The 288358-nt window shown below is 40.5% G+C and overlaps 10 protein-coding genes across 18 annotated transcripts; 4 read left to right on the top strand and 6 right to left on the bottom strand.

Moving 5' to 3' along the window:
• Positions 1-550: 550 nt before the first annotated feature.
• Positions 551-29638, bottom strand: LOC111216330 (signal-induced proliferation-associated 1-like protein 1). Its single transcript, XM_022737830.1, has 23 exons — positions 29404-29638; positions 28217-29340; positions 27719-27938; positions 27242-27372; positions 25129-25317; positions 24234-24408; positions 22348-22451; positions 22051-22208; positions 15828-16407; positions 13599-13697; positions 12889-13064; positions 12396-12683; positions 11728-11877; positions 10917-11050; positions 8484-8581; positions 7812-8299; positions 6112-6303; positions 4990-5158; positions 4305-4530; positions 3869-4039; positions 3485-3596; positions 2927-3005; positions 551-1266 (listed from the first exon to the last, which is right to left on the bottom strand). The coding sequence occupies exons 1-23, from the start codon at positions 29636-29638 to the stop codon at positions 1123-1125; spliced, it is 5442 nt and encodes a 1813-aa protein (XP_022593551.1). The 3' UTR covers positions 551-1122.
• Positions 29639-83670: 54032 nt separating this feature from the next.
• rab15 (RAB15, member RAS oncogene family) lies at positions 83671-97660 on the bottom strand. The gene is made up of 7 exons (XM_022770311.1): positions 97340-97660; positions 88764-88824; positions 87986-88046; positions 87138-87215; positions 86419-86508; positions 85723-85788; positions 83671-85568 (listed from the first exon to the last, which is right to left on the bottom strand). Exons 1-7 carry the CDS (start codon positions 97461-97463, stop codon positions 85407-85409), a joined length of 642 nt encoding a protein of 213 aa, XP_022626032.1. The 5' UTR covers positions 97464-97660; the 3' UTR covers positions 83671-85406.
• A 1479-nt stretch (positions 97661-99139) lies between these two features.
• LOC111216443 (protein farnesyltransferase subunit beta-like) lies at positions 99140-118754 on the top strand. The gene is made up of 12 exons (XM_022737972.1): positions 99140-99353; positions 100488-100552; positions 103868-103940; positions 104727-104818; positions 107634-107780; positions 109657-109740; positions 111822-111908; positions 111999-112128; positions 114963-115095; positions 115491-115602; positions 115758-115872; positions 118277-118754. Exons 1-12 carry the CDS (start codon positions 99255-99257, stop codon positions 118436-118438), a joined length of 1299 nt encoding a protein of 432 aa, XP_022593693.1. The 5' UTR covers positions 99140-99254; the 3' UTR covers positions 118439-118754.
• A 1644-nt stretch (positions 118755-120398) lies between these two features.
• max (MYC associated factor X) lies at positions 120399-131582 on the bottom strand. Of its 8 annotated transcripts, none has more exons than XM_022768308.1 (5): positions 131421-131582; positions 131105-131131; positions 124488-124595; positions 122168-122291; positions 120399-121090 (listed from the first exon to the last, which is right to left on the bottom strand). In XM_022768308.1, exons 1-5 carry the CDS (start codon positions 131454-131456, stop codon positions 120903-120905), a joined length of 483 nt encoding a protein of 160 aa, XP_022624029.1. In that variant the 5' UTR covers positions 131457-131582; the 3' UTR covers positions 120399-120902. The 8 variants fall into 8 exon arrangements, with proteins under 8 accessions (XP_022624029.1, XP_022624013.1, XP_022624004.1 ...); XM_022768292.1 differs by having other exon boundaries at positions 122168-122306; XM_022768283.1 differs by having other exon boundaries at positions 124470-124595.
• Positions 131583-137057: 5475 nt separating this feature from the next.
• Positions 137058-145363, top strand: LOC111240447 (sodium/bile acid cotransporter-like). The gene is made up of 8 exons (XM_022770468.1): positions 137058-137124; positions 138752-138985; positions 139094-139180; positions 139942-140054; positions 142465-142669; positions 143221-143399; positions 143794-143993; positions 145149-145363. Exons 2-8 carry the CDS (start codon positions 138785-138787, stop codon positions 145208-145210), a joined length of 1047 nt encoding a protein of 348 aa, XP_022626189.1. The 5' UTR covers positions 137058-137124; positions 138752-138784; the 3' UTR covers positions 145211-145363.
• A 43-nt stretch (positions 145364-145406) lies between these two features.
• LOC111240448 (serine/arginine-rich splicing factor 5-like) lies at positions 145407-152700 on the bottom strand. Its single transcript, XM_022770469.1, has 8 exons — positions 152576-152700; positions 152155-152299; positions 151052-151122; positions 150802-150915; positions 150340-150412; positions 148886-148959; positions 148621-148728; positions 145407-146959 (listed from the first exon to the last, which is right to left on the bottom strand). The coding sequence occupies exons 2-8, from the start codon at positions 152278-152280 to the stop codon at positions 146644-146646; spliced, it is 882 nt and encodes a 293-aa protein (XP_022626190.1). The 5' UTR covers positions 152281-152299; positions 152576-152700; the 3' UTR covers positions 145407-146643.
• A 1099-nt stretch (positions 152701-153799) lies between these two features.
• On the bottom strand, positions 153800-186752 carry susd6 (sushi domain containing 6). Of its 2 annotated transcripts, none has more exons than XM_022770171.1 (7): positions 186535-186752; positions 179609-179794; positions 159764-159952; positions 159033-159227; positions 158747-158885; positions 156987-157465; positions 153800-156050 (listed from the first exon to the last, which is right to left on the bottom strand). In XM_022770171.1, exons 2-7 carry the CDS (start codon positions 179751-179753, stop codon positions 156025-156027), a joined length of 1173 nt encoding a protein of 390 aa, XP_022625892.1. In that variant the 5' UTR covers positions 179754-179794; positions 186535-186752; the 3' UTR covers positions 153800-156024. The 2 variants fall into 2 exon arrangements, with proteins under 2 accessions (XP_022625892.1, XP_022625887.1); XM_022770166.1 differs by having other exon boundaries at positions 159758-159952.
• Positions 186753-189405: 2653 nt separating this feature from the next.
• LOC111239431 (acyl-coenzyme A thioesterase 1-like) lies at positions 189406-193523 on the top strand. Its single transcript, XM_022769313.1, has 4 exons — positions 189406-189460; positions 190702-191261; positions 191353-191555; positions 191981-193523. Exons 2-4 carry the CDS (start codon positions 190805-190807, stop codon positions 192569-192571), a joined length of 1251 nt encoding a protein of 416 aa, XP_022625034.1. The 5' UTR covers positions 189406-189460; positions 190702-190804; the 3' UTR covers positions 192572-193523.
• A 1990-nt stretch (positions 193524-195513) lies between these two features.
• On the top strand, positions 195514-206929 carry gpr176 (G protein-coupled receptor 176). Its single transcript, XM_022766014.1, has 3 exons — positions 195514-195742; positions 202387-202639; positions 205628-206929. The coding sequence occupies exons 1-3, from the start codon at positions 195514-195516 to the stop codon at positions 206862-206864; spliced, it is 1719 nt and encodes a 572-aa protein (XP_022621735.1). The 3' UTR covers positions 206865-206929.
• A 54263-nt stretch (positions 206930-261192) lies between these two features.
• Positions 261193-273459, bottom strand: LOC111236186 (thrombospondin-1-like). The gene is given in 24 exon segments (XM_022764850.1): positions 261193-263131; positions 263239-263378; positions 263475-263572; positions 263682-263953; positions 264077-264304; positions 264445-264679; positions 265806-265924; positions 266049-266208; positions 266590-266697; positions 266853-267071; positions 267311-267463; positions 267589-267693; positions 267695-267717; positions 267922-268095; positions 268193-268369; positions 268547-268720; positions 269618-269714; positions 270703-270828; positions 271162-271271; positions 271445-271528; positions 271867-271942; positions 272222-272781; positions 272995-273079; positions 273261-273459. Coding segments are annotated over 23 exon segments (3510 nt in total). The 5' UTR covers positions 273059-273079; positions 273261-273459; the 3' UTR covers positions 261193-263123.
• Between the last annotated feature and the right edge of the window lie 14899 nt (positions 273460-288358).

Here is a 288358-nt window from a genome sequence, read left to right on the forward strand (position 1 = left end):
TACTCCTCTGTCAAGTGTTGGCTTGTGCTGTTGAGACAAACAGAATCTTGTAATCCAGATCTGAGTGACACAGAGGAGAAGAAATGGAAAAAAAAGAAAAAGAAAAAAAAATAGCTGTACAAATCCAGATTTTCCTCTGGTGCAGAGGCAGATCGACCTGCCTACGTCTCATTGGCTGACAGACAAACAGCCGCAATGACCGTTCAGAGAGGTTTAAGCTTTGAGGAGAGGAAACACAGACCTCTTTACTCTCCATTTAACATGTGAAGGAAATTAAATCTTCTCCTGTGTCCCTGTGGGCTTGTGGCTTTAGATTTATTATGAGTGTGTTAGTTTGTGTTAGAGCTAACGCTCAGTGGCTGGCAGATTTGCTGCGTGTCTGACTTTGCGTGGCATTTCAGAGACTTCCACTTACAAGTCACCTGGATTGTCTCTGCTACCCCTCTGCTGTGGTGGGTTTGATTTGGCACAAAACACTTAAGTCACCTTTCAGGGAAGCTGGGCAACATTTGGAAAAAAAACAAACAAAAAAAAACAAAAACAATGAGGAAACAAAAGAGGCCAGATATCTATTGAAAGTCGTCTTAAAAAAGAGAAGCAGGTCCACTGGGAGAACGTGGCAGGGGGGTGAGGAGATTATTTACGTTCACCTCTGGAATAAACGGAAGAGGCAAAGTCGACTTCAGAAAAAGGGAGGGAGGAGGAGAGCTTTCTCTTTGTTAGCAATTTTGCGAAAAAAGGATTTTGGCACAGCGAGATGAGAGGAAGGTCAATTCAGCAACGCTCTCGTGGTCCCACAGGAGAGCAGAGGTCAGTCCTTCATAATCTGATAAACGACGCCAATTTTTCTTGACTCTCATCCTGAGAAGTTTAACAGAGGGGTCTGTGGAGATTTGCGACTGACTGGCAATAACACCCCCTGATATTTGAAGCCAATGGAAGAAAGTGGGAGGGTTCAGCATCAGACTAAATGGGTCTTAACAACAGGTCTCCACTTTTCTTGCGCACAATTTCTTGACAGTGTCGACACCCCCCTCCCTCTGCGTATCCGTCCAGACTGTGTGTGCTGATGTATTGAGTTGTGTGCGTGCGTGTGTTCGAGTTAAAATGTGCAGGGGTGTGTCAGTTCATGTCGATGGTGTTGAAGACCCACTCTGTGAACTTCTTGAGCTTGGCAGCAGAGGTCTGGGACTCCTCCTGCAGTCTCTGGTTGTCTTCCCACAGCCTTTTGATCTGAGTCTGAAGCCGCACCTTTTCTTCACGCTCCTGTGAAACATAGAGCAGCATGAATGAATTAAAACTACTTATCAAAATGCATTAAAACAAATGTTTTACTACAACAAAATAAGGAAAATAAACACAATACTGTCTGTCTCTAATAATCTCTGTTTGGTGTTTACATAAACAACTCGGGCCTGCAGACAGTGAGTCACAACTAGATAGAACTTAAGGGATTTGTGGGCAGATTTTATCAGTTGACATTTCGAATCTGCCAAAAGCACAACAAAAGTAAATCCTTAGTTGGGTGCACAAACATAAATATTGAGGCACTGGCATTTCGCAGTTTAAAGAAATCTCGGAAAACTGGAAAGAGTTGCTTCATGCAGTCTGTCAGCTCCAAGGTGACTGCTACTGGCTTGATGGTGGTTGCAGGAGGCAAGAGTGAAGCATATTAGTTTTTCCTGGTGTCAAATTCATCTATCGCTACTTTAAAAATAAAATATGTATTTGGCTCATCGCTTTCCAGCATTTCACAGAAAGCTCAAAGTTTAATCAGAATTGCATAAGAAAAAAATCACAACCAGACTGCAGAAATTCTGTGGGTGAAAACTCTTCACTGCGTAGAGGTCAGACTTGTTAACTCTCTGGCTGCGAAGTCTGAACTAGCAGATAAAAACAACTCAAACCTTTAAAAAGGAACAGCGTGCCGTAGCAGCAGATGACCTTTTAGCTTCCAGTCCTCTCAGCTAAAGACGAGATGACGGAACTACAAAAGCTGGACGAATTAAAAACAGTCCCTCGTGGTGATTTTATCAGCAGAATTTGGTGTTAATATAGATCAATCCAGTGTGGGGTCAGCAGTAGAAGCCGGAGCTGGTATAATGGTGTGAGGAGTGTTTTCTTAGTACACACTGGGTAAGTGTAGCACCAGCTGAACATCATGAGCTGGATAAACCTTGTTGCTCACTGTCTTCACAGCCACGCTGGTTTTCAAACAGATAACTTCTGGCAGGATAATACCCTAAATTTGCTTATAAGAGAGACTCCGGAGTAGGTGGATGTGGTATTTGCAGCATGGTTGTGCCGTCATAAAATATGCAAGACTTGCTGACTGGAGAGTTAGCCCGGATGCCGGAAAGTTGTTTTTGCCTGGGAACACAGTGGAAGTAACTGAAATGTAGACACAAACTAGAAAAAGAGTGTATGAGTGGATGGGAAACCCTTTGAGTCCATTAGTTTAAATGATTCTCATAAGAATACAAGAGCAGAGTTGAACCGTTCCCCTGCTTCCAGGTGATTTGAAGTAAGAAAACAACAGTTTGAGGGACTGCAGTGAAATCTGAGTCGATGATAATCAGAGGAGCAGAACCAAACAACAGAGGCGGTGCTCAACTGCTGACTGTGTGTTTTCTATTGAAGACAAAGTATTTATTTACATGCCCCTGCTCCCTGTTCCACTGTAAGCAAATCAACCAAAGCTTTTTTAATTTTTCATCCTCTCTTGAACAGAAAAGGAGAGCCAGAAAATAATCTTTTAGCACAACATGCTGTAGAGTAGAAATGGTACGGTCTACATGCAGAAAAATGTTCCTTTCATTTTCACGGCGGGGAAATGAACTGGAACTCTCTGCACGTGTGTGTGTGTTATGTACTGTGCATGTGTCTACAGTGTGCATGTGTGTCATGTTTGTGTTTTCTCTCCCACCTTCTTCAGGTCCTCCTGGAGCATCTTCACCATGGCCTCCAGTTTAGTGACCTTCCTCTCCAGCCCTATGTGACCCTCACTGTGGAACGCACACAAACAGAGACCAATAATAACACATTGTTAAAACACTCTTGGTATTAGATAGTAGAATTATATTAAATATATATATATATTTAATCAGGGCTTTGACACACCCTGCAGAACCATGAATGAACACCATTTATAATATGTGACCCAAAAAGACATGAATAAGTGGCATCAATAAAGATAAAATATCACTGAGATGTGACTCACTGAATTAATTTCAACTGTGTTTTTTTTTTAGCAATAGGTTACCATGATTAGCTTTACAGTTGAGTTGGCAGCGGGCTCACTTTTACCGTCTATAGATTGGCTGCAAAATCAACAAGCTGAGGCCACTTAATGTGTTTCTGGTGTATTTCTTGTGCGTAAGCATTTAAGCCTTTTCTCTGTATCACTACTATGCCTGTAATTGTACTCTCGCTCTCTCTCTCTCTCTCTCTCTCTCTCACAAGGTACTAATAGGGTAGATGTTACCTAGATGACGGCCGAGACAGTGGAACAGGCTGCAGCTCTATGTGAGGCTGCTGTGGACTGGAGGCCCCACTGCTCCGGTGGTTTGAATCCCCAAACACATAACTTCTCTGAACTGGAGGGAGACACAAATGGACAAAGGCAAAAACATGAAAAAGGAAAAAACATAAAGCTACAGATCTAGAATTTAAAAGAAAAATAAATAGAAAAATGCAGGAAAATGCAGATAAGTCTATTCATAGTGCAACATACAAACAGTGAAATGATCAAAGTCTATATCATATATATATATATATATATCATATATAAGTTCTATCATAGGACTAGTGCTTAGTGCAGTACTTCCTTAGTGCAAAGAAAAATAAGAAAAGGAGAAATTATTAATACCATAGTGTGTGTTTCTCTCACTCTCAAAGGTACTGGCCACATCCACCAAGTGCGTCCACTCTAGAGGGCTGTCCCTGTCTGAGGAGGGGAGGGGCATCAGCTCCTGAGGGAGGGGTCCACGGTGACGCTCCACCAAATCCACCAGTGATGTGTCGGATGCCGAAAGGTCACCTATAAACAGAAAATTATTGAGTTGTGGAAAGAAATGAATGTAAAGTTTATTTTCAACATATTTTGTATTTCCTTAATGTATTTCCAATCAAAAGGGGGCAGTAGATCCACATCTGGAGCTTTAACAAAATTGGATCCATCACATACCCTGTCAGTTTATTTCAGTCATTTATTTATTTTTATCATCATCAAAAACAAACCACGTGGATCGGAATTAATTGCTGTGTCATATCACATCATTGGAAGTGAATGAATGAACTCTTACCATGGAGTTTGACACCTAGCTTGTAGGAGGGCCGTCGAAGGGGCACCCCGCGGGTGGTGGGTGAACGTGGGAGGGTGGAACAGCTGAAGAGAACGTCGGCGCCGAGTGCCGGTTCAGCTACCGTGTCGCTCAGGGGGGGAAGGCGCTGTCCGCGATAGATGCTCTCATCTGACAGAGTGCGATGGAGTGAGCGACGGCGACTGAGGGGCTGGCCTGGTGGCGATTTCTGGCCATGCTGCACAGGAATTGTGGGTGTAAGTGATGAGGAAGTGTAATATTACTAAAATACAAAATCTGAAACCATACATTGTGAGTGAACATCTGTATAGATGCCAGGAGTGTTAGTGCTTGTGGGTGTGGGAAATCTCAAGGCTGCATCGGGATATCTGCTTACTCAATTTAAAACAATAACAGTAAGCTGAATTACATTTAAGATGGGTCTCATGAAAGCTGGTAACTTAATGGGGTTTCCAAGTAAAACCCTCCAGTCAATGTAATCAGGCTTTATCTAGCCACATTTAAATAATAATAGATGCTCCTCTTTTCTTCTTCTTTTACTGAAACATAAAAGCTGCAGAAACTTTGTTAGCAACAGTTAACTGTCCAATGATTTTTTTTTTTTTTTTTTTTTTTTACAATATGTCCCCATTAACAGATTGTCCGTGTTATATGCTTGCAGAGGCACCTTTTCCTTGTGTCTGCGCGGTGGTGGGGGGCTGTCTGGGGCACTGTGCCTCTTCACGTCTTCCTCCATAGTTGATTTAGCATGAGGCTGGGGCGAGTGCATATCCCGCAGAGAGGGCCTGGCTGCAGGTGTTGGAACAACCTCCCCTCCACTCTCTCCTGGAGACTTCCTACACACACACACACACACACACACACACACACACACACACACACACACACACACACACACACACACACACACACACACACACACACAGTTAACGTGTTGTCCCTATATTCAAATAAAAATGTGGATAAATAATAAAAGTAGAGTTCAACAGTAGTTTTTCATTGGCCAACTGCATTCATGTACTGCATCACTATTAGTCCCTTAGTGTAATACTCTCTTCAGCCACAAGGGGGTAATCAAGTAGTACATATATTATGACTACAAAATGACATCAATAGGGAAGTACTGTGGGTGGACAAGTAATGGGATCAAATGCAGTCTTATAAAGCCGCCCTGCAATAAATACTATCATTGTAAATCCAGTAATGTACTGTTTTGTCACTCCAGTACACATGTAGGGATACAGAAGACAAGCGAACTGCAGTCTGACATAACAACAGTAAACTGTGGTCTAGAACATTCCAGTATCACCTCTGACACAGTCTCAACATAAATGCAGAATGATAAATTTCATAAAATTTAGACTTGATTGAGTGCTACTGTGATTGTGAATTAATTGCATTATATTGTACAAGTGCTCGTGTTCATTTGTCCAGTCCCTGCAGGGATTGCTAGGTTTACAGAAGCAGACGTCAACCCAGGGGGTTCTGGTGTTTCACTAGTAGCAGCGATAAAGGACTGTGTCACTGACTTCAGTAAGTGCTGTGGTGAACCTCACTTCAACATACTGCTGTACCTGCTGTCACAGATAGTGACACAGTAAGGTCAAACCTCTGGACAAAGTGAATTGCTGATGCCATTGAGCAAGGCACTTAAAACACAACAAGCATAATTAAAAGCATATAATTTAAAATATTTATGTAATTATATACACTTCAACTCCAGCATTAGACTTGGAACTAGAATTAAAGGCCTATTGTGGCCTTCCTCATTGCCTTCATCCATCCTTACTTGCGTGTATCTCCAAAGTCCACAGAATTGATGGTTGAGCCCGGCTTCCTCCAGCCAATCAGGTACTTGGATTGAGCTCCCTGACGAGGGTAGAAGCTCTTGGGCCCTGGGGACACTGAGGACTGGGATGAAGGAGAGGTGGCCGAAGATGATGACTCCTCTCTGGGGGAGCTGTGGCCTGAGTGCCTGGCGCTGATGGACAAAGGAAAGAAAAAGAGGGACCCAACAAGGTAAGCAACCACAAACAAGTAAGTTTAGACGAGAGAGAGGATTAGGATATAGCTTGTATATATCTTACACCCAGGTCTGAAAACCGTCATCTAGGAATTTCCATGGAGGACATATATCACTGAGTTAGATGGAAAACTATATCAAGGTATCACCTGCGGTCAAGCCAATCCTGGCAGCCTCATTCCCCTTCCACCACTATGACAGAATACAAATGCAGCTTTAATGCTGGACAGATGATGCTCAGGTCATGAACTGTAATTCTATCTGAGCGGGTGAATTAAGACCTGCTCACACGGGAAGAGTGGTACACTGGAGTTCTCCCCGCTCTAGACACCAGTTCAGCTGTGAAAAGGTGGACACGTGTTCCACATTTCCTGAATCTTAATGTGGAAAGATAAGAGGGAGTTGAAATTACTCCTGTGCTTGGTTTCCAGGAAAGAGAGAAGGGAAGTGGTCTAGTGTTTGTTCTTCTTGGGCGAAGAAATATTGGCTTGGGTAGTGAGTATTGGAAACATGTTGCAGAGGGGATGCAAATACCGAGATGACAAATGACAAAGTAAAAGAGGTTAAATTTAAAAATTACTGCAAAACTGAAATCAGTTAAAGGTGTATGAGGCAACTTTTATTCGGAGAAATTAGATTTGCAGTTTTTCTTATTATCTTATGCTGATGGAAGTGTCTCTTATGGCTGTTTCACCATGTTTGTCTGCATCTGGCTTTAGATTTCAGCATATTGAGGGCGTATGCTATTGGCTGCACGGGTGTGGCTAGTGGTCGGCTGCTTGTCCTATCAACGATGACAGGGCAATAAGTAAACAGTAATGGTGGAAAGCCATAAAGAAGAAAAAAAAAAAGGAGTAAAGCTAAGTCAGGAGCACAGAAGACCCACAAAAAAATCTAAATATCCTAAATTATTTGTTTATTAATACAGCACATTGATTTTGTTTGCCATCTGCTTCAGACACTGATTACCGAAGGCTCAGGCTAGATTGCATTTGTTTCAGGGTAAACAGTTCTTCAAGATGAGTAACAAGTGTTTGAGTAAGAAGTTGGCTAACTGTTTGTCAGGCCTCAACAATACACACTGTGTTTTGGTGAGGAACACTGAATGTGAACCAAAATCTTTTTGCTTTTAACCCTTAAAAGCAAGCAATATTTGCCTGTGACTCCTCATCACAGGCCACTAGCATCCCTTCTCTGACTGTTTCATTTGAATCATTTTTGAGGGGACATAAACTATACAGCATTTTTCAAGAAATAATAAAAATAGCAGAATTGTTTTTTCTTCTTCTGTCTTAACTTGTTAATCATATTCCAACTCCTTAAACGGTCCCGGCCCCAGATCTGGAACCAGTCCCTTAAAAGGATAAACTTGTATACTTTTGCTCCATGTTTGGCAGAGATACACTAACTCCTCCTCCCTCTCACACAACCACTGAAAGATGACCAGCAAGTACACAAAGACAGACCTTGAGTGCGAACCAGCATCACTCAGACTGTAGGTGCTGCTATCTCGAACTAGGAGATGAGTAGGTGGGCTTCGGCCTGTCCCGTCCAGGCTCCTTTCTCCTGGAGGGCCCGGGGACTCAGCAGCAGCAGGCGACCTCTCCAGCATCCTGCGGCCTCCCTCCGTGGGGCTGTGCCACGGAGACGCTGACCGCTCCCTGCTCTCTCTGCTTCCGCTGGGAGCCAGCAGGGAGGTGGCGCTGCCATGATGAGAGTGTGGGTGGGCGTGGTGCGAGGCTCCGTAGGAGCTGGTGTCAATGCCACTGTCGGCCGACGCCCCCTGGAGATAACCTCCTCCTCCCAGGCCATTGGGCTCTGTATCGCCCTGGTCACCGCCGGAGCCTCCGCCCACTCCCAGTTCATACCATTTATCACTGTCACTGTGGCCCCCACTGGAAGCTGTGCTGGATAGAGTGTTACTGCTGGAGTGACCAGAGTAAGGGCCGTCGGACTGCCAGAGCAGAAACAGTGGAAGAGCAAGAGGTTTCCATGTTAGTGAAAATATCAACTCGAAAAAATCAGACTCAGAAAGTATTAGTATAACTGCGCTAACAGAATGCTAACTATGCTAACTTTAAGACTATATGCAAACAGAGATTCAGAAATCGTTTAAACAGTACTGTCAGAATTCTGACCTGGCTGCCCTTCTTCGGGGACAGGTGGATGACCTGCTCTTGCCTCTGGATGCGAGGAGCTCCAGAGTAGCCTTGACCAGACTTGGAGACTGGGGCCTCTGCAACAAACAGACCAATACACACAGCTGATGACAAACACATGCATAGACCCTGCGGTGCAAACAGATGACTTGTTGATGATTCGACAGAGAAGTTGTTCCCCCCCGCTCTGCTCATTTATGTGTGTTTTGCTACTACAGCACGCCTGCTTCCAGGAGGCTCATGACACTGACATAGTTTTCATTCTGCCTCTGCCATCTCCTCGAAACAAAAACACAAATCACTTGTCATCAAATGCAACATACATCAGACGGAAATGTATCCCCAGGCTGTGTCTGCTGGATTTGTTTGTTCTGGGCAAGCTGTGCCACGTGAGAGAATGTGTGTATGTGTCCTGAAGCAAAACTCGGGGTATAAATGGGACTGTTGTGTAATTGTCTAGATGTTATGCAACAAGACATACAGAGCAGGCAGCTAATGACCACAGCACCATGAGAGGGAAAGCTAAGGGAGGTATCATAACATCTGCTGGGCCTGAATCTAGTAATGTAGTGAACCAGCTCATATCTCACTAAGAATATTCATTACTCTGCATAGTTCTCTCTGCACAGCGACCCACAGGGTTCTCTGCACTAATTAGAGACGGTTGCACATGTGCGTGCTTGGTTGTTTGAGTGCTTGTGCTTGTGTATGCTCTACATTAGTCTACATGCTTGTGTGTGATATACTGTTTTGTTTCTTAAGAGTTTTGAGATGCGATTGATCAACCAGATGTGTTGGTATGCAAGGACTGCCATTTCACGACAAAAACAAAAGCATCAATCCCCAGCAGCTTGGCTTAATGTGTGCATTCCTGTAGGCTAGGTAGATAAAAGTCGCTGTACAATAATGGGATAGCAATTTTTTTGCATCTCACCAGCCAATGCATGAATTAACCATAAACCTGCCACAGGGTATCTAAAGAAAAGGCAGCAAATGCTGTGTTAAATGGTAGCTGCAACAGGAATTCTTGATGCAGTAATTATGTTAATGCAAAACCCTGCATAGGCTACATTAAGGTCTAAGTTAATGTTTGTGTATGACAAGAATTAAGAGATGAAAAGAGCAAAAGTGAGTCTCCTGCCCTCTGCATGACTTGTGTTATTTCTGGACAAAGCGTGGCCACATCATCATTGCTGAAGACTAGCGGGTCAAGGGGGTAAAATGGGAGGAAGAGAAAAGGACAGAACCCTAAACCACAGAGACAGCAAAGTGGACTGTGTACGGCTGGACACTTGGCTGACTTAGGCTGAGCTGGCCCAGCATGCATTGTTCCGCCCTGACCAATAAAGACTTAAGTGCTATAAACAACCACAAAATTAAAGACTGGTGGCCCTTCTCTGTGATTGTGGCGGTCAGAAACAGGTTGAGGACATGGCTGAAAGTAGGCTGGTCAACAATCAACCAAAGCAACATCCTGCTGGGAATCAGAGGAGCGGTAGAGGCGCATGTAGTCTTTATGGCTTTCTGAGACTGAGCTGGAAAACAAGAAGAAAACTCCCCAAAAAACAGTTTATGGGAGAATACTCATAATTAAATGAAAGCCAGTGTACAAGAGCATAAAAAGACACAAAGATACAAAGAGACAAACATAAATGGCAGTGGAGAGTGAGGAACAGACTGGAGGGAGAGAGGGAGAGAAGGAAAGGCACACAAAGAGTAGTTTGGCCAACTGTGTTGATAGGAAACAAAGAAATTGCCCCCTTCTCTCTTTCTCTTGAGAATAGAGAGAGAGTGACAAGAGACAAGGCTTTATATTGTAATTGAGATCAGTGACTGAACACCCCCATTCAATAATTCTCTCTTTGCTATTTCTGTTTGTCTCATCATCTTTCCACCTTTTTTGTCTGTTTGCAGAGACATCAAGACCTTCTCTGTGAAGGCAATATAATTCAGAGCTAGCTGAGTAGGAGGAGAAAGAGGATGACAGGGGGGGAAAGAATGGGAAGAGAAGTGCTGTTTAGAAGAAGTGTGGATTCTGTCAGAGTTCGGATCTCAGCACTGGAAGGAGGAGGCCGCTGCAAAAAATGAGGAGGCACACACAAACACCATGCGCACACACTCTTCTGCATACCTGTCATCTCAAAAGTTTTAGTAATATGAATATATATTTGGATGATTTCCTTCCTGCACTGTTACTCCCTCCCTCGCTATTCAAGAGTCAAGCATCCTTACATTCCTCCCATGTATAACAACATACACACACAATAGATGATGTTTATAAAACCAGCACGAGTAAATATATTTACATTTCTGAAAAAAATAGAATCTACTTGCAGTATTAATCCACTGCACATTCCTTTCTTACCAAGTTTTCTGTATTAGCTCCACTATTTCAACAGAAGATATATTCACCTGTTGACCCTCGTTCTGCTCCTCCCCCTTCCTCCATTCTTGACCAATTGGGAGTGGACTTCCCACTGCACCCGCCGTCTCCGACCACCTCTCGTCTCTCCGCAGACATGGGAGAATGGCGGCTGCCTGCAAACCTGGTATATGAGCACACATGCCCAGAATCAGAAAGAATTCTTTGTTTTTAAAATAAGCTTATTAGCTTAAAATCAGTGTCTCCTCTTATTAAAAATGCAGAGCAAGAAAAGATAGAATAACAGCCTTTGAAACATAATAGATTTTCCCACAGGCTGTAGTGGGTGGATGTAAAAGAAAGAAAAAAAAAAAAAAAAAAAGACGTTTCCCAGAGACAAATACACAAATTCTAGCACCTCACTCTCCTACCCTGTCATACACCGAAACAACTGTCAAATTAATACATTTCAAGCCAGCTTTTGCTATATTGCAAATAATAAAATATGAATATGCAAATTTAACTTTCTGGGTTGAAATGAATAAATCAGCTTCTTAAATGCAGAGGGCAACACTGAAAATAGTCTCACAAGATGAGTTCAGTCTTTCGAAAGATGAAAACTGACAAGTACCATTGCATTATAATGCATCAGCTACTGAGAAAAAACAGACATGTAATAAACATTCTATGGTTAAGAATAAGAAAAATAAGAGCCTCGAGCCAGCAGGAAACCTTTTTGTGAAACTGGGGGACCTTTTTTGCTTTTTTTTTATTTTTTATATGATACATCAAAATCTGCATAAAAAATAATCCGACACTAGCCCACAGACAAACACAACCCCCCTCCCTCCTCTTCCTTACTGCTCAGGCATGGACTTCTGTCTCCAATGAGCAGAGCTTCCGGAGGCGTCACTGGAACAAGACAAGTTGCTTGGAGAGCTCCGATTGTGAGGGGAGCGACCCAACGCCAGGGAGGAGGCCAGGCTGTAGCTTTCACTGCCCGGAGACATCCTGGTATACATACAATGACACATACACACAGGAACTGTGAGGATTTACAGGCGCATGGAAATGGAGGAGCTAAAGGAAGATGAAATAAACAAAGCAAAGCATTGTAAAAGTTAAAAGTTTTTCCCTTCAGAGGAAATTCCATTGATTGCTACTTTGTGATCCCAGTTCCCACATATTCTGGAGAAAAAAAAAATGTTGTGAATACTTAAAAGTTTCTGCTATATACCCACCAGCTGCCTTTTATGAGGTTTGTCAATACACTAGCATGCAGAATCTCATTTCACCTGAGTCTTAGAGGTGAAAATAGAAGCTGCAAATATTCATTATTTCGCATGAAAAAAAAGAAAACTGTCAAAATACCAATGACTCAATGATTACTTCACCAGCTGCGAGAGTTCTGGCCTTCAAAATCCATATTTTCCAGTTTGTATTCTCTTTTGGAAACCTTTCCCACCCTCCCCCCTACTATAAATGTGATTTTCCACTGATCCATATTTAAAAAGTGGACAGGTTCAAACCTTTTGGTGTCCAGGGGTCGACCATCACTGCTGACGCTGCGTGGGATGACGGCGCCTCTCTCCAGCCTCTCAGCTGACAGCGTCTTCCCCACAGAACTACCCAGGCTGATAGCGCGGTTGGGCGTGTGGGGCTGTGGCGAGGCAGTCAGTGACTGCTGAGGGCTGCTGGACGTCCTCTGCCATTTGTTGTTGTTGCTACGGAAGGGGAACTTGTATTCGAAGGAGCCACTATCGCTGCTGCTGCCCTTGTATTCTGACACAGGCATTCGATAGAGCTCTGAACAGCCTCTGTAGAGAGGGACCAAAGATGTTTAGTTAGACTCCGTTTGTCTCACAGGGATTTCAAAGGTTTAAAATATTATTGTCTCTTTAAATAATGTGAATCCTGATGACAGAGTGCATACCACGGAACAAAAGAAGAGCTCATCTGTTTACCACCTCTGGAAAATAGTAATATTAAATAAGTGCCTTATATAAGTACCATCCCACCTACCTGCGTGGAGTGGCGTCATCATGTGGTGGGATGATAACAACACGCACTGTCACTGAGGTCCGCAGGAGGTCGATCATCTGCTCATGGGTCAGTGTTGCTACAGCAACTTTGCAGATTTCTACCAATCGGCTTCCCTGCCGCAGTCCTGCCTGCCAGGCGTAGCCGTACGGCTCCACCTATAGTAACAAAATTTGATTGCATTACAGCTGAAGTGGTAAGATGCATAATTCTCCAAACAGTAATAAGATGGAAAGCCAAACTGTCCACATATGCCAACTCCTGGTTTATTTAAAAGTAGTTTTTTCCATTGAAAAAATAAATAAATTGGCATTTGTTTCTGCTGTTGTGTGACTGTGTGATACTAGCACATCTAATATAAGACACTGCACAACAACGCATGCAAGCAAATGACATCCACAGCCTGGCAGCTACACTCTTATGATCCAATCACATGTCTAATATGAGGGAGAGCAATGGTGTAAAGATTTCTCTAATAAACCGGAGATAAAGCAGCTTCAAAGATACAGATCAAGAACTAATTCAATAAAAAAAAAAAAATTGTTTTCACAGATTCATCACATTAATAAGTAGACTACAACTAATAAAGCATATTCAGATGTTCTATGTAAGCACGTGCTACCCCAATGATTTACTCGATCGTTTTAGAGTACATTTTCAGAGGAACATTTGGGTATTGTACAGAGGGATACCTCAGCCACGATGCCTTCATAGTTCACGTGGAAGCCAAGCTGCCCCAGGCCATTTCGACGAAGTGTCATCTCTGATGTCTCACAGCCTTTAGTCAGGAGCTGGACATCGGAAGGGCAGAGAGTATTGCACAATGAGAGTATGAGAGAAGGAGTGACAGTAATGATGAGAGGAGAGATGATGACAAAGAGCAAAAAGGGGTTAGAAGGGGGGGTAAAGGAAAAAAAGGGAAGTACAGAGAGAAAAAAAAATTGAGGTAAATTCATCTCATCTTCCACAACGTCAGTCAAATTTTCACAACAACCAAACACTGTGCGTACAAGTGGTTGCGGTTTGGCGTGCGTGTATGTACATGTTCAGTGCATATGTTCACATGCTTCCTCTTAGGCTGAAGAAGAGATTTATTTTAAACAACTCAAGTGATCCGTTAGAGATTTATGGCCATAAATAAAGATGAATTAGTGCTTCAATATAAGTGGCACACCTCTCACTAGATGTACGTGCACGTACATTCATACACTTGACAGATGACAGGAATGAAAGCAGATGTGTTTTTTTTGCTGTGACACTTAAGGCTGTGTTCACACAGAGATGCGTTGCTCAGGAGACCCGTTTTTGAACTTCATGTTTTTTCATGGAAGGATGTGACTCTTAGCATTCAGGAAAGGGTGGGGGAGCGCTGCAAAGCGGACGCTATTCTTTCTCAAAGAGTGCCCGGTGAAAAAGTTGAAAATTGTTTTAATGGAGACACAGCTTGCATACTTGTCAAAATGCAAAAGGCTGCCGACGAAAAAACAGTCCTCTATCTCTACTACTTTTTCACTGTGATCAGTCACAGGTGATCCGTCCCTCCCTCTCTCTAGTGATACGCCTGGCATCTTCAAGGTGCCTTGCATTTTTATGTCTGAACAGGACGTTAGCAAACTGCTCTATAGAAGCCAACCTTCACAGGGAAGCGTGAATAAATCATGCTGCAGACTGGCACCTGATAGGAATTGTTATGATGCTCTCTGATGTTTCTGAATGTGTGCGTGGGAGAGGAAGAGAGTATAAGAAAAAAGGGAACGATAAACAGTAAACAAGAGGAGAAAAAAAAAAAAGAGCAAAAGGAAGAGCATGAGCAAGAGAGATAGAGAGACAGAGACTTACACAGAGGGAGAGGGAGTGAGAGAGAAAGAGACAAGTTCCATAAAGCAAGTCGCCCAAGGCCACTTCTCTTCCTCTCTCTGGCACTGAAGTAGTCCAAATGATTGAAGATTAACGCCAGATGCATAAAATGCAACATGAAAGTGATACACTTCTGAGTCCTGAGCCAAGTAATGATGTGTGTTTGTTCAAGTATGTTTGTATGCATGTGTGCAAATCAAAGATGGTGGACTCAATCCAGGTTACATAAATACATGATAAAAGCCATCACACACATGCATGCACACACACACACACACACACACACACACACACACACACACACACACACACACACACACACACACGCACAGTTTGAAGGTAGGGGGAGACTGGGGAAATGAAAGTATTCTAAAGCACTGATGATGACATAAGAAAACACCTTTTTTTCTAACCAGTTTCCATGGAAACAGCTAAGGAAGAGCTATCACCACTTCGCTGTATGTGTAGGTGTATGAGCCATTAGGAGTATGTTGTCCAGAGGTGTTTCTGAAACTCCCTCAATAAGCTGAGACCAGTAATGAGACAGCAGCTTTGGCATGTAGACACAAAAATGTTGTCATTTTGGCAGACTGACAGCCAACAGTGAATAGTAGGAGAGACTGTGAGTGGGCCAGGTAAATGATCAATGGTAGCCAGCAGCATTTATGTCCATTGATCTGCTTTCTCAGTACTTGCCTGCTCTATGTGAATGAATGTTTGTCACCTTTAGCCATTGTTTTTTGTCTCATCCAGTGTCCTCTAACTACCACATGGAGTCTGGTACAATTTTGCAGCATAAGTGGTGCCACCCATTTGGTAATAGGGTAAATTATTTCAGTTCTCTTGGCAAATAAACTTGGCACCAACAGACCTAATTTGATTTTGAATGTGAAGTGGCCCAGCAGAGAGCAAAAAGCCCAGCAAATGTCAATTACTGATACAATTATGAAAATAAAGCAGAAAGTTACAAGTGAGAACAGGTTTTATAATTTCATTATCTAAGCATGCCGAGCACACTACCATCAGTCTTATCACAAATGTAATGTATCGGTGTGTCTTCTAACCTCTAGACGTTTGACCACTTCTTTGAAATCCTCAGTGTTATTACTGATACTCCTCAGAGACGCACTTTCTCCCCGCTCATAGAAAATCCGCAAAGACGCAGGGCTGCTCAGCGTCCAGCCAATCACGTCTTTTGTGGCACAGTTGAACACCACAGCCTTGGCATCTTGGTCCAACAGGATGAGAAAGTCATTGGACATGGCCAGAAGACCCTCCAGTTCCCCTCCAGTCCCATGATCCTCAGCATGGACCAGCCAGGTCACCGCCCCCAGGCTGCGTAGCTCTGCCCCTCCGTACGGCCGGCTCTTCTCTTTCTTCTTGTGGGCCAGTGAGATGAAAGGAAACTTTCCAGAGGGGTCAATGGGCGTGCTGGTGGTGTGGCGCTCAGCCAGGTCACGCAAGTACTCCTGGCGTGTTCGGGTGGCCATGGCACGGAACTTGTGTGACTTGTGAGCAGCATTTTCTGCATTAATGACCTTGGCCAGCAGGAAGTCCCGGAACACAGAGGACTTGGGGAAGGTGACACCCTCTGGGATTGGGGGGCCGAATGAGGGCACGTCTTTGGAACGAGTGACCGCCACACTACATGGGGAGAAGTAGACCAGGAAGAAAAAATGAGAGGGGAAAAGAGGAAAAGTGGGAGGAGAGAAGAAAAGGATTAATGGTTAACAAATCAGTTGTTCCAGATGGGCCAACAATTTGGCAAATTTAGGCTGCTGGGTGTTTCTCCTCAGACATTACAGATCATATGGCTTAAATTCAGTGTTTTATTGCACAGTAAATCAACATCCAAACATCCAAAGCTTGAAGGTTTAATGTCATTAAGATTTAAAAGTTAAGAAAAAAAAAAATAGTGGCAGCCAGATTTGGCAACATAGATAATGTTCGATATAAAGCTAAATGCCGTTTGCTTACTCAAATATGGGAACACATAAAAATACAAAATCCTTGACTGGTATATATATCATATCTCAGGACACTGACACCTTTCCCACTAATAAATTTAGTCTGTTTTTGTCTGAGTTAGTTCCATTCGCCTCCTTTTTCCTCTTGCTAAAGTAATCTTTTTGGTTTCTGTATAATGTACTTCAAATGAGTCGTCTGCTGCTTTCTTTATTACCTCAAAACAGAGTTATGTGTCCAAATGATGTTCATAATAAGTATTAATGACTTTACTATAGCGTGGAGGCTATGTGTACTTGCTGCCTTTTCCTTAAAGCATGCATTTCATTTCCATGTCCTATACCTCCCTGTTTTCGCTGCTCCCCACCTCCCCTCTCATCTCCCTTTTCCTTTCATTAAGTCCCTGGAATGGCCATCTGAGACTGTTTGCCCTGTCTGGTATGTCAGGAACTCAGCTGAGCGGCCACGGAGAGGAAGGAGAGGAGAGGAGGAGGATGAGGGGAGACTGCTATTCGAAATCTCCTGCCCAAAGCCCCAGAAAACCCAGAGTGAGAGAAAAGGAAAATGTGGCTGAGAAGGGAAGACTGTGTGGGAGACTGTGAGAAGATATGGGGATGATTGCTCATTGGAAAAAAAGAAAAGAAAAGACAAACAGACTTATGCCCCGATCTGTTAAATATCTCAGTCTGAGGCAGTTAAGAAATAAGGGCCTAAAGAGGACTATGTCTGTACATGGGTCAGATGTCCTGGTCTCAACCTCTTCATGACCAAATGAGCTCAATCACATATCTTCACTCAGGTGATAATTACCGGCTGACAAGAGGTAGCACTGGAAGTCAGAGCCCTCACCCCACACACATCCCTGGTGACATGCATCAGCACACATGTTGACACCAGGATTAATCGCTTTGTCTAATAAGCATCTAAAGTCAATACGTCTCCCACATATTTCTAAACAAACCTTAGAGACAACCTGTCCTCACCGGAGACGTGCGGTGTTCAATTATACTAACCGTCAAATTGTTGACACCTCATTTCCCACCTTTCCTTATTTGTGACAGACGTGGGTAAGAGAGGAAGCATGTTTTTTTTTCTAGCTGAAATTGCCTTGGGAGAGTGAAAACAGACTCTTATACTGTAGTGCTGGTAAATGAATGCTGAGAAGCTGATAATACCCTCAGTAGTTGCCAGTGTGTCTAAATGGTGCTTGCATTTCCCACATTCCCCACAAAGCATAAGGTAGAAGAAGGAAAGAAGGTGGTGTGTGTACACATGTGTAGGTGGAGGGTCATACAAACATGTTAACATAAACATCTCTGAAGCTATTGTGGGAAGAATTTGTGTCAGTTTTCATTTGACTGCTTGTGTAGTTTCAATAAGAACCTTATCTCGATCATTGCTGCCATCACAGAGGACAATTCAAACAGTGGAAGAAAATCGCTGTGGCATCACTATGTCAGTTCATACATACTTTACTCAGGCAGCTCCTCCAGACGCAGCTGTGGTTTGCTGCTGATACTGCTGGTGCCACGATTGATAACAACAGACCTTGGATGGTCAGTCACAAATGGCTGGGTGTTCTATGAATCAGCACATGGGCGGATATGGTCATGTTTCCTTGTTTATGGTCAATGAACCAATAGTGTGTTCACACATCCCTCTTCTCCCTCTTCTCCCTCTTCTTTTAGATATTTGACCAATTATGGAGTGTAAGCTGTCTATAGTAATCTCTCTAAGTGTATAAAGACTATCCTCAGGGGTTCCTGCTTCAGATTTGAGGTGACATCATGCACAGAAGCCTGTATTGATGAATCCTCCTTTCTCCTTGATCAAGCATCAATAAACATCCTCAGCATAAGACATCCTGGACTCCAGCGCTCTTTCTTCACCACCGATAAGAATTTTCCCTAACAGTTACAAACATCACTCAAAACATTACACTGGAGCTCTAAAAGCACTTGTACTGATCTCGAACACCTGTGAGTCAGTCAACCAAAGACCTGTGAATCACGCAGGATAGAAGGAAGTGATGGAAAGAGAGAGAGAGAGAGAGAGAGAGAGAGAGAGAGGGAAGCAGGACAGAGAACAAATCAGAAAAAAAAAACATGAATGAGAAAAAAAGAGAGCGAATGAGAAAAGAGGGTGAGAATGAGAGAGCCAGAGAGAGAGAGGGGTGCAGTGGGGATTGCTGGACTGTGAGGCTGCTGTGTGATCCTCGTGGCAGGAGGGTTGGCAGTAGAAATGAAAGAGCACATTCCTGTGGTTTCAGTGATTTGTGGTCTTATAAATATCCAGTGTGTGGGCAGCGCTGCTCCTCCAGCATCCACAACCTGCTGCCCACTGAGCCAGGGCAAGAAAAAGAACATGTCAATACCTATTGGAGTTGGAGGCTCAGAGGTGTGTGTGTGTGTGGGTGTGGATGTGGGGAAGGTACGCATCACATGTTTTTGTCGACTTGTCACTTGTTATGCAGTATTTCCAGTTAGGTTTGAGTAGCAGCTTTTTTAAGCTAAGGTGGACTTGACATTGGAAGAGAGAAATAAATATTTAAAAGGACAGATTTGAAGTTAAAGATTCAATTAAACTACTACATAGATAATTGGAAACTGATGACTACAGGAATGACCTCAGACCTGCAATAGTAGTGTTTTCCATCAATAATATACAGTGGAACACAGGACAAGATGAATGTGTGAGGCAAAGAGGCCACATGAAGTTGTCATAAAGCCAAATAAATCCTGGGACTAGAATCAACCTGTGCAAGGAAGCTAGTCCTTTTTTTACACCATACAAAATATATTCATTGGGTGTTACGCTCAGCTCAGTCATACAGTCACTATTGTTTAGTCTCGTACAGTCTCATTACTTCAGACACATGTGTGTGTGAAAAAAACTACTGCATACTAAGCACTCAGCCCTGAAGACATCTGTGAATTGTTGCATTAATCACTTTTCTGGAGATGAACTCTTAACATTTACTTTTCAACATGTGTTAAGTGTTTGTTTACAATGACACAATACCAATTTATTCTTTTAAAGAAAAAACACCATAATTGCGGTCGCACAAACAGTATCTCTTTCAGCAGTGCTGTAATCTTAAATTCAGTACTTCTCATATCATAATCCATTTTATCTGCAGACATTAAGACAGCCATTATTTGAGAGTAGTTTTTTAAAGTAGTTGGGATTAACAGGTAATCACATTCAATTATACTAGATAGCAACAGCATTTGAGCAGTTAATAAATAACAGAAAACATGTGGCCTGGTTCACCTCAAATAGTTGGAGAGGAAATATTCCTGTATGGGAATAATCTCTGTGTTGTTGGACTATTCAGGAACTTGGCGAGATGCATGTCTCAGAGGGAAAACGCGCTGCCTTGATTTTGGGAGGATATGAAAGTGGTCTCAGATTTTTGGACCCCAATGTGCATCAATGTATTGACATTTATATTTTAAATCGTTTGTGTGTGGTATAACAATAACAATTCTGGTATAATTTCCGGTAAAACAATTAATCAATTAACATATCCTGGAGCCAGATAAGTGGCACAATATTCAGGGATGGATTAACCATTTTAAAACTATTAATTCAAATTCATTTGAATCTTTCCTTAAATTAGGTCTTTCCTAGCAACTGTAGCCAGCAGTGACAGCAGTGACAGTAGTGACAGTAGTGACGGTGCTACAGGACTGATGGTGCTGACTAAAACCACATTAAAAAAAAAAGGATTGAACAAACTCCTGCACACACCATCTACTGTCGCAGCAGTCTCACAGCCCACAAAACCACATTACAAAGTTACAACCACTGTTACTGTCTACAGCAGGCAAGGAAAAAAATATTCAAGACCAAGAAAGATGCTTTTTCAGACTTTTGAAAACCTGCAGATCCCCTGGGGCGGCAGCCCAGGTGAATCTGGGAAAAGACTCTGAGCCTTCACATAAAGTAACAGGTACATCTGGCAGAGAAGCCCTGTAGAGAGCATAGCCGTATTAAATAGAACTATGAAGTATGCTGTATTTCCCTGCCCTGTGCGTATAGGAAGGTCCTCTGAAACCTAAAGGAAACACACCAAAGCTTCAAAGCATTTAGGTCATCCTTACTTTATAACATTATGACTCAGTCAACTTCCCTGTGGTGACTATGAATCGTAATTTACCTCCAAGACCAGATGTTTCACCTCGACTGTGTATTTTCACCTCAGAAAAACTTAATTCACATTTGTGAATCACAAAAGGCATGTGTAATAGTATTTGCTCTATAGTCACTCTGTGGCAGGGCTCTTGAGTGTGTGTGTTGTTGCTCAGTAACGAAGTAGCCCCATGGGGGGCAATTAAGACCTCACACAATGTGCTCAGACAGCAATTAAAACAGCCATTAGTATGAGAGAGAGGAAGGCTCATAGAGGGCAAGATAAGAGAGAATGACAGAACACTAGATAACAAGACAGAAGCAGGAATAAACAAAGAATGAAATGTCCTTCATAGCTGAACAGTTTGAAATAGGAAAATAGAGAAGAAGGAGAATGTTCATTATTCCTTTAAAATGACTCCAGGTTGGCACATTGTATTTCATATTACACATCTCTGACAATGTGGTAATAAATCGTGAGCTGTGGAGAGGGCTCTAAACACTCACAGCCTACTCCATGATGGAGTGATGGAACTGCAAAGGTAATGAGAGCTGTACAACTCTCTGAGCCGACAGATAAGAGCGTTATTGTTTCAGCAGTGACAGGAAATGATTCATGAGAAATCATGCGCATATAATAAGTCTAACGAAAGTTTCTATCTAGACTTTTTCAAAAAAAACAAATGCAATGCAGTGGCCTGAATATAAGATGAGACATTGTAAGACACCCTCCCCCCGTTCTTTGGTAAGGACAGTGGAAAAATAACACAAAATGGTCGGCAGGTACACAATATTTCACAACAAAAATATCATTTCTTAATTGATTTGTTGTGTGGTACTTCAAATACCATAAACTCTACATAGCAGTCTACTTCTTTGTCTGTCTAATGCAGTTTTAACACCTGAAAGAAACCTAACCTGTAAATTCAGCTGCTAGTGGATTTCCAAAGCTTTCAGCTAACTATTTGTTTCTGTTAGTAGGCATTTCTTCATTCTGTTTAGTCACTTACTCACACAAACCCCTGCCAAATATCTGGACTCAAATACTGCAATCTTAATAATCTATATTTCAGCTCACAATCTTCTACCATTATATTCTGTGTCCCATAATACAGCAGTCTCTTAAAAAAAAGATCTATAATTCATGTATACATAAAGTACACAACATGTGGTGCTGTTGAATCTCACCTGTAGGAGCTGTTGTCAGAACAGGGGTTGTGTGCCCGCACAATCACAAAGACATGCTGGAAGTGTGAGCGAATGTTTTTGGGAGTGAAGGGAAGTGCACCGGGTTCTTGGAACACAATCGTGACAATGTCATTCCCAATATGACGCTTCCGCAGTAACTGGAAAAGTTCAAGAACAGCAGGAGAAACTGAAGTTAGATGTTGAGCTACATCAAATCAGATATATAGAAAATACATGCATGTTACATATTTGTAACAACTTCACATATTATAAATGTGTTTGTATATATTAACATACCTGTTGCTTATTGTTGGGTGTGTAGGGCAGCATGGTAGACACATGGAACATGATCTCATAATCCTTGTAAGTGGTGTATAAGGAGTGGGTGCCCGTCGAGTCAGCTGAGGGGGAAACAATTACATTTGAATTCCTCATGGTTTTAAATACAGATCACAAAGTCATTTGATTGGAACTGATCTTAGGCCACCATCTTCAGATTGGTTTGGTTTGGGTTTCTTGCTCAGCACATCAGATTTAGAAAAATCATTTACATTGTATAACCAAGTTTTTTGGTAAGAATATATATGAAAGAGCTTCATAATGACTTATAAATTCTAATTTAGAATAAAATCTGTACTTTGTAAAGCTGTATCAAAATACAACCTAGAAATTTTTAAACCTCCTTTTCCATAAACAATCAAACTGACAATCAAATCATTCAAAACAGTATTTATTATTTAGTTATCTCAGAAACATTCCCATTCCAAACTACTGTAGTATGAGCAATTATAACCAAATATCATCCATATGTTCCTTGTGTTCATCTGCTATCAATGTGAACAGTAAACAAAACAGTCACAAGGTGTTTAAAAGGCCATACTTGACCTAGCTACATTACCTTTCCACAGGGAGCGCTTTGCATGGCTGTAATTCATTTATTAGGTTACTAAAGGATGTATTGCATGTCCTACAAAAAGTGACTGGGAGAGTTTCTGTCTCTCAAAGCATTATGGGGGATTATTTAATTGATAAAAGGATAGTATGGTGAAGAGCATCAAACACAGGCTTGGAAAAGTCATCGAGGGAGTAAAAATATAAATATATATCTTATTTGTAGCAATCACAGAGGTGGTCAAGCAAAGGCGAGAGGTACGGAGGAAAAACAACAGTATCAGTATCATTTTCCCCAGTAGAGTAATATGACACCAAAGGCCATCTGCCACATGTCTGGAGTTGAAGGCATTTTTGTTTTGAAGGCAGTGCACCAAGAGGAAACTGAAGAATCACCGAAAAGGAAGCCAGAGGAATCAAAGTAGACAGACTGAGGTGCAGAGGAGAGAAGTAGAGGCCATATTTAAAAAACACATGCATATGGACATAAATGGGCTTGAAAGATGTGTGCTCCACTCCCATTGCACTTTGGCATTGTGCAGACTGCAAGAATTACCAACGTCAATGGCACAGACAAATGCTCCAACTCTCCTTATATAATCTATTTCAGTACAGTTTCTCATTTCACTCCACACAGTGCACATCTGTATCCTAATGAAAACCCAGATGTTAAAATTGATTTTAGATTATTTGAGAGGACATATACTAGGTAAGAAGAGCTTTAGCTTTAGAATATAAGGTGTATATTTGGTGTGCTCTCATTAGCACATAAGAATGGATTGCTCATGTACCTGGTTTACCCACAGTGGCTTCAACTACCGTCAGATCTGTGTCTGTAAACACCACTAATTAATGAGGTAGTCTCCAAGAAGAGAAGTGTTCCTGTGTACTCCTCCCCCTGAGGGTGAAACCTGTGCTTTGCTGGTGCAGAGCAACACACTTTCCTGGTGTACAGTTTGGTATTTTACTAATTTGTCTTAATTTATCAAACAGTTTGGACCTCTGAACTGGCAGTGATTCTGCTAATATGAATATCACATTGCATTTTCAGGCATTGAACACACACATCATGTCAGTGCTGATGGTCACCTCCCACATGCCACAATCCATCAAACGCTTGCTAAGCGACTGATCTCAAGACTCCTTCAATCGATGAGAACTTCTACACAGTGTCAATCTGCAGTAACCCTGCTGCTAGGGCTCAGGCATTAGTTTCAGAGTCAGTTTAACAACAACACAGGTTTTTCCTCGGTACTTCTAAGAGAACTTATAATTTCCATGTATGTACATACTCTTGGTGTCCAGCTGAGCTCGGTACTTGGTGAAGCCTTTGAGTCTGACCCTCTCCCCAAGTAGATGAAGGAACTCCTCTAGTGCAGGACCAGCTGATTCGTTGTTGTACATCTCCTCCTCGCTGCTCTGGCCTGCCATGCAGTACATCACCCCCACCTTCCGCTGGAAACTCAGCTGTGGAGAGAGAGAGCAGTCATTGTTGCAATGAAAAAGGGGGCACACAAGCATATTATTGTGTAGAAATCATGTTAGAATAACCAGGTTGACATTTTAGGGAGAACTCATGTTGGCATTTTAAGAATAGCCACCTTGGGATGTTCTTCAGTGATCGCAGTGCCATTTTCCAGAGAAATCATGTTGACATTTACAGAGGTTCAGCTTTTGATGATTGCGTCAGGGAGCACGGGTATCAAAGAGCATGTTTTGTATTACTTATTTTTAAAGAGGTGTGTGTGTGTGTGTGTGTGTGTGTGTGTGTGTGTATGTGTTGCCAATATGTGTTTCTCCACTTATATTCCACATAATAGTCTCATGGGAGTGAATGGTTCAATAAAGCAAACATAAAAAATAAGTAATTTATAGTTCTGCTAAACAATGAGACATCCCCCTCACCTAGTCATAAAATAATTAATAAAACCCAAAATGAAAATAATGCACTGTACACACAATACAAGATAATGGCTCAGAAACTTGTGTCTTTAGTTCAAAGAATGAGCAATTATGCTAAATGGATTCTATTTTTGAGGAATGAAGAGGAGATTATGAAGCCTGAGTAATACCGTCTTTTTACTAAATAGATAACAGAACAAACAGGAATTTCCTCCAATATGAGCAATCAAAGGAATTAATCAAATTCACCCATCCCAACTCAGTTTGCTCATTGCATCTTCTTACCCCCTGCTCGTCCAGCTTCATCAGCTGCTCGGTGACCTTCGGTGTGTTGAGTGCCAGGCGCAGGCAGTGAGCATTCAGCTCAGGCACCAGGTACTCTAGCACCTCTTTGAGGGGCAGACCTCGAGCTAGGCCATGCTTGGATGTGGAGGGTACTGCGTCTTCCAGGATGGAGCCTCTCAGGGTGTTTAGCTGGAAGCAGCCAACCAGAGGGAAACAACAAGAAAATAGGAAATGCAAGGGTCAGAGTAACAACTAATTTTTCAAGTTTAGATAAGAAAACTCTAAAATCTTTTGCAGTAAAACTGTGTAAATGACTAAACAACTGAAAATGATTTTAAAAAAAAAATAAAAGAAATTTGACTATAATGACTTGACTATTTCCTATCTCATTGTACCCAAGAGCCTGAGTTAATCATTATATATTTTGGGACCTGCATTGTCTCATAGTCTCTGGTGTTCTTTATGGCATTTATGTGGACTCATAGTTAATTATCCAAATCATGTAGTCAAAAAGCCTTAGAGAGAAAACCCACTGTTGCACTATATAAAACACATTTCTTGCATTCTCTGAACTCCCTGAACACTCTTTAGTTTATTTTTAGAGCATGTTACTGCAGAAGCATGGTCACAATGACACAATGAGAGTTAGCCTAGCTTAGCTGAAGTTTTCTACTCAAGATAATTCTTCTCTCTGTTCTGAGCATTTTCTGCTAGGTCCTTCCCTTTCTGCTCGGTGCTGTGTTGGTTCTTTAAAAGTTGCCTATGATTGGCAACAACATAAGCAAAGCTAGCTCTCCGACCACAAGTAGAACATTAGTAGGTGTCTATGTCTGGAAAGCTACAAGGAAGCCTGTGATGAGGCCTAAAGGCCTGTGAAATGAAATTCAACTTGCAGTATAAGACAGTTCTTCAGGCTAAAACAAACTCAAGGAAGACTTGAATTAATCAAGAGGAAAGCAGAGGAACCAGGACCTGAATATCTATCTATGAACAAATAAACACAGCTGGATTATCTGTAGTGGCCCCATGGCTCTTGAGAATCACTTATAAGTGTGTGTTGCGCTTGTGTGTCTTCAAGTAGTGTTTGGAAGGCCCAGTGTTTGTGCCAACACCCTCAGGGTTAAACAAACCGATGATGAGAAGCACTCTAGCTGACGAGAGGACAATCTCTGTCCTCAGTGGACACTGAACTTATCTCTTTAACATCACTGCATCCCACTCACTCCCACAGACACACACATATATATCTATACCTGCCCAGCTCCTTGCTCTGAAAATAGCAATTAGAGAGGAGAGAGGGAGGGAAAAGAAGGGAGGAAAAGAGAGGAAAACATAGCACAGTAGGTCGTGCGTCATCCCAAGAGATTGGAAGGGCTATTACTCATGGTGCGCTTCAATACAAGAGCAATGCTTTTCCTTCTCCACTCGAATACCTTTGGCACTATTTTAGTCTCGTTTAGCTGCAAAATGGCACAGCTCAGTCCTTCACAGATGAAGGCTGACAAAGACGGTAGGTGGGCGTTGAGCTCAGGGAATGAGGACATGGATCTATGGCTCTAGTCTGTCTATTGGAGGAGATGACAGCGAGGGCTAGAGGGATTCACAAAAGATTCCTTCTCACTGCAAACTAGAGATTGAGTATTGTGAATAAACAAATGGGAGAATAAATTACAAATGAAGTCAAACATGCCATCATTTGAGGTGGTGTTAAGAAAAGGAGGCAGTGGCATCTAAGGTCTTGAGCTGTATTTGACAACCTTATTATGATGCCTTTAAACCCCCCCCCCCGGAACCCCTCCCAAATGGGTTTTTCAATATGCACAGCTGGGAACAGATCCTATATTTTAACTCCTACACAATTTGAACTCATTATAGCTCCTTCGTAACATCACTGAGTACAGAATGTACTAAATATTGACACATCTGTATGCATGAACATTCATGGCCCCATAGGGAACAGCTACAAACATTGTATACCCTGGTGAAAGGGCAGTACAACTAAAAACAAATAATATAACACACCAATCAACAAATCAAGCTGATAAAAAAAGATAAAACAACATATGTCAGTGGAGAAAGGTGTACAGAGGGTCATGTGTCAATTTCAATATACCTCACTCGTTCTGAAGATGACCCTGTAGTTGTACTGCTGGCCATGCTCCTTGTGTTCTTCCAGCTTCTCCCTCCTCAGACTCACTGCCACTGGGCCCAGGTTCTCGTCGACCCCCAGATAGTTCCAGTGTTCTAGGGGCAAGCAGGGAGGGATGGACACAAAAGGATGATGTTGAAGAGAGGAGAAATTTATTTTGGGTTACTTGGGTAAAAACTTCTTCCATTGCCTGCCAACTTTTCTCTTATCCCTAATGCAGAATTCTCATGACTACTGAATATTGTGCCAAAGGTCAAATAGTTGAAGCTTGAGTGTAAGAAAGAAATGGCAGAAAATGACATTTTCTCTTCCAATTATGGGTATAATTTTAAAAAAATTCTCTGAAAGCATTGAAGACAATCAACCTCCACACCAAAGATAGAAAACACAGACATTTAAGCTCAAGAAATACAAATCTAGAAAGCTCAAACGTTTGCTTACCTCTGAGGTAGAAGTACTTTCGGTAGTAATAGGCGCCGAGGTCAACATGTTCCACAATGTATCGTTTGGACCTGTCAGCATGTTGGCTTGGTCCGTCCTTGGGTGCCTCCAACACAGCAACACCAGCGTTGGTAAAATGAGTAGTGAGTGTGGCATCCAAAGGTCCTTCCTCTGTGCTGCTGGAAGAATTGCTTGAGCTCCCACCACTGCCTATGCTGCCCTGCTGGAGGATGAAAGACAAGGAAAAGTAAGGCGAGGAAGCTGACAAATTATTTAATCAGTCAGTGCATCTTCAATATGCAGTAATCAGCTTTACATTGATCTTCAATTTTGTTTTTGTTCAATATGCTCCAAAAATTCAGGAATTAATTGTGCAGACTGCTGTTTTAAGATTAAAACTGAGGGGGCCCAGGGAGTAATCTTTTAAGGAAATAAAACAAATCATATTTATACATATTTTTACAACATTTAATAATTCTGTTCTTGCACAAACGCTACCTGTTTAGCAGGAGAGATGTTCCTTTCACCCTCTCCCCCAATCTCATTCCTGAAACAAGGGCAGCTGAGCACCAGATCATTGCTCTTGTCATCACCAGGGTCCAAGGCGGGGTTGGAAGGGTGTCCTCCTCCTGCCCCCTCCTTGCTCAACTCTTCCTGTGAGCCACAGGGTGACCCATACACTCCACTCTGATTGGAGGAGAGGGAGGACGTGGCTGAAGCAGAGGCAGCAGCAGCAGCCGAGGCACCGGTTGTGGTGTTCTTGCGCTTGGACCCAGAATGCCGACTTTGGATTGCCTCATTGAGGTCAAAGAGTAGAGACTGAACATCAAAATGGGCAAAGCCTTTTTGACACACCCAGGGTTTGGGAGGCGGGCCACTCTCATCTCCTTTCCCCCCATCTTCAGCATCGGAGCCAGCCCTCGATGTGTCACCCTCCACCTTCACACTGCGCAGCTTTCGGAATATCGACTCTCCACCCGTCTCTGACTTTGACCTCCTCTTCAAGTGCTTCTCTCGTTCCTTCAGCCGACTGGCAGGACTACCTCTAGCTGGACCTAAAGGTCCATCTGGTAGGTCAAGGGCAGCCTGTTTTATGGGGGCCACAGTAAGGAGCTCTGTTAGCCTCTCTGGAGCTGGGCTTCGCTGATCAGGGGCCTCAGAGGACTGATATCCCTTTAGCATGTCAAAGAAGCTCTCTCCTGACACACCATGTTTATCTATGGATGAAGTGCTGCCATACTCGCGGTGCATGGGGGTCCACCCTGAGAAGGACCAGCCCTCATTGCCGTCCCCATCTAGCTCACTAATGGTTATATCACTGTTACTGCGCTGGCGGATACGCCTCATGCCTTTGCGAGGTGAGCCCAGATAGCCATCTGGTGACAGGAAGCGATTGTCCTTTCCCTTGCTCTGCATCTTGTTCTTAAGTGTGTTGTGGATGTTGCGCAGCATGGATGAGTCCTGTGGGCTTATCAGGTGACCCAGCTTAGCTGACAGATTACTGTGGGCTGTGACAGCTGACACCCCTCCACTACCACTGCCACTACTACCACTACCACCACTTCCACTTCCTCCTCCTCCTCCCCCTCCTCCAAGTCTTTCTCTATCTCCACTTCCTGATCCTGAAGAGCTGGTGGTGTTGGTAGAGCTGGGTGAGTCTGTTTCAACGGTAATATGCCAAACACCCCCTCCTCCCCCATCTTTCCTTGGGGGCCAGTCAGCCACGCGGGCCCGAACCCCCATCTTGGGGACGCCGGGGTTGGTACCGGTGGTAGAGGAAGAGGAGATGTGGGCGCTCTCGCTACGGGGTGGTGGCGCTCCTCCATTGGGCAGTCGCAGGCGTCGGGTGTAGAACTCATCAGAGGCCGGCACTGAGCCGCCAACTGAGCGCTCTGTCTGAGAACGCTTCAGACTGGTCATGATGGAGATGGGAGAGGATGCAGGGAGGGGAAATGGGAGGGAAAGGTAGGGATGGGGAGCTGATGGGTTTAGATTAGGGTCAACATAATGCCCAGTAAGTGAAGTGACGAGAGTCTCATGGACACATTTGGTTCTGCAGAAAGAGCAAAGGAAAAGAAAACATGAATAGGGCATAATGTTGAATAAACTGCAGTCAACAAAATAAAAAAAACTGCAGAATTACATCACTGACTTGTGACATGTTGCAAAGATATCTTGCTTGTAACTGTTAAAAATCAAATAGTGAGTGCTAAAAAGTAAAATAGAACATGCACAGAGGATTAAATACTTGTGCCAGTATTGTCATCACACAACACCATGTTCAAGACCATAAGTTTATATTCTCTTCAATCAAAGAATAGTAGATATCAGTACCTTTTTGTAGCTGGAGCTTGATGGAAAGGAATGTGTTGATGATGAGCGTTCGCAGCTGAAGCCTCTACAAAGCAGCCTGCATTGCAATCGTGCTATAAATGAACTCAATTCAGTCTGGATGGGCACAACCCAGCAACTGAGAATAAGAGTACAGAGAGAGAAACAGTATAGGTAAAAAGGAAGAGGGAAAGAAATCAAGTTAGAGAGCATTCAGCATCACAGATCAAACAATCTTAATGAGGCTATATTCGAAAGCACTAGGTTAGCCTGTAGGTTTGTCTTTGTTATCTGAATTTGTCTTCATGACATCAAAGAAGGCATGACACTATGGTTCCAAGCACTGAGGGATGTTTGGGTTGATAAATCTTGACCAATCTGCCAAAGACAGCTCTTAGACAGCCCACACAATGTGGCTTTTCCCTTGAAGGGCTCAGGAAATTACAAAATCACCATTTATAGCTAGCTTAGTCAGTCAAAAATAATGTGAGAAATAGCCAATGAGAGAGTTCAGTTTGCTTAAGTATGTGTCTGTGTACTGGTTTGTCCATAATGGTGCACTACCCCTCTTCCACACCACACTTTGTATCACCATGGAGATAAGGACTTGTACAGTGCAGGTTTCTGTGAGTATATGTATGTGTATGTGTGTTTGAGAGAGAGAATGAACAGGGCTATTCCCTCCCTTCCCACAGACCTCGCTGTGAACAGTTTTTAATTGAACTACTTCTATATGGTATGTGGATTATCCAGAGAGACAAGGACATTGTTTTGGTAGAGTCACATTACTGTTGAATTATTTTAATGTACTGTAATCTTCAATAGATTAAGGAGCACAAACAAAACAATATTTGCTCCCAACCTCACAGATGTCTCACAAAACCAGAACTATCTGCACAGATCCATTCCACTCCTAGTAACAGAAAATGTTTTATGTGATATGGGTGAGCTAACCCTTTAACATAGATCTGAGGCTCTTTATAGTAGCATTCTGTGGCCTTGAGGCCAGTGCTCATGACACTACAGTATCTACTCTCCTCTAACGCTGTTTGCGAGTTGTTCAGATGAGTCTGTTTGAGCAGCATGACATCCTAGTCTGGGATTCAGTTTGGCTTTAAAAACTGAAGTGTTTGAAGTCTAACAGGCAGAAACTCAAAGGTAAAAACTCAAAGTCTTTCCCATTTCACAGCGAGGTGTTGGTGAGTGTATGTGTGTCTGACTGGGAGATTTCCATTTTCAGATACACATACTGCAGAGGCTTGTGTTGTGGGAACATTTTTGATATGCTAAAGAGGCCTTTGAGTTTTTCTGCCAGAGATCATATTAAAAAGAGAAAAAAAACATACTGTAAATTTATCTCAAAGCTCACAAGCAGTCATGTGAGTTGTCTCAAGTGGTATATTAGTAGATAAACAATCATCTTGGGTGTATAATAATCCAACAATTACAATACACTCTCAAAGGACATTGTGAATTGTGCAACTGAAAGAGCATGAATATAGATGAACCTCCTCCGAGGAGTTTTCTTCTATGCCTGCGGAATCATTTGAACTTGTCAAACCTTTTACTTCATTGCAAATATAAAAAATATGTGAAAATCTAGCCCGTCCCAATGTAAACAAGTGGTTCACCAGTGTTTCAAAATATGCTTCTATTAGACTAGAATCCACAAAATAACAAATTACAGATATGGCATTGCACAATCACAAAAGTAACATTTATCCAAACACAGGTGAGCAAAGTTGAAAATGTTAGAAAGGCCATCAGGTAGTGGCATAAACATAGAGAAGAAAATGGTATGTGGCAATGAACAGTTTTTCTACATTACATAATGTGAAAGACTATTTGTTTCCTGACATTCAGACAGATTTTGATCCTTGTCACTATGGATTCATTTTAGCAGACTCCATCATGGCTCTGCTTACTCAGAGTGCACCAAGGCCTGCAGTTCTTCAATACAAATTCACTACTGAAGCTAGTTTTTTTTTTGTCTTATAGACTGACAACAGCCCTCGTCATGCTGAGAAACATTACATAAAGGTAGATTCAAAACATTAAACTGTTCCCTGTAATATACAAACACTGTATAGACAATTCTTTGGTGACTAAAGGGCAACTCCTGAGAATGTAAACAATAGATTAAAATTAAAAACTATTCTTTATTTTTAATATTTCATAGTTAATCAATTTCTGATTGAGGTTAGCTCTCTACCACATTCCTAGTTATTTTTTTATTTATTTTAGCATGAGGGATTAACACTACATAAATGAGGCACCTGTCCCTGAGGCCACATATACATATATCAAAGTAATGTTAAGATCAGATTTAAGTACAGAGGATTGTAACCTGCTGATCCACAAAACATGGTCAGTCATACAGATCGACACCTACCTGATACATCTTCAGCTCTACATGAGTGATTTTCACAAACACAAAGCCGAGCACTGTCAGTTAAACTATGATTCATACATTTATCAGAGCCACCAAGAAAAGCACATCATGGTTTCATAATTTTTCTACTGAAAGTCACATTAAAGTACCAGAGTAGAAAGTCAGTAGTAACACTGTGCTGCCCTCCACTATGAGCCATTGACGCCTCTGAAATCACACTCCAAAAGTGTATCCCAAATAACTACCTGCAGAGTGGCTTTTCTTTCTCCACTGAGGACTGGGCAGTACTCTTTAATGAGAGTTGGAGAGAGTGAGAAAAACAGAGTGGAAGGGAGATCAAGAGTCAGAGAAGAGAGTGAGAGAGGAGAGGATTATACTGTGGTGTTAGGCTTGGAGACCAGGAATTGAAACGAATGAATGGGGCGTAGCGTGCCTCTCTGCAGTCACAAAGGACCAATTACACTGACAGATACTCAGTAACCTTTAGCAGTCTCTGAACGAGGTCAGTTCCTAAGGTAAATATGTGGCATCACTGCTCACTGCAGCTAAGTGCTGCTGAGGTTGTCTGCTGGCCCAGCCAACTGGAAACTGTTAACAGAGGGACTTATTTGCATCTTACAGATGATGGTAGCTGGGACCATTAATATGACATCACAAGACCAGGAAGCGTTGTTGTAATATGGTGGAAAATGCTTATAGTGATCACGTCTGTCCGGGTCAAATTGATCACTATCAGCGGATGATTAAAACCAAATAGTTTTCTTTTTTCTTTATTTCTCATGCAGATTGCCATCTAATGGACATTTGCATATTTATTACATGAATATAAAGTGATGAAACAGACGGCTTTACCATTCACTGATTTAAAGATAAAATAACAAAGTACACTGTGGCCCTCTCCTTTTCCAAGCCTAGGCCTGCAGCCTAGTCTGACTGGTCAGGGAGAAAAAATTACACTCCAATCACGTAACACACCTGCTGCTGTGTGAGAGTGGGGACGATAATTAGGCACTGTAAAAGTCCCAGAACACGAGCAGAGCAGGAACGGGAGGGTAAAATGACTCAGTGAGCCACAGTGGTGAAGACTCTATAAAGATCCCACCTTGGAAATGCCCATGGAATTTTCCAAATAACAGTGAGGTAATTATGACATCATTACATTTTGACATTGTCATTGTGATAATCAGTGGTGGAAGTTGTGTCATGATGATGTGTGAAGAAATGGATAGCTTAGATACGACTGTGCAAAACGCCAACTTCATAACAGTTGTGCTGGTTTCCAGTCCAGCCCCAACTGTGCTATAAGGAGTAATGTTAGACTGCAGTTAGTTTGTAACGATATGTTAAAGGAACCTAATGATGCCATAATCATGTCATAGATTGTATGTTAAGTTGAGAATTTGTGAACGACTCATATATGACATGTTTGACTTTGTGGGTCTCTAATTTGCTGATAATTTCCTAGCAAGTTTCCTAGCAAGATCTATGTAATTTGGTACTATTTACAGTTCAAATAAAGACACGGATATGAGATAGTTTTTGACTTGAATTAGTCTTGTTGAGTTCATAAGCAATTGTTGATCTCCAGGGGAATTTCCTTGAAAGAACTGCTCCAATTAAATTCAAGGAAATATTCATTTTCACAAATGTTATTCTTTACCTATGTATTCTTGCCTATAAACAAATTTCACTTTTTTTTTGCATGTTTACTTGAAATGTTTAAAAAAAAGTAATTAATTGGAATTAGCATGAACACCATCTACATTTTCTCTATGATTAGTGACAAATTAGGCAGTGATTTCCAGGAACCTTCATGTGAACTGACTTTTACATCTCAGTTTCTGAAATCATAGGAAACTACAGGACTACTCTAAAAGGTTGTTGTCAAGCAGCACAGGTGTGCCAGCATGGACACCGTGTGACTGTGAGTCTTATCCAGTGAGTCATACACACCTGAAAATTACAGAGTAGATGAGCTGACTAACTGACTGACCGAGGCCATTGCTGCACAATACACACTCATAGAAAAGCTCTTGAAAAGAGGGGACACAAAAAGTTGAGCAGGAGGCTCCATCTATTTATGTGTCTGTGTGTGTGTGTGTGTGTGTGTGTGTGTTCGTGAGACTTGGGTGCAAAGAAGACTGAACCCTATACCATACATTTCTTCATAATTTGAAAGCAGTTATTTTTAGACAATTGCAGAGTGGATTAGTAATCTGTATTCATTAATCAGCCTGTATTGTAGTTGCAGAAAATGGACCTGGTTTTTCCCAGGCCTGTGATTAAAAAAGATCTCCACTTGGTAATCACATTGCAGTTTTTTAATGACAGAAATATGGAGACAGTGGACTTAAGAAAACAACACAATTTAAAGAAAATGAAAGAAATACATCTGTAAACTTGTGTCAATTGTGCTGATCGGTTACCACAACATTACACCTGTTTCGCCAGACAGATCATTACCACACTGACTGATGAGTCGAGTCAAGTCAAGTCAAGTCAAGTCACGTCATGTTTTCATAAATCCTGACAACACAACAACGTCTCAATGGATTTCACAGGCCCACAACAGAAGCAGTTTAACACCCAACCCAAGATCTCTAAGGAGAAGAGGAGGAGAAACCAAAAGCTTGCACATACAGAAAATAATGAAAGAAAAGAAAACCCCTCTTCTTGGACGGCTGCAGTGCAAGAGGAGCTGCAGGTGGGAAAATGCCAATTACAAATAAACAAAAAGAGGGACACACTGACTCAAACTTGGCGTGTCCTCTCAAACACCTGCTGCCAAGATGCTGCTGGGCATAGGTGTGGCCATAAAGGCAAAACATCTGTGTGTGTGCAAAGCCACTGCAGGTAACACAATGAGCCATAGGAGCAAAAATAACATGGGAAAGATCCAGATTGTGACTCAGGCATTCAGTGTGCACCCACAAGTGTCTCCTCTGTTTCACACACAGACAAAGAACCCACATGATGAGGAATGTTGCGTCATAATTTTCTTTTTCAAGTCATCTTTCCCAGGCTCAGTGGCATTAGTGGCTAATGGTGGTTTAATGGCATGTGAATGTAGATAAGAAAGCATACAAATCTTAACTTATATTCAAACTTTACTAAATGTAAACTATATGCAGAAAGTTTCTAAGCAGTAAAGATAGCTTCAAGCGTTGTGTGGATATTGCAAATCATAAACATGAGCAATAACTGCTCTGCAACGACGACGTCCCCAAAACAAGAATTTTGAACCAAATGCAGAAATGTCAAACCTCTCGTGTGACAAAATGTAATAGTAGTGGCCTTATGTTGTTAAATGCTATAGAGCCATTTGAAACCCAAACAGCTTTTCATCTCAGCTTGTCTGAATGTAGATGAGGAAATGGCAGGCCAAGACACAGAGGGAAGATAAGGAGGAAAAAAAAATAAATCAAACATTATTCTCTTTGAAAGCTGCTAGGCAGCAGGCACTCTAAAGTGTTAGAGTTTCAGCTCATAGCCTTTCAAAGTGAAATTGTAATTGTGTGGAAAGATAAACGTGCTTTGCTGTTTTTGCTCCCTCTGCAGAGCTTGGCAGTGGGTGGGGTCTCGTCTCTGGCTCACTGAAATGTAAAATGGCCTTTTTGGGTGCTCTGAAGTCTGCCGGTGTTGTCTTTTTCTCTCAAGTGTGAAATTGCAGAGCCATTCTATGGCACACACTCCCCTATCCCCAGCTATCACAGACTGGCAAGGGAGGCAGTGGGAGGAGATGCACATAGAGATTTGACGTGATGAGATGAGAGGGGAGTCTATGCATGTGTGAGTGTGTTTTAATAGTTAGAGTGAATGGCTGTTCACATTAAAGTGAAATATATGATTAGAATTACCACCTGGTCATTCTATACCTCCGCCAAAACAGTGTGTTGTGCGGTGACCATGACCTTGACCTTTGACCACCAAAATCTGATCAGTTCATCCTTGAGCCCAAGTGAATGTTTTTGCCAAATATGAAGAAATTCCCTCCAGGCCTTACTGAGATATGATGTTCACGAGAATGGGACGGACAGAAGGGCAAACCAAAAAACATAATGCCTCTGGCCCTGGCTGTCGCCGGCACACAGGCATAAAAAGAGCTCAAGAATGTCTCAGTGACTCTAAAGAAAGATGCTGTTGACAGGAATTTTCTTTTCTATAATACCTCAAACAACAGCTTGAAATGACTGGGGGTGTGATCTGCTCTTCACCAGAGAGCTGCACAGCACTGCATTCATGGTTATAGCCTTACTTGCTCAGTCTTGAGTACTGTTTTTATCCATATGATCTGTTTCATGGCTCCATTTTAGCAGCAGCCTTTGACTGTCCAAGTTTCATTGTGATTTGCTATTTATAAAGATCCTCCTTTTCACAAAAGCTAACATATGGACATGCTTCAGCGTTTCCCTTACATAGGCTCTACTCGTGCAGCCCAGGTAGAGGAAATCACTCAGTTTCAACAGTACTTAGTTGGCATGAGAAGTGAATATGTGTCTATGTAAATTATCTGTGAGGACAGACCAAACCCCTGGGAAGAAAGACACCCTAATAGTTGTTTAAAATAAAAACAAAAATATGTTTCTCAAATACAGAATTTATTGGTGTGTATTTGCTCTAGCCTAAAACAGTCTTTGGAGTATATTGTTCTTAATGTCGTGTTTTCATGAAAATGCAATACAAAATGCAAATTGATTACAAAGCCTGTTAGAAAGCTTTACTTCCCTTATAGGCTAGCTAGTTAACTTGACAACACAGTGTTTTCAATGCTTTTAAGTGTCACATGTCAGTGAACATGATGACACATCTCTCAGACCATCCCTCTGGATTAACGGCTGTGATGATGCCTCTTTCTATGTGGAAGAGTAGAAATAGGGGTGACAGTAAACAGACGGAAAAAAAGCAGGACATGGATTTAGAGAAAAGGGACTAAGGATAAGTGCCACTTAGTGTTTCAGGACCACACTGTGCAACAATGACACAAATAGCTATGGCCTTGCCTACATTCCCCGCATGCACGCATGTGTGTGCATGTTTGTACTGTTCCCACAGCAAACAGCTGAAAAAAATAGTTGACATGTCACTACACTGAGAATACATATGTACAGGAACGGGGGGCTTTACCTCAACATCAAATATGTGACTGCCTCTGCCCAGCAAAGCAGTTTAAGAAAAGCCACAAACTATTTCCACAGCAAGACAACAATACCCGTTTCACCCTCTCTCTCTCTTTCTCTCTCTCTCACACACACACACACACACACACACACACACACACACACACACACACACACTTCCTGCCTTCCTTCTACTGTGTTTCAGGGGTCTAAAACTCCCCTCCTCTGCACTGCACCTCCATGGTGCAAGAGATGCTTCTATTTCTTTTACATCTATATTTCTTTATCAGCTCAGAAAACAAACATGGAGATGGAGATATAATAGAAAATAAACAGTATGTGAGTTTTATTTACCAAATGCAGTATTAATGCACAAGAAATATATATATTGTACACCAGTTTGACACAACAGGAACATCTATCTAACAATTCAGGACAACAAAGAATTACACACTACCTTTGTGCAGCTTACATTGCTCAACCTTCGATGATGTTTTTTGTTACACTGGTTTGTATAATTCTGGCAGGCGCTTCTATCATTTTAGCAATGCCAGTTCATTCTGTATTGAACTAAACTTGTAAGTGCTACTGATTCACATCCAGCCAAATTCCCTCAGAATCAACCACTGAATTACTGTGGTCTTCACCAACACGCTGGTTGCAAACCATTCACACAGAACCGTGGTATCTGGGTCGTGTGAGCTCTGATGAATCAGGTCCACACAGCCAATTGCCCTCATGACGGGCTGATCTATTATTTATGGCAAGCAGAGCGGATTTTGGGAAGGTGAAGGCTGGTTGGGTGGTTGGTAGATAGGAAAAGTGATTTTCCCTGCAGGCTGATCTGTTATTTATAGGCTGATAATAGTGATGTAACTGCATTACCTCACAACTCAAACTATCAAACATTATGCATATTAGAGATGTAATTTTTCACATTTGGGCATCAGTATTTTCACATGGAGGACTATGAGCATGTCCTCACTTGTCATCAGGTTATTCAAGATGTTTTCTGCATCGCTCTCCCCAGTATTATGAGCAGGCAACACCTATAGCTCCACATTTGTACAGACTGCACTGGTTGATTAGGGCAGAAAGTATTTAACTTGTCAGACGAACTGGTCTGCAGCCCTAATTTTAAAATATAAGGCTTGTGCACCAGGTGCAGTTTCACTTTGTAGTGTTATGATTGTTGAATATTGTGCCATGCATATTTTTCTGTTCCACGTCATTCTGCTGAGGAAACCCCATTAAATACCGAGCAAATTTAGTTCAGGCTGTCCACCCATCCATGAGACAGACAGGTGGCTGCTCAATGGATTTCAAACAATTTGTGTACCACAAATCCTGCCCAACAGGGTCACTGCATGAGTTTTGCATTACTGGTCTGAATCGGTCAAAAACATGAGGGGCTGTTGCATTTATGTACTTTGTTTTGTTATGAACAATATTATAATTGGCCAGACTGGGCTGGTATTACTTAAAGTTCATTTTGAAACTCAAATCATACCTGCTACTCAACTTTTCTAATCTTAAACAAATTGCAGGTATAATGCATCTCATTAATGATAAAACTTGTCGTGTGCAGGCTTAATTTACTGAGGAATATGTGGCAGCGATAAACGAAGATTGGTGTGTCGTTTTTACTTTGCACTTCCTTGAATGAATGACTTGTCAAACATCATGTCTGTTTGTCTGGGGTTTCTGTTGAGGTTACAAGTGTCTGTATGCTGTGCTCTTATTTTCTGTCTGTTAAGCCATGTGGCCATCATTGTTCTTGCTCCATACACACTTCCTGTCATTAGTCTCCCTGTTGCTTTCAGGAAGTTGCTGTGTTAACAATCAGTGGCCAAGCGTAGTAGAATAGAATATTCTGTAAATATGAAGATACCACTGATTATTACAGTAACTTAAACTGCAATAGCTAAACCCAGACAGAAGCAGTAGCAAGGGGCTAATAGGCTAATTGGATGGAAAGTAATTTGCTAAGAATCTGCACCAGCAGACCAGCAGTTGTTTCTCTTTTCTGAAACACCTTGGCACTTTCTGACATTTACTGCAAAACGTACACTGTCACACCTTGTTCACTCTTGGGTGTCTCCATAAGACAATAAATAAGTAAACAGTGGAGAACACATGCATGCACTCAGGCACACACACGGACTGAGTGAGGGTCCTATCTGAGAGGTTACAATCCATTTACCATAGCGCTTTGGTGCCTAAAAATAAGCAACTGAAACCAACCAAGCTGCAGGCATCATGCTTGAAGGACACTGTTCAGGCTCCTCAGATTCAGAGGGATTTGGCAGCAGCTGCATGATGTGTGTGTGTATGTGTGTGTGTGTGTGTGTGTGTGTGTGTGTGTGTGTGTTATATTGGTATCTGTGTGATACAAGCCAAAAGATGTCAGATGAAAAAAAAAAATAAAAGTTACTATTTATTAAAAGATGTGTGATGTGAGATCACAGTGCACTTGTCAAGACTGGTTCATTAAACTTGGTTAAACTGAATTACAATTAAGAAGTTTTGTACATCAGTGCCAAACTGTTGGCACTGAGACAATTGCAATGCATTAAAGCAGTAATTATTTTTCCCACTCCTGCTTATCAGAGTTGCTGCATCTGTTTGTAGGCTGGTCTGACCTCAGCAGTGGGGTAGCACTGTTAAAAATAAAACCATTAATCAGGTGAAAGTGGCATCCTATGAGCACTCTAGCCCATTTTTTCTGTGTTCATCAATTACATTTAATAGAGCAAAATGTCGTTAAAATAGTAAAGCACATTCTGTGCGAATGGCTCAGTCAGCTGTGCTCAGACAGCAGCGATGAAGCTGCCGGGTCCTCTGCAAGAGCCACCTCCGCATCACCACCAAGAGCCCTCTAATCTATGCCAATCAGATGACGCTAAACAGCCATTTGTTGTTGAATTAGGCACCAGGACACGCCCCCTCCTCATATCAACAGCCTCTGCAGACCCTAGCAAAATGCTGGCAATGTAGCAAAAGCAGGCACAGCAGAGAGGGTGACAGAAATAGCAGAGTGGTGAATAATAGAGAAAAAGAACTGTGGTGTAATTAACATGGTGGCTGGAGGCTGATGTACTGTAGAGAGATAAAGAAAGGGAGTGAAGTGAGGGCGTTCAGAAAGAATATGGAGAAGAGATGCAGGGAAAAGATGAGACATTAGTGGGGAGCTTCAGAAAGGGAAATTTTTGCAAGAAAGAAAATTAGTATAGCAAACACAACTGAGAGAAATAGAGTCAGCAAGAGAGAAAAAACAAAACACAGCCCTGTCATCAAAACTAAAGAGGAAATCTGCTGAAGGGCAGATACTTTGTTATGCTCAAACTATACATCTTGATACAAGGACTATTCTATGTACAAATCAACAAATATATGTGAATTAGTCTAAAATCCATATATCAAAAGCAAATCTGAGCTGCTGCTTAACAAGAAAAACCCATTTGGTGCATCATAAAATACTGGTACATAATAGTTTAGAGATGGAGGGGGACAGGAAGGAACAGAAACAGAAATGCAGATGATAATTACATGTTTCCCAGTAGCAAGTACATCTCAACACATCTCACTAGCTCTGTTTCACTACTATAATGCAAGGTTCACTTTTAACTTGGTAGCACAGGGTGCATTTGATATGAAGCAAGTCCACAGAGTAAATGAGGATGTAATGTTACCCACTGCCTCAGAGGGCAGGTGACTTCTTTAGCCACCGACAGTAAATCATGGATTACAGGCATCAGAAAAGAGCTGCAGATTTCCAAAATGGCGCTGCTCTGCGTGGGCAACAGTGATCAGGAACAGCACTGCAGTAAGGAGAGGAGTAAGAATGAAGGCTGAGAATGAAAGCAGCTCACTCTTCAGTACTTTTGTTGTACGTGTGGTTTCTACTGTATGTCACAAGAGAGAGGAGGACAGACAGATACAGGGACAGGAGGTGAGAAATGACAAGCATGAAAAATGACAAATAAGAAAGGGAAATATCACTGAAGCCACACAGTGATTCAACAGACTCCCAAATGAGCTCCCAATCTTCGAATACATCCATAATAAACTGCATAATTCAAAACTGCATCTTTTTCTTTTCTTTTTTTTTAATCCATTTCAGCCCTCAGTCCACACTAATATAATATTTTATCACCCAAAACCTGAGCTTTTCCCAAATGATCTCTACTGTGGATACACACACACTGTGTTTGAGTGTGCACAGGGAAAACAGGGCTTCTGCAAATCAATGGTGTAAGCCTCCCCACTGAGGGTCGGGGCTCCACTGCAGTCAAGTTAAGAGGAACTTTTGTCCCCTCTAACCTTCTCTGTGATTTAAATGTCAATATTGCCAATCACACAGCACAGGTGTTTCATTAACCTGTATTTATGGTGATGAGACGACATTGCAAACATCACTGCGGTTGCATAATGCAGCAGTTTAAGGACGACTGCTGGTTTAGATGTAGTATTTATCAGCCACCACTGAATCATGTCTAAATGAGAACAACTATGTCATGAATTCAGTTTCATTATAACACAGAATAGGTGATCACAGACGGCAGGAGGGAACTGAACAGAGGTTTAACAAACTGACAACCAATCATAGAGCCAATTCATTCATTCATGACTAGATCTTAATTAGTCCTTCTGTATGCAGCATAATAGCATAACTATAAATGCTGTGAAAAGGACCAAGTCAAGCCTTTGTCCTGAGCCAGATAATGATCACTATGGAAGTCAAACAGAAAAACACCTTTTGACTGAAATCAGTTACAAGAAAATGAAAACAAATGGATGGATTTTGGGTGGAGGAGTTTTGCAAAGAATAGACTAAAGGCTCCTTATAAGCTGTTTAAACCTCGCAAAAAAGGTGTGACTAAAGTAGAAGTTAAATGCAGGTGGCTGTAATATGCAGTGGATATATAGTAGGAAACCCTGTTCCTTCCTGTTGCTTTCCGATCCAGGGCTGTGCCAGCCTGTGCTGCAGCCAAGGAAGCTGTCTCACATCCCAGCAGGAAACACATCTCAGCCACTTCCTGCTTCCCCAGAGGAAGTGACAGGTTGGACAGAGATTGGGTGAGCCAGTTGCACTCGGGACTGAAGTCTGGGTGAGAGTGATTTTCCAGGAAAAAAACATAAAACCACTTAGAAACTGGTTCTGCAATACCTCAATAAAAGGAAGATTATCTGCTTAAGTGGCAGGGTGTGTTAACACTGCTCTGCGGTTTTTATAACACATGGCCCATTTCCATTAGGACTACCTGCAGCTGCTACTATTAGCAAATTATACTACTGCACCTCTAAGATGCCTGGGTACATAATGCTTCTACCTTTTATTGTGAAGCACATTGTGACATCAGCTGTAGAAAGATGCCAAAGAAATAAACTTTACTTACATCATTCATAGTAAAAGCCATTTCAGGATCAAACATACCTGCAACAAATGTAAAAGACTCCCCAAAGAATGTAACAGTGATACTACACAGATCTTATTTCTCATTTCAAGCATAATTTGACACAAAACACTGTACTTTTCTTAATTCACTAAAAAAAGACATTCTAATGGGAGCAAATGATAGTGTTCCAAGCCCATTGAGAAATAAAAATCACAGTTATGATTTGTTTTTTTGGACACATGGGAGACATACATCCACATATTGGTTCACAATGATTTCTTGAATCAGAAAGTGCTGTGTTGTGTTCTGTTTATTGCATTATTTGGTCAATGTAAATGCACATCTGTATTTGTAAAGAAACGGCTTTGGCTATCTGACTCACCAGGACACAACCATTTACTGAAATTGACACCGGACAGCAATGGCCTATGATGACTCTGAGGCCATAGTCCAAACCCCCACACTGCTAATAAACCCTGTGGCAGTAAAGAATAAATTGCAGCATTTGTATTGAGGCTCCTGCTGACAGGTAGGCAGAAGTTCTTGCCCAATTACACGGGGAAAAGGGATGAAGCGGGATAAGGCGGGCCACTAGAAAAGACCTAATGAGGACGTGGTATGATTGCTGCGGGACTGAAGAGACACACACTCATTTGTGCCCACAGCAAGTATATTCGATTGGTACAGAATGGCCAGAATGAAGTGGCGGAGAGAGCGATAGAGATAGATAGGGAGAGATAATGGAAGTGAGAAGGATTGATTCCTCACTCAATGTGAGAGCATGTGGGAGGAGATGAGATGCTGCGACTGAAAGTGGGAAAGAGAGATGGATACAGAAAGAAAACGAGTAGTCAGTTCATCAAGTCAACTATCCCCTCACTCTCGCTCCTTTCCATCCATCCATCCATCCATCCATCCATCCATCCATCCATCCATCCATCCATCCATCCATCCATCCCATAGAAACACAGCTGGCGGAGGCAGTGCTAGGGGAACTGTCCATAATGATACAAGCCCTCAAATCACAGACTCAGTGCATGCAAACACATGTAAGCCTGTAATACAACCAGTAACACACTTTGTCAAGGCTGTGCAGCTTTCACTAAGGGCAGAACAAAACCTGGAAAACCAGGGCAAACATATGTCGGGAAGGGAGTATTCTGTTCAAAGAGAGTCCATTTCCATTCAGGCAACATGAGCCTGTTTAGACTTTGCAGTCCATTGTACCAGACTGAATGTAGCTATTGTAAATCCCTTACATCCACACGTAATCATACATCCTTATATAATCAGTGCTGCACCTTAGTGAAAGAGCTTCCTTTCAGAGAATCCCACAGAACCAACACACATCTGATGCAACAAAAATATGATCCTGATTTTACCGTCTTTCTTGAACATGAAAATAAAACTGAACCCTTTTCCCTCCTATGTGGAATATAATTGGTAAATGGTTCTTCGCCTCCGTCACTGTGACTTGATGCCATCTGAACTGACACTCACTACCAAGTGCTGGTTTCTTCCTAGCTGAGAGTTATTGGAAGATTTTATATTGCAGTGCTCCTGAAGTGTATCTGTGTGCGACCAACACCACATTTAAGCATTTGAAAAGTACATGATATGGTACAAATTCAATTCTACATGGACCATCTGAATGGACACATTTTAGCCTGATGACAAAAGGTAAAATACTTTGCATCTTTATTCAAGTGATTGAGGGCTCTGTTGACAAGAGTTGAAGGTATGTTTTGAAGGCACTCACCCGTTAAATGGGATCAAATTGCAAGCATTTTTAAATAAGTTAAATCTAGTACAATCTAAGGTCAATTAAAAGCCCAGAGAAACTCAGCTCAAACCATCTATATTAATTATTTGCATTTGTACTGCTTCAGTGCTAAAGAGCCACATAAATTAAGCTTGACCTCATAATTGTTATACAACAGAATGCTTTCTGAAATTCACATAATACATTTTCTCATATTTATATTGCAAACTTGGATTGGATCTTCCTTTTTAAAACAGACTGAATGACTTCCAGGGCTCTAAATCACAGGACATCCGGTGACTTTATTGACCACTGGTGTTACTTTGGGATCCTGGTAGCTTCTAATAAATTTTAAAAAACTCTTGAATACTTAATGTTTTTCCACAAGGTTTCTGTTTGATCTCTTTCTCTATCTCATTATTATCTTCTCTGTCTCTCTTCCCTGGTGTATTTTTCTTTCACTCTCCCCACCATCTCTCATTCCTGTCTCCCCTCGCTCCCTGGTACTTGTGTGAATATAGTAGTGTCTGTATCTATGTGTCTGTGTGTGTGTGTGGGAGGGGAAGAGAGCGGCATTGCTGGTCGGAGGAGGAGGTGAGAGAGAAAGAAAAAGAAGCGAGAGAGAAAGAAATACACAGAGAGAGAAGCAAAGCATTTACTGGAACAAAACATGCTGTTTCAATCTCATAGATAAGGTCCGCCTACTCACCACTCTTTATCTCAATTCAGATTACTACTCATTTTTACAATCTACTGAATATTATTCCACAAATTTTATATGTAATATTATATTATATTATATTATATTATATTATATTATATTATATTATATTTCTGCCTCCCAACTACATTACAGTTGCTACACCCTAATGTCTGTAACTCCATTTTTGAAGTAGGTGGCATTAGATTTTTATTTGACCATAAACAATGGGAATAACACATTTACATTAATTTCATGGAGGTCACTTTTTTAAATGTACTGTTACAATACCAAACACATTCACACATGCACAACCACCAGTTGTTTGAGGAAAAAAATTCTAGCCAGAAAATAAATGTTAAAATTGAAATGAAATAGAAAAAAAAATGTCCATCCATTTGCTCAAGACAGGATGAAAAAAAGGGAATCCTGCTGCTACAAACTTGATGACTGCCAAATATCTATCAACATCTAATTTTCACCCAAGGTGACAACGATGACACAGACTAAAAGTAGCATTCTTTCTCCTGTAAAAGCTCTGTAATACAGGGTCATTCACTTCAAGTGAGACGCCTTAAATGCAACAGAACAACTGTAACCTTGACAACATCTATCTATACAAGTGCTGTGTGATGAATGTATGAATGTAACCCAAACTGTACAGAATCTGAGCCAAAATGAGCAAGTTGAATACTCACTGATGATCCCAGTGATGGTCAGTGAAGCGCAGATGACACAGCCTGAAACCTTTACGGCGAGCATGAAAGAGAAGAAGATACATTGTAAGATAAAGCATGATGTACATAGTGAAGTTAGCTAAATTAGAATAAGAAGTTCACCCTAGTTGCCAGGGCGATAATAGAATGCAGTAACTATATAGAAAGTGTTAGTGAGACCCCTCCGGCCTGATGAAATGCTTGATTGAAGGGTACTGGTGAAATGTGCAGCAAATGGTAACTAAAACTAATTTTAAACCAGAAGGGCACTCACAGTGCGCAGACCCCCACCAAGGTCAATGTCAAACAATATACACCAGACTTCTGAGAAAAAATTTCAAATTCATAGTAAATAATCCAGATCTGCCCCAAGATGTGATGGGTTCTTCTGATGCCCAATCCCTCCACCAAGTTTGGTGCAAATCAGTTCAGAACTTTTTGCACAAATGCACGGACAAATAAACGGGTATGGGTGAAAACATTATCTCCTTGGCTCTTACCCATGTTAAAAAATTAGGGCTGCAACTAATAATTATCAATTATTAAAATAGTTGTTAAATGATGTTATGTTAAATGGCTAAACGATTCAGGTGTTCAAGAAATTGAAACATATTTAGAGAGCAGGTTTCTGGACCAACTGTGTGGGCTGAACCGCTGGATCTGATTTTTCATTATACTGCTAACAGGTACTGCACATACCTCAACATCTTCTCATATTCCTCATGACTGAACCTGTCCAACACATTGGGAAGTCAGAATTTGGTTTTGGTTGCAAAAATACCTTTACTGTCATGTCCTCATTTTATAAGCAAAAGCAAAATCCCACTAGGAAGAATGACCTGTTTGACAAGTCCTGATATAAAAAAGTGACACTGAGACAGAGAAGACAAGAGCCTTGGCTTTCCCTTTGATAATGCAAATTTTGATCTGTGACCAAGGAATGCACATGCATAATTTAATGACTGCATGTATTTTATTCCATTTCAAATATTAGAAATGGCTGAAGTGGGACATCCTGCACTTTGTCACATGAGCTGTCAATCAACTTCACTGATTTAATTTTTTTTTACTATTAAAAGGGTGATGAATTAATAAAGCAACATCAAATAGAAACCCACAGTCCATATTTTTTGAGGGGTGACACAAAAATATTTCAGCTTGTTAAAATCAGCTCAAAAAGCCTTTTGGAAAAAATATCAGTGCTAACTTTAAAAGGAGTATCTGAGAGTGATAGTGGTAATCCAAATTCAAAAATCAGAGACACACTAAAAAGTCTCTAAAACTCATTATCACTATAATGAAGCACAAGTCTTGTCACAGTCTAATAGATATCATTCAGTAGAGTAGTTACATGTATAATGCTCATAGCCAACTTGTGTGGCTGGACACCAAAGAAGTAAAAATTGCAAAACATGCTTCAAGAAAAATATGCAAAGTGTACAGTTGGTTACAAAGGTTAACCAGAGTGCAGTGTCCAGTGTGTTCACACCTCAAACAAGTCATCTTGCAGTTGTTTTTAAAACACACACACCTACACACATGTATTTCATTTCCTCTCCGCTGAGGCTGGCTGGATTTCCTGGAGAACCAAGGCAGCAGCATGTGCCAACTCTGCAGACTGCAGGGATACTTGTTATAAGTTCCATCTGTGTGGTCCCACGAATTCATTCGATTTGACTTGATATGCGATTTTTGCTCATGACTACCAACTTTAACATTTAACTTCTTAACAGATATCACCAACTCGAGGCACTACGGTTTGACAGATCTGACAAACATAATCTGTATGTTCTGACTTGATGTGATTGAAAGCTTAAATTAACCACAAATGCCAAAGACAAATTCATTTATATAGAAAAAAGACCCAGCTAAGCAGTAATAACTTACTAACCGGAACACTCTGAGTAGCAGTAGAATTATATAATAGCAAAGTCTCTGGTATGATCAACCTGAAGGAAGTGTTGTCTTCATTGTCTTGATGACAATGATTTTAGATCAGACTGAAGTTTCACAATTAGTTCCAAAGAAACTTTCATCCCACAGAAAGGGGTCTAATGACTAGTCTCCAGTATTATTTTCAACACCCGGTAATGACTCAGGAAACTAATTAGCAGAAGTGGTAAGCAACGTGAACACGTGATCGATAACTTACTATTATATGCTACACTTAATCAGACAAATGCTGACACATCACATTTTATGATCAATCGAGTCACTGGAGGATGAGAAACAGTTTCATCGGTCATTAAATGTACAGTCTTATAATGTGACGTAGTGTCTCTGCTCATTTTTCCTTGACGTTAATGTTATATTTTATAGAACTGTAATAATTCCTACTAACATGAGCGGGGGCAGTCTATATTTCAGGCAAAGCAGCACATACCCAGCTATAATATGCTTTAGGAACCCTGCAATTATGAACAATATTCTACATCTACATCTACACTTTAAATAATATGCTGTTTTGAAGTGCCAACAAAAAAGTGCTAATAATTTAGATAAACTTTAATCTAGGGAGCAACATTCAGCACTGAGATGGAAAAAAGAGGTATTATTTCTATTCCTTCTAACTGCCAATCATACTACCCTACGAACCTATTTTGACATTTCAATTATTAATTTCTAAAACTAAAACAAAAGGAATTTTTTCTCTAAACCCATTGGTATCTTCTGAGCACTAGACACACTAGACATGTTCATCGCAATATCTGCATATGCCAGGCTATTAGTACAGACTGCTGACCTGGACCTTGAACCTCTCCATAGTCTGTTTCTGCATGCTGGCATTCAGCCTAATGAGGCTTGCTCATGGTCTACCCATGTCTGTCTGGGGAAACCTTTTACTCTATGCAAACTAGAACAGATGTACACAGTTGCTGAGTATGCACTCACTCACTCTTTCTTCTACTATACACAGTTGCTTATTTGATGAAAAGACAAACATAACCCAACGATGAGTCAACTATACACCAAACATCCTATCATACTGTATCTTACATTCAACACTCATCTTTCCCTGCTAGACAGAAATCAGAGACGTGCAGGTGTTAACTTGGTCTGGTATAGCCTGGTCTAGCCGTGTTACACAACTCACATTTTATTGACGGCACCTTTTCATGGCAACATGAAGGATGACAAACTCAGGAAGCCACAGAAAGAAAAACTGCTCCCATATGGACATGCATTTATACTTATCCATTAACAAAAAACAGCTTCTTTTTTAATGTGGTTTTCTGGCTGGGGAAAAAAAAATGACTAATGTTGAAAAATATGACTGACCGCTTACACATTCCTGACCTGAATATTCAGGAGATGATAGAAAAGCATGCATTGGAAGTGAGCATACAAACTTTAATGAGATCTACAGTACAGTAACTGTGAGGACAAGCTTTTGTTCCATCTCACCAGCTATCCACTGGGACGCTGCCGCTGACTGCTGCATGGACTAACTTCGATTGGCTTAGCGAGGCCACACTCTCACACGAACTTGTCCATTAGCCATGCTCTGTATTACTAGTTAATGATTGCGAGCCTTGTTTCAACACATTTATAAAAGCACAGCCTCACTCTGTCAGTTCACATGACACAGGGGAGTTAAATGTGAAACCAAACTCTCTACTTTTGACAGATTTGCCTAAAAGTTCATAAGAAAATCCAAAATACTGTCTGAGATTCTGAAGCTCTGGTTGCTCAGCTAGCATGATAACCTAGAAAGAATTCAGCACTATTTCAATGACTTATTGAACATAACTAATTGTAAGTAAACTTTTATTCTCCTCATTTTAACGCAATAGGACGAGAACTGTTAAAGTAACTGCATAATCCATCAAGCCTGTCTGGGGAAGAACAGGGGACTGCTGCAATTTTGACCAGTGCTGTGACAGACTGAAGGACTGAAGGCGGATGAGAAAGAGAGTCATGATGATCCAGACAAAGCATGTTCTAAAATCTGTTGAGTGCTAGGAGAGGGGAGGAGATGCAGGTTTTGGAGAGCAGAGAGAAAAGGAGAAAGGAAGAAAATGAAGAGGACAAAACAGGTCATTGCTGGTAAAGCTATAGTGTGGGCTGGCGGGATAGTTCATGTCTTAGGTCAACGTCACAACCCTCTCCTGATGCTTTAAAACACCAACCCCTTGTGCTACACTTACACGCCGCTTGCTGTAATTTGAAATTAAAACATATCAAAAAAGAGATACACATCTATAGGTCTTTGAAAATGCAGACATGTGAAAGCTCCTTGAGATGTGTGTTTTGATTTTCAACATCAGTTCTTGTTCATAACAGATTATCAAACATATTCTGGCCTCTCAGGTTCACATCAGCATGGATTTAAAGATTGTATCCAACTGATTAAGTCAATGGTCAATTTTAAATTCGTAAATCATATGTAAATCATTCCATAAATGGTTTACATTTATTTGAAGATTTTACATTTCATTTTATATTTGATTTTAAGATTATGGTCAACTAGTAAAGTCAAGTATCAATTTCAATTTAAAACATTCCCTTAATTGTAACTTGAGTTTGCTACTAAAAGATATTTTTACCGTAGATTTGAGACATGTTCCATCCATCAGCCTTGGCTATAAAACGAAACCCACTATGACAAAAAAGGAGGCTGTGATTAAGAAGAATGTGTTCTTTGGCAAGATTTTATAGGAGACAGCTTGACAATACAAATCACGCTGTGGTATAGTGGATTCAGACAGAGCATTAGCTCAAGTTGCAGGTCGTAGAACAGACAACGTCCAGATGTCTGGCTGGACACACAAGAACACAGAAGAGCATTCAAGAAGCTGGTTCTCTTCCCAGTCAGCTACTGATAGTCATGGTTCCTCTCAGATGAGAACCGAACCCTTATTGGGATCCACACTGGAAGCACCCAAGAATTCAAAGGGATTTGATCCAGATTGTTTTGTTTCACTTGTTTTTAAAGAATGAGGTTGGCATTGTTGAATATTTTTCATAATGTCAACAAAGCCCATGAAGAACCAACAATGTAGTACTCTGTCTCTCAGCACTTTACAACTTCTCTGCCCTGTCTGTGAAACTCAGTGCTGAGCTCAGAAGTTTCGACAGAAGACATACACTTAAAAGTGGATTACAATTATATACAAAGTTGCATTTTCACATAAACGTCTATGTAATTTCCTATAAAAAAAAAATGAGCACTAAGTAAATGTTACACAAACAGGAGTAAGTATTACATTTACTGGGGACTATTTTCAGTTGTGGACTGACTGACATTTGGTGTTCTAATGAGTATTTACGGCCCCTGAATAACGTACAGTACAGCCTGTAAGTATTTGGTAAGTTGTTTCAGAAGAATGCGGTCGCTTACAGAATGCACCACACTGATGTAAAATCAACACCCTTTTATTAATGGCCTATAAAAATACCAACCTCAAACCCCATACTAAAAGAACTCCACACATTATAGGAGTGAGTCAATAAAGTGTGGAGCAGCCTGTGATACATAGAGGGAGTGAAGGTGCATACTGAACACAGCCCCAAGAAGGTGTTTGGGGAAGTGAACATGCAGAAACTCACAGTGCATCAAATTCTCTGTGGATTTCATTTCAAAGACATTTCAAAGCCACTGCGAGCCAGCATAAGCAGCTTTGTTCCTTTGCCACCTATCCTCACTTTCTGCCCATTCTAAACCTATCTTCATTGTTTTGGCCACAGCTCTCTATCAAGTCTCAGCTGCCTGCTTTTCACATTCCTCAGTCATGGGGACATAAGCCTTCATTTTCCTCTCCCACACTCTTCAACCCTGTGGAAAACAGGGATACAGGCTGGCGGAGCCGCTGTGTCAAATCTATTTGTCGGTTAAACCTTCTTCAGAATCGAGCCTGGATTAGACCTGCATTTAGCTGCTGCCACTGCTGCTATTCAGCGAAACCTGGTGTGTGTGTGTGTGTGTGTGTGTGTGTGTTTGCTTGCACTGATGGCGAGTGAGCTTTGATGGGCCAAGCTATTCGTGAAGCTCCTGATTTGCCAGGAGTTCATCCAATGGCCACAAAAGCCTCTGATTTACTATCATCACGGTAATAGTCATCAAAAGTATATGTTTACGACTGTTTACACGCAACTTTGTGTAATTTTCCACAAATGTACACACTAACAGCCTACTGAGAGAGTTAATGTTAAACGAAAGACTATTGAGGAGAGGACAGTTAAGTGCCATAGCAGCAATGTGGTTGGTGTTTGAGCCAAGTATCACTGTGAAAATAAAAAAAGAAATAAAGGAAAAGAAAAGAAAATGAGAAAGTCTGTGTGTGCCTAAAAAAGTCTGGGAATCATCTGTGAACAGAGGGGAATTGAGAAAATGTGGCAAGGAGGGAAAGCATGACCGAAGTAGCAGATCCTCTGCTACGTCTGTAAATCACACCAGAGCTGAAGTCCACAAGTATGAGACGGGGGGAGAGATACAGAGAGGAAGAACAGAAGGTGTTAACGGGTAAAATCTGAGAAAAAAGAGGAGCTGAGGGGCAAAGAGTGTGCTATAGAAAGAAATATAAAAAGATAAAGTGAGACAGATGAGAAGATGTTAAAGAGGGGGAGAGGGGGAGAGTCCTGACTTGAGTTCACAAGTTCAACTGGAAAAACCTTTCCGTTCTCTCCACTTCCCCTCCGTCTCCAGGCTGCTATGTGTCAGCACTTCAGCGAGCACAGGAAAAGCACAAATATCAAAGATTCAGGTAGCCAGGGAGGTGTGTGTAATTGTGTCTGTCCATGTGTGTGTGTGTGTGTGTGTGTGTGTGTGTGTGTGTGTGTGTGTGTGTGTGTGTGTGTGTGTGTGTCGTGTCTCGAAAAGCCACCTGCACCTCACCTCCCGAGATAGACCTAGGACTGCATTAACATTTAATCCTTGTGGTCAAAGCTGCACCTTAAAAAAACTAACTGTTTAGCACCTCAGTCTAACCACAATCTGGCACAGCGCAAGCCCCCACAAGTGTGCATGTCAAGTGTGTGTGGGTCTGTGTGGTGCCTTTTGGGAACCAACAGTGTGGTAAAACCTTGATAATGAAAGCTATAAATCACAGCTACTACATCCCTAGCCTCAAAGCTCATAAACTCCAGCCCACAACAGCCTGACAACAAAAACATGTTTTTCCTTCTTTCAGTTTCTTCTCTCGAGCTTTTCTTTTCCTTCTCATTCACACAATAAACAACGGTGGTGGCAGGGGTAGCCATGGAACTGCCAAGTCACCATAAAGACTCCTGTCTTCTCCTGACACTGTGTCTCCAAGGTGATTCTGAGAAGTCCCTCTTGTTGAGGGCAAGATATTTCCCCCCCTTCTGACAAAACTTGAAATATTTTTTCTGTCCTTGCTAACCTTGGGTCACATTTTTATTTCATAACAATCTGTCAGCAAGCCTGCTGACTTTGTGGTGTATTTTGTACAGTTGAACCACATGCTTTTTTATTTGTGAATATATAATAACCTACCTTTTTTAATTCTATTTCCTAAGCAATATGATCAGATTTCTGTGCTACTAATTTGAATCAAATGACGCATTATTAACATGGAGTCTGTAAGTGTGTTATTTCATAGGTCAAAGTCAAAGAAATTTGAGTCACTGCTTGCCAGAAATGTGTGCCAATTTACACACCACACACGTACCCTTGGCAAGGTAGAATAGCTTCTAAACAAGATGAGGAAAAGAACTGCTGCTCTAGCATCAAGGTAGATTAAAGAGGGAGAGAGGAAGAGCGTATGCTAACGCTTTTCATCCTGACATCTGAATACACAAGCCCAGCACTTACAGCAATTAGCGCAGAGTCTTGTTCTCACTCTTCTCTTTGTTGTGCTGACACTTTAAATAATCTGCAAGCACCATACACAGTCCCAGGTAGCATCATTAACAGCCAAAAACAATGTCTGACAAGTTCTGAGGGCGGACAGCTTAAGTTAACGGATGAATTTAACAAGGGAAAGTCGACTAGTGTAAATACAGGCATAAACAAATTTCCATGCTATTACAAATAGAGATAACTCTTTGATTGGTGGTTTAGTTCTACATTTGAATGTTTGATAGTCAGTAGCTAAGCACGATAACAGCAGAGGTCCAGAGCAACATGCTTCTTCACTTCATTACAGATTACACTCAGTACATGAATAAAATGTTTTTTTCTACAGGTGATCGATGTTGCATAATAGAAAACCTGCATAACTCAAACAATCACAACTCCATTAATCTTAATCTGGCATATAGAAAACTTTTCATCCCTTTATGGATGTATAATATGAAAATACTTAACTGATTTTGTTTGGCACTAGATGTGTCTTTTGGTGACTATTCACTACCACAATTAAAATATTAGATACTGTATCTTGTAGTTTGATAATCCATCCATGTAATTTGAGGCTACAGGGTAGTGATCCCTGACTATGTGCAAATGAATAAGCAGTTGTTTTCCAACCAAACGGAGGCAGTTGATTTTAAGGGACAATTAAGCATTATTTGGCAAATTTGGTTGTGCACAAATGTAACCATGCATAGATAAGGCTCATGGTAGAAGATCGCTGAAGTAGAAAATCTGGAGTATTGATTAGGAACAAACCAGCTAGGAGGCAAAGACTGTGAGGGCATCGGTCACAAGACGAGGAGCAGATTGACAAGCGCATGTTTAATGGCCGTGAGAAACAGTGTGCAGGGGTTCCTGGGTAATCGTGCTTATAAGGGACGGGTGGGGAGAGGGACAGGGCTGTAGACAGCTAGCCCTGTGACACTTTGACAGATACGAGGCTCTGCACCTCCCATGGGGCAAAAAAGAGAAAAGGGCTTTGAATACAAGGCCTACTGCTAAGCCTTCTGTGCAGTGCCCTCACCACTCACAGCTCACAACCAAAGGGAGGGTCAAGCCATTGCTTGACTACAGGCATCTGGGACTTTTCCTAGCCAAACAAAACAATTAAATGTGGGGGCTGGATCTTCTTGAGGTTCATCTTTCCCTCCTTCTCACTTGCACTCATCAATCTAAAACTTTTAATGCTTTACTAGTATTTCTCTCTACCCTCTGCCTATTTTCCTGGTACAGATCAAATGTCTTTTCATTTCCTACTAGTTTTTCTTCTCCACTTTTACCCCCCCCCAAAACCTGATCTACATTTTCTTACTACCCCTCCCTATCTCCACCTCATCTCTACCCTGTCTTGCTCCCATCAAATCCTCAGTTTCTACCCATGTTTTCTATGTAATGCTCTACGGCCGCCTCTGATTTCCCTCTGTGTCCAACCTCTTTTATTTACTATCCCGCTCATTTGAGGGCTGAAACAGACCTCTAGGGGAAGACTTTAGGTGCAGGCAGACAGTGCCAGAAGCAAAGTATTAACTTTTGCGTAAGAAACCCAAGGGTGCCTACCAATCCCCACAATGCTCCCATCGGACTTTGTCAGAGGGGCCAAACATGGTTAAAGTCATGACAATCTGGATAGAGGCAAACTAATCAAAAAGGAGTTCCTGCTGGGTGTTTTCAGGCAGTGCTTAACAGACTGTTGCTACACAGTTGCATCCATGCATCCATCACCTTGAGCCCAGAGCCATTGGCCTGTCTGTGTGGTCCCAGTGTAGTGAACACTCAACAAAGAGAAATGCTGTCCAGTGTGCTACACTGCCGTAGGAATAACAGCAATGTGTACCTACCAGCCAGCTTTAATTGACTCAAAATTTGGATTTGGATTTCCTTTGGATATAACACAACACAGATTGCTGTACAAAAGAAAAAGAGCACAGCCAGTGGCGCTGCTTATATTTCTTTAAGCAGTTTCAGGTTTTAGTCACTTCATGGCTGAGGAGTGTTTTGTGTGACTTTTAGCCAGTGTTTGTTCAAAAAAAACAAAAAAAAATAGTAAATAGTACATGTGAGAAAACATTGGTTCGTCTGTAAGTCTAGCTGTAATGCCGTATCAGAAATACAGTTTGAGCTAAAACACAGACACCTCTTCCTTTAATTACAGAGGTCTAGGAGGGCAACATAATGACCTTTTAATGATAGTGACTCTGATACAGGCTTCTTAAATAGAGCTTGCAGGGTGATAGGCCCCTTCCTGGAAGTCACCTGTAGTTTATTATTCACTCTTTACGCTACTTGCAGAGTCTGCCAAAAGAAACACACCAGCCAGCTGGGGAAATTAACACTAACTGAGTCTTCACAGACGTTCCTGTCCACTATCGCTGGGTAACACATTGCCACCATGAAGGGAGAGAAGATAGTGTGTATTGGTACCAACTAGTGTAAATTGTCCTTTCTTCTTGGTGCATTGCTCCATTGCCTGTAGAGTGGCTGTAAGGATAAGCGAGTGCTACAGGAGGACGCTTTAGTTGTAAAAAAAAAAAAAAAAAAAAGAAATTAAATGGCTTCTAATTACTGTTGTTAGAACCCTGCATTATTATTACACTCCAAGGTTTCTGACAAGACAACAATTGTGCGACCATAGCAACACAGTGCCGGAAGAGGGATGATGGTGATGCTTATTTCAATTTGCCTCTGATCCACGCTGACTACATGTGATCACTCTGTTCAGAGTCAATCTGTTCATTGACCTGTACCCTAATCCTCAACCTACTCTGATGAGCGCAGGTGGACACATCAGTCAGCTTGCCTGGCACCACTTCACCCATGGGCTAAACAACACAGCACAGCTGGGTTCATCTGATATTATGTAACACAGAACCACCCCCGCAGGCCCTGTTCACACCACCCCTCTCCTCCTACTCCGCCTCCTACTAGTGCACCATTGGCTATTTGCAGGCAGAGGTGCATTGTGAGACAAGAGTGCTTCAGTGCTGACACGACCTGTGGGGATATTTGTGGAGGATCGTGCTTTTGAAAACTCAAAAATTTAAGATGAAACCCATGTATAGAGAGAATACGCTGCGGTGTTAGGAAGACCAACAACATTAGGCTATCAGCTTATTTTTTTTTCCACAGCTTTTTTGATTTCTAATTCATTCAAGTGAATAAAACATAAGGTAGCCTGTGTGGACCAGACACTCCCTTCAGTTGAGGTTTAACAGTGACGCCTTACTATGATATAATTATTTGACTCAACACTCCATATACTGCTTTAAATTCCTAAAATAGATGATTAGATTCCAGGGTTGTATCCATCATTGATCCCACCAGTGATTCTGCCTCTACTTCTTGGAAACAAATTTTGTTACTAAGCAATAGTTGCCAAAAGTGGAATTGCACTCGTTGCCTGGCAACATTAGCTTACTGAATCTCATATCAGGAAGCAATGAGAACCAGTGGTGCTTTGAGCTACAACCCTCTAGATATGCTTCTGATCTCGGGTGCAGACTGTAATGTCCAACTACAATGATGCTATTCAAGTCATCTGATATCCCATTATGTCTCCACACCTGGCTTCTCACAATCTTCAGCATAATCCTAAACACAGGCACAAGTTTGATCAATTTAAATTCACAGAGAAATAGTATTCCCCTGAAAAGTTCATTCCTTCAGTTTATTTGTTATTTTGTGAAGATCTGTTCACTAACTAACTGACTGCAAAGTAAAACCGGGAAAAAATAGGCTACTTCTTTCAAACCACTCTGTCAGTGATGAGACTATAAAATAGAGAGATAGATAAGGGAGGCAGGTTGAGGGAGAGTTCCTTTATTTCAACCTCTCTCCAACCGTAGCCATTTTCCCCCAAGGGCTTTTAGAGATGTGAAAGGGCTCCAGGCAGTCACTTCATTAAAAACAACCCTGTAGTCCCTCGATGAAGCTCTACTTCTAAACTGGCCTGCTGTCATTACAAAGTACTGCTGGGTCAGTCAACTTTTGTCCCATGTGCAAGTTGCTTCTTAATGAAAAACAGGAGCTTGCTTAAGCTCACACTGTCTCACGTCCATAAACCACTGATCGAGCTTTCCTCCTTGCAGCTGGAGAGACCCAGCGGAGGCATTAGCTAGAAGTTGTCAGAACGCAACTGGAATGGATCAAAGCACTATGTGGTAAACTGCCTCCAATGACCATTTAAAGCACTCTAACGCCATAGAGCAACCCACTCAATTTGAGTGACTGGGTAACAAGGCAGCAACAGTCTGAGTTCATGATGACAGGGAGAGATGCAGTGGAAACAGGTGTGACGGAACGACAGCAGAGTTTGGTAGGAAAGCTTTCAGTTAGACAAGGTCACCATCACTTCCTTCCTGAGCCAAAAGTGTTTTCTGGATGACTGAGGGATGACAGAAGGTTACTGGCAGGAATCTACCAGACAGACAAAAAATTGGACTTCTGAAAATTGTAGGAAAAAATAAACCTTGGGAAATATCAATAGACAAGACAAAAAAAGTAATGGAGCAACTAAAAATTATTTTCATTATCAATTATTTTGAAGATTATGTTCTTGGTTAATTGCTCGTTTTGTCCGACCAATAGTCCAAAACCCAGATCATTCAAAAGGTTCAAAAGGTGTCGAAGAAGGCAATTATTAGACAATTATTTTTTAGAAAAAATACATTTGATGGTTCCAGCTCCTCAAATGTTAGAATTTGTTACATCAGATAAGTTTTGGATTGTTGTTCAAACAGATGTCACCTTGGGTTGCAGGAAAATATCATGGGTGTTTTTCTTTCCTTTTTTTTATGTTGTAGAGACCAAACAATTAACTGAAAAAAATATTCAGCTGATGGATGAATAAAGAAAATAATCTTTGGTAAAATTCTACACTATTCTATTAAACATCTTACCCTATGTCAAGACAATAAAAAAAGACAGAATTTGCACACTATAACACAACCCATCGTCACTCAGTGAGTCTTTGTGATTGGAAATAAAAGCATAAATTAGACTTTCCTTCAGTTTACAGGCTTTCTGAGCAGAATTTCACCCTCTAACCTACAGAGGGTCAGAGAGGTTGGACCTGCATTCACTAACTGACACCAGGAACAAAGCCCATTGGAGCTGGTTTCTCTGCAACAATGTCACACAAATGTCCCAGTGTGTGTAGCCCAACACTTCCAATCCCGCTTGTCCAAATAATCATTAACCAGTTCAACCCTGGGTAAATATTTTAAGAACCTCTGTAAACTAGAAGGTAAATACACACCTCAGTGATGGGGACATAAACACACACATACATGGTGAAACGGGGGGGGGGGACTGGGAAGCGGGACACGCAGATTTCATTGTTCTTCAGCATGTTGAGCTTAGATGAAGTTGAAAACGATGAGGTCATCCCTATTGTGTACACAAAGCATTCTCACACATTCCTCTGTGTGCCATTGTACACCCATGGCTCAGCTAAAAGCACGATGTGATGAACCTAATGAAAGACTGATGCTCTTCTACCAAACAGTTGGTCTCTGGAAAGCCATGAACCTGAAATCTATTAAACCCAAGAATGGAAACTCCACTCTGGCTCTCAAGGCCATCACCTTTACATGCCAAAATATTCCCTTTCTTGGATGAGCAAAGTGAGCGCAGAGGTTGCAGTGAGCACTACAGATCATGACAGGCCACTTTCCTGTTTTGGTTTGTGCTTCCACCACCTGCAAGCCAGATGTTGTGAGCCTGGGCATTGTGACCTCATTTTTCTGGTTCAGGGGAAAGTTGTCAACGGGTCCACTTGATCCAGCCGATCTTCTAGCCTAGTTTATGTCTGTCTGTGAAATAGGCACTGGAATCATCAGAAGTAGGACCAAAACAATCGATAACTTGATGAACAGAATATTATCAACTATATCATCTATTAAACGTTTTAATAATTTATCAAGCAAAACTTCTAAACATTAACGGGTTCCATTTTCTAAAATATTAGCTTTTTTGCCGCTTTCCTTTTTTTCATAATTGGAAATTGATATAAATATCACTGTAAATCTGAGTTTTGGACTGTTGGTCAGACAAAACAAGCAATAAGACCACATCAACTTGGTAAATTTGAGGGGAATTTTGCAGTATTTTTCACGTATATCATAGACAGAGCAATAAATTAAAAAAAAACGTCATGAAAATAAATTTAAAAATTAAAATAATCTCCTAACAAGTGTCAGTGTGGAATTCACTACTATCAGCACAATCTCTGGCTTTGTGTCAGTACATGGATCTGCAAAGCAGGAAGGCTGTCGAGGGTTCAGCCAAAAGCTGCTGATGCTTTCAGTAAATCAAGATGGATTTATGTGTTTACCACCCCTGGCACAATCGAGGACCTCCTTGGAACCCACAAACCCAAGCAAGATGTCTCTCATTACAAGGATCTTTCCTCCTTGGCACAATGAGAGAGTGCTGGAGTTTCAGTCAACATTTTTTATAGAGATGAAGATGCCATTAATATGTATCTAGCCCTATTTTAGCTTGACTTTTTTTCCTTGTCTTGAACATTTGCCAAATAGATTATTTTCTTGGAGCATTCTTTATTCTACAACTCCACGTCCATGCTGTTTTCTACAATAAGACTTTTATAAATGTATATTTAAACATTATACACACAAACAACCCACCAGTCAGCCTCAAACAGAAAAGTAGCTGGTGAACAATCAGCACAATAATCAAGCTAGCAACAGCTGAGCTTGAGCACAAAAAATCCATCTATCTATTTGCCGTTTACTCTGTTCCAGTTCATGGGAGCCTGGAGCCTTTACAGTGCACTGGACAAATGTTCAGCGCGTGCTGCCATAAAGTTAAAGCCCAAGTGATACTGGGACAGACTATATATATATTTATATATACAGCATTGTCATTCAAATGTAATCAAACCATATCCACAGTCCTGATGTGGCAGCTTAGCTTTATCAGTGTTAAAAATGAATAAAAAATAATGAAGTGTAAATAATGAATGAATGATGATAAATGCCCCTGGGCGATAAATAAAGTTGTCTAAACTGAACTAAACAATGAATAATAATCATATTTTTCCAAGCTTTAACGTTGATTATTGCATATTTTGTAATTAGTGTCAAATAGTACCAATGGAACCGTCTTTAAGCTTTTCTATCTCCTCCTTTTAAAAACTGTCTACTTCTGGGCTTTTGACAGATTTCCTTTTCCTAACTGACATTTTAAAGTATCTTGAGAACTAAACCACAACTCTGCCTGAAAAGTGTGTTTCAGTATCTGAACATAACCCCTCCCAAGTAGTGGCATTACCAGAAACATCAACATGGCCACAAGATTATCTGTTTGGTTTGTTGAGGCTCAGTGGGGCATTACAGCCAAGGAAGAGAACTCAAACTGACAGTGAAAACACAGAGACTGTCAATTACAGCTCACTTGATGAATCAATTTCAAGGTTGGGAAACTCAAAAGCTTGTTGATTTAAAAGCCAGATTTTTTTCTCTGAACCACCTCATCACACTGCGGCAGATCTGCAATGCGTAGTATGACAAAGGAGAAGACGGCATCCCTTATATCTTTTTTGTCACATAAAATAGGCAGCTGCTTCAAAGTTAGTTGATAGTGTTATACACCAAGTATAGTATAGACTGCATTTGATCAAAAAAGAACACTTACTGCAAACAGATGACAGCTTTCCCAACTTCAAGTAGTGACAGTTTCCTTTAGATCAGAGAAGTAGCTCCATCCAGCAGTGATGAACAATGACCAGGATATCTTCCTTTAATCCCGTGCCTCTGTTCCCCCTACTTGTGTGACTGTCGTCAGAGGAGGTTTCCCTACAGCAGCAGAGAGAAGCAGGGGTCTGTTAAGGAAGTTGCACTTTTGACATTTTGGCTACTCAACAAACTTCAGTATGAAAGCAGATCCAATGAACAACAAAAACTTAAATATGTATTAATTTCTCAGGATCTATTCTCAGAATTTACTTATTACTTTCAGAAACCTCTGAGGTTGCCTAATCATACTAATCCTGCATGAACACATTGATCAGTAATTCAAGAGGATGATCTTATTTTTGGTGCACTCTAGTCCTCTTTCATTGATATGACGGCAGTAATGCAGACTCTCTGGCTGGCTTGGACCCAAAAATGTACGGGTTACATGCACAAAACCGCAAAACAAACAAGTATCATATAGATTTTGTGGCATTCACGAATCATAAACATACTCAAACCCTACAGGATATGCAGAGGACAGGAATGTTGTTTACCCAAACTGAACTGTGTGCACTATGTAATTGACCAAGCTCTTGTTTTACAGTTTTTAATCAGAGTAATTCAGACATCAAATTAAGTAAATTCTCATGCCATCACAATGCTTGGATGCCAAATAATCTGATGAAGATGGTTCAAACGCTCCAGGGGGACAAAACACTATCCATGCTTCTTGGTAACTGGGTTGTTCTGGACAGCATGTTACCCAGTGCTAAATTATAGTAGGTGGTTCATTATAAACAGCACATTTCCAGAATATGTGAATCATGTTAAGTTCAGCAGCCAGCTTGATGAATATGAGTAGCCCTCTACACACACAGTCACTGCTTACAGCCTAAATATAATGCTGGAGAGCTGCTGAAATTATCACAGTCTAGACTGCTAGACTGACACCCCAACAGAACATTGTTTTTTATTTCTTTGTGTTAATGGGTTTTCTATTCAGGTTAACAAAATTGCAACTAAATTCTTCCATTACACTCCACAGAACTTAATCTGCATGCAATGTTAATAGAATTTTAAAAAATGACATTGAGCTATTGGTGCAAAAAATTTGCAGAACATGTAATCGAGTTGACCATGACTTAAATTATTTCAATCTCATATGAAGACTAACAAGCAGCAGGAGGGTATTTAGGGCTCCACTTAACACCGGGATGGGAAAAGAAGAATTTTGTGAGTGTCAGACAAAAATAAAAATCAGCCTACATCTCTGTGACAAACAAATCCTGAGTTAATCTTCAGGCCTCTTCAGGTAAAACCTATCACATAATTAATGTGCTGTAATCCCTTAATAGAAACTCCTTTGCAAAATTGCAAATCATCTCCTCATCTTTCATCTCACATGATTTTTCACTCATTACCTTACAAAGCAAAAGTGCCTATCTGGTTAAAGCTTTGCCCAAAGGACGACATTACTGTTCAACTGAGATAGTATGATTGCTTGGTTCCAGATTTTACTCCTGGCACTACTTACTACCTAGATTAAGCGTGAAATGTGGTGGACTATTTGATATTGTTGCCATGGTTTCAGTTTCAGTTTGATTCTACAAATTTGTACTGACTGTTGCTGTCAACTGTCAACAGTAACAGTATCAGCAACACTGATGCTCTTTGTATTTTTCTTCTGCCTTTTCCTTAACCTGACACATGCCATTCGTTGACATCCTGAGGATATGATGTTGAAATGTGAACTCTCCACAACAACCTTTACTTAAGGAATTTTCAAACAGTGATACTGAATTAAGGCTTCGAAAGACATTGAGGTTAACACTAATGAGATCCCGTGATGTTTTACATGAAGAGCTGCAGGTACAGACCTAGCCTGTCAAACCTGATGAGCAATCCAGATTGACTAAAGCAGGTTTGGTAATGGGTAGAGGACCTTTTATGCTTTAAAACTGATGGTGCATTATGTTCAGTCACACTACACTCATTGGTTTCAAATTGGTGCTTCACCATCACACAAACTGTTTCACACTGTACAAAGTGGTATCAAGTGATTGATTTCATCATCTCCCACATCTGGATTCTAACAAATTTTCTATCAAGTGTTTAACTCTTCTTTCTTCTTCTTGTTGGCCAAAGAGTACTGATGCTTGGGTCAGGGTTTTTTTTAATACCCAAACCCATCTCACCTGTTATGACAGCCAATGCACAAAAATATGCATTAATCAACCACCTGAACCTGGCCCTACCCATGAACCAGCAACTTTTTCACACACACACACACACACACACACACACACACACACACACACACACACACACACACACACACAAATGATGCATCCTTCATATCTCAACAGTGAACTTTCACAAAATAGTAGCCAACATGCGTAGATCTATACCGTCTTTTTTGGCCTGGGCAAATGCATTATAAGTTATAGTCTGGGTGCAGAGAGATGTGTGATATATATAGGTTACTTTACAGTTTTGTATTTGCACATGAGACAGCCAGGACATAAGAGGACCTGCACCTTGTGTGTATGTGTTTGAGAGACAAGGAGAGACGAAGAGAGAATTTAATCGAAACGCTGTTTGGTCACTTTTTGACCCAACCTGCCCAACTTGATGTCAGTGGCACCCATCTTGGTTGCTGACAAAGATGTGTCATCTGCAGTCCTGTGTCTGTCATCATATCAAACCTGCCCCATTTTTGAAAAGTGGTTGTGTTTTGCCCGGCCAGTTTCTGAATGAATGGAAATCTGTCTGAATGGGAAGGGGACCAGACCCGTCTGAAAGAGCAAATAAACATGAGCTCACTGAATGGTCTGATGTCCAGGCTAAAGTTTACTGATTCATACGATGTGTTGTCTGACTACATCTGAAGGCAAACGTGTTTACAGCTGTTTTGAATGGCTGCACTTGAAGGCAGGGTGAAAAGCCGGCCATCACAGACAGAGGGGAGACACAGTAATCATTAAATATGGGAATAATGGCACACACCTTCAGCCATTCTTCTATGGAGAGCATTCAGGGTTGCACTTGGTTATATACAAAAAAGTGACAGCGAATGTTGTGAAACTAAATCCATATAGAGTTTTCTCACCTCCAAAACCAAACACAAAAGGCTATCAGCAGCATTAAAGGTTTTAGTAACCACCATGCTAAGCCTGTCTTAAGTCTTAATTTGCAACTAGCATGCAATATATTACAGTTAATTCTAGGATGGAGAATAGGCTCAAGTTGCCAAATATTAATTCTACTAAAGCTAATAGCCCAGAGCTGCACAAGAAATTCAGTCAAATGACATCTTGAGTGTTGAAATTGCTATGTAATTTCCTGACAAATTGCTTGCATAAATTTCAGGTTGCAGCTTCACACACTCACACTAATTTTCCCAAAATGGCACAAGAAAGACAGCGGCACTTAACAAATCCAACAGGGTCAGAGAAAGTATTTCTATCACTAATACCAGCCCAGGCAGCCAACAGCAGTGACATCCTTTTAGTCATCCAGCATGACAGAAATTTGAGAGCTCTATCTGCTTGGAAACAGATGGCGAGGCAGTTGGTGGGAATTTCGGCAACGCTCCCATACATCTCGTGCTTGTTCGCGTTCTTGCAATGTCATCATGGAGGCTAAGAGATGATGGTCTCAGTGCATCTCGAGAGAATGATCAATTTCACACATAGAGCCATGTTCAGAAGAGGATAATGAACACGCCACACCTGCACTTCACTTTTCACACCAAACAGTCGTGATGTTATGGTTGTTTTAAAACAGATCACAACTAAGTCACACAATTATACTTGACTTTGTATGAAAATATCCACTAAGCAAAGTCGATGACTTGACACGGATGTTGACACCTTTTTGCAATATTTGTTTTGCTGAGTCCAAACACTGAGTTTGCAGACAAAGTGGTGTAACTTCATGGGATTTTGTGGTTTTATTTGATAAATATAAAGTTACCGCAGCAACATAAACTCCACAAGTATGATTGAGCATCTCATTGATTGAGAAGAGCAGCATTTATGGTTTAGTGGGCCAGAAAAGACATCAATACTGTACCTAGAACAAGGTTGTAACAATCCTACAATTATTTTATAGCAAAGTATTCTTACAGTTATTATAGATACATTTGTTTACTTTTTGATACCAAAACCCTTAGCACTGTCAAACTCACATTAGATCCTGGTCAGGAGAAGAATTACAAAGCCAGATGGAATATGTGGTGAATATGTGCATCTGAGGCATCAGGGGTCTAGGAAGACCAAAAGAAGGAATAGATAGAAACAGGCTATTGCAGGCAATAGCACTGTGTACAGAAGGATTTCAACATATTTAATTATTATTATTATTTAATTGTAGATAATGTAGGTTTAAATACAAACATTATATGCATCAATGCATTTTGCTGTAGTGCCTGGTTAAAAAAGTCAACCTACTATAATATCTCTTGAGGTCCAGCCATAACAGCCTGTATTAGGTTCCCAATGTTAATTGTCCTAATTAGGCATTAGTCAACAATGGGGCATTTAATATTTTTCTACCAGTCCAGTCTATAATGTATCTAAATTGACTAGTCACTTTCACTGTGTCGCTAGCCAACCAGAATTTTCCAACACAATTAAAGTACTGCTAAAACAATTTATCCAAATCTGTAGGCAACTGTTGGTTTAGTCCAAAACAGCCACATGCACTGCATCATCTTTCCATCTTTGTGTCAAAGTTTGGGGTTCAACGTTGTGCTGTTGTCTGGTATTGATTGTCCACCCTGTCTTGTACTGTTACAAGAAATACGATTCCTTGCTACTGCTGACAGCATTTAAGCATTGTTCCCATTATATCTGTATCGTCCTCTCTCTCTCTGAGATCTCCATCTGTACAGTATGTCCTTGTGTTTACTTCTACATGGATTAGTCTGCCTAGTCATTGTTTCATGATGTTTTTATAGATTTTTTGCTCATCTGTCTCAACTGAAATCTGAGGCTTTTTTTAATAATCCACACTGCTTTTGTGTGCTATAATCCACACTCTTAGCCCTAATTAAGAAGTTATTTCACCAGACAGTGTGTGGAAAATTGAGAAAGAGAAAGGGATATGATATAAGGAAAATTTAGCTTTTAACTGCCCTTGCCTCAGGTGAAATGGCTAAAATTAACAGTTTCTTCCTGTGCCCTCTCTTTCCTTCTCTGGCTGCTATCAAAGGCCCTGACATCACCAACTGAAAGCCTCAACAGGGTTTTCGATTTATCCTCCGCAAAAGGCTGCGGATCAAAAGAGATATGCAATTTCACATATCAGAGAAAACACCGCAAGGGCTGTTTGTTAAGTGAAAACAATATGCTGGCTTGCACTTCAAATGTGTCAGAGCACACAGACCTAGGCTTTCTAAAAACACTGTACTCAAGTCTTCAGGGATACTGTTTATCTGTTTACCATTTGAAATATTTGAAAATGCTTTCTTAATTTCCCTATCTTAGCAAAATGGCCAGACATGCCCAATTATCTGTTGAATTAATAGCATTGTTATGCGTTCATCTGGCTGTGTTATCATTCAAGACGGGTTGCTGTATGAAGTCTATACACACAGCCAATAATGTCAGTTTAGAGGTGGAATGGATTGGCAACTTGGTTGATAGCGTTAATAATCTTTGTATGATAGTGTGGTCTCAAATTCCGTTAGCTGATTTTTTTCATTCATAGTACCACTGAAAACTTTAACTCAGGTGTAAGTAAAGTATATTTTTAAATTACAATGAAAACAAAAACATAAGGCATTACCAAGGACAGATAAATTGATGTCTTTGTAAATGCACCTTAAAACTAAATTAACATGGCAAGTGTTGCTGGTGAAAGGCCTTCAGGGCCTGTTTTAGTTTAAACTGAAAAAAGCAAAAGTGTTGTTTGGAATTATTTTTGCATTATTATTTCATCTGGTCGGCAGCATGCGTTAACGTAAGCCATTTAACTATTAGCGGATAGCCACATTAGCCGTTTTTCTCCCCATGGTATCGAAATTGGTATCAAGTATTTTGCTGGGTATCCGTATTGAGTTTGAAATTCTAGTATCGTGACAACCCTAGTTGTGAGCCAGCACGTGACTACCATAGGTGTGCATTTTTACCTCAATTTTTTTTATCCGTTTTCAAAATCAGCCTTCTTCACTTCAAGCAACCACTAATTTGTTCACAGGAAAGTCACAGCTCCAGACAAACACGAGTTGATCCATTGGACTGGTCCTCTGACTACCCCTTCCATCATTCACTACCTTTTATATCTTGTTTGAAAATAGGAATTATACTTATAATGGGCAGTGCTAATTAGCTAGCATCCTAATGCCATCCTGATGTGACTCTGGTGTTGCAACTACAATGGGCAGAGTTGCATTCAAGCCAACACTCACAATAGGTGTTATTATGTTCAGGTTATGGTGAATATATGTGTAGCATTTGAGCTAGATGGCCACCTTAAAATTCTCTATGCAGGAAAACCCCTCATTTGCTGGAGTGTCACTAGTTTTATTAAATCTTTCTGCCCTGCAGTGTGATCTATTCACTGTTAAAGAGTATTTCTTGCTCTGGTATTTCTCAAGAGACAGCCCACCCCAAGACCTTAAACAGAGGGAAGTCACATTCCAATCTCCAGCAGACACAGAGACAGCAGACAGGGGAGGGAGACAGAGACACTGAGGAAAGGAAAAGGAGAAATTAAGTCAAAGAGACAAGGAAGAGGGAGGGAGAATAGGAGAAAGAGAGAAGGAGAGATAAGGTGAGGGACATGGACAGAGATGATGAGAATGTCAGAGTCCTGGCATGCCTTCCACAACAGGAAGGAAGGAAGACAAGAGGAAAAGGCACTGGCAGTGATGGGAGAAGGGAGGAGGGAATCGTGGGAGGTGGAGAGTAAAGAATAAGCAACACAAGTGAGACAGAAGGGGAGGACGAGGCAGAGATGCAAGAAAGTAACCGGGTAAGGGAGGGGGGTATAGTGAGGCTAGTGTGGGAGGTCGAAAAAAGGGAAACAAGAATTTGCAGCTTTTGTCAGTGATGTATTGCATGTAGATAGTTTAAGTGCAAGCTGTCAAGCTATGAGATTGAAATGTCCTCTTTTTCTTGAACTTGCATTTGCCAGATCTCTGTCTTTGTGCACTGCCAAAAACCTTGCCTGTCCCAGATAGGCCTAGGCTACACATTAGAGGCTTTTTGACTGAGTGACCACATCTAGATCACAGTGCGTCTGATACAAATTTAAACCTAAAGATTTTGCTTGCAAGCACTAGCTAAGGCCCTGGGAAATTCTTCACATGAAACTGCCGATAAGATCCCCTACTCTGTTTATGATGGAGAGAGTTGAAGCCCTTTCAAAGACAACTTTTTAACCAACTCCAGCTGCTTAATCCAGGAACACCTAGAGAGATGTTCCAGATGCTCTAAATCCCAAAAGCCGGTTGCTGATGGGCAGCTAAAAGCAGCCCATCAGCAACCCTTATATTTTTCTTTTCTCTTTCCTTTTTTCCCACCTCCCCTTTAATTCGACAGCTACATGTGTTACAGAACATGCGCGCCTCCACCTACACACTCAATTTCAATAGCCTACTTAATATTGTAAATGCGACACAGCCCCCAGATCTGCTCAGCCTTGGCATTCACAGTCACCGACGAGGGAGGGCTGATGGCATGAGATGTTCGACTGCTTAAACATGAGAGTTCTGGGGTTTTTTTGACGCAGCGGCTGCAGCAGCCAAAGCAGAGCAGACAAAGAAGTTGAAATGCCGTCTCGGAGGGAACGTATCTCTAATGCTGCTGTTGTGTTTCAAGTTGAGAATATGACCCACCCTGGCCACCCGATGAATAGAGATGAGATCTCTTTGACGTGTCCATTTAGGACTTCTCAAAGGGGGAAGGAGTGTGTTTCTGTGTGTGTATGCAAGCCCCCTAGAGGGTTGAAGCTAGTAGCCTGGGGACAGACTCCACAGGTGGAGATGGCAGCAATTACAGAATACAGAGAAGCTACAGGGGGTCCACTGACAATAAAAATGCTTCTCACTGTGTCATTAGGGCAGAAGAGAACTCAGACACAAACATGGTCCACTAAACTTGCATATAAGTAAACTTTAGTGAGTCTTAGGAGTTATCTTAATTTGACTAAAGCCATATTGGGTTTTGCTCAAACAACAGAGTCGGCTCATTCTGTGGTGAAATTGCTTGATGATCAAAGCATCTATGGCACCTTCATCATTTTAATGTAGCACTGTTACATCACTGTTCAAACCTGACAAGACTACACAGACGGCCATTTTGATTAATGAGGGGTTTTGACAGAGCATTAGGTAGGAATTCAGCTTTAACTTCATGTTTGATTTGCTAGTTCCTACGTGTGCATTGTTTTCCAGTAACATATTATATATGCTTTTATAATATTTAATAACCAAGAGGCCTGGTTTTAAGAGAAAAGTCATAAACTGTCAAACCCACGGCTGCACCTCTGTCTGAATCCACACCTTACAGAGCTTTAGTGAAGTACTGCAAATGCCCAAACAACCCCTGCAAACGACAGCAATGCCTGATAACAAAAATGCACTGCAATAGTCATGACTATGCACTCCGAGTTTCTGAGAAAAGAGCTGACAGAGATATGACAGCATTTATCTGCAATGAATAAATCACGCCAATGTGACATTTGCATGCATCGTTCACAAGTAAAAGATGGACAGCGAGGTTGAGAGAGACAGGAAACCCACAAGAGCCTCCGCAGCTAGCCATCCCAATTATACAGCAGCCACGGAGGGACTAAACTAAACAACAATTACCTTAATCTGATGGTCAGTTTGCTCGGTTTCCTGTTTCTTTAGAAGCAACGGTGAATCGCTGTCTGCATTTTAAACTGTGGACTCTGCTGTAGAGAGGCACAGAGACCAAAATGTTAACTGAATGGTGGCGAAAAGCTACACAAAACGAAATATTTAGCGAACGACATGATTGCTAGGAGAGCTCGTTAAAATACAGCAAACTGATGCAGATGTTAGCTTAAAAAAATAACACACCACAGTTACGTTACTTAAACAACCTGACTCCTAGCTAAACTTTTCTGCGTAGTTTTCTCTCCGAAGCGTTACCTGAAATCCACGAACGTTTACCCAAACACTGAAATGCAAATACAAACCATGAACTGCTCGTGTGTTGCTCACCAAAAATAACGGTGTTGTTATCGTTAAGAGTGTCAGTGAGAAGACCAGCAGAGGAGGGAGCGCACTCACCTTTATTAATTTCCACCTTGTCGGCGTTTTCGAGAGGAAAAATAACGCTCTCGCTGGTCAGTCACCGGTATACACAACCCGTCTCGGCCGGTAGAGGTAAAAGGAACCGGCGGTTAAGATTTTGTAACAGAAACCCTCTTGGGCTCTTCACCTTTGTGTCCTCCGTTGTCCGTGCACTCTGCCGACCGCCTCTCGGTTTGTTCAAATCAGAAGTTCATCCAAAGTTGCAGCGGTTCGCTCCGCCTCGCCACGACGATGAGGTCACCGCCTCCTCTATCAACTCCTCCAGGCTGTACTCTCGCGATACGAATCAGAGCGGTCGTGCTCACAGCCGGGCAGTCTCGCGATACGACGGAGAAGGGAAAGAGCGGACGGACAGGCAGATTGCTGATGAAGGGATGGGGATAGAGGGAGAGTGTTGCCGTGGCAACAAAATCTGATGGGCTTCTCTCTTCAAGCAACTGGTGATTGTGTGGCAGGTTTGGGTGTTGATGAACACTGCAAATGATCAGCTGATATTGCATCATCTCTTGCAGTTTGCATCCATGTACAGCAATGTGACAGGACAACCCATCACAGGCTGACTACAGTTTTATGCAAAAGTTTGGCCAAATTTGGGCAAATTACATAGGCTTATTCTGTTGATTGAGAAGAGGTAAGTACAACCCCCCCTGCAGCATACAGATAAAAATTACTTTTTCTTTGAGTGTTAATGTTTTATTTAACAAACAGTGATTGTGGCGTGATTGTGTAAAGGTTTGAACCCCCTACAAAACCCCGTTCTAAGTAACCCCTCCTTTGGCAGACATGACAGCTTGCAAACACTTTTATTTGTATGAATGATTTATACATTTTCACCCGCTCTTTCTTGCAGATCACTTCAAGTTCTGATAATTGTAGGCTGTCTTGTCTAGCCAGGCAGCCGGTGATCGAACCACCAACCTTCTAATGAGTGGACTACGCACTCTACCTACTGAGCCACAGCCCTCCCTGTTTTAAACACCTGTTATGTGTTGAAAAACCACAAAAAAGAGCTGCAAGGCACTAAAACACTCTGTATAGTTGAAGGGAGCTCAAGCGCCATGTGTTGATTATATGCAACTGCTCCTGCTGAGATGTCTTTTCATGTGCTCTGGATGGAGGATGCTCTAAATGTGTTGCGCTTTATTATACCTCTCCTACACACAAATCTGTTGTACGACACAGACATGCATTCAACTTGAGTTTGTCAAGGGCAAACACTACGTAAGTAAGCTCCACAGAAGTCACAAACCAGGGTTGGGGTGGTTCAATGTGTGAGTGAGTGAATGAGTGGCTGAAATTATGTCAGACACTTACTAGGATTTATCTTATTTATTTTTGCAGTAGTGCAAGAAGCATTCAGAAATTTTGTTTTTCTTAAGTAAAGGTAACAACACATTCAGAAACATATAAGAAATAGTTAAGATCGTAACCAGTGAGGTTCTTTTATTAAAATCTATCTTCACCATTTACTGGATGGTACCCATGAAACAGCTTTTGTATCAGTCATGAAGCACATAACACTAGTTATCAAAAGATGCCAGACACAAAGTCTCGAGTACAGCAAATGTAAACTAGTTCATGAAATGAATACACAGTAGCCTGGATCATTAATATGTTATATATCAGTTTCCAATAGACGGTAACAAAGGTGCATTTACAGTATGCATGTTAAAGGACTGATTTAAATGCTATAGGCTCAGCTTTGCAAAATCCACCTGCTTGCTTTCCTCACATATACATTAATTATTTCAGCATAAAATTTTAATTAGATAAGAGAAAGAACACTGTCCTAATTAAAGCAGCTCAGCAGGTAGCAACATCAGGAGTGGGTGAACAGTATGGGAGTTGCAAGAATTCATCTCTCTCTCCTACATAATCACCGGTGAATAGCTACAACCTTGTTCTCTGTACTCTCTGTCCTTTAAGTCTGTCTGTCTTTTCTTCTCTGCAATTATTAATTCTTCTTCCAGTGACAGTAGTTCATATTCTCATCTTCAGTTACTCATTCTCTCTGCATTTACCTCTGCCTTTTTTTTTATTTCTACTTTCCGTCTATGCATCCATTACTCTAAAATGTCATCCAGCATTGCATAACAATCTAATAAAGACAAAGGAAAAGAGATTACCGTCATTAAAACCATTCTATTCCTGTAGCTCTATGGGTCTTAACACTACCCACCCCATTCTGTCATGGGGCAGATATTTGTGTGGGCGGTTTGTATTGTTCTCTGGTGAAAAACTGCTCCCACAGGATTAGCTCAAGTGGTCTAATTGGGTTGGCCACAGAATGCAGTTCAGTATGGATTAAAGCATAGAAAAAATATATCACTGACAGTCAATGACAATAAAAATTTCCTGTTAGTTATGCCAATAAAAAAGTGATATATCAGTTACTTGGTCAGCAGAAAAACTGACAATTTGAGAACACTTAATCTAATGATGGGATCATGCTGTTTATACTGCCTGGAATCAGTTTGTTTATGAGTGTAACAGTGTAATAGGAAACAAACACCCTAAACTACTGTAATGTCAGTATTAGATTTCAAGATGGCACATCTACCAAGCAGTCACAGTGAAAGCCTCTGTGCAGAGCACACTGCTTACTGCAGCCTCTGAAAATACTCCTGATTCCTGATGCAGAGGAGTATGTCTGTACCAATGATGAAACAAACACTTTACCAGCTGCTGACATTTCTTGCTGTCAAAACTCACTTTCCAGTTCTATGGAAAGTAAAGGAAAAAAAAAACTTTAGTTACATCCATATTCTATAAAGCCTAATAAACTAATATATGCACTGTTGTATATTACTACATGTAGTATTATAGATACTATATATACTCATCTTTAGAGATGCACAGATTCAACTTTCTCTCTCCTGATATTGATTCTGATACCTCATTTGGAGGTATTTGCTGTTGCCAAGTACTGACCCAATACAATACTGATAATGGAAACACTGACTTTTTAACAACACTGACAAAAAAAACTGTATTTAATGTGGATTAGTCATCCCATCTACCTAATGTCAGTTTCAGTGCTGATACCAATGCAGAGTATTGGATTGATGCGTCCCTAGTGATCTTAATAGCATACTTTTTGGGGAGTTTGTGCACAACAAAGTAATGTAACTTTCTGTTTTTGACTATAAGGAAATGATGAAATATGTGCACTGTATTTTAACTTTTTCTGCTGTAATTAGCTACAACTGTAACAACGATGGTGAAAACTTAGACTTTGACAGGTGCAGAAAAACTCACTGGAGGCAGAATAAAATTCAAAACAGCAAAATCCAGGATCATAAACAGGGAAGCAGTCAGAAAAAGGCAAACATTAACAGGCAGCGATAAGGCAAAGATCCTAAGACCAAGTAACAACAGGTTCAATGGGCAGAAAACAGCATCGGCAGGTAAGTAAGTGAAGCACATGAGAGGGAGGTCAGGGGGCTGGGAAACACATGAGGACAGGAACTGCAACAACACAAGTACGTAGGTACACCAAAACAAAACAGGAAACGGATACAAAAAACATTGACTGGATGTTACAACTACATTGAGACGACAATAGTGCACATCAACAGTGCACTCAAAGATCCAGCATGCATTCTAACAAAGTGTACAAAAGTTTGTAAGTTTCTGTGTCTAAATGTATAATACTACATGCTCAAAATACAGTTGCAATTTGTGTTTGAGTAGGAATTAGGCCACAATCCTCATCAAGCCCAAAACTGTGTCCCAATTCCATACTACAAGTATGTCCTAATTGTATTGTATACTCGTTGTGCTGTTATATACAGTATATTAATTATTATGTCGCAATCCGTGTTACTAACATAGTAATTGTGTACAGTACTATATTAATTGTCTTACTATACAGTTTTTGTAATTACTTCACAAAATTTTACAAAAAAGCAAAAACAACCATGGTACTTTTTTTCAGTTAAACTGCAAGTTTGCAATATCACTGCCACTTAAACACTGACGTATTTCTGTTTTTCCAAAATCTTCCTGGAGATGTTTTGCCACCATCCACCAGTTTATTCTTAATGTTTTACATCTTTGAATAGCTCCACCATTTCACTTGTGCAATGCATTGGAATGCACCTGAATATAAGCAAGCCATATATAGCAATATAATATAAGCAATATAAACACAGCAAAACATAATATTGTAGTTCCTACTTGTTAGTGATGGATGTTGGAGATTATTTTAGACTCCTATAAATTCAGGAGGTACCCTACAGGGAGAAGGTCTGTCAAAGCTTCTGCACTTGTGGCATCTTAGCCTACACCTCCACTATAATCTTTCATGTTCTCTGTTGGTGGTGTGATGGACTGGTCTGTGAGGAAAGAAGGAAATCTTAATGAGGAAAGCTCAGTCTCAGTAATCAAAAATCAAAATCAAAATCCCCTTTACATCACATCATCAAACAAGATGGCAGTGCAGCAGCCAACTATTACGTTCAGTCTGAGATATATTAAGATGTCAAGTAGTGAAGTCAGACATGGGGCAACCACCTATCAGATACGTGACCGTGGTAACCCAGCGAGGGAGAGCGGTGGAATTCCTGGCTCTGTTGCCCCTGGAAGCAGAGGAATGAGAAGAATGGGCCCCATTCACAAAGTTCCACTCAAGCGGCGCTCCTACACTAATAGAGATTGACATGAAGAAAGGCGACAAGTTGTTTTCACATACACTGGCTCTTTTGTTCCCTTTACTAAGGGGCGTAATGCAGACAGTGTGCTCTGAAAATAGACAGAATTTGATGCGCTTGTTTTTCGTAAGTGGAGAGCACTGTGTCTTGATTGGAGTAGTTGTGCAATTAGTGTTTTGTTGTTGCACATTGTTATGGTGAGGACTATCTGCTCTGCTGAGTGAGTGGCAGAAGTTTTAGAGTAGACAAGAGGAGAATAGGAACTGATGATGTTCTGTCCGCTTGCTATAAGAGCTGATACTAAGAGATGGACAGATTTTCATTTTTTTCCCTCAGCCATTACATCTTGTGAAAGACTGTGGGACATTTTGAACAAATTGGACACCTGCCCCATACATGCTCATAAGTACAATCATCCAATGCACCCATTGCACATGAAAAAGAAATCCAAGTCACACAAATAACACTGAAACAAGACTAAGAGTCCGTAGTAGGCTGTACTTATAGGCACAGTTATTGAGCTAAAAGCTAACGTCACCATATCATGTCCGTGTTAGTATGCTGACACTTGCTAATCAGCAGCATACACAAATTACAGCTGAGACCGATGGGAATGTGATTCACTTTGCAGGTATTTCATTAAACAAGTTAAAAAAATTTGACCCGATGATGACACCAGCAGAATTCATCCAGAGGGAAGTATAAATGTCTGAGTAAAATTTCATGGAAATCAATGTAACAGATGTCAAGATGTGAAGAACCTCATGGTGGTGCAAGATCATAAGGATTCATCCACTGGGCACCAGGGATGTCTGCAGCAGATTTTGTGTCAGATTTCACAGGAGAAGGATAACTTTAACCAGCTGGAGGCACTAGATGAAAAGTCAGGGGATCACCAATCATTCGGATTTTTCTTTAATTGTCATTGAAATTTTTCTAATTTATTAGAATTGATCATGTCAGTCATGATACCATGACCTTGAACAAGACATGCACTTTTATGGAAAGGATGGATGACTGCTTGGAGGTGGCGTATTATCATAAGAGCTAAAGTCTTACTCATGCATGAGTTGGAGTCTGTAGCCTGGGGCACATGGCTCAGGCGTACTTGGTTCAAAACCGTTTGAGCTAGACAAATAAACCACTTCATCACAAGCCCTATACAATCAGCTTTATTTGAACACGCCTTAAATTCCTGTCCACCAAGTTCAATGCCACTGAAACAAACATAGCAAAGACAAGAATGAGGAAGAGTAAATCATCAATTATTTACCTTGTGTATATTTTAAGGGTGTTGCTTCAACCATATACCAGATACATTGAATCTATATTGAATAAATCATAGAAATAAAAGCAAAATGGAGAAGCAGGCTTTCTTCTCTTTACTTTTATCCTCTGCCTGGTTCCCCCTCACTTTCAGTCTGGCAGTGGGTGATGAAAAAATCAGCTACGCCTGCAGAAAACAATTTCATTATTTGTTTTCTTGATCACTAAATGTAACAACTTTGTAGGGCTATAAGGTTGCGAAAAGGTTCTGTCATTCCTCCACTACAGAGACCCAGATGTCTGTCCCATGGGGATTTTGGTTATCATTGTGCATGGTCCATGCAAACTCCATTACAAATCTGAGATATGAATTATACGTTAAAGGAAATGCATTGCATGAGATGAATATATAGTATATATATATTGTCCTCAGTCTCTGCGTCGGGTAATGAGGCAGGTGGTTTCTCAGAGGATTAACATCCGAGCTGCCTGTCAAAAGCCATGCTGCGCTATGATCCTCGCAATCCCAGCATCCCTTTGTAGAGTACAGGAACTTACAGAGAACTCTTTCATGATGTGTTTGAAAAGGCAGAGGCACAGACAGAATTCAAGTTCAAAATACCTCCCTTTTGGCACTATATGCACACACACACTTCCCCACGAAGAGAGCTGGAGCGCTGTGACTCACGCTGGCGTGAAAACACAGTGGAGAGGTGGGAGGATGACATCACAGCACCCTTGGAGTTGGACCCTGTTCAAGCATGCACATAGGGGCACATACATACACCCATATACAGTATATAATATACATATCTATATATACACATACACACACACACTCGTCCCTCCCCACCGCCTCTCAATCACACCAACCGCCCCCGCCACACGTGCACACAAACACACACTGAACATTTCCTTACCAGAAATAACACTGGTTGTCCTGAAGAGACATTACAGTTGTTGTGTTTTGGATTTCCAACTTCATATGGGGGGGACGTGGGAAGAGGCAAGTCAGTGGTTGGCCAGGATACGGACACGCTCTGACAGGATTTGGGGGCTGAGGTTGAAAAAAATAGATATTAGAAAGGAAAAGGTATCCAACTCGGATGCTCTGAGGCTCCACCAATCTCTTGTGTGTCTGTGTATATATGTGTATACACATGCCTGCATTCAGTATATATTCACCCCCCTCTCCTGCTTTTCATGGGCCCAGCTCCAACTTCTGTGATGATAGCACAACTAGAAAGGAAGTGTGATTAATTTCGAAACAGAAATCCCCTCCATACATACTGCATTCAAATGCAAGAACACTCACATGCCCTGTGTTTCTAACGCGATTGAAAGGAAGAAGGGAGGATTAAAGCTTGATCTGTGAGACAAGTTGCTGATGCAGTGATTCACCAACAAAAACGCATTTCACCATGCTTCTGACAAGCGCGGTGTCTTCTTTGGCAATGTTTAAAAATAGTTATCCTGGCTGACAAATACACACTTGAATCATGCAAACACGGTCGCTTCTACAAAACAATCTCAGATCTGGAGCCTTGAATCATACGATATTATCCCTTCATCAGCGGTAGAAATTGCAAAGTTGTAATGTTGTTGTAGATGTTTACATTTCCATTTTTTTCTAAGCATTTAAAAACCTACACTAACTGATTTTTTGGGAGTAGGGGGAAAGAAGCTGTGAACTCAATAATGACATGTGATCACTGTATTACATTGGTATATTGAACAATTAGCAATCAGTTACTTACACAACCAGCAAATACAAAGCAACATTAGCATTACTTTGTCAACTGGTATTTGTGGTTGCAACAGTGGGAGAGGTGCTAATGTTCTGACCAAGTAGCTTCCCTGCTAGATGCTAGCATCCTCACCACTGTCACGACATTTAAAAAACACTGATAGTTTGGCCCAATTTTCAGACATTTTTGGGGTCAACATCTGTCCATCTTTGGTTTTAGAGGGAATTGTAAGACTTGTTGGGAAGCTTTTATTGCTAATGTGGCATGTAGTCAACCTGTCTTTCCTCTGAAAAACGAAGCTGAAAAATGAAGCCTACACGTTAGTGCCAAAAACTTCAGTGCTTCAATGCTTTCCCTTTGCTAATTTTTGGATAAGCCGGGAGTTAAGGGCAGAGTCAGGCACTGCCATGATGGCGACGGCGGAGCAGCCCACTCTGAGCATGAAAACCACATCTTCATATACGTGCAGTCTATGACTCTGCTCTGTTTGTGTGGGGAGGGGCCTGGACACACTTGGTGAAACAGAAAGCAGAGTAGAGGAGAGAAACACATAAATGCACATAAATTATATGACATAAATAAAATATTTTGTTTTTAAATTATTTTTTTTTGTGTCAACCAAAACAATAAAGTTGAGGATCATTTTGCTAAAACCTGCTGTGTTTGTGAAACTGTAAAAATACAACCATGCGCAACATTTATTGTTCATACTTAATTGTGAATTGGTAGTCAAATGATTTATACTGTGGATCCACTCCTCTCATTTCAAATTCCCCATCATTTCTTAATTAAGCTCTCTTTTCTCTATGAACTGAGTCAGCACACTGAATATGAACTGCGAAATTACACTTAAGCTTGGAGGATAATAAGAAAGTCAGGTGGGATTTCTCTGTTGCTGTTGTTCTTTCTTTTTTTGGAGGAAGATGTTTGTGCAGCAGACTACCCCTTCCCACTCAAGTTGTTTTTTAGATATTGTTAAAGACGATAGATGGAGGTGGTTCTCAAGAACACAGGTAGCTTTAAAAAGCACAGTGCAACCACAGGTGGCATGAGAAGATGGAGGACAAAATGATTCAATGTTAGATCTGGCTGTACAAGAAACCTTCCACCTACACTGCTACATTTAAATGTGTGATTTAGAGTCTATTTTCTCCTCTGATTTTTCTGGCTCGCTGTGACCATAAAGCCACAGCTTCATTTGGAATGAAGGCAATGGTGAGGATGCTATAGGAAGTGCAGAGTGGAGGGAGTCGTCTGGGACTGGCTTGGCAGGGTGCCACAGCTGTTAATTAAAATTGCCGGACAGGTATTCCAGGATTAGGAGTGGGTGTGTGGTGTAGTGAGGGTGTCTGATGGCCTGAGCATGAAGTTGTCACCTCACAAGTAGTAGTGGCTGCGAGCACTCGATGTGCTAGTTGTTGCCATTTTATCAGGTTGCATTTAGAATCATTTAGAATCTTTACATCGCCATTTTTCTAATTAACCGCACTATTATCTTTTAAGTAGGCAATGATGGCAGGTAAAGTAACTGTCAAGGTTCTTTTTTATCAATATTAATTACATATACATTATTGACATTTCATCATTTAGCATTCACTTGCAATCATTATGTTGTCATTCTTTCTTTTTACCATACTCCTTACTTCTTAGTAGGCGATACTGCAAGGTAACGTAACTGTCACTGTTTCATTCATTTCAAATTAATATTGAAGCAGCTAATGCAGAAAACAGCTAATGTTACTGTCACCTTTTCGTTTTCCCTTGGCATTAGATTTTTCAAGGCCAAATATAGCAGCGTAAGTTAGAGAAAAGTTTTAGTTTTAACAGGAAACTTGATGTTTTACAGCCAAACTTAGCAGCTAATGTTACGGATTTTCTGTTTCCAATTTAATCTTCATACCTTTTTGGGGTGCATGCCCTCAAAAACCCCCAAACAAGCACAGTTTTTGGAACCTCAATATTTATAAAATTCTGCATACACCCTTGCGTTAACTTGTACAGTCAGTGAGCTGGGCACCACCTTTCTGCTGTTAGGTCATTGAGGTCAGTGTTTGAAAACTTGGAGGAGCAGAGTGAGACCAGTTGAGACCATTGCTGAGCGCCCCTTCCCAAAACCACTCTGATATGGCACAAAGTAACCCCCTTTTTCCAGCATCTGTACCAGTCTGTCTTTTACCATCCATTCCATTATTGTACTTAATACTGTGGTCAGGGCAATGGGCCTATGAGAACTAGGGTCATTTGGCTGCTTCCAGGTTTTAAAATCAATATCATTACAGCATGTTTTCACTCCTTAGAAAGACAACCAGTCTCCCACACACTATTGATTATGGGCTATCACTCCTTTAATACCAGCTCCACAGTGTGTCTAAATAGTTGGTATCACAATCTGTCCCTACCTGGAGTGATATCTTAGCCCTCATTTTTAGCTCTTTTTAATTCCTCTACATTGTGAAAAACACTTTGACAGCACCAGAATTATCCCACTTAACTTGTAATTTATTCTATATTATCTTTGTTATTTACAGCCTCAGCACCTTTGAGGTGAAGGACAGGAATTGCAGGCTGCTGAACTACTCCTGTCATCTTTTTTTTTTTCTTCTTTTTTTTTTTCATGGGAGTCTCGCATCCAGTTACAACTATGAATTTTGCTACTATTCCAGTGTGAATTCATGGGATGTGTAGTTTTTGTATGCTAACAAATTAAACCTTGTTTAACTTTGTTACAGAAGCTTGTAGAACAGAGACTAGCTCACACATGACCTCAGCTCTTCGGCTCTCTGTTAGTAACATGCTAGCATTAACAGTTATTGCTTACATCATGTAAATGCACTTAAAAAAACAATCATCATTAGTCTTGCAGAGCCAGCCCACAATGTCAGCCTGACACCCGAGGCTATGTTATCAAAATGGATTTATATTCACATTAAAAGAGCCTTTTTACAGGTATATCTAATTATCTTGTCTAGGCGTTGCCGGGTAACCCGTGGCCCTCCATGTTGACAGAATTGTACAAATCACAGCCTGTATGGTGTAAAGGTCCGGGGAATTCAGCTCCATCCTCTTATCTGAACATAAATGAACTCTGCTCACTGTATTCTGTACCTGTCCTCATCGGAGAGCTTCTCCGTCTTTCTCTTTTCTTCCCACATTCCCACGCACAGAGAGTTATATCACCCCGACTCCCAAACATACACTCACATACGCCCACACACACACACACACACACACACACACACACACACACACACACCATATGGCTGAATGTCAGACAGCTGCAAGACCTGGAGTAATGTGGTAGGGGATTGTGTTGCAGAAAAAGATGATTGTGATGATGTTGGCCTCTTCTCACTACAGCAACATTGAATTCTCTCCTTGCGCACACACACACACACACACACACACATATACAGTATATATATATATATATATATGTGTGTGTGTGTGTGTGTGTGTGTGTGTGGGTGCTATGTGTCAGCATGCAAGCTGAATTGTTATTCTGTACGTGTGTCCGTGTGTCACTCAGCCTTGTGACAGATACTGAGCTGTCATATCTGTCAACTAAACAACAGTTCCACATGCATATTCATCATTATGCTAATTTCACCCAAAGAGCTTTAATGAGTTCACAACATTAACAACTCAGATGAGGTGATGAACAAAAGCTTTGCAGTTTTTTTTTCTCCTGTAATTCTTACTGAGAAAACCCCATCACTGACTGCTAATGACAAATTTATATTAGGCTACTATGTTTTTTCTGTGTACACTAAATTAAATTGTGGGGCATTGTACTGTTCTAAAACCATCAGACTTAAAATGGGTTGAGGAATTATGTGGGCATTCAGCTATTCAAAGTATTCAGCTTATGATTAATTAAAGTGACCCCCAGAGGGCAATTACATTTATATGTCGTAACTGATGGTTTGGTTTATTTACTGTTGTAAATATTGCATATGTAACGCTATAAATTACTAATAGGTTTCTCACCATGACACATAAGTGCTTTACACTCTATAGTAAAAGAAGAAGGAGGAGAAGAATTAGACAATGTGGTGAACCTGTCACCTAGTGGTCAAGTTAAGAAGTGACACAAAAATGTTGTTTTTGCAAGTGGAATGAAGTTTGTGGACAGTTAAGTGCATAGAACATCAATTTGATTGCATATTATGTGATTTAACATGAAAAAAAATGAAAACATTTTTTAAAAAATTAACTAACGGTCAACTTACCAGCTCTTTTGGGGGGATTTCAACCATATTTCACAGTCTTCCTCGGTGGAATTTGCTCTGTTGTCAGGTATGAGTGAGATGAGGTTGAAAGCTCTGAGTAAAGCTAATGAGTAGATACTAGCTAGTTACAAATCAGTGAGAAAGACTAATTTAGAGAAATATTGCATTTACAGGATTTCTTTGAATGAATGTGATGGAATGCCTGATTTTGAAGCTCAATTCAGTACACTCAAGCTTATGTTGGTTAATGTTAGCTAACTTTAGATATTGCAGTGTATAGGATGTTATCTTGAGTCAGCTCACTGCCTTTATGACTCTTCTCTACTTGTGCCACTGTAACACGACTTTCTACAATGTATCATTATCCTGTATCATTGTATTGTTACACAGTTGCACTTAATCTGCCAAAATCTTCAATCTGGTTATTTTACCTATAAAAGGTTTCTCTCAGTTGAAGTTCCAGAAAATGTACAATGTCACAATGTATATTGATTCAGTGAGGTAAGATTTCCAATATTATTGCCCACCCCTGTCCCTGTACATCGGTATTGCAAAAATATTCTTATTAATATTTAACACAAATGACCCATCCCTAATTTGATGTGTCTTTCCATTATTTTCTTTGCTACCTTTACATCTAATTATTTATTACACTGAAAAAATTCTAATATACCATACCTTATTGTCCTGTTTTTAAGTTTAGAGGATAAATGCAGAATTTGGCCAATGCAGGGCAAATATGATTGAGCTCTTGTCTGTTCTTTCTCTGTCTTATGTTGGATTCCTGGGTCACAGCTTAACCAAGAAGACACCCTGACACTGAGTCATATATCTGCAAGTATTTACTCATAAACATCTGACATCTTTTCTCCAGGAATAACATGTTGAATGTTACATGTTGCATGTAATATATTTCCACAAATACAATTAGTCTAAAAGAAAAAAGAAAAGTTCTTGCAAACAACACAGATACATTGTGTATCCAGAACATCATTCAGTACAACACACTGCCATTTCACACAGTGCACACAGAAACAGTTGTTTTGAGTAGCATTTAGTAATACTAAGTTGCAAAAAAAAAGCCAAAGTTTGTCCTATGATGGTCACTCTGAGTAAGTCTCCAACAGGCAACTCTGGTCAAATGCTATACTTGTATTACGATCAGCTGATTATTAACTTCATTGAAGTTGCAATAAAAGAAAGGAAAGAAGAGTGAATCGCATGCAAAACTCTCGCTTGTCCCTTGTGAAATCTGAGGGGAACGGAGAAATGGCATCTCCACTGGACTCTGTACAAAACAGTGAGGACAGAATGACCAAAGACATTATTATATTCACGGAGGGAATATTTCAGACCATCTAAATTATCACTGCGGACTTTTTTTTTTATACAGCCCTCTAATGGTAATACGTTAAATTAATGATGTTCCCATCAAGATTTTATCAGTCTACAATGCTGTGAAAAACCTGGTATGTACAATGCAGTGATGGGCAGTTATCAAACCATCCAACGATAGGATATTTTCTGCTATTAACAAACTATAAAATAAAAAAAATCTTCAGTTTTGCTACAGGGAAATGGACCAATTCTGCTTGCAACGTTTCCCTCCCTCTCAATGCCTTAGTCAGGTACATGTGACCACTTAATGCAAAGATATTACAAGTTGCAAACTTCCTGTGTAGACAACATTTGCATGGAAATTTTAAAGCAAAATAATGACATGGCTGCATATATTAAGGATCCTTTCATTTAAAGTAGCCATTGCCAGTCGAACTACAACCAAAATCAGACAGCTAAGGAAAGAAGAAAGCGTGTCTGAGTATAACTTAACACTGAACAACTCTCCAGTGTGTGTGAGCTGTTTCTGCAATGCATATAGCGCCCTCTTGTGGTGATTTCTTACACTATATCTAATGCATTCAAAGGTAAAAAGGCTAGGGCTGCATGAGTGTTGATGCTCACATAAAGGAAAATACTAAAGAGGTGGAGGACAAGAGTAATCAGTCATATTGTTGTGTGCAAGGCATATCAGAAAATTAAAAATTTTCAAGTCAGCTGTGAAGAGTTCAAAGTCATTCCCTATCCTCTGCATCCGGACTGCTGTAAAAACTCTGTAAAGAAAAGATGATAAATTCTTCTTTTCCAGCTCTTCTGGAAGTTTTGAGGTTTTGTATCTAGTCTTTTCAACTTTATGTCAATTGCTGAATTCGTAGTGGACAGGAACTGCATCTGGTTACATCAAAGACACACTGAACTGAGCAGGAACTGCTTTAGATAAAGAACATTCTGTCCCACTGAGGGGAACTTTGACATTGTGACCTTCGGTTAGTTAATTCACCACAAACATTGCACTTTATGGCAAAATGTTTCCACCTTTGCCCTTGGAGCTGCTCTCTAATGGCTCATGTTTTGGCATTGCTCCGTGAACCAGGGGGGAGGGGGTGGCGTAGCTGGTTTCAAAATTGTAGCTATGCGTGTGTCTGTATATAGGCCTAATACAAAAGGAGACACATATTTTTCCAAGTGTGCAAAGTGTGTGGTGATGACATATATTCAACAAAAATGTATGCTATCTCTTTAACACCAGCAGCCTTTGGGTTGGTCGTCCGCCGCGCTGTCACCGAGTCCCTCCTCTTCCTCCAGAGCAGAAAGATTAAGCTCGTCATTAACAGACATCCGGAGAAGATCCAAGTCCTTTTTATTGGCCGCCAGCACCTGTTCAGCCAATCGTGTGAAAGTCTTGCCACGGGATAAAAGCAAGACGAGAGATAAGCTGCATTTATCAAGTCATTTCCTGCCATTATACAATAATGACCGCATGCATTGCTCGGATCTTATTACGGGTCTGTCATCTAGTCTAATTCCTTTTAACTGACTCTCCAGGTCACCTCACCTCTGTTATGTTATGGTTGGTGAAGGCACTTGTCTCAAAGAAGTCCATTCCATACGCCTTAGCCAACTGCAAGACAGATAACAATGACACATTCTATTTTCCTGATCCTTTTGATTTAGCAGCACAGACAACTGTTTCTTTTCCCCCTTTTACACAGATTTGTTACTGTCTGCTGCGGCCCGATGAAGTGGTGTGTTCAAGTGCAGCTTTTAATGAAAAATGTGAGGCAACACTACTGAATCACTACTTGTCTGCACTTGTTCTTTGAGGTCAAACCGGTGCATCAGGGCTCTTAGAGCTTGTTTATGAACTAGACACCCATGCCTACCCCTAAAATTTTAAATATGATGAGTATGAGCTTTTAGTAAACTCAGGCCCAGTTCTGTCGCAGAATACAAACTGAACCAAAGATTAAAGGTTTTTTGTGCAAAGTTTTCAGTCCAACTCATAGCCTCCCAATTTCAGTTTGTACACATACTGCATAAGTCCTTATTTAATCTTTTATGTTATGTTCCAAAAATGCATCATTTTATAAACATTTTCCAAAATCCAGCCTGACATATTTAGTATCTTTGGAAACTATGGCATCTCAACCAGTCTATAACAGGTAAATAATCATATCATCACTGGCCTCCGGTCTTGAGTCTAAAAATCTTTCGGGGAAATAGTTTAACAAAGAACCAGTGATTGACCCACCTTGATACCTTGCTCTGTGGCCACCTGCCTTTTGTCCACGTCATCTGACTTGTTCCCTACGAGGATCTTCTGGACCTTGTCCGGAGCATACTGCAGGGGTTTGCCATGTGAATAGGGAGGGATATTTACAGATAAGCAAGAGGAATGAAAAACTAAATTAAAGAGATAGGAAGAGAGAGACAGATTTCAAATGTCAAGAGAACAGAGAAGGAAGAAAACACAAGAACGACAGCGCTCAGGAAATGACACCTAGATTAAAAATATGTAGGAAGCGTGCCAAGATCAATAGTGTATATATTCGGATAAGCCCACAGAGGAAATTAGGTCCATAATGACTAAATTAATAGAATAAAATGGGAAATGGCAGGGGAAGCAGGGCAGATGAGACTGCTTTATGGAGACTCAAAGCCAATAGAAAAAAACAACTGCAAGAGGAAAATTTTCTCCTTCCAAAATTTATGACTACACATTTAAAAAATACGATGACAGGTATTTGAAATTGAAGATGGAACATAATAAACACAGCACAGCTGTCAGGTCAAAGCATTTGGTTTTTATCACACCATGTCAGACATGTGTTCTTTGTCAACTTGGAGCCTCTGCACAGTAAGTAGTTTTGTCAGTTTTGCCCTTTCTGCAATACAGGAAAAAAATGCTTGTTGATTTTCCACTGCGCTTGATTTATCCAATTCTTAAATCCCCAGATCTCCATGACTCACCTCGTCCACATCACTGGCCCACTTCATGATGTGTTGGAAAGATCGCTCACTCGTGATATCATACACCAGGAAGATTCCCTGAAAAGAGATTGTCAAAGATTTAAAAAACAGGTGAGAACCAGTGTATTTTAAAGCACTTTAGAGAGTCGTGTTCTCAATTTCTTGAGCCTTAAAAGCAGTATTTTAAAATCGGTGACATTGATATGATTACTGTAAACAAACCAGACCACCAATTGGAAAATTGGCAGCGTCTACACTGCATTTTACATTGTAAGCGACCGGCTGGGTAAGAAATCTGCTGATTTGTTTTATAGCACGAAACAGGAACAGGATAGTTTTCTTCCATTTCCATTGCCAGTTCCTGGTAAATGGACAATTCAATTCCACCCTCTTTAACCTCGTTAGAAGCCCAAAGCAAAATTCATATAAAATTATGCCAATGTGGCAATGGTTGCGTGTGGCCATGGAGAGCTAGTCATTATAACCTCACGGGGGGTAAAGGGGCGTGCTCTCTTTAATTAGGAGAAACAGTGCGCTTACAATGCCTCTGGTGTAAGACCAAACCCTTTTATAACATATTGCCATGATTTTGACAGTTTCTACGCTCTCAAGCAAACCTCCCAGCCGCCCTCTTTCAACACAAAAGCACCCAACATGCAGTTCAATCTGAGTACCTGAAGTAGTGCCAAGCTTTTGGCATGACTTATTCCTGTAGCTGTGACAAATTTAATTTCAGAAATAAATTAGATTTAAATTTGTTATGCTACTTCGTTGGAATAATATTGCATGACTATGTGGCAAATCACTTGCAGCGACAGAGTAAATGGAGGAGACTTAAAGCCAGCTACCTGTGCTCGTCTGTAGTACTGCTTAGTTATAGTCTGGTACCTTTCCTGGCCCGCAGTGTCCCTGTGCAGACAACAAACATATATGAGTATGCACACACAACACTTGTGAGGCTTTAATATGACAACATAAGGGGCAGTAAGCAGGGTTTTAGAAATACTGAGGTCATGAGTCGACATCCCACAGAAGATTTTAACCATAGACCTAAAATTCAAATTTCATGCTGATGTTAGCATACAGCTCGGAGCGCCTTTGTGCCTATATATGCTGCTGTAGAATCTTGTTAGTCCAATGTTACTGCCAGACTGAAAGATGATAATGCAGGACAAATGTTTTTAAAACTATGACTTCCAGGCTCATTTTGTCGCTACATATCAGCAGCTATAGTAAGTTCAGGCTCCAGTTTATAAAAGCCAACTTTAATTGCAAGTCTATGAAAGGACAGAGTCAAATGTAAACATAGTGAGATGAAAACTGCTGGAATCGGTTTACAAAATGCTTTGCAATGTGCAAGGGTCTCATTGTAGACCTTGAAATTCCTCCAGGTTACTAAAACCCCAAATTTCTCATGACAAATACAAAGGTCGTGACCTCAGTGTTTTCAGTAGATGCTACAGCCCTGAACATAACATCAGACAACTGTAAGTTATGATAGTTGTAGCACATTTGTAAATAAATAATATTCCCTCTGTCAGAACTACCGTCGAGTAATATCTAATAACATTTTGTTCATCTCATGCACAAGGCCATCCCACATTGTGTTTCATTCCAATATCCTACCATATCTGTGTCCGTACTTTGATACCATCTATTACTAGTGTCTTCATTTTGAAGTCGACTCCTGCAAGAAAGAGAGGATATGGTTAGGAAATACAATACTTCATCCACGGAGGAGCTCTGGATATGTTTGATATTCCTCCGGACGTGTGAGCGTGTGTGCTCAGGCTAAAATCCTCTGAATGTTCTCAGAGAGGTGAGTGCTCTCCGGCCAATAAGTGACTGAAATCAATTAGCCCGGCATGTCTTTTACAGACAAAGGTTCATGAGTGTCTGCTGCGGCTTTGTAACATCATAGAGGGCGTTAACACGATGAGAGCCCCATCATCATCCCTGTGTATTCAGCCTGTTAGGAGACGGGGCTAATGATCGGGTGAGCGCGGTCCTCGTTCAGGTCTCGACATCGATCACATCGGAGCTGAAGTATAAGGGAGAAGGGCAAAGCGCTATAGCTGAGCGCTGCATAACACCACAGAGGAACAGATGAGAGAAAAAAGAAGTCAATCTTTGATTTCTATAAAGACTATATATATATATATATAACAAAAACTAAATCCATGATTACTTCACTAGAAATACACTTTGTCAGAGTTCACAGAAAAGCAAAAGCTTACAGGACAGATTAAGTCTCTATCCAGAATAGTGCCACCAGTACTATTCAAGATTCTCCCATGCAGCACAACTCCACCTCCCTTAGAAATGTTTCACTAGACACAGACTCATTTCACTTTTTAATCACATGTTTGTTAAATGTTATAGGCTTATGTGATGTATAAATGTTGTTTCAAGCCTTCCCTCCATTTCCAGGTGTGTAATTCTGGTGGAGAATACAAATCTCTTATTCATTCAGTCCGACAAACCAATTTCAAGATTTCTACTCTAAAGAATATCAGAATCAGGCCTGCATGTTCAAAGCCTATCCAATAGTGGAATGTAAATTCCTTTTTATGTCATTAATCAACTCCAAAATCCTGTGAAATAATACAGAGGACCATGGATATCTGTCTTGATGGGATTTAATCCAAATGCCTAAATAGAGCATCTTTTTTCTTATCTCTTTTCTCTATGATTGTCTCCTCACACTAATGCATTCAAGTCAATAAAAAGCAAGCCCACAAGTTTCTATAGAGCACACTAATCCCTGAGAAATCAATTTACAGTTCATTCCAGTTAACCTGGCACTCAGCGCTCATGTGTCACAGCTGGCATCACGCTCAGAGAAAGAGCTACAGAGTCCGATCGAATCACATAAAACTGCTGTTTGTGGTTTTTATAGCTGCATTTAAAAACCACTGCAAGGTTTATATTCCAAGAGAAACAGCTGACAGGTGTACAATAGCTGGCCCTGGCTGATTTTGAGATTGTACATATTTGTTAAGAACAAGCTGCAGTCAAGCGAAGACCCCACAGTCTTCGCTTGACTCAGTGAGTCTTGTGCTCACTGACTCGACAGCGTGAGGCCTCATTTAAGTCGTGAGGCGGACTTTCTCTTTGACTAGAGAGCATTCAGACCAAGACTAAGTGAAAGGTCAGCATAACAATCAGTGGCTTGCCTTGCCTGAGGCTTGAAGAGAAAGAGGAGAGTAATGAAAAAGAGGCTGTCTTCCACTGTCATTGTCCAGCTGTATTAAGCTCCATTCATCCATGCAAACAACAATGGTTTATATGTGAAATGCAGATACAGACTAATGGATTCTCCAGCTCTACAGTGGGTGTCTAAAGGAAGCAGATGGATGAAATCTGAAAATTTTTTAATGGTTTACCTTTTTCGTTATTTCCATTCATCACGGAGGAGACATTACATACAAAAATGAAGTAACTGAAATATTGTGTTGTTCTTTTAATCTCTAAAATTATAAATGACTCTTATATATGTATTATTTCCCCTCTGTTTTTGTAGGATAAGCAGTATGGCTAATGGGTAAATGAAGGAATGTTTTTGAATTAGTTTCCCCTACTTATATATCAATGCGAGAAGATACAGAAATGAACATATTGTGGGTTGCTATGTACCCCAGTTACCTATATGGATAAGTGAGCTACTACAGGCTGAATCGGTGGGTCACATGCAGAGTAATACATTTAATCAAACTTCATACTAGCCTATACAGTATGAATGTAAGAACATAACCATGGCATGGCTTGTGTCACGTGCAGCATCGAGTTTCATTGAAATCCAGAAAACGATAAATAATGAATAAATACAACACAGGTATATATATATATATATATATATATACATATATATATGCACATTTGCCTTTATATATACACACACTACACTATATACAAACTTGTACCTATACATCCATAATCCTCACACAATGTAGCTATATCACCTGCAGTGTGGCTATAGTTGTGATTGAAGCAAGAGCTCCTGTTGCCTCAGCCTTCATGCGCTGTATTCTTCTTATTCATAATCCCAAAGAAAGAACCTTTAGAACCAAATGAAATGAAAGCCAGAGGTTTGTATTTAGATCACTTGGATATTTCCATCTTATTACTATCATTGCTTTTGATATTGTTATTCCACAGACCAATGTTTTGTTTTGGGTTTTTTTGTTCAATTTCAATAGTTTCAATAAAATAATGTTTAGGATGCAGGGAATAATTACATCCATTATATATGATAAAGCTCTTGTTACTTGTATCCAGAAGGTGTGAACTCTCTGGACATGTGTATGCATGTTCTGGTTTCATTTTGTGAAACATACAGGGCTCTGAGTCAATTTATGCTGGCAACTTTTTCTTGGAGATAAATAAAACCTATGAATAACTTTATCATTTAGCGACTGATGCGTATAATTACGTGAGAAGAACATTATTCAAAACTATCATCCAATCTCTGTTCTGTTCTATGTTCCATACAGTCACAACGCTCGATGAGCAACTCAGTTATTATCAGGTTTTTTTTTTTTACAAATTTGACACAAACCTCCCTCCATGTTTAAAACCTCTTATTATTTCTATGAGTGGTAGTGATTGATTCAATGGAACCCGTGCGTGTGCATGGCAGCGCGCACGTGTCGATTAAAAATAAGAAAATGAATCAAGATGACTACATGGGTAAGCTATATTAGAATAAATGGAAATCATTAGCAAGTCGATTAAACAGTTATATTTGGGAAACTTCAGCCCACAATGTCTGCTTCCAGCTGTTGAACAAATCAATTCTCCACGGGTAACCATCTGATTGCTTTGTATTGTTTTACAACAGCCGAGCAGAATGAGAACAAGGTGCAAACCACAGTGCAAACAATGACTGACCTTAGACACAATGGGCTAAGGCTGGTGTGAAGGTACACAGAATGTCTCTCTATGTTAGAGGTTTGATATTCAGATTGTTCTGGGTGTTTCCATCCCTACACTACAGCACGTGACCCACTTGCTGCACAACTGCTCAGTCTGCAAGGAGAGATTGTGTGGAAAGTCCTGTTACAGTTACTGTTACAGGACGGATTAAAGGTGAATTCGTGTGCTCTGCAGCCAAACATGTTGCATTCAAGAGCGGCCTTCAGTATGTTATTGTTTGGTTTATATTATCGGGAAATAAAGTACACTGTATTGAATTGAACTGTGTCTGTGACTTCTACGTATTTGACTTAACAGTACTTTTTCTGCATAGCAAACACTTCACACCTTTACTTTGCCAAGTTTTGAGAAACATTCAGCTGTTATAAAACTGTTAAATCCTAAGTCACAAAGAACAGCTTTAAAAAAAAAAAAAGCCATTCTACAGCTTCCCCTCTTCCCTTCAGAGGGAAACTGTGACAATGGGGACAACCACGATGTGCACAATATGAGAGACAGCAGTTAATTTAACATGGCAGCATTTCACAATCAGCAGTGTGAAAGCCATGTAAAACGTAATGGGTACACACCCATAACTGACTTGACTAATTACCAGGATGACTGTGTTCGACTATGCAAGACGGATTAGGACATGTGTCAGTGTGCTGTAGGTAATGGTGACAGACTCACTAATGGATGGACGGATGGACGCTCTGGCACTGACACAAATTCACTGGAGAATGGGTCTGTCATCCATGACTATCATTACCGGCTGAGGACAGCCAACAACTGTTAACAGCTGTTGTCTTTAGGCCACAGCAGGATCAAGGATAGACATTTTCATCAGTTATAAACTTGTCATCATTCTGTGCAGTTAAACTTTCTAATAATGAAATGAAATGACGATTTCATACCAGACCAGTGTTACACAGCATTTCTGTTTAGATCAGGATTTTGGTCAAACCCATGACTGAATTTAAATCCCTTCCAAAGGGAGAAGACTGAATGAACGCTGAGAGGAGAAAAACAGTTTAGCAAAAAATTTTAAAAAATCTTTTAGCTATCCAGGAAATGAATATAATTTTGATTCTATACTTCAGCCTGAGTGATGAATCTGCCAAACTGATACATCAGCTAATATGAGTTTAGCACAGATACATTGGTATTTACATATATTAGGGCCAATAAGTGACAGGAAATTACACTAGAGAAATGCCAAACATCATATATGTCTACGCACATAAGTGATGTCACCTGGTGATCAGTGTTGGATCTGCGCTGCTACTGGCAGAACACACCTGAATCTCCAACCAAACTGCTCGCAGTTGAGTTGCATTGTGGGTAATGTGGACAGCAGGTTTTGACAAAGAAGACTGTGTGGAGAATACAGAAGATGATAAATCTGGTTCTGCTGTATTGATTTTTTTTTTTTTGAATGCCGACCATGAGTCCGACTGTTACTGCATCGGAGTTGGTGGACTAATCTTTTAAGTGCTATGTGAGAAATGAATACTGGGCAATATATAATTATCAGATTTATTTGTATTGACCTAAAATGTACAGATTTGCTCATGTTATATCCTGCACCTTTTGATTTAAAGGTTACATGGAAAAACTTTAAGTGCCAAAAATGAACCTGTTCCTTGGTTCATGGCCTAAATTTTCACCAAATTTAACTGAAATCTGTATTTTTTGGGGGCCATTTTTATGCCTCATCAAAAGACACAGTGGAGAGATGAGAGACGTGCAACAAAAGTCCCCAGCCAGATGCAAACCAGAGATGCCACAGCACATCTCATATCAAGCAGTTTCTGACATAGACTGCTGCTGTAACAAACATGCTAACAAACAAACAGGATCCCAACTACATATAAGATGTAAGCTCACACCTTACAGTTCCTAGAAAGCCAACAGCATTCATTTCCTTGATAACCTGTTTACAGCAGGACGGCCATCTGTGGCATCTGTGATCCATGCCAGGCCCTTTAGACTAATGAACTCATCAAGCAGCAGTGGGCTGAGTGCATGACCAGGCCCTGACCACAACACCACTGGGATCACCACCGCAAGGACAGCTGCTTATTGAGCTATGATATAGAGTAGGGCCGCGCTCGTACTTCATAGGTATTTTGACAGCCGGTAGCTCTGAGGAGTCCGGTGACAAGACTGCCGAGGTAACAGTGACGAAGATTAAACTCTGCAGTGTGACTGAATACCATTACTAAATCATCTCTATACAGCTGCTCTCTGCCAGTGAAATGTGCACTCCAGGGCCCCGCTGAAAATGTTAGGAGGAATAGAGTGACCTGTTGAAATAAAACAGGATACCTGGCTGAGGAAGGGTATGTCAATCGTTCAGGTGAGATCAGAATTCCTGATTCCTGATTATTATTTTATAGTGAGCTGTAACCAGGGAATGAAGCCATATCCTCTGTGGATCCTATTGCCAGATTTGCTATTGATTGTTATCCTATTTCTGAGTATCTCAAAAAAAAAAAAGAAAAGAAGAAAAACCTTAGTGGATCAAAGCAAAGACAAAAATCTTGGCTTGAGTTTGAATGCAGCTCTCGCTCTGTGGTTTCAACTCTCTTTGTTCTGTGCACAAATTCTTTGCCGGTTCGAAGATTACAGAAATAATTTAAAAGACCACAAGACAGTAAAAATATATGGTATATCTGCTGTATTTCATGCAGCCTCTATAGATCATTGACCGTATCACTGTAAAGTTTTCTCTTTGACCAAAGAATACTGTGTTGAACTCTGGAAACAGTGGTAACTCCTGTCCATCTACCTTTGTGTGCTTTTGTTCTGGGGCTGTTTGTCATGACTTCAACCGGCATACAACAACATTTTGCACAATAGAGTGCATCAGTTTGGGGAGGGTCCAATTTCAGCATGACAATACTGTCGTGCGCACATTGAAAGAAATGGTTTTCTGAGTTTGGTCCAGCGCCTCTAGGATGAATCAAAACACAGACTACGATCCAGACCTCATCACCAAAACTTCAGTGCCCGATCTCACTAAAGTTCCTGTGACAGAATGGGAGAAAATCCCTGCAGCCAGCATCTAAAATCTATCGGAAAGTTTTCCAAGAAGGGCGGAGGTTGTTACAGCGGCATTGATGCCGCTGTAACTACTTCAATCAAGTAATGTTTGGGTGTCCACGTGGCTTTATTGAATACAACTCTCTGTGTGTGAGAGAGAGGTCCCAGCAGGTTTTGAGATAATTAAGAGCAAAAAGTGGATGAGTGGACTGTAACAGGAACTGGTGAATAATGGAGCTGCCCATCAGGGGGGCACGGGAGAGAATTTATATCCTTCTGTCACCATGAAGGTTGGGAAATTATTTATTGATCCACCGCAGGAGAGCACTGATGGTGGTCACTCTTGATATCTCTCTCTCTCTCTCTCTCTCTCTCTCTCTCTCTCTCTCTCTCTCTCTGAATTTTGTATTCTTGTTTAGTCTGAAGAGAGGTTTGAATTATCGCAGGCCCATGAAACACCTCCCAGCGTGGCCTATTGACACAGTCTGCTGCCCACAACTATTCAGTCCTGCATGAATATCTGGACTGCTCGGACGCAAGAGATATGCATGTGCAGGCTGAACGTTTCTTCTAAGAGGAATCAGAAAGGCTTGCAATGTACAACATGAGCATGACTCTACAGGGTGGAAGTCTCCTGTAGAGCGCTATAGGAGCACGACTTAAAATAGCATACTGCAGTCTGTGTAAGCATGTGAGCGTATATCACAACTGGCTGGAGCAGGTGGAACAACAAAAGCGTTTAAGATTCAGTGTGATGAGGCTCGTGTAATGAGCAGAAGAGTGGAAAACTGGATTTCTCCCACTGAGCACTCACGAATCATAAAGGCTTTGATTGTACTACCAAAGCTTCCAGGTAAAGGTCGAAAAATAATGTTAATAAATAATGTTACACTGAATAATTTATGGTCCAATTGTATTCTCTGTGTCTGTCTGTCTGTCTGTCTGCAGATCATACCCTGACCACCAGTTTCATGACTCATTGGGAAAACATATTATCTGTCTTTTCAATGAAATCATCCATCACAACCAGAGAAAACACACTTCCTGACTTTTACTTCACCCTCAAGCCACAGGGATTTCTGTATTTTGTCTTCTCCAAATTATGGACAATTACAGCAAACAGTGTCAGAAAGTAGATGCTAACTTTAATTAAAAAAAAGAAAATAAATAAAAAGAGCTTCCCAGGAGAAAATATGTCATTTAAGTGAACACACAAACACGCACTTGGGAGAGGCAGCCCAGGTGCCACAGAGGAGGAGATAAGATACTCCACCACAGCATGTGGAGAAAAAAAAAAAAACATGGCTCACTGTACATCCTTATTTCCCTAACCTCAAAGTGAAGCATGGTAATGTGCCTGTCATGCTCCACACTCTGAATCCAAACTATGCAGATAGATATACTGCACAGCCCTTAACTATGAGCAAAGAGGCTGGCTTAGCTCTGCTGAGCCGATACCATTTCCAGGGATGTGGCAAATCCGTGACAAAGTGTAGAAACTGATACTTTTAGTTGGTTCTACAGATAAAGACGGAGTTGAATATGTCAAAATCAGCCTTGTCACACAAGAACAGAACATCACATTTGTGGTGATAATGATTATCCATAAACCTTATTTTGTTGACTGAGGTTTAGTCAGATGTTTCCAAAACTGACATTATTATTTCATGTTTTGTGTTGAGATGAAATTTCATATGAAAGTCCTTGGCTCATTATAGGGATGATACAGTAAACTATCTAAACATAAATGAAACAATAAATAAATAAAACCATTCATCTCTTTGAGTAGGAACCCCTCAGAGCCCACAAAGGGACACCTGGGGACCCCCCAAACCTCCAGTTTAGCAGATAACATGGGAGCCTGATGCAAAACAAAGCCCATTACCTTATACCAAAGTCAGTGCCAAGTGCTGATAGTTAATAAACTCATCTGCATGATGCTGTGTTTCATCTTTCGCCTCAGGGCGTCCTCAACCAATGCAATCACGTTGATTTGATAATTAACACACTCTTCATTCCACTCCTCTAATGAAATTGAGCCATAGCCTCTTTAAACTTTAAACTGACCAAATCTAATTCATGAAATGTAGATTGAAAATCCAGTGGGCACAAAGAGAGAGTGCTGCGCATATGGCATCAATAGAAAAGGCTGAAAGACCACTGTAAAGCAATAGGAGAGCTAACGAATACAAGTGCAGAATAAAATTGAAGAAATAACTCGTGCTGGCGGTGCGGAGTCTTACCGATGGTGGAGATGTGAGACGGGTGAAATTCGTTGTCCGTGAATCTGCACAACAAACATGTTTTCCCAACCCCAGAATCTCCGAGAAGCAGGAGTCGGAAGAGAACATCGTACTGTTTAGCCATAGTGTTGGATGTAGTGTTGAATTAAAAAAGCCCCGGTCAGCTAACTCAGCGATGGATGACCAATCCCTCCCCACCTGCATCCCATGTCTGCTCAGATAGTCAACATAAAGCTTGGGCTTTGCTTCTTTTTGTTCACTGGTGCTGGGGTCGGTGGGTAGCAAAACAGGGATGCTCCAGCTTCCCAGGCAGCCTCCAGCTTCCAGTGGGTGCGGTGGACCACTGTCAAGCGAAACTCAAAGAGGAAAAAGCACTTCCGGCTGTGCTTTCCAGCATAAAAGCCTCAGTCACTTGAGAACATGTTGATTTTTGTGATTTTTTTGTAGGATATTCGGTAGCAAATAGCATGACTGCATGATTCTATTACATCATGACCATGGTAAAATAAAATTGTTAGTAATTACATTTCACTTCACAGAATTAATTGTATCTGATTATTGTATATATCTGCTGTTTCTGTAATTAACATTCAAAATCTACTTAATTAATTGAACAAACAAACATTAATTGTCATTTGCATTTACAGTCACATCTTCCATTTGCTAAGCATTTTTTTTTTAAATCCTTCAACTCAAGAAGGCCAAAATTAGTAATGGGCCCCTATGTATAAGTTTGAAATTAGTGACTAGTAGTAGTGTGATTAAGGATCTTTTTATTTTGTGAAATGCACCTGCAAGGACATGATATACTGAAATAGCCTAATAAAGGCCTTAAATTATCATTTTAGTCAGGGACCCTCTATAAGATGGGGCCTCAAAGTATTGTAATGGTGCAGGTGTTGCTTTAAGGGTTCCTATAATTTTATGAAAGCCCTTTTCAATCCATCAATTGTACCATAAATGTCCTTTCATCTTGTATAAAAATTAAAGTAGCCTAATGTGTATTAATGCAAGGCTGGATTACTGGGAAATGTGGGCAATCTACCCTGAGGCCCTAGGCCTTCAGGGGCTCCATAAGCCCCAGGCTTATTGTGTAACAGTTTATTTTTTTGTTTGTTTGTTCTGGATTTCATTACTTGCAAATGTATTTGGGGGTTTTAACCATCTTGTAGAAGGGCCATGTGTCAAAATGTTATATCTACATAACCCTTATACTGTATTTACGTGGTGCATTTTCCTAAATAGATATTAATATTTGATATTAAATATTTGACTCATAAGATTACCTCAAAAAAGGCAGGGGCAATGCCATTTAGGAGTACTGGTTGGTTTCTGGATCTCTGCATCTGCAGTTTATGGGAACGTAAAAACAACGGGGGTCCATTGGCAAATTTTGCATTGCAACCACCAAACAGGTTGATTAGGACATTAATGGGGATTAAGGTTTTTATCTTAAACGTTTTCGAGTGTTTATTTTGAAGGGTAAAAGGTTTCATGTTCGGTACTTTTTTGCTTATGTGTGGCTGACTTGACTTCAAATAATACGCGCGGTTGCATTGCTTCTTTCGACGTCAATATGCAAACACCAACGAGAGAATAGGGAAAAAATAAAACTTAACGTAAATAACGTAAATAACGCACACACTGACTCGTAAATGTTAGACTAAAACTGATATATGAACACTTTTACGAGAGGTTCTATACGTATTTGTGTGTGTGCCGTTTTTCGCACTACAGTGAATGACAGAGGTTTGTTCCTTTGAAGACGCCGTAGCGAGTGTGCGCTTAGTTTCCGCACACTCCAACCTCGGCAGGAAGTGAGCGGAGTCTAGTGAAAGTGAGCGAACTATCAAAACAAACTAGGAGCACTCCTCAGCCCCAGCTTCACTACAGATAACTGTTTTCTAGCATCACCATGGACGGTGTACCGACGCCCCTGCGGTGCTTCAGTGAGTGCCACTCCGCGGAGATGTTCGTGGATGACGGGGTGGAGACAGTGACTTCAGTGGAGCAGGTGAGCTTCGTTAGCTAACGTGGCTAATGCTAACGCCCGTTAGGATTGACTTTTTCACTCTGGATGGAAAGTGTGACAGAGAATCAGCTGTCACACGCGCATTATTTATTTATTTATTTTACCCATGAATTGATCTGTAGATTAGAAAAATTATCATTCGTGGTCATTAGCTCGCCGTCTTTTAGCCAGCAATCGCGAGCTTTTAGGTAGCTAGCATTGTACCTTAATGGGATTAAGTTTGAATTACTTATCTGTTAGTACGGTAGGACGCAAAAGGGGTGGGAGACAACATACAATAAGTTACACCAGGTGCATGATAGATCACTAGATCATAAATAATGTTGATGCTTTTTATTTTTAAAATCAACTGTATTACTGCTAAAACTGCGTCTAAGGATTGTTTTTATTCTCGATAACTCTGCAGAATAATTACTCAATCAATCGATTAGTTGTTCTATCAATAAAATGTAACAACCCCCCCTAAACAGATGCCTTCAGATGTCTTTTTTTGTCAGATTCTGGTAACAGTAAGGCATGACAAAGCGTACGTTTGTGAAGCTTAAATCACCATATGTTTGGCATGTTTACCTGTAAAATGACTGAAATGATCAGTTGACAATTAATTTTCCAGGGACTGATTAATCGGCGGACATTTTCTCCCAGATCAATCAAAGTTTAAAATCTAAATTATTTGGTGTTATTAGGTGTAATAAGTGTATTGTTAGTAGTAAGCCACTGCACCCTTTCTCTTGGTATCACCCTTTTTATATCAAGTATAAGCTTATCATACTACAGAAAGCCTCTTCCCATGGCCTTTTTTTATTGAATATTTTTTAAGTCCTTGAGGATGCTTCCAGAAAATATATCATGTAGTGTTTGGATCACTCCCATGATAAATTGTGTTTTTTTTGGGTTTGGTCCCTCACAGGAACTGTTGATAGAAAATACTGCAATTTTTGTATTTTTAAGTCTGATACTGCAGTTTATGAACAAACCATACTTCTGCTCTGCTTTCAGCTAATAATAATGACTAGCTGATGAAAGGCTGAATTTATTATTGGTATTCTTAAGCTCCTGCCGTTCTTCATAATGTCTGTTTACCTTCATCTTTCCTGCCCTTTCTTTTTTCTATAGAAAAAAGTGGAATGCAGCATTGAAGAAGTCATCAGCGTTTACAAGCAAATACACAGCTTACCACAGTGAGTATTCACAGTGTCAACATGCTGTAGACAATCTGTGCTGCTGCAGCTCATGAGCAGTTTCTTTAACAGCGAGTTCTGTCAAACAGAAGCTCAGACAGCAACTGAGGTCGGAGAGTTTTGTCATTGACAGTGCTTTTTTTCCCCATGATTTTCTGTGGTCTTTACGCACAGAATTTTCTGAAATTCATGTTCCTTACTGTGAGTTTCAGACTTGTAAAGTGCATGAGCTACATGATCAACTCGCTCACTTTGGAGACTATTTTTTAACCAGAATATGTGTTGTTGGGCTGTTTCATTAGGTCTGTTGTTTTCATATCCATGGTTGTAACGATGTTTGGCACTGCTTAGTAGTTACTATCATTCACCTCAGATCTGACAAGAAAATTGCCTCCTGGAAATACTCCCTCAGAAAAACTCTGTCCTGCAGACATTATTGTTTCATCCCAGTGTTTTTGTCTCAGCTGTCAAAAGACAACAAAATGTAAACTGCAGTCAATTGGCTATAAATGACACCATTGTTACTGGCATAAGTTATTTTTATATCCTAAATATTAAGACTAAATTACTCAAATATTGTATTTTTTCAATGCACTTTGAGGATATCACAAGCACATCACCTACACCTATTATTTTCACTAAATGTTGTTAAGTTTTTTCCTTAAGAGAGGTGGATCTGTCCTGTTTATGTGTAAGAAAGAGAAAATGAAGTTGCTTTGTGTTTGCTTCAGACATGTGACTCTGTTAGGTCTATATATATATATATATACACACACACACACACATGAAATTACACTAAATTGGCCTGACCCCAATTCAGTACATCATAAAAGCCTTTATATGATGTAGGGTATAAAATGAAGTATACAGAACTACATATTTTCAAACCCAAAAGGTGATAAATTGGTCAGATAGCATGAATCCATAGTAACGATGATCGTCTGTTCATGGGGCTTTCATGATGAATAGCTATTATTAAACATTTCCAAGAACGCTGCTGATTGGCTGTGGCTTTTTTTTTTCTTTTTCTTTATCACAAACTCCTGCTGTTTGCCAGTAGACATGGCTGCATGGAGATGTATGATGGCTATTATCTAAATGATGCACTGATCAGCCCACATACTTTGCTCCTGCTATCAGCTGTCATCAGTCCTCTTTTAATGGGATGACTCATCCTATTTCTATGACAACTGCTTGGACCTGAATGTCGCCGGCACTGTGCTGCCAGTGGGGAAATGTTAGTCACTGCATCGTACGATAAGAAAATTAACGGTGTTAATCAGTGGAAGTCATGTGTTTAGTAGTGATGGTTTGTTTTATGTGGGGTGGCCTGGTCTTTGGGTCAAAAAGGTTAGCTTTCAACGTTTGGTTAGAAGTTAAAATGAGTCTTGAGGTTATTTACAGTCATGAAAGGAAAGAATCCGGGCTGTGGTTATTTTCTTCTCTTCTTACCATAATTTTAGCAGTTTAATCAGAAACGCTACTTATCTGTAGTTTTTTTGTTTTTTTTTAAGTTGATACTGAGATGTAGTATTTTTCAATCCGTATCTGCCCAGGTTAATCTTTGCCAACGTACCCACTGAATCACCTGGTTCATTTTTTCTCTTGTTTATTTGTCAGCGGTGAGTGAGAAAAAAAGATCCATACAGAATTCACAAATATTTTAGAAAGGGCAAGCTCTTATAGAATTTATTTTTTGCCTTTAAATAATAGCGACAGCCCACTTAAACACAATGACATTTCAAACTCTGCCTTCACACATGCTGGTGAAGGCAGCATTTAAGTTCACTGTTGCTATTAATAAAAATGCAAGAAGAAAATTTCTACGACGGGCTGCAGCCAGGATTTTAGAAATCCTGAGGTCAGAACTGAAACTTCCTCCACACTCCCGTGAGAGATGTTTGACAAGAATCTAAGAAAACATATTCGTTCAACTGCAAAGTTGTATTTTCTTACCTAATCGGCTAAATATTGACAGTCAAACTAATATGAGACAAATTCGGTTTTTAAAGCTGATAGTGCAGCTGATTAATGTGAGTAGAAATGGTAAGATATCCGTAACCTTTATTGTTAAGTCTTGAACATCAGAGTATTGGTTCTCATTTTCCTTTCAGATGTGTGCTCTGCGCGACTCGACACTGAGATTATAGGTTTAATTTACTTGCACAGCCCCGTCTGCCCTCAGCATTTACACAGTTGAGTTGAATCCTCATCTGATGCGCATAACTGTGGTGGGTGGACCGGCTTTTAGCTGCTTAGCGCTGGCCCTGCGCTCCCCCTCTGATTGTTGTTGTGCTTCAGAATTGCTGCTGTGAAGCCATGGCCAGCGATCTGTGACTAACCCTGTGTAGGTAGAGTGTAATTACAATCGTCGTAGCGAGCACTGTGTGAAAAGGGCAGGCAGCAGCAAATAGGCCTGGGTGGGTGGTTGGTGAGGGGGTAAGGGAGTCAGCTGTCTTTGACTTGTTGACACACATACACGTGTCTGTGTATAGAGCTACAGATGCAGATGAAAGTTGCAGGGGTGTTCCTGTGGTGCAAACACGCACACTGACATTAAGTTGATGGAAGGGAAGGGCACGTGACCCTTTTGTTCAGGAATGTGAAGACACGGAGCCGTCGCTGTAATTGGCAGTTTCTTTTTTGCATACCTATCAATAAACATAGAGCACATTCATGCACGCCGACCTACATGGGTATTATACTGTGTATAGCTTGTTCTACGTACACGACACTCTGCTCCACAGACTTAGTATCTGTATACAGCTGTTTATCTACGGTGTAGCAATAGACACACAAAAACAAACAATGCACAAAACAATGATACAATAACTTGTCTCCCTGTTTTGTTCACCTGGACTTCCTGTTTCTTTTTCTTTTATGCTCATAATAAGGACAGCACTGAGTATTCTCCCAGTTGAACTTGAATAACAGTTTTTTGTGTTTTGTGAAAAAAAAAAAAATACAGACATACATTTGTATTGATGAAAATGAAAAATGAAAATAAAGAGCCTTATATAAATGTGTATGTGATACAGTGTATGATTGCAATGAATGGACAGATTGTTTGAAATATAAAACCTTTTTTGCAGTTACATGTGATATTCAAAATAGCAAAAACAATTGTACCTCTGTATCAGCTGACCTTCCTATAGTTAACATGTGTCTGTGGCCGAGAATATCATTTCTACAAAGGGAGCGAGTTGAGCCTCTTCTTGCAGCTGTTTCTCAGATGTCTCTAAGGCATCTTCTGTTACAGTCTACCTTCTGCGTGTTTTTGTGATTGATCTTTCTGTTTCTGTTTTTCTTCCTCAGGCCAACGTTGTTGCGGGAACAACACTACCAATATCTCAAGAAGGGCTTACGTCAATTATCAGACACTTATGAGGTAAGGTATCTCTCATGCAAGCAAACAAAGAACACATGGTGAAACAGCTGTTGTGGACATTCTGGATAACTCTGATGACACATACAGCCCAGTTCTCTCCTTCAAGCTAAGCTTCTACCAAAGTTCACCCAGAGGTTGCATTAGTTCCAGTGTGTCAGTAGTAACCTGGGCTGACCTGAAGGACAGTAACACTCACTGCCTCTGGATAGGTGCCTGATTGGCTCTCTCTGCTTTAAATAGAAGTACCATTGTATTCACTTTTCAAAAAATATGCTTGCCTACTCTTGGGAAGGTCACTTCTTTGTGTGTGAACTATTCTCTACTCTCACCACAAAAGAGAGAGAGAAAAGAATTTGTTGCTCTCCCCACCTCCAGCTCAGACTCGGATTGATTTGAGTGAAACCCCGACTGACAGCACAATGTGTTCGCAGTGCTGTGACAGTGTATTTATATGTTTAACTAAACATTACCCGAGTCATGCTAATATGTAATAAAAACACTACAAAAGACATCACAGCACTGTATTATTTGTGTCATAAAAAATTAAACATGAAAATAAGTGGTGTGATATTTTCCCATGTGTCTCGGCTCTTATCATCTTCCTCCCGGGCCTCTCCTCTGTGCGTCTGGCTGACTTGTTTTCCCTTGTCTCTGCCTCTGACTGACTGATCTCACTATCTCGTTTATTGCTATAATTGGTCATCTGATGCCCATCTGATCATGTGATGTGTGTGTGCGTGTGTGCATGTGTGCGTGTGTGTGTGGTGTCTGTCCCTGTGCAAGTAGTGTCTGGATGCTAGCAGACCGTGGCTTTGCTTCTGGATTCTTCACAGTCTGGAGCTACTAGAGGAGCCCATTCCCTCTGCTGTCGCCTCAGAGTGAGTCACACACACACATGCACACGCACACACACACACACACAGAGCAAGAGAGTCATACTCTACAACTAAACTACTACCAAGGGGCAAAAATCAGCCAAATAAAGCCTGTGCACTGCCAAATACTTTTTATTATTTATTACCATTGCATAGTTCTCATAATTACTAAATGCTGCTAAAAAGCCAAATACAAAATGAACAGCAGCAGCTACACCTAAACTGTCTTTGCAACAATAGGTTCTTTATGACTTTATGTTTTGGCTCGTTTTCATGCTGCAGAATGAAGCGACGACCAATCAGATGTCCTCCTGATGATGTTGCATGACGGATGAGAATCTAAACATTTAAAGACCTTAAAACCTTTACACAGTGCTGTATTAAGAGAGTTAATTTACAACATGGCCCTAATATGTTTAAACATGCTCATGAAACTTGTAAAAGCTAACAGTAGATTGTTAAAACCAAAACCACATCAATGCAAAAAAACAGATGAATATTACCTGTCATATAATATTACCTTATCCCATAAAAAGCTCTGACCTGACCAATGATCAAAGTCCCTCTTACTTATCTCAACCTCATATTTCATGGAAGACTCTTCCACAGTGCAACAGCGGTGTGAAAAAAGAGCTTGGCCTGTTTGTACTCTTTAATTCTTCCACTTGTAGTTTCCATGATTAACTGTAACAAGTAGTAGTCTTAATTTTCCACTGTAATCAAACACTCAGAGTAATTTATAGTCACAGTGTTGATGTGAGAAGCTTGGAAATGAACATTTTTCCTCAAATGATCATGACTGGTAGTTGTGACAGAAGTGGGCAGAATAAGCAGGTGTGTTATTTGAGAGATGTTATGCAGCCATGACCTCAAACAGTGTTGCTGTTATTGCCACCAAAATGTCACTTGATTAAATTATTGCCAGTTGAAAGTAACACTCTGCAAACCCTGAAGTGAGTGCCGATACCAGGCTGCCAACCCACACTCTCATTATTACTGTGAGGCGAGCCAGCACACCGGCTGGCGCTGCCCAGCGCCAATGTGATGCCCTCGTGCTCACACACACACACAAACACACAGGCCCTGTTCAGGGCTTTATAACAATGCAACCTACAACAGATTGCTTCCTCAGTCCCATGAAATGTACACTGTTCTCAGGTCAGCACTGGCACCAGACCGGTTGGCCAAAGTTGATGTAGGTTTCCCTTCCAACTCACTTGGCTCAAGGCATGCTCGCAGTTTTGTGATTTGTCTCCATGGTGGAGGATGAAGAGGACATTTGTCAGAAAAGCAGCTCGGTGCACGGAGGCTGGAAAGAAAGGAAGCTGTGGTTAAGACGGGCCGCTCTCAGCGCCACGTCAGCGAAAGGGAACGAACCCAGTGTTGCTCGTTTCATAGTCTGTTGTGGCTCTGCAGGCCCGAGACGCGGAGCGTGAGCTCTGATGAGCTGATGCGTTGAGACAGTGTTGTTTGTGTGTAAGACTAGTGGTTTGTCCGATTACTGGTAATGAAAGAAATGTGTTTCATTGTGCGTTTGTGTTTTGAATTTGGAGATAAAGTTAATGGGAAATGCATTGTCATTGTCAGACTCATCTGCCTTCATGCACAGTTAGACACATTCACATGAGGGATGTGTCCAGTGCAACCTCTGCTAATCACTGAACAGCTCGACTGGAGGTCATTGGATATTTCTCATCTGTTACACTTTTAGTCTACATTGAAAAATAAGTTTAATGTTGACATAGTGAACTAAAATGTGCAGGATCTGTAACAAACTTATAACTGAGTGGGCCAGTCACATACCATTAATAACTCCTCCACTAACTATTAGGAACACCTGTTTATTTTTGCAATTATCCAACCAGCCAATCGTGTGGCAGCTGCGTAATGCCTAAAATCATGCAGATACAGGTCACTAGCTTCAGTTAACGTCAAACATCACATCAAACACCAGAAAGAGGAGGAAATGTGATCTGAGCGACTTTCATCGTGGCATGATTGTTGGTGGGAAAAGCAGTAGTCATCCAGTGAGCAGTGGTTCTGTGGACGGACACGCCTTCTTGATGAGAGAGGTCAGAGGTAGAATAGTCAGACTGGTGGGAGCTGACAGAAAGGCCACGGTAACTCAGATAACCACTCCTTACAACTGTGGTGAGCAGAAAGGCATCTCCGAATGCACACGTCAAACCTTGAGGCAGATGGGCTACAACAACAGAGGACCACGTCAGGTTCCACTCCTGTCGGCCAAGAACAGAAATTCCAAGGCTGCAGTGGAAAACAGGTTCACCAAAACCGGACTGGAAAAATGAAGCCTGTTCTGATGAATCCGGTCAGAATTTGGAGTCAACAGCTTGAATCCATCAACCCGACTCGCCTTGTGTCAACAGTCCAGGCTAGTGGTGTTTGTGTAACAGTGTGAGGATTATTTTCTTGGCACAGTTTTGGCCCCTTAATACCAATCAATCATGGTTTGAATGCAACAGTCTATCTGAGTATTGCTGCTGACCAAGTGCTTTCCTTCATGGCCACAGTTTACCGTCTTCTAATGGCTACTTCCAGCATGATAAATACAAACTGTTTTCATTAGTGTTCTCTAATAGATGCTCTCATCTGTCAATAAAACTGTGTGATGCACAACTTCCCACTACATTCAAACCCACTTGTAATTGTTTTGATAATAATAATAAAAAAACAAAAATGCATGCTGATGGTTTTTACATGTTTACATTATCAAGCCATACATCTCCATTGGTCTGGCTTACATAATTAGTGCAGGTGTAATGATGAAGTTCCTTAACTTCTGCTCTTGTCTCTGCAGCGTGTGTCAGTTCCTGGCTCGTTGTCAGAGCCCAACAGGGGGTTTTGCTGGGGGACCAGGACAGCACGCCCACCTCGCACCCACCTATGCTGCCGTCAACGCTCTCTGTATCATAGGCACAGAAGAGGCCTATAATGTTATAGACAGGTACTGTCCCAATCACACAACCACAACACACCGTTAAAGAGCGTAGAGACTAGAGCGTAGACAGACTTATTAATGCAGTTGAATGTTTTTTCATATTGAGTTTTTTTTTGTCTGTTTTAATGCTGCACTATTTAATATTTCATGTTAAAATGAATCCTCAAGTCAAGTAACAAATGTGGATCAAAGCAGAGAAAAAGCACGGTGTTCCCACATTAATTTTAAGTATTGAGTATGTGCATAGAAAAGACTTAAAAAAGCTGAGTTCAACACATATTTAGAAGAGGACACATACTGTATATCTGATGCCAAACATCTCAACAAAATTCATGCTCTACATCAAAGCTGCTGTCAGCAATACTTCAGCTTTCCTAACCTCTAGAGTTTTGGGGATCGTAAGACTCAAACAAAATCACTTCAGATGCCCAGATCAGCAATTTGTCATAGTGACTTCACCGGAGAGATACAACTCAGAGATGCACCATGTGCTATAAATAGTGCAATATACACAACACTGTATCAAATGGCCTTAAGGTATCACAATGTGTTTGTGCTGAAATCTCATGCAGTCTGAAAAAAAGGGCCGATTATTCAGGTTATAAAATAACTAACTAACTTTGTTTTTCATTTACAGTCCAGGCCATTAGTATTTGGACACTTACACATTTTTTTGAGTTTCGGCACATTCAGTTAGAAATAAAATAATGGATATTACATTAAAGTACCAAGTCTCAATTTTAATGAGTAGGTTTACATCAACATAGAAAGTGAACTGTGTGGGAGATTTTAACACTTAGTGACCAAATTGCAAGGTTGAGATGCAGTTGTCTGTCTACATGAGGACTAAAGAGGAGACCATGCAAGTGAAGAAGATCATAATGTCTCTCAGAGAGATGTCATATGTTGTTGGTTTGCCAAAATCAACAGTTGGGTCTAAACAAGCAGGTGGAGAGGAAAACTAGTCGGCTTTCAGATGAAAATCATTTGCATGGTGACGAAAAGGCCTTTTATGACTAAGCAGAAAGTCGAGGTGTAGACATACGTGTTTCTGTCGACTTCACCACAAGATGCAAACCCCTGATAAAGCGTCAGAAACAGAAAGTAATAGGCTGCAGTTTGCAAAACAAAACAAAAAAACTTATTCCAATTACTTTTGAAGCCCTAAACTAAGTCTCAAAAGGGGCTTTATCTCCCACACAGTTCTTTCTATGCTGATGTAAACATGCTCAAATTAAAGCTGAGAAATGGCACTTTAATGTCGTATCCATTATTTTATTTCAAATTGAATGTCTATCTGTCCAAATACTTACAGTCTGGACTGTATACTGATTATTGATGGCAAAAAATGTCATGAAAACCATACTCACATTACTGAGCTTTTAATTAGTATCTGTATAAATGTGTTAGAAATTCATTTATTAATTGACTCATTCAAGTCCTCCTCAGTGTAATTATATTTTTTTGCAGTGCTACATCATAATAACTGTGACCTTTTTACGGTTGTAGGAGAACATAACAGAAATCTCTTTAAGATGCTATTTACACAGAAGCTAATTATAACCATTTGCATTGCAGAGGCAGTGTTTACACGACCTTTTACCCCTCATTTTCTCTGCATTTCTAACTGCGTAACTGGCAGCGGTGAAGCTACTAATGTCCCCGCTCGTGATTCCTGTTTCCTTGATGTGAGGCAGCCTCAGACAGCAGGTGTTAACTTTGGATTAGTGCTTTATTAAATTGTCTCTTGTTCTCACCATATATCTCCTCCTCCTCTTTCCAATCCCCTCCCCTCTCTCTCTCTCTCTCTCTCTCTCTCTCTCTCTCTCTCTCTCTCTCTCTCTCTCTCTCTCTCTGTCTCCTGTGCTGACCCTCTCTCCAGGGAGAAGCTGCTAGATTTCCTATGGTCAGTGAAGCAGCCAGATGGCTCGTTTGTGATGCACGTCGGAGGCGAGGTGGACGTCAGGTGAGAACCCAGAAGATAACACTACCTCCGCCACCCTCCAGCTTCCGTTCTCTTCCCTCTTTTTTTCATGGCTTTTCACTGTTCAGTGGTTGGTTGCTTTATCGTCACGACACAGACAGATCCAAGAGGATGAAAAACACACAGAACTAAGACGTTATTTATCAAAAACATTTTGTCATTATGGTGCATTGTTGTACTACAGTCAAAAATATTTTTACAGCTAAATTTGCACGCTGAGTCTGAAATAAGTAGGACATTTATTTTAAAAGTACATCGTCTTTTCTTTTTCTATCCCCCTGCATTTTTTAATGCTCTTTTGTTCCTCTTGGTGTTGATAGAAAAGAGGAGAAATACCCACATCTCACTTGCGTAAGAGTGGATTTATGTTATTTGAGTTATTTTGTGTGTGTGTGTGTGTGTGTGTGTGTGTGTGTGTGTGTGTGTGTGTGTGTGTGTGTGTGTGTGTCTCTCCTCTCTTTGAGTCTGCTTTGTGGGCCAGTGGGTTTTTAATAAGCAGCTTTGAGGTATCGTCTTCTGTTGCAACAAAGAACATCAGCAGTCAAACTTACTTCCTCAGTCTCTGAGGCGTCTCTTATCTGTTGCCAACCAATTAATGTTCTGCTGTCATTATGTATTATTCAGCTCTTTGCTTATCAGCCGCCGCCCTGTCAAAATCATGCATCTCCAACTTTTCATAAACTAAGAAACACAGCCTTGTTTTACCTTTAACTCGTGAGCTAATCCTCTGGGTTTGAAAGGGTTTTATTTGCCTGAGAAGCTCCAGAGTGTTTTATTGTTTTGTTTTTAATACATGTACCAGAGGCTGCCGTGGAAAGAAATATTGATACTGAGTGGATTGTCCTGGTGAAATTAAGTAAACTAATCCTGCAGTTACATGGTTTTCGCTGGGAAGCAACCAATAAGAAAACCCACTTTCCATTAAAGACTGGCAATATTCTGTATTTTTATTATTGTCAACAAATCCCATGAAAAGACCAAAAGCAACAATAAATGAATCCTATTAAGAAGATAAATCGTATTATTAAGCTTTAAAACATATGTCACGTTTCGTTGTACTGACGAACACTGTGGTACATACAGCATCCTGCAGCTGTAAATACTCAGCAGAGCAATCAATATGTATTAATCCACAGCTGAGAATAGTCCCCAGCAAATGCACAATTTCCTCCTGCTTCAGTAATGGTAAACTAGTGGCCACTGTTTTGTGAAGCTACTGAGCCTTTTTTAAAAAAAAAAAATGAAACTATTTATATGTAACCTGTTTTAAAGATTTACACCCGAGAGAAAAAAACACATTGGCTTTGTCTCTTTATAAGAAAAACAGCAGCCTTATCTTTCAACTTTCAACATACAGCATGTATAGATATGCTCTACCAGAGGTGGTGATGTTGACTCACTAGCAATGCTGCCATTTTCTAAAGGAGAAAACGTGTTTACATTTATGTGTTTGCTGTTGTCCACGAAAATCCTCCGCAGAGACCGAAACCAGCACTGAATCTTTCCTGTTACCAAATCTGAAAGTCAGCTAATATGACTAATGCAGTTTATTTTGGAAGCTCTAACACTCTGGGATGACTGGTGTTTTTTTTTCATATTGGAGTAGTTCTGTGTTGGGCAGACATCACTGAGCAGACAGACATCTCACCCAAATACAACAATGTCTTTTTAACAGCTTCTGGATGACGGTGGAGGAATAAACTCTGCTCTGCTTGTTCGTTGGATACATCCAGTGTTGCTCGTGGTCTCTTCAAGCCTTTTGTTAATATTCATAAAGAGATCAATTAGCATCAGCCTTGAGTTCTTGATAAGTTATTCATTTCAAAAGCTTTTCAGCCTCCTGACAGCAGAGAAAATAAAACGTGTCGAAGCTGAGATGAGTTGACAATGTAACAGGTGAACACAAAAAGCAAAATGGATGTTTATGCTCGGTGTTGCTGGTGGTCTAAAAATACAGTGCTGTGGACGATAATGTGACAGTGTGGGAGGAGCAGACTTCCTGCTCAGCCACGTCTCTCTTTGTTGATCTCTATCAACATGACTGTGTTTTTTTCCTTTCATAGGAGTGCGTACTGCGCAGCGTCTGTAGCGTCGCTCACAAACATCCTCACGTCTAAACTGTTTGAGGACACGACCAGCTGGATCCTCAGGTACAACAAACCACCAGGGAGGTTTATCGAAGACTGTTCTCTTCCTCTGTTTCCTCCATAATCGAGTTGTGTTTGCATTCTGTTGTCCAGGTGTCAGAACTGGGAGGGGGGTCTAAGTGGAGTGCCAGGTTTGGAGGCCCATGGGGGCTACACTTTCTGTGGCACAGCCGCCCTCGTCATCCTGGGCAAAGAACATATGTTGGATCTCAAAGCCTTGCTGGTGAGCAACCCCATATGATATCTGGAGATATTTGATGTTATTTAACAAAAAGAAGCATTAAAATGACATAAAACACCCCCCGCCCCAGAGTAACCTCATGGCCTATTTGGCCTGAGTCCTAAAAACAAAAAAGATGCGGCCAGTATAAGTCACAACAGAGCCTTTGTGCTAACGCTACATCCCTGTTCTAGGCTGCTGTGAGGAACCAAGCACAGACACATAGATGAGATAAAATAAGAATAAAATGTTATGACTCAGAGCGAGATTTTACTCAGCCAAATGACTGATAACGTCCATTACAGTGAAGCTCACAGCTTCGGTCTTTCTTGCTTGTTTTACATCGACTTCCGATGAGTTTCCTTTAGATGTGTATTCAGTAACATTTTCTGTCTCATGGAGCCTTTTAGAGATGGAGCTTTGAGCAGTACCTTGACATTATTTCATTTTACTTGTTTATGTGTGTAGCCACCGGGCTCTTGGCATATTGGAGGTCAAAGTTTGCATCAGTTTTCCTGCAGTGGCTTGTGATGTGACTATCAGGAGATCGTGATTAATCCGCTATAGGGAAATTCTCTCGTCATTTTCCCGCTTCCAGAGAAGTTAGAGATCAGAACGGCAGCCCTGGAGCTTTATGTAGTATGGGCAGCGCTGCGCTCGGAGACTCTGCAGCAGGGCAGATGCTTGCTGACACGAAGCTTAAGGTCATCCGGAAAAGAAAAGAGAGATAGTGTGTCACCAGTAGACCAGCCCGCAGCATTTTTAAAAAAAAAAATCTCTTATTGAAAGGAGAAACACGGCTCCTGTTCAGAGTCAGTTTGGTTTCTTTTAGCAACGTTTGCAGTAAATGTCAAGGCTCTGCGGCGCAACCGTCGTCCGACTGTCACCACCCTTTAGCACATATTCAAATTAGGTGTGCTAATAAAGTTACATTTGCATGAGACTGGTCAGAGCACGTGTTCCCCACACTCCATCAGGCTTGTACATCGTGCCTCCTTCTTTAAACAGCTCTGTGGTAACACTCCCAGCCAATGTCACAGGTGAACAAGAGCGTACCCTTCTGAGGTGTCCCGTGTCACTGCCCCTCCCCCTGAGACCTCCCCTCCCCAGCATATGGATTTGTGTCTCAGTGGTTTAACCTGAGCGTCGGTGGAGGTGGGGGTTGCCAGAGATGGTCTTTGGTGGTGCGGAAAAGGTTGTAAGTCGACACCAGATCGAGAATATCTACAGCAGCACGACTCACCTGCTGTATCTCCCCTCCCTAAGCTTCTCTAATGTGAGGATTTGCTGATTTTCTCTGTTTTATATCATTTACAAGATGAATATTTTCATGTTTTGTACTGTTGGTTGGACAAAACGAGCAATTTGAAGATGCCAGCTCAGACTCTGGAAATCAATCAATCAATCAAAACAATAATCAGCAGATTATCCAACAGTGAAGTGTATTGATGTTGGAAACATTTGGTTATTTATTCACGTTAATCTAATGATTAATAGACACGTCTGAAAACATCTGTTTGGAAACATCTGTCTTTACAGAGTCTAATAATCTCTGGTTCATAGTAGCACAGTGATAACGTTTTTCTTCCCAGCTGTATTAATATTTTTCATATTTTTGAAACAACGCAGTGTTGGAGTGGATATGAACAAAAATGTCTTTCATGTAGTTTGTCTTTACACCTAGTGATGTAGGATGAGTCACACTGCATAACAAAAACAGTTCCAGTTTCATCTCTGAGAGAATGAATTAATCATGTTGATGGAAACTCTCAGATTTATGAAGCCTGGTTATATATATATATATTCATATATATTTTTTTGCTCAGTATTAATGAAGTTTCACTTTCAGGAATGACTGTGAGCAGTGGAGAGATGAGCGCATATGTGCTTTGTTCTTCACTGTATGAATCCTAAAAACGACAGTTTGTAGTTACATGGTGCGATTGATATGATATGATGGTGTGTGTGTATGTATCAACACCAGCTGCTTCATTTGACTATGGGAACATGCACTGGCGCTGCAGAGGACAGTGTCGCATATTAACTGTCAGGTAAAGAGGAAGGGAAGCAACATGTTTCCCACAGTGCAGCCGGGCCAATGAATGAGCGGTCTGTCTAATTCAAATCAAACACAGACTGCAGTGAACTCAGCAGCAGCTAGCATGAGGCATTTATGATGTCGATTACACTGTGTGTAAAATGTGCGGAGGCCAGAGTGAAACTAAAACCAGCCTGTGATGCATGTTTACAAAGAGTGTTTCCTTTGTCCTTCATTTGAGCATACATATATCTACTTTGCAGAGCCTTGTGTTTGTACATACTGCATGTGGCTCAGCTACAGCGAGGCTGAATACCCTTGACCTCCTCCTCCTCTGTGTAACACTCTGTAGTGAAACACTGCGTTTTTCTCTGAAATAAATCCCTGAACTAAAGCTAATAAACTAAACGTCGTCGTCCTCCCTCGTCCGCAGACAGACCAGACCCCAGCTGGTATTAAAACCCAATATCCCATAATTACTCAATCTAAGCTGAGAAGACTGGTTGCGCACCAATTAGTGGTTTCCATGGCGACCATGCTGTAAAAAAAAATTCCTTCCCTTCTGTTTTTGAAAATATTCAAACACCGCTTTCCTTCAGCCCGTCTTCCACATCTCTGCCTCTGGTCCTGTGGGGGTCTCTGTCTGTCACTGGCGGTGTTCAGGGTGGATGTGATTACAATGAAAGTGAGATCAGAGTTTAACATCCTCATACTTTCAAAGGGACGCACATGCTGTGTTTTTTTTTTTTCTTCTTTTTTTGATTATATGAAATGTGTAGTTGTCGTGTGTCTTCCTCAGCGCTGGGTGGTCAGCAGGCAGATGCGATTCGAGGGAGGCTTCCAGGGCCGCTGTAATAAACTGGTGGACGGCTGCTACTCTTTCTGGCAGGCTGGACTCCTGCCTCTACTCCACAGAGCCTTATTCAAAGACGGTACTGTATCTCCGGTCATGTCACTGAGGGTAGACGATTAGTTTTTTTTTATCATGTTAGAAAAAGAAAATACTAAGAAGCTGTGTCGTTTTGACCAGTTATGGCGTTTTCTACTTTATAACCACATTATCAAGCGAATCATTACTGCTTTTTTCGCTGGAGGGTCAAATCAACATCTGCTGAAACATGACAAAACTGTGAAAACTTTTCTCCTCCGATGCCACAAAATCATCAACAAAATCTTGATTTCGGTCACAATTAGCCACAAAAATAACTCCTTGTAGGTCTTATTGCAAGTAATAAAGCTGTCAGAGCAGCACTGGATACACACAGTGTGTTATGTTTCTATGTATGACGTCATGAGTTTTGTGTTTGACTGAATTGTGTTTGTGCAGGAGAGTCGGAGCTGAGTCGGCAGTGGTGGATGTTTGAGCAGCAGGCCTTGCAGGAGTACATCCTCCTCTGCTGTCAGAACCCAACAGGGGGCCTTCTGGATAAGCCTGGCAAGTCAGTACCACACCATCTGGGCACACACACAAACTACGACACATAAAGGCTGGCATCAGCACATACACACACACACACACTCTACACTGTTAAACGTGATTCAGGCATATCACTTGTACGTCACCGTCCTGTATTGTGTCTTTGTGTGTGTCCAGATCCAGAGATTTTTACCACACGTGTTACTGCCTGAGCGGCCTCTCCATAGCACAGCACTTTGGAAACATGGACCTCCACCATGAGATGATCCTCGGCAGGGAGGAGAACAGATTGGTGAGGCTGCAGCAGGGACGGGGAAGAGGGAACGCATGAATGAGGGTGGATTAATTCAGAAATTTACTATTAGAAACAAACAGGACCCTGGTAACTGCTGAAGATGTATAACCTCTAGTCCAGTCAGTACAGTGGAGGCTCAATGATATTACATGAATATTGGTATATATTTTGGCCAGTATGCAAAAATGTATTACAGATATGCAGATGTAAGTGAATAAGAAACCTTTGGTTTAGATGAATTGTTTATGATACAGTGGTTTTTAACCTTTTTGGTTTTAGCTGATTTTAATCTGGATGTTATTTATTGTTGATAATTATATAATGATGAGCAGTGTTGCAATATTTTTGTCATACAATGTAAATGAATCCTACAATCGTGGCCATTAGACTGGCTTTCCCTTTTTTTCTTGTATTTTTTGCAGCAAGTTTGAATGTGTACCACGATTACTTTAAGTTAGACGTTTCACTTGCTGATCCATGATGTCCAACTGTCTGTTTCAACTTCTCTACTCACTTTCACCCTCGGTAATAGATTCATACCACTGTCGTGCCTGTCTGCTAAATATGAAACCACGGTCTGCAGATCAACCTCACGCCAAGCCTGTAGGACACAAATATTTGGAAATTTCTTAAAGAAAAAAAAAAAAAAAAATTAAAATTAGTTGAGCTGCTCCACAATCTCTCCATGTGGTTTATTAAACTCTGCTGCAAGTAAAGCTTCACAGCTGAACAGTCAGTCACGTGCAGAGTGGAGAACTTTTGCTAAAAATAATGTTTGTTTTTCAAATGCAGAGCAGCCTGCACTTCGCACAGATCTTTGCCACGTCTCTTTGATATCCAGATTCCAAAAACATGAGTGGTTCTCTAAATATATACAAGGAAAAGTGTTATCAGAATGTTTTTGTTTTTTTATTCCCAGTTTTATGCGTCATTATCGGCTCAAAAAGATCAGCATTAATCCGACTCCTTATAGTTATAATTTTACTGAATACCAAACAGCGTGATGTGATCAGCTGTGATGGTTTAATGCTGGAGTCTGCAGCAGTGATGTGCATCTACAGGTCCTTGAAAATGAAAAGGAAAATAATTTTTTTTAAATTTTTTTTTTGTTAATTAAATTAACTCAAGGCATTTCAAAAACTCCCATCAGCTGCTCATTTTTCCCTTGATGCACTTTTCATTTCTCCACCATGAATTAAACTATGGGCTTGTTATTTTTGCAGCGTGCAGAATGCAGTTTGGATTTAATTGCATTCACTTGCATCAAGAGAGCAAGACACTTTGTGTCTGCACATTAAACGCCTTAGATGTTCAGTTTAGTGGTCGGGGGGGGGATTACTTCCTGATCCAGGTTCATTTTGAGGCAAATCTAAAAATGAGAGTCACTGGCAGATGTTTGAGGTTGGGAGGGGTTGACAAGTAAAGCAATCGCAATAAGAAAAATGACGTGTGGTTACACTTCAAGATGTGAACAGCGTCGGCAGTGGTGTTGGTTTTATTTTCCTGTTTCCTGTGGTAATTACTGGCACTAACAGTCGGTTACAGTAAGCCTGCCCCCCACTCCACCCCCACCTCATGCATGCATACCAGCTCACACCAGTGACATTAATGCTTCATCTTAGCCTTGGTTTTGTTTTCATCACACGTCTAAAACTGGACATCATGCATCAGACTAGAATCCAGGTAAAATTTTAAACCTATAAATCTTCTGGGTGTGGACAACAAATCAGGAAAACATGTACAATTTAAACAATCCAGTATATGAGCCCTGCAACAAATACTGAGCGTTATTATATTCTCTCTTTTCTTGGAGAGAGGTGTTGATTCAACTCTGGACATTTCTGAGCTTGTGTTTTGTGGTGGTGTTGCATTAGATGATATTGTAATGTCTCATCCGCTCCCACAAACTACCAAAACAAAAGGAGGTGGTTTTACGAAGGTAGAATTTATCACAGGGCTGTCAGGATTTGTCTTACATTTACATTTTTATGTTTTTGTATTATTTTTTTTGTTCAGTATTTGTTTTGTTGTGTTGTTCTGTTTTAGACTTTATATGTCTTACATATTGTTTCTGTTGGTAGCCATGTTGTCTGCCTCCATGTATACAGAGAGGTGATAAAAAAGCATTCGATATTTTTGTTTTCATTCATTTGAAAGTAGTTAAAAATGCTGTTTTTTGATTCTCCTTTCACAGGCCAGTTTCATTCTCAGGATTTAAAGAAAAGTGTCCCTTGATAGTGGATGGTGTAATAACTGTATCGTCATTGTTAAGACATAGTGAAACTGTAATTACACTCACACCAGATTAGATAAAGTAGATGTGAAATTGGGCCAAAAATAGAGTAAATAGATGCTTTAAAAAAGTGTAACAAATTGTTTTTTCTTTTGTTCTGTCCTGTAGGCTCCAACTCATCCAGTTTACAACATCTGTCCAGAGAAAGTGGCTCAGGCCCTGCAGCACTTTCACCGGCTGCCTGTCCCCGAGGACACCAGGCCGGGCGTGTCCGCTGACGTCCGACTGTCAGACCCTGCCGCTCCCTCTGGATCAGCTGACCAGTCTTAGTTAGTCCTCAGCGGAGATGTCACTGCGTGTGAACCAGCCAACTCTGGGGAACGGACTCGAAGCCGCAAAACAGCAGCCAGGTCTGATGTGGACGAGCCCGAGAACCTGCAGGATGGTGGACCTTCAGTAGAAATGAGGGCTGGGAGTTTAGGAGGAGTTTGCCCCAATAAAGCTCAACAGTTGTGTGTGAGCAGCTTTGCATACAGCTGATTTTTTTGCTTGCAATGCCTATTGTTTTCATTCTCTGAAATAAAAGTGAAACGTTATATGGTTTCAGTATGACCAACGTTAATAAAACTTTATAGAGCGCTTTTTATATTGGTGTTATAAGATGCTTTATGACTTCTAAATATGTTGGTAAAATATTTCAGACAGAGCTTAAAAAACAGGCAGATGTAGCAGGTAAAACCAACAAACTGTTGTAGTTTAGTTTATAAGCACCTGTTGATTTCCAGAGAAGTTTCCTTGAAAGAGCCATTTAAATCATTTGACAGCCAACTCAGTAAATTAAATATGAACCATCCAAATGGTTAAAGCATTTTAACTACTTTCATATTGGTGTCTTGGGGCATGGGGGATTTCTTGCATCCAAAAGGAAGTACAAAAAAAAAAGAAATCCACAATCCCTAAATAAAGACAGCTTCACTATGTTCATTCTGTAAGTAGGTTGGCTACCGGCTGTTGCTCACAGATGAAAACATCAGATGGCCCAGTTTTTCCTCCTGGCCACACAGTTAAAAAAAAACTCCAGTGTAAGGGGAGAATCGTTACATAATGGGACATAGAAGTGCATTATGCCCTCAGTCTTATTCCAGCTACCTGCCAGCAACACTGGAAACCAGAAAAACCTGAAGTCATGTTTGACTAATCCACACCAGGACATCCAGTCCTCAAAACCTTTTCTGCAGCAGTTGAGGAAGTTAAGAGGGGAACGATTATTATAAAGTGAGAAGCCCATCATTAAATTTACTGCAGCAGATTTTAACCCTTTGGTCTGACAGCTAAAAAAAAAACACAGAGTGCATGTTAAAGGATAAAATAGTTTATTTTATAGTCTCATAGTAAAGGTAGGCCTCAACTTGCAAGACAATTGTTGGCAGTATGTACAACATACTTGTAATTTCCATGGAATGGAATCGGACAAACAAAGACCTATTACACTAATTATATCCTCCTAAATGGAAATAAAATGGAAACAATATACATACACACACGTTTCCTAGACACGCAAAAATGCTTCCTTTTTTCCTTGGGGGATTCAGCAACAATGATTTTTACTGTGTAAAGCACAACACATTGACAGGGACTTATTTCGCTTCCTTGTACTGCAAAAAGACGGGAGCTACCTTTTGACATTCAATACCTATTTTCATACCCTTAAGGAAAACTACAAGTGACAAATTGGCATTTTCCCATGACTTGTGAGATTACTACAAAATGCATAACATATTTTTGAACTTGAAAACATCCAATCAATGCTTTTTATAATATATAAAACGAGATGCCTAACGTATTCAGCCACCTAAAGTCATTCACTACTTCAAGCTAAAGGACAAAATACGATACAAGTTTAGGAATATTCTCCTTCAAAACATCAATTTCAACAAAGGAGTCATGTTTTCTTTTTTCTTTTTTTAATCTTGTGTTAACAAATGTGTCAGGCAGAAAACATCTGCAATCCAGTGGGCCTGAGGTGGGTATCACTTTAACATTTGCTTCAAAGCGTCTTCACATTCTTTAGTGGAAAAAGTAAGCTACAAATGTTTTTTTCATTTTATTTTTAAAAAGGTAAACTTCTCCAGGACCATTTATCTAGGTGTGTGTGTGTAAATTCTAAACAGGTTTTTATCAAGAATAACAAAATTAAAACAAAAAAAAAAAAACAAAAAAAAAACAAAAGAAACAAAAATATATAATATAGCAGTGCTTGAAGGAGTACGCCTGGCGCACCCTCCCACCCTCCCACCCCCCAAAAACAACCCGGGTAGGAGGAGGGGCTTTATTGTGGGTACAAAAAAGCATCAAGTCCTTAAGTAGCCAAGCTGCCTCTTTTTGGGTTTTGGATTGTTGACATTGCTAGGGGGGAAATACCAATGACGCAGAACCAGAGAAAAGGGAGAGAGGGATGGGAAGGGGAAAAAACCTGAAGCTCTCTAGATGTATTGAAGCAGTCGTCTTCCACCCTGCTGACTTCCTCCCTCTTGTTCGCGGAGATCGGGTGGAAAGAGAGACAATTGTGATGGCGGTGTGAGGAGGTTTGAGGGGTCATGAGTCTCCAGTGCGAGCCCACCCAGAGATGGAGGAGAGAGAACGAGGACGTCGGTGAGGGAGGCCGGGGGTGGTGGTTGTTGGCATGAGGGGGGAGGGTTTGATGAGCCTCGAGAGCTTTGAAGGCTGCGTTTCCTCTCACCCTCCCTTGTGCTCCGCCACCTCGACCTTGGCCAGGTTGTAGCTGCTCGGCTTTCTAGCTGGCCTCCACGCGCAGCTTCTTCCTGTTGGGCGGCTCATCAGCCTCGGACTCGGAGCTGGAGTCAGAGCCTCCGTCAAACGCAGACACTGCGCTGCCTTTGGGGTTGGTGTAGAGGCTGCTGTCAGACGACGAGTAGCTGGTCTGGAGCTGAGCGGAGCCCTTCACCTTCTCCAGAGCACGGACTGCGTGAGCACACATGAGAAACATGAAAGCAGGAAGGAGGCAAGGAAGAAAAACAACAGGATTTCAAATTGAGAGAGAAAAAAATACAATAAAATCAGGCTGGGGACACACTACTTAGCTATCCTTACAGAGCCCAGTCTAACCAGGAAATCTCTGCCGTCAACCATTTATAAACACTCTTAATAGTGCTTTCAGAAATACAGATAACCGCAGAATCCAAAATGGTTGAAGCCACGACATAATCTGTGTCTCACCATCCATTTGCCCTGTTTGGCTGAGTGGGAAGCAACATCAGATATTTCTTCCTCTTTCCCACTTTGCTATAAACAAAAACTTGCCAAAACCAACACCACCACCTAAGACGTGCAGTTGAATTTTGCTGTGCCACATTCTGGTGTAACTAGACCTGTATAGATAACTTAGGTCATACTCCACTTTCCATCCAGCCTCTGTTACACTATTATCATTTACTCAGTGTATTTTCTCATAGAGGGTTTTGTTATTTTTTTCTAAAAGCCTGACATTTGTTCCCAGGGTCTTTTCATCAAGGGGGAGAAATGTTCATAATTAACATATTTAAATTGTACCGTGGGCCATGAAATAAACTTTTTTTTTTCTTCAATTTTTTTTTTGTGTTTGGTCAAAATGATCTGTCCAATGCGGCAGTAGATACTCAATTGTCTTAAAAGTATTGACAGAAAACCCAAGAAACATGTAATAATGACAAAAAGAAACTGACTGAGAACTGAAGTACGGCAGAGACTATCTGACAGTAGGGACGGGCTTAAGGTCTATTTTGTCTGTGGTTTGATTGCAAGATTGGGACAACATGTTCTCAAACCATTCATGCGTGTTCTCCTCTATCACTACAACATGCTATCAAAACAAACATGATGTTGGAGCATTTGCATTTCCTTGCCCTCCCCCTCTTTCACTCAACACATATCAGCTGCTGCGGGTAAAGTCTCATTGAAAATATGTTTTGAAAACAAATTATAGGTATAATCAGTCAAAATCTCCCCCAATCTAAAGAGAAAACGGTAGTGAATCAGTGTGAAATCCAGCAGTGTTGTTACCTTGCTGCTCCAGCAGCGCATTCTGCCTCTTCAGGTCGTCGATGTCCTGCTGGTGTGTGTGATTTTTCCGCCTCATGTACTGGATGTACTCTGTGGCTTTGTCTAGGATTTGAGCTCGAGACGCCTGTTTGGTAGACTGCTGTTAGTGACACATGCAAAAATTGAAGCAATGACGCAAGTATACAGAATCCTTATCACATTTCTAACACAAAAACTTATGCTCATGTAATGATGCTACACAGACTGGCCCTGAGGCCGACACACTGCAGACTCCAACGACTGTAGGAGACTACAGAGAAATCTAGGACAACACAGCTTGCCTCCTCTTAACCTCTCAAAATCCTCTAGCACTTCAGTCTGACATCCATGGGCTAGGTCATAACCCTGACACAGTACCGTCACAGTGCTTGCCTCGATTACAGCAAACAAAAGTACTGCTGCATCCTGTTAGTGGCTGCAATCAGCTCCATAATCTTCAAGGACAACACACTTTATTTAACAAACATTAGCAAGATCCCTTATTGACTCAGCTTTGCCATTATGCCTCTTCAGGGTCCATGATCTACTTGGTGTAGTCAAACACTGACTTCAGATTAAAGTTTTGTAGAGTTTTGTAATTTTTCAGATACTAATGTCAATTCTTGTCAACTAAAACAAAGTCCACCTCCATCATGAAAAGCTCTGACAATTTTACAGAATCAAGAATTAACTTATGAGGAAAACTAGCAGGAGACTATGACTAGACACTTAAACTGCATTGCATTATTACTTCTGCCAAGGAGGTTGTGTTTTCACCCATGTCTGTTTGTTTGTCAGTAGCATTAAGCAAAAAGTGTTGAACCAATTTGCACCAAACTTGTTGGACAGATGGAACAGGAATCATTTTTCTTTTGTTGTTTAACACTGGCCTTGGCAGAGGTATGCATTCTTCGAGTCTCCTTCATTGTTTTCTTTATTGATTCATCTGCCAATTATTCTCTTTGGTAATTGGTTTAGACTGTAAGAAGGTCAGAAAGAGTAAATATTCATCACAATTGTTCCAAGGCTCAGCTGACATAATGTTATTGATTGTTTTATCTGAACTGCCTAAAAACCCAAAGCTGTTCCATTTAATATTATAGAAAAGGAATAAACCCAGAGAATATTTACGTTTGAGAAGTTGTAACTTTTACATTTTTCTTCAAATTCAGCTTAATCATCTCTCAAAACTGTTGCCAAATAATTTCCATTGACTTCTCGTTTCAGCTTCAGTTACTGTATTTAATGACTGTGACTATTGTTCTGGCTGCCAACTCCAAACTAAACTGATCACGAAACGAGATGAGTCAGGACCTACGTGGCTTACTGCCTCAGCTAAACAATCTCCTTGTGGAAAACGATACTTTGATACTTTACATTGACAAACAAACATTACACCATAAAAAAACCTGGACTTCATTTGAACAAAAGAAACCTTTTACCTGAACAATTACCACACAAAGACATTGCCTGAATAAAGAGTCAAAAACTGTCAAATCAGAAAATAACTTATCAAAGACTCAGTAAACATGAGCAAGAATCTGACCAGAAATTAAATGCCAGGTTATTTTTAGTGCTTGGCAGTTTTCGATACTCAGTGCTACAGACAGTAGTAGTTCAGTAGTGTTCAGGTTTCATACCCAGCCCTGATGTTTGTTGCTTCTACTCTGCTTCCTCTCACAAGAAACAATACTGCACTTTAAAACAGAGCTATAATATCAGTATGGTCATGGGAGAGGGGTGGGGGTCGAGTACTGAGGCAGCTGTAACCGAACACTTCATACAAATTATGAGCAAACATCCCTCACAGCATCTCATGAGCCCCCGCCCTTCACGCTGCATGTGAGTCTTGAACTGGTCTTTTAGGGGAAAATTAAACACTGTGCCCAGTTACTGAACCCACTCCAAATGCTCTCAATGTCATGGATGTCAAAACAGGAAGAGAGCAACAAAATTTCCTCATAATAACTTCCTGACGCTGGTCCAAGTATTTAGACTGCATCACTGTCTTGCTGCTGCCAATCTGCACTCTTCCACCATCTGCCCTCCTCCCAGTCCCTTCAACTGTTTCCCTCCACTGACACGCACACATTAAGCAAGTGAAGACATCTGCGTCAAGAAATCATTAAAAATAACCTCATGGTAAAAATGCTCTCATCCCTAAATATTCTGAACAGTGCATTTCATGTTAAACACAAACAGACATATTACACTTCACATTTTAGCAAACAAATGACAAAATACAAGCAGAAAATGAGTGTGATCGTGTGCATGGAGAACTTACAGTTTGAGCTTTACCAACCTTTTCTCCCTGCAGGGCGGGCACCGAGTCCCGGAGGCTGTGAAAGCTGTCTTTGATGTGGTCCCTACGCTTGCGCTCCAGCGCATTGTGGTGTGCCCGTTTGTCTGCCTGCAATGAGAAGAGTCACAAGGCCTTCAGCCTGGCAGCAGAGCAGCGTGGGTAGAGGACAGTTTGTGTCCAGCCGTCCATGGTCAAACCTACACAAACCACTCTGCTGCCAAGTCCCACTCTGCCTGTACGACAAGAACAACACTGTCACTGTGCTTTTGATTCTGTGCAGTAATTATTATTCAAACCATATATATATATATATATATATTCAAAATGTGTTTCTATCCATCATATGAGAGGTGAACGACGACGACTAGCTAGTATCTGATTTTTAATAAGAGGCTGACATCAACAAGATGACATCAGAGCTCTAACTAATGATTAATTTCATTATTAATCAATCTGCTGATCATTTTCTTAATTAATTGCTTTACCTATAATAAAATACTGACACATAATGCTCAAAGCAACATCTTCAAATTTCCTGTTCTGTCTAACCAGCACTCCAAAACGCAATGATATTCACTTTAAATTCACATATGACAGAGAAACACAAATAAATGTGCAAAACAAAAAAAATTTCAATTTTCTGTCTATCAATCAATTGATTGTTCCAGCTAGAGATGGCATACTAATGTAACACCAACTTCTGTCGGTTTAATATCGACAGAAGCTCATCCTTATAGTAATTATTCTCTGTTGGGGTATTTTAAATTAAACTAAGTGCAACTGCAATATCAACCAAACCTTTGCTGATAGAAAGTAAAACTAATGTAGAAAAAAACTGAGCAGCATTTAATTAGCTTTAAAAATAAAACCTGAGCTTTAAAGAGGAAATCCAGTCTTAACAACTATCATGGGTCGTTGTGATAGTTAAAAAAAAAAACAAAAAAAAACAGTAACTGACATGTCAGACCCCAATTTGGACACAGTTATTTGGCACAGACCTCCTGAGGTCAGTCAGTCAGCTAAACAACCAAGATGGAAAATATAATCATCTTGCTTTAAATATTGGTGTATTTTAGTTGTGGCTGCCGGCTAGTGAGTGAAAATTCACTTTCAAAAGCACATCGGAAAACTGAAACTTTCTAAGTGTAAGCTCGACAAAAAGATACACGTTACCAAAATCTCCCCACATTCATATGAAAATGACAAGACCAGGCAAATCCTTACATTTGTGAAAGTACAACTTGCAAATATTCTGTATATTTGCTTGAGAAACTAGAGAGTGTGCATCTCCACCAAGGCTGCACAATCAAAATAAATTTAAATGAACACAGAAAACACACACTTTCAAGTGCAATAGTTAATGTAAAAAACAAATGTTCTACGATGCCTTATCTCACAGTGTTGAGAAATTCCTGCATCATAAGAGCCAAACCAAAAACTAATCACATTCTTTGGCATAACTCTTTGTACGCACCAAATTTCACTAAAACCCATAAAGTAGTTGGGATATCCTGCTAGGAGACAAATAAAACCGAAATCAACCACCTTGGTAGGCATAAATGATTAAACTGATTAATTTTTCTGTCATCACGACAGTCAACCACTCGATAACCTCCAGGAGCCTCACTGTAAAAAGGACCGAGTGCAAGAAAAGACGACTCTGAAGTTCAATTCTCCTCACTAGCAGTTGCTGGATTATGTGGCCATTTAACCATGACCAGGTCAAGGTCAAGACACTCAGATCCTGAATGAGGATTACACTGACCGACTGAATTAAAACACCTCAGTGACCAACAAAGGCCTTGTGAAATGTAGATTTATGATGGTATTGTTGGAGATTTGCTTTTTGTAGCTTAAGATTCAGGGTTTAAAAGCAGAAAAATGTAGCTCAGTGCTGTTTAGTGTTTGTTTTCTGTACTGAGCATTTGTCTTCTCTAGTGTGCGCTATGCTTTCTACATTACACAGCTTTAATCATATGACCTCCCCTGCACAGGGCCAAATTCATGGATAATTTCAGGCTGCTGTGCTGAATCAAACTCCACATTTCTCATGTCTACTGTCAAGTTTTTAAAATAACTAGGCAGCAACAGAAGCAGCATCTAACAGGCTGCATATTTCAACCGCACATTTGCATTCTAATTAGACTGTAAAGGCATAAGATGGCTGCCATAATCACATGACCAGAGCCAGGCAGGAGATCAGTTTGCTGCCTGTAGTTTAACCTGTTTTTAGGCCAAACCATCACACAGCCTCCAATCACATCTGATTCTGGACTAATCCACACTGTCATCAAGCTGAGACATCAAGTGCAACATCCAATCAGATCCTGTATAGCAACGACTGATCATCCCGCTTCATACGCCTCCAACAAACCAAAGGCCTGATTCAAATATTAGCAACAAAACCGCAGAGTGATGCAAGTGCTCACGCCATGGCATCAGGCTGACGGGAGACAGTAGAAGTCGTGTGACCTGGTATCATCTGACTCATTTTGTCCATGGATCAAAACAAAAACCAAAGTAGCCGCAAGTGAGACAGCACGCAGGTTAAAACAAGCCCTCAGTGTGTCATATGTCTGGTGGGAGGGACAATGTGTTTGGTGTGTACTCAAGTACCCTTTGAACCATATAGAAGAAAAACACCCAGCTGACGTTACTGACTGGTCTATTGGTTAGCAATTTAATGTTAGAAAACAACAGAACACGAAACTGAAACAGTAATAAAAAACACTATTTAAAATTCACTGGACATTACCCACAATGCCAGTCTTGTGATTCGTGTGGCTGGCGTGACAGAAGCACAAAAGCAACAAACCATCTAGGAGACACAAATCCACCAGGACCTCCCCGTATCATACAAACAGCCACCGAGAGGCGTGACTGCAATCCTATTAACCCTTGCATAAACAAATATATGACTGTTATTGATGGTATGTGCAATTACAAGTCAAACAGCCATTTTCATGTGCATGGTTTCTGGGAATAGACAAGGGCGTTCAGTATCGTACATGTGGCCGATTTTCTTATCCCGCAAGTGTGAGAGAGACAATTACAACCTTGAATACCTTGAATGACTTTCCTTCTGTTGTGGAGTTATCCATGTCAAAGTTGCATTTAGCATAAAACATTTACATTTTCAAGTCGTGTATAGAAAGTCTGATGACACGCAGTGCTCACAAAACATTTTAGACGTGTGTGAGCATCAGCTTAACTAACTCTTTGAAGAACACCTTTTTTCATCATTAATCAGTGAAAGTTAATTAAGACGCAAGGACATACTCAAGCAAGACTCTATGGAGCTGCTCCATATACAATCACTAGACATTAAGTGCCCCAGGTGATTTAAATAAAAACTTGGCTATTTGCTACTTTGCAACAATCTTACTACATCCCAATTAAAATAAGCTTTTCTGTGTAAAACCATCCAATAATCATACAAAGCTGGAAGATTTGTACATTTTTATAAAACCAAGTATGGTTTTCTAGGGAAAAGAGCAGAGGTTCTGTTTCACACAGGCAAGATTACATATTTTTGGGCATAGCTGCTACTTCAGCCAACATCTACAAACTGAACTGATCGCAAAGGCAGGATCAATCAAGATCAGCATGGCTAACCACCTCTGCTCATAAAAAAAAACCCAAACTCTTTAACATTACTATGTTTGTTAGTTTTGATTTCAAAATATATATACATGATTATATAATTTATGTAATGTACTCAGACATGTTGTGGTGCCTTCCTAGCTATATGGCACATACTATCTAAGTTGTTAAGCACAACAGGCACCACAAAAACAGGTGTCCAATTACCTAAGTGCAACCATTATCAGTTCATCATAAAACCGATACCTTTTGCTGGCTGCCTACGACATGCCAGCTGAGCTGCTCTCTCCCTTCTATTCATACCTGTCCGTGACACATTACATAACTGCTCCAGGTGCGGAGTGGAAGAGCTGGTAGCTGCCGCTTCCTGGCTACTGATGGTCATCTCACATTCTCTGCATGAAAGCCTACACTTCTCTCAGGCTGGTGGAGAACATGGAAACCCTTCTTGCACTAACAACAGTAGAAATGCCAATAAACCAGACGCTCCTGTGGGTGAATGAGATGCTATGTTCAAGAAGAGCTGCAAATACCACAAATTCTTATTCTCACTTAAACTAATAGTAATTATTTTCTTAGTTAATTGTTTGGTCTATAAATTGTCAGTAAATAGTAAAAAAACATCCATCACAAGTTCTCAGAGTGCATGGCAACATATTCAGATGTCTTGTTTTGTCTGACTAACAATTTACAATGATATAGAACAGAGAAAAGCAGCAAATCCTCATATTTGAGAATATAAGCGCATGGAGTTTTGCCAGCTTTACTTAAAAAATTAAGTAGGGATTATCAAAACGGTTGCCGATAAAGTTTTTCCGTCAAACAATTAATTGTTTTACTTCTATATTCAGGCCTAATATATGACATAATGCATATTATCTGTTAAGCCTTTGGTGCTCAGCGGCCAATGCGACCTGACGGTCAGTCTCTTATCTCACCCTAAGACACACTGTATCTCCAGACGACAGACCCGCTATCTATGTTTGGAAACCTATTCAATGTCTGCCACACTGCACTCAGTTTAAAAATATTATTTGCTTATTTGCATGCAAGGTTAAATCATTTTTCACCTTTATATCTTAGATGCAAGTTGTGGAATTTAAGAGCTGCAATTTTTAATTATAACTCACATTATCAGCAGTGTCTTAACCAGCTGTAGCCAGTGAAAGTTAAAGCTGGTTGCTGCTGATTTCCCCAGCTGTAATGACTACTGTTGGTAGTAAATTTACTCAGCTGAAGCTAATTAACGTTAATTCTGCAAGTTGCCAAAACCACAAAAGAGAAATCTTGGCTGCTGCCTGGTTTATAGGCTCTCCGTAGCCACCGTTGGTAAAAATGCCTGGCCAAACATGGTTTTGTGGAACAAGAAACACCACTTTATATCAATTTTGATATACAAAACAATGGGCGTTGCTGTTCATAAAAGACCAACAGTTGTTTTCTACATAATCAATAAACAATCTAGGTGAGGTGAGTAGTTGTGGAGTGAAAATTAAATAGCAGCTTTAATAAATTTGGTTTTTGAGTAGTGTCAAGTATCCTGCTAATGTAACAGCTTAATAAATGGGAGCAAAATTGGTTTTAAAAAAAATCTACAGAAACTACACACATTTACTTCAAAGTTTAGTCTTGTTCTACCTAACTGGTCTGATTTTATCAAAACAAGTTTGTTTTCATTGTTAGTTCAATTTTGTTTGTAATGCAGACCACAAATAAAGGGATGTGGTTTAATTTACAGATATTAATCACAATTTTTAAAAACAGAAATATCTATAAAAAAAATCTTTCAGTCTTATTTGTTTATGTGCAGATTTTAGGGCCACGTTCTCATTCAGGACAAGATGTGCAGAGATGGAAGCAGCTGTCTGACTCTGAGGGGCACAAACAGCTCTCAGGACATACATATTTATGTTTATTGCTCTGTAATCAAGTTAAATGACGCTAACTGAACTGAAATCGGGTTCTAGTCTCTCACGTGGCTCTGCAATTGAGCTGATGACTGTCTTGAAGCAAAAGGTCTGAGGTCTGTTGGAGGGCAACAGCATTAAAGCTTTTTTCTATCTTTACATCACTAATGTATATTCTATAATTTAACGCTAAATCCCTAAATGATTTTCTGCATTTCAATTTTGACAATCCGATTAGACGCAAGACGTCGTGTTGTGCAGCCTGTGCATTAACCAAGTCGCGCAGGGTGTTTTTCTCGCCGGTATGCGATGCAGCTATACGTCATTCATTTAGGCTGCCAGCCCTTTAGTGGCCTGTAGAGAGAAGATGGCTCTAATCACTGGCTGCAACACAGGGAAACATCCCGCAGCACCCCTTCCTGACACGAAGGCTTGTCCGAGATGCAGGCGCGGCCACCGCTCCTCTACACATGCAACAACCTCTACACCTTTTCTTTTCGTCTGCATCCTCACCGTGGATGCAGTATAAAACGTAAACGGTCGTTCTTTACCGAGATGACCTAGATGTGTAATTTGCAAATCATGAGCGGAATCCCCCGTGGTGTGAAGTGCAACGCCGGGGGAAAACGACTCGGAACGACTAACCAGCTGCCACCTCGCACAAAAATCTTGGTATTAACCGGAAAAAATAATAAACATGCAACAAAAAAGCCTTTGTAGCTGGATAAAGCTTTGGTCTAAATATAGATGTCGTGTCACCGTCCTCCTATGGCCGCGTACACACAGGATGGGGGATACCCTGCAATGCACTACTAACGCTGATACCGAGGAACAATCGCTGCACAATTAGAAATGCATGGATAACTAGTTCAGCGCTGTAGAAAATGACGGAAAGTTGCCGTGCACAAATATAAATTTGATAAATACATGTTGGCAGAAAGCAGCACTTTCACATTCTGTTTGAAGTGACATCAACCTCCACAGTGCAATTTTACCAATCGATTATATACCAAGAAAAAACAAAGGCATACTATTATGGATAAATTAACTTTGCAACAACAGTGAGACATTTTTCGACACTGGACAAATCCCCCCAGCATTACGCACCACAGAGTGATATCTCGGTGATTCTTCCTGCAAAGAAACAGAACAAAAAGTACAATTGTAGCCATAATTGTTCAGCAAATCTTACTGTTTCGCTGAGGTCACTAGAGAGTAAAATAATTTAGCAAATAAACAATGCTCAGAATCAAGAAAAGCTAGAGTTGCTTATCATTTAACTAGAATCCCGACAAACATACTTATCACAGAAAAGCAAAGCTAGCCAGCCTACTGGTAGCTAACGCTAGCTGAGAAGCTAGTTCAGCTAAATCGCCAGCTAGCAAAATAACATCCATAAAAAGCGAAAAGTGGCCATACTCACGTCACTATCGACTTCGATATCATCGTTATCACTCATTCTTCGATAAAATAGTCTAGTTTAAAGGGACGGGAGGCTAAAAAAACAACATGAATCGGTTTAGCACCGAGCGGCGCTCCAACAGTCAGACTGCTAACAGCTCACGTTCTGTTTGGACAGAACCGAGGTGGACTCTACCGTCTCCACGTGACTACTCTCCACACACAAGCCTACCGCTGTGCAGCACGCATGCGCCACATCACTGGGGTGGATGGGAGTTGTAGATGCTGAGACAGTTTTTCTGTGTACCATTGGAGAACAAATACATTCTTCAAGTATTTTAATGTAGATATATATAAAAAGAAATATTTGCCAAGCGATGAGCTGAGCAAACATTAGCAAGAGGCTTTAATATTATTTAGAAAGAAGCCAATGTAGCCATTTGTAAACTACAACAACCATGAGTCAATGAGCTTGTTAGTGACGTCACAGCGTCTTGTTTCTTCAGAAGCATTATGGGAATTGCAGTTTGAGTCGTATTTGTATGTCAGAGGAGCTAAATAGGGCCATGGCTGAGACACGTGGATTTTAAGAAGACACTCAAGACACACAAACTCAGTAGACACACACTCCCAGGTCCAGTTACACGAGCCTACAAGTATGCACCAATGAGGTTATTCCTTACTCTTAGCGCTTAAAATGCAGCCTGATTTATTTATTTTTCTTTCCTTTTTTTAATTAATTTCTTTTCTTTTTCGTTCAGTCTGAACAATATAATTCTACTGCTGTAATAGCAACTGTAGAGCTGAAGGGACTTGTCAATTAATTGATCGGTTGAGCAAAAGAAAAATAATCTGCAGCTATTTTAATAAATGATTCATCATTTTGGTCAAAAATTCACTGGTTCCAGCGCCTAAAAGGTAAATATTTTTGTGCGTGTCTAAGTGTTTGATTTGGTAATTTGAATACTTTGGGTATGGACTGTTGGCTGGACAAAATTATATTTCAGTGGACATTTCTCAATTTTTTTCAGCATTTCATGACTAATTGATTAAACCAGAAAATAATCATCAAATGAATTTGTACCTAAAATAATCATTAGTGGTATCCCTAATCATCTGACATATAGCCATTATGATGCAAAACTCAGTGACCATTCTCCTCAATGCAACTATTTTATATCATTACTGGTGGAAAGATAAATAAACAAGACTGTGTTATGTAGTGTGGGGGCTGGTCACAGGACAAATTGCAAATAATCTGCTCTAGTGCTTCCTTTTTCACAAAATTGTGCTGTCGATAAGGAGCTTACACTGTGGATTATTTTGCGCTGCAACAGTGGATCAGTCAATGTGTAAAAAACAAGCTGGGAGCAGCCTCATCCATTCCCCCAGCAGGTCAAGAGGCCACAGCAGCTGCAGGCGACACCCTGGCCTCCATTGCCCTCCCTGCCGAAAAAGGGCTTTAGACCTGCCTGACCTTCATCCTACCATCTCTTCCTCCACCTTTAAACTGGTCTGGATTATCCCCCATTCTGTCTTAGCCTCTGTTTCCAGTCCTCTCTGCCAATTTTACCCCTGATATACTATTTTATAGAATGACTCTGTATGTCCTGCAGCAGCAGAGCCAAACAGGGTCACCCAGGAATATATGGTCTGGTAACTGTATAGCCTATTTAAAGGATGACAACACAATAAGGCCAGGCTTTAATAATGCATCCACTACAGTGAAGTCTCTCCGTCTTCATGGATGACAGCAAGAAAGCATATAGCAATGTTTGTGCACTACGATCACATTTAAAGTAACCCAAGGGATGGGTAATGTTACAGGAAAGATATGATAATGAGGCTCGGCTCACAGGAACCAAGATTTTTCTCATCTGCCTTCTTGCCACACCCATAATGCTATTCCCTCAGGTCTGAGCTGAGTTATGAAGTGTTTTAGCACCATTTCAGCCCATAATATTCAGGCTGCAGGGAGCTCAAACACTGATTAGCTGTGGCCGGTTCTGGAGGAGGAAAAAGTGGTAAAAATCCAGGCATGTGAAGCACTGGGTTGTAATTATAGTTAGAGAGGCTGATCAGTCCAGGCAGAGACTCCCTCCCCTCCCCCTATGTCCTTACAGGGCCAGCCTGTTAAACCATTAAAATGCCCTCCTTTTGTCCCTTTCCAGCATATTGCAGACTACACTGAGGGCCCCAGTATGCAGTCACCATTAGAGATTTTTTTGTTCTTGCCATTGTTGTTCCTGCATGACTTATAGAAGGGGGGGGGGGTCCCAGGCAGATATATCATCAGATGAAGGGTAGAGTAGTTTCACTATGCCTGTAAAGGGCCTTGGATGAGCATAATGTAGTTTCCAAAGCAGTTTATGAAATTCTGTCCCTTAACTGTGTAGTGTTAACATCTGAAAGTGTTGTAGTAAATTCTCACTAAAATATACTATGCATTATAAATATACTGAATGTTAAATTTATATAATCCAATGGAATAACTGTACTCACAGCTGAGGTTAGATTTGTATGTGAACCAGCCTTTACTGAAGTAGGATTGTTAAAGAGGGAATAAAGTTAAAAAAAAATGGTCTGAAGGCCCCGGGAGTGAGGCCCAGCCTGAGGATAGACGAGGGCCTTAGGTTTAGATTGGACGAGGGGCTTCTGGACACCTGGTTTGGGGAATTCCACACGGGGCTGGACACCATTGTTCCCAAGGCGTTAATAGGTTCACTTAGAAGGAAAATAGGTGGAGAATCCACCTAAGAAGGAACTATATATGATTGAGTACAGGCATTTTTGTAGAAAGTTAAGTGTTTGGTGAAGAGGTCTAGACTTAGTCTCTGGACCGGATCTGGACCTTTTTTCCTCCAACGAAAGCACATGCAGTTTTCCATAAGCAGAAGTATTTACAGTAATGTCACCTACAAGTGATCAAAACATCTAATGTTTCCTGAGATACAGACATTCAGGGCAGAAGCAAAGTCAAATAAGACAGCTGATAGAATGAAGTTAAGTCACAATCATCATTTTAGCCTTGTATGACTCTAGGATTTACCAAGGTATAAACTACAATGCATTATGTTTACACTTAGAGCAGTGCAGTGCATCCTCGGTAAATAGAATTCAAGTTTTGAAAATGATCCACCCTACATCACTTCTGTTTAAGTTTTGTATTTTTTCCTCATTGCCACTTGTATGATCTTTGAGAGAATTACCTTTAGTAGTTGTGGATATAGTGGATTACTGAATTTGCCTATCGGGCACAGGCCTATATGGGGCCAGCGTGGTTCCAAAACCCATCAGTAGATATGACGGTCTTTACATGCTTCTGTATCATGGATTAATGTGTATACCCACCAGGCATAATCATATACCGGGTATGAGGTTATCTACTTCACTGTTATTATTATCTTAAAAAGAATATATGTATTTCTTTTGTTGTTCCTACGGCAAAAACCTTTTAGAGATTGGTTTGTCATAAAAAAAAACACCTATGGTGGTGGTACTTTGATGCATATGCAGATGTTTGTGTGCTATATGAGTGTAGAATTATTAGGTTTTGTGTCAAGAGTTTAGTCTACACTGAGCCAATGCAACCAAATACTATAATACTGAGGTGTATCTGATATGCCCAGTTTCTCTTTAGTGTTTTTAGATTTTACCTGTTTAAACAATGCTGCTCACGATGTTATGTTTATGTCTTTTTATATTGTTTTGTGTTTCTTTAATATGCTGTCTTAATGCCTTTTATGTCTGTATTGCTGAAAGGTGCTACTGTATATAAATAAACTTGCCTTGCCTTACTCCTACTCATCTTTATTTTGTTATAAGCACAAAGGAAGACAAAGGAAGATTTATTTTTTCACTGAGGAAGAAACTTATTTACATATTTACCTTTCAGCCAACCTCATTATGATTCGTCATGATCATCCATAAGCAAGTCAAACAGAATGCAGTATTTCCCCAGAGCCATCCCATAAATTTGAAGTGTATGGTGGTGGCTTTTCAGCAGCTGCCAATCACTGGTCCACCTCCCTCAATGTCACTGCTTAGGTTTTTGTGCATTTGAGGAACAAACAACACCTTGTTCTACTGCAGAGGTTACTCCGTCATCAACACCACCCGTGTGCATTTGCTCTGCTACCACTTGGATGTTTCTAAAACTTATCCATGTCTTATAGAAACCTTTTCACTCAAGGTTTGGTTTATTGTAGCTGATCATTTAATGCAGTAAAGAGCAGCCTCACGCTTCTCAATTCATAACCATATTTTTGTGTTTATTTTCCTCCTGTCAAATCAGCTGAGCTGCTCCACAGTTGTTGTTTTTTTTTCCACATCCTTCATTGTAACTGCAGAAGTAGCCCCTGGGGTAAAAGCACATCTGGTTGAGAATCACTCATGTAGCGCAGTTACCTTTTTCGAATGCGTTAAGATACAGAGCTGCATGGATGAGGAGTTTCCTCTTTCATTCATTCTCCACTGCAGATGATTTCGTAGCACATGAGAACCATCATGAGCCTTGGCAAGAGCTTTGAAGTAACAGTCTGTGAACTGTATGTAAATTGTGATCATGTGCAGAGTTTGTTCTTGGCAAAAAGCTAATGTGCTCGGCTATCCAGAGTGCTGTTGCCAACAAGCATGATGATAACATCGAGACTTCAGTTAGCTGTAAAGCAAAACTGTAGACTCCTAATGATCAGAACATACATGTGTGTTTTTAACGCCCTGCTCTTCATAAATCCTGGGGCCTCATTTCAGCTTAACTTCCTGTACAAAAACTAGCATGTTAGCTTTTTTGTTGGCTTGGCATCAGTGAAAGCAAACTGTTCTTTGTTTGTTCCACCAACAGTTTTCTATTGTGAAATGTAATGGAACTCGCCGCCTGTTGGAGCCACTCTCTTAAGACTTTGATGTTGTGGTTTTATTTGGCAAAGATAGCTGAATTTTCTCGACCTTTGCCTTACTTCTAACCCTCTCATGTCAGAATAGAAACATCCACAGTCAAAAGTTGTCGCAGATAAGGAGAAGCAACGTGAATTATACTCTCACAGGACAGAGATCCTCATTTAGATATTATTCTCTTCTCCTCTATGACTCATTGTGGTAACTAGTAAACAAGTCAAACAGAAAGAGCTTCAGGGAATGTTGACAGGATCTTCCTCTGAGATTTCCACAATGCAGACTCCTTCGCAGACGTCCGCTCTTCCAGACACAAATTTACCCCGGAGAGGAGAACTTGCAGTCAACATTTTAAAGAATAATTCATCTCTTATGTCTTTGATGGATTCTCAGCAACATAAATTAGAAACTTGTAAAAAAAAACAAAAAAAAAAACACACACAGTTACTGGCCTTAGTTACTGACAATATTAAACCCATAAATGATGTTTTATCGAAATGATCACAATGCCAACCAAAACTGTGTTTAGCATTGTCCCACTACAACACAAGGACACTTTATGATCTAATACAAATAGACAGATTTGTTGGATATTAGTTAATGTATTCTGCTTTTTCTTTAGTTAAAGTCCGATGTGAGAAACTCTCCTGGTGCAGGCTTCTCTCCTCTCGAGCTGCAGAAGCCAACTGTGCACTAGATGGCACTTCTGTACTGCCGGTAGCTGTCATGTGTCATTTATGATTGACAACAAAAAAGACGGGCAAAACACAAGGACTAGATTTTGTCTCGGAGAGAAGAGAGGAAAGAAGAGGAGGAACCTCTGGCCCATACAGGTGATACAATGTATGAAATACAGCTGCAAACATATCTGACAGTTTTACACTTCAAGCGGATGTAAGTGTTTGTTTCCGGGGAAAATCTATTTTGGGGGTTTTTCTTCTATTTTTGTAAGAACTGACCTCCAAGAAAAGGTGTGCAATTCTCACCTACAGAACAGTCAAGAGGTCAGCGTGTAGTTGCTAGACACATTTATGAAGCTCTGTGGTATTTAAGTTTGTTTGTTTTTTTTAACATGCATTTCTTTTTACGGGTGCAAGATAGATGTGAGAAATCCTGTGAAAGTAATTTGTCTACACACAGCATGTGAGCATGCCAGTAGGGAGGATGTGGTTGTCAACTCTGGAGATGCAGGTAAACAAGGCACTGAAGCACGAAAGAGAGTGAGGTTCAAAAACAAAAAAAAAAGCTTTGTGTTTTTCCTACATAATGCACAGATTATACAGATTTAAGTGACTTTCTGCAGAAATGCGACGTCTTTGCGTTGTCATAAGGTTATGAACATGTTTTTTTGATTCAGTTTCAAGAAATGTGCAATTACAAATGTTAGCAAAGGAATAGGTTTAAGCAAATCGGGAAACGTTTGCGACTTTTATTGTGGAGGATATGACACAGATCTGTTTCGGAAATGGCTCATTGTGATCACTTTGATCGGACACCAACAGCAGGATACAAACTGTACAGTATACGTCGTATGCTTTACGATTGCTGCTTGTAAGTTTCAAACTGTAATATTATATACTGTAATGTTATATATGGAGTATACATAAGATATTAGGTTGAGGGATCTCAGGACCATATAATGTGTACTATGAACTGAAAGATTATGCTCTCTTTGATCGCTGATCGTGTGCGATGAAAAGCAAGCATGCTTATCAACACAACAGTGACCTTTCTGCCGGTTGCAGAGACAATGAACACTACAATGTAGGAACTGTGGACAGGAAAGCACAAAAACGGAAAGTACCAGTGAACACTCGAACTATCAAAGGCTATGAAAGCATCTGATCTCTCTTCATATTTCTTTTGGGGATGGTGTGTATGTGTATGTGATATTTGTTAGTGTAAGGATAACAGTTGCATGCTATACCAGCTGTGTGGAAGAAATTTCACCTATACAAAAAACAGTATTATGTCTGTTTATCTGTAAATGTGTCCTCAGCAGCATAACTTGCAGAGTTGTGCTATCTCCCTTTGCTACTTGCATAAAGCTTCTGTCAAACCTCTGAGAGTTTTTCCTCAACAAGCTGACTCTCCTTCTGTCCGATAAGCAAGGTGAAACATTATCAGTACTCGGCCTGTCACTGATTTTTTTTTTTTTTTTCCTGGCTGCTTAACTCTTGTCATGCTCTGGTTATCTGTTTTTGTTGTAGAATCACAAAAAGCAGTTGAAGTGTTGTGCATGACTGATGGATGAGGAAATGAGAAAACTGTGAAGCTTGAAGACACAATTCTGTGATGTTAGAATCCTCATGACTTATTTCCCAGCACACACCAGTCTGTTTTCTTACTTCGCTCACTCTCTCTCTCTCTCCCTCTCTTATATATATATATATATATATATATATATATATATATTGTGTGTGTGTGTGTGTCGATGTCTGTGTCTGTTTGTGTTGTAAGATTACTGTTCAGTACCTCGTGTGCTGCTCCAACATGGAAGGCACCATCGACTACACAGATGATCTATTTTCTGATTCAGAGTTGTGGGACAACATGACGGCTGCTAACACCAGCTCTGTTTTCATGCCTATGCTGTCGCCGGTACTGGACAAAACCATCAACATACTTTTGGTAATCGTCTTGTTCATCACCATGGTTTCACTGGGATGCACCATGGAGGTGTCTAAGATCAAGGTGACTTCAGAAACACGCAGCTTAATGTAAATTATCTCTGTTGTACAATGAATACATAAAGTATTTATGATTGTTTTTATACTAAAAGACCTTTTCCCTTCTTTCCAGCGACACATAGTGAAGCCTAAGGGGGTGACAATAGCAGTGCTGGCCCAGTATGGTGTCATGCCTCTTACAGCCTTTTGCTTAGCTAAGGTTGGTAGTGCTGCTTAAAATTATTAACACTTTATTTTTACTATTCAGGAAGCATCTGAGGCCTTCTGCAGTCTGATACAACGAACCCCAGTATACTGACTTCAACAATATGAATGTTTTTGAATATATTCATACTGATCAATATATTATATCCTATATAATCACATTATATATGATTTGTGTATTTCGTTTTTTGTTTGTTTTAATGTATTTTTCAATGATGATGTTAAGTAGTGCTGGTTCGGGCCTTGTATATCATTGTGAATTGAATATCTTTAGGTTTATACTCTAAGAAATTAGTTAATTAATCAAAAAAACTTACCAATAAATTAATTGACAACAAAAATAATTCTTAGTTGCAGCGTTTATATTTAAGAAAACATTGCTTGCATTGGGCTCAACTCTCAAACCTTTACACATTTCTTACAGTTCCACAAACTGAGGAGAATGGAGTCAAGTAGCATAATAATAATAAAACAAAACAAAAAGGAGAAATTTATATTAACAGACTGTATAAAAACCTAATGCAGATGAAAACACAACACATTTACAACAAATAACAAAAATGTGGCAAAATTATAAGAAGACTGAAGAAAACTTGTCGATGATTATAATTAGTGTGAGCTATTAATTATATATCTTTGATTTATTTGTTCACATGGTTTACTCTATCTCCTATAATCTATCTCCTATGCATTAGTGATATCGTTGTTATCAATACCAGACTATCAGCGAGATGATGTTGTCATTTCATGCTGTAGGTGTTCTGGCTGGACGAAATGACGGCTGTGGTGGTTCTGATCTGTGGCTGCTGTCCTGGAGGAAGTCTCTCCAACATCCTGGCTCTGGCTCTGCAGGGGGACATGAACCTCAGGTACACACACATGACCCATTTGTGTTGACCCACACATACGCTCCAAAAGTGCAATCTGAAGTGATTAAAGTTCGAGTGAACACCACAACTGAACCTTTTTGTGGGCTCAGTAGCAGATGAAGAAATGCTCACATTGCATTATTGGCGCTTTACATCACAATATTATCATACCTTTGCACAACAGTTAATAACAGGTCAGAGATTCTCATAAAGTTGGCAGTGCACTTGTTTGATTGAATAAACGGGAGCTCAGTCTGTGGATCTGTGTGAGATGACAGTGATTGTCAGCAGCCTGTGTCTTCATATCAAGGTGAAGATCGTCGCTCTTGAAGAAGTGTCTCCTTGAAGAAGTGTCTCCTTGAAGAAGTGTCTCCTTGAAGTGACGGATGAAGTTGTACCCCGCAGACATACAGAAATCTTTGCAACCAGTGTTTGACAGCTGTTTCCCTCAGCTGTCAAGAGACCTTGCGTCAGATTACAGTTATTCATTCTTTGAGTGATCTGATGGAAATGTTTTCTTAAAGCTTAAAGGGCCAGTTGACCCAAATCACCAAAACACACATTCCCCACCAAGTGGCATCCAGCCATGCAGACATTTTTTGGTTTTATGTGCCAAGGTATTGAGATATCTACCTCTGAGACTTGTGCTGCCGACACTAAACAATGGAAATGGATACATTTTGTTTCTGCTGTTCAAATAACCCAACAGAGACGAATCGAGCCAGGAGAAATGTCACACTTTCTCCAGATAATCCACAGACCTCACTGTGAGCAGTTTAATTGGAACTAAAAACCCAATAATAGACACAAAACTGAAATTCTGCAAGAAATGACATGACTAGTAGGAAAACATGTTGTTTTGTGAGACCCTTTAAGTAAAAGTTCAAGGACCGCAGCTGATGTGCTGGCACATGCTTTCATTCAGGTGCAATTAATGTTACTGTGCCAATCAGAGAACACCCTGTGATCTAATCACCGGTGGCACAATTCCTATTGTTATTAGAGTTGAACGACCTGCAGGACATCGCCAGTCTGATCATAAAACATACAGGACATGTTATGCTCCTAATAACGTGATATTACATCCCTTTACTTGCAGCCACGAGGCCGTTCACCTCATTAGGTCTTCACAAAGGTGTGGTTATTATGGTGGCGTGTTGTTCAGGACATTCCTGCTCTATCTGATGCCTGGGCATCTTATCTGGGTTACAGCTATGAGGCAAGGTCTGACAGGAAGACTTGAGGCATTGATGATGCAACTAATGACTAAAACAGACGGAAGTATTGATTAAAACGAGCTGTTTTAGCCACTGTTGAAGTTTTTCCTCATTTGACAAAATATTTGAAAGAGAAAGGATAATTTGTTGAAAATATCCCTTTAATATCATAGATTTTCTTTTAAAGATTTTTGTGTCAACACTAGAAAATAAAATCATCACCACAGATCATGTTTGCAGATAAAAACAAGAGTCCTAATATCATTTTTCTAATCAACAATCAGCTTTAACAACAACCTTTTACAGGATTTGTTATTAGAATGTAAGTGTGACTGTGACATGTAGTTAAACAGCTGCTGCCATATAATGGGGCCACCTGGGGGTCATAAACCTTGTAATAATTGCCTGGCAGATAAGTCTAATGCATCTCAGAAAATATTTCGGCCTGCAAATTAACATGTCTAAAGCCCCATCAGCAGCCCCTGCAGGCTTCAGTTTTCATTACACCTCACAACAAACAAGATGGACAGAGGCGGGGGCAGAACTCACAACATACTGATGAAAAGTGTTGATCCTGTAGGGAAAACTCAAGGAACATGAATGTGTTGGAAACTAAAAGAAGCGCCAGCAAAGTCTGAGAGAAGCCAAATTAATGCACGTATTTAATATATACGTATATTAACACCCCTTTATTTTCTTAACTTTTATTTTATACAGTCTACTTGTGTTTATGTAATGTGTCACCTTTGCCATTTTCTTCATCTGTAAAGCAAAGACATGCAATGGCACGTCTTGTGTACACATGAAATTTTGGTCCTGATGGTTGAGAGGTCACCAAAAAAAAAACATCAGGATTCATGAACATCCCCTGTAAATATCATGAGTATCTTGCCATCGTATCTTGTTTTCAAGATAAAGGGAAACAGGATGCTTTGAGTGTTGGGTCAACGGGCCGCCAAAATAAGAAGGAAGATACGGATCGTAAATTAAAAAATCTGGCCAGTATTTGTTAAGAGTTAAAATAACTTTTTTGTGCCCTGTCATTGAAATGCAGTTGTAATTGTCTGAATTACTGTTTATAAAATCAAATGTGGCCCAGCTGTCAGTGTTTTCTTGCCACCATAACTGAATTCCACACAGTAAGTTAGCTGGACTACACCTTTCTTACCATCTGGTCCCTGTCCTCCCCTCAGCATTGTGATGACTTCCTGCTCCACGTTGCTGGCTCTGGGCATGATGCCCCTGCTGCTCTACCTCTACTGTCAGGGTTTCACAAACCTGCAGAACTCAGTGCCCTACGTGGACATCATCGTATCGCTGTTCATGATTCTCATTCCCTGTGGAGCCGGCATCCTCATCAACTACCACAGGCCGCGGTACGCCAAGACCATCACAAAGGTCAGCGCATAGACACGAGGTTCAGAAGGTTAAATCAATACGCTGAACAGATAAGTAGATTTACCAGTTCTTAAAATGTATCTACATAACTGTCTAATAAAGGCATGAAATTAAGCTACAATTTTTGGTAATTTACTAAATTAGTAGTTCAGTTTCAGTAATTTATCACACAAAAATACATAAAATGTGCTGTTTTCTACAAACATTACTCAAACAAGAGTAAATGCTGCATTTGTTGGGTACTACTTTCAGCTGCGGATAAATACATACTTGGTGCCCTAGTGAGTATTTCCTGCTGTAAGACTGTATATGCAGGATTGACTCAAAACAAACGTCATAGCTCATGTTTACTGTAATAAAGGAACATGTCACAGCCAATTTAGGTTTTTAATGGTGTGTGAACATCAATGGAGCTCTGTGGCGCAGAGGTATATCAGACAGAACTTGTTCATAGGGGCAATTTATAATTAGTTTTAGTATTTTTATATTGAAACCAAATAAAATGCAAACATATCTACAGTCTGATTTACTTCCTGTCCTGCTGTTCTCAGGTCGGCCTCAGTATAATGATGATTTCTGTTGTGGGGATCGGCACCGTTGCCAGCTTTGCAATCGGTGGCTCCATCCTGACGGTGCTGTCTCCTCCTCTGATGGCCATCGGGGCTCTCATGCCTTTCACAGGCTACACCTTCGGATACATCATCTCCTCACTCTTCAAACTCAACCAATCGTAAGTCAGGAGGACTGGGGGTTATCTCGGTGCCTCTGTCTGATGAGGCCCCATTTATAAAAGGTCTATAAGCTGTTATTAATAGGCTCTAGTATTGGTTAATAGAAATTGGTTAATGCAAATAGAAAAGATGCATCGTATCAGATTTAGTCAGTAGATTCAATTCCATCTATAGCACCTGTGAAGGTAGACACAAACACTAATGTAACTAATGCAACTAATACTGCTAAATTCAGCCGAACACACAACCACAGAAGGTGGCGCCATTACTTGGTTGAATTCGGGCTCTGATGGATATTATTGTGACAGAGTCATGACAGGAAAAAAAAAAAAAAATCATGAGTCTTTCTTTATGTATCCATGACTTATGTATAAATCTGCCCTTCCTCCTCAGGGAGCGGAGGACCGTTGCTATGGAAACAGGCTGTCAGAACATCCAGCTGTGCTCCACCATACTGAAGTTGGCCTATGCCCCCGAGGTGATCGGCCCTCTGTTCCTGTTCCCCATGGTCTACGTGTCCTTCCAGCTGCTGGAGGCGGCCGTGCTCATCGTGCTGTTCAGGTGTCACCAGAGGTTCACGCCAACAGAGGAAGGTGAGACTGACACCAGGTTTTTGAAGGGTTAACGGGAGAAAATACAGGCCTTTTCAGACATTTCATTTGAGTGGGTTGCAGGATTCCAACTGTGCTGAAGCATTTACTTGATCCATTAGTCGAGTGAAACAAAAGAAAATATTTGACAATTTAATGGTATTCAATTAATCCATTAAAGGAAAAAGCAGATGATATTCTATTTTTTCCTTTTTGACAACAATGAATTGATCTTGCTAACAGGTATTATCTCTGCATCCAAAGCCTGAAACAACTTATTCCTCTGTGCCATAGAGCTCCAACACAACAATGCACCAGAGCTTTCATCATAATGAATAATGAACATGGGCACTGTATATTTTGAGTTGATCCTACACATACTGTTCTGCTGCCATGAATACTTAGAGCACAGTAACACTGTTCACTCCCAGCCCAGCGCTTATCTGTAGTTATTTAGCCTTTTTGAATTTTCAAGTATTTATTTGTGACCCGATTTTAAACATTTACATCTCCTTAAGAACGACCGAGCCTCAGACTTTTTATCAAGCAAAAATGCCAAACATTTGATGGTTTCAGCTTCTCAAGTGCCAAAAACACAATACTTGGTGAGGTAAAAGGAAAAGTCCAGATTACCACTGTTACCAATGTTTGATAAACTTGCAGCCTGGGTGGGCCCCTTCTCTCCTTTAATACGTTGCAACCACGAGTAAGTGAATAAACAAGTACGAACATGCATCTGTAGTTGTTATTTGGGTAATCAGTGATGAACTGTTTATAATGCAGTTAATAAAGTCTGCACAATATGCAATCTCAGCATGTTTCAGCCTCTTCTCCCAACATTCTGTCATTATTGTGTGAAGCTTTCACAACATTATACAACCCTATTCCTCTTGTGGGCATTCGACAAAAGACTGGTTCCTTCACTGAGAAAGGATTACTTTTGTTTATTTTGGTTTCCAACAGATGGTAGCCCACTCTCATTTTAAAAGCCTAAAGGCTCTATCACAAAAGTAGTCCCAGTATTAAAACAGCAAACATGGGATTACACGCCGTTATTGAATGGTCTAAACACAGAGGGAGGCTCTCATTGTTTTTTATACAAGAAATAATTTTGTAATCTGCTCTCTCCATCCGTTCACTTCACTGTCAAACCCGCAGGCACATACCAGCCAGCAAGCACTGAGGACAAGTTAAAAGAGGCGTGTGAGGGGACGGTATGATGAACGGACCTCAAACAGCTCCTGAATTTTTGTCCAGCAATGTGAACTCTTGGGAGACGAGACAAAGCCCTGCAGTTCACTCAGGGCTCCTCTAGTACTTGAAGCAAATTGCAAAGATGTGAATCTGCAAGGAAGCCATTTTGTGCCAAGTAATTTACCTGTACTTATCCAGCACTGACGAAGACAAAATTCATGATTTAGTTAAAATGCTTTTATTGAGTTCTTTGTCTTCCTACAGCATACAAACGTCCATCATATTTTTTCACTGTAAAATAAAATCCTTACGTAAAAAATGTTGAATTTTTGTCTACATGTTCATTTGAACCACAGTAACACCAGTCACAGTACCAACAAGAATTCTTGGAATTACATTTATACACTAAAACAAAAGTCTCCAATGCTGTACACAAAACCCTTAACCAAAAGGATAAAATAACATTCATTACAATGCTAGAATTAACTGCATTATGTGTCAATATCATTTTAAAGTGTTCAAATCAAAGAGTTGACCTCATCCTCAAAAGAGCCACACATCCAAAAAAAAATAAAAAATTTAACAGTCACTGAAAGAAATTGTAGGATCCTTGAAATAGGTAAGTTTACTGTACAGCTCTTTAACTGATGGAACAATGTGCTTTATTCTACACGTGTTCTTGATACTGAAGCTGCCAATGCCAGTTATAATGATGGTTTGTATTTGAGTTTTGAACAGAAATAAAATATCAGTAGAATAATAAATTCTTAATTTTGATCAAACAAAAGCCCATGCAAGCGTCCTAATTTATACAGATCACTCGCAGCAGCTGTGGCGGGTACAGTAGGTCAGGAAAGAGAGGAAAAGATGTGAGCAATATGGAGAAAAATGTGGAAAGTGATTAAAAATTCTCACACCTACAAGCAAAAGTATCACAAGGAGTAAAGAAAGTGGTCACACGACTCATCAAAACCATCCTGTTACTGCTGAAAAAGTGTAGATTGATGACTCTCGAGCCCACTAACGGTGAATGTAGATGCTGGTTCATAATGATGGCACAGCAGCGCTGGACCTGCAGCCTTGTTGGATGAATTATTTAAAGGTAAGGGGTCACTGGGTGTAAACATACACATGGGTCCATACTTAAGGGGAACAACACTGTGAATCTGCTGCCTTCAAATAATCTTATTCAGTTTAAATGCCCAATGATGATAATAAAATATCTGACTATCATTCTATTGTTCCTGTCTGGCAATGAATGTACATGTTTAATGTGAAAAACTTGAGGATAGTGATGAGAAAAATCCAGACAGGAAAAACCTAACTTTACTCAGGGAAAACTCGTCTCGGCTGTCAGAGGGGTTTATGGGAACTCCAGTGTGCCAACTCCTCCAAGCTGATTCTACTGCTGAAACAAGTTGTTTCTATAGTTGATTCCCATGAAAATTAAACACAACTCTTAGCGCTGGCTGTCAGTAGAAGGAGAACGAGAGCGGGAGCGTGAACGGGAGCGCGAGCGGGAGACGGAGGCTCTCTGAGCAGGCGGAGGGGAGGGTGGGGTGGCCGATTTGCTCGTCTTGGAGGAGCGCTTGGCGGGCTCCTTTGATTTGGGAGCTGGGGATGAATTGCTGCCGGCAGGAGAGGCACTGCGGGAGCGGGAACGGTTGTGGGCCTTGGCGGGGCTGCGGGAGCGCCTGGGGGAGCGTGATGGAGAGCGACCACGGGAACGAGACCGTGACCGAGAAGAACTTTCAGACCGGGAACGACTTCTCGACCTAGGAAGCAGAAAAGAGAGAAACATCGGGATAAGACACAAATATGTGTGTGTGTGTGTAGTTTTTTATTTAATTTATTTCAGTCAAATAAAAAACTAAATCTGCTTTTTCTTTTTTTTTTCTTTGCCTTTCTCTTGTGCTGCAATGATGTGAATTTTCCTCCCAGAACAAATAATGTTATTTTATTTCTGTCTTATAAAGTAAATTTTTTGTATTTAAATATTTTTACTGGGATTTTGCAGGGCATAACAAAACAAAAGTGCAGTGTTGTTCAGTCATTAAAGAGAAATGAGAGTATGAGGATACAATAACAGCAGCTGGCACCAATGCCAACATATAAACAAAACATCAATGAACACAAACAAAAGTAAGGATGTTTATACTGTATGTATGCCAACACTGAAACAATCCCTCCGCAGTCACTGCCAGCAAGCTACACATACTGATATATACCTGCCACACTAAGGACTTGACGTGTGTGAGTAATATTGTTAAGCTGAATCAATAATCAAGACTTAACAAGGGCTGTATTAAAAAAAAAAAAAAAAAAGGATTGCATATTTCCTGGAATCTCGCATTTGAATATTGAAGCGAGTATCTGATCTGATCTGCCAACCATTGTGTGAATGGGTGGGGCAGCATCCTTCCATCTGAGTAGAATGGCTCGCTGGGCCAGAAGGGAAACAAAGGATAATGTTGTTTATCTGCATCTCCCCTCCAGAGATCCCACACAGAGTAACCGGAGGATTTAGTTCCAATCTGACATTTAATACCTGAGAGTGTGAAAAACCTCCATCTAATACTTGCAGTATACTAAGGCTAGGGCATGATCAATACATATCAGTGAGGGAGGCTTCAGCACTCCTGAGCCCAGGATACATGCAAGATTATTTGGCTTTTGAAACATGAGCCATATGTAGCACTTTGAACTGAATTAAGCAGTGACGAGCACATAGATAAAGCACATTTGAAGAGAAGTGTCACACATAAATAAATGATAAGAAGCAGAGAATGGCAGTCTGCCTGTGGACAGGTGATTCAAATAATTATAGTCAACGCTGCCAGATGTTGTAATGATCTGAAGAGGACTTCCTGTGTCTGTGGTCTGACTCTTAAGAGGTTAAAAGAAATGTTAAGTGCTATTCTCAACAGTGCCTGAGTGGCACAGTAATCAAAAATCAATACAATTTTACACTTCCCCCTAAGGCTTCTTAGCAGAGTGTTACAACTGATTGGCTCATCCTAAACTTCAATCCACCTCATATTCTTCTAGAGCTATATACTGTGATAAACATTATGAATCTTTCTGCCTTGTGATCTTTGAGACTTGTTCTTCATACATCGCTTATCTAATCCTGGCTACAAAATCATTATAAGCCAGCCACAGTCATCTTGTCAGTTCTCATCCAGCTAAATCAGTTCTTTGAAATCAAGTGGAGCAAATCAATCGGTACTGGATGAAGTTATCTTGGCAACAGTGGTCTCTAATTGTGAATAAAAAAAAAAGGCAGCCTGAGCTGAAATTGGAAATCATGATCTGCGCATTACTAATCATGGGTAAAAAGGAATGCATCAGCCACAATCAGCTGACTTCTCTAATATGTATTGATTTTTCTTCTTTTTTTTTTTTTTAATGAATGGAAGTTCAGCAGACAACTCACCTCTTCTTGGCTGCCTCTATGAGCTTGATTTTCCTGCCATTGATTTCCTTTCCAGACAGTTTCTCAAGGGCATTTTTAAGGTCGCTGTAAGAGGCAAACTCAACAACCCTGAAAAACAACATGAGACGTCATTATTTGGAACCTTACTCATGCTGTTTGTCATTAATAGGATGGATATTTTCCACAAATTGCAAATGTAAGCTTGATCTGACAAACACAGACACGTTTCATACTGTGATATTCATTAATCAGTTAATGGTCTTACCCTTCGTTGAGCTTAGGGCGATGTGCGTCTGCGAATGTCACCTCTCCAGCTTGTCTCATGAAATCTTTCAGGTCCTACACATGTAAACATCAGTCAACTTACGGAGGGGCTCAGGACACAAGCACAGGCTGAGACATAAAACAGGACTGATTTACCCAAAAAGAGAGATGGTTAGATTCTCTGAGAGGACTACACAGGCTACTGCAGATAAGGAGGGTGAGTCCAAGAACCTCAAAGACCATGTTTCATCAGCCCATCCTAAACAAAATGAGGTTTATCAAAAAACAAAAACAAAAACAAACAAAAAAAACAAACAAACAAACAAACAAACAAAAAAATAAAAATAAAAAATGGAAAAAGGTATGTGTGGCAATTTAGATAAACGAATTTTGACTAGTGTTATTACTGGACAGGCTGAGTATTTGCAACAGCTTTGAGATTCTTGCACCCACTTCTCATTACAACTACAGAGAGATGAACACCATCTGCATGAACTGAACTGCAGTGGCGCCGCCTGGGCAGCGTTTGGCACAAAGAGCCCCATTTTCCCTGGCAAGGAGGGCACAGGGCTCCGCGCCGGGACCGCCCCTGTCTCGGCACCCCGCCTCAGTAAAGAGAGTGAACAGGGTGGAAGAGAGGAAACTACTACCTGAGAGCGAAACCCTTTGGGGTGGGCCGCAGGCTCTCCGAGCCCACCATAACCTCGGGATAACAGCAGATTATATCCATGGGCACCTGGGAGGAATTCACACTCTCTCGCTCGCGATGTGCGGGAACACCACAGGGGGGAAGGGAGGGGGGATATCGATCGATCGAAGCCCCTCAAATTAACGAACCATCGATCAATACGCCACCACCATCACCGACTCTCGCTCTTTCCTCTCCTTTCTCTCTGCCAACTCTCTGTTTCCTCTCTCTCGCTCTCAACCACACACCAGGCGTTGCAAGTGAGTGAAGGGGCCGCCAGCGCCTCTAGTGTGGAGCGAGCGCTCACATGACCAGCAGGCGTCAACTAGGAGTAGGACAGACTGGCTGACACCACAGGCTCAACCCAGACAGAAGGACCCAGAAGGGGTTAACTCCACCATAAGCGAGCTCTTCCATATGACACAACAGTCAGGCTGGCAAATAAAGGGGTGAAGAATTGGTTAAAATTTGAAAACAGGTACAGATTTAAGTGTTTTGCTGTTGTTACTGCTCTTTGACTTATTACTTAGCTGCATGAAATGCAGATTGATAAGAGCGATGATTCTGAAAGGGCTTGTATAGATTATTGATACATATTAGAGAGCTAAATTCATTATTATTGATTTGATTTCAGCAACAGAGTCTCTATGTTGTTTTTTTTAGCATCACTTCTAGAATTGTATGTGTATATTGTTGGAGGCAGACTGTTGGAGGTGGTGTTGCAGCTGTTTAGAGGCTTGCTATGAAAAACATGTGGGGATACTAACCTGCCAGCTGACACGAGAGGACAAATTCTCCACGATAAGCCGGTTCTCGGTGCGCATGGGAGGAGGGTTTCGACTGAAACAGAAAAACAACTCAGTCAACTTAAGGATAAGATTGTGGGGCTGAGATACAGACTTTATCACAGAGCCTAAGAGCTCTCATTAGCTGCTTGTCAATAGCAAGGCTAATTAAGGAGCTTTGAAATGTACATGTATTGCATTTTAAGTAGGTCCATCCTAGTTTAACTGGTTCACATGATGAGAAATGAAACACAAATGCCCACAATAGCTATTATACACATGGACTACAATAATCTGACTATTGACGTTTAACCAGTATTTACACATTTCAACTATACAGCTACTAATTTACATCTGTTTCTTCCTCATTTGAATGCAAGCAAAGACAAGCATCCTGCCAATGTTAAGCAGGTAAACTCTTTTTATCCCCTTATAGACCCTTACCTCCGACTGTTCTGGGAGCCCCGGCCATAGCGATCAGAGAAACGTCCTCCTCCCCCGCTGCCACCTCTGCCACGGCCGCCTCGCAGACGAACACGGGCATGCTCAATGGTCACCCTAAAGTTGAGATAAACATTTTTAGACAAACTACTTACCACTGAAAAGGTCAGCCAGCAAGTGGGAAAGGTAAACTCACACAAATTTAGTTCATTAACATTTTTTTATTTACATTTACCACAATAGAAATTCCTACCTTTCATTGCACAGCTCTTTGCCATCAAGCTCATACACTGCATCTTCAGCATCTCTGGGATCGTCAAACTCCTACAGAAAACATAGCATACAACAACATTTACAAAACCTATTGTATGTCAGACATTCTTAAATGTGTGAGGAAAACAGTACCAAACTATTTTAAAATATGCCAGTACATACTTTCTTTCCCTAGCTTCAACATACATGGACCAAGCAACAAACTGCTGTGTCCTAGTTGCACACTGTTCCTGGAGTTGTTTCACCAGATTAAACATCATATGTTTCCTTTGAGCATTGCACAATAGTCAACAGAACTATACACATATCAGTAGTTCTAGATATATCTCAAGGGTAATCAAAGCAAACAGGATGAAACCATGCTCAATTTAGAGTACCACAGCAAAGGATCTAAATATGGTGTGAAGGAGAGACTGCCTATTGAAATTACCCAAAGCCCAAGGTGTGATTTCAAATGTTGTTTTGACTGATCGACAGCCCAGAACCCAAAAATATTCAGTTTACTGTCCTGTACGTCAAAGAAAAGCATTAAATTCTCGCATTTGACAGGCTGAAAGAATCAAGTTTTTGGCAGTTTTGCTTAAAGAAAAAAAGACTTAAACAATTGTTTAATTATCAGAGTAGATGCCGATTTTATGCCAATTCACTAATCATCTAATGACTTATTGCGACTCAAAAGGGGTCTGAACACGTTAGTGTGTGCACTATGTAAGTTGGACTATGTGTAAGGTTCAGAGGCGTTTGCTAAAATATACAAGTTATGATGGTTAATTTGACATGCAGAAAACCCGCCAAGCAACACTTCATCAAAAAAATAAAACTAGATTTTGAACTGGATCACAGAGATCATGCTGGCTTTTTTGCAGTGAGGGTGTGTCAGCAAATGTGATATGGAACAAAAGTCAGCCCGTGAAGTAATAATAATTTGATTTTTTATATACGTCAAGATGAATAACGTCCGATTAAGATACATACAAGGCTCTATTCCTGTAGAGCGAAGTATAAATTGACAGTTGTGCGCCATCCCCCTTATATTGAGGAAAGCTACTGTGACCCATTTACTAGTAGCGTTAAGACACTAACCACAAAGCCAAAGCCTCTCTTGAGGTCGATATCTCTGATGCGGCCGTATCCTTTGAAGAACCTTTCCACGTCCTTCTCTCTGGCGGAGGGGCTCAGCCGGCCGATGAAAATACGACATCCACTCATGTTGATGTTGGAAATGTGTCTACAAACAAGAAATAGATATATTAACCTCAAGGTTTAGCTAACAAAGCACTTTGAGAACGATAAATAACGACAAGAACACGCCGAATTAACAAATGCCTTATCTCTTTCCAGGCCTGTGTAATTTTGGTAGCGAGCTAACCAGGCAGCTAACTTAACGGCCTTGCTACCAAATTTAACCCAATTTAAGCCAACGATACCTCCTCACGACAGATAACGCTAGTTTTAACGAAACAAGAATTGACATTATAATGCATTTTAATGTCTGTAAACATACCTTCAAGTGGTCCAAGTAATAATTTTGTTCGCTAGCTATCGACAGTAACTGCAAAATCCAGAATCAAACAAAATGGAGCCTCCGCTGTTCAATGAGGGGGCAGAAAAACGGACCAGGTGACGCACGACGGAGGCTGACACTGCAAAAGACGAAAAAAAACGAAGTGCGGCGATTGGGTCTCCGAACATGACGTCACTGAACCGCCTACTAGTGCAGTTTCTAGGTCTGACCACTAGGTGTCCCTCATACACAGTTATACCGTTACAAAGAGGAATACCAGATTATTTTGTACAGCAGCTGTCGCTTTGTGAGGCTCAGCAGCGAAAATAGTATAACAGCAGGACAAAGGACATAATAATAAAGCACATTTCAACCAGAAAGAGTCATTTTTACACAATTCAAACCTACAAAAGTGGGTTTAAGGGGCGGTTTTAAAGATACTACAGCTTTACAGGGCGCTTAACTCTAACCACAGCAGCATAACTCAAGAAGCAGTTATGAACCACTTACAAATGATACAACACTAAGGCGACCTTTGCCCAGAACTACATGTAGTTCCACTTTAGATTGGTAAATGTTTAACTTCATTTTGAACTGATGTTGTATTTTATTGTAGGGTTTTACAGTGATCTCAAAGCAGGTACCAAAAGTTACTGTTATGTGACTTATGGTCTACTTTATAACTTTAGACACACTAGAAATAGCTTTAAAAATATTATGTTGATCACTGGTTACACAGTGCTCAGACATAGGCAAGTGTAATCATTCAAGCTGATCTTGACCAGGAGGAGCATTTCCATGCTTCAGATCTTCCAGGATCTAATCCAAAGGAAAATGAATCACATTCTTTTGACGGACGCAAGTGGATACACATTGTCATAGTTGATGGTTACTGGAAATGTCCTTGTACATTAGACACAGACCTAACTTTCAGTCTGAAAATATGTACTTACTTTAAATCAGTAAGAATAACACAGCAACACGGAGGACAGTCTGACATGAACTTAAATAAACGACACATCATCTTCCACATTCAAAAGAAAGCTTTAATTAGAAAGTTATATACACACTGTAAAATTAAATTAAACTTTATACAAATATTAAATTACTATCTTCACACCCATTGCCATGTACAGAGGGAAAACCAAAGCTGAAAGCATTGAAACTAAGAATCAGGATGTGTACTTTTTTAACCTGTTATTTTCAGGGAAGCAACACTGTACAACAGTGCTTCTGAACGCAAAGTTAATTTCAGTTTTTTTCTTTTCAATCCCATCATTTTTTAATGCCTTGTAGCAAAAGAGAAGCAAAGGAATAGTGAAATATAGGTACTTATAGGTTCATCATCATCATCATCATCATCATCATCATCATCACAGTAGCTGGAAAAGCTAGGGGAGGACAGAGAGGGATGGACATTCGTTTAGTCGTGTCCACACCACAACAGAAGTAAATTCATTGATAAATACACAAAGACAGTTTATGCATAGAATAGAAAAGAACAGAGTAAGGCCATTGGGAAAAAAGAACATGTTGCAATATCGTAAAGCAACCAACGCGGAGGCTTAAGATTATACATCAAAAAAAAAAAAAAGAAAAAGAAAATGTACAAGTCTAAGGCAACATTCTGTTTGCATTAATAATGTAGCCGTTGACAATGACACACAGCCACGAATGCCAAATAAAATTGACAACAGAAATTCAGGTCGTCGTGTTGTGTTTTTTCTTAGCCGTTAAGCTTGAAAAGTGATTCTCAGGATCCATCTGAGTCATGCTGTTTCCACGGTGACCAGCTCAACCACCAAAGCTTTCCAAGTGGCAATGAAAACAGAGGATGACTTCTAACAAAATAACATGATTCTCTCTTAACTTTGCACTTGGCATTAGAGGGATGAGTGAGTGTATGTGGCGGGGGTGGGGTGCTATATAACAAAAACTTTATCATTTCACTGCAACCAGTTGCAGTTGTGTCAATAATGCACAAAAGTGGAGAGTCTTCAGTTCAGTGTGAAGGTGGGCGAGAGCCAGTTCCTCTAAGGAGACTTGTGTTTTCCAGCCATTCAGCAGAAAATTATAAATATTCTAGCTTGAGAGTGCATGAATAATACACACATTGTGTAGTGGACTCATTGCCTGAAGTGACGCTGGTTTGTTCATGTGACTAATTCAACGCTGGGAGGGATATTTTCCTATGGTGAAAGACAGGGGACATTGTGAAGCCAGCCTCTGATCTGAAGAGAGGCAAATCAGGAAATGGCTGTATCGAGGCCTACCATATGAGGACATATCCTCTCCTGCCTAGCTGACACACAAAGATACACACACAGACACACACACACACACACTCACACTCACACTCACACACACATGGACTCAGATTCAACAACTCAGAGCAAACTGAGCCACACACCAAACAATAAATAAGTGGGAAGAAAATTAAACACAAACAACCTGTAAGTGTGCCCAGTCACCATGTTCAAAGACAACCCTTTCCTCAGCTTTCAGACAGAATGTGACATCATGTCTCCCTTTCCTTATACAAGTAAGATGTGTAGCACAGTCCTGGAACCAAAACACCAATCAATCCCACTCATGCGACAGAAGCAGCACCTTCCAGATACTGAGTGCAGCTGGCAACAGAAAAGAAAGGAGCAGGTATTTTTATAGCTGTGATATGGTGCTTCGTAAAATGCTGCACCCTGCTTTTAGCTCTTGTGAAGTGGTTCGCAATCCCACTAATCCATATGCTAGACGCCAACCGGATACACAGATAGCTAGACAGCTAGAGAGAGACGGAGGAGGCTTCATGCTTCATTCGGACTGTGCTGTGACAGCAATAACTAAAAACAACATGCAGCATTCACAAAGAGGGCCATAAAAACCCAGCCCGTCACTCACAACTTTTCAAGTACAGCGGGAACACGGTTCTGATTCTGAGCTCCACAGCATCAGGAGCGAACATCACGTTATTTTTTTTTTTTTTTATCCACAGTAATCCCAGACAGAGTCGACGTGTCTCGATTGCGAGCAATGTTAATATAGAGAACTACACCTGGGAGGAGGCAAGTGTATGGTAGTACATAGCCTATAGTACACAACCTTGACTCAGTATGCATGTTTTACTCATATACATAGGATCTACAGGATTTATGTTGAGCTGGCCCCACTTTATTTGTCTGACTTGTCTTTAGTCTGATCCAGTAGCTGGGTCCAGTGGTGCTCCATCACTGCTTATGATGCAGTGAGTGTTGGTTGTTGGCTTTGCTCTGCATGGGTAGCAATGGTAGAAGAGGTTGCAATAGGGAATGGGCATAGTTCTAGTATTTTCTCTGCTGGCTGCTGAGGGGAGTCGGGGGAAGTAGGTTGACAGCCACAGTCAGTCCTGGTCAGCAGTGACAGATACTGAAAGAGGGGCTCTGCTGCCGATGCTGATAGCAGGCTGGCAAGCTTCATGCTTCCTTCAGCAGGGGAATATCTGCAGGGAAACAGAACAGACGTTAGAATAGAGCAGAGGCTATAGAGCTGCAGCCAGTGCTCTACCCACCACACAGTCACGGTATTCATACTTCTCAAACAGCAATCCATTCCATTCCATCACCAGAAACATTTCAGCGTAAATTGATTTTAAATGTTTTAGTCATTTGCAGTCAGTGGTTTTGTCTATTCTCAAATTATGTCAAAAGTGCCAATAAAAAAGCCACAGTCCTGTATTAGACAGGCTCCTTATTGACAACTCGTAATGCTATTGTCTAAACATTTCCCACTGTTTTACCACTACATGCATGGAAAGTTTCAATGTTTAGCTGAAATTATTCAATTATGTGAATGTGGTGAGTAAGTTTATGGTTAATTACAAACTTTATCCGATACAGAGAGTGTTTTTAATTAAAACTGCGTTTGTCTTTACTGAACATCTTGAGCAGTACCTGAGTCTATACAATAAATAACACTGAAAATGGGGTGACATGTCTATTAAAAAGTATTGATTTTGTTGGCCAATAAAATTACTCCTGACAGGAGTTTTTTGTCTTCACTAGTCCTTGGCAACCGAGGAAAGAGTTTGAATGACTTTGTGTGTTTGTTACTTGCTAAAAGCATGTAGGTGGGCAAGGTAGGTAACATGACTTTACAGTGCTGGCATACCGAAGATGTGTTTAACAATTACATTACTTGTCCACCAAAGTTTATTTTTCAACTGTTAACTGTTCTGCTTAGTACATCCGTTGGTTATAATTCTTTAAAACAACAAATTAAGGGATTCCTGCCAAAAATGGTGTATGCTTATGGGTAAAGAAGAATGAATATCAGCTCATATATCACGGTTGAGAATTTATACCTGAAATAATAATATCTGGATCAGTTGGGTTCTCCTTGTGTGTGTGTGTGTGTAACACAAACTGTTCCCTCTTACCATCAGAAAATTCATCCGTAGAGGTAACAGAAAGCAGACTGTTCTGGTCACTGCTCTCAGAGTCTCTACGGAGAGGTAGGGGGCCTGCACATGCACCCCCAGGGTGCTCTCTAGCCCATGATGATGAAGAGGAGGAGGAGGAGGAAGAGGGGGCCTGATGTACCAGCACCGTCTCTGCATGACGGCGGGAGGAGAAGGATGATGAGGAGGAGGTGGATGGGAGACAGAAGTCTAAGTCTCTGTGGTGGCGGGTTCTTCTGGGGCCTTGGCCTCCCGTGGCCCCCTGAGGAAGCCCCTCAGAGAGCACGATGGGGACTCGAGACTCTGGAGGAGCAGGAGGAGGTGGTGGAGAAGGAGGAGGACCAGAAGCACCGCAGGGTCCGCTGCTTCCGTATACAGCCTCTTCATAGGAGGGAAGTGTCACCTGGACACCCTCCACCATGATGGAACTGGCCTGTCCTGAGACTCCCTGCTCCCTCCTGATGCACGGAGACAAAGACAGAGTGAGGCCGATAGAAAGACAAATGTGGACAAGGTGGATCATGACACCAGGCAGAGGGTGAAAGGCATGATGCAGTCATGTGTGTTGCGTGCCACAGCAGAACCTCTGAGTGGAGGTGATTAGTGTTGACTGTACAATCCCTTTATAGCAGGCTGCACTAAGCCCTCAGGCCCACTACACAATCAACGAGAGTGCCAATGAGCATTAGATCAAATTGTTCTGGCCTTTCTATCACAGAGCCACAGCAGAGGTGGTTAGTGACTGTGATGAGATTAACTTCTGTTTCATAGTTTTACTTTCATTTCTCAGGTATTTAACAAATGCCAACTTGTAAAACTAGTTGCAATCTTATGTGGACAACTTAACATAGTTGTTTCAACCAAAACTCCTGGATGATAGGTGTGTCCACGGAAAGAATGACGAGTAACATCATCTGTGTTCATTTGTAACATAGTGGGAGGTAGTTTTACAGCAGCAAATATAAAAAGGGCAGTGTTCTTCAAGAGCAAACAAAGCTAAAACTTTTTAAGACTCTCTGGCAACAGGGAGGTTGTTTGTGGAGATAGAAGGCTGATAAAAAAAAAAAGTTCTTTTCAACATGTTCAAGTTTTTCATTAAAGTCAAATAGAAAACTAAGTACACTCAGAACAACGTGGAGGCTGAAGGGTCTGACCCAAAAACGAATAAACTATTTCACTCATGTGATCTGGAGACGTGTCAGGAACAACTTTACGATGGAGTCTATTAATGCAAACAAGAGACAAAATCAGAGGATCAGAGGTGTTTAGCAGGCAGGATATCAACAATACTTTTGTTGTTCATCTCAGGGAAGAGATGATTCAACAATGCAATAGTCCAGACTAGTCATTTAACAGCTTGACTACCATGCATAATACTGCAGCTGAAAGTGTGTATGTGTGTGTGTTTTTTAAGCTTCAAATCTATTGCAGACATACAGTCAGCACATGATTGTGTAAAGATATGCTGAGTGGAGTTAGTGTGTGATTATTATAACTATAAAAAATGTGAAACTGAAATGATGAGCCAGAACAACCAAAGTAAGATCTGGGATGTAAGAAGCTGGAATCTGTCTTCAGTTTTCATAAAAATCTGCCACTAATAACCACTGGCATGAGACAGGTTTTGATCAATTAATTTGAAACAAAATTTGAGTCTGGCGTTGCAATACAGATATGGTGAAGTTGAGGGATTTGGTATTTATTTAGGGTAAGAATGTAGCAATTTGTGTGTATCTTACCTGCTGTGATGGAAGGACTTGAGTTTTGGCTGGACAAGAACAAATAGCACCACTAAAAGCAGGATGAGTGCCACAGAACTTGCTGTGGATGCCACAATAGACAGAGCCGGTATACCCAGCGGAGAAGTTGGCTCTTTGTCTGAGCTGATCAAGGAGAGAGAGAGAGAGAGAGAGAGAGAGAGAGGACGTGAGAATGTGGTTCACTGATTCTGGTACTACATTTCCTGCATGAGGCCATGTTTGACTACAAACAAAGACAAGGTACACGGAGGCTGAGGTGAAGGACCTTGCGTTAGTCGGCAGCTAATCTGCATGGGACCGTCCCACTCGCCGTTCTGGCAGGTGAGGAACTTGTAGTCTCCCTTCAGAGCGTAGCCCTCGTCACAGAAGTACTCGATGACGGTCTTCTGGGTGAGGCGGTGGCAGGGAGATGGGTGACAGCGGTAGCCCCCGTTCTCTGGTTCAGTGGGGGGTGCACACACTGGGAAGATAAGGAGGCAATAGAGATTTTTAACAATCACGGCTGTTGTTGTGTACAGAAAATGTGTTTGGCTGTAATTTCTACCTGTGGTCAGGGGTTGATTCCTGTGGCTTAATAAATGCTCAGATTTAGCTGAAATTTCCCAGTGTTCCCTGCTGGCTCTCAAGGACAACCTCACTGTTTGTGTTATGATATTGCGTGCTATGGAACTGATGTTATATTTCAGTTTCAATGCAGTCATGTCTGTTAGAGCGCATGCTCAACCTCAAAAGTCCATAAAGCTGACTTTTTAGGAAATTCCTTATCCCCTTATTACAACTGCCACCCCATGTACTTATACATGGGGTGGCAGTAAGGGATCTCTATAGGCTGGAGTTATTTCTTCTCAGACACAGACAAATTAGACTTGCATATAAGCATAATAAGCCAAGAATGACCATTTTAAAAAGTAAAAGAAGCTTTCAGGGAATGCTCAGTTATGTTGCTCGTATTGTGATTGTTGTGTCCATGTATTTTTGAATTTCGGTCACCGTTACTTCTGATGCAGCGTGGTGGTTGATGGGACCAGGCTCCGGAACTGGTGCAAATGATGGTGGTGGGTCCATCTGCAGTGTAGCCTGGCTCACAGCCGTAGGTCAGTAGGGTGCCCGGGGCAAAAGATCCCCGGTTAGCTTCGGTCTGGTTCAGCAGGTCTCCGTGCTGCACGCCGGGAGGCCGCGCACAACCTGAAGACACAGAAACAAGTGAAGATAGTCAGAATTAGTTGGTTGCTTTAAGGCCTAAATGATAGAATCACTCCAGGTTTTGCTTCCTGAATAGGACAAAAGTAAGATATGAAGCTTCTTCCTCTGGCTCTAGGCAGGTCTCATGATCATTGGCTGCTTATGTAAGGAACTACCAGCTGCAGGCCAGCAGGCAAATTGGGAATCTGAACCATATTTTAATAATGTAAGGTAACAAGCTCATTATAAGGTATGTAAGTAACCTTAACGGAGTTGAGACTGCCTCTAGACAGGATATGTAGCATCTTTGTTTTCAATTTATGCAGGGATTTCCATGTATTAAAGGCCTGCTGGGGAAACAAGGACAATTTGTCGCACACGTGGTCTAGGTTTTTGAAGAATTATGTACCAATATTACGTCAAATAAACCAAGTATTTACAATCACTAATAGTGTGTTTGTTGTGGCTGGCCCCATCAAAGTTTAATAGAGAACCTTGATAGTTTTCCAGTGACTCTAAAATTTTTAGTATTACATCAATGTAGGGCTGCTGGGATATTGTGCAGTTCTATCATTACACTGACACAAAATGTCTGCTGGTCTCCTTTGCAGGCAGCTGCCACTGGGTCAAACAACTTTTCACAGGGAAACTGTCAAGTTGACAGGCTGAGCTGATAATTAAAGCTCAGAGGTATTGTTACTTGAAACTAGGCTGCATTTTACACAGGCAAGGGAGAAGCACTGTATCAACATGACAAGTTAGGTAGAGACAGCCATGCTGTGAAGTACAGAGAATATCTCAAGTGCCTACAGTGGATTAAAATGTCACAAGGGGCTTCATATAGATCTAATTACCCTAGAATATCTTCTGGTCATTAGACAGTGTTCATCTCGCACGAACATTGGTCTATCTCTCCGGTGGTGAGACTGGTTCTTTAGCAAAGCTTGTTTACTTGGCTCTAATGACAGACTTGAGGCTCTAAGCCAGCCAATAAAGACAGGATGAGCAGAAGACCTGAAGTTAATTGTGCTTTGATCCACCTTCCCATGCTCCATCTATGATGTTGCAATGTCACGCCAGCTTATTATGTGTGTGTGTGTGTGTGTGTGTGTGTGTGTGCCTGTGTGTGTGTGTGTGTGTGTGTGTGTGTGTGCCTGTGTGTGTGTGTGTGTGTGTGTGTGTGTGTGCCTGTGTGTTTCATCGCAGTGAAAGAGTAAATTATCTGAATTGGTGCTGCACTCCTGCAGCTCTAAACACTGTCCACACACACACACACACACACACACACACACACACACACACAAACACACATGTCAATATACAGACACACACATTTGGAGCTGCAATCTGGCAAGAGCAGAGAATCTAACTCCACACTCTGACACAACATTGTGACACCTGTGCAAACTGAGACACAACAGCAGGAGGCTGACTTTACTTTAAGTATGACTGACCAAGGTTCTGTGGAGAGCATAAGATAGTGACAGCCCAATTTTATTAGTACTGATCTGGCTGATAAGTGGTTCTGCAAGAATCTGGGCTTTGCTTCAGTGGAACTTTTTTAAGTACTAAGTCTAAACACTTAAATTCCCTTTGGGCTATCATATATAAATTAAATCTGTTATAGTAAATGAAAGACTTTGTGTGTGCTTTATCCGTGAATCTTATCTGTCTGACTCATTAAATGGAATTACATGATGTGCAGTGATTTTTCTCAGTAACAAGGCGCAAACATGAGAAAATTTAAAACACCCCCACAATAAAGAACATTAATAATACCATCATCAACACTAATGACCATATGGCTCATTATTTAATCCTGGGTCTGAGCATTTATAAAATCATATTAGCCATGGTCTATTGCAGTGCCTTACCACTTGCTTGACATAAACAAACACACCAACATTGCAAACAGCCACTTTGTCTTGCCTCTGTGTCTGTTTAGAGATTGAAAGAGAGTATTTCCACAGCAGTGCCTCTAACATCCTCTAATCTCCGGGGAGAAACGGCGCTCTAAGCTGGCAACACAAGATTAAATGCAAACACTCAAATGTGCGAGCGCCTATTCACTCACACTCTCACTCACACACACACTCACACACACACACACACACACACACACACACACACACACACACACACACACACACACAGAAACAAAGTCAACACCCACAAACAAAGACACTCCCAGGACTAAGTCATGTAATACCAAAGGGTGTGTTATTGAATTCAGATGGGGGCAGATTTGCTGTGTGTGCTCAAGAATTGCTAAGTGGAACATGGACTTACCACCTGGTTCCTATAGATCTACTACACAGCTATTGATGTGAAACCTGTGTAGATAATGGGGCTGGCCTTCTCAAATTCTATCATTCTCAAATCACAAAATCATTTGCTATAGGGCTACAACTACCTATTACTTTCATTATTGATTAATTTGCTGATTATTAAATAAAGAATTAAATAATCAATGTATGGTTTGGTCTACAGAATGTCAGAAAATCCAGTTTCCCAAAAGCCAAACTGACATCTTCAAATGACTTGTTTTGTCTCTCCAAGAGCACAAAACCAAAATATATTGAACTATGATGTAAGACAAAGACACATCTCAGGAGCTAAATTAACAACAGACTGTTTGCCATTTTTGCTTAAAAATTGACTTAATCAACTGTATTATCAAAACACTTGCCAATTAATTTTCAGTTGATGAATGAATGAATGTTGACTTATCAATTTATCAATTAACCATTTCAGCCCCATGTTGTTAGTTATTTCTAAATCTTTCACAAGGAGACTGAAGAACAAACATCCTTTGAAAGGAATCCTCCGCACTGAATCTCCTGTTAACACACAAAAGCACAACAACTACTTTGATTAAAATTAGAGTTGCAATGATAAATCAGCTGATATTAGCTCATTGCAGAGAAGGAGGAGCATATGCTGTGATTACCTAGTATCCAGCCATGACAAACAGTCTGGTTTAATGTCTCAAACACAAGCTGAAGGTTTGTTTAATAGGATACAACATGCACACAGTTTGTGCATTAAGGTAGTACTGATATTTCGTCCTCAAACACATCTATACTTTTGATCTCACACACAGAAACAAAACCTACACACCCACATTTCAGGATGCCATTTGACACCATGACCTGAGCAGTTGTTCACTGAACTGCTTCAGTGCAACTAAAGGCCCTCTGAGGAGGAGATGGTGCTAATGGAGGTGGTAAAGGTGATAAATTGATGACCCCAGGCTGGGAAGCAGCAGGGGACAAAAAAGGCCTTAGGGTGCAGTATTGGACAATAGGCTTTCACCAGTAGCCACTGTTATCATCTTTTGTGGAGCACTGCAAGGCAGTCAATAGAACTGTAGAAGACTGATGAGTGTTAATGGGCTTCATCATCTTTAGCTTTTGAACTGCTCTCTCTCGTCTGCAGGATTTTCTCAGAGATTAAGGCATGTGCAAACGCAAATGAATGGGCACATTTCAGTACAATGATTTATGTTACTCTTAAATAAAGGATGAAAAACTCTGTAATCATGCTGCATACCATGTATTTAAAATACTGGACCCTGTCAGTACCTGAAAACCTAACTGTAACAAAAGCTTCCTCCACACTCCACAAGTCTACAGTGATTAGATCAAACTACATACTGTATGTAAATGTGCTGCTTGATAAAAATAATGAGGGAAACCAAGGGATGAGCTTCAGAAGGAAGGACATGCAGCATAATCTGGCTTTAACTCTTAAAGGATGACAATGTCCTCATCAAGTACAAGATTTTTAAGTACAGAATGGGGCAAGCTAGTTATTCTTGTAGATTTAAGCAAATCCTCTATTGTTTTTGTTGTTTTTAAGTTCACAAGGAGCCTCCCTGCATTAGCATGGGGTTTGTTGATGAAGCACTAAGAAATAGTTATAGTGTCAGGCCTAACCCAGTTGAGGGTTATTTCTAACAGAGAGATCAGCAGGTCACAGAGGTCATTGAAGTCAGGTCAGTCTAAACCAGTGATTTTCAAACGCGGGGGGGGGGGGGGCGGCAAGCCCCCTGGGGCAGCATAGAACCATTGGGGATGGTAGGGGGTGGTGGAGGGGACTGGAACTAAGGCTGCATCCACACTAACACATTTTCATTTTAAAAGGAAAACAGAATGAGTGAGCAGAATTTAACAGCTGCTAGCAAAGGCAATGAGGTCAGGATTTGTTATCCATGTTGCATTCACTGCTTGTAGTCGTGACTGATAAGACCCAATCAGTAGGCAAGGAGGGTGTTTGTGTCATTGTTTTTGCCTGTCCAGACTAAAATGCAACCCCAGATTCTTTAACTAAAAGTAGCATTTCCAAAAAAGTCTCCATTTTAGGATCTTGGAGTATTCTGGACACCAGGCAAACACTTAGTGATGTGTTTTAAAACTAATATGTATTTGTGTGGATGTGGCCTAAGTTAAATCAATATGATTTATTTTAGCAAAACAAACAATTCTGCTGATGCTATCATCGTGACCTTTGTTTTGCTAAAATTCAACAAGGATCCTTTTATATTAGTTTCTTCCTCTATCATTGATAATGATTGACAAAACTTGTGGGTTGGAGTCCAAACAATCTATAAGCCATAAAATGTCCATTTTGAAACCCATGATCATTTCAGAAGCCCAATAAACTAGGCTCTCCCTCTCACACAAGGAAAACCTTGTAACTTGTACAAACCAGCTAGTTTTCCGAATGTCATGCCATTGCACCTACTGCACTTACACAAGCACTTACAAGCCTTTACCTGCCTTGTAACACACACAGCCAAATACATTATTACAGTAAATAGAAGAGCACAGTGTACGAACATGATTTTTACTAATACCTCGCATATGCAACTTTACAGACATTCAGTATCTCTTTTAAGGTGTTTTTTTAACCAACATAACAATACTATGAACTGAACCACTTGTAGAGAGAATGTCCATTTCACACAGTAATAATAACAACTCTGGACAGATGCCAACAATACTTTTAAAAGCTGACATAAGCTGATAAACGTTACATTAATATATCAGAGCACCTCTGGGGTTATGTTACTATGCTGGTTCTGATGTCATGTTTCATTGAGCTGAAACAATTAGTCAATTATTCTATGATTTGATCGACAGAAAAAGTAATTTGCTGCTTTTCTTTGTCACATTCATTGCGTATTAGTGCCAACCAACAACATGGACCTCAAATATAGAGTAAATATACATAAATGCACACACACACACTTTCCTTGCACATTGCATCCCTTGAGAATAGCACAACTCAAACCCATGTCATCTTAAAAAGTGAAAATGAAGAGAAAATCTGGAAAGATAAAGAAATGTCAAAAAGTGGTTGTAAAACGTAGAGCAGTGAAGAAATGTAACTTAAACTCACTCTCCCACGGGATTATACTTGTCAAAAGAAGTCAGCGCCTACCTTAGAACAAGAACATGAGACAAATATATAAATATATATAACTTCAAATAATTGAGTTTAGCTAAAAAAAAATTGAGGGGTGAGGTCAGGTAAAGAAAAAAAAGCGAGTAAGTGAGAAACTGAAAACACACACTGACGGGAAAATGTGCCCTTCATCCAAACAGAAGAATGAAGAGGGGGAGGGGAGAAAGGCAGCAAGGGGAAGAGCGCAGAAAAACGTCAGCATCATGGAGCACTGTGGCCCAGAGCAATTACAAGCCAAAAAGAGACATGTCTTGGCAGGTTGACCAATAGTTCCGCATGTTAGGGAGAGGCTCTGTACAACAACAATGGGAAGAGGAGGCAGCAGGCTGCTACAGTACATACCACACCGTGGGCTGGGCTAGCACAGACGGAGAGACTCTGTTAAAGGAAAGAATGAACGCCTGGTTCAGTATCCAGAGATGGTGGAGTGGTAAAGATATATAACCTTGCCGTCTCTCCCCTTTCCATCACCCTCTCAGCCTAGATTGAATACCAACTTTGAAAACACACACACACACAGAGGGGGAAAAAAACTGATTAAAGCACGAAGCAATGCCAGAGTGGATTTCAGCACACCATGTTTTGTGCTTATGAGGAAGGGAATGAGTCACAGTTAAACACAAGCTGTTCTCCCACTGGTCTGATGTTAAGAGTTTGCTCAAGAGAACAAGTTTTTCAGAAATGCTGAAAACAATAATGACTAAAACAGAGTCACAAGTGCTTTGTGAAAACTAGTGAAAGGTGTGAGTAAGAAAAAACCCTTACATCAATAAAAAAAAATTACAGAAATGTGTAGTAGATTTGTGTTTAAAGTCAGATTATCACATGTTTGCTTTCAATATCCACTGAAGACCTGAATACTGCTTAAGATTTGGCATTTGCCATATTGAATTAACTAAAATGGACATACAAAAAGGATAAACTATGAGAAATCTTCTGGGCACACAACTGTAAGCTGATCAAAGAGTTTAATTGCTAAAAGGTTGGAGAAACACATGTGCTGTAGTGGGAGGACTGGGCCAGGACAGAGCACCCATGAGGATGATTGCTAATCCCAACACCCAGCGTCTTAAGGCTGTGCTGGAGGAGACTCGGGCCATGGGGGGCGTTAAAATCCCCTGCCTTACTCTGAAGTGTCTGCCTGGCTGTGAATATCTCCCTTTCCCCATCTGTTACCGATGGCACTCGCCCGCTAAGGGCTGGAGGGAGGGGGAGGATTGAGGAAAACCCTGGTGGGGGGAAGACAAGGGTTTTAGCCCTCTTTGCCCAGGCAAATTAAAATTCTAATTATCCTCTATTACAAGCTGGGAGCGCTCTCAAGCAGATCAGATACTGATGACTTCTGCATCCAGCTGTTTGGTTGCTCCGTAGAACAATAGGCCATAAAAGAGGGTGTGTTTTCCACTATATGTGTGCGCGCCCGTGTTCAAGTGTGTCGGGAAGCAGGGGAATTTGTGTGCATGAATATATGCTTAAGGGGGGCTGTGCGTTGGATTAAGCTAAAGACCGAGGGGATGATGATGCTCTCTTTGGCCTGGTAAATATGTTTTTGTTGCATTGTTGGCCGCTCTCCAAGTCCTCTGTTGTTGTTTTTGATGATGTTGCTGTCATTTTTGGGACGAGGGTGTTTTTGTTTTTTGCCACGTTCCCCAGTCTCTAACGCTAATCCATGGGATTTTTAGCCAAGCTGTTGTTATTAGAGTGCAGTACATTGCAGCAGAGGCCGTGGTGCCATAGTGCTAGAAAGAATAAGATGGCGCACCATTCAGCTCTGCTCTTGGTGGATAGCTGTTGCTCAAAAATGACAGAGACAGGGGGAATTTTATTTTCTTTTTCTTCTGAGATTATGTTTTGGCAATTTTTGCCTTTATTAGACAGCTGACAGTGTAGCTGAGGATGGGAAATATGGGAAGATGGGGAGAGAACTAATGATATGGTCCTCAGCTGCAATCAAAACAGGGGCGCTGTGGTTATATCACACTTATATTGAACACTAGGCCACCAGACACTTTCAAGAACGTCTTATTAAACCTACCTTTGTTACAACCAATGAAAAAAGTACTGACCATCAACTGATGTGAAATTTATCTGCAACAATTTTAATATATTTTCGGTAATTTGTCAAACAAAAATAGCAATAATTTACTTCCAGCTTCTCAAATGTGAATATTTTCATCAATGACAGTAAACTGGTTTTGGATTGTTGGCTCGACAAACATATTTGAAGACTTGTGATGGACATTTTTTCACTATTGGTATACATTTTTGTGGGCCAAACAAATAAGCGATTAATTTAGGAAAAAAATGAGTAGAGTAATTGATATATAGAGTAACTTTCATCCTAAAGTAAAGATTTATCTGTATGGTACTTAACAAAACAATGTTACAGTGGTTCACATTTAAGCACAAAATAATAAATAGTCAGGATAGTAACATATACAAGAACAACAAAACACAGACAGACAACATTTGTTAAAAGAAGCAAGGGTATATAACTGCTTCTTTTTTTTTTATTAAATTGAGGTAAACTGCCCCTAAATTAGGATAGCGAACACAGGCTTTCCATTTGTTCTAAGTGAGGCTCTGTTGATATTGGTTGGCAAACCTAGGAGACTCTACGATTATGATATGGCCATAATTTGTGAACATACTCAGGGGCTTCGCCATGAAGCCTAAAAGGTAACAACTAAACATTTTTTGTTAGAGATATAAGTCTAACAGAGGCATAAAAAATGTACTTCATTTAATTATGATTTAGAAAAACAGACCCAGTTAGGTGGTAAATATGACACAGCTGAGATATACGAGTCTATCAAATCCTAAAATTCAAAGTGACTGGTACAGTGTAATAAAAGTCAAAATGAAAAGATCCGTACATTTTACTATACTTCAGATATTATGTTAATCTGTTCCAGACAGTCATAGTGCAACTACAAAATGTGATACGATGTTGATATACATGTGTGTAGAGAGTAAGGTTTCTGCCCTCACTTTCGTTCTTTCACACATACACAAACATCACATATTAGTTTTCAGCGAGTGACACTTCAAACAGTATGATATGACACGACTCAGTACATCGACCTGGGTGGGTGACACAGGGCCGTAACATGGGACTCTCGATGTCTGGGTGAGCGATACTAGCAGTGTCATGTTCTACTGTGCGCAACTGAGAGGTCATCATGCCGTAACACTGACACACAGACACACACACAAATATCTGCTTTCACATTCTGTTCACTCATAACAGCTCGGCACTGACTCGAAGAGAAAGTCAGAAAGAGAACTAAAGCACGTTTTATTGAACAAGGGGAAAGGTCATGGGAAATTAAAATGCGAACAAAAAGGTGGACTTGTATTACTGTAGGAAAGAAAGAATGCAGAACAAAGCTAAAACCTCAAAACAAGAAACCCATTTTTCCAAAAAGCGCTTTTGTTCCATATCCAGGGCCCTTAAAGGGAGGGTTGAGGGACCTAACTGAGGAAAAATGGAGGAGGAGGAGTAGGAAGAGGAGGATGAAGAACAGGGAGGCAGTGTGAGGGAGGTGCTGGCACGTTTATAAAAAAGCCTGAGTACACACAGATACAGGCAGACAGTTTATTCACTATGCAAGTGTAGGTTGCAAGTGTCCCAAGGCGCCTTTGTAAACAGCAGGTTTGTGTTACTCACTGACAACCTATCTCTGCTGTGTGAATGGTTAGGGGCACAGGGTATGAATCTGAGTGGTAGACAGAGCAGTGAGCACTCAGGTCATCACCACACACTCCTACAAAGGCCAAGTGATGTCCGTATTGTACACTGGTGCCAAAGACAACAGTGTCATTTCTACAGTAAACAGGAAATACGCCCCAAAACATGAGTCAAATAGCTGTGAGCCTCCGTAAGAGCATTTCCAGAGAACTTAGCCGACCACTCATAGCATCTCTTCCTGCAGCTGCAACACAGAAACAAACACACTGACTGCATACACCCATGGTGGAGGAAGTCTCTAAACAGACAGAAACATCCTCCCTCTCCCCACCCATTCCTCCCCTGCTGTTGCAATGCATTTAGCAAGCCACGTGTACTGCCATTACACCCCATTGTCCCCACTCACTGAGGGATGGGGCACAGTGACAGATTTTAGCAGCGTGCCTCCGAAAAGCACAACAGACAACTTTGCATTTGAAGGGTTAAATATGCATAAGAGGCCAAAGAGGGTGAGGGCAAGGGGGAGTACCACCATTGTGTGACCCTCTCTTCAACCCCTAAGATACAAGCATACACACACATACACACACTTTCTGCCCTCGAGTAACAGATGGGAGGATGTTAGTGGAGGCGAACAGTGAGCTCCCCCTTCTCTCTTCTATCACCCTCACTCCAGAGGACAGCTGGGAGGCAGACATTCCTTCTTCTCAGCTTTCAGAGGAAAACAAAAGAGTGTGTGGGACCCCTCCTACACACACGTGCATGTGTTCACACACACACATACACACACAAAACACCCCCCCCCCCCAAAAAAAAAAAAAAAAAAAAAACTGTCAATGCAACTGTGGGCTGATCATATTTCAGCAGCCTGAGCCTGCCAGCCAGCAGAGATACGAGTGCTGAGCCTGGGACATTTGTTGAAGGTGAAAGTCAGGGAGATAATCCCAACCCTGCTTACCAGAGCCGGCACGCTGATGTGTTAGTAGGACCAGAGCCACTGGTGAGGGCAGTGTAAGTCTGTCCGGAGCTGTAATAGTATGGAAATTTTTAAAAACTGTAGTAAGACAAAAGCTTAGTCTGCAGCTGGCTGTTCTTTTCTGGCCGACTTATCTTTACCGGCACGCCTGGGTTGTTTGGTGAACAGGTTCTCTGCAATAGCACAGCACATATCGTACTACACACAACACACTGGCTAGGAGAAATGAAGCAGTGATATTGCAGAGAGCAGGAAGACTTCTAAGACAACAATAATTGTTTATTTCTGTTTTGTTAACACAGCAGGATATAGGATTATCGTGATATATCTTTGTCAAAAACAAAAACGGCAAGGAAGAGAGAGATTGTGTCCTGCATTTTGAATTGCATCTCCAGTGATTCAACAATGCAGTCATTGTCACAGCCCAATGTCCATCATCATTCTAATGACGCCCAACTGCACTTTGATAGAGCAACTGCTGGAGCAAGTCATCAAGAGAGTGAACAAATGGCAGCAAGCATCAGTAGCCTATTTAACACATACAGTCTGCTCTGCTGAGAGAAGTGGTATGCCATTTGTTGTTAGAGTGTGTCCTGTGTTTTGTAAGAGCAGTGGGTTCTTACATGCCAACATACTGTGTGTTTAGTATACATTATAGACCATTGCAGATTTCTTAACATACACCATAGACCACTAAAAAGTGAAACTGCTATAGATCTCCTAATCATAAAGGGAAGCTGATCAAAGGACATACTTGACAAAAACATTAAGTGCAGTTTATCTTCCTAGTGGCGAACCCCAATCCTGGCATTTTACTGACAAATCCTACTGCCTACATAATGTCAAGACTGACCTATTTCTAAACTTTTGTTTGCTCTGGGTACAGAAACTGTCATTATGCAAAACAGTGGACCCATGTTCTAATGAACCCCATTGTGAGCATATAAACAGCTGAGCATATAAAAGACATGCATTAGCAAGTGATGCACTATGTTCAGTGTGTGAGATGCTAGATATTAAAGAACCTGGATCTTGATCAGGGGCAAAAAAATTGTATCAGGACATCCCCACTCACTGGTATATCACTACATCAGTTCTACTGAAAAGAAAAGAAGAGCTAGGATTAGATGCAGCTTATTTGTCAGGAACATTGAAAAATATTCCCAAGGAAGTATATCAAGTTCCTGGGCAACTATCCATTAGCCTTAAAGTAAAAGCCGAGTAAAAGTTTTGTCAGCTATGAATATCAGTGGTAGATACAGATACATGTGCAAGAATATAATACTGAAACCTGACATTGTTATAATGAAGAAATGGAAAAATACCGGTAGACAAATTTCTCTCAAGCCAAAAACACAGGATCACAGAAAGTTTGTTGTCAGTAGGAAGTCCAGTGATAGTGCTTCCAAGAAACTACTGCTTATCATCATGAAGAAGTGTGTGTGTGTGTGTGTGTGTGTGTGTGTGTGTGTGTGTGTGTGTAAAGTGTGAAAGGAAGCACAGCCAGTAAACAGCAAACAAACAGTTATTGACCCACAGATGCTGAAATAAATGTTGAAGTCATTAAGCCTCAACTTATGAACTTATGAAATATGTCAGACAGAAATCACAGGTTTCCAGTTATTTTCAAATGTGCCAAGTATGTTATATATGATCAAATTTGTGATCAAGACTAACTGACATTTATAGTAACAATGACTTCAGCCCACACACACAAGCTCAAGCTGTCAAAGATAACATGCTTAAACAAGCTGCTAGTCGAATCCATTGTTGCAGTCATTTATTTTAAAAAAAGTAATTCTTAGAGTTGCTCACATTTCTCCATTTATTATTATAAGTTGATTATTGGAGCTTTTCGGCTGTGGGTCAGACTAATCCAACAATTTAAAGACATCTTTGACCTCTGATAGTTTGTGATGGCCATGTGTCATTGTTTTTGAACTGAATATAAATTCAAAGATTCATTTGTAAATCTACTGTCCTGTTCAAACAGATATGCAGATATAAAAATAGATAAGACACAGAGATATGCACGCTTCTCATAAATCCTGACACAATTATCCAAATGGACTCCAGTGATGCCTATACAAAGACCTTCGCCATTTGGCTACTGTTTGTTACAGAGAGCTGTTTACAGATGATGTAATAAGGACAGAGGGTATTAGAGTGGAGCTAAGCCAACTGGCCACTAAACATCTCACAACTCCATCTAATGGACTGGATAGTTGGAGGGACGGGATTGGACTGGACTGGGCAAAAAGAAAAACACAGAATAATGAGAAGTAGGGAGGAAACGTTGAATGTTAATTCATCCTGTTGGCAAATATGAGATATCAGTAAAAACTGAATTCTAGCCATGTCGATAGGGTAATGTAGAAACCAGCTTTTAGTGTGGACCCAAGTTCAGGCCTACAAGTCAGCAACCATGCACATCACTGAAGTATCTCTTAGGAAGGTATTTACTCCCTAACAGCTCCAGGGGTGCTGTTCTGAATCCAGCTCTATGCTCCGACTTCCCTCTGGAGGACGATCAGCTAAGAATCATGAATTTTGGTGTGTTTCCCTCTCTCTTCTCCTCATTTACAATCTCTATTAAACATCTATCGAACTGGAAATTGCGTAAAAAGAGGAAAGCAGTGGCGGAGCAACTTCTGCAGAAATGCAATCAGTTAAAGAGAAACAGTGTGACAGGACAGCACATGTACACCACAGCCCTTCCCATCAGCTCAGTATGAGCAAGTCTGTCAGATCATGTGGTTTAATTTATTTTGCTGTCTGTTATGCCTCTAAGACTGACTGTGTTTGAGTAGCCTTGCACTTTAGGTAAGGTAAACTAGCAGAATTTCTGATGAGAGCTACTGACAAAGCTAAAGTTGGACTAAAGCTAACAGCTGAATCAACAGAATTGGGACTTGTGCATGATGCAGTGCGATATTGCCCCATTCCCACTGTGTTGCCACAGCTACGGCATGTTGAGGCACGAACAAATGTATTTCCAATGTATCAGCTGATAATCGTGATTACTGCTGTTGTGCTAAACTGATGGTCTTGTGATATCCAGTTGCCTGTACTGAAGCTTCTGTCTAACCTAAGAATTTCAGTGATTTAGAGTTGTAATTGCTGTTTTGAGATACTGCTAAGGAAAGCCAAACATGTACTGCTGCTTCTTCACATTAAAAGCCTTCTACTGGCAAAAGGCTTTATTGTGAATCAGCTATAGGAAGTGCACCTTATTTTGTGACCAACATTACATAAATAACTTAGCTCTCCTTGATCTACAAAGCAAAATAGGGATATTTTTGCAAAGGATCAGTTTAGTCTAAAATTTCCCAAATAAGATTATGGGGAAAGGGTAAAAACCTCCACCAAAATATCACCTTTTTACCCTGTTGAACTGTTGACAGAGAAGCATTCATGTTGTAACGCTGTTATGACTTGTGATCATGGTTGTTCACAGACTGGCACAGTGTGGATGTCTCAACAATTGGCAAATTCAGCATGCGTGTGTAGGATGCTTGGTGCCTTATGCGTAAGCTGATGAACATGTTTGAACATGATGCCGTTGTTGACTAACGGTGTGACGAAAAATCGGCCCACAATGTTTCAGTGGGCCTGAAAAACACACATCAAAGAGGTGAAAGAGGAGGGAAAAAACAAGACTGATGAAGAAAACGGAAGACAGAGTGGAGATTTAAAAAAAAAAAGTGAAAAAAGAAAGAGATTAACATGAATTTGTGCTTTGGCAAGTTTCTGAGGAGACAGTTTGACAATGCAAACGCAAGAAATACACAGAAAAAAACAGAGAAGAAAGCTAGAAAGTAGAAAGATGGTCAGATGCAGAATGAAAGTAAAGAAAAAGAATGAATTAAAGAGTAAAAGACAGAACAGAAGCAAAAGCTACAGAAGACAGGAGAGAGTGGGGGATATATTTAGCAGCTCATTAGTCAGAGATGTCCTCTCCTCAGCAGGCTGGTCCCTCAGATGAGGCCCTTTGGAAATCATTATGACTGCCTGCTGCTTCAGACAACCACACACATTTCTATGGAAAATAATTTACAAACTGCATCTCCTCTCCCCAGCCTTAATGTAACTTTAAAATAATCCCCAAGTTCTGGAGAGAGGCCCAAAAACAAAGCTTTGAACAACGTGAGTGAATACTAACTGTGTGGGTTTTAACATTAAATTCACAGCATTAGCATGGATAAAATAACCATGAAGAGCTTGGTTATAAATGCACCTCCATGTATCTAAACTCATTTTGTATGCAATCAGATTTGACCATTGGTGTGAATGGTGCTGCCAGTACCACCACTCCCTGCTTCGACATTCATTAACCTTTAACATAAAGCTGTCATCAGAAATAACAGCGTGTGGTCAAAATACTGCTCACACAAACTGCAACCACAAATATATATGTCAAGAGAAAAATGTGAAAAAGAAACATCAATGAAAAATTAACATTGAAGTGGGAGTCAAAAAATGAAAATCACATCATAAGTTAAGTGTTGGCAGGCGGGTGGGGGCGATGTGTAGCTAACAATAATCCTGGCCATCTGGGATCTTCACAAAGTAATGGAACTGTCTGGTCAACTGTTTAAAGTGGATGAAATGGTCTTGCCTGTCCGCACTGCAGTATCTGTTTCCATGGTGTATTTCTTTGTCTGGCGAGGCATTTAAAGTTTCCCTTTAGGGCTTGATTGGGTGGGAGAGCTGTTAAATGACATAGGGTGAGAGCAGAGAGTGATGGCTCAAGTGATAAACACACAGGTAATGAAAGAGAAAGGCTGATGGATTCGACCAGACTGCCGCTAATGGGCTTCGGTCTCACCTGGCTAATGGCTGGAGCCTTTAAGAGAGAGGGAGAGAAAAACGAAGAACAGAGACATCATAGAAAAGGGGCTGTGGTGTGCTCAATATACCCAGTCTCTCTCTCTCTCTCTCAAACACACACACACACACACACACACACACACACAGTGAGTTAGCAGTCCTAATTGCAGACTGGTGATCTAGTGGAGCTGCAGCTTGCTGTGGTTTGGCCTGTGGCTTCCAACACCGCCCCTAAAAGCCCTCTTTGTTCTCACATTTCAGAAAGGAGCCAGTAGCCAACGTATTGCTTTACTCCTGCTTGCCTGCAAAATGCCGTGCGAACAGGACTTCAGGGGACTATTTTGAACTGTTAATTGCACAGGACCCATTGTTCACCCCCTGGGGCTGCACTGTTTGTAAACCCATCCTATTTAACAAACTTTTCTGCTAGGGCTGAAAACCAACAGTGTGCAGGCAGACTTGCACACTGTGGCTTCTTTGTACACACACACCATTTTGTTTGGCTACAGAAAGCAACAAGTTTCAAAGACTACAGCTGTTTGAAGATGCCAGAAGTAGGGCATGGCTCATTCAGATATTTTCCTCTGTGGTCAGAGCAGTGACGCTATGCTAGCCACTTGAGCCTCCACTGTTATTAAAGAGAAATGAGAGTTGTTGGGTCTTTTTCCTTGAGCAACTTGGCTTTCGAGAAAACATCTTCATATCCTTGGGTTGGTCATACACACTGATTCAAGAACTGCCAAAACAAAGGGATCTGACTGTGCAATAGGTCTTCTTCAGGCTGAGCGGAATCTATTCAACTCAAGCCAAGAATGGACAATCGATTGTTAAAAACAAACACAAATCTCAGAGGAAATTAGAAAGGCAGCTCTCTGCTTCCTTTCTTGCTCTCCTCCCCTCTCCCCCTGCTCTTTTCTTTACCCTATGACTCTACTTTTCTTCCAGGCCCAGGGAAAGCCATTTCCCGTTCTCACACATAAACATACATAAACGTCACTGCCTCACAGAGCACACAGCAGGCTTGTTTGTGGGAGACTTCTGGTCCTAGCAGGCACTTTCATGTAAAGCTTTAACTCAGGACAATGGGTTTTTAGAGGGCATCGTTTATCTATTTAACTGGACCCACAACGATGGTCAGAGTCATTTTGCCTCCTTACATATAACACTGTTAGGGCTGAAAACATGCCGTGTGAACATGTGAATAGACCCTTTGGCGCTCGGATTTCCCATCTTCACTCTTTCAGTTCTGACTCACTGTCTAGGCCCACTTCCTCTGAACTAAACCACAAAGGCTCACTGTAAGGAACAGACATCATATTAGGAACTGAGCTCCGTATAGGCAACATTAGTGGGATGTCAAATAGACTCAGAAAAGACATGAAACAAGTGATGCTTGCACTGTGCCCTGAAAATCCTCCAGACCAATGCCATTTATCCTTTCATACACAAAACCCAAGGTGCTGCTCTGTAATGTGTGTGTTTAGTGGAACTCTGCTTGAATGGAGAGATGTTTTGTTTAGCATGTTGCTGCTATGTTTGGAAAAATGTCCGTGCATCATAAACACAAATGTAATCATACGCAGTAATCACAAACACAAATTTGAGGGAGCCATTTACATTAGCTCAGCAGATACCCTGCTGGTAATCTTGTTTACAATGAACAGCTGAACAACAGATAAAAAAGACATGACTTGGACTGTGATTGGTTCTAAAAATAACTCAGCTCCAAGAGGTTTTGTCACTATGTCCTAACAGAACTTATTAACAGTTACAAGAAATCGTTGTCCTGACCTTTCCACAAACAACATGAAACCACCAAAAAGGAGAAGCTTAAAGCTATTCCTTTCTTTGTTCAAGGAATCAAAAGGGGAAGCAAAGAATGCCTCAACCTTTACGGTCTATCATCCCGTCTCTCCATCTAATTTACCATCACTGAAATGCCAAATTTCCTTAAAAGAGACATATCTACAAAAAGACCAAAAGTGGAACCTAAACCTCCACAGACCAGAAACAGCTTTGATGCTGCTCTGTGCTGTATTCTGGTCTCTGGTGTTTGGAGCTTTTGCTCTAGTACGCAAATACTGTACAGTATATTTTTTAGTATCCATTTCTATTCATACCACTCACAGGTATTTGTATGAGTCTGGAATAAGCCTGTCAGCGGTGATGAAATTTCATATTCATGAAAATTCCCTGGAACACGTCAAGGGATTACCTATGTGAATTATGTATGGTGGGCAGGAGAGAGGCCAGTGAACAGGAGAACTAATGACATGATGACTAACTATGGATTTCAGGTCATACATGGATGCTGTAAATGCTGTAAATTCATGTCTTGGTTGTTTTAGTGTTGTAATTGTTGTAATGTCTTGTTCTTGTGTGTACATCTCATTGTTCTTATCTATACTCCATTTCCTTTGCTGTATCCTTGTTTTCTTGACTGCAATGAAAGTCATTACGGTTTAATCTCCTTTCTTGCGTGATCAGGACTTAACAGAAAAGCTGCTGGAAAGGAGCAGTAGGTTATGTTTAAAAATATCTTCTAGCTTTTTTTCCCGTTAGTTCTGTTATCAAGGAGGTAAGGCTCTAAATCTTTCATTCCTCAATATAACTTGTTTGTGATGTCTGATTAAAATTTAAGTTCATACTAAAATGCCTGAATTGAAAATGCCAGAAAACTCATCAGAAATATGAAATACTATACTCATTCATCATTAACAAGTTGGGGAAAAAAATTTGTTTCAGAACAGTTTACCTAGAAACCTGTATACCTGAGCCATTCACTGTTATTAATATATTTAGCTTGTATTCATTCAGCGCAAGAGTGCAAATATCAAGGGCTGTACACCATTTTGAAGAGCCAGAACTCTTGAACTGTGAGTCAGCATAAATAACTGCCTCATGTACTATAAGGAAGTAACTAAAGTTAAAAAATACACAGCTATGACGGCACCTGAAAAATAACCTTTGTATTGTCGTCATTTCATTCAGAGTATTATTTTCCATTACATTCCTGAGAACTTGGTTTATTACAATATGAATTAATGCTAATGTCAAAATGAACACAAACTAGATTGAATGGGCGTGTTGTCCATGCAGTCTCCTTCAAGCAGCTCATGAGATCGTAGGTCTAGAAAAGTTTAGATCACAGTTCATATACTTCACTGCCTTTAACCAAGCCAGTTGAAAATAGTCCTTGCAGTGGAGTCTAGAGAACTATCTGTCCTTTTCCATCAATTGACTGGCAGTCTTAAAGGCGCAGGTGCATCATGGGTACTGGAAAGAAATTCTTGGGTGCACATTTGTCCCTAAGTAATGCACCGACTATCATAAACACGGTTGATGTAGGGTTTGTATTTTGATACCTTGAGTCACAGAATTTCTGGGTACAGCCTTATATGTTATTCTATGTACAACATCCACAAATAACCAGAGTACGTGAAGATCACACGTAAAGATAGGATTGCACACATACACACACATACACACGCATAGAGTACACGGAGCACGTGGGCTGGTGATTTGAGGACACATTTCCTTGGTATCGGTAGGCAGTGTTATGTGTGTGAGTGTTTTGGACGCAGAACGTGAGCACGATACCAAGCCCTCTGGGCTCAACATGAATCATGTGTGTTACATAAGAGAGAGAGAGGGAGAGCAAGAGAGATGATGCACTTGGGAAGTGCCCTCCCCTTTCTCATCCGCCCATCTCTCTTTCTACTCCTGTTGTCTCTCACACACATTCATTTATTTATGGCATTAAAGAAAGAAAATCAATTAACACTTTACAAACATCCCAGATGCCCCCTCACACCCTTAAACACACACACACACACACACACACACACACATTTACTTATTCATACATACACAGTCCGCCTGCTCTCTGTGGCAAGGACATCTGGCACATTTCACAAGCTGGCTGTGTGTGTGAGTGTGTGTGGGTAGTGCATGTGTGGAGGTAGTGTGTGTTTGTGAGTGGGGGGGGGGACTGGAATATTGGAGAGCTGAAGTGAAAGGAAAGCTGGCACAAGCGAAGGGGTTCGACGAGTACAAGCAATCAGGACTGTCTTCCTTCAGAAGAAAAACACAAGCTTTATAGGTCCTGCAGTGACTGATAAATACCTGTACTACCTCTGTTTACTTTAACTTCCATGTCTGAACCACAATGCCTCCAACAGATAACAATCAATTCAATTTTAAACCCTGATACCTAACATTCAAAGATAATTATCTAAGATCTCAGGCTGAAATAAAAACCTGATCTGAGGGCTGTTGTGGGGTAATAACCAAAACTGTCTAGCCGCGCTAAAAGCTCTCAGAGGACGCTAAATGTCATGGCTGATTAAAACCTTATGACAGCAATGTGACCACAGACAACACCATCTCTCTTTCACTCAATAGCGGAGGAAAACTGTTGTGACTCATTAGGGCAGTGAATGGATTCACAGAGTGGGTGGGATCGAGCACTCAGCTGCCGCACAGAGGCAGAGCAACCTGACCGACCCAAGGGTAAAAGAGACCGGTTTAATCTGACTGACCTGCAAGACGAGGAAAAAATAACCTCAATCAATTTACAACAGATGGGCGAAGATGGCGGTTTAGTCGATGTGTATCATGTGGGAGCAGAAACAGAGAGAAAGAGTGTGTGTGTGTGTGTGTGTGTGTGTGTCTCTGTGTCTCTGTGTCTTACCTGATGCGTGACCATGAGGGAGCAGGGCGAAGAGGAGGAGAAGCGCAGAGGCAGCCAGCCTGTGGGCTAGAGAGGAGGAGGAGGTGGAGGGAGAAGAAGAGGAGGACAGGGCTCTCGTCTGAAACGCTACCATTCCATCGCACATCTTTTCTTCTGGCGACCAGCGAGAGTCCTCTACGGCTTAACCTGTCCAGGCCACATAGAGGAAGGGATAGAGAGGGAGGGGGGAGGAAGGACACGGATTACTATCAACATTCAGCGAAGGATTACGTAACCAAAAGCAACACAGAGAGACAGGAGGGAATAGAGAAAGAGCTTTAAAGACAGGAAGAGAAACAGAGTGTGACTGAAAAAAGGATTTTCTCTACGGCATCACCTAACAATTGGATTAGTGATGATAACAATAACTAAATGAATGACTCTGTGTACTTCTTGCTCTCATGTGTTGGTTCCTCAAAACAATTAAACCACCCCCTTGAGAGACAGACAACAACTCTCCTTTTTAAAATCTACTAGTGGCAGCAGCAGTGGCTTGAGAGTTACTCTGATCTCCCCCTCGATCCCCAATCTTGTCTTTGCCACAAAATCTAAATGAACCAGCAATTAGACTCTGCCATAGATGATGTAACAGGGAATCACATCCCTGCTGCTGATGAGGTAGCAGCATTAGAGGGACAGAGGCTAAAAATGTGCCCGAGAGAATCAGCTCAAAAACAAAACAGCGATTACAACTGCAGCTCTTACTAAAACCCTGCCGGTGAGTGGAGGAGCTTGTCCAAGTATCTGCATTTTACTGTAGCTTCATCATAAAATAAGTAAAATTTCAATAAGTTTTTGACTCAGGCTGCTCCCTAGTGTTTAGCCAATGTCGCTGATCAGCAAAACTTGTTACTTTATTTACTAGTTATTCAATATTAGTTTGTTTGTGCATCTATAAAAGCGCATAAACAAACACTTACTAAGCAAGGAGTCCTCAAATGTAGTTATTAAAGAGTCCTGATAGAAAGGGCACAGTATTTTACAGTTGAGTGATAAACAGATGCTATTCCACGGGCTGCTCAGCTGTGATGCTACGCTGCCATATGCTGCAGATTGTTATCTGTGATAGAGTTTGACGGACATATTATGTAAAGATAACTACATCAGGTGCCTCTTGCTGATATATCCCCAGTATTTTTTAACCACTCGTATGGCCAAACATACTTTATAAGCTGATGATAGTTGCAAAGTGTATTTTATAGCCAATATCAGCCAATAATATCAGTATAATAAGCTTCTGTTTTGTTCCTTGCGTCACTTATTATAGATTGCAGACAATGTTTTTCCTTTTATCCGGGATTTTTTTCCGTAAGCACAATGTAAGTGCAGTGTAAGTGGTTTCTGTAAATGTAAAACATCTAACATGTAAATGGAAAATCAAATGCTGTGTTCCGTGATCAGTGGGACAAAAAAAACAAAAAACACAGCCATATGCACACAGACAAAAACAGCCCCATCCTCTCTCCACTAATCTCTCTCTGTGTTACCACTTTAACTAACTTCCTAAAAGCATTTGTTGGTTGATTGTGGGGATACAACGAGATGTATACTATCATTTTGTAAATGACATGCACATGCACGTAGTATAGGGTATGCGGACAGTGGAACCTAAACGACACTGGGATGAAGAAGCAGTAGCTGCGTTTTGTAGGGAACTAGCCGGCTGGCAGGCAGCATATCCTCAAGAGAGGGCAGCGGGCCCATTACAGTTACACAAGGCTGCTGAGCTAATGGCTACAGTAATGGCATGGCTGCAGTTAGACAGCCACAAATTTGATTGCAGAGCTGCCGCGTAGCCACTGGCGCTGCCACATATACCATCAGGAGCTACTATGATGAGGAAAGTAACAGTGAACAAACACATGCTTGGCCAGTAGCATTCACACAACATGCTGGTAGGGGTCCACTGGACTGCATCAGAGCAAATAGTGGCCTTAAGTGGATCATGTAATGTGAAGGATCCACATTAAATGCAATTTCTTAGTCAATGTCATAATAAAATTCAGTTTTCACAACAGACCATTGACTCCAGTTTCAGTGACACTGTGTGTCTACCTTCTGTACTAATTACATGCTGCAATTCAACTTCAGGACATCTTATGCTACTGCCAGTGCTTCCACGTGTGAGTGTCCTGCACTAGGCTAGATTTCAAATTACCAAATATGAAGATCAGTTAAATTGGCAGAAAATTCCAAACACACACAAACAGCAGGGCCCCCTACTGCCTGCCACCTTTCTGATGTCTCCAAGAGTAGGTGGGATGGTGAGGCATACCTGCATGTGGTGCAGGCCAGTGGGAGAGAGTGACGCAAGTCAGTTTTGGCAGGACAGTTTGGTTGCTGCATTGAGCCAAAGGGCAGCCAGTCAAAAACACACGCAGGGGACCTGTGCCAGCCATTTGATCCACAGACGCTTTCTCATTTGTCCATGTTGGGATCAGACTACTGCTGCTAAGGCCTGGGTTACAGATAGGCTTTACATTAACTTGTCTAAGAAAAATCAAGGACAATCAAAAGTCAAAGGCAGGACAATAAAATAACGTGTTTTGTTCAAAGGCACTTGTTGGGATGTAAATAACCACTTGGGATGGCATTTATAATGCAGGACTGACCTCCCGAGAGCGCTGAGGGCAGAGTATTGAACGGCCAGTACGATCGCAAAGTGAAAACTTAAGCAGAATTAGCTTAATTGCTTTCACACAAGAGCATCTGAGAAAGGAGAAAGTCATTAACTCTGTGCTAAGGTATCCCACAAAATACAGCGTTCCAATTAGTTACAACAAGACAGTTCTGAGCCTTAAAGGAATTTTTTGCAGATCTCATGATGTGCTGACTTAATGTTCATGCATTTAATTGATTAATAACACAGCAGGCAGTTTGACAGCAAAAGCTCAGAAATACGTCAAGTTTAACTTTCAAACTTGCAACTGTGTGGGTTTCCTGTCAGACACCACCAAAGATGGTGAGCCTTCTGTTTCCTGGAACAACATTTTGTTCCAAACCACACAAACAAATACTTCCTGCCCACAGCTGTAAGAAGCCATGTAACATTAGCTTACCAAAATCACAATTTAGGGCATGTGATGACATTGGTGTATGTACAATCAACGTGTGCAGCCATCAGTGTCGTTCTAAATGGCTGACATTCAAGCCATTATCACAGTACGACTACTTTCATTTATATTAGTACCAATAGAATGGGGTATTTGACAGAACAGAATGTATCTTTTTAAAGTGAATGCAATAACAGCAGGACAATTTAAAGGAATGTATAAATGAGCACAAAGCAAAAGTTATCTAAACTGGCTTACTGGACAGATTTAATTAGAAAAAACACTGAAGATTTTAAACATGTCAGCCCATGCACATAGATCCAAGAAAGGCACACACTTCAAGGTTTCATACAAAAGAACAGGACAACTTCCTTTTTTAATATTAAATAAAGCTCTGTGAGTCTAGGACCCAGATTAAATCATTTCAAAATACTGTTAGTTTCAGAAAACACAACTAGACCTATATAAAATACATGAAGAATTATTGTCAGCTCTGAGTGGCATGTGGCTTAATTGGTCACCATAATCAATGTGTGGCTTAATTGGTCACCATAATCAATGTGATCACTTGTTCCAATCCAATAAAGAAAATAGCATTTTGTGCAACAGGGTAAGAAGAGGCAAAACTAGACACCAAACCATCCAACAAAACTAGCGTTGCCAGTTCTAGCTTACTGCTATGTTCATATGGAGGAGCAGAGCACACTGTACAATCTCTAATCTGCAGCTCTCTGTCAGATTTACGGGATAGAGGGGAATGGCACCCTTATGAGGAAAATACTGCCAAAACCAGAACAAAGCTGTTGTGAAGCTGTGTTGAAATCAAACATCATCATCAATCTGGCCAGCTCATAATGAAGATGCGCTGTTGCCATTTAAAAATTTATGAACAGCAACATGCCTTTGTTATGCCAGACGTTAGTTCTGTTTTTGTACATTTCAATGCTCAAACAATAATATCAGAAAACATCACAAAATAATAGTCAATAACGAAAATAATCATTAGATGCTATGTCAAGCCATGCTTGTTATTGATTGTGTGGGCCATGTTTCAATCCAGTGCATTAAGAAAGTTGAGTTTTTACAGCATTAATACTTTGTCTCTTTAGTCCGCCACTTGGGGAAAAAACTATGCAACTCTCCACTTCAGACACCAGTGAGACAACCAGCCAGCCAGCAGGCTGCTACTGCAGTTTTTCAGCTGCCCGGGGCTCCTGGAATGCAAAGGGAGCCAAGGAGAGCAGCAGCACAGGCATGTGTCCGGGAACAGAGAGCACTCAGTGTGCCAAAGAAACAGCCGAGAGGAGATTTCCACCCAATAGGCCCCAATGCTACTGCTGCTGGTGGAGCCCGTCTGGGCCTGCGGAGGGAGCCCAGAGATGGGACTCTGCATGGCAGCGCTGAAAAGACCCTTTGTTATGAAGCATTTTGTAGTGTTAAGCCCCACAGGGCCTGAGCATCCTTCTGCACTTCCTTAAGGAGTGGGACAGAAACAGACACAAAAATAGAGAAGAGAAAAAAGAGATAAGGAAGAGAGGACTTAAGGGGAGAGAAGTAAGATGAAACAAGACAATGAAAGGGGAATCACACTAAAAAAGAGAGAAACAATGGCAAATGTTATGTTGACAGTGGTAAAAGGTAGGAAAATCTGAGAATGGGACTGAAGCCAAACAATGTTCTTATCTTTACTCACAAGATGTTTTCTCTAAGCTATGTTGTCAAACAGCAAAGCCTCTGAATGCTGGACCAGGAATCATAAAACTCTCAATGCAGTTACACAATGTGTTTGAAACTGAGAACCATTAAAGCTGCACACTGTATGTCTGCTAGTTACTCTGTGAAAGCCAGAGCATGTACAAAGTGTAAAAACTAAACAAGTCAGTCCAAACAATGGAAGTCAGATGAGTGATTGTAACACAAAAATACTCCTATCAATTCTGCAAAGAAAAACATATTTAGATTTGAATCAAGCCATAAAAAGTAGAGAGCGCTGTCCAGCAAAGTAACATATTACATATTGTTGAACACTTCAAATACTGTATCAACAACTCAGAGGCGCGATAGGATTAAAAACATTATAACCTAACAGGAAATAATAGAAGCAGGCACAACACCACATAAAATAATGGCTGCCATTAAAAATCACACAGGTTGATTTTCTAGCGACAAAGTGGAGCAATGACTCAGTGCAAATAGCATGTTAGTTGGTCGGTGAACACTGCACTGCTCAACAAAGTTGCTTAGGAGCAGGACAATGTTCACTGACAGTGGATTTATAATTATGGGAACAGACTGAATTTACAGTTGTGATAATTAATTTTGTGAAAAAGAAAAAAAAATACCTCTATGGATGGACAATATGGATAAATTCATAAATCATGGTAAATGCACTTTTATATGATACTAATCCATAGTATCAGTTAATACAGGAAAATCTATTGAGAAATTGTAAATGGATGAAATACCCAGACATAATTGTTAAATTGCTAATCCAGCAAATGAAACCATGACGTATCAAGGTACTTCATCAAGTTTATGCAAAAATCAAACTAAAATCTACTGTTTCTAATGTTGGTCAGACCACCTAATTGAACAGTTAATTGATAAAGTAACTGGAAGATTAATCGAAAATGAAAACAGATGTTAGTAACAGCAGTACATATCACATACAATGGACTATATAAATGATGTGGCAAAATGGGACAGATGACAGACTTATATTCTCCCCAACTCTCATAACAACATGTGTTGAACAACGATTTGATGAAAACATTAATCCAAGCCCTATATTAAACACAGAAAATGAAGCTATTTTTAGTGGAAACATTAGTGGGAATTGAATACTTCCTTAACATCAGTGGTTTCTCGAAATGTATGTTTCATGATAAACGACAGCTCTCATTTGGACTTCCCTGACTTTTGCAATGGCAAAATGTCATCTTTTACTAAACGAGGCAAACCGCTGAAACTTTTCTAAGACCAAAAGCTCGGGAGTGGGAAATTACAGTATACCGCAAATATCTGAGGAAAGGGACCATCAAAACTCATTAAAACATCCCTGCAACTGTACCAGACGTGGTCAACTGTGTTCATAGCAGCCCCTTAAAGCAGAGTCACACGCTTCGACACGTGCAACTGTACTGCGAGCTATTTAAACAAAGAGTGTGGTGGGCTGCCAACACACACACACACACACACACACACACATAACGACGGACAAAAACAAAGACAAACCCAAAGCAACCTCATTCTAACAAAGTAAAATAGCTACCCACACAATTGCTGGAGCTTTGTTTCAGGTAGAATATTGGTTATACACCATGTATAATTCGGATATTATGCGACAACGGTTTTATTAACTACCCCAGCGAACCTCTTGCGATTATTGTTCACATGACCGAAATGTAACAATACAGTAACGTTACAGCTGTTTCAGACAAGGCAGGACTGACTAGCTGCTAAAACCGGTTTTTCTGTTTTACAGTATTTCTAAGCACTTTGTCATGATAGAATATGCCCTCTGATAAAAACATATATCCAGCTGAATACTATAGGGTAGTCCTGACAGAAACAAAATACAGCATTTACCCAAACGTTAACAGTTATTAACGTTTGTCACAGCTCACGGTTAGCTTAATTAACAACAAGCAAACAAAATTGACAACTCATTATTCTCCATGATAAGTTATTAATCGTTGCGACATTTTATTTTTGTTTATAATTATGTAATGAACCAAAACAGGCAGGGGGTGGAGAGATAAAGAAGAGAGCAGGAGATTTCGTAGTGGCCTATCTGTGCTTAGCTTGCAAAAAAAAAAAACAGACAAGACTCACCAACGTAAAGGTTACCAGCAGCGAGCCTCTCCCCTCTCTCTCGTTCACATTCGAGGCATTAACGGTTGTTCAGATGGAGACACCCAAACGAGAATGTGGCAAAATAAAACAAAAATATAATGTTTTCGTCGTCTAGTTCTGTCAGTACTGCTCCGTTGTTCCGCGTCCTCGGCTCGTCAGCTCTTTATTTTAGGTGAGCGGAAACACTCTCTGTGAGGGCTCTACCAGCTGCCTCGCTCTCGCGCGGTCTCCATGGCTACCTCGTTAAAAGGGCGGATCCTAATCTGTCAAGCCAAACCACAAGGCTCGACTTCAAAATAAGAGCACAGAATTAGGTGGGGAGACAAAAGAATCCACTAGAAGAAAAATACATCAAAATCTAGAACAATAAAAACTGCAAATGCCTTAACTACATATCAAAACTGTATTTAGCTATAGTTACAGTTGTGTGCAAACGTCTGGGCAAGTCACATATCGTATCATGTTGACTTCTTTAAGTGAAAATAAGTAAATACAACCCCTGCAGCAAACAGACATGAAAAATTGAGCCACCCTTCAAATGTTAATGCCCTAAAAGGTTTTATTTCATTATCTTAAAAAATTAAACAGTGAAGGCATATGGAAAAGTTTGGGCATCCCATTAAGTATAAGGTGAAAATATTATGGTTGGCGTTGATAGGTGTTTCCTCATACCTTAACCTCACCCTAACCTCACCTTAGCCCTAACTAGTTATGTCATATGATGCGTAACCTGAGCCCAATCTTATCCTAACCCTAACCAGTTATCGCATGTATGTAAACAAAAACATTTACAGACAAATCATCACTAAGCACAGCAAAATGATGTATATTTCTTTTCAAGAGTCACTATATCAAGTTCCTTGCTGTAAGATGATTTGTCTTTGGATATCTTAATATGTTTTGTGTCTGTATGTTACTTTTTTGTACACTAATGATGGCATCTTGATATCCTACAACCATGGTCTTTTACAATTTGATACTTTTACCATGTCTGCTTCCTGAAAAATAGTATTGGTTACTAATGTAAATCACATTTTCTGGCTTTTTATTTTCTATTTTGTCTATTTATTTCTTAATGTCAGACATTTAATGCCATGTTGGACATTGTTGGACTGTTTAAACACCAGGGACAAAGATGGAAATAAATTCAGGACTTTGTCTTTCTATCCTCTCTGACATTTCACAAAGAGTTTTGGCTGTTGTAAGGGCGTTTCATTAGATCATTTGATATGGTTTTTCTTTGTAGCTGTTATGGCTGGAAAAAGTACTGTACATCATCACAGTGTGCATATGCATTAGATCTATACTCCAGTACTTGCATAAAGAAAGTTAGTAAATCTGATTATATAATGTACAATATAGTGCTACATGTACACACTGCACTGGCAAATTAAAGATAGATGAGAACAAATGTGTGGAAAATTTAATTTCACTAGCTCATCAGGGAAAGGAAGTGAAATCTCTCATGCAGTTCACTCTGCACTATAACCTTGCTAAACCAAATGCGTCACTGTGAAGACACATCAAAAGAGGCAGTCACTTATTTTTCAAATCCCTGCCTACTTCCTGTAGGTTCATAAAGTTCATAAAGTATTTGCAAACATCTGTCATCAAACTAGAGACCAGAACTATATCATACAGTAATCTGCCCTTTATCCTCAGTGTCTAATGCACTGTATGAAGCTCTCAGAAGAAACTACACTCATGTTAATGTTGAGTATGGTAAATTAATTTGTATTTTACAGCTTTATGTCTTTTCCTTCTACTTTTAAATATTCTCTGTAGCCTATTGTCCTACTTAAATGTTACTGTAAATAATCTGTCTCTGTACATGTTATGATATTATTGCCGTAGTAAACAGTGCAAAGGTCCACTCCAGTCATATGAATCATGTCATGCAATGGTTGTTATAGGGAGTAAGATCCTATGCCAACAATAACTAAAGAGGTGATTCTTTGTGTGTAAAAATGCACACTAAGGAAGAATGATGCCACAATGCCTCAATGTTCAAAATTACATCACTAGCCTGTTAGTTAAAACTAACATTCAGATGTTGACAGATTTGTTAGTTCTAAGTTATTAAATCCACTTCTACTTTCACTTTCTCCAGTTCCTAGTCTAAACCCCCCCCCCCCCCCCCCATCTCCTGTTACACCCATGTCCTGTCTCAATTTACCCTCTTTGGCTATGAAAAATTCTTTTCGTAACCCCTTTCCCTTAAAAGAAGTCTGTGATAAAATAGATTTTGAAGTCCTGGCACTGGCCAACCACTGATTAATAGGATAAAACTCCAGCTTAATACCTTGACATGCCCCTGAGTCCTGTAAAGAGTCTCTGAAAAGACACCCACAGGTCTATCCGATAAACAAGAGGCAACAGAACCTAGTGTCCTACTGTTGTGCTCATTATGATATGCAAGGAGGTGGTTCAACATCTTATCATATCATCTTCACCTAAGGAGAAAACACATATGGTGCAAATGAGTTTCCCAGCATACAGTACTGTTAATTTGCTGTGTCCACATCATTGAGACCAGTGCATTCTCTAAATACTGTGTTAGGAGATTAATAGAAAATAGATGGAAATAGAAATGCTACTCATCTGCCAAGCCCTCCCAGTGTTTATACTGTGCCAGTGCTGACATCTAGTGGATGCATCACCTTCCTACCTATATATCGGTTCCTGAGTCGATAACGTTTGTTGGGGAATTATTAAAAATGAAGATAGATTATTAATTTTATTTCATATTTGAAAGTAACGTGAATTTTTATAGGAAGCACATATTTTAAAAGACGATTTTGACATACTACTAGTGTAAGAGAGACAGCACAGGAGAAGAGAAGCAGCTGATAGGGACTCCCCCCTTTCCTTGGCAAAGTGGTTGCGCCCAGTTGCTGCCTGCTTGGTACGTGCTACTTTTGTACACAATAATGCTTAACTGTTGTACACGTTTGATTTTCTTGTCACTTTCTGGGTGGTTGGAGATAATATTTTTTAACAGGCATTAACAGTATGGTTCAAATTATTGTTCGCTTTTGTCATTCGTTCGTTTGTTTGACCAAAACAAAGGCGCTAAACAAAAACAAAGACCATAGTCAAACTGAAACCTGCAAACTTACTTTCTTGCTAACTAGCTAGCTAAATATACTACACACACAGAAGGAGTGGATGCATAAAATACAGTTAGTGCTTGTGTTTTGGCTGTTAACCAATTATCGCTGGTAATTCTTTCGTCTGGGAAACAGTGAGCTGTGTTACCGACCTTTCACCCAGTTAGACATTACCCTGTCCCTGAATGCACTTTTCTCCATCAACCGAAGACCCCCCAAAGCATTTCTCAGTTAGCTACAGAAACACGTTGTCTATAACAGGCAGTAGCATGGCTAATGTTTATCTAGTCTGTTTCAAATTGAACCGGTCAGTGTTGCTCATGTGATTGTCTGTCACGGAGTTGATATTATCTGGGTGAAAGGTGGTAAGTGACTGAACGCAGTTTACATTTGGCCTTCAAAAAACAAAAACACGCTTTACCTGCCTCAAAATGTCCGTGCAATTGTCTTAATCTTAATCACTTTATTAGGAACACCTGTACGCATACCTATTCATCCAATCAGCCAATCATGTAGCAGCAGTGCAGTGTATAAAATCATGCAGATGCAGGACAGGAGCTTCAGTTAATGTTCACATCAAAAATGTGAATGGAGAAAAAAATGTGATCTCTGACTGTGGCATGATTGTTGGTGCCAGACAGGCTGGTTTTAGTATTTCTGAAACTACTCATCTCCAGGGATTTTGATGCACAGTCTCTTGAGTGTATAGTGCTCCTGGTTACATTTAGTGAAGGAACTTTAAACACAGGCAAACAGGCAAACTTGAACTTTCGTACGTGTGAAGAATATGCTTATTAAAAATGTAAAATGGGGTTTGTGTTATGTGAGATGATTTACTCAGGTTCTATAAATGTATTCATTTAAAACTTGAATTAATTTCTTGCAGCATCAAATAAATGTTTAAATATTCCAATTAGAAGAAGAAAAATCCATGCAACATTTGTCAATAACAATTTTGATAGTGCTGAGGCACATATAGAGTTGATTTTTTTTGTGAAATCTATGATATTCACTCAATTCTTGGTTGTCTTGACAGATGCAGTGACCATAGAGCTGGACCAACAAGACTAAAATAAAGGCCCTAAGAAAGGGAAAGGATATATTACGGTGAGTCACTGTTCCCATCTTCAGGAACTAAAATGGCCTACTCACAGATCCGGCTTAAAATTCTCCCCAGCGTCCGTTGCCTGTTTGATAAAATGGTGCAGATAAAAGTAGAGGGACTTGCTCCTTTAAAACCAGTGGAACTAAGGTCCAAGTTGGTTGATGACAGAGGGGTGATTTTCAAGGCCTCTGCCCAGTACAAAGCAGATGAAACTGGCCAGGTGGATGTTTGCAATGCACCTTCTCTGGGAGGAAGTTACACCGGAGTGGAGCCCATGGGTTTGTTTTGGGCCATGGCACCAGACACTCCACACAGTAAACTCCTGAAGAAGAATGTGCTCAGCCCAACACAGGTGGAGATAGCAGCACTGTGTGGGGAGACTGGTGAGCTGTTAAGCTCTGAAACCAACGAGAGAGGATACATGACAGAAGGGATGAAGAGAATACCTGTGCAAGAGGGCCGGATACGAGGAGTCCTCTTCATACCACCAGGTTAGTTGTGTTTAACTTACAGGAGAGTTGAGAAATATACATAAAAATTGGAACAGTGTTGGTGTTTAAATCAATGTTTTTTTTTCTTCAGGAAAGGGTCCATTCCCTGGAATCGTGGATTTGTACACTTTAGGTGGAGGGCTTACTGAACCCAGAGCCAGCCTCTTGGCAAATAAAGGTTTTGTTGTTCTGGCACTGGCCTATTATGGCTACCAGGGTTTACCAAAAAACCCTACAAACCTGGATTTGGAATACTTTGAAGAGGGCATAACATATCTGAGGAGGCAGCCAGAGGTTAGTACTGAAGATAATAATCTCAGAATCTCTATAGTCTGATATTTACTTTGCTATTTTACGTCTTCAAACAGCATTCAAGTAATTCATAACAACTGAAGTGAGAATATGATTTATTCTCATATTTGTATCTGCTGTGTCTATCTTGCCATCTATTGGCTTGTGATGACACAAACCTTTGGCTGTGACAGAAGCTAAACAGTTTTTAGATGCAATTATTCATTGATTAATTAAGAAAGGAAATGGCAGATTAATAGGTAATGAAAATAATTGTTAGTTGCAACCTCAGTTTATATAAGCCCTGGTTTTCGAATGGAATTGAGGAATCGTTATTTATCGCTCAAAAGTATATTTCATCACTCTTAAGACTTAAGACATACTGGCAAAGGTACACCTGCTTATTAACGCAATACCTCTCTGTACAGGTCAAAGGTCCTGGGATCGGCATCATATCAGTCTCTCATAGTGGTGCTTTGGCTTTGTCCATGTCATCTTTCCTCTCAGGGATCTCAGCAACCGTCTTTATTAATGGCTGTAGTGCAAATACTGTGATCCCTCTACACTACAAAGACACTGTAATCCCTGCACTCCCCCCTGTCATAAAGAATGTTAAAATCACAGACTCTGGGCTTGTAGATATACGCGATGCCTTACCGGACCCTGCCTTGGAGAAGAACAGGGCATCTTTGATTCCCATTGAACGTGCCAGCTGCCAGTTCCTGTTCGCTGCTTCTGAAGATGACCACAACTGGAACAGTGCTTTTTTTGCACAACAGGCTGCCGCAACACTGAGAAATCATGGCAAAGAATCGTTCCAGCTGGTTACTTATCCTAAAGCTGGACACTTTTTGGAAGTCCCTCACATGCCTTACTGTCCGTCTGGTTTTCATGCAGCAGTAGGGAGAGCGGTGGTGTTTGGTGGGGAGCCAAAAGCCCACTCTGAGGCTCAGCTGGACCTGTGGGAAAGAGTCCAGGAGTTCTTCAAGAGCCACTTGGACAACAAGAGCACTTGTTAGCTAGCAATGCTGCATCAAGTGTATCAAGCATCCCACAATGGTCATCCTTAGCTATGCTTAGCCTTGAGTTTCTAATGAATTAATTTGTCTAAGGGTTTTTAAATTAGACTGTATGAGCATTTCTATGTTAAAGCCTTTTGTTTTTGGACTTATCTAGACTTGAAACAGACACAGATCATTTTTTAAAAACATTTTGAAGTTTTCACAGAAGGTATTTTCCATTTAAGTATTCCACTATAGGCAGCCCAGTGACATATCTAAATGGACTACAGCCATCACTATTTGAGTTAATTACCATTGTGCTTTTCCTACTATGATATGACAAAATGTCTGCTGTGATAACAACCTATACATCATAGACTATGAAATGAGTATCACACTGTGTGATTGGATACTATCATTAATCATTAGGGATAAGGTCTTTGTATATAACACTGTTTGCTGCTGTGCCAAATGCAGTATAAACATTCTGAATTACCAGTATTGTTGATAAAAGTTGAGTTACTCTGTAATTCAGTAGTGTATTTTATTGACTTTGGTCGGTATTGAGTTGTGATGAAGCCATTGTATTTTTTTATTGTTTCACAAAATGATAGTGTAGAAATTAATTCCAAGAATACTGAAATATAAAACAAGGGGTTAAAATGAGGGATCATCACATGTTCAGGAGAACAGTGGAGCATAGTTCCTCCAATTGAACATTAACATGATTGTTCTTCATGGATTGATTTTGTGATATAAATTATCAGAAAAAATATTCTTATGAATAGAAGTAGACGTTGCAGAGCTCTAAACATGAAATGAAAACACTTAACTGTAGAAAATACTAGAAATGTGTTTTTTTGTTTTGCTATTTTGATAAATACTGTGATATCACGGCTGTTGGACGATGATTGTAAATGGCAAGAACAATGTGTTGGTCACAGTGAATTAAAGTCATGCACTAAGCTGATCAGCAGTTGCATCATCTTGTTGTTACAGCCTGTGATCATAAAGCCTTCTCTAATACCAATCAATATCATTTTAATACAGTTAAGTACAGCAGTGAGTCTCCCAGAATCAACTCCATCAATGTGAATTATCATTTGTGCAAATGATGACATCTAGTGGCAGTTCGGCCCTCCTGCAATTACCTCTGATGTGTCTTACACCTAATGAGAGATACAGTGTGTGTTCTCTCATACAGTGCGATGTGAAGCAGAAGAGGAGAGGACGACATTCATGATGAAAGATTTTGAAACGAAAACATTAATCCCACTACTGTGGTTTTATTCCCATGTCAAAGTTCAAAAACTTTACATCTCTTTACATGAAGGGTTTTGTCTGTTTCAAAGGGTTGTGAATTCACTTTGATGATGTAAACCCTTTCCTGTGGGATTGTATTAACAGTGTAACCTGCCTCAAAGAAAAGAAGTGAGTCTGATTGTGAAGTTGGAGAAAAGACGCTGACTCCACGTCCATCTCTATGGACACGCTACAGAATCTGGTGTGGACATGCAGGACATCTCACACAAGGGAGGAAAGACTTCCAATTTGTTGAGACAGTTGTCCTTTTTGTTTAATTAAATGCCACACATATGTTACGAACCGAACAAAAATGTTTTAAAATGGAAGCAGTGAATGCATTTTAGCATTGTACTGTATTATTATGAAAGAGCGAAACATTTTCATTTTGTTTTCAGAGATATATTGAAAAGTAAGCAGCCTCTGACCCCAGTCTTTTTTTATTCTAATGCTTTTACCCATTGATCTTGTCAATGGGGCCCTTGGACTACACAAAGGAGACTACAGTGGATTCAGTTATTAATGGAAACATAAAGTATATGATAAAATGTTTTGTATTATTGAGGTTTGCTTGCTCCTATTTTTTGTATTTTCAGCAATGGAATGAGGAATGTCACAAGCTGCTGTGAGGGCACAGACTGAACAAGACAACAGCAGCAGTATTGTGAAAGAAGACCACCAGGTAAAGTCAAGTTATTACCTTTTCCTGAGAATTTAACCAACTTTTTAAACATCATAATGATTTCTCAGTTGCTTCAGAAACGTATAAGTTTTACTCCTGAACATTTTCCTTTTAAAAGGAATATTTTCTTAATCTAACTCTTTTTGAGTGATGATGACAACCTATATGAAGTTGACCTATGTTCTATTCACCATCGGTGATCAGTGTGTAATGTGGTCACACTCCCCTCTCTCCACACTTGTCATTCATAAGATTCAGTGGAGTTTCTTGGTGCTCTAAGAAGAGGAGGGGCTCTCCTCTCCAGTCTTGAACCTCACACTGAAATATTCACTTGCTTACTCCCCACACCAGCCAGACTACCAATAAACAGCCTCTGACAGTGCGAGCGGCAGCGGCAGCAGGAGTAACAGCCTGTCAGATACAATATTTTTTCTTCTGGACGACGAGAGGTGATGGGAGTGTGTTCTCGGTGCTGCAAGCTTCATTCCCGGAATGGACACTTCGCAGCCCGGTGTGGTTTTGGGTGCACCGGGTGTCAGAGAGCACCAGCGTCCAACCAGCCGCTCACTGCGCACGGATTTCAGTGGCTCTGAATGATTTCTACCATGCATCCGCATTGAGACATGAAGGGACACCCAGCCTAGGCTTTCCATCTTTTCCCTGTGCTATTATGTGCGGTTGTTACACCATGTTTTTTTCCAAATTTATCAGACATGTTCACTGACAGAGCATCATCTCATTGCAGGCAGCTGGGCGCCTTGCCTACCTGTGTCCGTCTCACTGACATCTCCTCAGCACATAATCTGTAGCTTTTTCCCCCCCTTTTTTTCTGCAAGGCAACATCATCATCATCATCATCATCATCATCATCTTCATCATCATCATCATAATCCTCATCCCAAATGCCTCTTCATTGCTGGCTGCTGACATCCCGCCAGCCTTCTTAAAAACCGGGAGGATCGCGGGGTGAACCGTCATGGATAGTGGGAGCCGGGCTCCGACGTTCGGGGACGGTGCAGCCAATTTCACGGCATCCCACCTCTGGTTGGATCTCCTGAACGCTTCGAGCCCGCCGACCCGGTGGGACAGCAGCCCACCTGCCGAGGGGACCGGGTTGGGCGAGGAACAGCGCCTCATCCGAGAGCAAGCCTACCGGGACTTCACCACCACCATTCAGGTTTTCATCCTCATAGGTTCGCTGCTCGGTAAGTCTGTGCATGCACATACACACGTACACGCAGGCCCAGCATCACATCACACCATATGTGTGCAAATGAAAACGTTGTAGACTTTTATTTAACTGCTTTATTCATTAAACCTTCACACTCTCCATGTTTCCATTAGCCTCACCCTTTTGTTTCCCAGATCTGGGCCAGGGGAACTTATGGGGACATCCTTTGTGCCAGAATAATAATAAAAAAATATCTGAGGAAATTTGCAACAGCAAACAAGTCTTCAAATCATCAAAGCCTGAAAGACTTCAGGTGAATAGTAAGCAGTATTGTGTCTCTGTAATAGTCCTGGGTAATGCAACATGTGAATGGATTGTACAATGTTTAGGTAATCTCTAAAGGTTTGCTTTTCTTACCGATATAGGACACAAGTAAATGATTATTTTACATAATTTAAAACATGGCAAAAAGAATCAGTTTTAGGGGAAAAAAGATCTGACATTATACTGATAAAACCAAAGCAGCAGTCCGTTTTTCTGGCATTCTCCACTCAAAACTGTAAACAACTGCTGCCCAATGTCTACCCATTAGTGGGTACTGCATGTTGTCAACTTCATTTGCCAAGATTGTGATCCATTATCATTTAAATTTAATGACAAGGTGTCATGTCTCCAAATAGTGGTCAGACTCACTGTGCACTCCACTTCCTTCTGTTATTGTGAAATTATAAAGAAGTCAAGATACACAAACAATTTTGTGGTAATTTTTGAAAACGTTACTGTCAGAAGCTACTACAGCACTGCAGCTGTTACTCCATACAGACGCACTTCTATAGAGAAACTTATGCTTTGGGATATTGGTGTACTGCACCAAGGACAAAACATGCATATAATGTAGGATACAGTTGAAGACTCTTGAGCTTTACATTACTTTAAGTTAAGCTTGGTTGGTAAAGCATATTTCCAAACCAGAGATTCTTACTGAACTGGAGGCCAAGTGCAAGTGTTTTGTCATTTTGTTCAGAATTGTGTGTCCGCGTGTTGTCTGTCTGTCTCTGTGTGTTTAGTTAGCTTGAAGCTAACTTGAATATTGGATATCAACCTGCATCACATTAAGGAGTTACCTTTTAATGTGGAAAACATACAGGAAGCAATGGACTGGTGCATTTGGTGCCTTCATTCATTAAAGATTTATTCTGAAGTTGACAACCCAATGGGAGACGGTTAGATTGGTTGTGGTGCTAAACTTGACAGGTGTTAGCTGATATTACCTATTCGACCATTAAATTGGCAAATATTAGTAGCAAACACTTACTGTTCAAGCTGCTTTCAACCTGAGTCTGTGCTGGCTCTGAGACAAATGTTCCTGCTGGTGCCAGAAGAAGCAGAGGCTGCTGCTGCTGCTGCTGCAGATGATGATGATGATGATGAGAGTGAGGAAGGAGCTGTGTGAACTGCGCCTCAGTCTCACACAGTCCTGGCTTTGACATCCCCTCCATCACATCGGCAGCCAGAAATATAATCCTCCTGCCTAAAATGAGCGCTGCATATGAATGTGATGTTTGTCATAAAGGTGACTGTATTATCCGGACTCCTCGCTGCACCAAACACACACAGTAGTGCTGTTTGGAAAAGCATGGACTTTGTGGCACTTGCACAAATTGTTCACCATGATGACATATGGTGAAATTGACACCAAGACTGGCAAAAAAAATTTGACTATTGCTGTGACTCAATACCACCTCCTGCTCTGTAGTGTAATGTGGCAGGGTCGGGGAAGCATGACAGAAATGTGGGCCTTTTGGCAGCATGGTTGGAAATACCTATTTTTTCTCTATACGGTGTAGATATGGCTTGGAAAAAATATAATACATCTATTTTCTTCTCAAATAACCAATTTATATGACTTCAAAATGTAAAATATATAAGAAATCCAGCACATTTCTCTTTAAGGCAGAAGTTTCTACAATATGTAACTGGACCTCTGGAAAGCAACAAGTGAAATGAAGTAAATTAAACATGTAAAAAAAACACAGACATGATCCTTGCGCACTGAAGCAAAAGTTGCCCTTTGCTAATGAAATAATTCTCTCTCTCTGTCTCAGGAGAAGAGAGAACTTTACATTTCCAGCGACACAGAGTGCATGTATATTAGTTATACAATGCAAGAATACTGTCGCTGTATGAATTAAAAATAAAATGCATCAAATATCGAATTAATTTTAAGATCAGTCTTTATTCAAACAACCAATGCACCTAAAAAAGGAAATTCATCAGCAGCCAACTCTCGACCTGACCATGAATACATAAATAACCCTGAGAATACAGCAATGAATAATAAAAATTATGATGGTACTTGAGGTTTCAAGCTTCAAAAATGTGTGTGCTTAATTCTCAAGCCACTTTTGAGGATATAAAAAAAAGGTTTTTGTGCTATGATAAAAGCAGGATATATACTCAGACAGCACTTATTATAATAGGGATGATAAGCGATGATATGTTGGTTCACATTGTCTTGTGGAAATAACCATAGTCAGTGTGTGCTGAGGTGTCCAGACCTTTGATACACCTTTGATAGATGCAGTCAGGGTTCAAGTGTGTGTTAAATATCTCCACAGATCAAGTGTGTCGCCTGATGCACGGACATGAGAAAGTGGTTACAGGCTGTAAATAAATGCTTTGTGTGTCTCCGCTTCACGTCCCTCCCTTGTCCGTGACACACAGAGATTCCCAGAGGTGAAGAGAAGCTGTGACCTCATGTTATTCAAACCACATGTTACACATTACACATTAAAGGTCTCACTCTGGCAACAACCAGTGCATGTGGTTGACAGTATTGCTCTTATGTGTACTTTGTATTGGTGTAAACAGTTGAAGTCACTTTAAGATGAGGAAAGTCTTCATATTCTATCTATCTATCTTTCTTGGCTTGTTTCTGTTCTTCATTGAAGCGTTGTGATATTTACACTGAGTGAAATCTTAAAACTCTTGACTCCATATTTAATGGACATACATGACAGCACTATCGATCAATACGCATATATCTGAAAATGTTGAACTATTCTTTTTAGCATTCCCAGTAATAAGCAGAGACTATTAGCCATTTTTTCTGATAAAGTACAGATCAAAGTTTGACTGTAAATCAGATTAATGTGCCACGGTGTGTGTGGCACTAAGGATCAGGTCTGTGAGGAATTATGTGAACTATGTGGAGATCTGGCTCTCTCTTTCTCTGTGGGTTACCATTCATAAAGAGGTCTCTCATTCAAACCAGAATACTCCCAGCACCACAGGGATGCAACTATGAAGGTGTTAAGTGTGTTAATGATGTTTCACACTTCGAATTTTAATAGCATATGTTACTATGTTTGCATGAGCTACGTCACTGATAACAGCTCATTAACACCAGTCCAGAAATGACATAATATACTTTCATGTACATGAAGCAGACAAAAGAAGCCTTTTTAAAAAAAAAAAAAAAAAAAAGTGTTATGGGTTCATGCTGCTACCTGTAATTGGACTGCCATTTGTTAAGTGGAAAAAAGCAATCATGTTTAGTGTTTGCTCTTTCTCCCCATTGGCTCCTTTGAGAATGGTTGCCAAGGTGTTCATCAAGTGCCAGGTGAGTATTTGAGGCACAAAAGGACAAAGTGGTTTTACAGGCAATGGAAGCGCTGACTATAAAAAAGGTCCCAATGTTGTCGGCATGAAGACGTTTACAAGTACACATCTTATTAGTTTGTCCTTCTTTGTGACAGCACTTCTGCACAAATAAACTTTTATTTTTATAGATGTTCTTAAAAACCAACATTCTCAGTTACGTAATGTCTATCTAGACTTGATGATTTTGTCACAGATGTGTGTAGGATCACCAGCCTTAATGCTTATAATAAAATCTCTCAGAACACAAAACCTTACTTCTTATGAGAGACATTAGGAAGCTCCCTGTGTCCTTGTTTAGGTGGATAATTCTCCCAAATGCATGTAACAGGACGTGTTTTTCTAATATTAAATATTGTTTTGAAACTGTGATCCCACATACGTCAGTTGTATTGCAACTGCTGGGTAGGTGTGACATCGCACCATTGCAGCTGTACTATAGTTAGACTCTCGCAGCTCCTGTCAAAAATCTTCATCTTGCACCAGACTTATTACCTATAGTGATTTGTAAACACTGTGGAAACTATCAGTGGTTAAATCTATATAGTTTTACCATGTGTGAAATTGTTAGGTTAAAAATAACCACTTGTATTTTGATTAAGACAGTTGCTTTTTCATCCTTATCCCCTGAGATTTGTACAATTTTAGGTATTTTTCCCCTAAATTCTTATACAAAGACAATCATGGGTCATTTCTGTGACAGTCATAGGGATGCCAGATTAGAAAACATTCAATATAGATACAGAATATCATAATAATAATCATTTTTCTTCTTCTTTTTATAGACTGAAAAGGTGTTGGCTCGTCAACCCCTTAATAGATAGCCATAATAATTGTAATAATTATGTAATTAATAATTGTAACACAAGTTATAATATCAATATAGCAGAGTCTGTACATGTTGGAATCTTAAAAAATCCTCTCTTATGTAATGCTGTGCTAATCTCATTATCCAATGTGAGTCAAGTTCACAGAAAGCAGAAGCTGAGCATACCTCATCATTAATTACCTCTACATTAGGGTTTCCAGGAAATAGTAGATATGAAATACTGTGTGGTTTTCTGTCACACAGTTTGTTACCAAAATCCTGCACAGTAAGAAACTAGCACTAAAGCACACCGTGTTCCCTTTAAAGCAGATTCCTCCAGCAGCATCTAAAAGCTCTCATGCCTCTCATGTCTCAATAACCTAATCCACAACAATTGATTGTTATATCTAATCTTCCCCAGAGTTTCTTTCAGGACCATTGTATTTTTTTCTTGCATGCCAAATGATAGAAGAGAAATGTTTTTCTCAGAGTGACTGTGGCCTGTTTTTGAACATTTACAGACACGAGAAACAAATAACCGGAGGAAAAAAAATAAAAAAATAAAACAGCTTTCCTCACCAGAGAACATCTTGCTCTGTTTCTCACAATGAGAGTACAGCTCACACGCTGCGGGTAATTACATTTGGAGAGGCTGGTATCACACGTGTCTCTATGTGACCTGACATCAGTCAGTGCTCCACAGGGAGTATAAAGTTCACCTTTTTAAACCTAATTAACAATCATTACTCTCTCGACGCTCCAAATTATGGAGGGATTTTAACATAAAAACGCCACATTTTCCCTGCTTGCACTTGAGTGTGTGTTGTCTCACTCAGTTCAGGTTTAATTGATTTCTCCTCCCTGCAAAGAGCTCCTTGTGATTTCAATCCTCAGTAGCTTAAAGTTAAAAAAAAATTACACTCAGCTAGCACTTTATTAGGGACACCTACACCTGCTTATTCATTATTATCCATTATTCATGCAGTTATCCAAACAGCCAATCGTGTGGTAGTGTTGTTTATAAAATCCTGCAGATACAGGTCACAAGCTTCAGTTAATGTTCATTCAAAACGGTGCAAAAAAACACAACAACAGAAAAACATCTCAGAGAGCTCAACACATCAACCCCCGAGGTAGATTGGCTATAACAGCAGAAGACCACATCAGGTTCCACTCCTGTCGGCCAAGAACAGACATCTGAGGCTGTAGTGGAAACAGACTCTGCAAAACCGAACAATTAAAAACTGGAAAAAACGTGGCCTGATCTTTGGGCCTCTTATTATCAACAATCATGGTTTGAATTGAACCATGCAGGCTACTTCTTGCATGGTTAACGTACCATCTTACAAAGCTAAAGTCAAACTGGTTTAATGACCATGGCAGTGAGTTCAGTGTACTTCAGTGGCCTCCCCAGTCTCCAGGTCTGAATCCAGTGGAACATCTTCGGGATGTGGTAGAGCAGGAGGTTGGCAGCATGAACGTGCAGATGAGTTAATCAGCTGCACGTTCAGTTTGGCTTTAAAAAGGTAATGGCTAATGACACCAGTTGATAAATTTAATGTTGGTGCATGGTGTAAAATGAAGAGCTTGGCACCAATGTGTTATAACATATTATGTCATTAAATCATCCATCCATCTGTGCTAACTCACAGAGATTAGACAGACGGTCAGCCTTCTTTCATACCAATGGGCAATTTAGAGTCTCCAGGCGACCCAACTATTTTCTCTCTGTAGTGTTGAAAGAGGAGGAAACCTAAACAACCATGAGGAGAGGATACAGAAAAATCCAGGGGCTCAACCTCTATAAATATTTTAGTTGTTAAAGGATGTGTTCACACTAGTGCTCGGAGTGGTGTCCTCCAACTTTGACGGATTTCTTTATTTAGTCACATTCAGTTGGACATGTCACAACAATGACGGCAGAATTCATGTGGCAAAAATAACGGCATCAATATGTCTGAAAATTTAGATTCTTGTCCTTTTACAGACTTGATTACAAGTGAAAGCAGCAGTCTAGTCTTTATGGGTACATGCCATCCTGCCAGGCTACGAAATCCATTCAATAAATAAAATGTTTTAGTTTATGTTGCATGTCTCAAGTCAAGTAAGTAGATCATAAAAACCTAAAATACATAGAGGCAACCAACTAAATCAGAAAACAAACTGTATGTCTGATCTTATTCTAAAGCTCTTCACCTTTCTCCCCACAGGAAATGCCACAGTGTTGTGGTGCACCTGCTGCACAAACGTCTTTAAATCTGTGACCAATCGCTTCATCAAGAACCTGGCGTGCTCGGGGATCTGTGCCGGCCTGGTGTGCGTTCCCTTCGACGTGGCGCTCGGAGCCAGCCCTCGTTGCTGCTGGTGGCTTCACACTCTGGTGGTCTGCAAGGCCATCAAGTTCCTCCATAAACTCTTCTGCTCCGTCACCGTGCTCAGTTTCAGCGCCATCGCACTCGACAGGTCAGTTGGGAAACACATGTTTGACATGAAATCCTTTTCATGTTACACACGTAGTTAAAGTAGACGGAGAAAAAAACTTTTTTTAGTCACAGATAATTGCTGTTTTCACTTGAAATTAGTATATAACAAAACGGGTGAAAACCATAAGGGCACTCTGCCCTTGAGTAGCATGAGTGATGTTTTGTTTTTTGCTCACTTCAGTTCTGTAGCCAGAGCTACTGACTTTGAAATATATGTTTGAAAAAGGCTAGCGGGCACATCCCACTCACTTCACAGGATATGGAAGTGCCACTTGCGAGAAGTGGATGGTTCTCTGATCAGTTTATCAATACATTGCCTGGCTGAGTCAGCTGAAGTAATTCTCCTCCTGAAAATGGAGCACAAATATCTGGGCTGCACAAGCAGAGCCAAAAGGACTCAAGACAAGGAATAAACTCTGGAAGGTTGCTTGTGTCTTTTTCAGTCTCCATCTGCACCCTGTGGCGTGGATGAGAGGGGGTAAGGGTCTGCGATTGATGGAGCATGCGTATGCCGTGCTGAGAGGCCGTGTCCCAGGCCTCCCTGCGGCGCTAAAAGCTGCAGCCAAAAGCAGCCGGAGATGGCTGCTGCTTATATAAGGTCTCACACTCTTAGAAGTAATGCTGATCATGCCTTTACTTACCTGGAAGCAAGGTTTACCTCACCTAAACATTTTTCATTTACAGTTCTCTCTCTCTCTGTCTCTCTCTCTCTCTGTATGTATGTACCCAGTGTATAGCTAGCTAGTATAAGTATATAACTGTGTATGTAGACAGTATATATCCCATATATATTTCTCAGCCAGAGAAAGAGCCTGTGGAAAGCCCTTTTATTTTAACTTATTCTGATATTTGTCTAAAAACTGAATGAAACTAAAATGTTTAAATATTTAGCCTAAAAAAATATCATAATCTGTCTTAAAAATCCAAACTTGTGTAGTATGACTACATGTGTAGTCAGAAAATGTAAACTCATACAGGGCACTCGCACAGGGTAGCAAAGGCGACCACATCTCTGAAATGAAAACCAGGGACATTTCCAGTTTGACAGTTAATATATCATTAAAATATCCAATGTTTAGTATCTATGAAATAAAAAAGGGGACAGTCCCAGTTTCATGTATTTTGACCATGGTAACTGTTGTACTATAATAAACTATGGTGAGGGATGACTGATAAAATTAGGGTTGCCAACCTTGATGCGCTTTTCAGAGCAATATAGGAGATAAATATTATAGGATAGACTATTAAAACAGGGAAATTTGTATGAGATGGAAGGAAACCTCCACCTGTTGGACTGCGACCAGTTTATCTCATTCAAAGCAGCCTAGCAACACGCATAAAGATAAATGTTGAAACTTTTGTCAATATTAACATGCTACACATCGTTAGCTCAGCTAGCTCCTCCACGATTCAACTGCTCATGTTACAGAAACCATGAGAACAAAAGTATAATTCATTCAGATTTACCAGCATTGTAAACCAGGATGTGAATATTGTCATGTGAAGTCCATTGCAGACCGTCGGGCAACTTCTTCTTCTTCTTTTTATGGTGACTGCAGTCGGATGCTGTGTCGTTGCAGCCTCATCTCAGCCTTGGTTTCACTGCTACAAAGATTATATCACCTCCATAGCAACTCATACAAGCAGAATGCTATTAAACCAATGAATTATTAATTCTCAAGGAGGGTAATCGAGGCTGTGAATATACCGGCAGGCTGAGACTGCAGCACAGTTATAGGCTTCTATACGCACACACTCATACACTCGCATGTGCTGATGAAGAGACTATCCGGGGAAATAGGAAAGTCCTTCATGCGATTTGTTTTGCTTTTGATTAAGAGACAATCATGGGTGAGAGACCCATATTATCTGATTAGCTATGAGGAGATCTAGTTATGCTGTTGTGGCTGTACATTAAAAACACTCCCACACGATTTCAACCTCTGCATAAGGTAATACACCACAGATAAAGGGAGAGAAAATCCTTTCATCCCATTCCAATAAAATTATTGGAGCATTCAATATTCACCCCTTAAGGGTTATAGCATTATTTCAAAAGCTCAACTCAGTCAACAAAAAATTAAAGCCACCTTTGTTATTGATTTGATTATGAGTGCTATTAGCACATTCAAATTAGTTGCTATTGAAAAAAAATGGCAGATTTATCCTTCATTTTTGTTTTCTCAACTGATATGTGTCCATTTCACCCATGATTGGGTTTTTAAAGTATTTTACAGAAGCATTTTATGGAACATTTTCACGCTTTATAGAAGAATACCTCACAAACCAGTGCTGACAAATGATTTTAATAAGCCACTCTAATACACTGTGATAGCACTGTAACTGTTTTACAGAGGCTGCAGGATAGAGTTGATGTCTGCAGATTATACTTCAAAATAACTGCACCTCTTTCTCCCTTTGTCAGTATTGCAGCTAATGTAGTGAGTGCAGTGAGTTTTATGTACTTACTTACTTGAAGCTCTACTTGAGTGAAAGAGGGTCACAGTTTCACTTATGTAATTAACTGTATGGCAACAAACAAATGTGGACATCTATGTACTGAGCAAGATAATTCAGCTACTGCTATTTATGCGGATCTTTAGGTACATAAATGTTTATTTCCACTTTGTTCATTTGTATTTTAATATAAGATTTTCAGGACTCACAAAATGCCAATAAAATATACTCACAAAAAAGGGAGAGATCTTCATAAACCATCGCAGCACGACTGCTTTCAGGCAACGCTGTCGTCAGACAACAGTGCTTTTCCACAGCAGACATTTTCACTTGTCATAGTAAGAAAAGCACAGGTGTTGCTCTTAACATTAAGGATGGCTCTGTTCTATTCAAGTGTCCCAATAAGTAATAAGTCATGGGAGTGTGACAGTGAGTCAGCATGCACAATAAAACTCAACTAAATTCAGTCATCATACATTTTATTGTTTACACCTGTGCTTTCTTTCTGTAGATACTACTCTGTGCTGTACCCGTTAGAGAGGAAGATCTCAGATGCAAGATCCAGAGATCTGGTCATCTATATCTGGGTTCATGCGGTGGTGGCGAGCCTCCCCGTGTTTGCTGTGACCAACGTGACGGATGTGTATGTCACCTCATCCTGCTCAGACGACCACGCCCGCTCCCTGGGCCACATGGTGTATGTGTTGATCTACAACGTCACCACAGTGATCCTCCCTCTCGCCCTGGTCTTTCTCTTCATGCTGCTGATCCGCAGAGCGCTCAGTGCCAGCCAGAAGAAGAAGGTGATCATCGCGGCGCTGAGGACTCCCCAGAACAGCATCTCCATCCCGTATGTGTCCCAGCGAGAGGCCGAGCTACACGCCACTCTTCTGGCTGTGGTGCTGGCTTTCTCTGCCTGCAGCGCCCCCTACGGGGCCTTGGTTGTTTATCGCACCATTTTGGCAGACACCAAGGAGCTGCCCATCTCACTGTATCTCACAGCCCTCTGGCTCCCAAAGGTGTCTCTGCTCACCAACCCCCTCCTGTTTCTGTCTGTTAACCGCTCAGCGCGTCATAGCTGGCTGGACCTGCTGGCCAGGATTCACAGACGCTACAGTCGCCGTAACGTGGTCAGCACTGGGGGTCTGGCCTCTTTAGGAGCAGAGGGGGTGATCGGGGAGCCGGTGGGGCTGGAGACAGCCGGCCGCTCTGGGAGCCAACTTTTGGAGATGTTCAACATCGGCCAGCAACAGATCTTCAGACCCTCTGAGGAAGAGGAGGAAGACGAGGATGTGGAGAATGAGATGCCTTCTCAAGGATCAGGAACCTGCACTGGGCCGAAAGAGGACCTCAAGGGCGGGTTGGGACTAGGGAGCCTCAGAGGGGAGGTGATCACCAAAAAGGACCCTCTGCAGGGCACAGGGGGAGGGCTGGTCATCACCAAAGAGGGCCCTCCTGCAATCATAGCACCCCGGGCCTCTCCGGTACACACATGTGCTTATGCCTCTTCGTCACAGGTGGCGCCAGCCACGCCTACAGAAGCTGAAGACTCTACACAGTTCGGTTTTGGACCGTTTGAGCTCCCTCCTCAGTGGTTACCTGAGACCAGGAACAGCAAGAAGAGGCTGCTGCCTCCACTGGGTAACACACCTGAGGAGCTGATCCAGACCAAACTGCCCAGGCCACGGCCTGAAAGGAGGATCAGCAGAAACAATAAGGTCAGCACCATTCCCACTGTGGACCAATGAAGTATTCCTGCTGGCCTCTGATCTGCAACACTGGACCCACTGCACATTACAGTGGGTCGACCAGGCCACGGCAGGATATTACTGTGTCAAGCTGCTCGGTGAGATGCTTGGTTTATTTTGGTTAATTTAAACCTTTTGACTTTTTTCTGATTTTCTCAGAAGTAGTTGTAGCCACTGTAGAAGTCCAGATACCTGAGGCGCTGCAGTTTTCTTGTTGGACGAAAATCAATTTGATCAAATATTTACACTGCTGTGAGAAATATGTCTGCTCAGTCCAACTTCACTGCCACTTGGTCCAATCCAATTCCATAATTAAAGACTTCTACAATGACTACATGACTGAGAGGGCAGATACCTTTTTGAATCTCCCTTTTTTTGATGAGAGCTGGCGTCAGTAGTTAATTGAAAACACTGTACAAATCCAATTATCCTGAGCGATGCACTGATACTGGATGATATATTTCCATAGCAAATAATCACGTGAGGATACTGAACCTCCAAACAAAACATTTTGTAAAATGGTTATAATGTGATTGCACTCTGTAAATGAACACATCTCAGTGTCCATGTTTGCCAAGTTCTACTTCAGTATTTGGGTTGAAGTGGCCCTTTGTTGGCCCTTTTTTTCCTCAAACCCATCTTTTGGGATATTTGCATTTCTTCTAATGTTGTAGGTGTCGTCATCATTTGTATTTTAAATGTAAGTGGATTTCATAAGATGAAAAATGCAGATGTACAGTATGCAAATTTATGTTTTAAAAATGTGACATTTTCAGAGTTTAACTGTGTGTTTAGACTTGTTTTCTGGAACCCAAGGTGCGACAAAAAACGGAAAAATATTACTGGTATGTGAAAAAAAAAAAGAAGGAAAGGGAAAGAAAGAAAGAAAGAAAGAAAGAAAATCATCCAGGTCGGAGATCTTTTAGTCCCCCATGATAAATTTTATTGATTTCTCCCAGGTTTCCTGAAAATCAATTGCTTGTTCGATTTGTGAAATAAAGCAAATAAGAGCAGAGATAAAAGCACACATTTTATATCATCAGAAAATCTGTGAAATGATTTTCAGTTTCAAATTTCTGCCACTCGGACACTGTCACTGTTGACTCTGTCTTCTTTGTGATGCATAATTCAATAGTAGCAGCCTCGTCCTGAAGCTTTGGCTGAAGTAAACAGAGCTGGGCTGCACTTCAAATATTTGTCAAGCCGTAACTCCCTTTGGGGCTACCCACAATCCCCTGCTATGTCCACAAAGAACCTGAATCTATGCCGCATCCTAGCCATGCTGTTATCAGGCGAAATTGTGCAGTCACGCCTCACTGGAAACAATATCCATTGCTACAAGTTAAAAGAATGAGATGAATAATATGTTTATTTTTATACATCTACTCCAGTGATGACTGTATTAGTGGTTGAATTAGACAGTAATTGCAGTGTACAGTAGCTGCTTTGGTAGATTTACAGAGAGAATATTAAGCCCAAAATGCTGTTGGAACTTCAAAGCGTTACATGAAACAGGAAGATCATTGATTTCTGTGGTGTAAGTGTTTAAGAAAACACCAGCCTTGGCTCACATTTCCCACCTTGCTTGAGTCAAAGCTTATTCAAACAACAATCTGTTGCTCCTGCGGCCATTCAGAGCTTGACAACAGATACAGTTCAGCGGTATGACACAGACTGGCTTGATGTGGGCTGGACTCAATCAGAATTTATCAACATTTGAAATATAATCTGATGACAGTAAGTGGGTGGTTTGCTTATGTTGCCAGGTCACTGTGAATCAAGTTTGATCAAACCACACCCACACAGTCCAGACCCACAAACTTTAACTCATATTTAGTCATGGATATTAAATGTTAAAGAGAAAGATTTGAAACCAAAGGAAGATGTAATTTATTGAATTATCATAAGATGCCAATGTTGAACAAAGTCATTATTGAAGCTCACTGTTCATGCTTGGCCTAGGAAACAGCAGTTGCCGTAAGGTCCATTTAGTAGTTGCTGTGCAGCTTTTGATCATATTACATGATCGACATCAGCAAGTAGAGTTTGCCCAGTTGTCATGGAGTTACAGACTTCCTTTTTTTTCTGAGGACTTTAAAGACTTCTTATTTATTTTGGCTGTTCCCATATTGAAAACAGACGTTGAGAAAACAGTCTAACATCAAAGTCCATTTAGTACCTGTTTTGGAGCTTTTGATCGTATCACTCTGTCTTCATTAGCGTCTGTTTCCTAGGTCAAGAATGAACGTTGAAGCTCGGCTTTTAAGCCAGAAATGTATGAGAGGTAGTGCTGTTTAGGAAAAATGGAAATTTGAACATCTACACTTTTATCATAACCGGCCCAATGCCATCTGTTGATGAAGACTATGTGATATCACTGAGAGCTCCAGAGCAGCTACTTAATGAACCTTGTGGTGATATTGTTTTCTCAAAGTCTTCTATTATTAAATTTACTGGAATGCAAACACCATCCTGCAGTGAACCAGGGAAATTGGTGAAAGTTTATACATTTTTACTTGTATATAATTTATGTATAAAACACAAGACTCTGGGTCTCTACAGGATCACTGCACATGTCCAGTATGTGCAGTTTTCTCCAGTCCCAGCTGATGTTTCAGAGAATGCAATGGTTTTCGCCATATTTTCAAGGATTTTGTTATTGTGACTGATGGGGCAGTGAATGTCTAGACATGTTAATAAGAGATCAGAAGCTTACTGCCTACGCAAATGCTCTAATGTATTCTGTCAGCAACACAACCTCTGGGTCTGGACATCCAGCAGCATGTGTAAAACTCCCAGTTCAGATTGTCAGAGTGTTTTCAGGCCATCTTTTGCCAGCTCGAAACTGGCTCTCCTTTTCCGCTTCGTTAGAAGAAATCACGGATACAACATTTTAAATTGTAGCAAATTACAGCATCTGTAATCCAAACTATAAAAGTAGTTTAATCTTCTTTGCAGTCTGTGTAAGAAGGAGCGCATGAGGAGCCTTTGAGTAACAGAAGCAGGAGAACAAAGCCTCTTTTTGTTATCAGCTTTGGTTTATTGTAATCTAAAGCAGGAATTGCCGTCACTTGTGTCGTCATTGTTGTCCCCGCCTCTGCCTCCGGTCTTCTTCTTCTTCATGGAAAGTCCACCATGGAAAACGGCATTGTATGGTGTAGTCAAAATCACGCGACACAATCAACCAGTCACCTCACCGCACACAAGTGGTAAGAGATGGAAATTCACAGGATGCATATATTGTGCAGAGGTTTTTTTGTTATTTCATTTCATTAAGATCTCAATTAAGATTCATACATTTTCATGAAAAACATTTCAGTAAAACTACAGTGTTAACTTTTATTTTTGAGCCATTACATTGAGAGTCATTGCATATTCAAATATCCCCCTTTTCTAGGCCGGTTCTGACAAACTTCTGGAAATGCATCTACTTTTACGCTTAAGCATTATGCAAAACCATCCATTTAAACTTAATATGATTTCAATCAGTATATTGATGTGTCTCATTTAAATTAGAGGAGAAGCTACTCTTGACTCAGGGCCAGTGCTGTAAAGCCTCACTCATATTTATTAAGTTTATTTATTCATTTATTCACATGTCAGGAAGTCATGTGGGCTCTTGACACTGACAACAGGGGGCAAGCAGAACACACTGAATAGACAGCAAAGAGACATAACAGGTAAGTGGGTCTAAAGGGTCAGTCCTTTCTGCTTGCACTCCAATACAATGGAGGTAAATGGAATTTTGATGTGTCGCTCACACCATTGATGAATTGTATTTAAAAATCTAAACTGTTACTTTATTGGTTATTGTGTCAGTGCCTTCGAAACCATTGCAAAAAAACAATGCTTATGAATGTTTTCTGATCTACTTAGTATCAGTACTGGCAAGGCCAACCAGAGGTCATCTGTCCTTGAAAACAAAGATTTATTCATTCATTTAAGTCATTGGAACAAATGATTGATATTTAAGCGGAGAAAGTAGTTTCAGTAGAAAAATGTTCACAACAATGTGTGTGACCTGGCCTTTTAACTACCAATCAGCTTCTGAGGTTGGCTGACAGAAAAGTCTACAGACAAAACCCAGAGACTTCAATTACATTGTAATCAGGAGGCAGAGACCCAGTGTGAAGAGAATATGTGAATTATAATTTCCTTCCTGCTTGAAGCCGTGTTAATCTACAACTGATCTACAATTGTTTTACAGATAAAACTATACTTGTGTATCCCACATCATTTGGCTCAGCATGCAACATTGTTCATGTCTTTTCATATACAGTCTACAGTTCATATTCATTTAAATGAATTCATATGTTGCTCTCAGCTGCAGCTGCTGAGGGCTGTAAGCTAACGGAGACTCACAGAAAACAACAGTGCAGTAAATGTGATTGGTTCATTCAAATGCACAACAACAATGACAATTTAATATTCTCCCTCTTATTATGCAGTAGTCAAAGCTTCATTTAATTAGAGAAAATCAATCACCAAATGGTTGACAGAGCCATTATGGACACCATGGATACATTCATTAACAACAAATCCACTTATTGGATTTACAGATACATGCAGCATAAAAGAGTTTTTAACAACTTAATTTTTTTTGTTGCCATTACTGATTTAATTAGCATGGTTGCTAGGCAACAGGTAACCCAGATGCTGTACAGCAGGTTCTATAGCAGCTGCAGTGTTTCCCTCACTCCTGACTTCAAACAGAGAGTTGAGGGGAGTCTGAGTGTGAGGCTAAGGACATAATACAGTGTTATGGTGTTAATGTAGAGTGACTTTGTGAATCATGGAGGTGGCAGATGGAAGCAAAGCCCTTTCATTTCATTTGAAGCATCTCAGAGGAAAGGACATTTATGAAGATTTAATTTATTCCCAGCCTGCTTCTCCTTGACATCAATGAACTGCTTTTAAAATCAATGTGACATTTCATCTATCTTCTCATATTCCAATTAAGCCTCTGATAAACAATCTCACCTTGATTCTTAAATAAGCTTTCAGAATGATACTTTTTTTTTTTCTTACTGAATGAACTTTTTCACAGCTTTTTGTGTCAGATGGGATGTCAGTATCAGCGATGAAGTCCAAGTATGAACGGTGCACACTTAAGAAACTAGAAGAAAGAAGCACTTAAGAAATCTAAAATAAATTCTTAGGTGTCTCACTCAAAACAAAACAACACTGGTCTGCGGCCATGCTAGCAGCTCCATCAGGTTATACTGAGGAGCTAAATGCTCTAATGTTAACATCCTTACAATGACATGGACATAAACGTACCAAATTTCAAAACAATCCATTCAATCATCGTTGAGACATTTCACTCAAAACCCCAACTGTCAACTTCATGACACTAGAGGAAAAGTCAGGGGATCACCAGAGTTATTGGGACTCATCCTCTGGGAACCATGATTGTCTGTACAAAATTTACTGGTGATCCATCCGATAGTTGTTGAAATGTGGACCAAAGAACTGCTGTCAGGAAGTTCTGGCAAAAGCAAGGAATCAATGTCTACTTATTGGCTTTTTCCAGAGCATTCAGCTGTATCTTAAAGTCTTCCTCAGAGGACAGATTTTTACTAAGTTGTCTGGGAGAAAATGCTAAAAAGAATATGGACTGTTCTCATGCTACTGTCTCCGAGGTGTATAATTATCATTGTTTCGAAAACAGCTTTAAGGGGTTCATTTAACTTACTTTTTAAAAACACTATAAAAAGATAAACTTATAAATGACACTTTAGTCAACCAAAATGCTCAAAAAAAATAAAATCAAAATGTCTCCAAGGAAACCAATGGCAAAATGTTCAATTTTTTTGGTTTTTTCACATGATATACCTAAAGGTGTAAGACATCTGTCTCTGAACTCTTGTTGTTGTGTCCCTTAATAAATGAATGCAGCCGTGTGTGTCTGGCGGGAAGCTGTTGTCTGAAAGCTGGAGGGCAGAGAGACCCAACTCTTCTTCTCTGCTCGGCTCAGATTGTCTGATGGCCAACCAGTGAGTCACAGTTCTGTTTTTCAGCAGAGTTCAGATTTCTGCCTGAGAGTGAGTGAGTCAAACAAACAATTAACTGGACCTGAAAATCATCAGTAAGATGTCACATAGCTCTATTGTTAAGCCAGAGAGGAAAGCATTAGGCTGAACATAGTAAATGGAGGTTCATAATGACAGCACAGTATCTGGACTTTCTTAGTGAAGTCACCAAAAGGGCAAATAAAGCTGGTTTGCACATTTGTTATTACAGATTTAAGATATAGCCAGTGTGTGCGTGTGCTTACTGTGTAGGTGTGAGGTGTGTGACAGGTGTGATCACTGTCAATGTCAGGTCACCTTGACTCTGGTACTTGGCCACATCTGCGAATGCTTGACATTCATGCAGCAGTGTTTCAAAATGTTCCATTTTTGCCATCCACAGAAAGCTTCATCAACATGGATGAACATGAATGAATCCATGCCAGTAGCCCTCACCTCCACGTCTGCCTCTCGTCTTTCATAAGTAATCATGGAAACATAAAATCATGGAAACATAAAAGCCTGTGATGATACATCTCTTGAGACTTTTGCAGAGCTGATGCTGATGCTGTGGAACCATCCAGACTCCTGTCTCATCCCCAAAAAGACTGTGTTTACAGTTTGAGTAGATATTTTATATACATATGTGCACTCAACATATTTCTGTTTTCAATTTTCCAAAATTTTATGTTGAAGCTTTTTTGAGCATTTAAATTAGCCTCCAGCAAAGAGCAACGTACACAACTTCAACTTCACTGAAGTGAATAAGTCAGAGGCAAACCTGTGTTTTTAGGATTCAATCCCACTCCAATATATAATGAATATAACTGTTTATTATACAGAAAACATTAGATTCAGCTGATTCAGCTAATTTAAAATGAGCTATATAATATTGTTTGTATCTGCTTCACTTGTACTAATACCAGTTGGAAGAATTATTTATTTGTGTAAGTAAGAGTAGCAGTACAGCACTGTAAAACCTTTGCAAGTGGTCTAGGTGAAGCTAATAAAAAAGTATAAAAATATTTAACATATCAGTATCTTAATCTTTAACCATACATCACATGATTGTGTTTGGCTTTTTAGCAAAAATATATAGTTTATACTAGTTAATACTGCTTAAACCAAACAAACAAACTGAGAGAGAGAGAGAGAGAGAGAGACAGAGACAGAGAGAGAGCGAAAGAAATAACCTGTGCTGGTGAATGGTGACCAGCAAACATCCCCATGGCAACCTCTTCCCCAATTCTCAGAATAATGGTGATGGTGAAAGCACAAATAGACCAACCCGTTACATAATTTGTACAGTAAGATTGCACAGGAAAAATACATGCTAGATTCAACAGCTTCTGTCTATTTTCTGTCTATTTTTATTCCTCGCAGTCTGCTCCTCATGTCTCAGAAAATTCATTTTTGATTTTCAAGAGGAATTAATGCCTCAGATATCATCATTCAGGTTTGCACAACAGCATATTTATGGCCCAAACATCACAACTTTGTCACTAATATTTAAATGTTAGCGACAGAGCGCAGGGCAGGACCTAACCTCAGCTTGTCACGGCTTGTCAGAGAGGTTTAGGTGACAGAGCATCATCCTCCTGGGAGGCCGCTGTTTGCCCCAGGGCGTCTCCTGCTCTCTAGGACTCATGCAGGGTTTGTGTCGGAAGGTGAGTCAAGGAATGACGACAGCAAAATACATCCTGAAGTCTACAGGAGGTATGCGAGTCTCACCACAAGACAACCTGCCAGCTTCAGTTAATGAATTCATAAATTAAAGGGTGACTACAATCGATAATCAATAGTGTCAGCAGACTAATGTCAAGGCATGCTGACCTCTGGTCTAAATTTATCATAGCAATGCTTCCTGTCAATCAACAGCAGTGTCTCAACAAAACATCACTGTCTCACCAATGTGAAGTCAGTACAATACTCATGCTGAGCAGCCAAATCCACAGAACTTTATTTTAAATTCTAAAGGGATTTTACAAGTCTATGGAAAATATTTCAAGCTGACTCTTGATGAAACGTGTCTAGAATTTAGAAAGAAATTCCATTTAGTGGGGAAAAAAAAACATAGCGTTTTGGGTTTGAGTATTTGATGATACACAGCATATGTTACTCTCAAGCAGAGTGGAACAGGATGATTTTAACAACGCTGAAGCTACTTAAATGGTAAATCAAAGGAAAGTGGAGGCTAATAGTTTAATGCCTTATGTCTCACTACAGAAATACATGTTATTGAGTGTATGGAGTGATCAGTTATACTGGCATTTGAAGTGAGATGGTTAGAAATGACAGATCTTTTCTTTTTTACAGCCATGCAGCTTTTGACCAGGCTTATGGTGTTGTTTTCCATCTCTCAGTGTTCCCCATCCATAATGACACCAGGCCAGCATCTCCAAATGTCCTCTCCAAATGTCCAGCCCAGGCATCTCCAAATGTTTTCTATAAAGGGTCATTTTTGAGTTAGTGTGGATGGAGGGCCAAAGATGTGTTTTCAAATTACACTGGCTTTTGCTTGGTCAGACTCACAGATCTCAGATCTTTGGTGTGAATGATGTCGATGAGTGAATGTGATGTGAATGTCATATTCAATTCCAAGCAATAAGATGGGCACGCAAGCAAGTGTTAGTCACATTCACGAACCCCTTCATTTGCAATGTTTGTTTCATACACTTTTGATTATACTGTTTCCCTCTATTAATCCTAAGTGCTGCTCTCATAACCAAGACGGCTGATTATCCATCCTTTCATGCTTGAATTTAGACACTCACTTGTTAATGCATGCCTGTGTGTGTGTTGAAATGAGCTTGAAACAAGCCCATACATACACTGTGCTTTTTGGTTATTTTCACTGCATTTCACCATCCTCTTTTATGACAGTTTTATTTGAGAGTGACTCAAAAGGCGTTTGATTTTTACTCCCTCGTTATTCGCCAATCCAGACAGCTGACATTTGGCCCTGAACATGACTGTATTCCCTAATTCTGATGAGAGCCTGGTCCTCAGACACTTAGCACACATGGCACTGATCAAGTGTGGCATTTCATTTTCTAAAATTGTCCACTTGAGTAGAACCATTAGGTTGTCCTCAATTAGGTTAGACATGATTGGATGTTTTATTTATTTATTTTATTTTTTTAATTTACCTGACCTTTATTTAAACAGGTTCCCAGTTACAAGGTACGGAGTAGACTTTATCATCCCTGCAGGGAAAAACAGGATGATGAAAAGCAATACGACTGCTAATTCCTTATCTCAAGTGTCCAGTCCAAATAGATAGATAGATAGACAGATACTTTATTTATCCGCTAGGGGAAATTCATGTGTCCATTAGCTCATTGTTGATAATAATAATAATAAAAACAGTTAATAATAAATAAACAATAATAATTAGATTAGTCCACTTCCTTTGGCGGAGGTGTTGTATAGCCTGGTGGCAGTGGGAACAAAGGATCTCCTGAACCTCTCTGTTCTGCAGCGCAGTGAGATGAGGCGTTTGCTGCACCTGTAGCTGCTTCTCTGTCCTGCCAGAATGTTTTGGAGAGGGAGGTTGGTGTTGTTTAAGACGGCCTCCATCTTACATTGCATGTGTCACTCCACAACAGTCCTGAGTGAGTCCAGACTCCTGCCAAGCACAGACCCAGCCTTTTTGACCAGCTTGTCCAGTCTCCTTGTGTTCATGTTGGACATGCTGCCACCCCAGCAGACTGCAGCATAAAAGAGTACACTGGCCATCACTGACTGATAAAACATGTGCAGCATTTCACTGCAGACGTCAAAGGACCTGAGCCTCCTGAGGAAAAAGAGCCAGCTCTGCCCCTTCAGGTATGTGGCATTAGTGTTCAGGGACCAGTCCAGTTTACTGTCCAGCTGCACACCTAGGTATTTATAAGTGCGCACCACCTCAATGTCCTTCCCTCGAATGTTGACTGGCTGAAGGGTGGGCCTACATGCAACCTTATATTCACTGAATTGCTTAAAAGTAGTAACATTTAGAATACAAACTTTGTTTGTCAGAGAAATCTTATTAGAAAGGCAGCTGAGCACATCGCTGTAGGCACAAACAGATGAAAACACTCACTGTTCTACCAATAGGGGGCAGTAGTGCGCCATAGGAAACACTTTTTGACCTCTCAGGTGCTTCACTTTAATTGACAGGAGCATCTAGAGGCATGTCCAGCATATTCTTTCATTCATTCACTCATAATGTCACATTCAAATATTCTATTATCGGCAGTGAAAGAGAAAAGGCATCCGATGTACTTCAGATTTCCTGAATAAGAGGGTCGCAGTAACAGAGCTATCAAATGTAGAGGAATGTAAACTGGGTCAGATGAAACCAGTAATATTCCCAGATCATGTTGTTGGAGTGAGAGACGTCTGGCTGTGATGTCTAGTCATGATAACAGGCTGTGCCACCCCTCAGGCACTCGCTCCATTCCAGACAATTAAACACACATTACAGAACAGCTTTCACACACGTGACTGGCATGTTTTCGTGTCTTTCATGTCTTCATGACAGCGGCCTTCAAAGCTGCAGTGTTTTTGGAGGATTTAAAGCAGATTCTCATGAGGAATGTGAGCAACAGCAGCAGCAACAGCAGCAGCAGCAGCAGCATGACAGGTGGGCAGTGCCGACGAACTGACAGATCATCGATCTCTTTTAACAGTCAGATGATCACTGGCAAACACGACCTAGCAGGCGCTTGATGGATGGTTGTGTGCAGGTGGCAGCTGAATTCATACTGTATGTTAACATGACATGTAGGTTTAACATCGAGTCAAGCAAGCGTAAGACACTCACAGTATCACACTGAGCAGAGTGACAACATCCTCCTATGAGTGACTGCTGATCAGAGCTCGAAACATCAGTTCATACAGATGTGGTTTAGAGTTTAAATATACAGCCCACTTTATATAGTTATATTACATTCATACAGATGATACATATTGATCTATTGTATTTTCTATCAATTTAATTATGTATTTATTATGTCTATTTCATTACAGTATGTTACTTTATACAATATGTACATTGTTATATCTCGCACTATCCCATTTTTCTTGGGAATATGAGGAAATTGCACTGCTGGTTAAAATCTGTTTTTTGCACAGTTACATTAATGCACATAAAAAAACCTGATTGGTCTTGGGTCAATAAGTTTTCGTGCAGTTTGTACTTTACTGTTCTCTAGCTAATTATTATAGCTGCGTACAGCTTTCTAACTATAATTTATAGCTCTCCATCAGTGTGTGTTTCCCAAACTATTCCTTTACATTTTTTAATGTAGCAAAGGCACCAGGTTTCAAAACCTTGGCCTCCTTCTCTCCCCTCTTATCCCCTTATCTCATTTTAATTTCTCTTTCTGATAACAAAGACTTATTGGGAAGGTTCATCCTCAGTTTATGAGATGAGACACATCCCGCCCCCAGTTGGAACAATCACCTGGATGCAAAAACAAGCTGGACTCATACATTATACTGTACTTTTGCCATGAATGACCATCATCCAAGACGCCATCAACTTTAAAATCATTCGTACCAGTCTGAATTCAGCCTCATTTGAATGAAACACAAATTGCAGTTATGACAGTGTCGCAGCAGCAGCCTACATCAGGTCTCCCTGCTAATTAGCCCAGGCTCTGTGTGGCTCCTGGCCTGCAACACACTGATATATGGCTACCTGCCCTCTACAGATCACTATCACCATGGAGATCCACTGGGAGCTAAATAATTAAGGCCAAAGATATTAGTAATTATGTTACCTCTGACACAGGGGAACAAGAGGGGAGGAGAGGAGAGGAGAGGAGAGAAAGGGGAGGAGAGGGAACAAAAGTAGAACAACAAAAAAAGAAAAACAAAAGAAGGAAAGAAAAAGAAAGGAAAAGAAAGAAAAAGGAGACAATCTCAGATGCAGCTTGATGAAGAGAGGATGGTTTGGTCATCAATTGATAAAATCTTGAAAAAGTGACAAAACTGTGTAACATGAAGTTTCTTGTTTTCAACTGAACAATCTTCATCAGAGCATGTAGTCAGACTTTATACTGATTTTGCATATTTCTGAATAATTTGCAATAATCATGCAGGTAAATTCTGATAGTTTTCTTTCTTTAGACTGAATAGTAAATAGTTTACAATGTTAAAAATAAATAAAATAATCTGTTATAATGCATTTAAACTGCACTCCTTGGCAAGACGCTGTGAAGCCAGTGAAGTGACAGGGGTGGGAGACAGAGAGCACGCACAGGTGAATGCTGCAGTGACAACAGCAACAAATTCAGGAAAGTAAACATTCCTTACAACAGGAAGCAGCAAAACACTGATGCAATATATAGCAAAAAAACCCCACAAAAGTGCAATACTGTTACATGTTGCACACAACTGACAAGACAATAAAACATTGTTGGAAACATTTCAGGGTCTAGTTAATGATAACAGTAAACACTGAGTTGTGTGGCACATACAGATTGTCCTCCTCCTGTGCCCGGCTTTACCCAGAGATGGATATTCATTAACGGTCAGACCGGACAGGCTTTGGTGTAATTGTCTTCGGTATGTTTCTCAGGTTTGTGGATGGGCTCTGGCTCAAAAATGTTGCTGCTGAAAGGAATTCATCATCAGAATCTAATTAGGATTGTTGGGCTCTGTTTGGGTTTGGCAAGAAAACCTTCCTGTCAATGTCTCAGAGTCAAAGTTCTTTATTTATGTGACTGTGTGAGATAAGAGTCCCTGAAATATCACAGCTCTCAGTGATCTGTAATTTTATTCAGAAATGAGTCTGAATGAACTCATAATGATGCCAGATGGAGGACTCCACTTTGGTTGGAGTTCTATCCCCATCTGCTGGATAAAACATGATGAAGCACTTAATTGACAGACTGCAGTGTGAAGGTTTTAATGTGGACTGAACTGCATTTTAGCTTCATTCCATCTTTATGTGTGTGTTCTTCAAAGGGCCAGCAATCAGGAAATCTAACGCACAGGTTAATGCAACAGAGTCTGAAAGCCAAATGTGACAAAGAAGAAATCCCCATGGGACACGGAAACATGGATGTAGATGATGAATGAAATATTACTATTTGTTCTACATGCTGCTGCTCAGAAGCAGTTGATTTATGCTTTTACTGCATGAGCCGTATGGAAGAATTACCTGCTTTGCCGTGAGGAAAAGTCTGTTTTAAGGAAATTTGTTATTCCGGGGCAGAGAGCAGAATAGACATTTATGCAACTAGCAACTAGAAAAGGGTCTCACCCCGGTGCCAGAAACACCTCCTGGGTGCCAAATAGCCTTGTTTTTAGAAAAGGAGCCCTTCAAAATAGGAACACGCGAGACTTCTGATGACTCTTTAGTTTGGTGGCAGAAACATAAACTCTTTTCATAAAATATAACCCATAAATCTGTTTTACTGGCACAATAATCTTTCCTTTTCTGTGCATGTATTTAATATCATGTAATAAAATAACCATTAGCCTTAAAATACCAACCACAGGAAGCCTGGCTTGTTTTCGCATAACTAAGATATAATGCTGCAAGCTTTATTTAAACCCTATAGAGCCTGTAGACCAACACAGGCTGCATTTGTAACAGCAGACAGCTCAGTGAGGTGTCCCAATTTAAGGTACTTACTGATTCTCCTCTTAATTTCTGCAGAAGAGAGCCTTTTGTGAGGCCAGTGTATTTCAAGTTTTATTGTGTGTCTTGTCTACCACTCTTGTATTTTCTTTTTTCTTTTTTTTTTTTCTTTCTTCCTGGCTTCAAATCCTCGTCTCTTGTTCCTTTGCCCTCTCGTAATTTTAAGGGAGAATTTCTGGTTAACCAGCATACTCCGTTCCCCACAGTGGCTCAGACTGTGTGTTCCACTTGTTATTTCCATCCAGTCACCTCTCTCTGCCACATACCAGCTTTACTGTGTCTCATATAAAAACATGCACAATGGCTCTCAGAGTCTCATTCTCAGGGCTGAGTGTTGTTGTTGCTACCAAGGTACGATTTTATCAGCTGGAAAACTCACATTTTGTGGTATGGTAAAAAAAACCCAAAAAAACCAGAGGGGGTGCCCACAGGGTTACAACCTTGTTGTTGTTGGCAGTATCCCACAGTTAGATAGGCCATTTGATCAAAGCTGCATATTAGATCAAAGTGTAACAATTTGATGTTTGTGATTTATTTTCCTTTTGTTGATGTGTGCCAAAACAACATGTCCTTTAATATACTCAGGAACATTTGATACAAGAATCTCATGCATTTGCATAAAATGCTCAAAATGGGTTTAAGTTACACTTTTACCAGCATTCCTCCAAAAAACACATGAAACCACTATGTGTGGGATAATTATGTGATAATTCAAATGACATATAAGTAGTTTTTGTAAAAAAAAAAATAAAAGAGATGATTGAAATGAAAAATAGTGTACTTTTTGATGCTTTCAGTCATTTCAGCATTGTTGGATTGAATTCGAGAGTAGCAGGGTGCATTGCTGTTTGATACCACCACCGGGGGCCCCCATATCATGAATTTTTAAATTCATCTCTGAATGTCTTTAGTCAACATTTTTAATATAGGTCACATGACATGTGCAATGTGAACACTTTGGCTCATATTGTTGAATCCACATAGAATTATAACTTGAGTCTGCAGTTCCCCTGACCTCTGCTGAGCTCAGCGTTTTAGCATCTTTCAGCTCATTGTTTTGATATTACTGCCTGTGATGTTTCTGTTTTGGTTCACTGTCACCACTCTCAAACAGGCAGCCGGCTTTTAGCTAAAAAGCTCTGATAAATTCATTATAAACAGCCTGCCTGACAAAGTTAACAGCCATGGTGAACAGATTGGAGCATTTAACATCTAAAAAGGAGCCGGTGGAGACGGAAGGAGAGTGGATGTGTAGGAGACACATGATTCCAAATAAATGCTAATGTTGCACGCTGTATCTGCCTAGTGCTAATAGGTTCATAATAACAACTTTATAATTTATTTACAAGGTGATAATACTGTATACCAGCGTTATGTTTACTGTGCTGTGGAATAGATGAGTCACTGATGTCACGGCCAGCATGTCGCTGACTTATAACATGTTTGGTTCCGATCAATAGAAGCTTGTTTTGTAGCTTATGAGGTTCAGGGAAAATAATTCCTAATAGTTTTTCTGTGTCAAGTTAGATCATGTTAAAATGTCTATTGGATGAAGGATGAGCAGCTCACAACTCTTTCCATTGATTGTTTATGCTTATGCATTTGGCTGAGCAGCGCTCACGTGAGGGGAAGTTTTTTTTTGGCTTAAGTGAAGGTGACCTCAGAGAAGAGTTGAGGGATTATTCTTCTCTGTGCTTTTCTCCGTTGGAGCCTTGTCTCATAACACTACACTAACTTGTGCTAGGGGACCAGGGGGTGGAAACAAACGAAGGGCTTCCCATGTGAAAGTGGTTCCCTCGCCGAGCGGCAAGACCACTTGTCCTAATTAGCAGGAGTGAGTTACGGCTGGAAAAGCTGAGCTCAGGCAGGCAGAGGTAGGCAGGGTGAGATGGAGCAGCAGAAGCAGCCATAGTGCCGCACAACAACTGTTTTAACACTGTGGCCACTGACCTGCCAGCTAGCAGGGCTCAGCTCCTGATCCAAGGCAGCAAGGCTGAGAGGCTGACACGGGACAGGGAGGTGAGACTTTAGCCGAAAGTTCTGACAGCACCTGGAAAATCTTGCATGGGTATCATAGAAGGTTATAATTAAGCTAACAGCAGCTTATGTGAGGAAGGTAAAAGACTGATGTATTCAGTGTAGGGTCAAGTGTACCGCGGGGATCTCCCATCAAACCCTCCAGAAGTTGGTCCAGGAACTGGAGTCTGGAGATGATGTAAGACCCACATAGCAACAAAGACTCATTTGTGCCACTGTGCCACACAGTGCCTCACAGTGCCCTTCATATGCACCAGATTCTCTGTGAGATTATGTTTCAGGAAAAATACCTTGCAGTGCAGAAACTGTTTCAATATGTATCTTCAAGGTCAAAGAGTTCTTTTTGGACACCCTTCAAAAACAGGGGACAGGGGGCACATTAGGTTGCAGCCACATCCACAAGAGAGGTGACGTTACGTAGCATCGGGGCATTTCTGACAAAAGACAACCCGTGTGGTGGGCCTGTGCAGGGCCAGATGCTTGAGCCAACGCTGGGCTAACATTACCAGCTGCGTGGCTCTACACTGAATCAACCAATCAAGCCAGACTTGAACTGATGTTACTGCTTTGGTTTGGTGTCCTGTGCAGGTCAAATATACGAGGATGGAGACTATCATAGACCTCCCCTGCCGCACATTGAGCTGCTGTGATGTGATGTCTAAGCCTTAGCCTACCTTATATGATGCATTTCTTGTTATTTCATGATGATTCACAATTGAGTTAAACTGATGTCACCTGCAGAATCAGCTGTAAACACAACACTCGCATATAATCACCTTAGTGGATAGAAAAGACTAACATGTCAGCAAACAGTTGCCAATTAACACATCCAGCAGACATGGAGCAAAATTAGCATCCATGTCTAATCATGTTTCTGGCCAAATGATTAATTCAAGTCCTCTTCTTTTAGAGAGCAGTGAGAATGAACCAAAACAGTGAAGCTGTGGGCTGTAAAACATGAATAATGAGCTGAAAGATGCTAAGACACTCTGTAGAGCTGAGGAGCTGCAGCACCAGGTGATAATTCTCTATATATTCTCTATAAAGTCAGATGGACATATTGCACATGAAACTGTTTGACCACTGTCTGTCACCCTTGTGTCTGAATTTCTATACAAAAGCTCCACCTGTCAGCGAAGTATAATTATTTTCACAACCAGATATGATGCACATGAACCAGAGCCACACCTGGTGATTAAAAAACCATCCACACTGTTTGAACATGGCAGTAAAACACAGGCCATCCTCTTTGCAAGAGGTTAACAGGTACTGACCCTGAATGAATAAGTCACCTCTCAGGTTGTGTGTGTCTGATCAGTGTGTGTACGTTGATGACCAGCTGTGTGTTTCTGAGTCAACGTGTGGTTGGAGCGCTGCAGCTGTCTTTGAAGAAGAGGGGGTGCAAGGACTCGTCTATCGTCTCTTCTATTAAACATCCAATATAACTAATGTAGAAGTGATGCAGGGAGGTAGGCCCATACATACATGTACAGTATCTGGCAGCAATTAGATGAAACCACCCGTCTTTAGAGCTGAGGATCTATGGATAGAAGGTTTTGAACTGTACATTGTATGGGTTGTAAAATCCTTTGAGACAAATTTGTAATTTGTCATTTGGGCTATATAAAATACCTGACCTGACTTGACTCTTGTTATTTTCAATTAGTAGCTTTTTGTTCATTCATACTTCTCTCTATAGTTTTACAGCGGCGTTCAGCTCATTAATTTGTTTTTCCGGGCCTTAACTTTACTGCTTCGGTTCACTCTTGGGTCCAGATGTTGTATGCAGCTGTTTTCAGCAAAAAAAAGAAAAGGTTTAAAAAGCCACTGCACACTACCTGCTCAGGACCAAACAGCAGACAGACACAGTTAGAGACTTAGCTGGTGGACATAATGGAGCATTTAGCAGCTAAAGAGTCAGGTATTCTTCTCAGAAGTTGGTTGAGAACAAAAACAGAGCTAAGAGAAGAGTCAAGTGGCCACAAACACAACTCAAAAAAAAGATAATGTTGCTCCGTGTCTTCTGGATATGTAAATAAGCAACTGTTTTAATTTCTCAATTTACAGTTTGTTTCCACCGATCATAATGTAGGTTTAAAATACAGGCACATATAACTTTTTCCACCGTCTGTGGTGCTGTTGGCTAAATTTGTATAATATCTTGGTACTCACAAACACACCAGCATACTTATCTTTGTCATAAATGCATATACAAATGCAACACACACACCACAGCACTCCAGTAAACCAACTGACAAGGGATATTAATGCACTGTATTGCCCTATGAAGTATTCACCATCAGGCACTACAAAGTTGTTGAGTAGATCATTGTGAAGATAACATGTTGTTATATTATTTGTCTTGAAAATAGAAAATTTGTGTTTCAGTGCCTGATGTCCTTTAACATGCACAGTTTGAAAAACCCAAATAATATGACAGAAACAAAAGACTGAGAACAAAAGGTTTGTTAACATTTTTTGGCTCCAACTGTGGTTATAATCTTGATCTGATTACAATAAATAGGGGCATTTACATAACAATGCAAGTAATCAAAGTGCTAGTGCTAATGGATAAAGACTGAATTGTTATTGTGCATGTAAACACATTCACTGTGATACTCTGTTTGATTTTTGGTTACAATTATGTTAGTTTTTTTTTGGCCAGGTGTTTCATTTAAAGAGAAAATAAAATGTAATAAAATAATGAAGCCACAGCACCAAATCCTCTTTTTCCACCCTGGTCATCATGTGACCAACCCTCAAAATTGAAAACATCTAACAGATCGTCCCTGTTTTATTACTTTTCCATTCATTTTCAGGTATGTCTGTCTGTTAATTTTGTGATTTTAATGCGTCACTTACATTCTTTTGTGGATTGGTAAAGGGCAGTGGATTTCATATTGGAAGTGCACAATGATGTGTTTTTCCAATGCACGTGCAGGACGTCCAGGAAACGTCTGGCTGCAGCTGCAGTAACAACACAAAGTGGCTCGTGGCCTCTCTGCTCTACAGGAGCCTGTGCAGGGCCTTGACTGTTTTCAAACCAGCAGAGACCTTCTCCACAGGTACATGCTGTGATGTGTCATGTGAACGGCAGTCAACTCTGCCCCTATTGCAAAAACACATCTATAGGAGGTAAGTGGTGTTGCCCATAGGTGGGAACTGCAGTCAGAGTGTGATGAGCTGTAGGAAATGAAAAGGACACACTGTCTGAATGCGTTTCTGTCTGCAGGGTAAACGCACATGGATTCTGCTTTTTGGGTTTTTATTTTCAGAATATTGGTGCATCTTTCAAACTGGACTTTGAAAGGAGTTCGACCTCAGCAGTCAGCCATGGGAACATCATCTGTGAGAACCCTTTCATCTCTGAGGGTTACTATCCAGCAGACAGACGTTATTAGGCAGCTTGCAGAGTGACCCCAGGCTACCATTCATCAGCTGCTGATTAGCGACATGCACCCTGTGGGTTGTGGAGATCTAATGATGCGCAGTCTTCTCCTGGCAGATTTAATCAATGACCTTTGACATCCCAAGATGGACCGAGCTGTCCAAGCCTTTTATCACACATACACACATACAAGTGTGAAACAATGAAAGCAATTCTGATTACGGATGAATATTCTATTTTTTTTAATAGTTTATCCTGTATTATATTTTGGTTAATTTTTATTTTGATTCAATTCTATATATTGACAACTGTAATTTTTAATATGCCAAGTTACAGGTTCAAATTTATAATTTTTTGTTTTATTAATGTTCAACGGAGCAGTGTAAAGAATTTGGCAACCGAAAACACATGAAATTGTGCAGTTCTTTATGTTGATGTGCGTCCTTGAACAACTTTTGAGGTATGTTGTTTTATTTCATATGAAAATCTCAAGATGTCTTAAGAGGTTTGAAACCCCCTTGCAGCCAGTAATGTAAGAAAGACTCAATGTCTATGCGGTCTTTCTTCAAAAACAAGAAAACAGCAGGGAGCTTGCATGAAAATATTTCACTTGCCCCAACAGACAGTTTTTCATTGTATATATATATATATATATATATATATATACATGTCTTTTTCCTAAGTAGTCTTTGAATTCCAGTCCTGTAAGACTTATGACACACAATATAATATGAGGAATTCTTGAAGCAGTCCAGGGGAGCAGCCTGATGCCATTATCGATTTCTCAGATGTCTTTGTCATTAAGCTCCTTTCTTTGAGGGACTTGGATCAGAGGTTAATAAGGGGGATTCATGGTCATATGTGAGTCTGAAAGAGAGAGTTTTCTGAGGCAGAGAGAACATGCGAATTATGATGCTGCAAACCAGTGAAACCACATCTGTAACATCAGAGCCACCATTCATCCGTAATCATATCGCGTTGCTTGAGTCAAGGTCTTTGCACTCCTCTTGGGATGTGAATTTTCCTGCTTTCTTTGACTGAAAAAACGAAGAAAACTAAGACCAGTTGGGAACTTTTTTTTATATAAATCACTGTGTCACTGTGAAAAATAGTATAAATAGATACTATAAGACCATAGATGAGATGATTGGTGACTCATATCTAACTCCAGAGGTATTGTTAGTGCTCATGTTTTTCCAGCTGAAAACCACATTTCCCATTAACCCTCTCCTCCCTTCAACAAATAATAAGCATGCACAGTGTCAAAAGAAGTCTTGGTGCACTGTGCCACCGCCCTCTTGTTTGGGCCACATCAAGCCAGGGGGCAAAATCTGTAAAATATGAGGAAAGACACGGAGACGACGGACTGACTGCTGGTTTTGGGTGGTGCGCCGCTACATTTACGCTTCTATTTTGGAAAACTTGGCTGTGTCCAGATGGGAACTTCTCTGGCAAGGAAAAAGTAGTGGATAGAGAAATGTAAAGGAGAAATAATGACGGGCAGAGATACAGAGAGCTGGCTGTGGACTGTTGTTGTCGATCTTTAGTTTCTGCAGTTATCATGACTGTATTGGCCACTGATGGTCACAAAGTTATGATGACCGCCCCCCAAAAAAAGAGATTTTACACTCTTGCACTTTCTTTTGCACAATTGCTTTGTCCTCCTGCCAGTGACCGTGACTGATACATTACAGCAGCAGGGACATGATGCTCCACTAAACTGCAGTTCAACTGTATGAGTTTGGCTGATATGAAGGGCGTATTTTCATATAAACTCATGCCTAAAGGAGAGTGAAAGCCGAATAACCTCAAGCATTAAAGGAGAGAAAAAGGTCACGTTACCCAGTGGTCGACATGAGTCATATCTCGTGTTCACGTTTGACTTTATAAACTGCATCATGACAAGAGCTAACCTTTAGGGAATTCCCTATAAGCAATTAAATATTTATGAAGAAACCTTGTTGATGTTCTCTTTTGACCGACTGCGTTTATACATGTGGTTATGAAGTCACAGTTACCCGCTGCGTGCATGGGTTGTGTGGGGAGGCCACGGCATGGCAACAACCAATTAACAGTTCTGACTCCAGCTGACCATAATGATGGGTCCGAATTTTAAACCCCCATAGAAACACAACAAACACGGAATTTAAGGACAATACAGTGTTACTGCATTAAATAGTAAAATACAAAACAAATTTAGCATTGACATTATTTTTAGTTACTGTTGTCTTTAAGATGAAGAGAAATTGCATGCATGTCCCTTTGAATGGTCATTTAAGATGTTGATCTTTCCTCTGATGGATTCCATCTTCTTTGTGTAACAATAAGGTCAACTTCCTCAGCCACTAGGAATCATTGTCAGTATCTACCCGTTGACCTTCAACACTAATTAGGAACAACACTGGATTTTGAGTGACTGGGACGGACTTGATCATTCCAGGTTTCTACTTTTACTAGCCATTACAGCACTGATGCCTAAGTAAAAACATACTGGTTTGATATAGCCATCATGGAAAATATTATTCATGGAGAAAGCAGTTGATGGAATTGTAAGCTTAACAAAAAAAAAGAAAGAAAGGATTTAATGCAATTTTATGCACAAAAAGCTTCACCTGTCTCTTCAATATCCGACACCTGTTTCTTAATATATTGTAATGCATCATTCTCTTTGTCAGCACAGAGCAATGTCAGTCAGGAGCAAAAATGCAATATCTCAGCTTTGGTGGATCTAAGATTGCATTCCTGGTCAAGTGCAAATTGAATTGCTGCTGAAAGGGCAGTTTGGCTCCAGCCAGGCCGTCGAAAAATGAATTAATTTTCAGATTCTGTCAGATTCTTGGAGGAGCTAGGTGAAGACAACATCTGCTCAGAATCACTCACCTGTAAATGAAACCTTCTGCTTGAAGTACTGGATGGACTAGTAGAGAAGAGTAGCTTTCTAATGTGCAATAAAAGCTCTATTAAAGCTGAGGTAGATTTCAGGTCACATCAGTGTCAGGGGCACATAAAAAAACATGTCTGGACGTGTCAGATGCTCCAGGAGATCTGAAAACTCTGACTTTCCTGGCAAATACTGCATCATATTATGGTTGTTTTCCAAATAGCACATTTTATTTCTCTTACAACACCCACATTGGTACTTCTTGGATACAAGAATCAGCAATATTCCAGATTTTATTATATTTCAGTTTTCATTCTTTATGGGACATTTATGGAGCAGGCTGGCTGGCTAATTCAGGTGGCTAACTCCAGTTTGCTGCTGCACTAACACATGAAATAGTCGGCTCCCTAAGGAATTGATTACGCAGTGTGTTTTGCAGCTCTTACATAAATTGTAAACATTAGCTTTTTACTAACTAGCCTACTACCTACTGTAGTAACCTCACGTTACTTCTAAAGCAAAACATAAACAACATTATGTGGGTTTACGGAATATGTTAGAAAAAGCCCAGTGTCTACCATAACATTATAACAGCTCTATCCTGCTCTGGACTAGATTTGAAGAGGTTTGAGCTCCTTACTCCAGCAACCACAATCAAACTTGTTACAAAATCTAGAATTACATTTGCTACACACTGGCTAGTCTTCATTCTCAAAACCTTTTTTCATGTAAAACTGAAATTTCATGTTTGGAATTACAAACAATAAATCTAACTGTGTTGCTTGTCCAAGTTTTTTTCTCTTTTGTTATTATCCAAGCAGGGTTACTGTTTAACATCTTACTGTACTAAAATTCAGAAGTGCTGCTCTATAATTTCCATGTCATCTATAGACATTTCCTATTAAAGGATTAGTCAGACACAGCTTTACCAACAGACTCGCCTGGCTAATGTTTATTAGCTAGCTAGGCCTCATAAAAACCTGCCAGCAACAGCTGTCATATTCTGCAAAATCGACCGTCGTCAACTAGAATCGAGAAGCCTGCTTTTGTCTACTTCTGTCTGAAATCAAAGACCAATTCTTTCATAAAATTACTAACAATTTGGAGTTGAAATTGGCCATTGTTACCACTGTAAACTGCCTGTGTGCCGTTTTAGAATGGAAGGCTATAACGTAGCAACGGTAACTACGGAGGTGGGGCTTAGCAACCTAAATTGCATTTAACATTTATTGCGCCAGTGCCGCCATTTTCAAACGCCTTCTGCAACGTTTGTTTTGTCCTGCTGTCCACTCTTTTTTAAAGGAATTACTCTACGCTGAGATACAGGGACCACTGCTTCACGTCAAGAACGTAAGTAATTGGTACTTGTGCTATTACGTGTCTACTTCATGTTGTTGAGAGTCTCTGTTGGTTTTAAGCTAATGCTGCCAAACCTGCTTAAGTTAGCTGTTAGCAGCTGTCTAGTTAGAATTGTTTGTTGACTGTTACCCATTGTTGTTTATTTCTGGCTGTTAGTTTTTGCAGCTTACGCCCACTCATGCTTGTGTTGTGTTGTTTGTGTTTGTATAGATTGTGAACTGATTCTTTGTAGCCTTGAACCTATATTTTTTATGGGTTGTTGCCTGGCAGGTGCGTTATCATGCTTTCAGGCTGTTGATTTTGTTGTTGTGAAATGTGAATACTCATAATGGAGTATTATGATTGATATGGGCTGAATTGGTTTCAGGCATATTGTAGTTCTTGTTTTTGTTTTGGAAGGTTTCCTATGTCTCGCTGTACTCATGGTGCAAGTTATAATGTATGTTGTATTTAGGGATGTAAACATAACTGGTGTTGCACATAGGCCATTCAGTCATCATTTTCCTGTAACATCAGCTATACGGGAACTTAACAGTGCTTGCTTCACATAGTATAGTTACATTTTCTCTTTAAATTTCATATTAAAGCATTAGAGAGATACTGTAATTGTTCTTCCTATCACAATGACATCTAAAGTGCTATACTCCTTTATTGCTACAGTTTTACACTAGTGCTACATTCATTTGGGCTTATATCCATGCACTGGTGGTTACCTGCTGCTTATCAACACTATTTCATACGAATGCTTTTGAATGTTTAATGCTCAAGCAAAGAATTATCTACTGCATTCCTGACATGTTTTAATCTGCTGTTGCATAGCTGATGGCTGAGTTTATATGTGGATCTTAGTGTATTGATGATACATTTCTCAGTGGTTTGGGGAATGGCCACATGGTTGTTGCCTTACACACACAGTGCCATTTCTATGATATAGATAGTGTTTGTTTCTATTGCAGTTTTGGAGGTTATTTTATTATTGTCCCTTCCCAACCCCAGCTGTGTTGAGCTTGGTGTTTGCTTGTGGGGAATGACAAGGCCAGAGCCTAAATGCTAAATATCAACTGAGCACATACTCAGTTTTGATTGAGTTTTTCCATGTGTGTTGAATGACTGAAATCTGCTTTTGTTTTTCTCTACAGCTTGTGTTCTGTGCATGATGTTTGTAAAAAAAAATATATAATTCTGACTGGAAACAATGTGCTTCATATGACAAATTCTAAAGATACATAGTATAGTGCTCATATTGGTGAGGATGTTTAATATACATAAGCAATACTTTGAATTCTGTCCCGTTTCGTATGTAGCTCCTCTTAAATAACAGCTATGATTTTGATGAGGTGATTTGGTAAAGCTCATCTTGGTTTGCGTAATGAAGCTTTCATTCCCTGCCAGCAGTGGCCAGTGGCTCAGTGTGCTCTGCAGATTGTTGTAATTCTCCCATTACTGGCTATGCTTAACGAGAAGTTATTATCTGTCTGAAAACAATGGTGTGCCAAATGCAAAGATAAAAATGGCCTGTTTTTTGTACACATGTAGATGTTAGGCCAAGGTTACATTCCCTTATTTTCTGGCTTCGCATCTTATGAGGTTTGTAATGATTAATAAGAATTGGGGAGACACACCTGCTTGAAATCATATTACATCCATGGATGATGTCCCAACAAAGTGGCTGCATAAAACACAATTCAAAGAATAAATTGCTGCTTAAAATGAATGACTTGGTTTGTAACTTAACAATGTGTGAATGCCTTGGCAGTTTCAAGCTCTTGTGTGTCTTGATGTTGACATTGATGCTTTAATAAAGTGTGGCCTGTGTGTCTGAGTTTCTATACATCAATGGGAACCACATCCCTGTCCCAACCTCTGGCCTCTAATCCAGACGCTTGTAATCTGGCCAGTTGTGGCTTGGCTGACAGAACGGCAGGCAGCCCTCCGCTTGTGCTCTACATTCCCTCCCCAAACTCCACAGTGACCCATATAGACAACAAGCCCTGTTATTCGTCACTCCTCACAGCAACCTTGCACACCATCAAAGTGTCTGTTATGATATTTAATCAGCTAGAGAGCCCTGATTTGGCTCAGATGGGTTTAGAACTAACTGAGAATTTTCTATATGCCTATATACATTTAAGAGACTTTTTGAAAATATTGACTTAAACTATATCACCTTTGACAATCTCTGTTGGTAGGCAGAGTTTTGCCAGCGTGGACTTAACTTCATAGCTTTCTAGTACAACTCCTGATCTGGATAAAACAGTTTTGATTAGGGCAGTAACGATTTTTCAATAATGATAAATGTGCAGATTATTTTTTTCAAATCAGTCAGTTAATTATTTTGTCTATGAAATGTGAATAATTCCAATTTTAAATTCCCAGAGAACAAAAGCATGTGTACAACTTACCATCAGTCTAAACCTCAAACATATTCAGTTTACTTTCATATATGATTAAGAAAAGCATCAAATCATCATGAATCATTTATGAAGTTGGTACCAGGAAATGTTTGACTTAGATTAATCGATGATCAAAATAGTAAGTCGATGATTTAATTTTATGCTGATAGACTAATTAGTTAACTGACAGCTCTAATTAATCATTCAAGTAAATAATTCAAGTCATTTATCTTGTAGAAATTTCAAATATTCTCTGTTTGCAGATTCTTAAATATGATGATATCTTTTCAAATTCAATATATTTGCGTCTTGAACTGTTTGTCAGGCAGAACAAGCAATGTGAAGACATCACCTTTGGATCTGGGAATTTATGGGTATTTTTCAATACTTTTTGGAACTTCATAAAATAGATGATTAATTGTTTAATCAAAAAATGACCCACAGATTAATCAACTGTGAAAACAATCATTAGTTTGAGCCAGGTTCCCAGTCCATCTCCAACTATGAGCTATAGTGGCCTGAAGTTTAGAGAAATATTTGCACAATAAAAAAAGAAATGGAAATGAGATCCAACAGGAATCCAGCAGGAATGTCTATTTGGTCTTTACAATCAGGCTTTTTTTGTCTTTTTGGGCTGAAAAATCTTGCAGGAAAAGGCCAGGACTTGGAATCCCTCAACTGTTTTGGTACATTTGGTACTTTTTGTACCAAAACAGTAAGGACTGGAATGTGAAATTATGAAACCAATATGTGCCTGACGAAGGGATTGCTTAGTCACTGGTATTGATCATGGGTCCAGGAGATTGTTTATGTTATGTAATAGTATTATAATCTGTTATTTGAGCTATTGGGTAGCATAGTTCTAACTGTCTCTTTTGGAAGGTGTTCTCATCCCCTCCACTTTATCCCTATTCAGTTTTCATTGAACATTTGGCGGTCTTTCTGCGAAAGTGCTTGGGTCAACAGTTTGGTTAATCACTCTTATTGTTGAGTCAATAAAGTGAACACAAAACAATAGTAAAAAAAAATTTCAGTGGGTGGCACTAATCTCATAATTAATAAACTGCACAAAGACATAAAAAGGCATCGTGTTTGTCTGACTATGTTCAGGGAATATTTTTTCACAAAGACTTTTTTGTTATTCTACATGTGAATCCCCTGTTTGACCTTGTTGTTTATGAGGTGATGCCGTAATTGTATTGAATTGTAATTGAATTTTGCATCCCCCTGCAGATTTAAACTGATTCCTATCGGTTTGTGTTTGTGTGGTCTCATATGAACACACAAACACAATTGGCTGCCATGATACAATGGACCCATGTGGATCACTGAGAGCCTTTTTGAACAGTTTGGGTTTGAAATGGATATGTACTGTATAATGAGTGGTATGATTGCCCCCTGAGACCCATCAGGAATCCGTGCAGCATATGATTTCATGGAGACATCGTATGATAATGGCTGGTTGGTTTGCATAGTTCTAAATGCGAATTGGGAGTGGATGACAGCAATATCTGTGTCTGGTGTTTCTCAGAAACTTTGTAGGCAAGGAAACAGTCGATTTATAAAGTGCCACAGCTGAGGTCAAATAAGAAATTCGATGTGTTAATTTGTTCTTTCTTTTAATGTTTCACTTTTTCCAGTTGATGTAAATTTTTATGGACAGTTAGGGCGAGGATCAGCCATAGACTGTATATAAAAATGGATCAGTTTAGCAGCCTGAATGGAATTATATTTCTTCAATGTGGATTAAGACTTGTAAAATTTAACGGCATTATGTTCTTCCACTTCTCTCAGTTTATGGAAACATTGCTTTGAAGAAGTTTGTTAAAATTTTAGCACACTCACTTCTTTCTTTCTTTCTTTTGGTCTACTTTGCCAGTTAAAGTGAACATGAAGTTCAAACCTGGACAATGTTAGATAGTTGCACCGAGGCACTTGATCTCAGTCTGTTTCAAGCAAACTGTTTGCATTATTCTTGCATTGTTGGCATGAGAGCATAATATAAAACAACTATAGGTGACAACCCAAAAATGTGGAAGTTTATGGGGATGTAGAAAAAGATGTTGACATCTGATAGCCATGGATTCCTAATGTTCAGGAAGTTTAGCAAAATGAATCGAAGGCATACCTGGAGGCACATGAGGTGAAATCTACTCAGGTTATGTGCCAAGAAATTATAGTATTATCACCTGAGTGATTGATGGATATACAAGCAATACAGTTGTGAAGTAGCCACTGCTATATAAAGTATTTTTACCCACCCACAATTCAATGCAATCCTCAGTCCTCCTCAACATAACACAGAGGTCTTGTGGCCACCAGTTTGAACTATTTCATTTCCCTTTCTGAGAAATCATGTTTTTTTTCAGTCACTTTTTTAATGACAGAGGGCTCTAAATACTACTAGCCTTGGGCAGGGTTGTTATGGAGAAGAAGCCAGTCAGAGGTGCAAATCAAATAAAATTAGAGCTGTAGTAAATTCAAAACACTTGATTGTTGGAGTTTGGAACAAAACATGGCTCCAGTGTTTCAGAATTCCTAAAGTAAATTGATATAAACTGCAGATTGTGTCATCAGTTTTCTGTTGTGGCTTTCGCCAGTTGTTAATGGTCCACAAAAAACAAATTTTAAGCTGATTGGATGTGATTCACCAAAATGATCCTTGAGAGTTACAGTTAATTACTTTGCTTACATTTTTATGTAGGGTTGTGTTTCTGAATTTTTTCTTTTTTTTAATCAAAAAAAGGAGATATTTTAATTTTGAAAGTGATTCTTTTGTTCGTTTTTTTTTTAAAATAGTTGACAGTGTAGAGGGAGACAGAAAACAAGGGGAGAGAGAGAGAGAGAGAGAGAGGATTTGACCTCCAACAAAGGTCAGCCTGAATTGGACTGTGGACATTGCAGTTATGTGGTACCTTAACGATGAGGCTACCAGACCGCTGAAACCAGATATTTGCCCATCTTTTGTGCTCATTATTTAACCAAGGTTTGATGCCCATGCAAGCCATGTTAATGCTTTGTCAGTCACCTAGAGGTATCCACACAGTAAATAACAGGACTTTTGTTTCTGAAACCAGGAGTGTCCAAAAAAACTTCTCCCACTTCACATCTCTATTTGTGAGTCCATCTAACTATCACTAGTTTGTTTACATTGGGACACAAATACTTCTTTATCTTCTACAGAAGTAATATTATTACTTCATCTCCTCTGATTGGTCTGGTGTGCTAGAGATACCTCTCTGCTCTCTACCTCTGCCTGCTATTAATTTAATTTTGTCCTTGCCTGCTTCAGCAGTAACGAGAAAGTAGAATGGCGTAATTCAGTTCATGCCAAGATTTTAAATATGGGTCAGTTTTGACAATGAGATGTGTGTTTGGCCTTGCAAGACGTTGGGTGTACGGTATTAATACAAAGTGTAATCGTTATGCTGGATAAACATTTTAAAGTTAGTTATGGTTAGTTTGGTTGCCGAGCCAGTGTCCGTCAGTCCCTGGCAGATGTATTTGTTATTCATTTAGATTCAAGAGAGCATGCTAAGTTCAGATATTATTCAAAGAGTTCAGTTTGGATGAGATGCCTTATAGCATCTAGGCCACCCAAATTTTATCTAATCAGATAGGATATTGAATTAGTTTCATTCTCGTGTTTGGAATAAAACTGAAAGCTTTGTTGTTTTATGTAGGTGAAAAGGCCTTTCTCAGCAATGTAACTTAATCCTATAATATGTTTGATTACAGAAGTTGATGTTTAGAAAAGCAATTAACACAAACTGTGTGAGCTGATGGGGACATGGTGTTTACAGCAGAAAAGGCCTCCTGTTGGGATAAGGCTTTCTCTTTTGATTATAGACCTTTTTTTCCCTCAACACTTGAAAGCACAAAAACCCATTAACAACATGGGGCAAAAACAGTGAAAAAAACCAAGCCTGGCATCTTTTCCGGCAGCGATGCCAGTCATTGACTGCTGAGATGTGGTGTTAACGTGGCATACCCTCTGCAGTGCAGCCCTCTCTTAGTCTGTCCAGCTTCCTGCATACATACGAATCTCTGTAGGTCTGGCTTGCTGAGCGGGTCCCTTGCTGCGCGTGTTTCCTTGTCTCAGTTTCAGGCCCCGAGGTGAGATCTCAGAGCAGGGCTGAGGATCATACAAGGACAGGCGCATCTGGAAAGTCTAAGCTGGCTGCACTTGCCAGTTAGTGAGGTGGTGCTAATGAAAAGCAGGACTCTGCCTACCCTTCACATTGCCTGGTTAGCATTAGTTAAGCCAATCATATGTACTTCTTAATGTACTTCCATACTCTCCCAGTCTGACCATGTTTCAAAACATTTAAATGGTTTTTTCCACCTACAGTATTTAGAATATATTATTATGATTTTGCAAGCCAGTTTCAACACAAACAGAATATGCATCACACTCTTTGTGGTCATAATGTCGAGACAGCAGGACAAAATTTACAAGAGAATTATACACTTGGACTATAGGGTTAGGGTTAGGCTCCAAAAGTTATAATTTGGTTGCTTGATATTGTCTGCAAAATCATTGCATGCTAATGTTAGACGTGCTGTGGCTAATACAACATGTTGTGTGTACATTTAGCTGCACAGTAAGAGAGATTGTTAGTGGTTTTAAGACTGAGTAAGTACACAAGGCACTTTTCCTTTCCCTTGGATGTCAGAGTAAGTGACATCCCAGTCACATGGCATTGCATTTGTGAAGGAACTACGAGGCTACTTGAGAGTATACACTGTGTTTATTTAAACCTTTGCAAACTGCATGCTGTGTGGCTTTCTGTCCAAAGTGTGCCAGCAGTCACTGCTCTAAAATCCACTGGTCATGAATCTTTCCTAAGCACGTGACAACGCCCTCGCACATGACAGAAACCCACAACCAGCAGCTCACGAAGTACAGAGCCAGAGGCATTACCTTGACTTCTTGGGATATGCAGGGTCATTGCCCTCTTCCAAGCTGTCTGAGGCCTTCCCCTTTCTCCTGTCATCCCAGCCTCTGCTCACCGATGTCTCAAGGCTACAGGCTGGGAGAGGTGAGCAGGTGTGACTAGAACACCAAGCCCCATTCTGAGGAGGAGGCCATGGGGCAAAGAGGAGGCAAAGATTTACACCATGTCCATATCTTCACTGTATGTACAGATTTACAGCCCCGTCCAACTCAAAGCAGATTTAGAGCCGAGGACTCACAAACTTTTAACAGGACAGTCAGTTGTTTATAAAGCAGGCAGGTATTTTTTAAAGGGAAGTCGGATCTGAATGAGCAAAAGGAAGTTCCTTGAAGTAGTCGCTGCAGGAATTTATGATTGGGACTGTAGAGGATATTTGTCAACCCAGTCTTGCAAATGTGGCAAGGACATGTGATTTTAAATATCTAAAAATCACCACAAGCACTCAGGCTGAACGTGATACATTTTGCATCCATTCTCAAGTCAGTTTCCATAATTTCATTGCATGTAAACACAGAAATCGTCATACCTGAAATATCTTAATTTAATGCCATGTTTCACATGACATTCTGCATCATCACTTTCATTTTTGTTCTTATCATCCACTCGTCTCTGCTCTTTTAGTGAGGGGAGCAGCACTGTAATGTTACGAAAAAGATTGTTCAGCACACAAACAAAAGGCCATGGCATGAATGTCAACCAAAAATAAACGAAAACATTTCAAACATGTCTTTTTAATGTCCGCTAGATTGTGAAGACAGTCAAAGTCTGCAGCCTAAACAAAAGACTTTGAAAAATAGTGTTTGTGTCAGTTGTTTAGGACTTGAAGAAACCAACATGGCCTGTTCTCAAGTTTCTAAAAGCAATGTTTATGGTTCGTGCTTCTGTGTTTGCTTCAGAGTCCAAACAAAGATTAAATATATATTTCCCCATTAAACAGCTTTATGTTAATCTGTCTTCTTCAAATTCCTGATTTGGTTCATGTGCATGATCAAAGCACGTGCATTTCCACATTCATTGTGTCAGGATTTTCCCTGAAGATCATTGTTATGTTACGGACATTTGTTTTCAGAAAAGAAATGAAAATATTTAAGGAATGCTTTTTCAGTTTAGATTTTATAGGTCAATGGGAGGCAAAACTGGGTCACAATTTTTGTGATTAAACAAAATGTAAGCACCAGCTACAAGCCATATCAAAGCAGTTTTGAATCATCTGAGCCATCAACATTTTGAGACCGAAACACTGAACTTTTTGCACATATGTTTATGCCTGTGATCAGATTATTTTTCAGAAACAAAACACACTGTCTGAATTCAGTGCCTGTCTTGTCATCCAATACTAATCCAGTGACACAAACGTCTCTTTGAATTAAAGCTCTGACAGTTCAGCCTGCTAGTAATCACAATGATAAGCATCACTAGTTATTACAATACTCTACTGTCTTATTATCTGTCTTTCCTCTCTTACAACAAGTAAAGCTAATATAATTTGTCTGTGTTAAATGATAAAGGGCCACCTTGGACCAGCAGTCCTTGTTCTGGTTTCCGGCAAAGCTGAGGGAAGAAGAATCATTATTTCTGCCTCCAAGGGAGCAGGGACCTAAGGAAATAGCCGAAGTTCCGGTAAGAGCCGAGTCTGACTGTTCCCATCCTTTTTAGATCTGCATCATATTAAATGCCGCATGTGCCCTTTGTAGTTGAGTATCAGTAAGCTGCAGTGCTGGCCCTGCGTTTCCAATTTCATTTGGAAAGAAACATGTTGAGGTGAGCATTAACCAGTGTAGATATGAAATTGTCTTTCGTATTTTGAAGCTATAATGATAAACACAGTCTGGTCAAAATCTTCCCTGATACCTTTCTATTCTCATTGAGACCATTTTAAGAGGAAAAAAATCAGGACACTCCAAAAGTGCCTTAGTGGTGCCATAAAGACTGGGAAACTTGTAAACTTCAGAGCCAGGAGTGTATAGGAAAGTATGCAGTAAAAAGAGCCTTTATAACAGGCGAGAAGTTGATTGAACGAGGGTCAAAGTGATGCAGAGAGGATACAGAGCCAGACACGAGACACTCAATCAGGCTCTAAACAGCTGACTACATGCACATCAGGCTGGGGTTTCTAACAGACTGGACTTTCACTGTGAAGTGAAAAAGTGTTTCGCAGAGGAAAAATAACCTGACTGGCTGAGTTGAACCTCAGAAAGCATAGTCCAAGAACCTCAGGTTTCTGGGCGCACAAGCCAACTCACTAACAGCTTGAGAGGCAATGGAGGATCCTGTCTAAGTTTTCTTAATCGAGCAAGATCAACCTGTTATACACCATATAGGCTTGTATGTTTAGTTTAAAAATGAAAGTTCAGCAAGATAGCTAACAGTTGAGTCTAAACAACAGTTAAGGCTCATTTTCACTGGACCTCAGTCTATTTACCAAGAAATGTTTGTTTTATGTGACTCTATTTCATCTTAACCTCTTATGGCAGAAATAACCAATTCAACAGTCAAAATTCAAAATGGTGTTGTTTCTCATGTGACTCATCATCTGAAAACACCATTTGGGGACAAAGCCATTCATTTAATTAAAAAAACAAAAAAGTTGCAGAAACTATTTGATGTACAGTGAAAGCAAATATCTCAAGTGCTGCTAATGCTGTGACGCATACACTGTTGACTGCCGCGCTACATAATGTACTGTTCTGGTTTGGCTTGATTTAACTAATGGCTATTAAATTTCTTGGCCAGTGGACAGACTGCATCATTTTGGTGAAAAATGACTGGATTATTGCAGTTCTAAAATGTAGATTTGAAGCCAGTATTTTGTATTTGAAGCATGTCTAGACTTTGGTAATGATAGGTTGTCGTTTAACGTAAATAGTGTTTATTTTATTTGACTGTAGCTTTGTTTTTGTAATACATTCATTCTGATATTTATAACAGTCGCGGGTTCAGCTTGAACCTAAAACAATCGAAACACAATGACTTCATTCCTTTATTTATCAGGCTTATTAACATTAACACAGCACATTTAGGGTTTTATTATACATATTGTCATGCATAGTACCACCAGACTTAATGTATTTTCAGGCACAATTAAGATTATAATATTTAAGTGTAATAAATGTAAATCAGTGTTATTATTTAAGGGCAATGACCTACTTCACATTTGTTTAATTGGTGGTAAGACTGTCATGAAACATCATGAAATTTGGTTATCTTGGTGTTTCATGTTCACATACTTCCACTGAAATTCAGAGCAAATTAAAAAGAAACTAGGGTCTTCCGGGTTTAATCCTGACATAGACTTCATGGGCAGTAACTGTTTCTTCTGTTACTTCAGGTAATTTATGCACAAATATGCATCAATTATGATTCAAAATACTACGTACTTCCTTAGGGTTGGGACAAGAATTATTCTGTGGACCTCCTTTTTCCTCCTCATAAAATATACAGCTAAGTTTCCTCAAACCTCCCTGGGCTTATGCACTGTAGTACAGTAGATCCACAACCAGGCCACAACAGACAAGACCAGGGCTCCATCATCATATTGTCTGGAGTTACACTCCAGAGATGTCAGCCTTTGTGGTCAACATTTTCTTTTCTGTTTTGCCTCCATGATAAGCTGACAGAGTCAACCTGACATAATTAGTTGTCTGGGGTTTGTTTGGGTTGTGAATTGCTGCTGTGGTGTAAATCAGCAAGGAGCTGGCAGCCAATGAGACAGCTAGAAGCCACATTAAAGGACAGGGGCGACTTCTCTGCCGCCGACCACATTCATTGCTCAGCCGCTTCCCATTGTTTTTCCTCCAGGACCTGGCAACCACAGTTGCAGACTTGGACCTGGCAGTTGCAGCCACGGTTTAGGTCATATTTCTCCTCACAATTTGTCCCTTGTTGCACCATATAATGTTGGATTAACAGTGAGCTTTAATGTGTTAAACTGATACAGATTTAAGATAGGAGTGCAGCGTAGGTCATATGCTGTGGATACTGTTGTTGCATATAAAATGGACATGATTTATTGAATTTGTGCTAATGTAAGCTTACATTCTTACTGTGTAAATAGTGCACACAAACTATGTCATATAGTTGCATGCAAACATTTAAGTAGAAATACTAGAGTGTGCATAAGGGTCACATTCAGTAAGAAGAATAAATATAGCTGCTTTGCTCTTAAAATTATGAGGCCGAGGCACAGACAGGGAGCCAGGCTGTCTGAGTAGACCTAGTTTTGGTCAAAGGGAAACTCTCGGCACGTGCAGAAACAGTTCACCTTACAGGTCAACAAGCCTGAGAGAAGAAAGTTGTTGGAAACATGCTAAATAGAAACGGGGAAGAGAAACTGTGGCTGTCAGGAAGCCCCTCCCTCCCAGCGGAGATATTTATATGACACTCCCTAGGCTATAATCGCGGTCTCTTAACTATGTCTTTGGGATTGTGGAATGGAAGTGTTTATCTGAACCCTGTGGAGAAGTGACAGGAATAGCCAATGGCAGAATAACATGAAACAGCCCTCTGCTGGCCAGAGTGTTGCTAGAGTTAGACTTGGCTATTTTGGGTCAGGAACCTCTGTGCTCATTTTAGAGCCTTTCCAACTGGCCCTGTCTCTAATCAAAGGATCAAAACCGCTTTATTCTGAAAATGGGCAATTACAGTACCAGCTACATAAAAATGGCATCAAAGACCTCAGCTTAGTTTTTGCTGACTTGTTGATATAGTGGGATTTTCAGCACAGCTGCTTAGGCTTTTAGGAAAACATGCTGACAAGATATTTTTCATATTCAGTCATAAAACAAGTGGCAAGGTTGACATTTTACTTTGAGCAATTTTAGAGGTCATCTTTGAGGAATTTACATTCTTGTATTTATCAACAGTTGATCTAAGATGACAAGCACACCAAGATTTTCAGTTTCACATTTTTTTTATGTATACTATTCATTTTGGAAGCGATTTCACCACATTGCAGCTGGTTCCAGTTGTGACTGGAATCCTTAAAAACCTAAACATCTGCAGACATCTCCATCCTTCCATCAGGTTTGCATCATCAACTGCTGCTTACTGGTGCCTGTGGTGAAGTTGAACTCCAAATTTAAAAAATAATGAATTTTAAATAGCTTCAACTTCAAATTCAATTATCTAATCCGAAAGATGTAAAATGCACAATGAAAATTAGTTGGAAACCAGTGACATTAAATCAAGAATATCTGGAGCCTATAATGTTAGATTTAAATTTTTCTCATGCAGAGTGCTCTCATATCAAAAACCAAAAAATCTAATTAATCAAAACATGACTTTTCTACCTGACGTTTTGATTGACAGTAAAAAGCTGCTAGACATTCATGAACTTGAATCTAAAGACTTTAAAGAGCCCATTGTCCAGTGAAGAACGTATTCTGTTTCAGTTTTGTGGCACTACCTAGTAACTGTGTCTTTCAGCTGTCAATATTGTCTCAAAGTGGATAAAAAGGCTGGTTCATTCATCAAATTTGTTACCTTGTTTTTATGTTCTGCAGAATGACCATTTTTGTATCCCTGGCTGGACTACATTGTGTTGTAATATTAGCTTCCCCTCCTCACCCAAACACAGTCCATAGGGGTCCCCCATGAGAGGCGGTCAGCCCCGCCTTGAGAAGCACTAAGCTCGGTGATACGGCTGTCAAACAAAATCTCTGCGCTTCCCTAAGTCCTGGTTGCCAGGGGAGAACATCAGGAATGTCGCTCAGTGACAAAGGACGATTAGTGGCCTGATTTCTCCATATGCTGACATTTGTGAGTTTTCATGTGTTGTATGGGAATTCTTGGCATTGAGGTTGGTTTGGATACCACAAAGGGTCCTGAAGGTCGTCTTTCAGACACAACAACAAAGGATGTTGCTGAAACACGTGAAATTTTTGTCTCAATCTCACAAAATAGAGAAAGTATCTGGATGTGTATCGATGATAGTGTTTACAGCTATGTGACTTTTTAAAGTATTAAGCTACTTCGCTGTCACCTTAAACAGAACAGTAATATGTTAATATACAAAGTTTTTCTTGTTAAGATAAATTTTGCATTACTTAACACACGATAGTGATATTGCTTGTGAAATGCAAATGTAGGATTTCCTGCAGTGTTTTATAGTAGATGTAGTAGAGGTCACTTTACTTCAGGCAAAGCAGGGCACATCTACTATAAAACACTGCAGGAAATCCTACATTTGCATTTGCAAGTCAGAGGACATTATTACATTATCTATGAAGTATAAGACTTATTAAGCTTCAGGGAAAGTGATCAGTGGCACTACATCGAACAGTAAAGGCAATGTATTTAAGGAGTGAGGTGATCATCACGATCAGGCAGTCATCACATTTCATGTGTTGACATCATTGCTTTATCCTTGTATCTTTTTATTGCAGTCAGCCAATTTCATTTACCTCAAGTCAACTTGGATTGTGTTTGGATAAGTCCAAAATGTTTGACATATCGTACAGTAGAATCCTACTTGACCCAATTGTACTGAACTTAATAGTAACTCTGCCCAACTTCAAGCCCTGGTTGGGTCTTGTTTACCATGAAATGATTAGATTCATATATGACATTGAGATAATTAAAAGGAAGTTACTAGTTGTTAATAGTTTCTCTGAATTAAACATCTTTCCTGCAGGTATTGTGCTAAACCTTTCTTCTTCTGCTGGAATTAGTGTCACGGTTATATGTAATTAGGAAATGCATTTCAAGCTTTCAATAACAGATGATCGCTTTATGTAACAGGGCTGAAATGCCAACAAAGTTATGAAAATCGTTGCCCCAGAAGGCACTCCTGTTCCTTCTGTATAAAACATAAGGTCCTTGTTTAAGGGATGAATGATTGTATTTTCAAAATGACCCTTTGTTTGGAAAAATGAATCTGTTTGCATGCTTCAGGGACCCAATCAGATTTACTTGTGTTACCACAGTAGCTAAGCCAGTTGATCCCATAGTTAATCTCCACCGGACTTCTAATGGTGAGCTGTTTTGGTGTTTTGGGACTTCCCAATAAAGCCAAGCAGACTGTAACCACTTCACTGAACTTTGAGTCTATATAATGAAGCCATAGAAACCACTTTTTGTCAAGTCTTGCCTGGATCTGATCCTTCGATATGATGTGCAAGTGGCAATTCGTTGTTTGATTTTTTTTTTTTTTTTTTGGTCAAAATTAGTGCTCTGAGTTCAGCCTGACACAAAGGCCCTAATCTACCAACAAAGATGGATGCTTTTCAGACAAACAAAAACCTGGTCATTTATTACTGCAGATCAGGGATTTGGATTCATACCCTGCAAGCACTTACTGGATGGATAACATGCTAGAATTCAGCATTAACTAATACAATTGAAAATATTTCTCAATAAAATCTTTAGCATCGCCTAAAATGCTAAAATATCTTAAATTTATAGGAGCTGATGATGGAAAGGTATTCATTTTATAAAAACAGCAGTTTCTCAGGTAACGGCCACAAAACAGCACCCCTCAGACATACTTTTAAATTAGGCTCTATATTTTTTAGAGCTATACATCATTTGAAATATGTCAATACAATTGCCAATACTATCCCTTTTCTATACCTTATATAAACAAAAGCATAAAATATAAACAAAAGAACAACAAAGAGCTACAAAAGATGCCAAACTTCTAAAGTGTTGTCCTTACTTAAGTATTGAGCCCCAGAACTGACAAAAGGTTGTAAAAAGTCAAAAGTAAAACTGAATACATCAATGAATAATGTAAGTTAAATCATTAAAATAGAATGTAAAAATAAAGCTTTATACTCTTCCATTAACATGCAGTCAGTTGGTAAAAAAGTGAAAAGCTTCTCTACAAGCTCTACAATGAAATAATTCAGAACTTCTTTTATTTTTTTAATTTATCTTTCAATAGCTAATGTTATTTATATTCAGTAAATAACAGTGTTATTTATCAAGTTATATTTTTGATTTTGTCTGATAACACTTTATCAGATGGGTTTTGGGGTTCCCCAAACAAGAAGCCACAGAAAAACTTTGCCAAAACATAACACAATAAAATTTGCAAAATTGTGATTTAAATCAAGAAGTCACAGGATGAGCATGAGTGCACAACCCTAGCAAACATTCTGGGCCAATTTCTGCTACTCTATACTAAGGGCACATTTTTGTATCAAAAAAGTGCTGAGGTTTGATAGCCACCCCTCTTTATGTAGGTTTTAAATATTATTTACTATATGTTCACAAGCTATATGTTTAGTCCCATGTCTAGCCTCAGCTTTGTGTATATAAGCTTTTTTGTATTTTGGTATGTAAAACCAAATGGGTTAACCTTTGCCTTGAGGGGGAAGTGGTCTCTGTGATTTGTATTAGCTCCCCTTTACCACCTGGAACACCCTGAAGCTGTGGCATTCTCCCCCCATTAATAGCCTAGTGGTTTGTGCCAGACCCGGCATGGGTTGAGCTGGGCCACATCTGGCCACTGCAGCCACAGCCTGGTTATACTGGGCACATCTGACATGCTTGCCTCTCTCTCTCTCATATTGGACTTTAATTGCATCCAGGCTGTCCAGTAGCTGGCGGAGAGGGGTTTCCTCAGGCGCGTTCAGAGAGCTGGCCTGGCAACTCAAACTAATGTGAATGGCAGAGGGAATAACACAGATGCTGTTACATACACACATGCTTAGGCTCGAACAAGCACACACACATACACAGAGACTGGTGCACTATCACTTGCACAGAGTTTACAGCTCACAGTAAAAAAAAATAAATATTATTCTCTAAATGACTCTGACACAAGTAGAGTAGGGTGGTCTTTGGGGGTAATTTCAGCTGTCAAGTCGGATCAAATTTTTCATTTAAAATGTAACATTACTATTGTTGGTGAACCTGCAGAACTTATCAGTGGCTACGTTTATGTCCAGACACATTAAGTATTCCTTTTATAGTGGAAGGTGATGCATGCAAAAGCATTTAATATCCCATTTGAAGTACAATGAGGAGAATCTCATGTACGTTCATGCAGGTCCTTGGAGGATGCACTGTTGGTGATGTTGATGTTTTAACTTAAAAATCTCCAACTTCTTTTCTCCCTTCCCTAATTTCTACTGTCCATGTAGTCCTCAATTTGTTTCTCTTTTTCTTCACACCTTCTTTTCTAACACATTTTTTTATTTTATCTCACTAAAAAGCTCATGGCAATTAATGACAGCACTGGCATCTGATCAGTTCCCATCTGTAAAGATAAAAGGAATAAAGTTCAGTCAGGGGCATTGTCCACTGCTTGATGAAGCACACAGAAAGACAACAACGGAGCATGTCAGTGGAAGTAGAGATAAGTAGAAGCTGATGTAGCGTGGTGACCCTGCTCAGAGGGCAGTGTTGACTGACGCACAGTGGTGTCGTGTGCAGACAGAAATATGTCAAACAAGGGGATATCTATTAACTCTTTCCAGGAGTTTAGAGGACAATAAACTCACCGATACTCAGTTTACAGATTGATACAAAGTTTTTTAATCTCAAATTTACCAACATTTGATGATGTGTACTACATAACACACACCCGTGTGGTTTTCCCTTGCTGCACACCGAGGTGAATGCAAAATTAAGTTATTATTCCTCATTGGTACTTCTTATTGAATTTATACAAAAGGAAGGAAGAAGTGTACTGAGGGTAAGCGGATAAAATCAGAGAATGCTTTCTTATGGTTTGAGACCATTTGTGTGAATTATGTAAAAGAGTCTGCAGGTCAATATCAGGAAGATACCATTCTTACTATGTATTATTGTTGTATCGGACGTTGTCTGACAAAATCACCATACACATAAGTTAAAGATGACAGCTGTGCTGTGCTGCTATAGTTACTTGTAAAATGATCACTCAGGGAAAGTTAGCTGCAATACAGTCAATTGAATTAAAGTCATAGAGAGGTGTGCATACAGAGGAATAGCTCAATGTTGTTGTAATATTAACCACTACTTTATTTACATGGTCAGGAATGAAGTTAAATGCCCAATTTTTTAGGACATTTATGATTTTCTTCCTTCTTTCTCTCCTTTCCCATCCGTTTCCTACATTTATACCGTGTTTCCTAATTTATTTCCTTTATTGCTGTGTTCTCAGACAACATAATATGTAATATACATGATATGTAATATGCCTGTGTGTGTGTGTGTGTGTGTGTGAGTGAGCATATGTGTTAACAAGAAGTAACAAACCAATTTAGATATTTGGGGATAGTAGTTTAGTTAATAGTTTAGTTAGTGTACATACTGTTCCTCCTGTTTGTCCACAGGCTAGGACCACACACCTCTGACCGACAGATGTTTTCTTTTTAGCTCTTACAATCCCTATCATGCTCATTTGTGGCTCACTGAAACCACCCACTTCCCTCAACATCAGCTCGCTCGAGACAAACTCCGGCCTCACACGAACAAACCAGCTACAGGTTTAAATAGATCATTTCCACACTGATAATCACACATCAAGATCGCTGTGGTAGATTACATCTAATTCCTTGGTCTCGTTAAGACTGCAGACACATTTGAGTCTAAATTCTTTGGACAAGTTTACAGACATGATGGTTAAACCAGGCTTAACTCTCATCAGGCAGTGTACTTAAAATGCCTTCATTAGTGGCAATACTGAGTAGCCAGCACATTTAAGGCCACTATGTACTTGGTCACTGTCTAAAAGCAAATGCAGCACACATGCTTTGAGGAGATGGCAAAATTATAGCAATTCTCTGCCTTTTTGTGGTTAGCATCCTAAAACTCTTTAATTCCTAAATTGCCATGTAGATAACACCATAAATACATGGTTACTAAGTGAGCAGAGTTCTCTGAATGTTAAACGATATAATTACAGATAAAAATAGGAAATATGTAAGTGTTTTGGTGCACTTTTTGGAATGAATGCAGAGATATTATGCAAATGATTGAAAACATGAATCTACAGCTTTAGTTTGAGCTGTGCACTTCGTTTCCCGTCCTCCACTATGGCTTTGAATACATTAGTACCAGTACCAAGGTTTTGTAAAGATCACAGATTTTAGCTCACAAAAGGAATTCTGTATAGGGCTGCAACTAATGATTTCATTGATAATTATGATCAGTGATAATGATCATTATCACTGATCATTTTCATTAACTAAAAATGTCAGGTAATAGTGTAAAATGTTTCCCAGAGCCTGATGTTGTGTCAATCAATAACAAAAAAAAGTTAAAATGTTGTCTGTGTGTTAATTTTTGATGATGCCATAGGAGGCGGCCCATCTCATCTACATCCCTGACATGAGCTGGGGACATTGCGTTTTATGGTCACTGCTATTTCAGCACCATGTTGTACTATTTAAAATTTATTTGGATGGGAATTCATTACAATTAAATTTTTTTAACAGCTGATCCAAAATCTGTTAAAGGCAGAATTTTCACCAAGTATAATTTCTGTTTTGAGAATTCAGTTTAACTTTTATCAGCCACTTTTGACATGACAACAGACTTGTCATGACATGACATTGCCTTCCTCACGTGGCCATAAACCCTCAGAGCCTCTGTGTAATCATGTGGGGTGTGTCATCCCAGCAGGTGACAGCTGAAACAGTTTAGTGCCTCTTCAAAATGAAGGTCAGAGATTTTTTTTTTCCTACTACCGAGCTGTTTGATGACACAAAGACCAAAGAGTACAGTAGATGAAAGACGCAGGCCAGGATTGTACCATTACAACCCATCTTAGGTTTGTACTGATGTTACCCTGTCATTTTCAGAGTCTGCCAACCCGACGCTAGTAAATTAGGTCAGTGTCTATCGCCTGTGAATGGGAACGAGCTAGTGTTTTGGATTGTGTTGGACTGGATCATTATTGCAAAGGTTTTTACTACAAACCTGATTCATGTAACCCAAATCGAAAATCTAATGGTCCTATATTCATATTTGATGGAGACGACCAGCTAATGTTTTCAGAGTGGTTGCATTTTCCTGTCATAATCATTTATATTTCCCAACCCTTTAGCTCAATAGCTGCATTTTGTCTAGTCATCAATGGTGTGCTTTTATCCAGAAAGCTGTGATTGTTGAAGTCATCTCAAGGACAGAAAGCCCGCAAGTTTATTGGCCACGTTGATGCTTCTGTGTAATTCTGGGAGCAATTCATTTTGGATTTTACTGGTTAAACATCCTATCAAGAGCAATGTAATCCACTGAGAGAAGTGCCATCTCATTGCAAACTGGTGACATAAATCTGTCTTTGGTTTGGTGGTCTGTGATTGTGCATTGATGTAGCCATATCTCTTACATATTGGAAAACCAATAGAAGAGTATCTGTTCATCTTTACACCTCTAACCAAAAGAAAACCAATACCACAAAGATGGCAAAAGACTTAAGTTGAAAGCATGACTTTTTTTCTTATGCAACCTCATACCTCGCTATAATTTTGTTTAAGACAGGTGTATTTTTTTCATAAATTCTTGCTTTATGTGGCTGTAAGTGCTTTCGTTGTCCCTGAAATGGGTTTCTGTCTGCTGCATTCTTTCTTTTATAAACCATACTTGGTTCATTAAGGGACGTTTTATAAGACAGAACAGCATATTGTCTGTGTGAATATGTCTGGCTACAGTACTGTATAAGGAGCCCACTGTTCTTGTAAGCTGCCACGTTCTGAGCAGTAGCCTGTAAGTTCTCCAAGGAATGTTAGTAATTAGCTCAGTAATCACAAGCTTTAGGAAATCTGCAGGAAAACAGACTTTATCGCTGTGTGAAAGTCTTCTGTCTGCACTACTTTGGCTTTCTGAAAGGCTGGTTTTATTGTGACGTTAAAGCAAACAACATATCAACAGCTTACAGTATGCAGGGTGGCTAGATGGTCCGGTCTGAGTGGAGTTTTAGTATACAGGAAGATTCAGTATTGGTGCTTAACATAAACAGAGTCTGTGGTAACTAGACCATAAAGTGGGTATTAATGCTACACACCCCTTTTAAATGTTCTGTTTTTTATTAACTTAAGGCCTGCATAAGCCATTAAATTAGACTTCCTCAAATCAGACTTGAAACAAAAGGCTCATATTTTCAGTATATTACACATGGAAAACCAAAGTTTAAATATACTTTACAGTCAATCTGCTAGACTTGGAGCAGTTACAATTTGAAGTATTTAGCAGATGCTATTATCTACAGTGCAATATGAATTAAACTCTGGCTTCAAGGAGCTTAACTGGTTTTTCATCATGAATTGCAAAGAATAAAACATTGATTCAGTTCCCATGAAAACTGACCACCTGTTGCTGCTGAATGCACCAGAGGGCCTGCAGAAGTAGGTGGTGATGCTCAGAACAGGAGGCATCTGTTCCCAGCAGCAATTGGCATTTAGCTTAGCATCATGAAAACTGTATTGTACAATATGTGAAGAAATAGATTGTTTACCAAATAGCCAAAAAAAACTTTAAGAGAATTGGTCCACTTGGCATTGATGTAGAGACGACATGCTGCCAACATTAACCGTTTACTAATATTAAGGCATTAATTGATCTCATATAGGGACAATGCAAAAAATAAAAAGTTGACTATGTATCTTTTAACAAAGAGTGATAGATGAGCAGTTGTAGGGCTGCAACTAATGTTTATTTTCATTACTTATCACATCATCAGTTAACGTGATTAATTGTTTTGTCTATAAAAGTACAGTAAAAAGTGAGTAATAGTGAAAATAGTCCATGATGTCTTCAGATGTCTTGCTTTGTCTGCCCATCAGTCCGGAACCCAAAGACATCAAATTTGACAAAGAAAACCATCAAATCTTCATATTTGAGATACTAGAAACAGCAAACAGCGGATTTTTTAATTTAAATGACCATAACTATTATGCAACTATCAAAATAATTTAATATTAATTTTCTGTCAGTTGACTAATAAATTAATTAACTAGTTGTTGCAGCTCTAAATGGGTATTATGTTGGATCTAATGATCATTTATGTGAAATGATTTAATGGTTCTTAATCTTTAATGGTAGTAAACTGAATATCTAACACAAAACAATTAAAAAGATGTTAATTAATTGTTAGTTGAAGTAAAAAAAGAAAAGGGCTAAATCACAATTTCTCTTAGCCCAAGATGACTTATTCATATTGCTTGCGTTTTCTGACCAGCAGTCAAAACCCAACGATATTTAATTTACAATGATAAAAAAGAAAAGAAAAAAACAAACAGAGAAAAGCAATAAGTACAAGTCGGAGCTAGCAAATGTTCGCTTCTTTGCTTGATAATTAATCAGTTATTGTAATTAAGATATTTAACTAATTGTTTCAATACTAGCCAAATGTTTAGCCTAATTTAGCCTTGATGGACAAAGCTGTGAGAGATGTCTATCAACTCCCTCTGGGTGTTACCTAAGTCATAGTCAAAAAGACAAACAGAGAATACCTTTGAGAAGCTGCCTTGGAGGACTGAGTATTTGGCTTTTGACCATCTGCTCGAGGACTCTAGATGCAATTTCTCATTTTTGTTTGGATGATTTGTAGTACAAGCTTCTTTGATACAAGGGCCATTGAGCGAGTAGTCCTCATGGGATCGTCACTGTGGTCTTCAGAATGTTCTTCTGGATTTCACGTACAATACATGTGCCAGTTTCTCTCTCAAAGCATCTCAGTGCTTTATTGTATGTGTGTGTGAAAAGAGAGGACAGAAACAAGGGAGTTCTCAATAGCTACATCAACTCAGAGTACTGTATTTGTGTCAGGACTCCCACTCACATAAAAACGACAAAAAGCAGCGATGAACAGTCTGTTTTTTTTCTACAAAAGGCTGCAGTGTCAGATGAGACGAGGACGGTGCTTCTCTCACTCTCACAGTCTCACAAATGTGATTGTAGTGACTCAGCGAGCGGGTGAATTCACACCAGCTCTAAATGCCTCAAACCCTCCCTTGCCTCTCTCAGGCTCTGGCAAGCAGAGGGGATTCTGAAGAGGAGGCCTGTGTCTGTGTGTTTGTGTGTGTTTGTGTGTGTGTGTGTGTGTGTGTGTTTGTGTGTGTGTGTGTGTCCATTATCAAGCCAACCCATCTCCCCTCCGTGCTGAGTGCTTCTCCAAGGTGTACAGTACAGCTAGCCAGGCCGGATAGAGAAAGGACTCCATTCTTCTACTCCTCCTGACTCACGGCAAAAGTGCAGCACTACCTCCAGCTCTGGTTTCTGTGGTCCTTTTGTCTCGCGCCACCGATCGAGGACACAAAATGGGTCTGGAGGGAACCTAACACCGCGCCCTCACGTTTCTCATCGCCCCTGTCAGAGCTACAGTCAAAGGGATGAAAAAAGGCAAGCCGTTTTCACAAAGACAGATAGAAAAACACTCAAACATTTCATATTTTATGAGTAGCTTTTTCATGTTCTTATTAGTATCTTTTTCATAAAGGAATTCTTGCTTTTGTATGCATACCTTGTTGACAACAATCCATCACCACTAACCTAAGATTAGATAAAGCACTACCATCTCCCTGTAACCTTTAAATAGGTATTTCCCACTTACACTTGAAACTGTCCCAGGTGGGCTGCCCAGTAAAGCAATGCCACTGACCCAGTAATGTGAGCAGAATGCCTTCCTCTGAGTCGCTTTGCGCCGCAAGCACTGGACCAGAATATTACAGAGGCCAATCACAGCGTAGGCTCGTAACCGGAGCTTTTTGGTGAAGGAATGTTGCCGGTAAACACAGATTTTCCATTAGATATGTGTGGTACCAAATCTGACCTGCACTATCAAATGGATAGAGTACCTGTGTGAGATCACATGCCAGTAGCTGAAAGAATTTGTGTTTTTGTGTATCTGTGTATGTGCACGTGTGACTCCATGTTTGGATGTTGTAATATCCAGATTCAGCTGGTAGTTGCTTTGGGGAAAGTCAGAATTTTTATCTTACCTCTAGTTATCTAACCTCAAAGGGCTTTACATACCTTGTTATATTACATAAATCATCATTTGTTACTTCAAACTAACTTAAGACAAGATGCAGGATCTACACAGAAATGATCACAGCTGATATTTAAGCCAGCATCTTTTTTTTTTTTTTTTTTTTTTTTTTTTTAATATACTGTGAAGCAACAAAGCTTTGGCAACTGCCAACAGCTGGTCCATGATCAAGGCAGTTAACTTTTAGTGAACAGGGGAACACTGTGGTTGTTCTGGGCAGCTGGTGTGAAATGATGGGGAAAAAAAAGCTCTGGGTAAATAAACCAGTTAACAGACGAATACTGTATCTTGCATTTTAATCATGATTCTATACTCTATATTGTGTGAGAATACGTATACTGCTTAGATAGTTCCTCAACCTAATGGCTCCATAGAAGCATCTCTCAGGTCCCTGTTTTTCCCCCTGTGATGCCCAGTGGCAGATTGGCACCCACATGTCAGTCGGCCTCATTTACAGTGAGTTTTTTTCCTCATCGACTTTCCTCACTTTCAACTGTCACACAGCCTGGCACAGGCCCATGAGAGGCTACTGCAGCTTAAGTGGAAACCTCGGGTCTGGTCTGTCCCTGTAGCTCACATTAGACACTTCTGTAAACCTTGTCACAGCATCAGCAAGAGCTCGAGACTGGAGGTTTGCCCGTCTCTCTGTTTCTTCTTGGTTTGTTCTTTCCTGGCTCAGCATTGCCGGGGGAGCTCCTCTTCCGATGTGCCCGACACCAGAGCAAAAGAGACTCAAGCCAAACTTTTATCTCTTGTCAAATATTTGAAAAGGAAGTATTTCAAGCATGGCTGCAGATGTGTACTGTATGTGCAATCAGAAACAGTGATATGTCAATCTACAGCATTTACAGAAACTTGATTTACTAATCTAATTTCAAGCAGTGCAGAAGAGACCAGTAATTGGTCGATTGCAATGCAGAGTTTCAAAATAAGAATTGTGTACAATTTTATTTAGCTAGTATCTACATTATTCCAACATTAATAGCTTGATTCCCACAGAATAGACATTTTACACATCATGCCGCCCTAACTAAACATCTTGCAACTAGTAACCATGCATACACATAATATTTTGTGACAGTGTACATGTTAATGATAAAAGGTGCAAATGCAAAGATCGATCTTGGGCCTTTAAGAATCAGTAATGGATCATTCAAATAAAAACTGAGATTGATCAGAAAATGTATTTTGTTTATCCAGCTCTATTCCTGACTTTCATGACTTACATTTCACCATCATAACATATGTCAATTCACATAAGTCTCAACTAGTATCAGACTTCTTCCACGCAGCGACACATAAACGAAACACAGGTGTCTCTATCTCAACTGTTTACATCTCTGTCTCTCATGCAATGCCAGCCTGTAGGGAAGTTTAGTGTCTGTGTGGAGATCTGTCTCCCACAGCTATCTCTAATATTTCACACCTCTATGTGGAGAGTGGGGGTGGCGAATTTGTGGTCAACAACACACAGAGTACTTGACTTCCTCTAGGTTAGTCATTCATTGGTGTGAATGTTCAAACAGAAGACATCATGTCCGTATTCAGAGCGTACTCTGTGCTGCAGCCAAGTTTAGAGCTGGTGTTTGGTCAGTCCATGATGCTCAGCACTGAATAACTGCTCATATCTCAGATTTGTGGATGATAAGTTGTAACTGTAAGATGTGCTGTACTCCTTGTCAATAGCAATATGAACTGAAAGTGCGATGAAAGAATGCACAAGCACTGATTAACAAAAGCAGAAAATGATATGGACTGTATGATACTGATTTAGCCTATCATTACGAGTATGTTAACTCTATGCTACAGTGACGTTAAAGTGCAGTTGAGTCATACTGGTACAGATAGCGGAGGCATACTGTATGGGCACACTGTGTCTTTGCTGTGGCAGGGATGCTGTGTGTTTGAAGCTGAGTCTGTAACTCGACACAAGGCCTAGGCCAGGAGGAATTACAGGCCATCGGATAAACAGAAGCTGTAGAGCAGTAGCAGGGCGTGCTCCCTTCAGGAAATTAAAAGCCATTGCCTCTTCCTTCAGTCTCCCCATCCTCTCTCATCTGCTGCCAGCTCGGTTAATGAATAGCACACTAATAGTGTCTGGGGTCTTTCTCCTGTTCTCTGTAGTGGACATCACATTGACCTTCATACTTACAGTGTTATATGAGCACAAAACACTGGATACTGTTCTCACTACTATATCAGTGCCATGAAGGAAATCAGAATGCTTTGTAGTTATAAAACACATATTGAACTTCACTAACACACTGTGACTTAGGAGTTGTAATTGTTTTTTAAAAGTTAGGTGATCATTTGTAGTTAACACTAAAACATTGGGATAATTTTAAATGCCTAAATATGAAATAATACTTAGAACCTCTTTCTCTTCTGTACAGTGTCATATCTCTAAATGAAAAACAGTATGTGGATGTGGTACAGTTAAGAGGGATTTAAAGCAAACAGTTCATCTTTGATTGCTAAAATGTGGGCATGGCTATAGTGACATACGCCACTGTAGAGGGTTGTTGGCCTCCACTCACACCTCCCTTTATTTATAAATTTTTCCCTGACCCTTTTCTTCTATAATAATTTTGCAACTGTAAACAGAGGTTTTGTCAACTAACACTCACTCATTGCAGTATTGCTTTGGTAGCTTATACACCAATGGATGTATGGATGTAAGGAGAACTGGATATTGTGTTTAAAGATGGTGTTCCATTCATTCCTGTAAAAGTTGCTCTCTGGGAGCAGGCACCAAAAAAGCCTCCATGGGTTTCCCATTGCTTCAGCATTTTTTTGGGCCCTGGAGCATGCACACTAGAACCCTTCTCAGACCAAGACTGGATGTACATTCAAGACTTTTTTGGCCAGTATGCGTCATTTAATGATCCCAGAAGTTACAATACTTTGCGGGGCTTCTATGGCAAAAAACACCTTTGAAATACAGTATATATATGCCCTTGAGTTCAAGATGAGTCATTAAAAATATTGTAATGTTCTATGGAAGAAAGAACAGATAAAAATTGATTCAACAATACTCAAAAAACATTCAACAGATTGTGCATACAGGAAGACAGGATTAGAACTTGAAAAATGTTTTTTTCTCTATTTCTCTTTGTTTTTAAAAAGGCTAAGACATCACCTGTAAAATAACAAATCAAGGAAAGTTAGGAAAAAAACTAAGGAAAGAAATTTAAGTAATGGAAATTTTAGGTCTCTTATTTCAAGGAAAGTAAAAGATGAAAAGCTAGAAATCTGAACTTTCATTGGATGCAGGATGTTCTCCATGGAAACTTTTTTGCTCTTTGTTGTCTACTTTTACGTTTCGACATTTTAATAATGAGCCACACATGAAAAAATGATTCTATCTCATTGTGGTTAACCTGGATAGTGGAAGACTTGTACATTTAAGTGAAGGAGAGCATGTGCTAGGTGTTTCCACACTGCAGAGTAAAAGCAGGCATTTGGCCTTTGTCTCAAAGCAATAAAATGGGGAAGAAAAACGAATTTCATCCATAATGGAACTCTGGTCACACACCAGGCGTTGCCAACGTAGCCCTCTTTGGATTGTTTTGGAACATTCATCTCTTCACTATTCAAACATTTTCTCTCCCCCACTTGTGTTCCGAAGAAGACGGAGGAAAAACAAACAGTAGTAATGTGCAAACTACACACCAAGCAGATGTGACGCGGTTCAAGAGCCGAACAAACATGTTTGCCACGTCTCAGTCAGCACTTCACAAAATGTTGATTACATTTCAATGCATGGTTCTCATACCAGACACTTGAAAATGATCAACAATTTTTCACCTCAATGTTTTTAAATTGTGAACTTTCTTTTCATACCCTGTCATTTCATTGCCCAAGAGACATGCCAACATGAGAGCGAGGATTTATGACATCCTTATAATGATGTCTAGAGAGGAGTTTTTTTTACCTGTCGCTATTCATCCAAGGTGATAAAGGTCACCTTTTTCCATCAAAATATTCGCTGCCTGTTTGAGTTCGCCAGGTGCAGCCAGCTCAGGGGTCAGAGGTCAGAGCACATCCTATTCAGAAATCACAACTGCCAACAATCACAGGAACTATTTTGTTCTCTTTGGGGAATTGTTTTATGAGGGCCTACAGTGGGAAATTACAGAAAAGTAGCCAAAGTATTTATGTGATTACTGTATATGTCTGTTTGTTTGACTGTGGTAAAATTGTTTAGACAATTCTGGTTGATAAAGTGAGTGTCCCAAAGTGAGCTATTAAATACTGACCACTCATATAGAGCACTGACAACTTGCAGTTTGACACAAAGCTTCTTGAGGAGAGTTTCACAAGTGTGAAGCACTGTCTACAGTTTAGCAGTATTACAGAGAAGAGAAACAGTTCTGGTTCAGTTTGTCATCTTTTAGCCACTGCCAAGCTTTCTTACAGCTAGACAGACTAATCAAAAAGTACCTCTCAAAATAAAGCTAAATTTACTCTATTTGTCCAAACTAATTCTGGTGTCAGATGTGTACACATCTCTCCCCACAGTAATGAAATATCAAAACATAGAGTGAAACTAGTGGATAATAAATTAGTCGATTAATCTCTTGAAAGAAAACTATGGCAACAATTTTTATGATTCTGTTTGAATGTGATAATAATAATGTGAATAACAAAAGGTACTCTAAAAGTGGCAAGAAGGCATGTAATAATAAGGACTGACCAATATTAGATTTAGCCTCTTTGCCCATTTGGTTCTGTGTCTCTTGGTTTCCACATGTGAATGCTTCATCTATTTGAAGGCTCTAATCTTCAAAGATCTCTATAACAGCAAAGCCTGGCATGTGCAGAACCAGAGAGCACAGATGACTCAAGATGTTACATAACTCCTGGAGTGATTAAAGTGATGATTCTAACAATTCAGCGCCTGCAGCTGTTTTTTCTCATGAACAATAGAGCACAGGTGTCTCTGAGGCTATATTTTGATCCCACCCTACACACCCAACTAATAATATAATGCTGTGACTAAACCACATTCCAGACTTATTTTCACCAAGTTTTTATTGTTCAAGAAAATGTTATTTTATTCTTATTTGAGCCTCAAATACTGTATGTTCAGGTGGCGTCCTACAGCTGCTGAAGTGGATGGTGGGTAAATGCTGCAGTATTCAGTGGGGGGTCTTCCATCTTAACGTGACACTTCAACACCTCAATACACAGCAGCATGAAGCATAAAGGTGTTGAATGACAGACCAAACGAGGAGGGAGGCCAGATCAAATGCAGCCTTCCAGGTTTGAAGTTTGAGGTTTGAGGCCAGTTGTGGCAGCGGGTTCTACAAATGGAGTCTCTCCACTTCCTTGGGTGGATTACAGGAGCTAAATAAATCCGTTGTAACTCCAGGGTGAAGGGCCTTTGTTCCATTCCATTTGCATTAGTCACCACACTTCAAGGGAGATGTATATATCATTTTACTGCAAAAAGGTGCTTTTTGCAGACCCATTAAAGGTGCTAGAGGTAATTGGGTGGGTCTTTTTTCAGCTTTGGTCTGTCATTATTTGAGTAGTGTGTGTGGTAAATAAGCACAAGCATAAGTAGTGAGCTGTGACCAGAAGGTTGCCAGTTTGAAGTCCTGGTCTTGCTGAGAAAATCTAAGGGTGGGCAAAAAGACACACTGTGGGTTCCATAAATATTCACCATCAAGGTGTCTTACAGAAACTCATGATAGACCAGAGTAACCATTTGTAGATCAGTGTATCAGTATGAGACAGCTGCAGTATGTGCGAAATGCGTCATCTCCTTGAGGCCTAAGTACTTTGGGGTTTTGAATTGTTGGCTGTACAACAAGCTATTTGACTTTGTCACCTTAGGCTATGGGAAAAGTTTGGATTGAAATTTTATACACAGAATGATGAATTACTGGGAAGAAAGAAGTCAGCAACAATAGTGATATCTCCATAACATTTCAGTTAACTTGCCTGTGTAATTATGCCTAAAAATAAGATATCTGAATTAAAGGTCACCTTGTTACTTTTATTGTATTTTATTTAGAGAAGCAAAGAGGAAGCTTCATGAAAGATGAAGATTCCTCCACTGGTGGAGATTCTCAGTGTGGCAACGCTCACATCCTGACATGCAGCCTAAAAAGGGTCTGAGAATAAACATGTGGGTGTTTGTAGACAGCTGGCAGAGATGTGTGAGAGCTGCAGCTGGTATTAGGATGTCTAGCCTTCAGTGTTGCCACATTTCAATAATCCATAATAAACCATGCCAGGCTGTCATCTTGAATAAGAATGACTTAATAAGTGACTTCATAGATTAAAAAAGGCAAAAAAAATTCATAGTGTAGCACCATAAATGTCTGTTTGCTTCTCTCCACTTGATTTCTACAAAATAACAGTGAGTCATCCAATACACAGTTCATTAAAAGTTCTTAGTGAACCTGTCTAAACACATTATGTCTCAAAGGTCTTTCCTCAGTAAAAAGCCATGGCACACAAGACATTGTGTTTTTCTATTCTTTTGTAGAATTAACTGATGAAGAGTTTTTGCATGAGCCACCGTTCCTAAATAGACAAAGTATATCATAGAAACCTGAAGTGTATGTCAGAAGATACCACACATTTTTTGCATAATGATTAGAGGTTTTCACAGGTCCACTTGGTCCTAGTATCTTGACTGTCCTTCTTATATTGAGTTTACTTGGGTTGGGCAGAGGCCCGTTGTATTGCTGTAGGTATCAGGTTTGTGTGACAATGTGTATAATACCTGAATGGACTTGATATCAGGTCTGATCACACACAATAATAATTTCCGGACATCTATTTTGATGTAAGAGTGTGAACTGTGAAGGACAGAAAAACACGATCTGTATTTGTTCTCTTTTGGACCCTGCTGCTCATTTATTAGCGGCACATCAGGCTGTCGGCAGCTTTGGTGTTCCCTCTCTGTTTTGGGTCTGTTCCGTTTGACCGCATTTTTGATTGGGGCCTTGAGTTTGTTTGGATCAGATCTGACTGTCCTTAGGTGTCTTTTCAGTTTGGGTTTCTTCTTTTTTGGGGGAAATTTTATTTACTGTTTGAACATCAGAATTTCCACAGGTCTTTTTTGGATTGTTTTTCCAAACTTTTGGACAGGGGAAGACATCTACCAGTGATCTGTAGGACATCCAGTGCAGAAACATCACCACAGTGACTACTTTAATGCCAAAGATAGAGACAGACACAACAATGCAGTCAATACTTATGAGATAGATTTCTCCAAAATATAAGGTGTGCAGTGAATTGAGTACATTGTGTCCACCAGTGGATTATTTTAATGTCTGTCTTCCGAAGCCATTGAGCCAATGTCAAGGTTTGTGTTGTCCTAATATTTGCAGTCTGAGTTGTCTAACCTTTGTCCAGAGGTCAGTGCAGATCACAGAGAGGTCAGGCAGATCAAACTGAGGAACAGACGTTTGTGTAACATTCCTCATGTGGCCTTCATCACAGAGACGATGTGTGCCTGTCTGCAGAGAAAAAGGACTGAAAGTATAACTCAGTTTGTGCCTTGGGGGAACTGGGCAATCATTTTGTGTTGGGCATTGCGGCTACAGTAGACCAAATTAATTCCATTTGTTTTGTGATGTCTTCTGGTTGGAAGACCTACAGTCTTTGTATTTCCACATCATCTAAAGAAGGTACAGACTTAATCAACCTTGGATTTAAACTTGGATTAATTGGTAAAATCTCTGGTAAAAGCTTCAATCTGACAAATAAAAGCATATGCAGGCGTGAGAATTTTAACAACTATTTATTGTCATGAAGTATGTAACAAAATAATCGCTATGAATAAAACCAGCATTTTTGCTTTGTACAACTACGAAAATGTTTACAGACAAGCAAAACTAATTGTACAAAAATAATGGTAACATTGATACACAATAACAAAAAAAAAAGGTAAAAACGATAAAGAACAGAACATCCTCACGTCAGTGTGCAAACCGTTTATACAGATGGACCTGTGCCATTTTGTAAGGCAGCAAATCCTGATAAATTATTTAAATAGCATTTATCTACACACACACGCACACATACAAATCAAACCTCTCACAAACAGCTAAGACAAAAGAGAACAATAATTTATCTGCTAAGAACAGCAATGGACATACATGATAAAGCAAAATTATTTATAAAAAAGAAACCTCCCATTTTACCATCATTTTCACTGGGGTAGATCATGGGATCAGGAGCTCGGTTTTGTTTTTACTGTAGATGTGAAATGTCATACTATTTACAGCTCATGCTACAGTAGCACTAAGATGTCCATCATTTCAAAGGAATATGGTTGTGTTTTTGTTTGATCAAATTATAGTACAGCAATGAGGTAATATTTGTACATCAAAGATTTTGTTTGTTTTTCATCTCTCTCTGCGAAAAGGCACACAAGTCACATACACTTCATGCTAAATAGCCCTATCTGAAGAATACCTAATTCACTTTGTATAGTGGGAGATGAGACACTGACAAAAGCATGCATCCTGTGTCTAACTGTACCTGGTTTTAAGTCAGTTATCATTGCGATACTGGATGGAGTTTTTACTTTTTCAAAGTATTCAAATTTCCTTTGCTCCCTACATTGTAGGCAAGAGTCAATAAATTACATGTATTTACACAATTTCAATTTGAAATCCTCAAAAGTGGAGGGAGATAAATCTCTTCAGTAACCAGGGTCTTGCTGTAAGATGAGGGCTTTGAGATCACTGGCTCTAGCAAATTGTTTGTAAAATATAATCCTCATATTTTTTTTTACTGGTTTGATCATCATTTCCATCTCACCCTGTGAGTTTATTCAACCAGACAAAATCAACAAAGCCCGTGAAATTTGTATGTTCAAATGATAGCTAGCCTAAATTTAATTTTGTATTTCTCTTCTCTTTTTCTCTCCAGAGCGTCTTAGGCAGATGGGTAAAAGCACTTTCTTGTTTCATTCATGACCGGTCTCGCACATATAGTACATGCATGAAAACAAACATCCACAACATTATCTTCTCCTTATTTCTAACTCCCTCCACTACCAAAAGTTTTCTTACGTTGCAAGTCCTTAACAACAAAGATTCCTAAAAAATATTATTGCTGTTTTCATCCTTTGAGTCCTCAAAAGTTGTATCATTCAGAATCTACATCCTGGCAGATCTGGTAAAGCAAAGGGAATATTTCATCAGTTTTTTCTTTGGGATGTCCATCCAGAAGGTAAGGTAGAAAGGCACACAGGTTGGAGAAGTGAGATAGAAAGACAGAGAGAGATGTAAAGGCTTGCAAGTGCATAGTTGTCTATGGGGAGCCGCTCCCGCACAGAGATGAATGAGGTCTTTCAGAGAGCGAGAAAGCAGGCAGAGCTGGGATAGAAAGGTGTTGGTGTCCTACTGGCGAAGCTTGAGGGCTTGTTTTCTTTTTTTTCCCCCAGCTCTCCCTGCTCTTGTGGATGCTAAGGGTGGAGGAGAAGGGGCTCTCTGATCCTCAACTGGCAGTCAGCCGGTTGGTGCTCTGCCCGAACCAGCTTCAAGTTACCCTGAGGCTGACCACATGCCCTTCGCCCCGTCCGAGTGTGCGTGCCGCAGAAGAAAGAGTTGCGGAGATAAATCGGTCCCTGGACTTTGCATCAGAATACATAAGTTCATACTTTATACAAAAAAGGTGCATTCCTCAGAACTTCCTGTGCCACACATTTATACATCTAAAAGAAAGAAACATAATGTAGTTAGTTGGATATGGCCACACCAAATGCTTGCTGAGAAGCTGCTGTTACGATAACATTTTCTTTGATTTAACACAAATCCTTACCTCTGCATTCATACTTGAGGTCTGAGAAGTATACCATCTCTTGTGAGAAGACAAAAAGACCTAGCCTGCCACCTGCATATGTCTTGTCATAGATGCTGCCAGAATCAGCCATGATCTTTTTGCCCTCGTACATCACAACTCTGTGGAAATAAAGGAAGAACAAAAGTTGGGATTTCAGTGTCAAACCCATGTGAAGAATGAACTTCACTGTGGACTAATCAATGTAATGGGCCTACCTAATATGTCCTGTTCTCGGTCTGTGGATCAGATGCCATCTGTAGGCAGTGAAATCTTTCCATCCAACATTCTTGGGGTCATGCCAGAGAGTGCGGACCTAAAGCATGGGGAAATAAACAGCCATGGGTTTATCTTTTTACACATCCTTAATAGCATAAAAACCATCCAATGGGAGAGAGCCTCCAATAGTCTACCAAATATCTTACCTGTCCAGGGGTATTCCCGGTGTGCCAGAGGGCATTTCTGAGGTGCTCTCCTGGGCCAGTGGTGGAGTTAACCACTTTAATGGACAGGCCAGAGTAACCCTGGGCCTTGGTGGGTTTATTCGACCAGTAGGTCTGCGTAATTTGCTTCCACATCACCACATAGAACCTGGAACTGGATTGGTAGCCAAACACAAAGCCGGCATAATCATCATCCCTCTCTGTGTTGATGAAGAAAGTCCCACTGAAATCCACTGCATTGAACTCGTGGTACCCTGATGAAGGAGACATTTCAAGTTAGGGGACAGTGCTCAAAATTCTGTAAAAAAAAAAAAAAAAAAAAAAAAAAAAAAAAAGAAGATGTGCATCGTGTTGACAATCACACATCTCTTACTCACCGACAGCAATGCCAGGGTCACAGTTTACAGTCTGAACCAGCTCTTTGCCCTGATGGCGGACAACCCAGTTAGGATCAATCTGGGAGGTGCCTTTCGGGTCCAACGGAACCATCTGGAACTGGCGGAAGTCTGTCTCACTAATGCCAAAGTTCTCTGGGCACACGTCATAGATGTCAGGCACATTGTCTTGGTCAAAGTCATCTTTGCAAGCATCTCCACGGCCATCACCTGAAAAACATAATAACATAACATAATAAAACGCAAGGCCTGTAGACATGCAGTTGGCAGTGTTTCAGTGCACTGCTGCCTCAGAACTGTTTAGGACAACCTGTGTCCTTTAAGGTTGCAAAATGGCCCATTTTGCTCACCATCAGAGTCTTTTTGGTCAGGGTTGAAGGCCAGTCTGCAGTTGTCCTTTTCATCAGGGACACCATCGTTGTCGTCATCATGGTCGCAGGCGTCTCCCTTGCCGTCTTTGTCGTGGTCAGCCTGGTTGGCATTGGGGATGTATGGGCAGTTGTCCAGATTGTTCTGATGTCCATCCTCATCAATGTCCTGGTTGCTATCACACTTATCTCCAACACGGTCATCATCTGAATCCACCTGCAAAGGTTCAATGTTTCAGTCTTAGTGTTATGACTTCATGTATGGCTTAAGGGGACAGTGAATTATTCGCACGCTAACATGGGTGACTAGATTCCACTATGTTTATTTCCTTTCACCACAGTGTTTCCTGCTGCCCTTTTTCTTTCATCTCTCCTCTGCTGCTTTCATTAAGGACTTTCCTTAAGCTCCAATCACTCTTTGCCTCTGTAAAGCTGCCAAGCTCAATCTGTCAAAGATCTGTCAGCAGTTTTCATCTACTGACAATCAAACATCACTCTGCAGGACCCTGTTGCCCCTCCTACTCCAATTTGCTTGTTGAGCACCACCACTGTCTGCAGTGAAAGGCGAAGTCATACTAGCTCTACTTGGCAGGACCAGAGACACCTTGCGGCACTCAGAAAGAATAGGGACAAGGGGGTGAATGGAGGGAGAGGGAGGAGGGAATGGCTCATAGGATTTGGGTAACTGTGTAGGACGAAAACTTCTGCTGTTGAAGATCTTAGTAAGATTACAGCCTTGAAGGAGGGCATTTTTTTGCTTTTTTTTTTACTCTTTGCAACAGCAAAAAAAACATTGCTGTGCCCCTTCTGGACTTGTCTCCTTTGGCCTTTAATTTCAATGTGCAATTCTTTCTTTGAAAACCACATCAGTGTAGACTTTGACGCTCCCCTCCTTCCCCCATTCTTCTCTTGAGTCTTTTTGTTCAACACATTCCTATTTCTCTGTGTAGCATGGCACAGGTGGACTGAGCAGGTTTGTGGTGCACAGACAGGGCATGTACACAGCCCAGGGCTAGCCCATTCCTTAGTAATATCCAGCCTAGGGCCTCTTCCCTCACATTAGCCAGCTAATGTCAATGGGCCATTGAAAAGACCCCTAGCCCCCCACCACGCCTTATTGAACTGATGTGCCCTTGAGCTGCACACAGGATTTACTCCACCTTTACATGACGTGATAAAGCTTAGACAGCTACACAGGGCTGACACTGAGGCTCTCTCTCAATTGAAACTGAGATATATGCTGAGCTATAGAGAAAGGCAGGGAGATGAATGTGGATTACTGTTGGTGGGTTAGGTAGAAGGAAATGGTGAAGGCCGGTGTGTATGTGTGTGCGTCCACACACCTGATCAGGATTATGTTCCAGAGGGCAGTTATCGCACATGTCTCCCACTCCGTCCAGATCCGTGTCTCTCTGGTCCACATTGTACACATAGGGACAGTTGTCTTTTTCATTTAGTATACCTGCGAAATGAATCGTAACAGATAATATGAAAAGCCACTTCAGAAGTTCAAAATACATTTGCTGAAATAAGCATTACGATGTAGGACTGTTTCCGTGTTTTATTGAATTAATTCCAATCCTCACCATCACCATCGATGTCCACAGCACAGGCATCTCCCTCTCCATTGTTGTCTGTGTCTGTCTGGTCTGGGTTACTGTTGTAGGGGCAATTGTCACAGCGGTCACCTACGTCATCACGGTCATAATCATACTGCCTGGGGTTGTAGACGAATGGACAGTTGTCCTGTTTCAAAAACGAGAGACAGAGAGGAGGGAAAAGAGTTGTTATTTGCTGTGTCAGTGTGAGGGGATCTATTTACGGGGATGGAGTGATGCAGAATGAAAAGCTGCTTTATTTTCAGGCCCTTCCCTAAATCTAATGTCGGGATTAGCAAACACACAGTGCCGCTCGTTCAGAGCTGTACCTCAGTGTTGGAATTTGAGGTTTTGGCACAGGCAGGGGAGAAACATTTGCTTTCCTGCTGAGACACCCCTCCCCTTCCCCCTCTTCATCGGCCTTCTTATTACACAGCATGAATGATGAATGCAAAAATCACAGTCGGAGAACATACACAAACACTCCCTTGTGCACTGTTATGGCCACATATGGAGAGATTTCACCTACCCTATCATCAGGAATGCCATCGTTGTCGTCATCATTATCACAAGCATCTCCAATGCCGTCCTTATCGTAATCTTCCTGGCCAGAGTTGGGGAGGTTGGGGCAGTTGTCCTAAATACCAGACAATATGGTCAGGCACTCAGATATTATAACAAACATACAGGTAACTTGACTTGAGAAACAGGTATTTGTTAAGTGACTTTGCTTCTCTGAACTTTGCTCTTTTTTAAATCATCTTAGAGCATTGCTGCTTCACCATTACCTACCTTTTTGCAGTGGTAGGTGGCATTCTCCACACAAACCAGGTCAGCATTCGGCCATCCATCCAGGTCTGTGTCCTCTCCACAAATATGTCCGTTGCCAGCATAACCGGGCTTGCACTCACAGCGGTACATGGGATCAGCGAAGTGTCCAAGGTAGTTGCAGCGGGCGTTTTTGTTGCAGTCGTGGCTACCATCGAGGCAGGGATTACGGGGTGTGCACACCTGGAGGAGTGATGCATAGTTTGAATGATCAGTGATCACACTGGCTGTGCATAGTCCAAATTCATGGCATTCTGCTCTTAGGAAGGCAGACATTCATCACATTAAATGACCCGGGTTATGCCCTGGAGATGCAAGTGTAATTGTACCTTACACAACGATTCCTGTTGTCAGTATTTATTCATCTTACATCTCATTAACTTGTATGTCTTCCTGTCAGAGCTGATCAAGACTGTACTTGCCTGTTTCTTAGCAGCAGCCTGCTCCACACCTCTGCCAAAGGGCTGGGGTCCTGAGTAGCGAGGAGGGCAGGGCAGACAGTTGTAACCAGGTTCGGTGTTCTCACAGCGGTGCACACCATTAAACTCAAAGCAAGCATCTGGGACCTCTTTGCACTGTTTGTAAGATAAAAAGAACAACGTTGTAATCATTAAACTAGAGACTTGTCAGATGTTGCAACAGGCGTAAAACCATGTTCATATCTGACAAAATCATAGCACAAGGGTCAAGGCATTTTTACCTCATCAACATCTTTACACTTGATACCATTGCCAGTGTAGCCAGCTGGACACTTTCCACACTTCCATGAACCATCAGGGAAACTGGTGCACTTGGCTCCAGCAAAGGCAGGGGTTGGACAGGCACCCATCTGAAATTCAATTCCAGTTCCATTCCAGTTATGACCTGACTTATCTAAGATCTAAGTATACGAATATAACTGAATAATTGAACCTTGCAATGGACAAAGAAAAACAACTATAATCTAGTAAATGATTGCACAGTAAAAACTGCAGGATAAGATAATGGGTACATGGAACATGTAGAAGCTCTGTAAGTGATTAAAATGCCTCACCAATGGGGCAAGCTTTCTTGTTACACTTCTGGGTCTCTGTGGCTTCACCAACACACTCTTTGCCACCGTATTTTGGTGCGGGGTCATTGCACAGGCGTTTACGAGTCTGGTCACCACCTCCGCAGGTGAGAGAGCAGGTATCCCATGGTGACCATGGTCCCCAGTTGCCATTGACTGAGGGAGACAAGACAAAAACATGATTAATTCCTATCCTTGCTGTATATAACACATAAATGCAACCAGGCAGTGAATATCAGACAGTCGGACTTACTGGGGCACGGAGACATCTGACACTTCTCAGTTTGTCGGCCCTCTCCCTCGCAGTCCTTGCCTCCAAACTGGGGGGTGGGGGAGTTGCAGAGGCGGATATGGGTGATGACACCAGAACCACAGGTGACGGAACAGGAAGACCAGGGTGACCAATGGCTCCAGCCACCGTCTTGCTTGACTGAAAACCGCAAAGAAAGGTCAGCGGTCATTCATCAGGAAAACAAATCAGTGGACCACTTTGGCACTCGTTGACAGGCTATCAAAACTCTATACGTGGATCAGGCTGGCCGCTGAACAAGATCTACTTATTTGTTTGTGTCTGTGTGATGGATTAGAGTTTGTTGTGTTAACTCACAGCGTTTGTCACACTCCTGGAGGTAGCAGTCACGGGTCTGCACAGAGGTGCCCTCACAGTTGTTATTGATACGGTCGCAGGAGCGCCCACGCTGCTGGATGCCCCGCCCACATGACACGGAACAATGGGTCCATTCAGACCACGGCGACCAGCCGTCCTCTGCATAGTCGCTCGCTGAGCAGGAGGGAGAGGGAGAGAATATGAGAGAGAGGGGAAGAGGGAGACAATAAAGAGCTATTCCAATGAGGCAGCACCCCCTCACAAACACCCCCAAGCCTAAATGAGGAGGGAAAGCTCTTAAAGCGGAGGACTAATGGTAAGGATTTAGCTGGGCCTTAGACACAGAGAAGGCCTTCTGTTGAGACGGAGGACAGAGACTAACACACTGAGAGAAGCTGGGGAAGTAGAAAGGGCCACTGTCCTCAGGATACATAGGGATACCCCAATGACTTATGTTTTCCTAAAGAGGAAACAGATTTTGCAAACATGGCCCTGCATGTGTAATGGCTTCAACAAGTGGCTGAGGTCGAGATGAATTCAGCTCCCCCTGTTTATTTAGGTTTTAGGGAGTCACTGCAGCCAAGCCTGCATTGGTATGAAGAACATGTCACTTCTATTCATGTAGAGGATGGACTCCACTTAACAGCCAACCAATTTTCCATCCCGCTTTAACCAATTTAGCAAATTACAGCCATTTCAACTTGAAGATTCAAAGATGTTTTGGAGCACAAAGCGCCTATGTTACAAACACATAAGCACCCTTTCATTTACTCGGATGTTTTTGCAGTTAAATCATCTCTAAAGTTAACATGTTTTCACTTGAACAGAAACCTTAACATCTAGGGGAAATATTTGGCTTTTTTGTTGTATATGGCAAAATACAGAAACAGCTCTCTCAGTGAATGGGGCAGTGTTTGAATGGTCTGATTGTATATATATTCTATTTTATGGGGGGCATTTATTCAGATGCTTATAGTGCATGTTCACATAACTGTAATCACTGTGTACTTTTCTCTAGCTAGGCAGATTCTTAACAAAACGAGTTGGGCTTTAGCGAACAGAAATGCTTACGTGTTCCACAGCGGGGGCAGCACTCTCCATCAGGAACAGTAGCGTTAGCGCAGGGGATCAGGGGGCAGGAGATCTTGCGGCACACAGTAGCAGAGTTCTGCACAACACACATCAAATTTATGGTTGAACATTAGCACACATATATGGCTATCACCCAAATTTTTCAGCAATTTTCTTCCAAATTATGTCCAGGTGCTGGGTTAAATCCCCATTCCCCAGTGGAACTGAGAAACTACAGAACAGTGTTACTAACATGGAGTTGATTGTTGTCTTAACCTATTCAAATGTATTCATTTTTTATCCAAGTCTTAGTCCATGTCCGTGCAACCAACTCATTACATTCTCTGCTCAACATCTGAGCTTGCACAGACTTGCTATGCCAGAAAAAAAAAGCAGAGTTCTGGCTGAGAACAGAGACCCCTGCAGACAACCACCTGCCCACTGGGTCAGGGGAGGGTGGGAATGAGGCCAAAGTCCTAATAATGGAAGTCGGTTTCACTGTGGAGTCGGACTGGGCACTGAGCCCCAAACAAGTAAAGCCAGCCTGCCAGCGCAGCCTGTGTGGGTGCACTGTGAATGACTCAGGGATAACAACTGCCTCTAACTATGCCTGCTCATGTTCTCACTCCTGGATCTGATCACTGACAGGGATGAAAGGGGAAATGAGGACAAGGAGTGTATCAGTAGAAGAGGAAAACAGGAAATAAAGCCCATCAGTGAAATGCATGGATTTTCCCTTGCAAGTATTTTGTACCTGAACCCATCCCTCCTTTCCACTTATCAGAGGCAAGGTCTAGGTCTTAATTATGGGCAATGTGTCACTTAAAGTCTGGTCAAGTCCCTCTAGGCCACACTCGAGTTGAACTCCAGACAAGAGACCTCTCATTACCACAGTAAAGCCTGCTGGCCTTCTGCCAGGCCTTCACACTACTCATTAATGACCAGATCAGTGGAGTAGTGCTAAGTGTGTGTGCCTCAGTGCAGGTTGTCTTTATACATGAGTCAGAGCATAAGAGTGCATCCCCTCACACGTGTGTTCAACTACTTAAGGCACAATATACACAAGCTGATGGGAGCCCACTCACCTGGCAAGTGCACTCGGTGCAGTCATCGACGGTCCACTCGTCTTTGTTCTTGTGCACGATGCCGTTGTGGATGCAGACGCCACTGCGAATGCCAATGCGGGTCATAATCAGCTTGTTCTCGTCCGTCTGGGGGGATGCAAGAATATTGTGTATTGTTTATGAATTGTTACCTGGGCAAATACCACTCTACCTGGAGTCCATGTTAAAATATAAATGTAACATGTTACTCCTGCATGATGTTCAGAGTGAATATGTTAAAGTAAAACTCGGTTTGGAAACAGTTGTTAACTGATGACGTAATGACTCAAGGCTGCCTTGTTTTCCAAGCACTCAAAGTATCAAGCTTAAGCTCTTTAGATTAACAATAAATATGGTTTTTCAGTGAAAAACAAGTATGTTAACAGTAACACACACACACACACACACACACACACACGGTCTGGTGGGTTTCCTTCTCACCAGCTTGCGGAGATCATTGGATAACTCCTTGACCACCACACCGAGGCTCTTCAGCTCCTTAAACATGCTGACCAGGTCCTCGCAGGAGAAGCCACAGACCATCTGCAGGTCTTCACAGGGGAGGAAAGTCATTAGTTGTTAACACAGGCAAACATTTTCAGTCCCATTCTTTTCTGTTCTCGTCCTGTCAGTGTCTAGACTTAAGGACTAATCAGCAGATGTGGGCTGGTGTAACGAGGTATAATGGGACATCCACATGTCAGGCTCAGGCAGCAGTGTTTACCTTTAGTCTTATGTCCAGTGTACTCTGTTCTGATGGCTGAGGAGCCGTTGAGGTTCTCCAGGATCATGGTGTCAGACGTCATTGCTGAAAGAGAAATTGTTGCATAAATCAAATTGCATGTCTGCACACAAGTCTTTATGATTGATTTATTAATTAGAAAGGGTATTGTACTTAATGTTACACATCCCACGCAGCTATAAATTATCATGAAACGTTAAACATCAAGACCACAACACCCTGAGATATTCGTAAACTGGCATTCATCTGGTAAACAGCTCCCCATACCAGGGAGTGTTTTCTGCCAAAAATCAGCAGGCAAATTAAGTATCTACACATTTCTTTGATAAGGACTTGCTAAGACTTGGCAGCACGTGAAGCAGATGAGTGACGAGTAAACACTGATCTTGGTCGTAATTACTCACAGCTTTGGCATCCTTTGTTGCGGAGGATGGCATCCAGTGTGGTTCCGAACACAAACCGCACGTTTTGTAGGACCCCCTGCAAGCATCGATGTTCAATTTAAAGCAAGAACCCTGTGCAGCATTAAATAAAACATCTAATCATTGCAACATAGCGCCAGCATGAGATTACTCTTTCTATTCACTCCTGCCATTGAGCGCTTTTACGCACTAGGACATGTTTACGCATTTGCGTTTTGAACAAAACTCTCGGGTGACAACATTGGAAAGAGACGTGACTAGGTTGCTTCACTTAAATCGTGGCTAAATCTCAATTTAAATCTAAATCTCCAGTCCACAGTGACCGCCGTTCTCTCACCATGAACCTGTCTTTCACTGCTCCTTTGCCAATCCTGAGCCGCGCGCTGGCCGGCGTCTCCTGCGTCAGGATGCTCTGGATGGGCGCATCCAACTCCGCGGTGTTCACCTCCTCGCATCCCGCGTACAGCTGCGCCCGGTCCTCCTGCACGAACAAGGTGATATTCTTCCAGTGTCCCGTGGCCAGATCCACATCTTCGATGGAAACCACCTGCTGCTTGTTCTCGGTGGAGAAAAGTATGTCCAAGGTGTTCGCCTTGCCGTTGGAGACGATCTCAAACACGGGTCCGGAACCGTCCTGCTTCTCCACGGTCAGGAGGCTTCCCCTGGTCCGTTTGAACTGCTTGAAGTTGAGCAGCAGGAGGAATCCCCTCTCGGCATGTATGGAATCGATCAGGTCCCTAAAGGCGCTCTCGGGGACCGGGGGGATCAGGTCCGGATTGAGGATCTTGTAGGCGGGGCTGTACGGGTCGTCTCCTTTCACCAGGGTGACCCCATGGTTCTTCTTGGGGACTTGGATGAGCTCAAACAAGTCATACACGCTATTGTCGTCTCGGCTCTCTGTGGGTGAATAATAATAAGCAGTCAGCCTTTGTCTGGCAGTGCACTGGATGTCTGTTGTTTTCACTTTCAGTGCACTGCGATTTTTTTCAAAACCACCCCAGACTCTTGCATTTATTATAAGCCATAATTAATTTCCTGTCTGAAAAGAGAAGCAAAATTCTGAACAATTGTGCAAATTCAAGTTGAATCACTCAGTTCAGCCAAACTCACCTGCGACTCTGGCACTCTCACAGGTCCAAAGCATCAACAGCAAAAATATCCCTGTCAGCTTCATGGTGAATCACCAACCTGCTGCCTGCGACAAATGACGACAAAAACCCAACAATCGCACCATTAATAACATGTCAGACAGAATTAACGTGCAGCAGGTTGATTACGCTCAAAAAATAAAAAATAATTCAAGCTGGTGCAAATCAATCATTTACACCACTGCAGCTGCAGAAACAGTTGCATTCCTTAAAATATCTGCCACTCACCTGCTTGATGAATATAGCTGAACAAAAGTAATAAAATCCCGCAAAAATGTGTAGAAATCCAGCAATAATTCTCAAGAATGAATTAATGGCGAATTATTTAAATGAAAAAAAAAGTTCCTCAGTGAAAAGAAGAGAAATAATAAAATCTTGCGTGTTTTTTCTTCTTGATTGAAAACTTGTCCTCGGTGGCGTCGGCCGCTAAAAAACTCCCTTTTAAGCCGAGGGGGGACAAAGTGCTATTTAAATAGTTTGATGCCATTCCTAGGAAGTGGCCTCGTCCAATCACGGTGAGAGGAGAAAAAGGGACGAGCTTATCCTCTTAGCTCAGAGAGAGAGAGAGAGAGAGAGAGAGAGAGAGAGAGAGAAGGAAAAAAAAAACGCTTTCCACTGCGGTACGAGGGACCAACTTCAGTGTGTTGCACTCAGACTTTTAATGGACCAGTGTTTCCTCTCCCAGCTTCCACCCATCAGTCCTCCGAGGCATTTTTCTAGCCCAGACTCCCATAAAGCACGCTACATATTACTGTAATATTCAGATGATTTACCTTTTTCAAACTCATATTTTTTCAGTTTATTTCATATGATGCTAAATTATCTCTATGAGACATTAGTGTTTATGTATACAATTTTGGGGTGTATCCTAAATATATAAATAAATATACAACAGAATCACTACTGTTCCTCATTGTTTAAACTATTTAGAAGGGGGAAAAAAATCAAATAGGTGACACATCAGGTCTGAACGATGAGTTTCAGTTCATTATCATCAGCTTGTTGCAGTTCCACCTCCAACCGCTAGGAGCCGACGTGAGTTCACTGGAGAGATGCCTGAGGCAGTTCAAGGTGCAGTGGAGCTGCAGCACACCTGAACTGACATTTAGATTTACACTCATGAAATAACTTAAGATACAATGGAATAAAGCAAAACTGCTGAAAATATCATACCTGCAGTAAATCCTGTTTAAATAAAACAGTGACAGTGGGAGAGACGTCCTCCAGAGCATACATCATTCCTGAACAAGTGACACTGAGCAAGGCTCTGCTGAAGAATATTAGACTTCAAAAGCTGTTGCTTCAAAAGTTATGATGTAGGATCATGTAATCCAAACAGTTATTAACAGTAACTGTTTATACTGAATAATAAAATCACTGTTAGTTTATAGGACGTTTCCTTGTTATTTAGAATACATGATGGTGAGATGATGATTTGCTTTGTTATTTACACTTTCTCCTTAGTGCCGTTCACACCCACTCAAGTACATGAAAACAACCAGGATTTCAAATCTAAATCCGACGACACATTTTCTAGCGAATTGGAACGAAGCGGTAATTTTTCTGGAAGTGATTCACTTACAGTTCATTTCTGTCTCTTTATTCTTTTTTCCACCTCTCAGTTAACCTGTTGTTGGCTCGGCTGTCGTTTGGTGTTGTAGACTTTAAATTTATGTAATGAGTTAGCCATGTGGCATTTCATCCATTTCTTCATACATGCAGGGTCTGTGAATACTGCTCTGTGTAGTTTAAAGTCTTAGCTGTTGCACTGATGTCTCATTCCTTTATTCTTTTTCTGCCAGGATTGGATTATTTCCCTTTCTAACCGGTATTAAGGAGAGATTTAGAAAAGAAACATATTAAGTCTTAATAGAGAAAGGGCAAGAAGAAGGGGCAAATGTTAGAGCACATGTTCCCTCTTCTCTGCTGTGTAAAAACAGGCTGTGTTTTGACTGCCTGGTGATGGTAGACAGGTCCACCTATGACGGATCAGTAATCATACCTTCTCCTGTTCACTGACAGAGAAACTCGAGCTCTTTCGGCCGTACATAGCGATGTAATTTATCCACTTGATGCATTAGACGCATGCCTTTATATGTAATGCGACAGGTATCACAGCTATGAGTTTAACAGACAGGTGTGTGTTGTGCCCTGTGATGGAGCTGAAACCTGGTTTAGACGTCAGGGGATGGAAGCTGTACCCTGAGGGGTCCTGAGGTCAGAGCTGAGCTGACTCCTGTGGTGCCTGTGAGTCTCTGTCTCAGTTCAGGAGCCGTCTGTAGCTTGTTTCAGCCTGTGGAGAGCTACACTATCAGTGCTTCAGATACCAGGATAGTATAACATGGAAATATATGTGATATAATTTGAGATTTGTCAGTATGGGAAGGTGTTAACCTGACTGACGCACAATTTTGGAGCTTGTTTAAGCTCATTTAAGACTCATGTTAGTGTTTGTTATTTTGTAAGACTGTGAGGAAGAAAGCACATGTGCTGAATGAAAAAACGTGCTGCTGTTTTTGGCAGGAGACAATATAAATAAAAGGATCAAGGGGAAATTCGTCTGAATACACACATGCTGCCACACACATTCACTGCAGACTGTTGGTGTGTAGACATGTGCATGTGCAGTAAACAAGCATGTGCACATGCATACACACATGGACACTGCATGTCTTCCTCCTTTTCCTCTCCCTTTTATGTTTTTGCAAAACAAGGAGAGAAGAGAGGAGAAACAAGGAAAGGAGATGAGGAAGTTAGAAATGGGGAATAAAGAAACGAGGGAAAGAGAGGGGAGGACAATTGAGAGGAGAGGGAAGACAAGAAGAGGAGAAAGTAGTCTAGGAGAGACAAGGAAAGAAAAAGGAGTTATGAGGAATAATGAGAAGGAGAGGAGAAAGACAAGAGGACAGGAGAAGCAAGGAAATGAGAAGAGGAGGAAAAAGGAGAGGGGACACAAGGAAAGGAATAGTGGGTAGAGAAGGAGAGAAGTGGAGAGAATAAACAAGAAGAGAAATGCATTTACTTGCACACACATGTCATTGAACGGAATAAACCATCAGCTGCTGTTGCAGCGTGTTTCCTCTCAATCCAGGTACAGCAAATCATTCAGTAATATCTTATGACAGCTGACAGAATTTTCCACAGCCCCCCTGTCCTTCAGTCCGTCCTCTTGTTACTGATGTTCAGCATCATAACAGGCCCTGACCCTGCTCCCGGCCTGTTCCCTGACTCTCCAATATTAGACACACCTTCCTGTGCCATCCAAGATTTTCGTGTAATTTCGAGTCAGAACGCTGATGATTCAAGGGGTTAGGCATAAAATGTGATGAAATGTTTAACTTTTACTGTCAGAAGTGATGGACTGATTCCTTAATCTGCTGTCAGTCAGATTTCCAGTCATCTGGTGGGCTTGATGTTCACTTGGAGCTGTGTCATAAACAGGAATGAATACGTTGCGGTTAGCTCCAGATGACTGGAAATGATAGAAGATAAGCTTGTCACTGATTTATTAGATATTCAGGAGGCAGACAGTGTGGTTTTTTTGCTTTCTTGGTTATACAAAGGGGTCACTCATTTGTAGCAGTTGTGTTCTAGTGAATTTGAATGTAACAGTAAAACTAGAGCAAGAACTGAACAATCTGAATGCCCCCCCCCCCCCCCCCGGATTCTCATGTTTGCCATTTGTGTCCAATCTGCCACCACTCTAGAAAGGACCATAGCCCTCTAAAGTTATTCCCATGCCCTACTCGCAATTACTACTTAGAAGATGACATGGAGAATTTTTCCCAGTCAGCAGCTCATAGTTACCATAAATCTAATATGGCATGAACTCTGCATTTGCATTTGATCCATCATTAGAGAGCCGAGCAGCCGAAATTCTGGGTCAGGGCAGAGCAGGAAACTGGAACCAACAGGAAAACAGGGACTGGTTTCTTTTTGCATTGAGTAAAAATTAAGTTTGTCTAGAGCTAAAGTGATTAGTTGATTAATCGATTGCCAGAAAATGCAAAAAGCAACTATTTTGTTGATAGTCAGTGTTTCAGTAATTTTATTGAAGCAAAAATGCCAAACATTTACTCGTTCCAGTTTGTCAAATGTGAGAATTTACTGCTTTTCCTTGTTGAATATAATTTTATCATTGGGTTTTAGACTGGTTGAAGAAAACAAGCAATGGGAAAATGCACCTTGAGCATAACAATAACAATAACAATTGTGAGGGTCATTTTTTACACTATTTTCTATTATTTTTTTCAGAAAATAATTATTTGCAGCACTACAGTGGAGAGATCCTCTACATGGAGCTGCACACAGGTGCTGAAGTGTGTGTTTGTTGTTCAGCTGGGAGGGACCCTGCCTGAGGTCACACACTCCCATGGGAGATTACTGGTGTTATTGCTCTGTGCACAATGCAAGACCCAGACAGACAGACAGACACTCACATACACACCGCCAACCCCCCCTTTGCTTCTTTACGGCAATTAACCAACACAAAGCACACAAACACAAAGCTTCAATGGGCAAATTATCCCCATATACATTCACTTGTCAGCACTGGCAGATTTGAAAAACCTTGCTCTTATCGAAATTAATATCTAGTTATTGCAAAACTCGCTAGGTTTTTAATAACCCACGTTGCTTTATGGTTGGAAAAACTCAATGTTTTGGTTTATAATTCTGAACAATGAAGTGACCGTTTGCACTTTCAGTCCATATGGGACAAACGCAATTAGATCTGATGCATTCTTGAGCTAAAAATCCATTTTCCGGCGATGCAGACCCAACAGCTGACCACCTGTGCATCTCTTTCATTGGGTCCCCTCCCTGCTCGCACTAATTCCTAATAAACTACTCATTGGAGTGTTCACCCATGACATTACTGTGCCCGAGCCAGGACCATTAGGCGGCAAAAGACATTGGTTGCCGCAGGCTCAGCAGCTCAGTGATTTCTAAATATCTAATAGTGTCTAGGAATGTAGTCTTGATCCAGTTCCATCTTCAGCCTATTAGGAGGTCACGGTGTGCCAGCTTCTTTTCATGGGCGTCCATGGACAATGTAATTTGCATTCCAGAGCTCAGTGGGTTGGGGGAAAAAGACGTTTGGGTGTTCTGAATCATCTGATATAATTGCTGCTGAGAGCGTAACTGCCGATTCTATTTAATTCTAATGGGGCCTTCTAGTGAAATGTTTTCCCCAAATTTGGCAAATTGATACAGCAGCAGCCTGTCTTGACCATTAGTGATGTTTCAGCTGTTAACCAGCTGTTTATTGCTAAAAAAAAAGCCACTCATAACAGTGGAATTACACACGCAGCAGGGCAGGAATGACAACTTTTTAATCGATTTCTTGGTCCGTTGGCTTCAATATTCACTGAATTCATTAAAAATTAGGGACACATGCTCTTTTAATCAAGTGCAGCGACGTTGTTGATTCACAACCCTCATTGATTTCACTCATTACTAAAGTATTTCCTGTATTAAATCTATCCCTAAGGAGGAGATACAGTTAAACAGTAGCAGACAGTTTACAAAAGCAGGATGAAGCATTCATACAAATATTGTAGATTTTAATTTTCATATTGCTTTAGATACACACCATAGACTGCTGATGGGCTACGTAAGGTCAATCACATCTTTTTCCACATTTAGATCTTCCTCTATTTCAACAAGACTAAGCGTCTACAGCCGTGCTTGCAGAATTGTGAGGCTGTATTTAGCCACAGTGATGCTTTGTAGTAAATGTTAACATCGCCCTGCTAACAGTCTGAGAATGACAAAGTTAACCTGCTGATGTTTAGCAGGTGTCATATCTTGTTCACCATCTTGGTTTAGGGTGTTGGAATGCAAACTCTTGCTTATTGGCACCAAAAACAAAGTACAGCTAAGCCTGATCTGAATTAGTCATTAGTTTCTCAGGTTTTCCATCACAGTTTTGACTTGATGATGGCGCTAGATGAAAAGTCAGAGGATCACCAAAATGATTACAATTCACCCCCAGGCAGACTTGAATGTCTGTAAAAAAATTTCATTGTTGAGACATTTTGCTCAAACAACAAATATCAGCCTCATTGTGGTGTTATAAAGTCAGAGAAACAGCAAAGTCTGTACGGTTCATCCCCTGGAGGTCATGAATGTCTGTACAAAGAATCCAAGAAATCCATACTACAGATTTTGACATATTACAGCCTGGACCAAAGTGGTGGAACAGCTGACCACATCACTCGCTTGATTATTTTGTTACCATAAACATAATTTTTGGAGAACAGTGTCCGTCTTTTACGGCTCAACACACATTCCTCCGGTAAACAAACACAAACTGTGGTGACCTGGGCAAAAGCAGCAATAAACAACTGTCAGTGGGCCTTATTTGGAGATATAGAGAGGTCACCTGCCACGTCCACATTCCTGACATACCTCTACAGCATACATAAATATCCTGGGAGCCCTGTTCCACATGCCCTGTCTATTTATCTGTCTAAGGGCCGGACAGAAATCATTCTGATTGCCTCTCAGCTCACTCAACACCACAAAAGGCTCTACAATACCCCTCCTTGTCATGCGTCACCAGTGAAAGCAAATCTGAGCTCATCAACGATGTTTTCACATAGCTGATTCTGATGGACTTTGTATAAAGGACCTGTCACATTCAACAGCAGCAGCACAGTAACATAGTTTTGTTCAGGAACATCTTCAAACAATGTTTTTCCTGCACAATTTGGAGTGACGTAAATGTTGCCATGTCCCAGAAGCTCATTCCCAGAGAGAGTAAAAAAAAAAAAAAAAAAAAAACTTGCAGTGTAGAAATGGAGGCATGGGGGCATGGACAAAAGGGAGGATCAGTCCAGACCTGCGCAGCCAAAATCAAGCAACACACAATTAGATGAGTGTTTCATATGCCAGCAGTTGCAGAGAAACGGGTGTGGATCAGGACCTGGCAGTGACATGCAAACACCAAAAAAAAAAGAAAAAGATGCCTCTCAGCTCTCCTCTCAGTGAGGGCTGTTTGCGTACTACTTGCAGGTATGGGCACTTCACACCCTGGCACAGCCCTGTCCTACCATCCCAACATCCTGGGATTGTTTACATCAGGTGTAAAGGTTTTACTCAAGGATCTGCACCACACCTCATTTGTCTTACCGTCAAATCTGTCATACGCTGAACGCAGCCTGAAGTGGCTCATTCTCTTTGGATGACTGAGATCATTTTTAGTGGCCCCCGGGCCCTCAGAATAAACTGCACAACATGTTCAGGGACCAGTTTGACCCGCAGTTCTCGTCCTATTTTTTCTCAACCAGAACTTTGAGATTTTTTGGGCTGTGAAACACTTTGAGCCTTGTTGTTGAAAGGTGCTATACAAACAAATTTGCCTTGCCCCTTTAATCTTCAATATTTGTCTCTCAGTGCTTTGTATTGACCTTTTATTGATACAGAAAATCAGCAAAAGACTACATCTAAACCATCATCTTGCTGTTTCTCTTGCTTCGGGGAAGTGATTTCTGATAAATTCGTCTGTGCCACACTGCTTTTCAATCACTTCTGTTTTAACACTTTTTTACAACCTTTCCTTTGTCCCCTTTGTGACCTCCCCCTGAGGGTCACAACCACCAGGTTAAGAGTCTCTGAGTGAGACGACATCTTTCAGCGGCTATTTAGTGCATGAGTGAACAAATGACGGTTCAGTGAGTCCTCCCACCACCTGCTCTCTCAGGAGCTGCTCACTGTGAGACATCAGTGTCCCTGGAGCAGTCGCAACAAATCCTCCAAAGTAAAAGACAAAAGATATTGTTAGTGATTGCCTTCCGAAATAATCCACGTGATCATTGTCCTTTGTTTGCCTTCCAAAACTGTTCATTCATTCATATGATCATTTTCTGATCTGCCACCTCTTGACTTAATGCTTGGGTAGTTTTAGGCCCGGAAATGACTCGGTTTTGGTGATGGAAAAATCATAACTTGTGTTAACAAAAACAAACAAATACTCGGTTAAAGTTAATGACTGGTTGGAGACGTGATGTGTCCCACATAGTTTGTGTTGTGAGTGTTGTTGAGATAGTTTGTTCCTGACTGACAAGAGTGCAAATTCACATGGCTTCTGAGGGTCCTTCTCCATAAACATGCTGTAGGTCATTTAAGGCATTTAAACAAATGACTAATGCTGCTGTCAGTGGTGGTGACGACAGTCTGACTCATTCTAAAATTCAACATAAGTTTATAGGATGTAAAAGCAAATGGTGAGACAATCGATGGGTGCTACTTTGAATTGTCCAGTCCTGCTACCTCCAGATAAGAACTGTCTCCAGAATCAAACCTATAATCTCACATCCTGATCTGGAAAAAAACATTCACTCGTTTATTTTCTCAAGACTGTAACTCCCTCCCGTCTGTCATGAAAGTCACTCTCCTTCCTCTATCTAGTTCAGAATGCAGCAGCCCGGCTTCTTACTGGTTTGAACAGACGACATCACATCACCCCAATGCTCCCTTACCTTCATTGGCTCCTTGTACTTGTTAGAAATGGTTTTAAGATTTTACTGATCACTAGCCTATAGCCCCGAGCTACATGACAGAAATGTTATCCCCATACGAGCCACTTTGCAGCTGTAGCTCCTCGGGTGGGGCCCTTCTAGCAGTTCCAAAGTCGAGGCTTAAATCTAAAGGTGATTATTGTTACTGTGGGTTGGGAATATGAATTACATTTTCTTTCATGATACAGGCGCTGTCAAATTGCGATATCAATGTTGTATATATTTTAATAAAGTACGTTTTCTGGAAATTCAGTTGAGAAACACATCATTCGGACAAACTAACCTGTGAGGAATGAATTTGTTTGACAAATCTAGTGAATTAATAACTTGACAAGTCAGAAATTAAATGTCTGGCTTCCTTGTAATAAACAGAATGTAAATATCTGATATATTTCTGTCATCTCACTGTATATTTTGTCTTGTAATCCAGCCTACGTTGCTGCTTACATCAATTTTGTAACATTAATGCTTCAAAATAGTTTCCACAATTGTTTAATGTGACTTTTTTAATTTATTTTCAATAGATAGATAGTTTATTTATCCCCTAGGGGAAATTCATGATAACGTGTTTTTTGTTAGTTGAGCATCAAGTGATGGATGCCAATGTTCGAGAAGAGATAAAGTCCCAATATCAGAGCAGTGCAGTGAGGAAAGTTTATTTATGTGCTGATTTTCCACTTTATGTTTTCAACACATGTGCAAACTGTCACCATTCATTCAATATTGAGATGTGTTTGCTAGCTGCAAGCAACATCCTGACTGTCATGTTACTTCATGTTATCAGAGGGATTGGAGATTCAGCGGGACATTAGAGGTTATGTGTACATGCTCTGGAGTTTAATGTCTATACAAAAGGGCTTATGTGAGGCGGGTTTCTGATGCTGAGAACCTCTCAGTGTGTTTGGTCTCAGAGGGAGAAGTCTTTTGTTTACTAAATCTGTCTGACAAAACAGATGTTAACATGTCTGTCACGCAGACATTCATTCAAGTGTTTGTGTAAAGCTTCCCCTATTTGTAGTTGCGTTTTTGGTGTCTTATCCTCTGGCTTTAGCGTAAAAACCGTGCTGGATATAGGCTACCTGTTTCCAAAGTTGTTGTTTTTGTCTCAGCTCGACTTATTCAGGCACTAAAAGGAAAAACAGGCCTCTGTAAAGTCACTTTCAAAGATTTTGACTGACATTGGAAGCAGCTGTTCTTTTTAACAAGTGTGACTCCTAGCATTGAAAATTAAACAAAAACTGTTATGTTGGCTAACATCCAGGCTTAAGGTGGAAGGACTAATCTGAGATCTCCCTGCAGTGGCTTATATAATGGCTTGTAAGCTTATTAAATTTACCAAACTGCCTATGGATGATGGTAGTGGCGTAGCAGATTGAGATAAAAGCCTCTGCAGTGTACAGAAACAGCTTGACATCACATAGAAAAGCTCCGCTTTAAAGGAAAGGAAGTTTCTCGTTTTTCAGAATCAGTGCACACCGTGACTTCCCGAGCAGCTACTGCAGGGTTCAATAAACCCACAATCATCCACTTACCTGGTTGCTGCTTTAAAGTATTTTGTGCCAGAACTAAATGATCCATTTTGAGTGACTATTCACATTTTTGAATATAATTTGATGTCGGTTTCCATATGTGAAAGGCTATGCAGTTCCACACACTTCTGCATCCTCCTCTCAGCCTCTGTAGAGTGTTTAGCTCTGCACGTCAAGTACCAAGTATTTTTTGTTGATTATTTGTATCACTTATAGCTTGGACTGCAACAAATGATTGTTTTCATTATCAAGTAATATGCGTAATCTCATTTTCATGAATTGTTGGATCTATAAAATGTCAGAAAATATCCATAACTGTTTCCCCAGGCTCCCAGGTGACGTCCTCAAATGTCTTTATTTTGTCTGATCAACAGTCCAAAATTCCAACAGTCCAAAAAATATTTTCGGCATTTTAGCTTTAAAAATGACTCGATTATCTAAATAGCAAATTCATTTTCTGTCACTCTACTTATTGATTAATCGACTAATTGTTTCAAATCTACTTTTAACCCAAAAGTCACCATAGAGCATTTTAAAATTACTGGGAAAAACATGACCACTTGATCCTGGATCAGTTAAGTTTGATGTAACATCTTCATATTTAGATTTGTGGGACAGTGTTTGTATAAAAAGAGTCTACAGGAACTATTAAACTGACACATTTCATCAACAGCTAAAATTACAACAATGTCTCTTTTAAACCACGTTTCCAAATAAACAGTTTATTTTGTTTAATTTGGCAAACTGTAAAAAAATGTCTTCACAGTAGCCAAAATATTTGCAGGAAATGTGATAAATGATTCCCAAAATATCTCACGCTGTTCCTCCTCTTGAGTCATACAGTAGTTGATACAAACCAGGCTTGTATCAGTGGCCTTGTTGATGAGGTTGCTGAGCAACAGCAGGATACAGGAGGTGGGTCGGACTCCAGGGTGACAGAGGAGCTGTTTCAGGGTTATGACCCAAAAGAAATGGACATGAACCCAAAGAGATAGGCTGAGATGTTGACATGTACACAGTCCAGTCTTTCCTTGTCTCAAGGATTATAAAAACTGGAGTTTGAGCATGAACTCTTTAAACTCCACAGATAAACTCTACTGAAAGTTCTGATACTGTCTGTTCAGAAAATGAATTGTAAAAGCTAAGAGCTGCTAACTTACTGTCAAGAATGCAAAGTTGGTCTGGTATGTTTCATGGGCGAGACTTCGTAAACACAAAGCTGGGAAATAATTACCTGTATCCACCCTCTCTAGTGCAAGGATTTACTGTTTCTCTCAATTTGATATTATTGCAAATCAAATAACTTTGCTTATTTTGTCCAACCAACAATCCAAAATCCAGTCTGGAGATGTCACTTTATTTTCTAATCAACATTTTTTTACATTTATAGATGTAGGATGAGGAAAGCATATTTAAACATTCACTCTTGACATGATTATTCCTTTTTGAGCCCATGAGTGAACCATGTAGTTCTCACATCTCTGATTCTGTTGTCAACTGACCTGTTTTAAGCTCTTTAACATATCACTAAGGTCACTGAGAACATGTCAGGCAAGTTGCCTTTTTACTTTCATCTGCTGCAACCTCCTCCTGAGGACATGTTGTGACACCAGAATGGATGTTTCTGTTGATACTTTGTTTTTACATGTACTCACCTGACCACGAAGCACTAATACATGACAGAGGTTCATGTTTTCAGGACATGTTGACTGACCTCTGACCTCTCGTGTGAAGCTCAAACAACACCACCAGTTCTGGTCTCTTCAGCCCATCTCCCAACATTTCTGCAGGCTGGTCTCACCTTTCTTGAGATCATGAGTTCAGTGTGTCAGACTCAGCAAGTGGAAGAAGAAAAAGGTTATTTCATGTCAGACTTGTGTTACTGCCCCACAATGAGGACACAGTGTACTGTGTACCCAGCTGCTGAGGAGCAGGAACAGAGTATGTGGCAAAGTACACTCTCTTGTAGCTCGGTTTTGGTCTTTACCAACTCCTGAGAAAAATATATGGCTCTTTAGCTGCTAAATTTTCCAATATATTGACTAGCAGGTTACAATATTGTGTCTGTTTGGTGCTGAGCAGGGATTGTAAAGTGGGTTTTTAGGTTTATTTTTTTTTGCTTGAGTCAGACTGCTAAACAGTGAGTGACACTCGCTGTAAAGCTCCATAACAATTTGTCAAGGGTTCAGATTCAGCTGATGATTCTCCGTAGGTTCACTCACTAGTCATTACAAGTGATCCCTTTCACATTGTAACATTTTTTTCACATTTTCATTTGATAGATTGTCATTATAAAAAGAAAATGATAGGACAGGATAACTTACCAAATTTGTAACTTCCTGTTTTGCATCTGAAAACCCCTCAAAGTCATGGATCTATTGTTCTAACTGGACCTCCTGAATCTGCTCATCAGTCTCTGTAGCTCCTTACGTTTTTAACACAGTACTATTTTTGGTCTGTTAAACTATTGCATATGGAGGTTAAAGGGCCACATTATGAATGTCGATGACGTGCGACCTTTCAGTTATTCAATTAACAACTTCTACTGTGCATTCACTGTTCCAAACACTTTTTGTTTGGTTTATCTTTCCTTATCCTTTGCAAACAGGAAGTGACGCATTTTAAAGTTTTTGTTTGTTTGTTATAAGCAGGAAAAGTTATAATAAGCAGTTTTTTTTTTTAAAATAATACAACAGACACAAGTATCTCAAATATTACCATTTTAACAATGTGCACAGGTTAATCAGGTTTAATCATTTTCATAATGACTTTTCATAATGATATCACTAATTACTGACCAGTTCATGCCCCAGATGTAATAACAAAATGTGTTAATCAGATGACCTATAGAACGCCATAAGATACATCTGACGTTAATACCATTGTGGTTTATGAAACAAAGTGTTGTTGTTGAAGAGAGACATGCATTAAGCTATGTAAACATCTTTGTCTTTTGCCATCAGCATGTCAGCGTGTTCCTTTCTCTCTTGGGTTCCTCTGTGTGATTATTACATTCCTGAGGAAAGCCATTAGCAAACATGACTGGGTGGAGTGGCTCCAATGAGACTTTGAACCTTCGCATGGCAGCAAACAAAACCAATCAGAACATTCACTGTTGCTGGTGTGGACGTGGTTTTGTGCAACATATTTCACAGCCAAGTGGAACCAAGCGCTCCTTTCCCTCATATGATCTCCAGTGATTTTCAAAGAGAAAAACTGTATTTGTCATGTATAAATGTCACCAAAATGTTTTTGTTAACGGCTTTTACTCGTTAGCAACTTTTTTCCTCCAGTTTTTCATGAAATCATTGTCTGTTTGATTTTTTTTTTTAGAAACAGACATCGCAACCATTTCTGCCACTTGCTCTTGTTAACCAACCACAATGCTAAAGCCCTGATTAATTCATCTTTTTTTGTAATGGCTCTAATTATTTCTGCGAGTGCTTTGCAGGAACAGTGGCAGCTACTTCTGCCACTGCTTCTTGTAATCCTTTTAGTGGATCAGAAGTGGACCTTGGCTGAGGTCCATACCTGTGTTGCAGAGCAGCAGGAAAGGCTGATCACTGCTCCTGTAATACAAATCAAAGATACCAAATTATTTGACTTATCTTGGATGGATGGTAGAAATGTGAAAGATTCCCATGTTAATGACTTGTAAGGGTTCACATCATAAGTTAACTTGAGATTGTTATAGGTCGCTATGAGTAAAATACTGTGCATTGAAAATATATGACTATAGAGAGCCAAACCCATTTCGACATGTCCAGACTTGAGCATTTCCCACTTAAATGTCAATGTAGCTTACTTTTGTCATATCCATAAAATTCAGCAATGATCTCTTCTTAAGTATTTATTTTAACTCTCTAATCTATGAAAACACTTCTGTTGTTACAGACATGTCTAAGCTAACTGTGACACCTCAACTCGCTCCTGGGCTCACCTCTTTTGTTGAGCCATGACGTTTAGCTCATGAAGTTCTAGGATTTGTGGGTAATGGTGGCATTAAATGCTGCTGAAAAAAAGCAGATCTTTGTATAGACATATAAAACAACATGCTGAATGATTAGTTACCAAGATTGTAGATTCTGTATCCATAAAATTTGAATTTAATTACATTGAACAACAGACCTTGGCGGACTTGAGACATCCATGTTTGTTTAGTTTAGTTTTAAGTCATTTCAATATTATTACATCTACATCTACCAGACCTTACAGATAAATCCAAAATGTCAAAGTGTGATTACATCTTGGATCTTGTTGTAATTGTTATTTACAAGTCGCAAACACAATAACTGATATGACATGAGCACAGCATAATTCCTAGGGATACTGGGCTGATGAATGTATTGTAGCTTATCAGGAATTATCACTGCAAACGGTAACAACAGTATCTAAAGCTGTGCTATACAGTGATATCATATCATATCATTTCATATGATATTTGCCATATTATCCACATACTGTACAATTGCTGATTTAGTTTTTTTTTTTTTTCTTCGACCTAAGAACTGACAAAAACCATTTTCTTCAGCTCCTTTGGTGTCCACCAAATTTCACTTTCTCTGTGGGGGTCTCCTGAGAAATAGCTGCAAAATAATCACCCTTCATGGTGCTGTGGCCCGGCCCCAACGGCAGCAGAGTCCTGAATGGAAATGTCTGTAGAGAGGTTTATGGTCCTGCCTCAGAGGGGTCATGTTTGTGTGGATATCAACAGGATTTACGGCACAATAGCAGTCAAGTCCTCCGCTTTGATCCAGCATGTGTGACAGGTGCAGGGTGAATTTGTTTCTGCAAGGCTCCCCGTTGCTTTTTGTCAAGCCTCCTTAACAGGGCAGGGAGTTATTTTTAGTAAAGCTGCGAATGAAAAGGTAATTTAGCATTTGTTATTTTTCATTACGGGGAGTCATCTGTCAAAGGTAGCAAATGTATCACGCCTATGAGCATTGTAATTCTTGAAGCAGTGTCACTCACAAGCTGTAATATTAACTGCATTTAGAGCAGCAGGTTTTAACCCACTGAAACAATAATGCAGCCCAACACTGTAATGTTTTACCAAGTAGAGTACATGAAAACCATTGTAAATATGGTAAATAGAAAAGTCATCTGATTAAACGTTCCTGGATATTATCACGTTGAGCTTCACTGAAGGATCTTGACATGACCTGACTTGCATTAAGTTTATTTGTGGATTGAAAACATTGATATGAAACTCGGCAAACAACTACATACCATAATCACATGCCAACAAATCATAGCTTTATTTATTTCAAAACAT

Source organism: Seriola dumerili, unplaced genomic scaffold (genome assembly GCF_002260705.1).
Source record: "Seriola dumerili isolate Sdu_G_001 unplaced genomic scaffold, Sdu_1.0 BDQW01000025.1, whole genome shotgun sequence".
NCBI lineage: Eukaryota > Metazoa > Chordata > Actinopteri > Carangiformes > Carangidae > Seriola > Seriola dumerili.

Excerpts from the sequence above, each read along its gene's own strand:
- LOC111216330 (XM_022737830.1), bottom strand. The coding sequence starts at position 29,638 with ATGACCAGTCTGAAGCGTTCTCAGACAGAGCGCTCAGTTGGCGGCTCA. Across the intron at positions 27,373-27,718 it reads AAAGTACTTCTACCTCAGAG|AACACTGGAACTATCTGGGG; the intron begins GTAAGCAAACGT and ends GCTTGCCCCTAG. Across the intron at positions 4,531-4,989 it reads CGCGCAGACACAAGGAAAAG|AAATCGCCACCAGGCCAGCC; the intron begins GTGCCTCTGCAA and ends CAGCATGGCCAG.
- rab15 (XM_022770311.1), bottom strand. The coding sequence starts at position 97,463 with ATGGCTAAACAGTACGATGTTCTCTTCCGACTCCTGCTTCTCGGAGAT. Across the intron at positions 88,825-97,339 it reads GTCTCACATCTCCACCATCG|GAGTCGACTTCAAAATGAAG; the intron begins GTAAGACTCCGC and ends TCTTTCTTGCAG. Across the intron at positions 85,569-85,722 it reads CCAACCATAACATAACAGAG|ACTTTCACACGATTGGCTGA; the intron begins GTGAGGTGACCT and ends TCCCGTGGCAAG.
- LOC111216443 (XM_022737972.1), top strand. The coding sequence starts at position 99,255 with ATGGACGGTGTACCGACGCCCCTGCGGTGCTTCAGTGAGTGCCACTCC. Across the intron at positions 100,553-103,867 it reads CAAATACACAGCTTACCACA|GCCAACGTTGTTGCGGGAAC; the intron begins GTGAGTATTCAC and ends TTTCTTCCTCAG. Across the intron at positions 107,781-109,656 it reads GCCTATAATGTTATAGACAG|GGAGAAGCTGCTAGATTTCC; the intron begins GTACTGTCCCAA and ends CCCTCTCTCCAG.
- max (XM_022768265.1), bottom strand. The coding sequence starts at position 131,456 with ATGAGTGATAACGATGATATCGAAGTCGATAGTGAC. Across the intron at positions 131,132-131,420 it reads ATATCGAAGTCGATAGTGAC|GAAGAATCACCGAGATATCA; the intron begins GTGAGTATGGCC and ends GTTTCTTTGCAG. Across the intron at positions 122,307-124,469 it reads AGGTTGGTAAAGCTCAAACT|CAGTCTACCAAACAGGCGTC; the intron begins GTAAGTTCTCCA and ends TGTCACTAACAG.
- LOC111240447 (XM_022770468.1), top strand. The coding sequence starts at position 138,785 with ATGGAAGGCACCATCGACTACACAGATGATCTATTTTCTGATTCAGAG. Across the intron at positions 139,181-139,941 it reads CAGCCTTTTGCTTAGCTAAG|GTGTTCTGGCTGGACGAAAT; the intron begins GTTGGTAGTGCT and ends TTCATGCTGTAG. Across the intron at positions 143,994-145,148 it reads GTTCACGCCAACAGAGGAAG|GCACATACCAGCCAGCAAGC; the intron begins GTGAGACTGACA and ends TCAAACCCGCAG.
- LOC111240448 (XM_022770469.1), bottom strand. The coding sequence starts at position 152,280 with ATGAGTGGATGTCGTATTTTCATCGGCCGGCTGAGCCCCTCCGCCAGA. Across the intron at positions 151,123-152,154 it reads AGAGAGGCTTTGGCTTTGTG|GAGTTTGACGATCCCAGAGA; the intron begins GTTAGTGTCTTA and ends TGTTTTCTGTAG. Across the intron at positions 150,413-150,801 it reads GGCTCCCAGAACAGTCGGAG|TCGAAACCCTCCTCCCATGC; the intron begins GTAAGGGTCTAT and ends TTTCTGTTTCAG.
- susd6 (XM_022770166.1), bottom strand. The coding sequence starts at position 179,753 with ATGTGCGATGGAATGGTAGCGTTTCAGACGAGAGCCCTGTCCTCCTCT. Across the intron at positions 159,953-179,608 it reads CCCTCATGGTCACGCATCAG|GTTGTGCGCGGCCTCCCGGC; the intron begins GTAAGACACAGA and ends CTGTGTCTTCAG. Across the intron at positions 159,228-159,757 it reads ACGCTGCATCAGAAGTAACG|TGTGTGCACCCCCCACTGAA; the intron begins GTGACCGAAATT and ends TTATCTTCCCAG.
- LOC111239431 (XM_022769313.1), top strand. The coding sequence starts at position 190,805 with ATGGCCTACTCACAGATCCGGCTTAAAATTCTCCCCAGCGTCCGTTGC. Across the intron at positions 191,262-191,352 it reads AGTCCTCTTCATACCACCAG|GAAAGGGTCCATTCCCTGGA; the intron begins GTTAGTTGTGTT and ends TTTTTTCTTCAG. Across the intron at positions 191,556-191,980 it reads ATCTGAGGAGGCAGCCAGAG|GTCAAAGGTCCTGGGATCGG; the intron begins GTTAGTACTGAA and ends CTCTCTGTACAG.
- gpr176 (XM_022766014.1), top strand. The coding sequence starts at position 195,514 with ATGGATAGTGGGAGCCGGGCTCCGACGTTCGGGGACGGTGCAGCCAAT. Across the intron at positions 195,743-202,386 it reads CCTCATAGGTTCGCTGCTCG|GAAATGCCACAGTGTTGTGG; the intron begins GTAAGTCTGTGC and ends TTCTCCCCACAG. Across the intron at positions 202,640-205,627 it reads AGCGCCATCGCACTCGACAG|ATACTACTCTGTGCTGTACC; the intron begins GTCAGTTGGGAA and ends TTCTTTCTGTAG.